Source organism: Sinohyriopsis cumingii, chromosome 18 (assembly GCF_028554795.1).
Source record: "Sinohyriopsis cumingii isolate HCF-2022 chromosome 18, ASM2855479v2, whole genome shotgun sequence".
NCBI classification, from domain to species: Eukaryota; Metazoa; Mollusca; class Bivalvia; order Unionida; family Unionidae; genus Sinohyriopsis; species Sinohyriopsis cumingii.
The window spans coordinates 55,920,103-56,145,737 of NC_142978.1; the positions used below are offsets into that span (position 1 = coordinate 55,920,103).

The window sequence follows — 225,635 nt, forward strand, 5'->3', positions numbered from 1 at the left end:
GTGCTTTTATTAAATTTATCTCGAGCTCATTTACCTTTAGACTGTATATTTACTATTGTTACGACTATATGGTCTTAAAATAAGTATTAAAAAAACAGATGCTAAACCAAAAAAGTACTGTAAATTCAACAAATAATTTATTTCCCAAGAATACAAAGTGAAAATTTAGGAACTTCGTATTGTGAGTTAAATTACAAATAGTTCTAAAAGTTAGATCACAAGTCCAAAAGTAAATAAGATTCCAAATGAAATCCAATGATGTTCTGAATGAAGTCTTAAACGTCCGGAAGTGCCAGTAGCCTATGATAATGTGTCACCAACACAATGATATAATCAAAAATGTTGTTAAATGAATTCAATGAAATCCCGAAATAGTGCTGTTATCCTTAAATCAATGAGCACTTTGTAATTCCAATGAATAATTGACATAAATAAATCCTCTCAAATAATAATTCAACAAAAGACTAAAAGACTGATTCAATACAAATGTTTAATATATGAACAAGATATATGTTTATCACTACTATTATATAAATAGCTAAGACATAATACCAGAGACAGGATGAGGGTCATAAGTTAATTTCCAGTTGTAAACAAAGTTAAAAGGTTATGTAAACAAATTTTTCCAAATTAAAGTGTTGCCTTCAACGAGGACAGAAGAAACATCGTCTTCATTTAATCTATCATGGGAGGCACGACTACATGACTGGGTGTCAGTCTGCTTAGGGGGAGACTTTAGACAGGAAGGAGAAACTTTATTTGGTAACTCCTCCAACTGAGTTAATAGACTGTTTAAAACAGTGGTCTCCACTTGTGGATAAGGGCAATAAAATATCCGCCTACATCATCTGGGGAAAAAAGTTTATCCTCCTCACACAATCTGGATCCAACCTCACAAGATGATCTAGATCTATGCCTTGCAGTCACAACATCACTACTATGACGCCCAGGTCCAGAAGTCCATGACTGCATGTAGGGAAAAGGGCCAGTCGCTTCCTTCAGTAGAAGGTCCCACATTCCACTGGGATTTAGACGAATCATAGGGAAGAGGGGATGTCAATCTGATCACCTGCCTTAATCTGGTATCTGTAAATACCAGTCCTTACCATTGTCTCCAAAGAACCATGACCAGTGACCGGTGACCAGTGCATGGGGCCCATACACCAAACAAGGATTCTACATGCCAATCAGATCTGAAGGAAAATCTATCCCCAGATCTGGCAGACTCAGATCTCAACACTCCCTTTCTCAGGGGACTAATTGCCAACATTAGGTCTCTAGGACTGAATGGGTGCTGCTCTCCACTTACGGGGAGCACGACTCACAATAAGCCTTTATCAAGCAGTGGTTCAGTAAAGCGTGCTGCTCCCCCTTGCTGGGGTGGTGGCATGACTCGCTCTGGCCTTGTGGACACTAGAGGGTGTTGCTCCTAACTGAGGGGATGGTATGACTCTCTCTTAGTGGCAAAAAGAGGACATTGGAAGGGTTCAACTCGCTCTCTGCCTGCATGGAATGGGGATGGTGCTGCTCCTCCCACTTGGAAGAATGCAACTCACTTTCAATCCATTTATACATTCTCTTCGAAGTGGGCACACTAATCCAAGAATTCTCAGAGGAACCTTCGGTAATCTTTCTCCAAGATCCAAGGAGCTTGGAGAAAGAGAACCCAGAAACTCTGATGAAGAGTTAATAACTTTTTCCTAACTTGGAAGGCTTGTAGACTATCCACAAGCTTCCTTATCTCATCAGACCAAAAGCTTTAAAATGGACAGCCATCTATCCTCTTACAGCCCATATCGATAAACAAGCTGGGGATGAGGTAGGTGGGTAGGTCCAAGGAAGACTTCTTGTGGACACACTCATCCACACATTGCTTAGACACTGTTCCTAATATGAAGATGCTGAAAGATGATTGATACACAAAAAAAACTTCAAAGTAAGTAATGCAGGGACTAAATCAACGCTAATATAATATTAAATGAAATAACATCTTACCTGGGTGTTTTACAAATATGTTTTACAAATATAAAATATTTAAAAGGAAGCAAAGCTAAGCTAAATGACATAAAATGCAACAGTGTGTGAGCCAGGCTTAAAAAAAACAGCAATGGACTACTTAAAATTAGCAAACAACCATGTAGGTTAAAATTGCTAATTATCAGGGAAAAAATTAAAGACAGCTATGAGATTAAAATGGTGAAAGAATCTGAGTTCAATAAACAAGCATGATAGATGAAGAACTGTTCTGTGACCTGCTTACCACATATAAAAATGTCAACATTCACCATATAGGTAAGGCAAATAAAATTATTAGCAGATGCATCTGTGGACTGCACAGAACAAGGAGAGGCAAATAAAAACTACCTAACAACAGAAATTGAAATTTGATTACAAATACAAACTGAAACACTAACACCCAAAGAAAATAGATCTGCCATGACATACACATCATTAATGGAACAATTATCTAAAGTGATCTCAAGAAAGTTTAATTAATAATATATAAAAAATCGATCAAGGTATAGTCCTAAAGTTCACAAACAATATAGCACACAAGATGATTAATAATTCACTTGCTGACCCACAAAGCGGCAGCCAATCTTTATTAAGTAATAAATGCTGAACATTACAAAATGATGACTGAACAATATATTAAAAGGCCTTTCACACATGCCTGAGATTTCTGACTGAATTCCTTCAATGGATATACCTATGTCAAAGACTGGCAATAACTTACACGTATATTTAGTGGGGCATGGGATCAATCAATAGTATGGGGTAAGCATACAAATGCAAAACAATTAGTTTGAAACAAATTATTTCCAAATAAAAATATACATAGGGTATTATCTGAAAAATACTTTCATGGATTAATAGTTGATATCTCTTTGAATTTAAAAAAAGTTTGTATTGACAGAATTTATTCAAAAAATCTAAACAGCAACTCACCCTGTGACCATGACCATTTAAGTTTAGATCCATCTTCCCCAAAAATGTGCCATGTACACTTCTGAATCTGGTTAAAAGTTTTATGTCTTTCCACAGACACATTAAACTTTTCTCTCCCAAAAATATAGGAAACCAATCACTGTGACCTTGAGCTATGATATTTTTTTATCTCCACACAGGTGGATATTTTTTAACTCGAAACCAGTAGTGATATTTTTATCCCATGGTAAAAAGCTTCACTTGTCTAATGTAAATTCATGTAGAACAATAACAGACAGTCTTGCCATATCCAAGCAATTAAAAGACAGTAATGCCATATCCAAGCAATAAATTATAGTAATGCCATATCCAAGCATTAGCAGAGAGTAATGCCATATCCAAACAATATTAGACAGTCTTGCCATATCCAAACAATGATAGACAGGATTGCCAAGCAATAATAACAGTACTGTCATGTCCAAGCAATAATAGACAATACGGATATATCCAAACAATTATAGACAGTATTGCCATATTCAAGCAATAATAGACCATAATGCCATATCCAAGCAATAACAGACACTCCTGCCATATCCAAGCAATAACAGACAGTACTGCCATTTCCAAGCAATAATAACAGTACCATCATTTCCAAGCAATAATAGAAAATACTGATAAATCTAAACAATAATAGACGGCATAGCCATATTCATGCAAAAGATGGTATTGTTACTTCCAAGGAATAATAACAGTACTGCCATATCTAAGCAATAACAGACAGTACTGCCATGTCTAAGCAATAACAGACAGTACTGCCATATCCAAGAAATAACTGACAGTCCTGCCATATCCAAGCAATAACAGACAGTCCTGCCATATCTAAGCAATAACAGACAGTACTGCCATATCCAAGCAATAAGACGTTACTGCCATATCTAAGCAATAACAGACAGTACTGCCATATCCATGTAATAACAGACAGTCCTGCCATATCCAAGCAATAACAGACAGTCCTGCCATATCCAAGCAATAACAGACAGTACTGCCATTGCCAAGCAATAATATTGTTAGATCAATTCATTAACAGTTTCATCCGACAACATTTACAGGTGAATTATTGGACCTATCCACTGATCATCAAACCTACCAACAATGTCAGGTGAAATAATGAATTGATTTCATTAATCATTTTATCACACAATATTTTGAGGTGAAATACTGGATCAATTTATTAATCATTTCATCCAACAATATTTTTGGGTGAAATATTAGACTGATTCATTGATCATTTCTTCCTTCAATATTTTCTGGTTAAATATTAGATAACTTCATTAACCATTTCATCCCACAACATTTTCAGGCAAATATTGGATTGATTCATTAATCATTTCATCCCACAACATTTTCAGGTGAAAATACTGTATCGATTCAGTAATCATTTCATCCAACAATGTTTTCAGGTGAAATGTAGGATCAATTCATTAATAAATTTATTATACAATGTTTTCATGTGAAATATTGGATCAATTTCTTCATCATTTCATCCTACAATGTTTACAGGTAAATTACTAGGCCGATTCATTGATCATCCAATCCACCAGGTGAAATATTGGATTGATTCATTACTCATTTTATCCAGCAATGTTTTTTTCAGGTGAAATAATGGATTAATTAATTAATCTTTTCCTATTTTTAAGACAGGGTTTAGATTGTGACATAAACAGATTAGAACATAACTAATTTCAGAATCTGTATGGTTGGCAGAAAAAAATGTGACTTGACATATTTAGACCAGAAACTTAGTAAACTTGCACAAGTTTACCATACATCAGGCTTTTAGTATTTTAGCCTATCCACTGGCCCTCCGTAAAGTAAATCCTCTTTAATCTGGTCCTCTGTAACCAAGACTCAACTGTTTACTGACTATATATTTTTCATTCCAAGAAGGCCAATCTAATGCTGATCAAATTTCAGTCAAATGACCAACTCCATTAAATGGCTGAATTCTTTGATCCCAAAGGTGTCTTTTTAAAGAAAATTCTATACATCCTCATGAATATCACAACAACTTGATGTAAGAAAGAAATATAAAAACATGAATTGCTTCATAAATATAATAATTTTTTATAAAACATGAATTGCTTCATAAATATAATAATTATAATGAAAAACTACAATTCTACAACCATATACAAAATAAAATCTTGTAAAACATATAGTTTGCACTAAATTTTATAAGCAACATATAATATAGTTAAAATCAATTTAATTTTGTAAACTATTCTCCACAATAATAATATTTTAAAATATTAAGACAAAATATGTGGTTTCCAAAACAAAATTCAACGTTCTATGTTTTTTCTGACAAACTCCTTATTGACGAAGTTCCACTCCAACCTTCACTGGTTTGAAAGGATTTAGGATGGTCCCATTCAGGTTAACCTTCAAGGGGATCTGAAAATGAAATGCACAAGTCTATAAAGCATGTCCACAGCTTGAAGATACACTGCATGCTAGCAATTTATCTCCATAGTTGCAATACAAAAGTCAATGAAAGATATTAACAACTTCAATACAAGTACTTTGATACAATGTATATACAAGTACATCAACACAGAGTATATACAAGTACTTGGTATATACAAGTACATCAACGCAAAATATATACAAGTACTTGGTATATACAAGTACATGAATATAATGTGTAAATAAAGTACTTGAATTCAAAGTATAAACAAGTACTTCAATACAATGGATATACAAGTACTTCAATACAATGGATATACAAGTACTTCAATACAAAGTATATATAATGCACCCCAACCCCTATTGTATACATGCATTTTTCACATCCAAAAGGCCATTTTTGACAGCATGTGGTGGTCACAGTGCAAATGCAAGCCCTTTCCCTGGTGATACGTTTGAAAAACATTGTCTACTAAACAGCTTGATGTAATTCAGAATAGTTGTCATCCAAGCCATTTTTGAGATATTCTACTTGCCTTGAACCCATATCTACTGCTATGGGTGGCCAGCTCTACTTCCTAGCCGACAATTGGTATTTCAATGGCTACATACTGTGCAGTGACTATGGGAGGTGGACATGCCTCATATCAATTTCAAGAATAACACAAGCCCAAAACACCTAGTTCACAAATGTATCCATCTCTTTAGTTATTACACAATAATAGCTCAAAAACTCACACCAAACCCTTAAGAAATTTGCCAGTGGGCAATATGCAAAACTGGCCCCTGCCACCTAATTCTAATATGAAACCTGGATCCAAATCAAACACGGATGAACAAATTTTCCAGATTTTTCAACCATGATCATTATTCCATAGTTTTTGCTTTTTTGCTGTAAGTTCACATTTTAAGGGTAATTTTCGTAAGACATATGGCAAAATCATAAGGGTTGGCAGGTCTGGATCCCTGAATATACTTTTTACACGCTATTTTTCATACCTTTAAGAAGAAAAACTTTTTTGTGTACGAGAAAAATACATGCATAAGGAATTGCAGGAGTCATGCCATGATCACCTTATATTAGAATTATCTCTTCCCTCAAAATGATAATACACTTTTTACACATTAATTTTTATACTCTGAAGAAAAAAATAATTTGTATGATAAAAGTACATACATGTATATGAAGTTTTGACAGCCACACCACAACCATATTATATCCAAATTCATGTTACAACCGAGCATGATATAGTGGGGTCACACTATGCAAGAACATCAATACAAAGTATATACAAGTACATGAATACAAAGTATATACAAGAACTTAAATACAAAGTATATACAAGAACTTAAATACAAAGTATATACAAGAACTTAAATACAAAGTATATACAATTTGATAAAAACTAATCTCCACAACTGAAATGATGTCTGAACTCAGTAAGAGTTATTTTACTTTTTGGATGACACCTCCTGGCCCCAATTTATTGACATCTCCAATGATAAAGCCATGATTACAGTCTAACAAAACTGAGGCAAGGAAGAGATAAAGCCACATTTCTAAAAAATAAACAAAATTTAAAGCACAAATGAAAAACAATTGTTTTGCTTTGTTTTTATCAAATGTTTCCACCAATCAATAATAATAATAATAATAATAATAATAATAATACATGCTCTAGTTCCATTTATTAGTAAAATTTCAAAAGACAAGCCAAAATCTTAAGCAGACCCACCTCAGTCTCCAAACATGGCACAATCTTAACACTCCTCAAAATGTGCACGATGGCAATCTTTGCTTCCACTAGTGCAAGTCTCATTCCAATACAGCTCCGTGGTCCATATCCAAAAGAAAGAAATGACAGAGGATGAGCATTTGCCCGAGCTTCAGGAGTAAATCTGAAAAGAATAAAAGTGTTCTGTGGAAATTAGTGTTTCACCTACACCCGTGAAATCCCCATCAACATCTACACCCATGCATTCCCATTTCAACACCTATCTATGCATTCCCCTCAACATCTACACCCATGCATTCCCCTTTTAACACCTATCTTTGCATTCCTCTTAACAACTACACCCATGCCTTTCCCCTTGCAACCTACATCCATGCATTCCCTTGTGCAACATACATCCATGCATTCCCCCTTGAAACCTACATCCATGCACTCTCCACTGAAATCTACATCCATGCATTTCCCCTTTAACACCTATCTATGCATTCCCCTCAACAACTACATCCATGCATTTACCCCATGAAACATACATCCATGCATTCCCCCTTGAAACCTACATCCATGCATTCTCCCTTGAAACCTACATCCATGAATTCATCCTTGAAACCTACATCCATGCATCCAGCCTTGCAACCTGCATCCATGCATTCCCCTTTAACACCTACATCCATGCATTCCCCTTTAACACCTACACCCATGCATTCTCCCGTGAAACCTACATCCATGCATTCACCCTTGAAACCTACACCAATGCATTCACCCTTGCAACTTGCATCCATGCATTCACCTTTAACAACTACATCCATGCATTCACCTTCAACACCTACATCCATGCATTCACCTTTAACACCTACATCCATGCATTCACCTTTAACACCTACATCCATACATTCACCTTTAACACCTACATCCATGCATTCACCTTTAACACCTACATCCATGCATTCACCTTTAACAACTACATCCATGCATTCACCTTTAACACCTACATCCATGCATTCACCTTTAACAACTACATCCATGCATTCACCTTTAACACCTACAGCCATGCAGTCACATTTAAAACCTACACCCATGCATTCACCTTTAACACCTACATCCATACATTCACCTTTAACATCTAAAGCACTCTCCGTTATGGATCACTGCCATCTCACCTCTGTCTGCGTGGTTTCGAGTCTCAGATTTGGCCAATGTGGGTATGTGAGAAAGCTTGCCAGTAGCTTCTCGTGGGTCGGTGGTTCTTTCCAGGGGTTTTCCCGGGTTCTTCCTCCACCATTAATACTGGCCGCCATGTATAGCCTATCGTGTGCTGAAAAATGGTGTTAAACCCTACAACAACAACAACAACACCTACATCCATGCATTCACCTTTAACACCTACATCCATGCATTCACCCTTGAAACCTACATCCATGCATTCTCCCTTGAAACCTACATCCATGCATTCACCTTTAACACCTACATCCATGCATTCTCCCTTGAAACCTACATCCATGCATTCACCTTTAACACCTACATCCATGCATTCTCCCTTGAAACCTACATCCATGCATTCTCCCTTGAAACCTACATCCATGCATTTCCCTTGAAACCTACATCCATGCATTCTCCCTTGAAACCTACATCCAAACATTCACCTTTAACACCTACATCCATGCATTTGCCCTTAACTCCTACTGTTCTGCAATCCCCTTAACTGATCTGCAAACCATTAACATAAGCAATGATGATAACAATGACACTGCCACCAGAAAAGTGATGCCTATGTTGTATCATGCTTGCATAGTTATGACATGAACAATTTTCATTACTGTAATGATGTACACGAGTACCATGAATGGTATATTATATGCCCCCCCCTCCCATTAGGCTTCTTCCTTACCATATGTGCAAGTCACCCTGAGAGTCTGGTCCAGGTCTTCTTTGATGTAAAACTAACTTTATTGTGAGGAATCCTTGTTTTGAATCAGTGACCTCGATCTTTGACCTTTTGATCTCAAAGTAATAGGCTTGTTCCTTACCCAAAGTGCAAGCCACATAAAAAGCTTGGTCCAGATATGTGATGTTGAACTAATCTTAATTTGAAGCAACCATTTTTATTATTTTACTCACAATGACCATGACCTATGACCTTTTGAGCCTGAAATCAATAGGCTTCTTCCTTATCCTAAATACAGTTCATCTACAAAATTTAGGAAACGAAGATGGTGGAGAAGAAGTTATTGTGCAGAAATGATTTTTTTTCTTTCAGTCAGTGACCTGTATCCCCAAAATCCATTGGGTTATTCTCTATCCCAAGTGCAAGCCATCAACAAAGTTTGGTAATGGATAACAAAGGAGGACTCTATTTACTGTGCAGAGACCATGTTCTTTTTCAGTCACAAAGATTTTAAACTTTTACATTTTTACCCCAAACCAATAGGGTTCTTCTTTTTGCCAAGTACGAGTCATTTGCAGAGTTAAATCGGTAACAGACAGATGGGCAGACATGCATGCCTTATGGGAGGCAAATTACAAGATTAAAGGCAATAGCCATTGTTTTTTAATATGGAAACAAGGATTCCAGAAACAACAGCACAACTTGCTAATATTATCTCTGGCAGAAAACAAACCTAGATTACTGTGAATTCAAAGATTATTGGGTTTTTGTGTGTGCAAAAAATGACATTTTTATTGGTACTTAAAGTCGCTGAATTAGGAATGACCCTATTGTTTCCACTGAAGGATCATTGTTTGCTGGATCTTTAAATTCATGTTTTGAAGCAGCAATTAAGTTCATGAAAATTCATACCCCATGAAAAGAGGTAATTTACGTCATTTTCAAACGATTTAAGTTATGGACCACAATTGACTAAAAAAAGACCAAATTTTGATAGGCTTTTTATTCTCTGTTTATGAGCTGAAACTATTAATAGAAAAATATACTTTCAGCCAGAGAAAACTGCATCCAAACTTTCCCTGGAACTTTGTGGATGACAGACTTTGCATTGTAAATTCAAGCAGATATCAGATTCTCATCAATTAATCTTTCTGCCCTCTGGACAGAACTGATCAGAAAAGTGTTTTCACTTAAAATGGCCAGACTTAAAAGATACCATCAACTTTATTTAAGTCAATAGTGTGTAAAACTTCAAACACTAGCTCTAAACAAGTTATTTTACCAATTCAACACAAAGTGTAACAATATTAAAACACTAGCTCTATACATGTTATTTTACCAACTCAATGCAAAGTGTAACAATACTAAAACACTAACTCTATACAAGTTATTTAACCAACTCAATACAAAGTGCAACAATATTAAAACACTAGCCCTATACAAGTTATTTTACCAACTCAACACAAAGTGTAACAATACTAAAAACACTAACTCTATACAAGTTATTTTACCAACTCAATACAAAGTGCAACAATATTAAAACTAGCTCTATACAAGTTATTTTACCAACTCAATACAAAGTGTAACAATACTAAAACACTAGCCCCATACAAGTTATTTTACCAACTCAACACAAAGTGTAACAATACTAAAAACACTAACTCTATACAAGTTATTTTACCAACTCAACACAAAGTGTAACAATACTAAAACACTAGCTCTATGCAAGTTATTTTACCAACTCAAAACAAAGTATAATGATACTAAAACACATTGCTCTATACAAGCTATATTACCAACTCAATGCAAATTGTAATGATACTAAAAACACTAACTCTATACAAGTTATTTTACCAACTCAACACAAAGTGTAACAATACTAAAAACACTAACTCTATACAAGTTATTTTACCAACTCAATGCAAATTGTAATGATACTAATACACCAGCTCTATACAATCTATTTTACCAACTCAACACAAAGTGTAACAATACTAAAACACTAACTCTATACAAGTTATTTTACCAACTCAATACAAAGTGCAACAATATTAAAACACTAGCCCTATACAAGTTATTTTACCAACTCAACACAAAGTGTAACAATACTAAAACACTAGCTCTATACAAGTTATTTTACCAACTCAACACAAAGTGTAATACTAAAAACACTAACTCTATACAAGTTATTTTACCAACTCAACACAAAGTGTAACAATACTAAAAACACTAACTCTATACAAGTTATTTTACCAAGTCAACACAAGGTGTAACAACACAACATAAATAAATATGATATAACAATATTATAACAGACACATCAGAAATCAACATACATAAATTACAAAGCAGACACCTGTTAAAATGTTACTGTAACACAATCAACATAAAGCAAACTTTAATAAATGCATGGCATAAGTAAACATACACATGTGCACTGTCAGGTTTTTCTGTAACTTAAGTAAATATACCTACGCACATGATAAACAAAACTCAGAAACAAACCAAAACATAAAAGATATTGACTGGGTAAGATTTCAGTATTTCTTCATTACATGGTTACCATGCTTTTCTAAAGATAAATTTCCAGGTCATTTCCAGGATGAAATTTTTTCAAGGTTCACATATGACCATTACTTAATGGAATTAAAGAACATTTTCGATTGTAAAATATGCATTTTCTAAATCTAAAGATATTTCTCTGACAAGACTCTCCAAAATATCTAAGTCAGAAAAGATGACCATGTACAAAACTACAAAATGTACCACATGAAACAAGTTTTGATTATATTCCTATAAATTGGAATGAACATAAATTAGTCTTTTTTTCTTTCAAACCTTTAATTTTAAAAGAATTCTATAGTAATATATATATATATATATATATATATATATATATATATATATATATATATATATATATATATATATACGCATCTTAGAGAAAGTAAACATTACCTATTACAGTATAAAAAAAAACAACAAACACAAATAATTAAATTCTTGTCTTGTAATGAAAAGACTTTAGCCCTAAATTTATCTGTGCCAATAAAATCCCAAACAAGATTTTTCAAACAACCTAATCTCCACCATTTAAAAAACATTTTCAAATGGGTTGATTTAAATTTGACAAAAGACCATCAAAATTATATACTGTTGTATAAACAAGGAGTGAATTTTCTGTAAAATCAACTTGTCTTCTTGTAATTCATTAAACCAGTCCCCAAACCTGTATTGATACAGGGGCTTGTATAGTTTTTTAACATATAACACAAGGGAAAACAATTTTTCATTTCAGTAGTCCATTTTCTAATCTGGGTTTCCTCCTAATATTCCCACACCATTTTTCATATTTGGACATTTAGGTTGGGGTGTGGGGTCATTGCAATTGCATATTGAAAATTTAGAATTTGCTGCCACCATGCATAGTAACATATGGTAGTTGCTTACCAGTGGGCCTAGCAAATTTAAACTTGTGCTATATCGACTCATACCTGCATGAAATTGATAGGAAAATTATTTATTTTCTCAGAAATGGCAAGTATTGTAAATGTTATGTCTTTATTTCGCTGACAGACTGGATGAAACTACAGCATAGATAAAACCTAACCCTGTACTCGCCATTTGCATTACTAGTCACAAAACTTCACAAATCTCAAATGACGACATTGGAAGTCCAATAGTCATGTGATATCAACAACAATCTCCTTTTTAATGTTGTTGTACAGAAATTCAATTATATTAAATGAAAGTTAGATATTTTTGGAAACAAAATAACAGCAATCTGGTCAGTTTGATTTATCAAACAGAGAGCACTTGTCAACGTGGTAGTCATGTGATAAAACAAAACTCCAGAAGTTGTTCCTGGAATATATAAATATGGAGAATTTTGTGTTCTTTCATTTTTGTATTTTTATTAAAACCAGTATACTACTTTCATTTAATATTTTTTTCTCTGCAACATTTGAAAATGTGGGTTGTTAGATTTTTGTACTCATGCAACTAGCAATGCAAATCGCGAGTGCCAGGTAACATTTCATCAGCACCGTAGTTTTATCTTGTCTTTCAGCAGGTTAAAGACATAACAATGTTAATACTCATAATTTCCAAGAAAACAAGTAATTTTCATATTGATTTCATGCATGTATATCTTGTAATGACGTTTAAGTTTGCTCGGCCATAAGGTAAGCAGCTATACTTTGCCACGACCATGTTGGCCTCTTGTGATGCTAGACTGGTTTTCATACCTTCTATGTAACAAAATATATGGATATAGAGTTGACTTTGAAAATAAAAGTCTACTAGATGAATCTAATCTACTGAACATTTGGATTGAACAGCATATATTTTTATTGCATGCACCCAAATGATCCATACTGAACCCTCCGAATATTCTGGTTAGAACTTGATAAATTTAACTCATGAACAGTTTAGTTATGACTCAATTACGTGATTAGTTCGGCCATTAAGTGGAGGCGGAAAATTCCTGGGGTTTTCCTGACTTTCATCAATATTTGCGAAATTCAAGGACTTTTCACAGTCAGAAACAAATTATCATATCTCCCAACTTTTTCCCAATTTCCTGGTAGTGTGGAAACCCTGTCACTATTTATTTTCAGACACCAAATAAAATAATTTTGTTTCTGGACATAGTTGTTTTTATATATTTTCCATCCTGAAACATACATAAGAGATTTCAAATCATTTGAAATCTTAAAACAAAGTACATACATAAGCATACATTTTCATACCTGTCAGGCATAAATTCTTCTGGATCATGGTAGTATTCAGGGTCATGGTGAATTTGATAAATGGAATACTGGATTGCAATGCCCTTAGGAAACTTGTACCCATCTATGATGACTGTCTCAGTGGCAACTCTGTTCATTCTGCAAATATACAAATTTCTTTTACATGTCAAAGTCATCACTCCATGTTTACAAAACAATGAATACAAAGAAAGCCATGGCCTGTTTGTTGTGCCTATGATTAAAGCAATGATGTAAATTGTTTGACCTTGACCCCAAAGCCACATGGTTAAGAGAGCATGTTGCCAAATTAATTGTATAACGTTAAGAATTTATCCAATAGGAGTATGAAGAAAATCCATCACAGGGATCGTCCTGGGCTTCGCCAATGTCGCAAATTGCGATTTTTTTTCCTTATTGGCGACAAAAATATCCCATCTGGCGATTTTTTTGGCGACAGACTTTTTGGTTATTTAATTTGTACATACAATCATAGATTTGGACTGGATAAATTAAAAGGGAGAATGAAAGGAAGCCACAAACTTGACTAAGCAATGCATTGGAATCAATCTGTTACACAAACAATCCTTTGTTCGTATTGACAACCCCATCTTTACAGTGCATTGTTACATCATAATCTGCTTATGCTGACATCTGGGCTGAGTACTGTATGCTGTGATAGTCAATCATGCTACCGAACTATACCTACAACTGACCGACTTCTGAAGACGCGAATGGAACAGATACAATTAATTGAATGTCTAAATCTTCTGTTGTTGTTTTTTTTTTTTTTTTTTTTTTTTACATATACCAGTACAATAGTTTTGCTGAACCTTCATAGAAAACTGATAACCTTTGAAGTACCGACTACTGTGTATAAATACAAAGGAAATGGAAAAATCTCAATCACAATTATGTCTGTCGCCAGTGCAGCATTTTACTCATTGATCTTTTCCTTTTGCCATCAATCCGTATTACGGCTGCTGACACTTAAACTCCGAAACGAGAAATAGCACAAAAAAAAAAACAACAACCAGTTTTGCATAATTAATAATAATTATTTATTTCTCAAAATACAAGAGTGAAAGAATCTCTAAATTGGGTGTTAATTTATGCTTATATATACGGTCCAATATTGCCAGGTGTTGACCCGTGTAAGTTTCATTCGTGGGAATGGAGATCCTATTTTGTTTGTCGAGAAAATTTATACAGCATTCAGTGATCATTCTTGGGATTTAGGAAGCAATTCACTACAAGCTTTGTGAAGCTAGCCATAAGCTGGGGGGGGGACTGCTGATAGACTACTGGTGTCACCTGTCAGTGCTGTGGACTGTGAACGTGGATTCAGTAAGATGAACCTCACAAAAACTGACATCAGAAATAAACTCTGCATCTCATCTCTCGAGAATTTCATGAGAATCAGCATGTACAGATGTGAAAAATTAGACTTTGAAACTGCATTCAACAAGTGGGCAGCCCTAAAATTGCGACGGATCTTCATGTAACACTTTGTAACATTTTGTTAATGCTTGTTGTAATTAAAGAATTAACTAACCCATCTTTTGTAATTTTCATTGCCTGTTACATTAATAGACTGAATTAACACTTGGAAAAATGTACACTACTTGTTCTGGCGACACTTTTTGAAAATTGGCGACAAAATATTGAGGTTGGCGATTTTTTTGGCGACAGCTTTTTAAAAGCCAGGACCATCCCTGCATCAAGGGGATTAGGAAATAAAAACTTAAGGTAAAACTTGAGTACATTTTCTCTGACTGACCTTGACTACAAGATCAAAGAGCCAAAGGTCATAATGGGGCGCTCACCAGTTATTATGTACTTTTGAGAGAGTGACGTATGTAAGGTGAAGTTGTTTGCATTTAAAACATGCATAATGGAGAGAATATTGGCATACCTCTATGCTACATTAATGTAATGTGGATGATATTTCTTTGGATATTGTATTTTTGGAAATTGTACATGATTTAAACACACTGCTAACTAAAATGACTGCTCCCTTGTGCTAAAAAATCTGCCTGAATCAGTCCAAAGTACACTATCCATAGCAGCTATTAAAATAGGGAAAATGAATTTTGACAGACTAGACAATACCAGCTTCTGAAAGTGCAATGAATGAATTACCAAATACATAAAATGTAAAAAAAAGTTATTGGCTCTTTTTTATACAATTAACCTCTTTAGTTCAGAATGTGAAAATGACCAAGTGGAGCAAGCACTTTTTTGAAAGGTACACATCTGGAGTAAGGCCAAGCTGTATACTCTATAACCCATATTACACCCATCAATCATATACCAAAATAAAGGGAATGAAAGGTTTTTTAAACTATACCTAAGATATACAAGGTCTTTTTTAAATAGTCAGTATAACCAGTGAGGAAAGCCAGGAAAATTTCTTTTTCTTTAAAACTCTAACCCTATGCAAAATACAAAACTGTAGAGCACCACCTAATTCCATGAGGAAGCAGGTCTGGTAAGAAAGTGTACCAGAGATGCCCTTGAAAAAGTGGTTCAAATATGTCTTGTTCAGCCAGTTAACCCATTACCTCATGTAAGTGCCTTTGGATGCCTCTAGTCCATTTACATGAAAGTACCTCTGGAAGCCTCTACACTATTCTCATGGAAGCACATTTGGACATCTCCTGGAACATCAGCCATTGTTAGCTGGTTTCCATACTGCCATCTTCAGGGAAACTCCCTATTTAGATACTACATTCATTGATGTGAATGACTATTATGCCAGATCACGTTGTGGCTGTGTAAGATCTAGTCATAATTGGCTATCTGAAGTAACTTGGTTGGATTCTCCACTTTCCAAATTGGAGGCTGATTTTGCTCAGTACCTCTGGAGTTTGCAGGATTAGAATCACTACTATGAAAGCTTCAACAACGTCGGTGAAGGTTCTGATATTGATGTAGACAACACTGAGTTTTTATAATTTATCAAAATCAGAGGATTTAGTGATGTAGACGTAGACAAAGAAATGGCAAATTTCCAGTATGAAAAATGAAAGCGATGGCTGGTCACATGGTGTCACTGGTGTGACAGTGAATGAGTTCACTCAAGATTTTAAAACACATACAAAATTCTTATATGAAAAATAATTATATAGCTACAATGATCAGACTTTACTCTTAAATCTTTCTATACAAAATAGACGTGTACCAAACATATAAAATGGTAAAAATTGAAGTTGAATGTAACATACTACACTGCTATAACAGTTAACAGCCAGGCCTATGTGTATGTAGTCAATAGGTAACAGGTGTTTTATTTATATTATAGTGCACTGTGTAACACTGGTACATGTATATGAACTGCCTACAAAGCCATACACTCTATGAGGTCAAGGTTTAATACCCAAGATAGGATCCACACTAAGCATAAGACTAATGTTTATGGTCAAGTATGCTTGAAGTTGGAGATTAGGTCAGATAAGTCCTTGTTTTGTCCAATATCCTCTCTTTCGTGATGACGAAGGGTGTCAGTGATCATGAAGCAGTAACCTTTGATCGTACTAAGTGCAAACTTACTCTCTATGATGAGCCAGAAGAAGTTAGCTACTTGCAGTATAGATGCCTGGAGAGGTATGTGTTCATTTGTGCACCACTGGTAGAAATGTGACATTTGCCTTCATGTGTTTTCAGACTAGAGGACCTTCTTGCAAGAACAATTCTCTTCACAATGGTTGTGAGACTTGTGTATGCCTGAGGGCCTGTTTCATATGATCAGTATGTGCAGGCTCCATAGCTCTGAGTACAAATGAAACAACTGCCGTCATGGTTGTTTGAGTAGTGAGGGAAAATCCAAAGTCTCCGAGGAGTTCCTGTTGCAAGATGGATGATGTCATTGACCACAACTTCTCCCATCCCAGTGCTGCAAGGAGGACACTCTGATTCTCTTGCTTTCTATATCACTTTTTGGAATTCAAAGTGTTGGAGGGTTGGCATATGCATCCAGGCCATTTTCAAACTATTGATATAGCACTGACTGTCCAGGACTGGAGAAACAAAGGTCAGAAGCTTGTATCCCACCTTAACACAAACAGGTTCACCAATGTCTGTTCCCATCGGGTACATATCTGAAAGAAAACCAAGGGATGAAAAAAACCATTCTGTTTTAGCTGATTGTTACAGGACAAAGCTTCAGCTAGCACATTATGAGTCCTGGGATATGGCGAACTTGTATGTGGGTTTGTTGGTGACAACACCATTTTAGAAAGTCCTACAGTTCACAAAGGTCTTGGGATTTGGTTCCTCCTTGTCATTTGAGATAAGTCACCACTGTAGGACTAGGTTCCTCCTTGTCGTTTGAGATAAGTCACTACTGTAGGACATGATTCCTCCTTGTTGTTTCAGATAAGTCACTATAGTAGATTTGTCAGATAGAATAAGAACTCCCTTGACATGCAAATAATCCTGCCATCAGTGAGAGGCTTTCACTATGGCCATCATCTCCAGAAGATACTGATATGAAGATGTTCTGGGGAGAGCATGGACTGCTGGCATCCTGCAAGGATGGTAGTAGGTGGGTTCCACAGCCTTCCATACTTACATTGGTACAGACTGTCATCTTGGGTGCTTGTACTGGTAGATATATACCTGCCATAAGCCAAGTTATGTTGCCCCAATTCCGCAGATAGTGCCTGAATTGTGTGCAGATGGTGTGAGGATGGTCCAGTGGGCAAATTTCTTGCCTCCATTTGGGCAGAAGTTTCATTTACACTGGGTGTATAGGAAGAAGACCTAGGACCATGAGGTCTGTTCCTGCAAAGTCTAGTAGGTGAAGAAATTCCCATGCTGATAGAATTCCTTGAAAGGTGTTACCATGGTTCAAATGTCAATGACCGATCTTGAGGGAGACAAGATATGGTCTTTATATTGAATTCCATACCTAGATGAACAAACTGTTGAGATGGTACTAGTTTGGATCTTTCATTGTTGGCTAGAAGTCCTGATTGGTAACAAGGACATCATGTCTTGTTAGATCTAACTCACTGATGTTTCTGCAGAATGTCTTCCAGGTAACGTGATGTCACCATAGAAATGGTCCAAATATGTGCCATTACTCGATTCATCAGACGAGTGGTGCCCCAGGGACCAATGATGAGCCCCAATAGTAGTGCCCTGATTTGTTGTAAGCAAATCACAATGTCCTGGAAGCGTTGGGAATAGGGACATGAAGGAATACCTGTTTAAATCCACACTGATGGATAAGTCTCCCTCATGGATGGCATTCAAAATGTGTCGTGGTGTTTGCATTGAGAACACAGGGCATTGATCGATTGATTGGGGGGACCATGAAAAGTTTAGAACCAATGATATGACACACTCTGTGCTATATTAACTTTAGTATATGAGACCTGTGACTTTCACCAGATGAAGCTTCGAGAAGACGGTTTTCAGAGGTTTGTGTCCTATGAGTGGCCATTGGATCCTTTTGTTATTTCAACGCTGTGGTCGTGGGAGGGAGAGAAATTGGTCTCCTTGGTGGTCTGCTTGCGTACTTCAGTCTAACTAAGCTGCGTTTTGCCAACTGTAAATTTGTATCTGTGTTTACGCCATTTGTCAAAGCGTGTTGTCTGGTCCTATTGAGTTGAGCGGACATTCTTGAGACCGACTCCCAAGCATGCATTGAGGCATTTGAAATGGGAGAAGATACGCTACGTTCCATCTGTTGGAAGATAGGCATAGAGCTGGAAGTCAAACATCAGAGCCATGGTAATAATACTGCGTACTAACTGCCAAGTGTCATCAAAGGCCATCTGGTCTATACACATGGAGCATGGCTTTGTCATCCAAAAAGCGATGATAGCACTGTCAACTGCAGGGGTTTCTCCAATGAAAGACTGGCATGTGGCAAATGTAGAACCACCATCAAACTGATGATGAAGGTGCAGACAGAATGTCTGTACCTCTCCCACACTGTGTAAGCAAATGAAGTTGGACTCTTCCACTCCACTGTAAGATCAACAGATGATGGGGCTCTGGTGAAGGTTGTTAATGGAGTGGGAGGAGGAAGACAAAACTCCAGGGGTTGAAGGTGGAAGCTCAGAAGGCTGAATCTTCCCATGCCATCTAATAGTGTAGAATAGATGACAGCACTGGAGAACAAGCAACATCATCTTGGTTGCATCAGGTGAAGCTACAGTCCCCCATAATGCTGGAGACTTAGCGGGTGAAGAGTGATGAGGTCTATTGCTCACTAAACTCATAGAATGCCCTGAATTCGAAACTATGACTTCGAAACAGTCACTGAGTAAAGAGTCTTTTCTCATGGCAGAGTGTAGAGAAACTGCAAAGCGACATTTGTTGAAGCATGAGAACTATCTGTAGCATTGTGCCGAATGAGGGTCTCAAGGTGGTATAAGGGTTAAACTGAACCCTGCGCAGTTGCAAATACTGGAAGCTGGCTATTAGTGACTGAACCTGTAATATTGCAGTTTTGGCCCACCATGATCCTTAGTATACGGCCTAGACCAGTCACAACGGAAATAGCATATCTGTGTGAGGAGGATATTTTTATGATTATTGGTTGGGACGGGTTGTGGGATGTTTGATCCATGCAAGCTCTCTGTATGTCTGTTGAATGAGAGGAAACATGGCTGTGTGTTAGCTCTGTCCCTTGCTGTTCTGCAATAGGAATCTAGTCAAACCCCAAGGGAGTAGGATAGTGGGAGTTGTCAAAAATGCTGAGTCCTGTGGTGGTGACTTGGGAGCTGGAACTGTTTCAGAATGTGGCAATGTCCGGTGCTTCATGTCTGAAGGGTAAGTTGATTTATCTCTCTTGTTCATCAGAAAATTTTAAACTGACGAAAGATCAGCATGCAGACTGGTGACGTATTTGTCTTGAGCAGTGTGTTTTTGCGCTTTGTCCATAGTTCTAATCTGGAAGACAATAGAGCAAAATGTATAAAGCTGTAGCCTTGCACCTGTCTTTTAGAACGCAATATCCATACAGAGCTAAATCTTAAAAGGTTGACCCTGAAATTGATAACAGACAGTCTAATAAAGCAATGAAGCATACAGGTTAAATATACTGAAAATACCACCTATAAGGAGAAGTATAAACCTGTGGGCCTGTACATGTGATATTTGAATACAGTGTGGGCAGACAGCTGTACCAAATGATGTTTACCTGGAGAAAAGTGACAGCAGGCAATCTCAATTACAATACTACCTGAAGGGAAGGTCAAGGATGGCATGTACAGGTAGAATCATTGAAGCATGGCCTTTCAAGGCTAAGGATGCCGTGGTAAGGAAACTCACATGTATGTACCAGAAATGATGGAATTGTACATATATAAGGAGTTTCTTAAGGGCATAAAGACCTGCACACATATAAATATTGTAGCCTGAATATATGTTGTGAAGTTGCATAGGGTACCCGTGTGAGTGACTAAGTGCTCTTTAAATATGATGGAATGCTTATGCAGATAAACATGACTCACATATTGCCTACAGAAACATGCACGAGCAGGATGCGACTGAGTAAACCATGTATCTTACCTATACTTGTCCAACCAGAGCAGAAGCAATAAAGAAATGTACACAAGTGTCTATATTACACACAAAACTTCACATAAAGCGAGCTGAGGCACTGTTATAGATTCTTACAAAGGAGACACAACAATACAAAAAATGAAGCAATTACCAAAGCCCACAGACCCCCCTTACAAGTAAACACACTGAAGCTGGCATCCAGACACTACAGATGACTTGGAATAAAAACTCACCAATATGTACCCATTCATAATGGCATTACAATTATATTAGGTGTTTTTATAAGCACTAGGGACTTACACGTATATAAATAATTATAGCCCAAACTTAATGTGAAATTGCAAATGCCTAAATGTGAGATGAACGACTTTGTATTAGCAAACTGTAAAGGCAAATCTCTGTCATGATAAGAAGAGAAAAAGTTGGAAATACAAATGGAGTATACTTTCCTTAGAAGTAAAAAACTCCTCCAACTTGTAATGGTATATCTTCCACATAGATTCTGGGTTTTGCAAGGTCTCTCGTGATGAGAGCATGCAACTTGGAACAAGCGGAAGTAGCTACTGATGTATTCTTAATTCTTAGACTTGGACATCAAGTCTTTTACATAAGGGAGGGTAACTCTGTCCAACTACCACATAGGTTGGCTAACAACTTTTAGCTCCCTTTAGCTAAAAGTTGTATTTGGGAGGACTGGATTTTCGAGTTAGTAGCAATTCTCTTAAGGTATTATGACTGGGTACCATATTTTAAGAAGAAAAGAGGTATACAAAGTTGATCAAGATATACCAGGTTCTGACCTGTTACAAGCAGAAGTAGTAACTGATGACTGAGAGGATTTGGAACCAAACTCTCTAGGCAAGGACAGACCATTCTCATCCCACACTATGGAAAGCAAATGACTTTTTATAACTTGTTTTGCTAAATTTAAGCTGAAAGACACAGCGAACATCTGCTTAAACTTAGGAGGACTGGATTTGCAATGAAGTGGATGAGCTCCTAATGTATAATAAGCTGTAAAGAAGATGGAGAAAATTAATGAAACTAACAAAAGAAAAATGTTTCCATCTCAAATTAACCACATGTCTTACCTTAATCTACATTAGGTATCAATATTGCAAGAAACTTCATTTATGAAACTCTTATACAGAGTTCCAGTGAATGCTTAAGTAAATGAACTTTCTTATTACAATACTGTGCATCAGAAATATACCTCTGAACAATAGTGGGTAATCCTCAGCGCCACTGACACTACTGATCTCAACAATAGTGGGTACATCCTCAGTGTCACTGACACTACTGACCTCAACAATAGTAGGTATATCCTCAGTGCCACTGACACTACTGACCTCAACAATAGTAGGTATATCCTCAGTGCCACTGACACTAGTGACCTCAACAATATTGGGTACATACTCAGTGCTTCAGACACTACTGAACCGACCAATGATTCTTAGTGCTTCTAAGACTGCTTACCTCAATTGCAATACTGTACATCAGAAATAGACTTCAACAATAATGATTACATCCTCAGTGACACTAACACTACATACCTCAACAATAATGGGTACATCTTAGTACTTCAGACACTACTGAAATGACTAACGATGGGTTCATCCTTAGTGATTCTGATACTGCTTACCTCAACAATGGCGGGTACATCCTCAATGTCTCGGAGACGACTTGATCCAAGTACTTCAACTCATGAATGTTATCATAATTTGGTTCTTCCTGTCAAAGATGACAATAACATGATTTAAAATTTTGGATAAAACTTTTGGGTAACCACTGTACATGTAGGAATTTGGGTTTAATGGCACATAAGCACAGTGATTATGTGGTGCTGATTAAAAGTTCTAAACATGTATATCTATATCTAAATACAACATTAAATACATATGCAGACACATATTAAAACAATAACAATAAATACATTCTCTCTTTATAAACATCTCCATGACTCTGTTACAACTCTATGTCGCAATTATACACTTGCTACATGACATATCTCACAATACATCCCACATGACTTATTTCACAATACATCCCCACGTGACATGTCTTGCAATAGTCATCCATCAAGTCAGAATATTATCTCAAACTGCAAACATGTTCTTTTTTTAAATTATCTGAAGTCATAATCTAGAACTCAATTCCCAAGTAAACAACATCTAGAAACAGAATCCCCTGTCATGGCCCAAGAGTGAAACACACAATACAGATATATATATATATATATATATATATATATATATATATATATATATATATATATATATATATATATATATATATATATATATATATATATATATATATAACAGCCATCATATACAGAAACCATAATTATTTGGGACTATTTACCATGACCACTTATACCAATAAGCAAGTGACCAGTACATGTAGGAGATTTTGATGATGACCAAGGGGCTTAACCATTATACATGTATGGAGATGAACACTTATACAAGTTTAAGTTCAACAGATGAATTCTGCTGAAAATATTTGTTGCACCAGCCAACAATGCTATGATGTAAACAAAGTCCAGATCTTAATACTGTTGATTATAACTACAATGCTGTTCCTGCAAACAAAAGTAGTACTGTGTTTTCATCAATTTTCATCGGTCACAATTTGGTGTTTTCCTCAAAATGAGGTTTTCAGCTGTATTTGAACTGGGCTGGGGAAGTGTCCAATTGATTCAACTGAAGGACTATTGCTAACTGGGTGAAGGGTTCGCATTGATTCCACAGAAGGAATATTGCTCATTGGGGAAAGGGGTTCAATTGATTCCACAGAATAAATATTTCTCACTGGGGGAAGGGGTCTAACTTGTTCCACAGAAGGACTATTGCTCAGTAGGGAAAGAGTCCTATAAGTTCCACAGAAGGAATATTGTTCATTGGGTTTTTTAAATTCATGGCTTGCTGCAATCATGAAATCTAAGAAAACTGGTACCCAAAAACAGCAACAAAAATGAATGAATAGTACATTTTGCTATCAAGTAAAGCAAGTGACGTAAAAAATATTTACCTTCCCCAGAACAGTATCTAACTCTTCAGTGAGTTTTTCTTGAACCTCTGGATGGACAGCCATTACATACAGAAAAAAGGTCAGCAGTGTAGCTGTTGTGTCATATCCAGCAATGAAAAAAAGAAAGGCTTGGCCAAGAATTTCAGCCATGTCCAATCCTGGGGAAAAAAATCAAATGTTTGGTAACATTTATTATAAAACTAACAAAAACAGTTTTCTCTGCATTTCTTTATCATACTTATCAGCAATGAGTGCAATGTATATGTTTGCTGGGTACCAGTCTACAGAATTGTTACAATTTCAGTCTAGTCAACATCAACAGTATAACTGAGATATAATGATTGCTCTCTGCGGCAAGATAATCATAGCTGCTTGTGACCTATTTCCCTAGATTTCATACTTGTGCATACTGTAAGCAATAAAACAAAGCCATTGCATGTGGATGCTGGTTGTTATTTTAGGTCTTGCAAGCAAATTCCAGGACTCATTCTTAATGACAACTACAAACTAAAGACACCCAGATCTGCCAACACATAATGCACTAGCAAATCTGGACCTCAGCAGTTTGTTAGGAGTAATCTGTAGAACAAAACCATACACCATGATCTGTTGATGCAATATGTGATGGCAGATCAATGTCTATGTTGTTTGCAGCTGGACTGGATTTACAAGCAAGTGAATATGGCACAATGCTTTTCATTTCAAGTTAATGAGCAAATGTAATTTTGTTGAGGAAAAGGTGACAATGGTGCAACAGTAAATGAGTTAAGCTATATTTGAAAAGGATGACAATATTGATGGTGTACAACAAAGACAATCAAATTCAGATCCCTTGACTCCAACTGATTTAGCATGGTATAATCCTCATGTTTTGATATGCCATAAAACCACCACACAAACAAACAAATCAATATTTCAAAAGTTGCCCAGAATTACAAGATAAAAGTTTCAGTAAAACTAGCATGTTACTATAAAACATTGGCAATTAATTTTTTTTAAAAACATATCAATGGAAGTCTGATTCAATGAACCCAGACTTAAATCTCATAAGCTGTGTCTTTGTCTCAAAATGTTTTATGAATTCTATTTCGTGATGACTTAAGGAACACGTATACTTGAGAATTACTGACCAGTTTACTGACTATTTTATGTAATCATTAAACTGGACATAAATGCTTCCTGAAAATTTAGTTAATGAATGAAAATAATAACATGCAAAACACAAAATGTGCATGTGTGATTTGAATTTTTATTGAATGTTTAACAATTTTTCATTCATATTGTTACAATATCTGCAGTGTGATAATTTATAGTGATGTTTAGCACTTGGGCATCATGCTACAGACATGCAGCATCATGTCCCACCCAGTCACATTATCCTGACACCTAACCTCTTGATGCTGCGTGGCTAGCATGGCAGCTGTTTTTATCATTATTATAAGTCTCTCATATGACTCGGTAAGGGTTTGAACCCACAACATCCCGCATCCAAGGTGGATGCTCTAACCACTAGGCCACCAGATACAAAATAATAAATGGAACAATTCTTTCAATTAATTTGTAACTTTATTTACTAAACTGATTCATTTTCAAAACAAGAGACAAAAGTGGGCTTGAGATTGCTCACATAGTTAACATCTGTGTTACAGTTAAAAGTGAGAGCAGTTGGACAACAAATCTGGGTCAAAAGGAAGATTTCTGTAAACTTTTCTTTCAACATTGTAGATTTCCCATTTTACGAAAAGTTTGTCAGTGTTTCTTTTTTGAATCTTCAATACATCTCATTGAGAGGAATTTATGCCAAAATACTTTCTTTCAGATCTAATAAAATTTTGTTCAGCAATATTTGAAATAAAGTATAAGTCTAAACATTGAAGTCTGGTACTCCATATGTGCAGAAAACATTTTTTTTTGTGTAATTACTATGGTCCAATATTCAATTTATCCCAAATGGATCATTTTCTACAAGTAAATAGTTTTTGTATCAGTGTACAGTAAATGTTAACCTTACTTTTACTGCTAGACTGTGATCCTGACTCTTGATTCTCCTCTTGTACCTCCTCCTCTGCATTCAGCAACAGCTGTATAAAGTCCACTCGACCAGTCTACACCAACAGAATGGAAATCACATCTTAATATGGAAAGATTCAGCACTTCCTTTTTTTTAATTAATCTACAAACTGAACATAATCATTACCTAATAATCTCTATACTTCATTCTGTCCAAGCAAAGTCTCTGTATTATTATTGTTACAGAAGAAGAAACTAATTAATTAAATTATGCATCTGTGGAACAAACAGTATGTATGTAATTTTAGTTTCTGTAATCTATTTCTAATTCCATACAATTCTATGCATGGTCAGTAACAAACTTTCTATATTAAGATGTGATTTAACTTTTTGTTGGTATTAATTTCTGTCATGGGATAAATTAATGATTAATTAATTTTGAACCTCACTTAACTGAATCATTCTTACTGGGCAAAGTGTTATTTCATTCTGGTAGTTCTTGATATTTTGACAGCTCTGGTGTCTGGTTCATTATTCTACCTTCCCATAATGCTATGGATACAACATGTTTTTAAAACAATTTTAAATTTGTTTAATTTCTTCCTAAAACAGAACTATGATGTACAAATAAATGCAACATGGTAAAATAATCAAATAATATGCAGAAAAATTAACGATAATTTTGTCTCAGAGAAAATCTTGCCCTTGTAATGTCATGATAGTCCTCTGACATAAGCTACACAGAAAAACTTTATTTAATGTACAATGTTTTTTACTGTATTGAATTGGGGCATCAGTTTTGTATTTGATAATTACATAATAAGACATTGGTGGCTTCACAGTTCTAAATATCTGCTTTACCAGCTCTACTTATGTACTGCTAATAAAATATATTTTTACATTCAAAGAAAAAAGAATTTTTGCAACAGTATCTAATGCTCAAAGTAAAAATAGAATTTTGATAGTATTTAATAATAACAACTTGGTGATAAATTGTGAGCTTTTTCCATGGAACTTATGCAAATGCTATTTAAAAATTCTAATGCATTATGGAAAACAATTATTTCTTACATTGATCCCCTTCTTTCTGTCCTCAATAATCTCCTTGGTCCTGCTGACAAAAAACTGTACGCTATCATGTGGCCAGAATCCAAGACCCAATTTTGTCATCAATGGCGCAAGTCTTGGAAACAACACTGAAAAATAAAGACAAAAACATGATGGAAAAACTTCTTCAATATGTAAAAATAACTTTCAAACAGAAGAATCACTTATCTCTCATTTCTCAATACAAAATATTATAGGATAATTGGTGGTATAACATAGATATTTATACAGCTTGGAGAAAGAAGAAGAAAAAGAAGGAGAAGAAGAAAAATGAAGAGGAAGATGATGATGATGAAGAAGAATGGATTTTATTTAAATAGAGTACTTTGTAAAAAGATGGTATAACAAAGGTATTTATGTAGCTCATTTAAGACATAGTACTTTGTAAAAGAAACATGTCCTAAGAAAGAGATTTAAAAATTAATAGAAAAATGTGTCATAAAGGATGACCATTTTCAGGCCAGCAAAATTTGTCATTTTATTTCCAAAATGAAAGAAATATAGCAGACATATATAACTTGAGAATAAAAATCAAAAGATTCATCTGTAACTTGTAATTAAAATAAGTTTCAATTGTAATGTTAGATTAAAAATCAAAAGATTAATTTGTAACGTGAGGTTAAAAATTAAAAGATACATCTATAATTTCGAATTAAAAATCAAAAGATTAATTTGTAACTTGAGATTAAAGATTAAAAGATCTATAATTTCAAAAAATTAAAAGATACATCTATAATTTCAAATTAAATGATAAAGATGTCAGTCCACTGAATATTGCAGATTTGCATTTCTGCAAAATTTCATCATTTATTTGTCCTTGGGTGCCAAATTTGCTAACAAGAATAGCCTCCAGGGTTGATGCTGACAGCTGGCTCTTTAGCTAGTTCTATTGTTTTTTTCTTTTTCTGACCATTGAGAATGCTTTCTCATCATGCTGTTGCTGTGTGGTGTTGAAAGTATTAATAGCATTGCTCTCCCAAGGGTTGGAAACAACAGTTGACCAGATCCATCCTTTTTTTTCCCCGAGAGCAACCCATTGATGATCTGCTGTTTCCACATTCAATTCTGCATCTGAATTGTACTTGTAGATTTGGTAAAGCTGAAACTCTACACAGATAATCAGTGTTGATTCCTTCCATTTGGCTGGAGAAAAAGGCCAGGTCCTTAAACAATACTACAAATTGTTTTGACACATTTGTCACATTGACACATTTGCAATGCTTGCATTGTGTTTATTAATGTCATCTAGACCACCACATCATATTGAGAAATGCTGTGAGCAACATTGGCAGAATGCATGATACCAGTAATCCCCATGAGGTGATGGACAAATGAAAGCAAACTGCTTCTCCCAATCACTCCTATATTTTTGATCCAATTTCTATTTCTTGGCTAGTGAAAATTCATCAGTTACTTTCTTTTCTTCTTTTTTTCGCTTCTTGCTGATAAACTTATCCATTATGTTGCTGTGATTTGATGATGGGGTCAGATAAAGAGAACCACACAGTGAGACAATCTCGTTGTACTGGTGGATGAAGACCGGAAATCAAGCCGGATATGGTAAAGTACTAAGAAACATACAGACACAGAAAAATCCAGATACAGAAAGAGGGATATGGAAAATGATGTTTTTGTAATTTAAAAGAATACGGATTTTTTATTTCTTTCTCAACGAGTGGAAATACCGGGGAATAGGGAGATAGGTACAAAAATCAGTATTCTCCTAAATTTTTCAGTAGGGTTGGCAGGTCTGGGTTCTGGTGTGTTCCACATTACAGAATGCAATTTTAGTAATATTGTTACATCATATTACTGGGTGTATTACAACAGTATAGAATGCAATTTTAGTAATACTGTCAAATCATGTTACTGGGTGTGTTCCACATTACAGAATGCAATTTAATCAATACTGTTACATAATGTTACTGGGTGTGTTAAAACAGTACAGAATGCAATTTTAGTAATATTGTTACATCACATTACTGGGTGTGTTACAACAGTATAGAATGCAATTTTAGTAATATTGTTACATCATTTTACTGGGTGTGTTCCACATTACAGAATGCAATTTAAGCAATATTGTTACATAATGTTACTGGGTGTGTTACAACAGTATAGAATGCAATTTTAGTAACATTGTTACATCACATTACTGGGTGTGTTTCCACATTATGGAATGCAATTTAAGAAAAAATTATTACAACATGTTACAGGGTGTGTGTCAACAGTATGGAATATAATTCAAGCAATATTCCTAAATCATGTTACTGGGTGTGTTTCCTTATGGAATGCAATTTAAGCAATATTATTATATCATGTTGCTAGATGTGTTCCCACAATATGGAATGCAATATGAGCAATATTATTATATCATGTTACTGGGTGTGTTTCCACATTATGGAATGCAATTTAAGCAATATTATTACATCATGTTACAGGGTTTGTGTTCCCACAATATGGAATGCAATATGAGCAATATTATTAGATCATGTTACTAGATGTGCTGACACAAAAACATGTTTCTAATGTGTTGTCACATTATGGAATGCAATTTAAATGGCATTATTCCATCATGTTCCTAGATGGACTGCCTCATAAAGTATGTTGCTAATGTGTTGCCACATCATACAATATAATTTTATTGGCATTATCACATCAGCTTACTAGATGTACTGCCACATGAATTAAATTTTATTGGCATTATTACACTTTTAATACATTTGCACATGAATGAAATTTTATTGGCATTATTACACTTTTAATAGATGTGCTGCCACATGAATGAAATTTTATTGGCATTATTACCCTGTTACTTGATGTGCTGCTACATGAATGAAATTTTATTGGCATTATTACATGATGCTACTAGATATGCTGCCACATGAATGAAATTTTATTGGCATTATTACACTTTTAATAGATGTGCTGCTACATGAATGAAATTTTATTGGCATTATTACACTTTTAATAGATGTGCTGCTACATGAATGAAATTTTATTGGCATTATTACACTTTTAATAGATGTGCTGCTACATGAATGAAATTTTATTGGCATTATTACACTTTTAATAGATGTGCTGCCACATGAATGAAATTTTATTGGCATTATTACCCTGTTACTTGATGTGCTGCTACATGAATGAAATTTTATTGGCATTATTACATGATGTTACTAGATATGCTGCCACATGAATGAAATTTTATTGGCATTATTACACTTTTAATAGATGTGCTGCCACATGAATGAAATTTTATTGGCATTATTACACTTTTAATAGATATGCTGCTACATGAATGAAATTTTATTAGCATTATTACACTTTTAATAGATGTGCTGCCACATGAATGAAATTTTATTGGCATTATTACACTTTTAATAGATGTGCTGCCACATGAATGAAATTTTATTGGCATCATTACCCTGTTACTTGATGTGCTGCTACATGAATGAAATTTTATTGGCATTATTACACTTTTAATAGATGTGCTGCTACATGAATGAAATTTTATTGGCATTATTACACTTTTAATAGATGTACTGCCACATGAATGAAATTTTATTGGCATTATTACCCTGTTACTTGATGTGCTGCTACATGAATGAAATTTTATTGGCATTATTACACTTTTAATAGATGCGCTGCTACATCAATGAAATTTCATTGGCATTATTACACTTTTAATAGATGTACTGCCACATGAATGAAATTTTGTTGGCATTATTACACTTTTAAAATATGTGCTGCTACATGAATGAAATTTTATTGGCATTATTACACTTTTAATAGATGTGCTGCTACATGAATGAAATTTTATTGGCATTATTACATGATGCTACTAGATATGCTGCCACATGAATGAAATTTTATTGGCATTATTACACTTTTAATAGATGTGCTGCTACATGAATGAAATTTTATTGGCATTATTACACTTTTAATAGATGTGCTGCTACATGAATGAAATTTTATTGGCATTAGTACACTTTTAATAGATGTGCTGCTACATGAATGAAATTTTATTGGCATTATTACACTTTTAATAGATGTACTGCCACATGAATGAAATTGTATTGGCATTATTACACTTTTAATAGATGTGCTGCTACATGAATGAAATTTTATTGGCATTATTACACTTTTAATAGATATGCTGCCACATGAATGAAATTTTATTGGCATTATTACACTTTTAATAGATGTACTGTCACATGAATGAAATTTTATTGGCATTATTACCCTGTTACTTGATGTGCTGCCACATGAATGAAATTTTATTGGCATTATTACACTTTTAATAGATATGCTGCCACATGAATGAAATTTCATTGGCATTATTACCCTGTTACTTGATGTGCTGCTACATGAATGAAATTTTATTGGCATTATTACACTTTTAATAGATGTGCTGCTACATGAATGAAATTTTATTGGCATTATTACACTTTTAATAGATGTACTGTCACATGAATGAAATTTTATTGGCATTATTACCCTGTTACTTGATGTGCTGCTACATGAATGAAATTTTATTGGCATTATTACATCATGCTACTTGATGTGCTGCTACAGGAATGAAATTTCATTGGCATTATTACACTTTTAATAGATGTGCTGCTACATGAATGAAATTTTATTGGCATTATTACACTTTTAATAGATGTGCTGCCACATGAATGAAATTTTATTGGCATTATTACACTTTTAATAGATGTGCTGCCACATGAATGAAATTTTATTGGCATTATTACCCTGTTACTTGATGTGCTGCTACATGAATGAAATTTTATTGGCATTATTACACTTTTAATAGATGTGCTGCTACATGAATGAAATTTTATTGGCATTATTACACTTTTAATACATGTGCTGCTACATGAATGAAATTTTATTGGCATTATTACCCTGTTACTTGATGTGCTGCTACATGAATGAAATTTTATTGGCATTATTACATGATGCTACTAGATATGCTGCCACATGAATGAAATTTTATTGGCATTATTACACTTTTAATAGATGTGCTGCCACATGAATGAAATTTTATTGGCATCATTACCCTGTTACTTGATATGCTGCTACATGAATGAAATTTTATTGGCATTATTACACTTTTAATAGATGTGTTGCCACATGAATGAAATTTTATTGGCATTATTACACTTTTAATAGATGTGCTGCTACATGAATGAAATTTTATTGGCATTAATACATGATGCTACTAGATATGCTGCCACATGAATGAAATTTCATTGGCATTATTACACTTTTAATAGATGTGCTGCTACATGAATGAAATTTTATTGGCATTATTACACTTTTAATAGATGTGCTGCCACAGGAATGAAATTTTATTGGCATTATTACACTTTTAATACATGTGCTGCTACATGAATGAAATTTTATTGGCATTATTACCCTGTTACTTGATGTGCTGCTACATGAATGAAATTTTATTGGCATTATTACATGATGCTACTAGATATGCTGCCACATGAATGAAATTTTATTGGCATTATTACACTTTTAATAGATGTGCTGCTACATGAATGAAATTTTATTGGCATTATTACATGATGCTACTAGATATGCTGCCACATGAATGAAATTTTATTGGCATTATTACACTTTTAATAGATGTGCTGCCACATGAATGAAATTTTATTGGCATTATTACACTTTTAATAGATGTGCTGCCACATGAATGAAATTTTATTGGCATCATTACCCTGTTACTTGATATGCTGCTACATGAATGAAATTTTATTGGCATTATTACACTTTTAATAGATGTGTTGCCACATGAATGAAATTTTATTGGCATTATTACACTTTTAATAGATGTGCTGCTACATGAATGAAATTTTATTGGCATTAATACATGATGCTACTAGATATGCTGCCACATGAATGAAATTTCATTGGCATTATTACACTTTTAATAGATGTGCTGCTACATGAATGAAATTTTATTGGCATTATTACACTTTTAATAGATGTGCTGCCACATGAATGAAATTTTATTGGCATTATTACCCTGTTACTTGATGTGCTGCTACATGAATGAAATTTTATTGGCATTATTACATCATGCTACTTGATGTGCTGCTACATGAATGAAATTTCATTGGCATTATTACACTTTTAATAGATGTGCTGCTACATGAATGAAATTTTATTGGCATTATTACACTTTTAATAGATGTGCTGCCACATGAATGAAATTTTATTGGCATCATTACCCTGTTACTTGATATGCTGCTACATGAATGAAATTTTATTGGCATTATTACACTTTTAATAGATGTGTTGCCACATGAATGAAATTTTATTGGCATTATTACACTTTTAATAGATGTGCTGCTACATGAATGAAATTTTATTGGCATTAATACATGATGCTACTAGATATGCTGCCACATGAATGAAATTTCATTGGCATTATTACACTTTTAATAGATGTGCTGCTACATGAATGAAATTTTATTGGCATTATTACACTTTTAATAGATGTGCTGCCACAGGAATGAAATTTTATTGGCATTATTACACTTTTAATACATGTGCTGCTACATGAATGAAATTTTATTGGCATTATTACCCTGTTACTTGATGTGCTGCTACATGAATGAAATTTTATTGGCATTATTACATGATGCTACTAGATATGCTGCCACATGAATGAAATTTTATTGGCATTATTACACTTTTAATAGATGTGCTGCTACATGAATGAAATTTTATTGGCATTATTACATGATGCTACTAGATATGCTGCCACATGAATGAAATTTTATTGGCATTATTACACTTTTAATAGATGTGCTGCCACATGAATGAAATTTTATTGGCATTATTACACTTTTAATAGATGTGCTGCCACATGAATGAAATTTTATTGGCATCATTACCCTGTTACTTGATATGCTGCTACATGAATGAAATTTTATTGGCATTATTACACTTTTAATAGATGTGTTGCCACATGAATGAAATTTTATTGGCATTATTACACTTTTAATAGATGTGCTGCTACATGAATGAAATTTTATTGGCATTAATACATGATGCTACTAGATATGCTGCCACATGAATGAAATTTCATTGGCATTATTACACTTTTAATAGATGTGCTGCTACATGAATGAAATTTTATTGGCATTATTACACTTTTAATAGATGTGCTGCCACATGAATGAAATTTTATTGGCATTATTACCCTGTTACTTGATGTGCTGCTACATGAATGAAATTTTATTGGCATTATTACATCATGCTACTTGATGTGCTGCTACATGAATGAAATTTCATTGGCATTATTACACTTTTAATAGATGTGCTGCTACATGAATGAAATTTTATTGGCATTATTACACTTTTAATAGATGTGCTGCCACATGAATGAAATTTTATTGGCATTATTACACTTTTAATAGATGTGCTGCCACATGAATGAAATTTTATTGACATTATTACCCTGTTACTTGATGTGCTGCTACATGAATGAAATTTTATTGGCATTATTACACTTTTAATAGATGTGCTGCTACATGAATGAAATTTTATTGGCATTATTACACTTTTAATAGATGTGCTGCCACATGAATGAAATTTTATTGGCATTATTACCCTGTTACTTGATGTGCTGCTACATGAATGAAATTTTATTGGCATTATTACATGATGCTACTAGATATGCTGCCACATGAATGAAATTTCATTGGCATTATTACACTTTTAATAGATGTGCTGCCACATGAATGAAATTTCATTGGCATCATTACCCTGTTACTTGATGTGCTGCTACATGAATGAAATTTTATTGGCATTATTACATGATGCTACTAGATATGCTGCCACATGAATGAAATTTTATTGGCATTATTACCCTGTTACTTGATGTGCTGCTACATGAATGAAATTTTATTGGCATTATTACACTTTTAATAGATGTGCTGCTACATGAATGAAATTTTATTGGCATTATTACACTTTTAATAGATGTACTGCCACATGAATGAAATTTTATTGGCATTATTACCCTGTTACTTGATGTGCTGCTACATGAATGAAATTTTATTGGCATTCTTACATGATGCTACTAGATATGCTGCCACATGAATGAAATTTTATTGGCATTATTACACTTTTAATAGATGTGCTGCCACTTGAATGAAATTTTATTGGCATTATTACACTTTTAATAGATGTACTGCCACATGAATGAAATTTTATTGGCATTATTACCCTGTTACTTGATGTGCTGCTACATGAATGAAATTTTATTGGCATTATTACATGATGCTACTAGATATGCTGCCACATGAATGAAATTTCATTGGCATTATTACACTTTTAACAGATGTGCTGCCACATGAATGAAATTTTATTGGCATTATTACACTTTTAATAGATGTGCTGCTACATGAATGAAATTTTATTGGCATTCTTACATGATGCTACTAGATGTGTTGCCACATGAATGAAATTTTATTGGCATTATTACACTTTTAATAGATGCGCTGCTACATCAATGAAATTTCATTGGCATTATTACACTTTTAATAGATGTACTGCCACATGAATGAAATTTTATTGGCATTATTACCCTGTTACTTGATGTGCTGCTACATGAATGAAATTTTGTTGGCATTATTACACTTTTAAAACATGTGCTGCCACATGAATGAAATTTTATTGGCATTATTACACTTTTAATAGATGTGCTGCTACATGAATGAAATTTTATTGGCATTATTACACTTTTAATAGATGTGCTGCCACATGAATGAAATTTTATTGGCATTATTACATGATGCTACTAGATATGCTGCCACATGAATGAAATTTCATTGGCATTAATACATCATGCTGCTTGGCATAATGCCACATTATGGAATGCAATATCAATGGCATTGTCATATAATATTACTAGATGTATTGCCAAATTATGGAAAGCAATTTTAATGGCAACATATTATCACACAAATTCCAATTTTTTTTTATAATGTTATGTATATTTAGTTGTGTGCCAAACTTTTGTCCATGACGAAAAGTTGTACTTTAGATAATGTTCACAGAATGTTTACATAGCTAACTTTTGTCCATAACTTAATGTTGTAAATAGAATGTTCACATAGCATTTGAGTTTGGAACATTCAAGGCCCAGTCTTGTTTACAATCAGAGTGGAGTTTTCCATTGGAATGTGGACCGCTCCAGTGGCCGAGTGGTTAGAGTGTCCACCTCAGATGCTGAGGTCAAGGTTTGAACCCCACCTGAGTCATACCAAAGACTTATTGAAAATGTTACTTACACTGCCTCATTAGGCACTCTGCATTAAGAGGTTAGTGTTAGGACTGGTCAGCCTGGTGTCAGGATAATGTGACTGGGTGGGACATCATACTACATGTCTGCGGCACGATGCCCCCGTTCTAGACATCACTCTAAACTGCCACACTGCAGACACTGTAGCGATATGACTGAAAAAGTGTTAAAGTTATGTTAAAAATCCAAATCACACAAATCAAACCCGCGATCTCCCGCATATGAGGCAGATGCTCTAACCACTACGCCATCAGAGTGGTCAGTCTTTTGGTGAAAATCCCATGTCACTATCACTATTCATTCATGAGGAATAGTGAGTAGCAAGATTTTCCTTTTAATTTAGGAACAACAAGGCATTATAAGTCTTGCAATGAAACCCAATACCAATATGACTTTCTATGTTGGAGAAGTCACAACAACAAGATTTTCAAGATAAAACCATCCAATCAAAACAAGTAATGATAACAACCAGGGATCGTCCTGGGCTTCGCCAATGTCGCAAATTGCATTTTTTTTTCCTTATTGGCGACAAAAATATCCCATCTGGCGATTTTTTTGGCGAAATACTTTTTGGTTATTTAATTTGTACATACAATCATGGATTTGGACTGGATAAATTAAAAGGCAGAACGAAAGGAAACCACAAACTTGACTAAGCAATGCATTGGAATCAATCTGTTACACAAACGATCCTTTGTTCTTATTGACAACCCCATCTTTACAGTGCATTGTTACATCATAATCTGCTTATGCTGACATCTGGGCTGAGTACTGTATGTTGCGATACAGTCAGTCATGCTACTGCACTATATCTACAACTGACCGACTTCTGAAGACGCGAATAGAACAGATACAATTAATTGTATGGTTAATCCTTCTGTTTTTTTTATACCAATACAATAGTTTTGCTGAACCTTCATAGAAAACTGATAACCTTTGAAGTACCAACTACTGTGTATAAATACAAAGCAAATGGAAAAAATCTCAATCACAATTATATCTGTCACCAGTGCAGCATTTTACTCATTGATCTTTTCCTTTTGCCATCAGTCCCGTGTTACGGCTGCAGAGATTTAAACTCCGCAACAAGAAATAGCAAAAAAAACAGTTTTGCATAATTAATAATAATTATTTATTTCTCAAAATACAGGAGTGAAAGAATCCCTAAATTGGGTGTGAATTTATGCTTATATATACGGTCCAATATTGCCAGGTGTTGACTCATGTAAGTTTCATTCATGGGAATGGAGATCCTATTTTTCTTGTCGAGAAAATTTATACAGCATTCAGTGATCATTCTTGTGATTTAGGAAGCAATTCGCTACAAGCTTTGTGAAGCTGGGGGGGGGGCTGCTGAGAGACTACTGGTGTCACCTGTCAGCACTGAGGACTGTGAACGTGGATTCAGTAAGATGAACCTCATAAAAACCAACATCAGAAATAAGCTCTGCATCTCATCTCTCGAGAATTTAATGAGAATCAGCATGTACAGATGTGAAAAATTAGACTTTGAAACTGCATTCAACAAGTGGTCAGCCCTAAAATCGCGACGGATCTTCATGTAACACTTTGTAACATTTTGTTAATGCTTGTTGTAATTAAAGTATTAACTAATCCATCTTCTGTAATTTTCATTGCCTGTTACATTAATAGACTAAATTAACACTTGGAAAAATGTACACTACTTTTTTTGGCGACACTTTTTGAAAATTGGCGACAAAATATTGAGGTTGGCGATTTTTTTGGCGACAGCTTTTTAAAAGCCAGGACCATCCCTGACAACATTCTCAAGATGGAAGCAGTGGCAGCCATATTGGATATTCAAGCAGCACCTTTTTTATTTTAGGACCAACAATGTATCAAAAGAAGTCTTCGCATGAAAACCCCATGTCAATATGATTTTTGTTCAGGAGCAGTGATAATAAAAATTTTCATGATCGGCAATGTCGTAGCCATACTGGACAACAAATCAGCACCAACTGCAATTAGGACCAAGCAGACATCATAAGAAGCATGAAGCCCCTATGCCAATACAATATTCCATTCAGGAAGAGTAGTTTAGTGATATATACTGGTGGAATTTAGCCAGATCTTGTACTTCACTTGATGTGCTCTAATCCAACTAGGTTTTCACAGCAAGAGTGATGCTTCCAGGAATTAGCTGGAGAGGGGAAGCCCCAACCTCCACCAAAGTTCAATCATGATAAACACATATTGGCATAAATCTTATCATTAATGCATAGGGGCGCTGGGTGCTTCAGTAGTCTAAGGTGCTCACCTTTACAGATTCCTAACATCTCACCTCTGTCCATGTGGGTTTGAGTTTCAGCTTGGCTAACATTGGTAAGTGAGAAAGCTTTCCAGTAGCTTCTTGTGGGTTAATTGGTTCTTCCCGTAGATTTACAAGTTCCTCCTCCACCAATTATACTAGCCTTGATGTATACACTGTCATGAGCTGAAAAATAGTGCTAAACCACCAAAAAAAAAACCTTAATGCATGAATATGCACTCTTTCTTTGATTCCGTCAATGGACTATGTGACCAATGCACTGTTGAAATTTAAATATTTGCATTATTCTGTATTTAGCATTATTCTGTATTAGCCTTATTCTGTATTTAGCATTATTCTGTATTTTAGCATTATTCTGTATTTAGCATTATTCTGTATTACCATTATTCTGTATTTAGCATTATTTTAGCATTATTCTGTATTTAGCACTATTCTGTATTAGCATTATTCTGTATTTAGCATTATTCATTATTCTGTATTTAGCATTATTCTGTATGTAGCATTATTCTGCATTTAGCATTATTCTGTATTACTGTATTTAGCATTATTCTGTATTTAGCATTATTCTGTATTAGCATTATCCTGTACTTACCATTATTCTGTATTAGCATTATTCTGTACTTAGCATTATTCTGTATTAGCATTATTCTGTATTTAGCATTATTCTGTTGACATTTTCCCCAGCCTACCTCTAGTAGTGAGATTCTCTTTTAGTTATTTGTATTGCTGGCAGCAGGACCATTTGAAAATAAATTTTCATCTTCTTGGAGCTCATCTAGCCAATTACAGACGAGAATCACTAATTTCCTTGGAAACATCAAATGTTCAATTCAATGAGATAGCCTCAGATACATACCAACTATTAATGTTTTCCAAATTATCGGTGACATGTTAAATATTCTGATCGGAGTCAGAAATCCTTGAAAAGGAAACTTTAAAATAATCTGTTATCAGCTTATGATCTGGCCTCAGACCACAATTACCCACCATCTTTTAGGATGACCCAAATCAAGAATATATTCTGAAGAATTAGTGCCTTGCTTGCATGATCTGTTTGACGCAGATATTTTAGTGGTAAAGTTACTTGTAATTATTATGTTGTTGTTGTTATAGGGTTTAACACCATTTTTTCAGCACAAGATAGGCTATACATGGCGGCCAGTATTAATGGTGGAGGAAGAACCGGGAAAACCCCGGAAAGAACCACCGACCCACGAGAAGCTACTGGCAAGCTTTCTCAGATATCCACATTTGCCGAGCCCGAGACTCGAACCCATGCAGACAAAGGTGAGATAGCAGTGATCCATGACGGACAGCGCTTTAGACCACTCGGCCACTCGGGGCCCCGTAATTATTATGAAAGGGTAGACTTGAAACTTTATGAAATTGAATAGAGAGTTGCATGTGCTTGTTGTTGAATGAAAACAGAAGGATGTAAAATGTCCCTGATTTCTGGGTCATGCTGATGCTTTTTTCTTACTTCCTCTATATCAGTTTGTTTACATTAGTAATACACAAACTTGAGCCAGTCTACATAAACTGAAACCTTGCAGGATGTATTGAAATAAGGTGGTCAATGTGTAGCAAGAAGTGATAAAGGTCTATCATTTATCTTAAGAATGGCATAGTGTAGCAAGAAGTGATAGAGGTCTATCATTTATCTTAAGAATGGCATAGTGTTCAATGCTTATACATGAAACAAATAATTTGGTCAGAAGCAACCTGCCATTATTTTGAGCATACATGAATGGACGTCAGGTCATGCTCAGTAAGGCAGTGTAAAAATGCATGGAACAGGCCATCAGACACACATAGTAACACCTTGGTGACCAAAACTAAAGCAGACAACATTAATCAATGCCAGATTTTGTTTAGATTATTCATGCATCATAGTTTTTTTTGTTTTGAAGTTCACATTCATTGCATGAGAACCTGTGTGTGGCTTATTTCAAACTGCATGACAGTCAAGACTGCATGATTTGTGCACTTGTGTGGCAATCATGGCTGCATCACTGCAGTAGATGGTAACTCAGGTTATCATAAAAACTTTCACTTACCACTATCCAAACCACAGTGTAGCACAAAGTACCCATCTTACCAAGTAAATATGGTTGTTACATGATGAAATATTTGTCATACCTGACAGGATAACAGCTGGATTTGCAAAGACATCTGAGCAAAACACTTTCTGAGCCAGGCTTACAAAGGGATCATCCGGATTCTCCAAAGAATTGGTCTGGATTCCAAAGGCAGTGCTGGCAATTACATCCATGGTAAACCCACCACATAGCCTAAAGAGAGATAGCTATCCATTAGTGCTTTATTTCATATTGCTTGTTAATCAAGTCAACAAAACAATATAACGGTTAATATTTTGTACAATCCTTTTCCTAAAACGAGTTTAAGTGTCTAGCCCTTCTGGAAAAACATGACATGTGTATGATTCAGGTCTACTTGGTCTCTAGAACCATACAAGTAAACGTCTAAAAAGATCATGAATTATTACTGTGATTCAGTAAAACTTGACAGCAGCAAAAACACCTTTTAAATGGAACCGAGTCCTCTCATCCACATGGTGTACGATGTAAGGTTGACTTTGCAAGAAAGGTAACCACTGCAAAAAATAGGTAGCCATCCAAGTTGTGTATGGTGTAAAGTGGACCTTGGGAAAAGGTAACCATCAATGTTGTGTATGGTGTAAGGTTGAATTTGTGAAAAGATAACCATCCATGTGGTATATGATGTGAGGAGAACTTTGTGAACAAGTTAACGAGAAAACATGAAAGACAAGAATGTCAAAATAATAAGCTAGATTTATAAGATCTGGGAAGATTAATTTTATAAGATAGGACACAGGTGTGCTGTTATGATGGCAATATTTTTATGTTTTAAATATGTAGAGAAAAAAATAGAAATATTAAATGCAATAAGTGCAAACAGTATTCCAGGGAATGCAGTCTCAACTGCAAACAGTGTTATGATTATGCTTTATGCAAAATCAGGCAAGGCAGGAACTACCATCATGAAAGATCAATGTTTTGGAAGGCTATTATCATCAAAGACCATTGTTGTGGAAGAAGATTTTCATGAAAAACCATTATCCAGGAAAACCACTGTTTCGCAGACCACTGTCATGAAAGACCATTGTTTAAGAAGACCACTGTCATGAAAGACTATTTTTTTAGAAGATCATTTTCATGAAAGCCTTGTTTGGAAGACCACTATCATAAAAGAACATTGCTTTGAAAAATGAGTGCCATGAAAGACCACATTATTCATGCATGGATCAATCGTGTTACATAAGTAATGACCAATAACCACTGATGAGAGAATATATGTCTTGAGAAACTACTTTTTGTTGGCAGAAGGAGTGGTCTTCCTTCAATACAGGTTGTAGTGTATTTTTGTTGGCAGAAGAAGTGGTCTTCCTTCAATACAGGTTGTAGTGTAATTTTGTTGGCAGAAGGGGTGGTCTTCCTTCAACACAAGTTTTAGTGGATTATTGTGGGAAAAGAAGTGGTCTTCCCTCAATACATGTTTCAGTGTATAACTCATTTTTGCCAGCAAACCTCATTAAAAGGATGTATCACCTATCAAACAGTACACTTTTAAGGTTCCAATGACCTATATTATACTATGGGATCAATGTATTACATGTATATGTTACTAACTCTGGTTCAACAGGGCCTGGGTTCAAACCCTCGAACAAGCTAAACAATCAACAAATCTCCAAACTCAACCTACCTTCAGCCATCACTAAATTGTTGTTCATTTAATATTCCAATAGACTATTAGCAAATAATGTCTAGGCAACGTTTACACCTTTACACATTGCCACCTGATGTTCTTAGCTTGTCTGATTAAGGTGATAATTGTCGCCATCATCATACGACACTTTGACAGTTTATGATATATAGTATCTATACATTCTTTATTATGAACTTCATCCAAAATTTGCAAGAAATTGTCAGCATCAACTGAAAATGTGTTTTTGATCAAGTGGTAACATGTTCAATGGAAATAAACTGATGTTAAGAAAATGCTGAGCAAATGAGACAATGTGGTTATTTCAGTTCTGGCAATCTGTCAACAACAGTTACTCCGCTTTGAATGTCCAGCTAAACTAACAGAAACATACTTACTGTTTCAGATCAACGCTTGATTTGGACTGGGCATTTTTCTTAAAAGTCTTCGCAAGTACTACCCCACATCTGTTAATTTCTGGTATCATCTGAAAACATGATAGAAAATGTCCAATAAACAAGAACAATGAAAATAAGCATCATGTACCATTGCTTTCCAAAACTGTTTTCATGTATAGCCTATCTTGTGCTGAAAAAGTGGCATTAAACCCTACAACAACAACAACATCAAAAGCACTTCCACACCAACAATATTTCTATACTTCTACATTCCAGCCCCATATATGAATCATTTCCAAAATTTAGTGTTTCCAACAAAATTTTGTAAACGGCATGGTAATTATGTTACTGATTAAATTGGAATACTTACTTCTGGGTGATAATTTCAGTACAAAAAAAAACCATGTTCCAGTTTTTATCATCCTTAAATAGCATAAAAAGCTTTAACTGTAAGAAGCAAAGTCTTTTTGTTTCACCAAGCCATTGTAGACAAAGAGAATTCCTACTGGAAAGGTCCCTTCAATCATATCTACTCAATGGCATGCAAAGTGATCTTTATCGGGTAGACAAACTGCTCCAAGCAGTTCAAATAAACAATGGTCTCCATTATATATTATCATGTTGTGTTAATCCATTTTGAGCATCAGTGTATTGCCACTTTTGATCATATAAATTATATTCAGCCCATATGTAACCATTATTGTTAGCAAGACACAAAAAGGGTAATTCAAGTTGTAAAGATAATTCGTTTAATCATATCTACTCACTGGCTCTTCAGTGCTTCCCATCACACAAATTATATGAAGCACATTAATAACAACTGTCTGTTAGTGAGACACGAGACAGGGAATTTTGCAACCATTTTTGTTAGTGAGACGTGAGATTTGGCATCTTGCAGCCAAAACAAAAGGCAAGCTGTGAAATGTTGTGTTGTTGTGGACCTAACACCATTTTTCAGCACACGATAGGTTATACATAGTGACAAGTGTAACCGGTTGAGAAAGAACATGGAAAAATCCTAGGAAGAACTAACAACCCACAGGAAGCTACTTGCAAGCTTAACCATATACCCACATTGGCCGAGTCTAAGACTCAAGCCGACAGAGGTGATATGGCAGTGATTGATAAAGACGTATGCTTTAGACCACTAGCCACCCAGGGTCCCTCTAAGTTATAAGATCAAAGGCCAGCAGTAACAAAATAAGTTGTGGAAAAATACAACAGCTGGCCAGGCACAGAAAAAAATAGGCATTGGAATAAAACAGTAGATTGCAACACCATCCTAAAGAGGCATGTGGAAAAGGACAAAATTGTTGCACACATCTATATACAAAGTTTAATAGCTCGAACATCAATCACTCAAATGACAGGCATCATTTAAATTGCTTGCTCAGTCCCACTGTAAAAAGTATCTTCATTTCTGATGCCTCGAAAACCTCAAAGCTGAAAACTGAAACCATGAAAAAAATCCAAGGAAACATGTCTTGCCTGCTGCCCTGCTTGATACAGGATTATTTTAATTTACAAATCAACTTAATCCTGCATGTAGATCAGAGGGAAGGATAAGGGTACATAATTTCATCAGTGTTGGGTCAAAACAAAGTTTTATAAGCGACGTGTCAAAACAAAAGTTCATCAGTGATGCATTGAAACAAAGGTATATCAGTGTTGGGTTGAAATAAACTTTTGTTATTGGATTAAAGATGATGAGTTCTGTGTTATAAATAAATGCATGAAAATACAAATCTCACTTTCGCATAAAAGATACATGGCAGTGAACGAGTTTTGGTAACAGTGAGTTACCTTTGTTGAGATGCATCCAAATGATCAAATTTCATGGGTGTAGGTAACACTGAGTCCAAGATATTAAGGGTGTAATGGATAGCTAAAAATACGTCAATCAATCATGCATACAAATCTGGGTCACACTGATCCAGTTACAGCATAAATGGGCTCCCTTTTGTTGATGCATCAACATACAAATTTCTATGCATATTAAGTGAAATAAAGTCGAATAAACTGACCAACTAACAAATGGTCAAACAACATAAATCACTCAAGCCTGTAAATCATGTAAAAAGGTGATTACTTTTGGTATAGGTGAGTTACCCTTGTCGAGATGTATCAACATTTCAACTTTCGTAAGTGTAGGTAAAACAGGGTCCAAGATCTTGTGGTGTAACAGACAATTAGCTGAAAATACAAATTTCACTCCTGGACCAGTGCAAAACTGAGGTCACAGTGACCTGCTTTCATATTATTGCTTCTCTCCTTTAGATGCATCAACATACAAAAGTACTGAGGGCATAAGAATGAAATGGTTGAAAATACTGAAGTCACTCAAGCATGAATTACAGGTCAAAGTGTAATATTAGCTTACTATTATTTACTTCCCTTGAGATGCATATACATACCAATTTTCATGAGTGTTGATGAAATGGGGCCAAAGATAAAAAGGGTATAACAAATCAATGGCTGTATATACAGAAGTTACTCTAAGGTCAAAAGTGGTGTCATAAATAAATGACTGAAAAGATAAATGACACTAAACTGTGAAAATTTGGTCATTTTTTTGTTTTGGTACTGTCGAGTCACACTTTTTGAGATACATCTACACAGAAATTTCATGATGAAAAGCAAGATAGGATCCAAGATTGGGAGAGTTTAAGAAACAATCTGCTGAAAATTCAAGTCAACAAAGTGTAATACAGAAGTCACCTAGTATAAAAGTAAGGTCCAAAAGTGGTGTAATAAAAAATGGCTGAAAAGACAATAGTCACTAAAATGTCCCTTGACCTCTCTCGGTCTACTAGACAGATTTTATTGAAATCACGAGACTCCCTATCATGGACCCCACCTTTTATTCAGATAGAAAGGGAAAGGTGAGTGACACAAGATGTGAAAAAAACATGAATGCAACATAGATTTAGTTTTAAGCACATGAATGTTACTTTTGCTCATGACTTTGTCAATTCAGTGATATACAATGTTCAATAAAACACATCTTAGGGTGCAAAGGAATCTATCTGATTTCAAATTAAATGGATACTGTGCCAATTTTACATTGAAACACTTTTGTGCCATTTCACCATAAATATGGCATTGCAACAATGAATCTGAATTTACAATTTGGTTTACACAGCTTTGTTGACAATGTGTATACATTTTCATCAACAAGTATTTTACTTACTCATTTTAAGTTTAAAACTTTACACTGACGTAATCAATCCTAAGGATATGTATATCAGTCAAATACAACCATATTTGGGTTGGGGGGAGGGGGAATCAGTAAGTCAGCAGTACTGTATTGTCATCTTTACTAGATGACTAATGTTTCTTCAAGGTCTTACACGATTTCCAGATCAACCTCTTGCCTCCTGACAACAGTGCTATAGCTAAAATATTAAATGGTGTTATGCTGTGTATTTCCTTCAAACATAAAAGGTTTGCAAAAGTAGTGAAGTTTATTCTTGTTGTTTTGTTTGTGTGGGGGGCAGGGGTTAGGACCATAAGCACTGTTGACAAATGAGACTTACCAACTTCAGTTTACCAGAGCTAAATGTTGGTGTCATAATCTTCCGAACTCTGGTCCAGTCAGAACCTTGAAGCACCAACACACTTTTATTAATTGGCCATGGTTCACCTCCTTCAATTCCCTAAAAGGAGACAATAACAGGCTTACTTCTTAATGTTTTACCATTTATTTGCAGAAGCAGACAATTGTGTGTGTGTGTATGTGTGTGTACATGCATGCATGCATGTGTGTATGTGCATGCATACACGTGTGTATTTGTATGTGTGCAGAGCTTAAAAAATCCAATTTTTCTGGGGTCTCTCTGAATCTAGACTGTGTCACTCTCATATTTGAAGTGAGTTGCCCATCTGGCCTGTCCCAAAGTGTTATCTAATTTGCCTGAAAGAAACCTTTATCTCACCAATAAAAGTTCTTGAAAGACACTTGTAAATTCTTAATATTCTGCTCCCTGCTTGAGCCCCATCTGTAAATAACTCAATGCAGACTGTCTGCTTAATTCTATCAAAAGCTATGCAAGTGACCTATGAATAGGGAACAGTTTTGATGTGTACATTGTTTCCCATATCTGACTGGTTACTTATATTTAGTGCTTACTTGTGCAACATAAATAAAAATAATCTGTCCACTGCACATAAATCAATGTGATATGGTAATGCATCACTCATCATACCTATCAGTATCTATATGATATGTTAATGCATCACTGGTTAAATATATCAAGCAGTATCAATGTGATATGGTAATGCATCACTGGTTAAATATATCAAGCAGTATCAATGTGATATGGTAATGCATCACTGGTTAAATATATCAAGCAGTATCTATGTGATATGGTAATGCATCACTCATCATACCAGACAGTATCTATGTTGATATGGTAATGCATCACTGGTTAAATATATCAAGCAGTATCAATGTGATATGTTAATGCATCACTGGTTAAATATATCAAGCAATATCAATGTGATATGGTAATGCATCACTCATCATACCAAACAGCATCTATGTTGATATGGTAATGCATCACTGGTTAAATATATCAAGCAGTATCAATGTGATATGTTAATGCATCACTGGTTAAATATATCAAGCAGTATCAATGTGATATGGTAATGCATCACTGGTTAAATATATCAAGCAGTATCAATGTGATATGGTAATGCATCACTGGTTAAATATATCAAGCAGTATCTATGTGATATGTTAATGCATCACTGGTTAAATATATCAAGCAGTATCAATGTGATATGGTAATGCATCACTGGTTAAATATATCAAGCAGTATCAATATGATATGTTAATGCATCACTGGTTAAATATATCAAGCAGTATCTATGTGATATGGTAATGCATCACTCATCATACCAAGCAGTATCTATGTGATATGGTAATGCATCACTGGTTAAATATATCAAGCAGTATCTATGTGATATGGTAATGCATCACTCATCATACCAAACAGTATCTATGTTGATATGGTAATGCATCACTGGTTAAATATATCAAGCAGTATCAATGTGATATGGTAATGCATCACTGGTTAAATATATCAAGCAGTATCTATGTGATATGGTAATGCATCACTCATCATACCAAGCAGTATCTATGTGATATGGTAATGCATCACTGGTTACATATATCAAGCACTGTCTATGTGATATGTTAATGCATCACTGGTTAAATATATCAAGCAGTATCTATGTTGATATGGTAATGCATCACTCATCATACCAAGCAGTATCTATGTGATATGGTAATGCATCACTGGTTATATATATCAAGCAGTATCTATGTGATATGGTAATGCATCACTGGTTAAATATATCAAACAGTATCTATGTTGATATGGTAATGCATCACTCATCATAAAAAGCAGTATCTATGTGATATGGCAATGCATCACTGGTTAAATATATCAAGCAGTATCTATGTTGATATGGTAATGCATCACTCATCATACCAAGCAGTATCTATGTGATATGGTAATGCATCACTGGTTATATATATCAAGCACTATCTATGTGATATGGTAATGCATCACTGGTTAAATATATCAAACAGTATCTATGTTGATATGGTAATGCATCACTCATCATACCAAGCAGTATCTATGTGATATGGTAATGCATCACTGGTTATATATATCAAGCACTATCTATGTGATATGGTAATGCATCACTGGTTAAATATATCAAACAGTATCTATGTTGATATGGTAATGCATCACTCATCATAAAAAGCAGTATCTATGTGATATGGTAATGCATCACTGGTTATATATATCAAGCACTATCTATGTGATATGGTAATGCATCACTGGTTAAATATATCAAGCAGTATCTATGTTGATATGGTAATGCATCACTCATCATACCAAACAGTATCTATGTGATATGGCAATGCATCACTGGTTAAATATATCAAGCAGTATCTATGTTGATATGGTAATGCATCACTCATCATACCAAGCAGTATCTATGTGATATGGTAATGCATCACTGGTTATATATATCAAGCACTATCTATGTGATATGGTAATGCATCACTGGTTATATATATCAAGCAGTATCTATGTGATATGGTAATGCATCACTGGTTAAATATATCAAGCAGTATCTATGTGATATGTTAATGCATCACTGGTTAAATATATCAAGCAGTATCAATGTGATATGGTAATGCATCACTGGTTAAATATATCAAGCAGTATCAATATGATATGTTAATGCATCACTGGTTAAATATATCAAGCAGTATCTATGTGATATGGTAATGCATCACTGGTTATATATATCAAGCACTATCTATGTGATATGGTAATGCATCACTGGTTAAATATATCAAGCAGTATCTATGTGATATGGTAATGCATCACTCATCATACCAAGCAGTATCTATGTGATATGGTAATGCATCACTGGTTATATATATCAAGCACTATCTATGTGATATGGTAATGCATCACTGGTTAAATATATCAAGCAGTATCTATGTTGATATGGTAATGCATCACTCATCATACCAAGCAGTATCTATGTGATATGGTAATGCATCACTGGTTATATATATCAAGCAGTATCTATGTTGATATGGTAATGCATCACTGGTTAAATATATCAAGCTGGATCTATGTTGAATGTCTGACAAAAAAGCAAGAGAATCAGCTTCATATAAAAGCCCTAATTAATATGGGAGGGGTAAAGAAACTGACTCAGATAAGTACATTTTAATCCATTTCGTTCAAAGAGTTGTCAACCTGCTGATAAGAAGGAAGTGTTTTCTGCAATGTCAAATACAATAAAATGCACAACAACCCTATAAACATAAACGTGATCTCAAAGTACATGAACCCTAAGCAGTAAAAAAAATAACTAAAACTTCCATTTTTACCATAAAACTTAAATATTCCACCATTCCCAAGCAAACATCATTAAAGAATGGGGGTAATTATCAATGAGCAAAATAAGTCTCTCTCTACTTCCTTAAAGAATGACAGTAACAATACATTCTAGGTAGATAAAGTATGTCCAGCTCTTTTTCCTTAAATAATGGGAGTAATTATACATGGGAAGATAAAGTATGTCCAGCTCTTCTTCCTTAAATAATGGGAGTAATTATACATGGGAAGATAAAGTATGTCCGGCTCTTTTTCCTTAAATAATGGGAGTAATTATACATGGGAAGATAAAGTATGTCCAGCTCTTCTTCCTTAAATAATGGGAGTAATTATACATGGGTAGATAATGTAAACTCAGATCTACTTTCTTAAAGGATGGAATTAATTTCACATGGGTACATTAGGTAAGTCCAGATATACTTTCTTAAAGAATGACAGTAACTATACATTGGTACATATGTCCAGCTCTGCTTCCTTAAAGAATGGGAGTAATTACACAGGAATACATAAAGTTCAAATCTAAACAGGAATACATAAAGTTCAAATCTACTGTCTTAAAGAACAGGAGTAATTATACAAGGAAAAATTAAGTAAATCCAGCTCTTCTTGCTAAAGAGCAAAATACTTACATGTCTGTCACTAAAACTGTTGAAGTTTTTAACAAATATTTTCTTCAGGAGATCAAGATCCGAGACATTTATTACATTCACACCACCAGCACGAGCGCTACAAAAGAAATGAAATATTATATTATTTTCTTAACACTCTCAGTTCCCTCTTGTAACACTTGTTTCTATATTTAATGAAATATAATTTGTACAGTATTTGTGTTAATTCTCAGATACTTTATTACTGATTTCACTGTGATCTGCATACTTATAAACTGTAGTGTTTGTATTGTTGGATACTGTGGACAAGCCAAGAGTACAACTGAGTGAATCTGTAAACCCAATCTACTTCACGCTATGTCACAACATCAAACTGTACAAACACTATAATTTATTTTGTTTGATGACATAATAAAGTTATATTGCTTTTCCCAACTTAAAATGAATATATGTGAAAAGAAATGTTTTAATTTAATTATTTTATAAGAGAACTGCACATAAAAAAGAAGATTATGTGATGTGATTTGTGATGTTGTGCCCTGACATCACAAATGGCTCTGATCTCTACATTGCAAATGGATCTGATCTCTATAATGCAATAGGATCTGATCTCTACATCACAAAGAGCTCTGATCTCTACATTGCAAAGGGCTCTGATCTTTATAATGCAATAGGATCTGATCTCTAGATTGCAAAGAGCTCTGATCTCTACATTGCAAAGGGCTCTGATCTTTATAATGCAATAGGATCTGATCTCTACATCGCAAAGAGCTCTGATCTCTACACTGCAAAGGGCTCTGATCTCTATAATGCAATAGGATCTGATCTCGACATCACAAATGGCTCTGATCTCTACATCACAAAGAGCTCTGATCTCTACATCACAAATGGCTCTGATCTCTACATCACAAAGAGCTCTGATCTCTACATTACAAATGGCTCTGACCTCTACATTGCAAATGGATCTGATCTCTATAATGCAACAGGATCTGATCTCTACATCACAAAGAGCTCTGATCTCTACATCACAAAGGGCTCTGACCTCTACATTGCAAATGGATCTGATCTTTAACCCTTTACCTCATACAAGCGTCTTTGGACGCATCTACTCCATTCGCATGGAAGCGCCTTTTGACGCCTCTGCAAGATTCGCATAGAAGCGCCTTTTGACGCCAGCTGTAAACATCAGCCATTTTGAGATAGTTTTTGTAGTGCCACCTTCGGGGAAAACCCCCCTATTACATACTACATTCATTTCTGCGAATGACAATTACATCAGATCACGTGGTCACTATTCATGCACTGGTCGATATCTGCTATTTAAAGTAACTGGGTCGTAATCTCCACTCTCCAAAATGGCAGCCGCGGATTTCATTCAGTACGTACGAAGTTTTCACGATTAGAATAACAACCATGAAAGATTCAATAAATTAGGTAAAGGCTCTGATATTAATGTAGGCAGCAATTAGTTTTTATAAATTATTAAATTCAGATGACTTAGTGATATAGACGCACACGAAAACCTTGTAAATTTCGAGTATCGGAAATGGCAGCTACGGTTGGTCACGCGGCCTCACTGACAGGACAGTGAATGAGTTCTCTCAAGATTTCGAAGCACATAAAAAAATTCTTCTGTGGAAAATAATTACACAGCTATAACAATCGGACATTACTCTTAAATTTTTCCACATATAATATATGTGTACCAAAAATGTAAAATGGTTAAAATTGTTGTTAAACGTAACATACACTAAATTGCTTAACAGTTCACAGGCAGGATTTCATTCAGTACTTACGAAGTTTTCACGAGTAGAATCTCAACCACGAAAGATTCAATAACTTTGGTAAAGGCTATGATATTTATGTAAGCAGCAATTAGTTTTTATTGATTATCAAATTCAGATGACTTAGTGATGTAGACGCAGACGAAAAACGTGTAAATTTCGAGTATGGGAAATGGCAGCTACGGTCGGTCACGCGGCCTCACTGACATAACGGTGAATGAGTTCTCTCTCGATTTTAAAGCACATTAAATATTCTTCTGTGAAAAATAATTACACAGCTATAACAATCGGACTTTACTCTTCAATTTTTCCATATATAATAGATGTCTACCTTAAACGTAAAATGGTTAAAACTGCTGTTAAACGTAACACCACTACATTGCTTAACAATTCACAGGCATGCCTATGTGGATGCGGTCTGCTTGGTAACAGGTGTTCTATTTATAGCGTGCTGCACTTTGTCACTATGCTCTATGAGGTAAAGGGCTATAATGCAATAGGATCTGATCTCTACATCACAAAGAGCTCTGATCTCTACATCAAAAAGGGCTCTGACCTCTACATTGCAAATGGATCCGATCTCTATAATGCAATAGGATCTGATCTCTACATCACAAAGAGCTCTGATCTCTACATCACAAAGAGCTCTGATCTCTACATCTCATGCTGTAACTCAATATGCATTATCTCCATTCCCACGAAAGAAACTTACACGAGTGAACACATGACACCGAAACATCAAGTTTTCCATTATGTGGAAAGTTATGTTTGTTCAGCTAAAAACAAAAACCTAAAATTGGTTGATGCTGATCTTAGTTGATCTCTATGTAAATGTTAGCTTTTATTATTACCACTCTTCATGAACATGTAAATTATGATGGTTATGTGCCTTGTACAAATAAACGTGCACATCTTTTTAAAAATATTACCTCAATTTGTAGGATTGCTTATATCATTGAAAATGAGTAACTCGTGAGCACGTGATTCAATGTAAATGAAACAGCTATTAAGGACTAGCTGAAATATTATCAGGAAGAATGCAATTTGGTTGAAACAATGAATAAAGCAAAATTTTAATCTATGTTTTGGAATAATTAAGGATTTAAGTGACGCTATGCATGCTTTGCACTGTGTAAGTACTGTACATTATAGATCAGCATGGTCTCCCTGGTAAACTCAACCAGCCCGCGAATTATGAAGTCTGTATTTACCTTTATTTAACATCTTGTTGGAGAAATCAGAAAATATGCACATGCAAATTAATAACAAAATCAATCATAGTACTTTATAACAGTTTAATAATGGTCAGGTCACCAAAAGTTAGATTTTTTTACATGCATATGTCTCAGGACACGGAAAAAATTATTGTTTCGTGTCCCAAGATTTACAGCCATTACTGTAGTCAACAAAAAGACCCTAAAACTGTCAAGTTTACACATTGGCCCACAGAAAAGTTGACCCCCCCCCCCTTCTTCCAGGCCTTTAATTTTTCCTAAATTATTTGGCTTATACGCGAGTATATAAGTCACTGACAGCTAACAGGTAGTCTGTTTAAAAGTATTTTTGTTGTCATGGATGGGAATGGCATATGAATAGATGTTACATCAATGTCTGTCTGTAATCTGCATGCTGGGCATACAATCAATATGTCAAGACACATAAAAGGGCACCACCTACCCCTGACAGACATTCTAAAGACTGAAAGACCATCAAGCTGACATGTGTATTGATAATGTATTGCATCATAGGCTATGTGTTCTGAATCTTATTTATATGTGGCATATGGGTGTTTTTTTCACCCCAAGTATTTAGCAAGTAAAATATTTACCTGTAGACTCGGCCATACTTCTTAGTATTCAGAAGTTCAAACTCATATGCTCCCTGCCAGAAAAACAAAAACATGACTGTAATATTTGTGTATGACAGAAGTACAACTGTAGTACACGTTATACAAAATCCAGCTAACCCACTACAGATATCTTAATTATACATTATTCCAACCTTACAGGGCTGTCCATGGGAGTTATAACAGTTATTTAAATAATAAGTGGGTCCACCTTAAGGTTATGCTAAGTATGTTACAATAAGGCTATGATATATAACAATGTAATCAACAGTGTTACAATAAGGCTATGATATATAACAATGTAATCAACAGTGTTACAATAAGGCTATGATATATAACAATGTAATCAACAGTGTTACAATAAGGCTATGATATATAACAATGTAATCAACAGTGTTACAATAAGGCTATGATATATAACAATGTAATCAACAGTGTTACAATAAGGCTATGACATATAACAATGTAATCAACAGTGTTACAATAAGGCTATGATATATAACAATGTAATCAACAGTGTTACAATAAGGCTATGACATATAACAATGTAATCAACAGTGTTACAATAAGGCTATGATATTTAACAATGTAATCAACACAAAAATATAAAGCCACTGAATGACAAAGAAAGGCAGCCTTGTTGAACTGCAGATATAGATCCCACCAGTCCAAACTGAGTCCTTTGGGATGAAAGGTCTTTGAGGTAAAAACTAGACTATGGACTTGGATGATGTCAGTTATAAAGGAACTGTGCTTAAAAGTGTTATTTTAGTGGTGACTACCCTAACTTCATAAGCCAATGTGTGCGATAATTAGTCTTTGGTTTGTTCCTCACAAGCAAAGCAAATAAGCCATTGTATCCAGGATAACAGGACCTTAACAGAAATATCCTTTCTTTTTTAAGTGAAAAGTGTAGATTCCTTCTTTTCATCAGCTCAGTTTACCTGGGTCCACTTCATAATCTGTTCTGAGCCCTTGGTGCAATAGGTCCAAGGAAGACGAGACAAAGGAATGATTCGCCATGAACAGAAGCCTATCCTTGGCAAATGAAAGCTGTGAAAAACCTTGAGTGAACTTGAACCATCATGGCATACTTGCAGGTGAGTCAAGGAATCTCTAGACATTAGCTTAAAAAGTTGATTGATTCAACCATGTCAGAGTTCACAGAAGATTCCACTGTGGACAAAGGACCAAAGCCACAGGTTGAAACAAATAAAATTTTGCAAGAACATCTAAGATGTCTTTGTTCTGGCCTATTTACTCCCTACTGTAATGTCTGAGCATGTCCAAGATTGTGGATCAGCAGCCCTTCATGGGGGACTAAACCCTTCTTAGTGAGTGCAAGTGAGGGAGCTACTATAGCTAACTGTGGTACTGAGGATTTTGAAGGAGAAACTCACCAATTTCCATCATGTTTTCTTTCTCTTTTATAAACTGTAGGCCCTGGCAGAGCAGTCCTGTCCACCATTTGATCTAAGGATTGTTTTTTTGAACTGCTTTCTTAATAAGGGCCAAGAGTGTAAGTAAAGGCAGGAAGAAGGCAGGATTTCCTAAGAATCTCCATTACCAAGTTCACTAGATCACTGATTCATGATTTGTTCCAACTTGGGGTTTGCAAACAGTATCAAACAGCACTCCAATTCCCTTGTTTTATGACTCAGAGGGGAGGGGAAAAAGTGTAAGCCATTAGACCATTCCAGCTCTAGGAAAAGGCAGAGACTGCCCTGGCTTTTTTGTCTGGGACTGGACAATCGTTGGAAGCTTTGCATTCCAATGGGCTGCACAAAGTTTATGATAGGTCAGTCACAATGACTGTTGACTGAAAGCAGCAAGAACCATTGAATATGAAATGGCTCAATTTAATGTAACATTGAATCCATTAGGACATACAGCCAGATATGGAGTACTTGGATGTTGATATGTCAGCAATTACCTGACAAAAATCCCAAACCTGGAAGCAGAGATCTGGGGACATGTTTCCATCTTGCCATCTGTTGTAAATGAATACAGTTGATTTTTCAGACAGAATGGGAATGCCTTTTCCAGAAGTATCTCGTGCCATGACTGAAAGGTATGCACCACTGCTTTTATCTCCAGAAGAGTCATGCATAAAGAATGCTCTAGAAGTGGCAGACACTCATCACTTTTGGAAAAAGGGTACAAGATTCACATTCCAGTTTATCATGCTGGTATTGGAACAGATCCTGCTTTACAGCCATTACTACTACAACAGGATGCCTGCTACAAACCAAATAAGGTCCTTCCATCTGCAGGGATGGGACTTCGTATGGCCCCAGCTCTAGATCATATGGTCTATAAGGTCAAAATCAGCTGTGAGTCATATAGAAGAATTATGTGCAGGGGTCTCAGTACCAAGCAGTCCAAAATAAGGTAATCCAATGTCATATGAGGAGACCCAAGAGGAAATAATTCCACCAACTGAATTTTTTTTCTTTAAGCAAATGGTAGACACCACCAAAACTGCAAGACACATTCCTGAGAATGGTAGGCCAAGTTCCAGAGGTTTCTGAACTCCATGCTTGGTTGCCTGATATTTGGGGAAGGGATGAATTCATAATTTGTCGTAGACAATGAGAAAATGATTGGCAACAGTGGTGAAATCTGCAATCGCATGTTTTGGTACAAGAATGACATGGTCTTCTGTAGGTCACCCTCGCAGTTTCACAACATATAATTTGGTGATTAAGTGTGAAATGAATTTCATGAAACATCAGGAACTGATATTCAGACTGAGCTGGAGAGCCTATGTCCCTGTAAATGAACCTTATGAACTCTGGGAAGACCTATGAATGGGTGTGTGAATAGTCCTTATAAACTCTGGGAAGACCTATGAATGGGTGTGTGAATAGTCCTTATGAACTCTGGAAAGACCTCTGGGGCTGTATGTGACTTGGAAGGTTGAGGCAGAGGACTTCACTAATCAATGCACTATTTTTCCAGAAGCATGGTATGTGTATAATGGGAAAATCACCATACCTGTACCCAGGATTTAAAGAAGCAGGTTGAGACTGAGCAGGCACAGGTGTTGTCTATAATTGTGGCACCTCGAGCCCAGTACTGACTACATGTATCCTGGGAAACATCATCATAGCCAGTACCAGATAACATCTGTGTTAACTTGATACTACTGGATTGAAATTCTGTAAGGCCCTTTTTGGTCCTTAAGGGTGCTACATAAACTTGCACATAGGAACAGAGAGTGTTGTGTTAGAAACAGTCAGAAGTTTGGGGTTGGGGCAATGGAAGAGGGGTATATCAACATAAATCAAAAACAATTTAACAATGTTTAATGAATTGTAAAAAATAAATAAATAAAGAAGAGCTATAGTTAATACTGCTCTGGTGGCCTGGTGATTACAGCATCCGCCTTGGATGCGGGAGGTCTTGGGTTCGATTCCCGGCCAAGTCATACCAAAGACTTACAAAAATAGTACTAACAGCTGCCTTGCTTGGCGCTCAGCATTATGTGGCTAGTGTTACGACTAGTCAGCCTGGTGTCAGAATAATTTGACTGGGTGGGTCATCATGCTACATGTCTGCGACATGATGCCCCAGACATCACTATAAACTGCCACACTGCAGACATCATAGCGATATGACAAAAAAATTGTTAAAGGTACGTTAAAAATCCAAATCACACATACAAACGCTATAGTTATTGTGCACAACCAGAGCCTGTAATTCTAACATAACATAACAAACTGGAGGGGGTGTCTGCCAGATGTGGTGGGAGACAACTGTTACAATCTATTTTGGTTGGAATAAATCTATTATTCGTGTTTATTTGATACTGTAATGTGCTATTTTCAAAGATTCAAAATGTACTAACTCGACACTTTACACTCTCCTATTAATAACCTTCCCCAGACACCACGTGACACAATTCAACTAATTGTTGCATACAAGGCAACCCATGTAACCAACCAGTGTATTTAATGGTGTGCCGTTTATTGCATTGTGCACAACAGTTTTGCATGGTATACAATGTCAACATTACAAATACATAAATTACATAACAATAAGTATTTGAATAATGTATGGCTTGTCTATGAAACGAATAAGAACATTTGATGACCTCAAATTTATGTGAAATTAAACCATATGATGATAACTTTGATCTTGAATAACTGAATCGATTCATGTAGATGCGGGTTCTGCACTTGATGCAGACGACTGCTATTGTCACATCAAAGCATGAATTGCATGCGTCTATACAACTATACTGCAATGATGTCATCACGAAAACATACAAATTACTTTCTTATCAGTACCCTACTATCATCAGAGAGAATAACTGCAAATATGGAAGTACAGAATCTCTGAATATGAAACTCTCATGCTAATCCAAAATGGTGGACATCGTGATATAAGGATATTATTTGGATCTTTCTCGTCATGACTTTCTAGGTATTTTACATAAATTACAAATAGAAATAGCATAATATGTGTAGCAGATAACCTAAAAAGTACACTCTGAAAACTTTATGACAGACTTTTGAAGATGTTTTACTGAAAGAACCTGTACCTTGAAAATAGGTTACACATGTTAAGATTGGTTGCCAGGATTGGCTGCTAGTCTGCCAGTCCATAGACACTATAGATAATTATAATTGATATGCAAGGACAATACAGTAAAAGAAGAAAGCAGAATTTTGGCAATATTTCAATCTTGAAATGAACTGGATAAAGCATTGATTAAAACACAGATGAAATCAAAACTTCAACCAGTTGGAGTAAAGTGCCTTGCTCAAGAACACATCATGATAGCTGACCCAAGCTGATCCGATGGTAGGATTCTAACATGCACTCTTTCTATCACAAGCTAACCACTGAGCTATCATCCTTTGTGGATGGTGTTAAAATGAGGTGCAATAAAGGACTATTTTTCAAATTTAATTAGTAATATCAAACAGTCTGCCAACAACTGGTAGCTGTTGCATAAAATAAATAGCATTAAAATAACACATAAATAGTACCGTACACAGAGATCTATAAGCATGCCTGTGTTATATCAGGGACCATATTAACTAGTACCATATATGGGACCTATAACCATACCTGTGTTTTATAAGGGACTATGTTAACTGATAATTATAATGGAACCTATGATCATACCTGTGCTATATCAGGGACTATATTAACAGTGCCATAAAAGGGGACCTATGATTATACTCTTGTCCTATCTGGAACTATGTTAACTAGTGCCATATATGGGGACCTATAAGTATACCTGTATTATACCAGGGACTGTATTAACTAGTGCCATATATGGGGACCTATAAGTATACCTGTATTATACCAGGGACTGTATTAACCAGTACCATATATGGGGACCTATAAGTATACCTGTATTATACCAGGGACTGTATTAACTAGTGCCATATTTGGGGACCTATAAGTATACCTGTATTATACCAGGGACTGTATTAACTAGTGCCATATATGGGGACCTATAAGTATACCTGTATTATACCAGGGACTGTATTAACCAGTACCATATATGGGGACCTATAAGTATACCTGTATTATACCAGGGACTGTATTAACTAGTGCCATATATGGGGACCTATAAGTATACCTGTATTATACCAGGGACTGTATTAACCAGTACCATATATGCGGGCCTATAAGTATACCTGTGTTATACCAAGGACTGTATTAACTAGTATCATATATGGGGACCAATAAGCATAACTACATTTTATCACATAGTTGATACATGTTACCTATAGCATACAGTTTAATATTTTTGATATTATAACATGTTAACATATCACTGTATGGGATTCTGATTAGTCCAAATAAAACCATGAAAATCTTGCACAGCATTCTCTTTATTGATTGGCTGCAATCATGTGAAAATTTCATTACCCCACCTACTGGAACATTTTGTTTTTACTATTACTAATAACATTCTAGCGGCAATTTTTTTCGAATCAAGTGCCAAAAGGTGATTGTGGCAAAAAGTCACTTCTGTTGAATATGGCCAATTTACCCCACATAAGCTCGTTACACCCTGTATAGATTATCATGTACTGAAAAATGGTGTTAAACCCTAAACAATAACAACAAATAAATGTATGGGAATTGGTCAATTGATAGCATGCATGTGAAAAGGGGTTGAGTATACCTGTAACATGGAATCCAATCTATATACATGAGCATTTTAAATGTTAATTTATTGGAGAAAATAAACTCACCTCAGTTCACAGAAGAACGTGGACATAAACCGCCCTCCAAACTGAAACTATGTGGGCCAGCCACAGCATGTTTATGCCGTAAAATACTCTTATCATGTGATGCAATTCTGAATTTGTATATGTCTTCAATAGTCTACTGTTCCAAATCAAATAATGCAAATATCAAGTCACAAACAGATTACTGTAAATCTGGAACATCTGCATCCATAATTATCCCATCACATATCCAACGAATCTGAATGCTTTGAAGTGAAACTGAGAGTGACGCACTCTCACTGTCAAACTTTTCTCTGTGTGACAATACTAAATTTGCATATACATTCTTTGCTGAAAAATTTTACTGAGTCAAATAATCTTTTTATTCGGAATGACAGTAGCTCATTGAATAATAATTGGTTAAAAATAAACAAATAAAGGTTACTAGCTACAGAACAGTGTAACAAATTAAAGAGACTATTTTTTACGTCAAACAAATGAAAGGTGCTTCATCCGAGTCAAATGAATTAAATCATTTCTTCTTCTTTCACTCCCATTTCCATTTAAATAAAATCTATGAAAAATGCATGGAATAATGTCTCACCAAGGCTCACAAAGGCTGTACATGATTCAACTCGTTTCATAAATTCATTATTAAATCATTACCCATTTGAGATCCTCTACAGCTCAGGTACTATGTTAACTAGTATAACTGTGAAATGGAATTTATGAGCACTATTATCATAGTCTATATAACATATTGCCATATCAGGGGACCTATAAGCATACCTGTGTTATATTAGGGACTATACTAACTAGTGCCATAGAAGGGGACCTATGAGCATACCTGTGTTATACAGTGTGACCCCGCTATAACATGGTAGTTGGGAGCCATAGAACCTGACCGCATTATAGACCGAACCGTGTTATAAGCAACCAAGTCAGTTAGCTGAAGAAAATTATGCTGTACCCAAAAAAAATTGTGGTGAGGGGTGTAGGTAATAAATGTGGGTGGTAAAATACGTGATTCATCGGCACAGTTGCCATCTTAAATCGATGCATATTAAATGAGAAATACACCTGTAGTGAAAACAGAAGACATATATAATAGATTACTTTATTTAGAGAACCACGAATTGGTACATATACGTGAATAATGTTTATATATACATGTATAATGTATAGCATGAATAGTATCAACACCATGTACTCACCCACGGACCTCATCATATACATTGAATCCACAATACAAGTGATTCCATTGAAAAAATATGCACACAAAGAGCTTTAAAATATTCAGTAATTTTGACACAGGTCATATTGGTCTGAATTCAGTGGAAAAATATAGCACAATCACGTAACGAATGATGAACCACATTTACTTTTCAGTACGTCCCAAGTCAGTAAAAGTTAGTTTGTGTTTTAAGCCGCCATTGGCAGCGTTCGTAAGCATAAACATTTTTCCCTACAAAATGAAAACTTTCACGGCACAGTTAACGTGTTCCAGTCACGTTGGAAAATGCAAAAATCCATCATATTCCATCACTTTCATTTAAGTTTGGTTGTTGTTGTTGTAGAGTTTAACGCCATTTTCCAGCACACGATAGGCTATACATGGCAGCCAGTATTAATGGTGGAGGAAGAATCCGGGAAATCCCCGGAAAGAACCACTGACCCTCGAGAAGCTACTGGCAAGATTTCTCACATACCCACATTGTCCGAATCCTAGACTCGAACCCACGCAGACAGAGGTGAGATGGCAGTGATCCGTAACGGACAGCGCTTTAGACCACTCGGCCACTCGGGGCCCCTTTAAGTTTGGTACTGAATTCCTTTGATGAAAAGTTCTTTGTTTTTATTGAAAGACTGTAGTTGGCTTTCTTTAATGAAGGGTGCATGCGTTATTGAAGTCACCGCTAAAGGACAGCTTTGGAGAACCAAACAAATGCCCATTTCTTATAGCAGCGGCATCATCAAATAATTGTATTGCATGCCTGAGACCAATATTTTTTCCATTTGCTTAGTACATTTTCATAACAATCGGTGCTTCAAAGGTAATCTGTTTCCTTTGAAATTTCCGCAAACTATTTTATCTGGGTACATTTTTAAAAAGGAATTGGCCGTCATTTGGACTATTCTAGTTACTGTCCCTCCACACCTACTGAATAAACCAATAAGTAAGATGTATTATTTTTTTATTTTTTAAATTTGTGTAGCGGCGTGATGCTGCCTTCCACGCATGCGTCTGAAAATTAACAAAGGGTCAATGGACAAAAGAGACGCAGGTGTTCAGGTTTGATGACAGGGATTATTACAGAAAATGTGAGTGTTCTGAAGGATTTAATTCTGAGTGAAAAGAAGAGGAATTTTACTTATCATCCACATACAAATGTTAGTCTTTGTAAATATATTAATTACAAGCGAGCAGCCGAAAATCCGATGAAAGACAGATTACGAGATAATACCTGGTCCGGTTGATCTCCGTTACCAGAAATGTCAACAACAAAAAGCTGATATTTCACAACATACAGTACTCATGCTAGATGTCATGATAAGCAGATTATAATATAACAATGCACTCTTTAGATGGTTTGTCAATATGGACAAATAATTTGTTTATTTAACAACAGCCTCTGAATTTCTGCACTCCAAACCAATGGTTGTATATAAAAGTTTAAACAACCAACAATGTCACCAATAAAAAAATATCATCACATGGTACGTTTTTCCGCCAATAAGGAAAAACAATCCAAATTTGTGACAATGGCGATGACCTATGCGATCCCAGAATAAACTTTTTATACATTATTTTTCGTACTTTTAAGAAGAAAAACTACTTTTTCCTGTATGAGAAAAATACATATAAAATTTTAGGAGCCATGCCACGATTGTCTTGTATTATTCATATGCGATCTCTTCCCAAAAATTATAATAAAGTTTTTACGTTTTTTTCTCCGTACTTTTAAGAAAGAAAAAATTTTGTGTACAAGGAAAATACATGTATGTGAAATTTTTGGAGCCACACCACGACCCTCTTATATCCAAATTCATGTTATAACGGAGCAAGCTGTAGCGGGGTCACACTGTAATAAGGACTGTGTTAACTAGTGCCATAGAAGGGGACGTATGAGCATACCCGTGTTATATTAGATACTGTATTAACTAATGCAATAGAAGGGAACCTATGAGCATACATGTATTATACCAGGGACTATGTTATGTTCTGGCATGTAACGGTGAGAGGCAAACAAGTATAAATTTTCAAATTTAATTGAGACTGATGCTCCCTTACCGATCTAATTGCTTCATGCAAGTTGCCAAGAATGGGTATTTGTCTTGGTCCTGGGATGGTCATTCCAAATGACATGCACCATAGCTGGTCATATCTGAAAGAAATAAAGAATTTCATATAAGTCTTGTGCACACAAGATGGCCTTGTTGTAAAAAAAAGAATTTCATATGAAATCTTGCAAAACAAGATTATCTAGTTATAAAATAATGAAAGTGAAAGAAAGTCTGAAGCAAAGTGCACACTATACCATTAGTTTGCTTGTGGAATACAGTGAAATCTTCCTTGAAGGACACCTGTATATGTATAAAGGATAAAACATATCCAGAAATCATGTAAACATCATGGATATAAGAAATGTTGTTTTTTTTTGTCCCAGTGCTCTATACCCATGTAATGGACACTGTACCATTATAACAAGTTTAAAACCTTTTTGTCCCAGTACAAACAGTACAAAATACCCCCCCCCAAAAAAAATGCACTATGCGTCTTTGCAGTGGATTTACTACGTTAATAGAGCGGAGCATCACAGCCACATCATAGTGCAGTGGATTTATTATTTTATTAGAGTTGGGTATCACAGCCATGTTGTAGTGGAGTGGATTTACTATGTTAATAGAGTTGGGTATCACAGCCATGTTGTAGTGGAGTGGATTTACTATATTAATAGAGCTGGGTATCACAGCCATGTTGTATTGGAGTGGATTTACTATGTTAATAGAGCTGGGTATCACAGCCATGTTGAAGTGGAGTGGATTTACTATATTAATAGAGCTGGGTATCACAGCCATGTTGTAGTGGAGTGGATTTACTATGTTAATAGAGCTGGGTATCACAGCCATGTTGTATCATTATATGTCTTATTTTAATTGTCTTAAATTTGACTAATGATAATATCAGATGCATACAGAAAATGAACAAATAAACCAGTCCGATTTTACACAACAAACATACCTTGTAACACTGCAATAATTCATGTATGAATATATACTAAAAAAATCCACAAACAAAAACGAAATGTTGTCTTTTTCTTTCTTTCTTTAAATGTTTACTAAACATAAATATCACACACTAAAATTATTATTTTTTTAAAATGTATTATTGTATTCTGCTAAACAGATACACTTGTTTTGTCAGAATAAGTGAGGAAGGTGCTCTATTTAAAATCCCAACAGCTAATGGATCTTGCTTCTATTTAAAATCCCAACAGCTAGTGGATCTTGCCTCTATTTAAAATCCCAACAGCTAATGGATCTTGCCTCTATTTAAAATCCCAACAGCTAATGGATTTTGCCTCTATGAGAGTACTCATAATTACAAGTAATTTACAATCCTCAGTTGATGAAGTGGTACACACATGACAAAAATAGAAACCCCTCAGGCTCTGGAAACTAAACACATCATATGCTGGTGTCATTTTCACACCAAAAGGGAGATACTGAAGAGAATTGTCTCAGGCCTAGTTTGTATGGCACCAAACAAGGTCATGTTTTCCCTTCTAGATTTTCTTTTTTTTTGCAAATCTTGTGCATATAAAATTGGATAGATAAAGGATGCATACTGTGCTTTCCTAATTGAATTCCTTCAGTAGACATACCTATGTCAAACACAGGCACCTGCTTACATGTATATTTCGGGTGGGGAGGGATCAATCAGTAGAATACATAAGCATACAATCACAAAATAATGCTCAGTGGACATAAAATATTTCCTAATCAAAATGTACATAAGATATTATCTGAAAAATACTTTTAAGGATTAATAAATGCTTACATGACATCTTTACTTGTATCAACAGATTAGTGTTACTATGTTTGCATGACAACTTTACTTGAATCAACAGACAAGTGTTACTACTTGTATCAACAGATATGTGTCACTATGCTTACATGACAACATTACTTGTATCAACAGATATGTGTTACTATGCTTACATGACAACATTACTTGTATCAACAGATATGTGTTACTATGCTTACATGACAACATTACTTGTATCAACAGATATGTGTTACTATGCTTACATGACAACATTACTTGTATCAATAGATATGTGTCACTATGCTAACATGACAACATTACTTGTATCAACAGATAAGTATTTCTGTGCTCACATGACAACATTACTTGTATCAATAGATATGTATTTCTGTGCTCACATGACAACATTACTTGTATCAACAGATATGTGTTACTATGCTTACATGACAACATTACTTGTATCAACAGATATGTGTTACTATGCTTACATGACAACATTACTTGTATCAACATATGTGTCACTATGCTAACATGACAACATTACTTGTATCAACAGATAAGTATTTATGTGCTCACATGACAACATTACTTGTATCAACAGATAAGTACTTCTGTGCTCACATGACAACTTGTATCAACAGATATGTGTTACTATGCTTACATGACAACATTACTTGTATCAACAGATATGTGTTACTATGCTTACATGACAACATTACTTGTATCAACAGATATGTGTTACTATGCTTACATGACAACATTACTTGTATCGACAGATATGTGTTACTATGCTTACATGACAACATTACTTGTATCAACAGATATGTGTTACTATGCTTACATGACAACATTACTTGTATCAATAGACAAGTGTTACTATGCTTACATGACAACTTGTATCAATAGACAAGTGTTACTATGCTTACATGACAACTTGTGTCAATAGGTATGTGTTACTATGCTTACATGACAACATTACTTGTATCAACAGATAAGTATTTCTGTGCTCCCATGACAACTTTGTCAGTATGCTTACATGACAACTTTACTGGTATCAAAAGATCAGTGTGACTATACTTACATGACAAGGATCAATAGAAAAATGAGAAAAGACCAGAAAATCCAGGTAAAGATGCTCCACAGAGAACAACATCCCATCAACATGATGCCGTACTGGTAAGTAAAATAAAGTCACTGCAAAAAGAAAATGAAATAGTAGTGAACAAATCCTTGAATGGCAGCCCCAAACAAGTTAAAAGAGCTTGTCACTTTCCTGGGATTTTATACTGTCAAAACTGTCTTGGAGGATGCCAAAATATAAAGGACACTTGCCCATAAAGTACAGAATGGTAAGATCACTTTAGTGTCCCATTAGACAGGTCTCACATGCAATTTTTATTAAACTTTTAATACAACATTTTGGAGGTAGAAAATACTCATAGCTAAAAGTGTCAATTTCCAGATTATAAAAATTATTACAAATATTTGCAAAATCACTACACAAAAACATAATTTTGTGTCTAAAACATTTAAAGAAAAACTAGAATAACAGTAGTTGTATGCCATTGGAAATCTCCATGGTCATTTTACAACACATTACAAACCACATCCCACCCCAGCACGCGTCCACACCCACAAAGAGTGCAAACATATAGTCAAACCTGTCCTAAATGTCAACTTTACATAACATTTACCTGGTCACAATGGCCATTCTAATTCTATATAAATGTCATGTGTGTAATGGTCACATACTTTTTGTAGTCAGCAGCCATGTGTTTGATAACCAAACAATGGTTTCCCCCTGCCTTCAGTGGCCAGTGCAACCTAAACTTTGCTTCATGAGGAAGGAATTGTTTAAAAAGAAAAATTATGAGAAATGATGTGCAAATACTTCTTATCTGGCTTGTACTCACTGTACTCCAGTCACATTATCAATGTAACTGAAAGGTGTAAATATGTCAAATTTGAAAGTGAGTCTGTTTCATCATTAGGAAAGAAGGCTGAAGCAATTCATATGCTAGTGCCAGTGTGACATAGTTTGATACCTTCAGCTATTTTCCAGTAAATTAAAGTTATAATAAAAAAAGTTCATCTTCGATCAGAAATATAATTTATGTTCATTTTTATCAGAGGTCAATCACTATTTAAAACTTTTCAGTAAAGGCAGGTGAAGTGTCAGTTGATGGGTCACAAAGAATAACCATATTCAGCTTTTTTATATACCTGTTTCTAGACAGACATTTAGCCCATTCAGAACAATCCCAATTTTTTTTTGCTCTAATCCAAATGTTAATAAACAATCTGTAATTCCAACGAATAATTTAAATAAATAAATCCTCTCAAATTATAACTGAACACAACTAAAAGACAAATTCAACCAGACAGATGTTAAAATAGGAATAAGTAATTCTGTTGATTACAACCTTTATATAAAAACCTAAGACACAATAAGAAGACCAGGAACACTGTCAATTTCCCATCAAATTCATAAACAGGGTCAAGTCTATTTACTTAAATTTCAGCAACCAATATGACAGACCATAGAATTCTGATGGGAAATACCAATCTCCTAAATTTAAATCCAAGTAAATATGTTAAGAAATATTATCTTACAGTTTAGACTATAATCATGGACAAAAGTTAGACAAATGTTAGCTATGTAACATGTTGTTTGTTTACAAAATGACCATCACAATCTATAATCATGGACAAAAGTTAACACAGGTCAAACCTGGTACAAAATATCCTAACTACCCATGTTGATAGTTATCCTGCATTATCATTATCACATACCCAAGAAATGATAACATGAGACAGTCAAATGATATGGCTTGAAATCTGGTAACAATGTTTTTTCAACAGGATAATTTTCAAAGGATAGCAGGAAACACGTCTTTTTTTAATACTTTTGTTAAAGACCATAGACTCGTAACATATGAGTAAATTTAATCCATTAAAAAAACTATCTGACACTTTACATTGAATGTTTATACTAACTTCATAGGTCCATGGTAATCAAGAAGCCAGCGAGATGATATGGATGTGTACAACTGCAAGGGTCTATGGTAATCAAGAACCCAGTGTTATTGATGTGTAAGAGAATCATCTGAGATTGCTCACTGTCACAAAATGACTTAAAATTATTATTTTATTTATATATTAAATAAGATTAGATTTTCAATATTTATCATCCTAAGTTGACTGCAGAATACAAACTCGCGCAAGCAATATGACCATATAGTGGTGCAATAGTTCTCACCAAGCGAGAAGCCCGTGTACTTCATGATATCTAAATCTCTGTAAAAAGCAACGATATGGAAGGTAAAACTTTGGCAGTCACATGTACGATTAATATGGACAGAGCTAAAACATGGAAATTTAGTGCAGGTAGATTAAGGTATGAAAAATTATTTCTGTTAGCATTTGGAATATTGGGAAAAGCGTTGTAACTACTGTAAATAAAGTTTAGAATTATACTTTTGGGGAGGTTCTCTTCCTTGTTTATAAAGAATAAGATTTGTTCTCAAGGATGCTATTTTATTCATTACAATTCATTCTAGGTGACTATTTTCACTACTTACATATTTACACAAGTCATTTTGTATACCTGACAGATTATTATGTTTATGAAATCTAATGACTGTAACTTATATCAAGTATGCAACAGCTAGTATGTCGAATCACAGGTGAATGAACCATGCTGTTATGTGGTAACCTTTTTGTATTGATAGCTGCAATGTAAATATTTTATAATTTCATTGTTCTGCATTCATAAAATGTTAGGTTTTCTTTAATTTTGTGTATTAGGAGATTGGAAGTAAATGCAGATGTGACATAAAGGAGCGCACGAATGAACTGTATGGAAAGGTCACTCTGTGTAATGCACACATATACATGTAGTGTAAATGATTTTGTAGTATGACTAAAAACAAATTATTATAAGCTGCTTCCAATCCGGGAGATGTTAAGACCGGGTTGAGAGTCTACTAATGGGAGATTGTGCTAGCCTGGGAATCCTTCCAAAAAGGTGGACAAACATAGGACATTCATAGAACGTTGAGACATGGGTGCTCGATTCTGTGACATGCACCAAAACTGAAGCTTTTTTCTCCCCATTACTATGTGAATAATGGAAACAACAACCTTTAAAATGTTCTTTTGAGTTGGAGGACATTTTCTTTCAAAATTAGAAGGGTCCATGAAGGAAGATCATATAAAACACACATACAGCTTTCATTTACTGGTTTTTACATGGACTCAAGTAACAACACATTTTAAACATTTGGAAGAATATTTGTCAAAAAATTATATTCTGCTAAAGTATATTTGGTTTGTACAAACTTTACTATATACACAAAAGAGCCAACATATCAGGCATTTATTTCCATTTAATTTCTTTTTCATTCTCAGGTCATGCAATGTTTTTCTTGCATAATAGTAATGTGCATAAATCTGCAGTTTTGTCAGTTTTAATGCTGGTATAAATAACTTTCCTTCATTAGATGTTACCATGTATAATTATTTTATTTCAAGTTTTAAGTATGCAAGAACAAAATGAAAACAAGTGCAAGATTTTATGCCGTCATTACACTTGTACTTTAGACACTTATTTACCGGTACATAAGATTTTCTTAATTCTGATTCAAGAAAGAATTGAGACTGATAGGTAAGTAAATTTTAATTATCATGTAGTGCATACGCTGTTTGGTTTTTACAACGTTGAGACATAAATTAGATTATGCATTCACCACACATTCCCTTATCTGTACTTAGAAATTCCTATTGAGAAAGATGTATAAATTTATTTTTTATTTAAAAAAAAGAAAAGTTAAACAATACATGGTAAGAATGATAAAATGTAAATTTCTGATCAACAGCAATATCACCATCACTGTCAATATAATTATTGGTTTTAAAATGTCACATTTTCTTCATGATGGCTGGAAATGGTTTCAAGTTTCCTGTCTTCTACGAACAAGAGAATTGCCAGATTTATCAAAGTATAACATAAAATATGGAGAAAAAAAAACGAGATATGATGAAAAACAAGACTACACTATAGATTACGGAATGCTGGCAGAATCAGATCATGGATGATTCAAACCATGGTGGATTCGGCCCAAATTACAGGCTGATTCGAACCATATGCCAAGTTCATTTGGACCATGTGAAATATTAAAAGAAAAACAATGGAATATGCATACCTGTTTTTGCAAGCACAGTAAGAAAATGTAAAAGGTTGATTTTTGGCTTTTAAATTTATATCAGATAGTTATCAACAAATTTTTCTAGCTGAATTGGGAGCAAAATAGTTAAAAGCTATTGCATTTCGATTTTATAACCAAACTTTCTAATGTTTAAACAAAAGATATAAAAGTTAACTGTTCGTAAACCAGACCATTATCAACACTATCAAACAATAATGCCTATAAATTAACCCAATGAATTTAATGATTTCTCGTGCAAATCATGCAGTCTAATGCAACTCTTATATAAAGTTATTAATGAGTAAATGTGTAACGTACACCGGTGTTATCATTCATTTTGTATCTACTGTTACTGTTGAAATGTTGTTTGAGTATGTGTATTTAATTTGCATTGTTTATTTTTTTCTTCATCATTATGTGTTGTCTTTAATTCTGTTTTGGACTTGACCTTGTCCAAAATCAAGTTCACTGTGTATCTGGGTTAGAGTGTCTGCCTTGGATGTGGGAGGTTGCTGGTTTGAACCCTGGCTGAGTCATATCAAAGACTTCTAAAAATGGTACTAACAGCTGCCTCGCTAGGCACCCAGCATTAAGATGTTAGTGTTAGGACTGGTCGGCCTGGTGTCAGGATCATGTGACTGGGTGGGACATCATGCTACATGTCTGCAGTATGATCCCCAGTTCTAGACATCACTATAAACTGCCACACTGCAGACATCGTAACGATATAACTGAAAATTGTTAAAGCTATGTTAAAAATCCAAATCACAAACATACACACTCACTGTGTTTCTGACTAGATACAGTGATGTATTTATCTTGGTAAACAAATTATACATAGCTAATATTTTCTTCCACGAATTGGGGTTAAATATTAGGATCATTATCAACACAAGTAAACATTTATTTCAGTCTGGATTATGGTTATTGGAATTCCCCCATAAAAATACCTAGTCTACCTGATGTTTACCACATTCAATATTATAATTTTAGTAACGGATTGTTCTAGAATGGAAACCTCATGTTCTAGAATGGAAACTTCCATTAAGTCACAGTATTTCCTGGAAATGCTAATTGTTATCTAGGGCAAAGAGATTTGGCTAGAATTATTTTTTCAAATTATTCTGAAATTACAAAATACTCCATAATATTCTTAGACAGAGACATTAACTAGGAAGTACAGTGAATTCAGACAAAGGACAATTTGGATTATATTATTCTGATTCATCAAAAGACTGTTGTCACATTACCACATTATGGGCCACTACAGGCACATCAACACTTTCAGTGCTGGATCATATTTCGAACACCAATGTAATTTAATTAGTACTTTATTTGTTAGGAGATGCAAAAGAACTTTTAAACTATTTGGAACTTAATTCACAATTATTTTTTTTAATTTTCACATTTTATTTGAGAGAAATAAATTATTTGTTGAATTTTAAAAAAATTGTTGGTGTTCATCCTATTCTATTACTTAGCTTAAGACTATAGAGCTGTAATATGAGGAAAATTTTGAACCAGTAAATTTAAGTTACAATGGCATCGGGGGAACAATTCATGAGATAACAACATCAACAGATGACGATTGTTGGCACTGTTGAATTTAAGTCCTATGCTGAGAACTATATAAATAAAATTACTTTAAAAATTAATAGGATATTTCTGTTATCTTTACTCTTGTACAGTATCCATTTCAGTAATATTATAATATGCATACAGTAAAATGATACATTATATATTCAGCTAATGAAAATCACTTACGGTGCTCACTGTCTTTGCATATGTAGTTATTATTTACCATAAAGAAATATTCTGCATATATTAAAAAGGCAATAACGTATTCAGATCAGTATATATTGATGGAGAAAACCTAAAACATTAGCATACTGTAACCAGTATATATATATATACACACACACACACACATACATATATATATATATATATATATATATATATATATATATATATATATATATATATATATATATATATAGACAAAAATTTACTGCATGAGCTCTGATTTCATCATTTTCATCAGCGTAAATAATTTATTATTTACCAATAAAATAAACTACTTAAATTCTGCACAAAGGTAAATGACCTGCTTTAAAAATATTTCACATCTAAACTGCCCATGCAACATAAACAGTCTTAAGTTATTTGATTGCATTATATTATATACAATAACCACATTATCTGGGTTTTGTTTCCTTAAATGCATATTTGAACTTCTCAACATACTGTACCTGGAAAATAGCATTAAAAAAAATATTTTAAATAAATGTAAATGTCACATTTAAATCCAGGTCAAGACTTGATAATATTTCATATGTTCTGAACCACCCAACATTTGGTCCATATCAACCTGTAACCTGGGCCAAATCAGCTGGTAATTTGGGCCATATAAACCTGGGCCAAATCTGCTGGTAATTTGGGCCATACAAACCTGGGCCAAATCAGCTGGTAATTTGGGCCATATAAACCTGGGACAAATCAGCTGGTAGTTTGGGCCATATAAACCTGGGCCAAATCAGCTGGTAATTTGGGCAATATAAACCAGGGCCAAATCAGCTGGTAATTTGGGCCGAATAAACCTGGTCCAAATCAGTCGTGATCAAATCAGCCTCTTACTGCTGGAACTACAGGGGTTAGATACAAATAAAATTAGGAGTATCCATCAATGAATCAAGGGCTGGGGAGGGGGTCTAACCTGTAACAATGTTATATATATTATTACAGGTTAGACCACCCAGCCCTTGATTCATCGACAGATACGCCTTATTTTCTTTGTAACGCACCCTGTGACAGTGACAGTATGCAATGACTAATAAATATTTGGTGAAATAAAATTTAATTAGTATCACAACTGAATGAAACAAGACGGAAATATCAAATTTAACTAATGCCATATTTGTCCCACAATTGTGGCCCTGGATTGAGTGTTAGCTGTTTAAGTCAGGGCCGGTGTTCACATGTTGGTATTGTTTACCTTTTTATAAGCAGGGAAACTCTGGACAGACATTTTGGTGGTGGCAAATGTAATGCAAAGACTTAATAAACATAGTATGCACTTCTTATATCATGTTAGGAAAAATTTATCTAATGGAAAACTATACAGAATTTAATTTTAATTGAAATATTTTAATATGATGGGGAAAAAATCTTATGAAATAGCATGGGGGTCAATATCTTTAAAAAATTCACTACATCTTTAAATAAGATGGTAAACTTGAACAAAATATTTAAAAATTTAAAAAATAAAATAAAATGCATCCCTCTCTTTTTGCTCAATAGTTTTATATCATCATGATTTAAAAGTGTTTTATTGCAATTAATATAAAGGTTTGAAAGAAATGAAATATGTTATATTTACAGATGAAAATATTATCAATACAGGGACATCACTTGCATACTTTGGCCTAATTGTCTCAATCTAAATTTATGTCATGGACATTTATTTCAGGGGCACAAACCATGGATGTACTTCTGGAAATGGACAAATTTTTACATGCCTGGATTAACGGTAGCTGGTAAAGAATTTGGAGAGTTTATAAACATTTTTCAATTATGAACAAATTAGGCATATAGCTGAACACTTTCTATGGTGACTTAAATAGTTTCACGCAATATTATAATAAAAAAGTCACAATTCACGCTATGAGCACAAAGGATGGTAGTCCCACAAGGCTACAATGAAAGAAAAAGGGACTTGTTATTTATTTTGGTAGTGCCAACCCTACCATTAATCCAAGCATGTCAAAATTTGTCTTTTTTATGACCATGTTTCTATTCTTTTTTATAACCAGACACAGGAGTCTGATATTTTATCAATAAAGTATACTCCAATGCTCTATTATCGCGTGCTCTATATTATCACAGCAAATAGGATTTTCAGATCAATTCTGGACATACAATGTCCGGTGGTTGTTTACAGATGTAAAGCTGTAGCCAGTAAGGACGCAAATATCGTATAGCACAATTTACTCTAAAATGTCAACATTTTTTTATAAGTTTACACTGAAAAAGAATGAACATCACTTTTTTGGTAAAGTGCATGCAATTCCATTGATTATCAAATACAAAACTCCAGTCGAACTTACTATACCTTCTTTGGCTTTAATTACAGAGATATATTCAGTGAATAGTCTGATGTTTGATGATTATAGATCATATATTGATGGTGACATACATGTCCTTACAAGGTTACGGTTGCAATTTCATTCCATGATAGCCAATATGGACCAAAATTATAAAATGTTGCTTATGATCATACTTCTTGTACGTAAGTAAGAATACAATAACAGTTAAACTCTCTTAAAATTAGTAATATTTAACTAATAATAATAATAATGATATTAATATTTTTTTAAATATATTTATATTTCTTTGTCCACACTGCATTTGAAATTCATATAAAGTTAAATAATAATTGTTTTTAATTTGTAATGTTGTTATTCATGGATTTCCACTTTAATTACATTTGTGTGTTTGATTTGATCATTGAATTCTTTCGTTTATTGTGGAAATATTTTGCCAGTACAAGCGTGGACATCCCTTCTCACGGTATAACGGAAACCAATTGTACAACCCCAGGTGGGCAGAGTTTAAGGTGCAGGAAACACTGTATTCAGAAATTAACAACAACACTAGCTGTGACTGGTGCATTACGTAAGAAATGTACTTTCTGTTAGGCTTTAAAACAAGTTAAACCTCTTGGTAACATATGAGATGATGTTAATTCATATCTAGATCATATTTTGTATTTTTTATGATCTTTTCAAAATGTGGCACACATGGCTGAAAATGTGTCTGTTGTGACTAGATAACTCTTAACCCCCGTCTAGTTCCAGCAGAGTTATCTCTCTTAAATTTAATGGAGTATCAGGTTCTGTCCTTGTCAAATTGATAATCTAACATTGTTTTATACGACTCTGTGTGACATGCATGCTGAGGTAGGATAGAAAGTATATTTATTTCATAAAACATTAGCATTGAGGTCTGTGGAAAAACAATTGGTACCGTGATACATCACAGGTAAGTTGCAATTTATGTGTATCATATAATACGTGCGTACTACCATACCTATGTTAGGTAAATACCGGGTTAATATAGAGTTGTTCCCCCATGGTAAGTTAATGTGGGTCAGCCACCGTATGCCGTTTTATTTACATTTACGCGTTTCGATTGGCATTTTTTTTTTTTTTTTACAGTAATAGAAAGAAGGAAAGTCATTGAAACTTAATAAATTATAAGTAAGCAGCAATAGCAAAAGAGTTTTAATATGTATCGATAAGCATTAAGTACCGCGATAATACGGCGTTCCGGGCAACGATGGAATCTCTGACAACACGAAATCCCCTTATCGGTACTATAAATTAACATATATGTTAATTTATAATACCGAAAAGATGATTTCGAGTTGTCAGAGATTTCATCGTACTTTATTGATAAAACGTCAGACTCCATTGGTTTGGAACAGTCTGAGTTTCCTCCGGCCCTGGGTCGTGTCAACAGTTACTCTTTACTAACGTAAACGAGTAAATGTGTAGCCTAGGCTGTTAGAGGAAACTGGGACCAATAAAAAAAAAAAATATGATCAGAGATTAGTCAACATCTGCCGCTATAGACTTCTTGAAACGAATGTCATGCAAAATCAAAGAGTTTACGTTCAAGATACTCACAGGATTATGTGCAAGCTGGATTTCTTTTTCTCGCAAACCCTTAGAAAAGCTCACTCTGTACGATCCGAACTTTTAAAGCCCCCGACTTCCTTTTGTTCATTGACCTCAATAGAATGGACCAGTCAAAAATGCCCATGGCCATAACGGACTTGTTCTTAAAATGGCCCCGTCCAAAACGGTCCAATTACTAATTTATAATAACTACTTTCATACACACTAAACGTAACTATTACATAAATATCAAATCCTTATGTTTTATTGTGAAATGTCTATAAATAATGCGCAGTAATCATTGTGCAGTATGTCACAATCGTACGTGAGTGATCCTGAAATTAATTGCGACACGTTACTACATGTTCTATGTAAAAATGAACAATGAAGAAAATAACGCAATTTACTGAATGTGAGAAAGTTAAAAGAAATAATAATTGTTAAAATACATTGGGAGTAAAGCGAATCAAACATATCTTTGTGATAACATATAAAGACTGAATATGAGTTAGTGTCACCCACGCGTGGCTTGTGCATGCCAACTTTGTCATGGTAATGCCTTAAGGACTGACGATTTCGTCTATGATGGATGAATATTTTCATTTGTGAAGACTATTGACTCTTCCTGTCTCGCAGACATTCAATATCGTTAATACATGTGTATGCGTATTTTATTTGCGTTGATTATAATTTAGGCTTTAAACAAATATTTGCTCTATTCTATATCTTGTAGGCACCGTTATTGCGTTATGATTGCAATGAATGTCAAGTCAAAACTGGAAGATAATTAAGAGGTTATTTATATATTTAAAAAAATAAAAATTTTTTTTTAATGGTGGGATAGAAAGACAACAACAAGAAAAGATGTCATGTCTAACTAATGTAAGCAACAAAAGACAAACTAACCCTAATGCCATTTGAGATTTATACATTTGTTAATAATAACAACACTTATTGCTAATACATGAATATTAATACATGAATATTAAACTCTAATATCAAATACTAAAAAACTGCACATAATGGCTGTCAAATAAATTTAATAAAGAAATATAGCATGCAATTCTACAATAACAGCAACAAATAATCACCGAACAATAAAAACATGCATACATAAATATTCACTTTTGAGCAAACTTACAACACAACACAATTGCGCACAATGGCTGTCAAAGATAATAATACCATACAGGATGCAATGCTAGAATAACAGAGGGATACAGTACTCTTGTTGCTGCAGTGTTTATACTTATACTGATTCATACAGCTCGCCGACGGAGATCAAAACCTTTGAGGTTTTGGTCTCATGATGCATGTACTGGTCCCAAAGTGTGTTTAATGAATTTTCTAATCTGTAGTTCGTGTCTCACGTCCTCCTGGGTCGTTACTCTGGACGGCTAACCGCACAAGATAAGCCTTCCTCCGCAATAGTGGCACTAACCGGAAGAAACCAAGTCCGATTTTGTCCTGCTCTTGAATTTAGAGGATGGTGCCAGCCTAAAAATGTATAACAGAGAACGAACGATTTAATTTTAAACGTAATAATTTTACTGAGACAGCAACATGAATAAATAATATGATACAGAGAATTATGTTATGCATATTAACAGACTAATGTCTTTATATGCACATGCTTTATTTATTGTTTGCTTACCTTCCACGTGAAACCGCTCAGGTGGCCTAGTGGTTAGAGTATCCGTCTCGGATGCGGGAGGTCGTGGGTTCGATCCCCGACCGAGTCATACCAAAGACTTACAAAAATGGTACTAACAGCTGCCTTGCTTGGCGGCCGGCATTAAGAGGTTAGTGTTTGGACTGGTCGGCCTGGTGTCGGGATAATGTCACTGGGTGGGACATCATGCTACATGTATGCGGCATGATGCCCCAGTGCTAGACATAACTAATTGCCACACTACAGACATCGTAGCGATATGACTAAAACATTGATAAAGCTACGTTGAAAAAATCCAAAATCACACACATTGTTCGTTCGCACGGAGGTAACCGATAAGGGTCCGTGTAGCGTCGGTGGTAGCCTTCATTTGTAGAATTTGCATTGTTTGTCGTATATGGGCGCAGTTCAGGAACTGAAGGGCCAACACCTGACACACGAAGGAGCGAAGGCCCGCTAGTCGCATGTACGTTTCACCCAGTGGAATAGACTGAACGTGTCGCCACACAGCATGGGACCAGTAGAATGCACAGCCCTTAACTTCGACGCCTTGAAAACCCTCTAATGGCGAACCTTGTAGCTGAAAAAATCAAAAGAACAATCCCTTAACTATGTTCTTCGTGAAAGGTAATACATTTGTCATAGTACTATTGCGTGACGTGATTACTTTGTGCCGACATGAACCGGTACAGTAATGCTATTCATAAACAGCTTACCTTTCTAGAATCCTTCTAACAATACAACAATGACTGCAGAGAACGAAACACCTGTAAACCTAATGAGACCAGGATAAATCTAATGAAGTTAATATTACATCTTGAGAATGCCTTTAACAAAATATATTGCACACAACCGTATTTTGAAAAAGGCATTTTCCAGGTGCTGTCGTCCATCCATCCTCTTACCGGCTGCCAACATAAATAGTAAAAGGGGGCACCGTAGGGTCACGTAGACCTCAGTGATAAAATAAATGTGTGTGTATGTGATTTGGATTTTTAACGTAGTTTTAACAATTTTTCAAATTGTCTGCAGTGTGACTTCATAGTGATGTCTAGCACCGGGGCATCATGCCGCAGACATGTAACATGATGTCCCATCCAGTCACATATCCTGACACCATGCCGACCAGTCCTAACACTAAACTCTTAATGCTGAGCGCCAAGCGAGGCAGCTGTAAGTACCATTTTTGTAAGTCTTTGATAAGACTCGGCCGGGGATCGAACGCTCTAACCACTAGGTAACGTAGGGTCAAAATGAAAATGTATTGGCATTGTATAGGGTCAAATGAAAATGGACAAGGACTGTATAGGGTCAATGGAACAGGGTGGGACTGTATAGGGTCAAATGAAAAATGTATCGGGCCTAACACAGTATAGACCAACATCGACAAAGACGTAGACAAACACGATCAAATACTTATACAACATAAAGAAGAAAAAAATTGGCAAGAGAGAAGAAATCTTTTCGAGGCAATGGAGTAGCCCTGAAAAGAACCTTTATTTTTTTTAAATATTTTTTATGTTAACACCACCGAGTTAACACAATGAACATCGCACATGTCTTCTTCTCATCCGCAAACTTCGTCTGAGATCCGGACCATGGATTAAGACTCGCTTCAGACAGCCTTGCCTCTCCACATAGATCATGTATGTGATCTTCGTGATAGTCCATGATGATTTCAAAGAGTATTATTAATCTAACCTCAAGTCAAGGAACTATGTTAAGTCCCTAATGAACTGAATGTAAGGCTATCCATAAGTGGGAATGGATCCAACACACTCGTGTTAAATAAAGAAATTTCAGTCAGTTCTTCTGAGATACCAGGTGTCAACAAAAGCAGAACGAGACACCCGTCGCGAGTGGTAGCGACTATGACGTCACATGGGGACACCTGAGTTTTGACGGGTGGAATTTTTTCCACATCTTTGTCATGGTACGAAAGTCCGGGATAGCAAAGAAAGAAGGGACCCGGAAGAAGGCGCAAGCACACATAGCCCTGAAACGCCAGCTCCTACTTGTTCAAATCTAGTCCAGTTATTTCTAATGGACAATATATAAAAATACCAATAATGTGTAAGCCACCTGTGCAATTAATCAAAAAAATATAAGTCAATAAGTTCAAAATGATTCATTCATAAAGTTAGAACTTAGTGTACAAAGTGTACATACAATTGCGTAATAAATGCCAGCTCAGTCAAAAATGACTCGTGCACGGTTTGTATCACGCATAATAAGAACCAGAAATTGTTTTTGATGGTCGTATCAATAGGATCAAATTAGAATATTAAAATGGAGATATTATCAAAAACGGTTTTCAGGCCAAAATGAAAACCGCATACATTCTGGTACCATGAAGGCGCTATATGTTAAAGCACAATGACCAAGTCCTCACAATTACAAGATTAAATAGATCTCTACTTAACTTCAGGTCGCAATTAGAATTTTCTTAAAAGAGAATTACCTAATGGAAAATAACTATCTAGAATGATCTAATCAGCCTTGTTTACTTACAACACAATAACCTGTAAAATTTAATTAGGAAATTCCAAAAACCCGACTCAGATGAATATATTTACCCTTTCTTGTTTACCTGGATAATAAACCTCATATTAAGCTCATATACATCGAGAATAATTTAGCTTGTATTAGTTGTTGACATAAACTGAAATAAAAATAATTACAAAAAGTAAATTAGGTCAAGCAGAAATGAACTCTGTTTTGGACAAGGTCAAGTCCAACATACAATGTTATATTACAAGTGGATGTAATGAAATTTAAAAAAATTGAAACTAACAAAAACAATTAAATTCAATATACATAACACTTCCCCACATAAAGAAAAAGACAGATTTACGCAATAAAGCTTTCTATTTACTACAAGTCAAATTATACTTGTGGTAAAAAAAACCAAGATGAATTCTTATGAATGACACAAAGTATACATGCAACAATATATTTCTATGCACGTGAAAGTGCATGTGCTATTAAATTGTCTTTTCCCTTCATATGACTCTTGTCAATATTATATTCTTGTAACAACAAACTCTACCTTAATAATCTCTGATTTTTGTTTTTCATCTTGCCGATGAAAGTAAGGGGATTGTGATCACTAAACACAATAATCGGAGAAGAAGCTGAATTAATGTAAACTTCAAAGAGTTGCAATGGCCGTATCAATGCCAAACATTCCTTATCGATTGTAGAATAATTTATCTGATGTTTATTTAATTTCTTAGAAAAATAGCACACGGGATGATCAACACCAATTTTGTCTTCTTGAATCAATACTGCTCCATCCACAACATCACTTGTATCAACAGACAGTTTAAATGATTGAATGAAATTTGGAGCTCTAAGAACTGGCGTACTCTTACTTATGGCCTATAACTTATCAAAAGCCTCCTGACATTTTTCAGAACAACAAAACTTGGTTTTCTTGCTCAATAACTTTGTCAGGGGCTCAGCAATTATGGAAAACTTGGAACACAATTTCCGATAGTATCTACCATACCCAAAAATCGTACAAATTGCTTTATAAAGATAGACACAGGGAATTCAGAAGTAGTCTTGCCCTTAGCATATATAGGTTTAATTTGACCATGTACCACGATATGTCCTAGAAATGTTACACAAGCACGGCAAAACCAATATTTAGATAAATTAATTGTAAAATTTACATCAGTGAGTCTGTCAAAGATTTTCCGAATAGTAGCTAAATGATCTTTCCAGGTGTCGTTGAAGATGATGATATCATCGATGTAAGCATCACAATTATCTAGACCAGATGTAATCATGTTAATCAAACGTCGAAAAGTAATAGGCGAACCTTTTATCCCAAACTGAATAACTTTATATTGATAAAGTCCATCTGGAGTCACGAATGCCAAAATTTCCTTTGCTCTTTGCACCAGGGGAATTTGCCGAAATCCTTCCAGAAGTTCAAATTTTGTGACATTCTTTGTAACGGAAATGAATTTGTTTTAGTCACATTGTTCACCTGTCTATAAAACAATGTACATGCGGAAAGTATTATTTGGTTTCGTAACAAGCATACATTGTGAACTTCAGTCACTTTTACTCGGCTCTATGAAATAATTCTTCCGCAAATACTGAATTTCTTTTTTCAAGTATTCCTGTTTGAGAGGGTTCATTCTGGTCAAATGTTGTTTCACAGGTGTGGTCTTTGCAATTACAACGTCATGGTAGATTTTATTTGTTCTTGCTGGAGCATCTGGAAAAAAAAGTGCTCATCTTCAAGTAACTACTGTTTTAATTCATTCTTTTCTTGTTGCTGCAAATCTAAAGTTTCTGGTCAAGATTATTAATAATTTCTGAATTCCGTAGATTTGTTATTCCAAAGTCAGTACAGTTCGATTGCATTACATCGCTTAACTCCTCACTGAGTGGGACAGGTACAACTAAATTAATTGGATGATTAAACTGGACATATCTCTCAACATACTCCTTTAACATATTTATAAGGCAAAGTTGTTTTTCTTTTCGCCTCCCAGGAGTATTGATGATATAATTTAAATACATACTTTCTTTTCAACCGTGTAAGGAACACAATACTTGGCCTGGGAATCATCTATCTCACTTTGAATTTCTTCACAGTCGCATGTCTTTCCTCTTCCTCACTTTCTTCTCGTCTTCTTTTCTTTTCTTTCTAGACGGATATGGTTTCTTCTTCCTTTTCGGTTGATTCATCTTCCTCATATTCGGAAACCCCCTCCTCTGTTACTCTTATTTCTTGGATCGGTTCTCTTTTTTCTCAGGGCAGTCTGAAGACCAATGTCCTTTCTCCTGACAATGATAACAGCTATTTTGGCCTTTGTTTTTCTTGAGGCCTGTTTTACTTTGACGTTGTTGACATTCTGAAGAGCAATGTCATTTCTTCTGATAGATATCGCAAGTGTCTCTAAATTTATATCGGAGTAGTTCGTTTCCTTCTCTGAAGAAACCTTCGTATACCGCCTCGCAAATCTTTGATCAGAAGTTAGATCTGTGTTTGTTCTTCCATCTTCTTGAATGATTGAGAGTTAAACTAATACTCTGAGGGAAAACACACACACACACACACACACACACACACACATATATATATATATATATATATATATATATATATATATATATATATATATATATATATATATATATATATATATATATATATATATATATATATATGTGTGTGTGTGTGTGTGTGTGTGTGTGTTTTGAAATCGCTTAGAATCAGTTTAGCTGATTGATCTAAAGCTTTCTGCTGAAAGAGTTGAATACGTTATAAAACTTGGCCGTATCGTTGTGATTTTTTTCCGTTTCTGACAAATCAGCGCAATCCATCAACGATTACAATTCGTTTTGCAACTGGGACATCTCGGTCAGATGAGGATTGGGAGGTAAATGAGGGGTCCTTTTTTTATACTACTTCAATTCCTTTGAGCAAGAGTATTAACAAAATGGGCATAAATAAATCGTCTCCTTTCCACCAACTTTTTCTTTGGTCAAGAGGGCTTTTTCTTGGGTGGACGACGAACGCGTCGATGCTTGGCTAAGTGTCTTTTTGGATGTTGGGCGAAACGAACAGACTGTCCTTTTCTTTTTCCTTGTTCGACAGGAGAACGGCGATGGTGGTGTGCATTATTTCAGGGTGACATCTTTTTTCCTTCAGGAACAAAAGAGCACTGATGCCCATTGTCTTGCTCTGGTCTTTTCTTATACTTGAATAAGTCGCCACTGATGTCGGTACGTCGTATCATATTTATGACACGCATCACTCGACGCTGATGGGTTCGCAACGGACTACATTGTGACAGTTCTTGTTTGGATAAATACAGTAAACTCTGTAACATTCCCGATCTCTTCTGGACTTTTACTTTGGGAGAAGGTACTTTTTTAAGCGGCTGCCGCTAAGGCTAAAGAGGATGATGAGGAAGACGGCGTCGCCAACAGAGAAGTTCTTTGAGAAATGGGTTCCTATTTTTTCATCAAATTAGGAAAGAGATGTGTCAAATCAGGTTTGGCTGGCATCACCAGCAACGGTGAAGTGGAAGAAGCTGCTGATGCTACTGGATACACGGTCATCCTAGGTCGTGGTTTGGGAAAGTTAGGTTGCGTCCGGGCAGCAGTGCCTCTCATACGGGTAGAAGGTGTTTTCTTGGAGCTTTTCTTGGGTCTTTTCTTTTTCTGGGGATGTAACCTGGTCTTGACACCAATGCTCTTTATCTTCTTGGCAAGTTTTGGTTTGGGGCGAGGCTTCTTTCTTGTCAGAGGCTGCATGAACATCTAGATCCCATTTTAAGAGGAAGCGGTTCATAACACTTATCACAGAACTGCTAGCTCCAGGTTTCAAAATGATTTGCATTTTGGTTTGAGTATCAATCTGAGGATCTGCCAGTTGCATCAAGGCTACTTTGTGTTTGTCAACAAAGCGTTTGGTTTGATGAGGGATGTAAATGATGCCTTGATGTATTTGACGTGCTGCCACGGTAAACCATTGTAAGACTATTTTGTGACTGGCTTCCGAGACACGAGCACATATTTGTGGATTATGTACAAGGCAAGAATCAATTTGACCCGAAGATGAGACATAAGGGATGTCATGTTGACGATATGTGAGGCAGACCAGAAGTGACAGAAGTTTTTATAGTTTTTGTTTTTTGTTTACACTGATGGGGACGTGTACACGACAGGCCCTCCGTCTTGGCACCAGTTGTGAAACAGATGGTTATGAAATTGCAAATAATCGGGGTTGTTTGATTTCAAATCGACGAGTAAATAGGCATGAGGGGCTTGAGTGGCATCATCTTACGCATGAGTCAGTCAAGGAGTTCCTAACTGTTTGGCTAACACTTGCACCTTCGATTTATCTCTGGGATTTTTAAATAACACCTCGTAATGAGCATTGAGGCTGATGGTGTGATGTGCTTTACTTTGCTGAAACAAAGTTTGGGTGATATAAATGACACATTACGATGGTGTCCTTTGCACGTAAACCAGTTTGATCTCTTCTTTGTCTTCTCCTATCATGTTGTCGAAGATGGCCAGATGGGTTTGACTTTTGTCAGATATGATCCCGTTGTCTTTGCAAGGAATGCTTTCCACAAAAAAATGATGGAATCTCCTTGGCTTTCTTGATGGATACTGTAAGCCGATTGCCACTCTTTGTAACACCACATGATGCATTGAGGTGGATGATCGATTAAATACCTTTTGTGTTTGATCAAACATGTTTAACGTGACCAGCAAAACAATCAAAAGTCTATACAAACAAGCCACTGTACAACACATATTTTTTGCAAAGGTGAGGCATCGAAGGGACATTTTGTAATATTCTTGGAGTGTCTACTCTTTAGCACAGTCTCACATGTGTTCTCCTGAAATGGCCTTTCGAGGGTGTTGATGGTGCTGTTCTGAAAGGGGATGTTTTCCTCTGTGTCAGGTTCTTCTTCACGGGTTTAAAGGTCACATGTGTCCCTGGACGATTAATGTTCCCTTTTTTGGAAAAGACAATCGATGACACACAACAAATGTTTGTAGCCAAGATTTAGGCAGCCAAATGAGAGACATCGGCTAAATTGGCTTGCTACTGATGACTGACGCCCTACGATTAAGTGTGTACTTTCTCCATCAATGCAGTCATGGATATCCCTTAGAACATTTAGTGACTCATTTTGACTTATTTCGATAGTAACTATTCTAAAAACGATGACAAAGTCGAAAGATAGTGTTGTGACCATTGTGGTTATCTCTTGTCTTTAGCTAGGAAACATATTGTGCACATCTCACCAAAAGAATTCAATGCGTGGAAATGGAGTACCATTCCACAAATCTGTCAGCTTCGTAAATAAGCTGCTGTTTGAAAAAAACTGTTGATGTTGTATTAATTGTTTGTTTCTTGGTTAGTTGATTATGAATACAAATGTTATTTGAAAATGAGTGTCTGTTGTTTTTTTTTAAATCGGGTACTCTATGATAATGTGCTCTTTCACTTCTCTCTATCCCTATTGGTTGTATTAACTATGGTGTTCCTTAAAAAAAAGAAAAAACAAAAAACAGATGGGATGCTTTCTATTGCATCCACGCTTAAAACATATATAGCCGGATGGTTGCCAATCTGACCATTCATTCCATTCGTCATTTAGGGCATTGGGGTGCTTGCTTCATAGGGAAAAGGGTGAAGACTGAAAGCAAGATACACGTGCTTCTACGTGTAGCCAACGACTTGCCAAGAATAGTAATGGAGCATGGCTATGGTTACATGGAAAGCATACTGCAGACTAAACCGACCAACCCATCTCATAAATACTAGAGGTTTTACAATCGTCAGAACAAGACAAAGAAACATGTACAGACCGCAGAATAATTTTCGGCGATGAATACCACCAGTTTTGATTGGTGGGTGCCCCTTGAAGCAGAAACTTCAGAATATAGTTATTGCTGAGATGTAGCTCATACAGATGAATAATGTCAACGTCTGAAAGAAGATCCAAGTGAGCGATTCTGGAGTGAAAAGACTATAAGTATGACTAAGATTGCCTCACTGTATGAGGTTTTCCTTTAGGCGATTGAAAAATCTCTTTTGATAACTTCTATATCAGAAACCTGATTTGATCCTTTACTTGCTGCCATCAAAATCATTATTTCCTTATTGTAATTCTGAATGAGACAAAAATAACAAGTCATTTAGACTCAAATGATTGGGATTATTTTGGAAATTAAAAGTACACTTTTTACACTAAATTCAAACTTTTAGGAAAATATTAATGAAATTTGTTTGACTTTTATGGATTTGGTTTTAATTGCACAGGTACCTTACATGTTATTAGTATTTTAAATTGTTCATTAGAATAAATGGACTAAATTTGATTAGAGTACGACCCAGGGTTTCAGTACTTCAGTTGATGCTTGTTGTCTCTTGCCGAGTCCCTCTTATTATCTTCCTTGCTCGGATCATAACACGAATGTGGAACTATTTCCACTCATCTAAATTACCAGGTGCCCCGATGAGCATGTAAGCACAGAACCGGGGTGGCACTATCAATGGATTGTTATCCCCATCAAGCATCTTATAACAGATAGACTAAAAAGATGGGCATGTGTGTTTCTATTCCTGCCCACAGTATATCCCGTGGGGCATAAATGCTCCGGAATTGAACTAACTAAATAGCACACATTGTGTGCATAAATGCGCTGGTGGATGAGGCACTTTTTCCTTCCCTGATATTAATTAATTGTGGAATGCGACATAAATTAAAAGTCAGTCAGTCAGTCAATCTGACCATCCATTGTTGACTTGTCAACCACTGAAGATAACTGATGCGAAAGCCAGAAGAGATAAAAAAATGTGACAATGATTAAGGCAGCACAAGACCTCATAGTCCGTGCCTCAGGCATATAAAATGGTATGTTCGCAAATGAAGTGTATGAGAAACTCCCACAAAGAACGGGATCTTGCAGCCAATCGTTGATGATAAGATCAGCAGTCATAATCTGAAAATTTAGTAGGATATCAGACCTGCCAACCCTGACGAGTCCATCTCAGTAATGCACTGATTTTTTTCGTAAGATTGGCCAGTTTTCAGTAAGGTGTAACAAAATATCAATAACTGCTATTGTAAAGCTGGAAAACGTTATTAAAAGTTTGAATCAGCGACGATAAATATTATTTTCAACTGAAATCTTGGTAAAGTATGCATATACTTTATTTACCACTAATACAGTTGCACAAACTTTAGTTCCAAACCCTATGCAACTCCATGGCTTGTTGCTATCTCTCAACCTGACGTAATTCTTGGAAATTCTTTTTCCATTTCACATGACGACGGCAATCATATCTCCAGCCACAAGACATACTCAGATTGGTACATAATGTCCAAGAAACGTAATTGTGTCCTTTCCAGCTATTATTCAAAAGAATCTGCTCCTTTTTTTCTTCCATGTTAATTATTAACACTTTTTTAGAAGTTTTTTTGTCCCTTTCATCTTCAATATGAATCGTTTTCTGGATGCCATTTTAAAATGTTTTCAATATAATCAACAGTTTGATCATGCAGACCCTTTCTATGAACAAATAGGTGCAGCCTGAAGCATCTGGGTTGCTGCTGTAATGTTAGTCTGGTTCTCTGACTGATTTCACTAATCCTAATATGAAACCTGGACCCATATCAAACACGGATGAATCGATTATCTGGATTTTCAGCAACTATAATTTTTCCCTAGTTTTTGCTTGTATGCCGTAAGTCTGTATTTTAAGGGTAATTTTTGTAAGACTTATCGCAAAATCATAAGAGCTGGCAGGTCTGTCATTAGATCATTTTGGTAACAACTCTAGAAACTGACTAAACTGTTTGGTAATACAGGGTTCGTACACCTTTGATGTGACAAAAGTCAAGGACTTCATCCAATTTGCTCAAGGACCCCAATGCCCAGTGCACTTTAGGTATATTTATCAATGGCCATTTAAAGGATTAGTGAGAATGTTGTAATTTCCTGACAAAGGGCTTCCTAATATTTGTTCAATATGCTTGAGACTTTATAATAGAGAATGAAAAAATAAAAAAAATCTTAGGAGAAAAACAACACTTTATTTGTAAGAAAAACAAATGAATTCAGATCTTTCTACGAAGAACAGAAAAAAACGACTTATAGATTACGAATCAAATAAAGTACAATAGGTTCAACAGTTCTTTAAATTCTTAGCTCCAACTGCACTACAGGTACAACTACTAGAGATTAGAGTGTGCTTGTATGACAGTCACAAAATACAATGGAAGGACAGAAAGAAGACATAATAAGATAATCAAAATCTTTTGCTCCAAGTGAAATGGGTAAACTCTTGCCAAAAAATACCCAAATAAATCTTCCTTGTTCTCAATGCCACATACACGTGTTTATCCTTTGGCAGGAGTAAATGCAGCCACCTCCTCTCTCCAACTCACTTCATGAAAACACATCGGCCTATCTTGTATATAGTGATTTGCATAATTTATGCTAACTGAAGTTGTCTGCGGCGGACAAGATCAATTTTTGGAATAACTGTGATGCAAGATATGATGAATTCACATAGCATCTTAAAATTGTCTGCTGCAAAAGTATGCCACCTGTCGACGAATCTAATTTTTTTAACCTGCATTCACGTGATCGCTCATCAAAATTTTACAGGTACATTAACACATAGATGTAAAATTGTATGTACATTGTGTAGAAAGCAGCCTTTCTGTTAACAGGCATACAGCTATAATTTACCCCCAAAGTTTGGTTGCGATGCCAAAAAGGTCATTAACAGACTTCCAAATTTTAGACTGTACATCTAAAATCAGAAGTTTGAACGTACAATTAGAACAAATTGTGAACATTTTTGTGTATATTTTTAATTATCTTTTGTTTCAAGAGTTTGAATAGCTGATTCCCATGATTTAGCATTAAAAGATGTACCACTGCCACAGAAAATAATTAAAAAAAGAATGATCGCTGGAATAGATTCATGCACCTTTTAATGCTCTTTATCAGGTCCGCACACAATTTTAAATATCTGATTGGTCACATGTTGTAAACCACCCAATAGCAAATAGTTTTATTTTTAATATGTGACATAATAGTACGAAAAGAAACTTTCTTATATTCATTTGTCGATTAATTTTATATTTGTCAAGGACCGAGGCTTATTTTCAAGAACTTTTCAAGGATGAATCGAAATTCAAGCGCTTTTCAAGGTACCATGTGAACCCTGTAATAAACATTATATATTGTACCTCTTGGGTTCTGCCACAAATGCCGACAAGAAGCTGATTAAGATCATAAAATCAATAAAAGGACAATTTATGTCGAACAACTGGTTGGCCTTTAACCATTTTGTTTGAAAAACTTGTACGCTAAGTAAGTACCGAAATTCTAATCCACCTCAACAGGAAAATTCAACAACCAAATATGGCATGATCACATGTGACTTGCGCATATTATAAGTAAGGTTTTCCCAAAGATAGATAACAGGGCTAAACTTGATACAACATAGAATGTCACAATAAACAGGTAATTCTTACCATTCGCTTTCAATCTGACACCGAAAGACCTATTCAGGTGGAAAGTCTATAATATAACTAAAACATAATTGTCCTGCCGCTGAACAAACATGCTGCATTGCGAAACCCAATTGGAAAACACACAGTACACCAAAAACACCGTGCTTATTAGAAAGAAAATTCACAACTCAGAATAAACAGAGTTTCCTCTGAACCTTCCCACCCCATTATTTGACATTTGGATATTTATGTTGGGGTGTACTCCTGTAACCTAGATAAATATGAAAAATGACAGCACACAATCATGAATTGCTTCATGAATATAATAATTATCATGTAAAACTATAATTTCTGCAACCATTTACAAAATATTTTTTTTAAAAACAAATGTTTGCATTAAATTTTAATAACAACACATCATATAGTTAAAATCAAATTAATTTTGTAATATATTTTCCACAATAATAATATTTAAGATATTACAACAAATTATGCATATTTCTAGATTAAAACTGAACATTCTGTGTATTATTTTACAAGAAGCTCTTTATGTGCGAAGTTCCACTCCAACCTGAACTGGTTTCAATGGACGTAGGAAAGTCTCATTCAGATTAAACTTCAAGGGGATCTGAAAATGAAATGCACAAGTCTATAAAGCATGTCCACAGCTTGAAGGCAAAATATGTTCATGTCAGCAAGTTATATCCGTAGTTACAATACAACTAAAGTCAATAAAAGTTATTAACAACTTGAATCCGAAGTATATACAAGTACTTCAATACAGATAATATACAAGTACTTAAATACAATGTATATATAAGTACTTGAATACAAAGTATATACAAGTACTTCAATCGAAAGTATATACAAGTACTACATCAATACAAAGTATATACAAGTACTTCAATACCAAGTATATACAACCACTTCAATACAATGTACATACAAGTACTTCGATACAAACTATATACAAGTATTTCAATACAAAGTATATACAAGTACTTCGATACAAAGTATATACAACCACTTCAATACAATGTATATACAAGTACTTGAATACGAACTATATACAAGTACTTCAATCGAAAGAAAATACAAGTACATCAACACAAAGTATATACAAGTACTTCAATACAAAGTATATACAAGTACTTCGATACAAAGTATATACAACCACTTCAATACAATGTATATACAAGTACTTGAATACAAAGTATATACAAGTACTTCAATTGAAAGAAAATACAAGTACATCAACACAAAGTATATACAAGTACTTCAATACAAAGTATACACATGTACTTCAATACAATGTATATAAAAGTACTTGGATACAAACTATATACAAGCACTTCAATACAATGTATATACAAGTACTTCGCTACAAACTATATACAACCACACAAGTACAATGTATATACAAGTACTTGAATACAAAGTATATACAAGTACTTCAGTCGAAAGTATATTCAAGTACTTCAATCAAAAGTATATTCAAGTACTTCAATTGAAAGTATATGCAGGTACTTCAATCAAAAGTATATACAAGTACTTCAATCAAAAGTATATACAAGTACATCAATACAAAGTATATACAGGTACTTCGATACAAAGTAAATACAACCACTTCAATACAATGTATATATAAGTACTTGAATACAAAGTATATACAAGTACTTGAATACGAACTATATACAAGTACTTCAATCGAAAGAAAATACAAGTACATCAACACAAAGTATATACAAGTACTTCAATACAAAGTATATACAAGTACTTCGATACAAAGTAAATACAACCACTTCAATACAATGTATATACAAGTACTTGAATACAAAGTATATACAAGTACTTGAATACGAACTATATACAAGTACTTCAATCGAAAGAAAATACAAGTACATCAACACAAAGTATATACAAGTACTTCAATACAAAGTATATACAAGTACTTCGATACAAAGTAAATACAACCACTTCAATACAATGTATATACAAGTACTTGAATACAAAGTATATACAAGTACTTGAATACGAACTATATACAAGTACTTCAATCGAAAGAAAATACAAGTACATCAACACAAAGTATATACAAGTACTTCAATACAAAGTATATACAAGTACTTCGATACAAAGTAAATACAACCACTTCAATACAATGTATATACAAGTACTTGAATACAAAGTATATACAAGTACTTCAATCGAAAGCATATACAAGTACATCAATACAAAGTATACACAAGTACTTCAATACAAAGTATATACAAGTACTTTGATACAAAGTAAATACAACCACTTCAATACAATGAATATACAAGTACTTGAATACAAAGTATATACAAGTACTTCAATCGAAAGTATATACAAGTACTACATCAATACAAAGTATACACAAGTACTCCAATACACTGTATATACATGTACTTCAATACACTGTATAAATTACAAATACTTCAAAACAAAGTATATACAAGATGATAAAGAACTAATCTCCACAACTGCAATGGTGTTTGAGCTCAGTAAGACTAAATTAAAATAAAAATTAAAGACTACAGTTTTGTATTTTTTAAATATTTCCAGAAATCAATAATAATAGTAATAATAGTGTGTGTGTGTGATTTAGATTTTTAATGTAGCTTTAACAATTTTCCTGTCATATCGCTTTGATGTCTGCAATATGGCAGTTTAAAGTGATGTCTAGCACTGGGGCATCATGCCGCAGACATGTATCATGATGTCCCACTCAGTCATATTATCCTGACACCAGGCCGACCAGTCCCAACACTAACCTCCTAATGCTGAGCACCTAGCTAGGCAGCTGTTAGTACCATTTTTATAAGTCTTTGGTATGACTTAGCCGGGGTTTGAACCCACGACCTCCCGCATAATAATAGTAGTAATAATAATGATCAATGTTCTAGTTTTGTAAGTAAAATTTTTGACAGACACGCCAAAATTTTAAGAAGACCCACCTCAGTCTCCAAACATGGCACAATCTTAACACTCCTCAAAATATGCACAATGGCAATCTTTGCTTCCACTAGTGCAAGTCTCATTCCGATACAGTTCCGTGGTCCATATCCAAATGAAAGAAATGAGAGAGGATGAGCATTTGCCCGAGCTTCAGGTGCAAATCTGAAAAGAATAAAAGTGTTCTGTGGTAATTAGTGTTTCACCTACACCCATGCAATTTCCCTTAACATCTACATCCATGTATTCCCCCTCAACACCTACATTCATGCATTCCCTTTTAGCACCTACATCCATGCATTTCCCTCAACACCTTCATTCATGCATTCCCTCTTAACACCAACATCTACATCCATGCATTCGCCCTCAGCGCTTGTATCCATGCTTTCTCCTTTAACAACTACATCTAATAATTCACATTTAACAGCTACATCAATGCATTCCCCCTTTACTGATCTGCCAAACTCTAACAACGATGATGACAATATCATTGCCACCAGAAAAGTGATGCCTTTGCTATACCATGCCTATGCTATTCCATGCCTATGCTATTCCATACCTATGCTATACCATGCCTATGCTATACTATGCCTATGCTATACCATGCTTACACAGTTTAGACATTAACAAGTTTCATTACTGTAATGTTGTACAAGAGTATTATGAGTGGCATATTATATGCCCCCCACCCCTCCCAGTGATTTGGCTTCTTCCGTACATGTGCCAGCCATCAAAAAGTTTGGTCCAGGTCTGTGATGAAGAAATACTGTTATTGTGAGGAAACCTTGTTTGGAGTCAATGACCTTGACCTCTGACTTTTTGATCTCGATAGGCTTGTTCCTTATCCAAAGTGCAAGCCATTGACAAAGTTTGGACCGGATATGCAATGATGACTAATCTTAATTTTGCAGGAACCACTCTACTATTTTAGTCATAATGGCCATGACCTTTGACCTTCTGAGCTTGAAATCAATAGGCTTCTTCCTTACCCCAACTGCAGGTCTTCTACAAAGTTTTGTAACTGAAGATGGTGGAGAATGAGGTATTGTGCAGAAATGATTTTCCTTCCTAGAGTTAGAGAATTTGACCCTAAAATCAAATGGGCTTTTCCTTACCCAAAGTGCAAGCCATCCACAACAGTTTATACTCCAGAATTCTATTTACTGTGCAGAAACCATGTTCTTTTTTAGCCACTGTGAACTTGAACTTTTAGTCATTTTTGCCCCAAAAGCATAGAGGATATTTACTTTTCCTAAGTTAATACCAGATATATTTCACCATGTAATACCAAAAACATGATATTTTAATAAGTGGCAAAGCCACGATTTAAAATATATAATATTTGGTACCACAAGATCATATATATCCATTATTAATGAGGAAAAAGAAAATTTTCTTCCTGCTATATAGCAATCTTGCTCCAGAATTGAAATTTTGAAGAAGAGACTCACTCTTCAGTACAGCATGCTCACCCCAACTCCCTTTTCATAAATTCACCTCATTTTCATAGTCTGATCATACAAATATATATGACATAAGAAAGTGAGCTGACTTAATTTGTAACAGTAAGTTACCTTTTTGTCATTTTGTAAACTGTTTGACCCTATCTGAAAAAAAATGCACGTCCAGTTCAGCAATGCATCACAGCTGCTTGGTCGTTGTTGTCATGGAAGTAAGGGGAAATAACTTCAGAGATATGTGAATGGCACCTGGCCAAATTAATTACCAAATATTAATTTCGATGTCTGAATGGAAGGCAGTTTCTATCTATTTGTTCTAGCTCAGAAAGTACTCATTTTTGTTGTTGCAGTTGCAACCTTTGTAGGCACACAAAATGAAACATCACATGGCATGATGGGAAATATTTTATTGTCACATGTTAAAACATGAGGATATATTTTACACATGTGAATATACAGAAATAAAGAAGAAAAAAATATATAAAAATTTGCTGGTAAGTCTCTAAATTTCACCCGTAAGTATACAATAACACAGGGCTCTTTCTTTTGCCAGGTGCAATCCATTTGCATAGTGTGGTAGCTGTAAACTATTCAAATTATTATGCAGACAGACAGATGGACTTGTGGCAGGCATGACAAGAAATGACAAGATTAAAAGCAATAGCTGCTACTGTAATATGGAAACAAAGGTTCCAGAAGCAGAAGCATGGCTTGCTGATATTCTCTCAGGCAGAAAACAAACCAAGATTACTGTGAATTCAAAGATTTTGGGGTGTTGCGAAAAATGGCATTTTATTGGTATTTAAAGTGGTTGAATTAGGAATTACCCTACTGTTTTCACAGGACTGTTGTTTGTTGGATCTTGAAATTCATGTTTTGTAGTAGTAATGAAATCCATGAAAATTGGAACCTGACAAAAAAGTGGTAATATACCACATGTACAAGTAACTGAAGTTAATGACACCAAATGAAATTTTGATAGGCCTTTTATTCTCTGTTTATGAGCTGAAACTATTAATAAAAATAAATACTTCCTGCCATAAGAAAACTGCATGCAAACTTTCAATGTAACTTTGTGAGTGACAGGTTCTGTCACTGTAAATTCAAGTCGAGATCAGTTTCTCTCATCACTCAATCTATCTTCCCTCTGGACAGAGCTGATCACAAAAGAGCTTTCATTTAAATGGACTATACAAGATACCAGCCACTTTATTAAAGTCAGTAGTGTAGATAACTTCAAACAAGCTATTTTACCAACTCAACACAAAGTGTAACAATACTAAAACACTCGCTCTATACAAGCTGTTTTACCAACACCAAATAAACTAAATATGGTATAACAGTATTAAAACTGATACACCAGAAAGCACCATATATACAATACAGAGCAGACACCTGTCAAAATGACAATAACACAATCAGCATAAAGCAAACTTTAGTATCTAAATATCAAAACATATATGCATTCTAACACTTAAGTAATTAAACCTGTACACATGATAAACAAAGCACTGAAACAAACCAAATGTAAAAGATACTCATTGGTTAGGATTCATGTATCTCTTCATTATTTGTTTTCATACACCAAATAAAGTAATTTATGTTTTTGGACATAAGTTATTTTATTTGTCTATCCTACAACATACATAAACAGATTTCAAATCGTTTTATATTTTACAAGCAAAGTATGCACAAATGCATGTATTTTCATACCTGTCAGGCATAAATTCTTCTGGATCATGGTAGTATTCAGGGTCATGGTGAATTTGATAAATGGGATACTGGACTCCAGTACCCTTAGGAAACCTGTACCCATCTATGATGACTGTCTCAGTGGCAACTCTATTCATTCTGCAAATATACAAATTTCTTGTGCATGTCAATCAAAGTCATCATTCCATGTTTACCAAACAAGGAATATGAAGAAAGCAGTGGCCTGTTTGTTGTGCCCATGATTAAAACAATTGTTTAACCTTGACCCCAAAACCACAAGGTTAAGAGAGCATGTTTCCACATTAATTGTAAAACCTTAAGAATTGATCCAATCAAAGTATGAGCAAAACCCATCAAGGGGTTCAGGAAATAAAAACTTAAAGCAAATTATGTATCATTTTTCTCTGACTGACCTTCACATCAAGATCAAAGACCTCAAGGTAAAAGGGGCAAGTAGGCATGGCAGAGAATGAATGGTCTTCATAATGGTTGCTGCCAAGTATGATCAGAATCTGTCAAGGAGCTTAAGAAATATTAATCAATAAAAAAATTTCATAGACACCATAATGCAAACTTTTGATGACTGGGATGTTGACCCTAAGGCCAAAAGGGCAAGCATGCATGTCACAAAATGAATTGTATTAGCTTCAGAATAATTCATACCATGTATACTGTGAATCCAAAATGGGTTTTACAAAGTATTAGCAAATGAAACTAGAAGAATGAAGAGCAATTTACTCACGTAAATATACCACTGCCTCCACTGCATCACATCCGATGATGGAAAATGAGTCAAATGGCAAAACAAAAGAAACATAACTCTTCTAAAACAGTGCAAGTAAAATGACTGGTTATGATGGATATCTTCTGATGATGAGCCTAAGTTTCAGAACAATCCACTAAGAACCGCATTCACAAAACTCTCTTATTCACTGCATCCAGCTAGAATTAAACAAGGGCATTAACTCTTGCAACAAGAGTAACACATCCCATTCTGTGACAACCTATCTTACCCCTAGAATCTTGGGGACAAGACCACACACTTTACAGCAATGGTCAACATGCAGGACTTGGCCCTTTTGTAATGCATATTCATCTATAAGTATTCACTTTTGTTATGTATATTTCAGTTGTTTTGTTTGATGGCTTTTCTTAATGATTATATGTTACATACATTAGTATTATATACTTGACCTTGTCCAGAATTAAGTTCATGTTGTACCTGACCAGTAGCATTTATTTCATAAACAACATATAGCTAATATTTCATTATGAGTATGGATTAAATATTCCAATCATTGTTAATATAGGCATGTTTAACTGAATTTGAGTTAAAAGATACATCCTTGATTCTGACCTTTGAATCTTCTATAACTGAAAATTCCATTAAGCTGACAGACTAAATTTCAGAAAATGGTAACTGTAATCTAGGTTAAGTAGAGGGGTATATAATATTGTTTATCTAAAAATTACTCATTCTTGACTTAACATCTGAAGCAGAAACATTCTTAGTGTTGTGTTCAGTTTTTTACTTTGGTGACTCAATCGATTCAAATTATTATTCACTTAAATTGCAAAGTGCTCAATAATATTCTTTGACTGGAACATTAATTTGGAATAATATTTAATTCAAACAATGACATTTTTAGATTATATTACTGTGATACATTAAGGGACCTAACACATCATCACACCCCATGCCATTGAGACATTAGCAAGTTTGCGACTACAGGCACATCAATGCATTCAATACTGGAACTTATTTAGAATACTACTAGAATTCAATTGGAACTGTATACATTTGGACTTGTGTTAGAAGTTTTATGATATCTGGGATTTAATTCACAATACTGTAACTTCTTTTTAAATGTTCACTTTGTATTCTAAGGAAATAAATTATTTGTAGAGTTTTACAAAACTTGATGGTTTTTACTCTTTTCTGTTACTTAGCTTAAGACCACCGAGTTTAACACTTCATACCTGTGATGGTACAGAACAGGTTTTTGATTACAAATCATCTGGTTTTCATCAAATCCACACACATGTGGGAAGTGAGATGGAGTAATTGCTTTTACAGCAACAGTGTAGTCATAGTCATTGTTAACTGTTATTTTAGAAGATTCTGGTCCAAGCGTTTCATTTTGGAGAAATGCAGTGTCTCAGTGGTTGGCAAACTGGATTCATGAATGAAAAGGGGGTGAGTCTGAATCCTCCCATCCAACCAGCCTGGGTCAGCTACCATGATGTGTCCTTGGGCAAGGTACTTGACTCAAATTGCCTTGGCACTAAATAACCTACCTATGTTGCTGTGCTGTAAAACATCAAACCAAAGCAAACCAAATAATCTTGCTTGGCATAAGTTCATCTAAACTAAATTATTCTATGACATGCCCACTTACCATTTTACCATGGTGAGTGGGCATGTCATAGAATAGTCCAAAAATGTTCTTGCCTGTTCTGACATTAGAATATTTTAGAATGGAAAATTCATTAAATGCAACCTAGGTCAAGTAGAGGGTATATAATCTTATCTAACAATTACTCAATCTTCATTTAATATCTGAAGCAGAATCATTCTTATTCACTGAAATTAAAAAGTCTTCAATAATATTTTTGGACTGGAACAATAATTTGGAATTATAGTGAATTCAGGCAAGAACATTTTTGGATTATTCTATGACATGCCCACTCACCATTTTACCTTAAGTAATGGACCCAGTTGTTGAAAATTTGATGATCAGCAGCATTTAGGACAAAATAAATACAGTATCATAAAAAATAATTTAATGAAAGTCTTATGTCACCAGGAATATTAATGATAACAAAACTTTAAAGACGTCCACCACAATTACCACAATGAAGGTCCGATTGTCACCATTTTCATTGAATATCAAGACAAAATAAGTCTATTAATGAAAACTTCATGCTGATGTGGCTGTCAGTTCAAGAGAATGTTGGAGGCCTGATTAGTACCATTTTCATTTGCTATGTACATATGCATGTATGTACAGGTTTAACAGCACATCAGCACGATCCTGGCAATATAGTGCCATATTAGGATTAGGTACAACCAAAGAAGCATACAATGCATATAGTAACATCCATGTGAACACGTGTATCATTAATGCAAAAATATGTAATCCGGTCCTTTAAGATTATATGCAAATAGTAACATCCATGTCAACACATGTAATATCTATGTCAACACATGTATTATCCAGGTCAACACATGTATTATCCATATTAACACATATAATCTTAATAATCTGATCTGTTATTATCATATGGAAATAGTAATATCCATGTCAACACATGTAATATCTATGTCAACACATGTAATATCTATGTCAACACATACTGTCGGTGTCAAAACATAATCTGAATCAGAAATTTCCAGTTTTATCTTTTTTTTTGTCTCAACATGGAATTGATTTAAAATTCAAAAATAATTTAAAAAGAAAAACAATTACCTTATAAGAGCACTTTCTGTTGAAATGATTCTCTACTGTTATAGGTACCGTGCACAAGCAGTTAAACTTATAACAAGGGAAGTAGTCACTCAGAGTATAATTATTTTTCTAATGATTAGAACATGAGTTATGTCCCTTAACATAGTCTGAAAAAGGTTTTTCAAAAAGGCCTATAATAAACAAAATTTTGTTGTTGTTGAAGTAGGGTGTAATGACATTTTTCAGCACAAGATAGGCTATACATGGTGGCCAGAATAAATGGCAGAGGAAAAATCCGGAACAACCCCAGAAAGAACCACTAAATAAGCATAAAAAAGTGTCTTATTATAAGAAACAAACAGAAGAGAAGAAAGCATACCATAAGCTTGAAGGTAGCTTGAAGGCACATTGATGTGCCCGTAGTCTCAAACTTGCTAATGTCTCAATAGCCTGGAGTATGATGATGTGTTAAAAGGGTAAATCCTTGAGAAGCAAAGTCAATTTCTTTATGTAGACCAACCACATTTAAAAAGTCTACAACCTTGTCAGATGGAACTGGATATATCCAAGAGCAAAAAGGTTGCCTCCATTAGTTGCTACTTATGACATGCAAAAAGATGCATCAGGTCAATTTTTTACATCCCCATGCCTGCCTGGGGCCATTTTCATGTAGGACATTTCAAGTTATTTTAAAAGACAATCTTGTGCCAAACCTACCAACAGTTCAAGAAAGGTAATGGTAACATTTTCATGATGGCCATAATAATAATAATAATAATAATAATAATATTAACAACAACAACAATAATAATAATAATAATAATAATAATAATAATAATAAATACTTTAGTTAATAAGGGTAACTCAGTTTTAATATACTATTCACCACTGAGGCCATCAGGATGAACAAATTATTGTAAATATTAGAAAGAAAAAAAAATGACAGAAAAAAATCTTATTAAACCGGTTTAAATGTATCAAAATATATATGAAATGCATGACCGTAATTAATCAGAGTGCATGTATTTTAATATTTACAAAGAAAACTGCTTTTCAGGATAGTAGTCATACAGTGTGGTTATGACCATAGTTAGATTTGTTTCTGATTTAATCTGAGGAGTTCATTCCACAGAACAGTACTGGAGTAAGCAAATGATTGTTTTCTAAACGTATTCATTTTTGGAAATGGTAGCATGTTTATTGTTTAGTTGTAGTTCTTTCCACACAGCATCACAAATTTTATTCTACAGTATCGGTAACTCAATAAATTTTCAGGTCAGCATGATTAAATGTAGCTAAATGTAAATTCTTTTTAAATAATTCATGAGAAACAAAGTAGGTACTTGTAGCAACATTTATTGATGATGACCTGTGAAGTTACTGAGTTACAGTTAGGATAAAATTCATGATGTTGTGTGGAATGAAGTACAGTATGATTTTCATTTATAGTATTACAGTAGAGCCTGTCTTGAAAGACTACCTCTTTTGCCAAAAAAGTATGGTCTCTCAAGACAGGTGGTCTTTCATAACAGGTAACAATGATATATAATCAATAAATTTGTGCACTGAGAGTGTGGTCTCTCAAGACAGGTGGTCTAACATAGCAGTGGTCTTTAAAGACTGTAGTAGCAATAACAATTGCTTTTAACATGGTCGTCAATGGAGTATTGAGAAAAATACTTTTTTATTTCTATCTGAAAACAAAGAAAAGCACACTGTATTGCCATTCAATCAAGAAAAGCACATTGTATTGCCATTCATTCAAGAAAAGCACATTGTATTGCCATTCATTCAATAAAAGCACATTGTCTGTATTGCCATTCATTCAATAAAAGCACATTGTATTGCCATTCATTCAAGAAAAGCACATTGTCTGTATTGCCATTCATTCAAGAAAAGTAACAAGATTTTCCACATTTTGGGAAGTCACTATTTTAGTACAAGACCAAAAAGGTATCATAGGAAGTCTTTCAGTGAAAACCCCATGCTGACATACCGATCTTTTCAGGAGAAGTAGCAGCAAGAAGACCGTCAAGATGGTCGCGGTGGTGGTAAATTTAGTATTGCCACTACCACTATGGCTATACTGACCCACTACACTGCCTAGCTGTTGAGATCACTGCTGTAGCTGATCTGGGGGATGACTATCAGAGGCTCATGCTGTTGGAGTGATAAAGTTTAAGCTGATCACTTGATGATGTGGACCACTTTCATGTTTGTGTTCTTTTGTGGGGTGCGGTGTTTGTTTACAAATTTATCAGTCACTGCACTTACATGCATACAGTGGATATATACATTAGTGGTAGGGAAAGAGTTCATGAAATTTTGACACCTTTCTTAAATGTATTCTGTCAATCGGAATAACTTTTCCAGAAGAAAAAAGCCAGTTGTTAGATAAGGGTTGTTCCGTTTAAACATACACAGCTCACAGGGCAGCAAGTTTTTACACCAGTATACTCTGATTATTGAAAAGTTCATATGAAAATAAAATAATAAACTGCAACTACGGATACAAACTCCACTCTGAAAGTGTCTTCCCTGGGTCCAATGTGTTTTATTGGAATGGCCATAAACAGCTATGCTAGGACCTGCATAGCTATGCTAGGACCTACATATCTATGCTACGACCTTAATTAGCTACGCTATGACCTTAATTAGCTAAGCTACGACCTACATAGCTATGCTATGACATTAATTAGCTATGCTATGACATTAAGTAGCTATGATATGACCTTAATTAGCTATGAGAGTCGATATCTGACTAGTCCATTCTTTTCAACATTTAAAAGTTATTATAATACCAATGACTAGTCGATTCTTTTCAACATTTTAAAGTAATTATACTAAAAAATGCCTCTGCTTTCAAAGATCGAAAACAGATACAGGTTGAAATCACCAAATATAATTACTCGCCAGAAATGAAAAGAGTGACCAAAGACATTTCAGTAAGACTGTCATAGTCATGGTTATCAAGTAAGACTGTCATTTCAGAGAGACTGTCATAGTATGGTTATCAAGTGAGACTGTAATTTCAGTAAGACTGTCATAGTTGTGGTTATCAAGTAAGACTGTCATTTCAGAGAGACTGTCACAGTCATGGTTATCAAGTGAGACTGTCATTTCAGTGAGACTGTCATAGTTGTGCTTTTCAAGATACTTGTGCCTGATTTAACTTGTGTCATGCAACCTTTTTATATCACCAAAGTTGCCAACTGTTATGGTATACTACCATGTGCTCACCAGAATCCAAGGTATTCATCTACTCCAACACAACACACCGACACATAAATCCGTTTTCCTGACAAAAAGTACTCCGAGTGGATGCACTTGCATAGTTTTACCTCATAGTGAACTTTGTTATACAGCATTCTAATACTCAGAATGGTTTAAATACCCCTTGCATGGTCCTGTTTAAATACCCCATGCATGGTCCTGTTTAAATACCACATGCATGGTCCTGTTTAAATACCCCATGTATGTTCCTGTTTAAATACCCCTTGTGTTGTCCTGTTTAAATACCTCTTGAAATGTTCTGTTTAAATACCCCTTGTATGTCCTGTTTAAATACCCTTTGTATTGTCCTGTTTAAATACCCCTTGCATGTCCTGTTTAAATACCCCATGCATGTCCAGTTTAAATACCCCTTGTGTTGTCCTGTTTAAATACCACTTGTATGGTCATGTTTCAATACCCTTTGTATGGTCCTGTTTAAATACCACCTGTATGGTCCTGTTTAATACCACTTGTATGGTCATGTTTAAATACCCCTTGTACAGTCCCGTTCATCTACCATTTGCATGTTTCTGTTTAAATACCCCTTGTATGTTCTTGTTCTAATACCCTTTGTATGGTCCTGTTTAAATACCCCTTGTATGATCCTGTTTAAATATCCCTTGTATGGTCCTGTTTATATATCCCTTGCATGTTCTTGTTCTAATACCCTTTGTATGGTCCTGTTTAAATACCCCTTGTATGGTCCTGTTTAAATACCCTTGTATGGTTCCATTTAAATACCCCTGTATGGTCCTGTTTAAATACCCCTTGTATGATCCTGTTTAAAAAAACTTTTGTATGATCCTTTTTAAATACCCCTTGCATGTTCCTGTTTCAATACCCCTTGTATGGATACCCCATGCATTGTCCTGTTCAAATACCCCTTGTATGGTCCCGTTTAATACCTTTGTATGGTGTTGAGTAAATACCTTTGTATGGTGCTGTGTAAATACCTTTGTATGGTGCTGTGTAAATACCTCTGTATGGTGCTGTGTAAATACCTTTGTATGGTGCTGAGTAAATACCTTTGTATGGTGCTGAGTAAATACCTCTGTATGGTGCTGAGTAAATACCTCTGTATGGTGCTGAGTAAATACCTTTGTATGGTGCTGTGTAAATACCTCTGTATGGTGCTGTGTAAATACCTCTGTATGGTGTTGTGTAAATACCTTTGTATGGTGCTGAGTAAATACCTTTGTATGGTGCTGTGTAAATACCTCTGTATGGTGCTGTGTAAATACCTTTGTATGGTGCTGAGTAAATACCTTTGTATGGTGCTGAGTAAATACCTTTGTATGGTGCTGAGTAAATACCTTTGTATGGTGCTGAGTAAATACCTTTGTATGGTGCTGAGTAAATACCTTTGTATGGTGCTGAGTAAATACCTTTGTATGGTGCTGTGTAAATACCTTTGTATGGTGCTGTGTAAATACCTTTGTATGGTGCTGAGTAAATAACTTTGTATGGTGCTGTGTAAATACCTCTGTATGGTGCTGTGTAAATACCTTTGAATGGTGCTGTGTAAATACCTTTGAATGGTGCTGTGTAAATACCTCTGTATGGTGCTGTGTAAATACCTTTGTATGGTGCTGTGTAAATACCTTTGAATGGTGCTGTGTAAATACCTCTGTATGGTGCTGTGTAAATACCTTTGTATGGTGCTGTGTAAATACCTTTGAATGGTGCTGTATAAATACCTCTGTATGGTGCTGTTTAAATACCTATGTGGGGTCCTGTTTAATCTGTTTATAAGCAGCAGTAGTGATAAAGTAGATTCTTATATAATTAGGTCAGCTCCAGTCTGTTTCAGGTTTTGTATTCAGTGACTGGACTGCTGTAACACATCCAAATTTCTTATAAATCGTAATGCAGTTCCTAATTTACATATATAATCAAATGGTGGGACCCTGTGTAGCCAAGCCATACTTGTATATTAAAATGCATGGCCTAAAATGGTGGGACCCTATGTAGCCAAGCCATACTTGTATATCAAAATGCAAGGCTTTAAATGGTGGTACCCTGTCTAGCCAAGCCATACTTGTATATTAAAATGCAAGGCCTCAAATGGTGGGACCCTGTGTAGCCAAGCCATATTTGCATATTAAAATGCAAGGCCTCAAATGGTCCATGTTTAAAACTGAAATGCAAGTAATAGTTGTAAAAAACTGTATACTGGTATCTTAAGTTTCAAATTTCTAGCAAGGATATTCTCCATGTTATACCTTTTTATTTTAGTAACAAAGGTGCTCAAAAGTTGTCTTTTTGCCAAGATGGAAGTCAGATGGGAACTAGCAGGTTTGGTGATAAATCCCATAAATCATCAAGTTCCTGCATTATGATTCAGTATGAATTATAGAAAAAACAAATTCTTCTTCAAAAATTGTTTTTCTTTTCTGTAAATATGCATTATCTGATATGTGGAACTGGCAAGACAGAGTTATATCCCCTTATCATGGAGTTGGCCCTGTCTCAAGTCTCATAATGTATTTACAGTAGCTTGGAGTTATGTGTCTTAGTGCATGATCAGTACATGAATGCTGTGTGGAGAAAATCTTTACCCCTGCAAAACCAGATGAAGAAGAATGAAATCTGTGTCATTCTGAAGCTGCTGAGCATCCTGGGATTGTAACCTGTTATGCCACTAATATAGGTCACATGAGATCAAACTGCCTTTTGGATGAAAGGTCTCAGATGTAAACTCTAGTTAATGTCTTGGACCTAGATTTCATGGTTTCAGTGTGTCTGTAGCGCTTGAGTGCTATTTAAGTAATGACTGCCTTGGTCTCACGAGTCAACATATAAGTTATTTCCTTGTTGGCACAGCAGATAATTTAATGGGTCCAAGACAATAATACCCAAGCATCCCTTATTTATTAAGTGGTAAAAACAAGTGAGATCTTCCTCTGTTGCTTGGATCACTCCACTTAAAGGTACCATTTCTGTACCCTGTTGCCCTGGAAAGAAGAATCCAATGAAGACAGCAGTTTCAAGACCAACTACTGATTTTCCGTGAGTGAGAGCCTGCAGATAGTTTAGGTGGTCAACCAAAAAGGCGCAACAATAATCTCGCTTTCTCAGCTTGCTATAGCTAAAGTGACTAGGAAGTAGATCCAGCATAGGCACTATACATTGGTTCAATGGGTGTCTTGTTCACGAATGTCAGAAGCCATGGTAGATTCTATTTCTGGCAAAATAAAAATGTCTTTGTTCAAGACATGTTGAGATTTTGTACTAACCAATATCATTCCTTTTGTAACAGCAAAATGTGTCGAAAACATGAAACAGTAGCCTTCATTGTGAATTCCTTCTAAAAAGTGGAAGTTAGCTAACTGTGCTATGGAAATTTTAGAAGAAGAGATACATGAACCTACTCACAATTTCCTTTCATATCATTTAAACATGACTGGTATTCTTGTAGTTAGAGAGACATGAGTTGAAAGCTTGGCACTCCACTTTGTTGCATGCGGGTCTAAAACGTTCAACCCCAGTAGGTAAAGATTCAACTCAAGACCAAGGATTACAAGGGCCATCCAGTGTGAAATCACTGATTTTGTCAGAAACATGATTCTGGTAGGAACTTGAGCCTGCCTGGGTTGTGGTAGACATATTGACAGATGGACTTCGTGTTTGTAAAAGGCCATGTAAAATTTGATAAGAGTTGTCATTACAAAGAGAAAGGCCTGATGACACTGGGTCTTTAAGTCACCTTCTGAAGCGGTGCAAGATGTCAGCAACTTGACCTGACTTGTCTTGGATCTTTAAATTCTGGAGATTGACAGATGTAGAACTCTGCAAGATGCCATTCATGGAGCAGAAGGTGGTAGAGGCCAGAAGACTTTTATCTGATGGATGAAAGACAAAATGAGGGCTGTGAGCATTTATCTTTAAACTCAGTGGCAAGAAATTCTACTGCAATGATAACGATGACTAAGCTGGAATAGGCTTTCAATGATGGAGAATAAAGCTGGGAACCTATCCTTGCTGGGACATGGTGATCTCCAGGTGGTCACTCAAGCATCACCCACTATCTGAGGTGAGTACCACATGTACAGGAATAGTCAGTTGCCACAGCCATATTGTGAGTACTCCAAGTGGTAGATGGCACAAATCAAAGCATTGCTGGAACAGGAAACTTGGCCTTGGGCCAGCCAATTTAAGAGTGCAAAGTATGGTAAAAGCCTCAGCAGAAATGATCACCACGACAGTAAATCTGTACAATGATGGAATGTTCTGATTTTGGCACTGTGAACTAGGTAAAGTAGGGAAAAAAATCAATGTACCCAGTCCTATTGGTCAAAAGCATAGTTTGGAGCTGAAGTAGACATGAGCTGTGGCCAACTGTCTGGTACTGTCTACATCAGAAAACATCACCTTAGACAGTCTCAGGGTCTGCCTGTGTGGTTGGACCATCATTCCATGTCGGTATTGCCTGATAGTTAATGCCATCAAGACAAGTCCACACCCTTATATTGATGGAAATGGCACAACTATGGCTGTGTGTGCCCCATCATGGCAAATAACGCTGGATTTCCTTAAGATGTGGCAGCTTCCAACATGCAAAGATTCAATCAGAAAACTGAGAATGGAGGTGACATCATCAGAATTATTAATAACATCTGCATCACTGCATGCAAGTTGGATGGCTCACTCATTTACTTCGATCAAATACTAGGCTGTGATCATATCCCATTTCCCACAGACCAAAGCATATATCAGTGAAATCATTCAAGCATCACACAGAAATTACTGAGAAGTGAACACAATAAATTAAGACATACGCCAGGGTCAACTGAAGAAATGATCTTGTTACCAGGAAGAAATGGTTATTTACAATTTTAAATTCTACAGACCAACAGACAGAAAATTAAGATGGCATAACAAATCTTACCATATATTCTTAAGTTTGATAATTGCAAACAGTCATCCTAGATGAAGACCGACTGAGATTGACATACATAGACGAAGTAAACAAGGAATTGCTCAAATGACAAAGAGACATAAGTTGATGAAAATGTCTTGCATCTGGCACAAGCAGTAACTGAAGACTGGGAGGATATGGGAGAAGAAAAATAATTTCCATATAGCCAAGGGGAGACCACTCATCTTACTTTCACTGTGGAAATCAATTGACATACCTTTTGTTGCTAAATTTAACCTGAAAGACATGATGAACATCTGTCTAAGCTTAGGAGGATTGGATTTGCAATGAAGTGGATGAGCTCCTGATGTATAAAAAGTCTGCCATGTTATCTGACAAAGACAGAGAATTAATGAAAATTATAAAAGAAAAATGTTGCCATCTTAAATTAACCACCAGTCTCACCTTAATCTACATTAGGTATCAATACTGCAAGAAACGTATTACAATAATGTGCATCAGAAACGGACCTCAACAATACTGGGTACATCCTAACTGCTTACATCAACAATAATGAGTACATCCTCAGTGCCATTGACGCTACATACCTCAACAATGATGGGTACATCTTAGTACTTCAGACACTACTGAACTCAATAATAGTGGGTACATCCTCAGTGCCACTGACACTACTGACCTCAATAATAGTGGGTACATCCTCAGTGCCATTGACACTACTGACCTCAACAATAGTGGGTACATCCTCAGTGCCATTGACACTACTTACTCAACAATAGTAGGTACAACCATAGTGCTAGTGACACTACTTACTCAACAATGATGGGTACATCCTCAGTGCTTACCTCAACAATAATGAGTACATCCTCAGTGCCACTGACACTACTGACCTCAACAGTAATGAGTACATCCTCAGTGCCACTGACACTACTGACCTCAACAATAATGAGTACGTCCTCAGTACCACTGACACTACTGACCTCAACAATAATGAGTACATCCTCAGTGCCACTGACACTACTGACCTCAACAATAATGAGTACATCCTCAGTGCCACTGACACTACTGACCTCAACAATAATGGGTACATCTTAGTACTTCAGACACTACTGAAATGACTAATGATGGGTTCATCCTTAGTGATTCTGAGACTGCTTACCTCAACAATGGCGGGTACATCCTCAATGTCTCGGAGACGACTTGATCCAAGTACTTCAACTCATGAATGTTATCATAATTTGGTTCTTCCTGTTAAAGATGACAATAACATGATTTAAAATGTTGGATACAAATCTTGGGTAACCAGTATACATGTATTAATTTGAGTTTAATGGCACATAAGCACAATGATGGCTACATGGTGCTGATTAAAAGTTAAGTTCTAAAAATGTAAATATAAATCCTTTCAAATCAGACAAGGCATTCCAAAATGAATGTAAACATAAATACAAGATTAAAGATAAAATGTGTATGGTTTATAATATAGAAGATAAATTTTAAAAAAACATAAGTTAAAAAAAGTTAACAAATATTAAATCCTTAAAATAAAGGGTCATGGATTAGTGCAAGAGTGTCTCAACTCTTAACATTGCAGACATAAAATATGGATGGATATGGCCCAACCTAACCATTACCTAGAGAAACACCTAACCATTAGATAAAAAAAACCACCATCCCTCAATAACCCATGCCCAGATAACTCGATACAATTCAGGATCAGGTAAAGATCTATTTCTAGACAATACCAAATGAACTGGTTAGTTCAATGTGAAGAAAATCTTGATCAGAACAGAAAAATGAAACTTTGATATGTTGCTTGTTTTATTGTTGAAAAAAGCAGTTAGTGCCCTGAAATTTAAACATCATGAAATTTGCAATTTTTAATAAGAAGTCATATATTTTGCTACTCGTTACAAATAAAAATTCTTGGTGCACTATAAATAACAATATTCAATGAAATTTCAATCCATGAAATTGCCAGTAATGTCTACTGGTGGCAGCACTTTAAAAAAATAAATACCAATTAAGTTTTGCCAAGTGAAAGTCATAAATATGATATACTCTCTTCTATTCAAATATAAAATGTAGCAAGCTATGTCCATAAGAATTCTGTTACAACATAATTATGTGATGATTGTGTTTTGATCTTCAATTTGCAGAAGTGTTTGTAGCACAATTACATTCAATTTACAGTAGATCTGCTTTGCATTATTATTTTAATTATGTCATTTGCATAAAATAAAAGAGGACAGAACTTAAAAAAGTTACAAGGCATGCAAATCCTATTCACATCAAAGTTAATTGTAACAGTAGTTGGCAGGTCAATTTATTTCAATTGACAAATTGAATAGTGTTATAGATATTATTATGTAGGTAACATATATAATATATGTAACATAAACAGTGGTCCATCCTACTAATTGGCAAATGTGGCAAATGAAAGCAAGGGAAGCAAGCAAAAGGAGTACTCAGCGTATTGATAAGTTTATTATGAAGAAACAAATTCCAAAGTTTGTAAAATTCATTAAAAAAATTCCCAAATTGGCACTCAGGTTTTCTCAAGGATCAGCAGAAATTTCATTATTACTAGCAGTGAAATTGTGGCACCAATACTTATTTAATACAACATATAAAATTGAGTTTAGGTGTTGACAGTTGTGGTTTCACAAATTACATGTCTTTTGCTTTTGAAAAAAGTAAATCTTGTTTTGTTATGAATCAACAATAACATTCGATGATATCCACATTCACATTCACAAGCAGTGGCATAATACACAATGTTGGGGTATTGAAACCTCTTATAGTAATGTGTTTCAAGATTTGGGGAGGGGGATTTTGGTTATATTGAAAATAAAGGGAATTTATACAGAAGAGTGAACAAGTTAAAAAGAATCAGCATTTTATTGACAAGACCGTTATTCCCAGCACATACTAATACCATTAAACAATCTGCAGTCTGTTTTTTTCACTCCACTGTGCACGAGTTATAGAGATGTATTTAGGACCATTTACAGTGACCAATGATCCCACTGAGTAGGTGACCAGGATATACAGAAACCATAAGTATTTGAGACTATTTAGTGACCACTGACCACATTCAGCAGCTGACCATCATATATAGAAACCATAAGTGTTTGGGACTAGTGACAGTGACCCCTGAACTAATTTAGCAGGCAACCATTGCTACAACTCAATGGTCTTAAACAAAGTAACAGAATGAAGCAAAACAATAAAATTTTGTCAAACTAGATAAATAAATTGTGCTAAATTATACATAGAAAATGTAAAAGGAACTTTGAGTATTATGAATTAAATCCAAATTAATCATAAAAGTTTGATCACAAGTCCAAAGAATAGAATGTTCCAAATGAATTACCAATATCCTTGAATGTATTGAATTACCAATATCCTTCAATGTATTGAATTACCAATATCCTTGAATGTATTGAATTACCAATATCCTTGAATGTATTGAATTACCAATATCCTTGAATGTATTGAATTACCAATATCCTTGAATGTATTGAATTACCAATATCCTTGAATGTATTGAATTACCAATATCCTTGAATGTATTGAATTACCAATATCCTTGAATGTATTGAATTACCAATATCCTTGAATGTATTGAATTACCAATATCCTTGAATGTATTGAATTACCAATATCCTTAAATGTATTGAATTACCAATATCCTTGAATGTATTGAATTACCAATATCCTTGAATGTATTGAATTACCAATATCCTTGAATGTATTGAATTACCAATATCCTTGAATGTATTGAATTACCAATATCCTTGAATGTATTGAATTACCAATATCCTTGAATGTATTGAATTACCAATATCCTTGAATGTATTGAATTAACCAACAGTCTTGATATTGTTAAAAGCCCCTTTAAATTAATTCAGAATAATCCTAAAATGTTGCTTTAGCCCAAAACATCGTAGGAGCAATTTGTAGTTCCAACAAAATAATTTACATACATGATTCTTCTCAAACTAAATCTAAATACAACATTAAATATATATACTGTATGCAGATCAATATTAAAACAAGAACAATACTAGGAAATAGAAATTAGAAATGAATCAGTTCTATCTTCATATACATCTCCAAGATCCATGTTGTCATAATTCATTCCTACAAGACATATGTTACAATACATCCCACGTGACATTTTTCACAATTCATCGACATGTGACATACATCACAATACTCATTCATCCAATCAAAATATTATCTCATACTATAAACATTATTTTCAATTTTTTAAGTTCATAATCTAGAACTCAAAACCTAAGTAAACCACTTCTATCTAAAATTAGAATCTACAGTCATGGACCAAGAGTGAAACACACATTATAGTTATACATAACAAAAACCATAAGTATTTGGGACTATAAGCCTATAAGCAAGTGACCAATATATGTAGGAGATTTTGATGATGACCAAGGGGATTGACCATGATGAGCAGCCAACTATTATATACATGTATGGAGATGAACACTGATACAAGTTTGAATTCAACAGATGAACTTTGCTGAAAACATGTTGCACCTGCCAACAATGCTATGATGTAAACCAGGGGTCTCAAACTCAAACCACCCTGAGGGCTGCATGAGGATGATTTGATGGCCCAATGGCCACAACACACCTACATATGTCATTATTGCTGTACTTATATTGTACTGTAAAGTTTACACAAATTTAAAATTAACAATATTCAGTACTTGGAAATATATGTGTTCAATTTAAGTCCTTTTTTTGGCCACTCAGCTGACAAGGTTTTTCCTCAACCAGCACATCAATGTTTGTTTTTGATATCATGAGATAACGCTAATCTCAATGATGCTGCCATCATCAGTGAGTTTTGACCTTAAGGCTGTCTTGTTTATTTTCATAGACGAGAAAAAGTGCTCGCATATGTAAGTGCTACCAAATATAGCCATGATCTTTGTAGCTTCAGAGAGCAACTTGGGAAATTTTCTCAAGACAGAATCTTGTAGAACTCTGGAACTCCAATGTCCATATATTTCTGTATCAAAAAAGAGTCACTCTGAAGCTCCACAAGTTCCATTTGCATGTCCTCAGAAACTATCAATGTCCAACTTTGTCAATGTCCACAGTGGAACTGTGGCTCAAGTGCCTCAAAATCTTTAAACTGGTTTTCAAATTGTTTGTGCAAGTCAGAAATGATATTAGCATATTGTTTCAAGAATGTGATTTCAACTTTTTCAAATGAATTCAATGTGGAGAAATGGGCCAAGTTCCCTACAGTAAGCTGTTTTCCCACAGAGTGACTTAACACAGTCATGCATCTGTGGTATTAACTGCTTTTTACCCTGAAGTTGCAAGTTGAGGGTATTAAGGTGATCAGCTGGGTCTGTTAAGAAAGCGAGATTACAAATGAAGGTTGAATCAGAGAAATGAGAAACATCTTTGTTTTTCATTTGCATGAAGGTTTCAATCTCTTTTCTAAGTGGAAAGAAAAACCCATTTCAAAATGTTTCCTCAACTCAGTTACCTAACTTCAGTGTGATAAAGAAGTCCCCCATATTCACTTTCAATACTTTCTAGAAACGATATGAACTGTCTGTGATTTAATCCTCTTGAATAAATAAAATTGACAGCTTTAGCAACAATATCCATAACTTCTTTCATTTGTATACTTTTACCACACAGTGCTTCTTGACGCAAAATATGATGGATGCTTGTGAAGTTATTTCGTGGTGTAGTGAGACTCTTCAGTTTGGACTTCAGTAACCCAACAACACTAATGTTTGCAGAAGACATTGCTGGTGCACCGTCCATAGCCAAGGATACGAGTTTGCTCCATGGTAGTGCAGCTTTTTCTATGTCCTCTTCCAGTACTTGAAATATGTCACATCCCATTGTGGTGCCCTTCAGTGGTACTAAGTCTAACAACTCTTGTGTTATGTTTAAACTGACATCCACACCTCTTATAAACACTGCACATTATGCGGTATCAGAAACATCTACGCTATGGAAAAATGCTTAAAATTCAAGTGATTTTGAATCAATTGTTACTTCACATTACTCACTAGCTCAGTAATTCTGTTTGCAATAGTATTAGCGGACAAGCTTATGCCTTGAAATAGTTTGTTTTTTATCAGGACATAAAATTTCACTTGCTTTAACAAGACACTCTTTAACAAAAACACCTTCTGTAAAAGGCTTTTATGATTTAGCAATCATTTCACTTATCAGGAAACTTGTCTTTACTGCATCTTCACTTGACTTGTTAATGTTTGAAAAGAAATTTGTTTGCTTGGCAAATTCTGTTTCCAGTTTCAGCACTTTTTTCTCTCTCATTTTTTCAGTCATAACATCATATGTCTCACTGTGCATCATTATGTAATGGAGACGAATATTATACTCTTTTAGCTATTGTTTGAAGGCAAATTAAACACTGAACTTTAACTTTAACCTCTGTGACAAAGTACACATTCTCCCACTTATCCTAGAAAACTTTTTTCTTCTTCCAGGAGCTTTCTTTTCTTAGATGTTGTAGCCATTTTCGAAGGGCATAATAATAAATCCTGATCATTACATCCTCACGCTAAAATCCTTTGTTAAAAGTGACATCTGGGAAAGAAAAATAACTTAAGAGTTATGTACCTTCAGGATGTTTGGTCAGCATCAAGTAACTTACAATATAAAGTTGCATCGTCAAAATGTGGTTTATTTATAGCTACTGATGCAAGAGTTTGATGCTATATTGTGTGATTGTTCTTAATGCCCTCTAATTCATTTGTTATTGTCTCTTATTACAATTAATGATGCCAATCACTTTGTAGGCCGCAGGATAAAGCTTGGCTGGCCACATATGGCTCAAAGGCCACGTGTTTGAGACCACTGATGTAAATGATGTCCAGATCTTAATATTATTGTTTACAACTACAATGATGTTATTGCCAAAACAGTAACACCTACCGTGAGTTCATCAATCTTCATGGGTCTAAATTGTGTGATTTTTCAGAAAAATGACATTTTCAGCTGTACTTGAATTGAATTTGGGAAGTGTCCAACTGATTGCACAGAAGGAAAATTGCTCATTAGGAAATGGAGTCTAACTGGTTCCACAGAAGGACTATTGCTCAATGGGGGAAGGGGTCCTACTGATTCCACTGAAGGACTATTGCTCAATGGGGGAAGAGGTCCTATTGATTCCACTGAAGGGCTATTGCTCATTGGGGAAAGGGGTCTTATTGATTCCACTTAGGGGGCGCTCACCAGTTATTATGTACTTTTTAGAGAGTGACATATGTAAGGTGAAGTTGTTTGCATTTAAATCATGCACAATGGAGAGAATGGTGGCATACCTCTATGCTACATTAATGTAATGAGGATGATATTTCTTTGGATATTGTACTTTTGGAAATTGTACATGATTTAAACACACTGCTAACTAAAATGAATGCTCCCTTGTGCTAAAAAATCAGCCTGAATTAGTCTAAAGTACACTATCCATAGCAGCTATTAAAATAGGGAAAATGAATTTTTCCAGACTAGACAATACCAGCTTCTGAAAGTGCACTGAATGAATTACAAATATATAAAATGTAAAAAAAAGTTATCGGCTCTTTTTGATACAATTTATCTCTGAAGTTCAGGAAATGAAAATGACCAAGTGGAGCTAGCACTTTTTTGAAAAGTGCACATCTGGAGTAAGGCCAAGCTGTATACTCTATAACCCATATTACACACATCAATCATATACCAAAATAAAGGGAATTAAAGGTTCTTTGAATTATACCTGTGATATACAAGGTCTTTTTTAAATAGCCAGTATAACTAGTGAAGAAAGCCAGGGAAATTCTCTTTCTTTAAAATCCTAACCCTATGCAAAATATGAAACTGTGGAGTGTCACCTTAAGGGCTACTGCTCACTGAGGGAAGGGGTCTTATTGATTCCACAGAATGGACTATTGCTCAGTGGAGTAAGGGGTCCTATTGATTCCACAGATGGACTGTTGCTCATTAGGGGAAGGGGTCCTATTGATTCTACATAAAGAATATTGTTCAGTAGGTCTTCAAATTAATGGCTTGTTGCAAGCATGAAATCTAACAAAAAACTGGTAACCCTAAAAAAATAAAAGCTATGTTTTGCTATCAAATAAAGCAAGTGAGATAAAAGGTTATTAACCTGCCCCATAACACTGTCCAGCTCTTCAGTGAGCTTTTCCTGAATCTCTGGATTGGCAGCCATTGCATAGAGGAAGTAGGTCAGCAATGTAGCTGTTGTCTCATATCCAGCAATGAAAAAAAGAAAGGCTTGTCCAAGAATTTCATCCATGTCCAACCCTGGAATAATTTTTTATTCATATGTTTCATAAACAATTTATTATGCAACTAACAAAAACAGTTTTATCTGCATTTCTTTAATAATACTTATCAACACTTGGTGCAATGTGTAAATTTCTTGGGTACTATTCTACACAATTTTGATAACTTCAGTACAGTCAACAGTGTAACTGAGAAATAATGATCGTACCCTGCAGCTCTTTATACTAGCATGCCTTCTGTCAAATTGATCAAATTATGTCATGTGGTTTACAAGCAGTTGTTTTTAAGTTTTTTTCTTCTATTTTCAGTTATGGCAGCCATATTTGATTGTGGACTGACATCATTTGTACAAATTTTTAAAGTCCAGAGTAATTCAATCTACAATCTATTGCAGTGATGCCCATAGTTGGAAAACAAGTCTGATATTCCACAAATGCAAACAAAATATTTTTTCATTGTAATGTACTTATTATGGTCCAATATTCAATTTATTTCAATCAAATCATTTTCTACAAGTAAACAGTTTTTGTATCAGTGTACTGTAAATGTTAACCTTACTTTTACTGCTAGACTGTGATCCTGACTCTTGATTCTCCTCTTGTACCTCTTCTTCTGCATCCAACAACAGCTGTATAAAGTCAACTCGACCAGTCTACACCAACAAAAATTACATCTTAATGTGGACAGAGTCAGCGCTACTGGATGTTTGTATTAATCTACAAATTGAACATAATCTTACCTAATAATCTCTATGCTTCATTTTGGCAAAACAAAGCCTCTGTATTATTATAATTTTTATTATTATTATTACTATTATTCTGAAACAATAATTCAAGAAACCAATTATTTATTAAAGTATTAATCTGTGCAACAAATAATATGTATACAAGTTTAGTTTCTGTGATCTGTTTCTAGTCCCATACAATTCTATATATGGTCAGTAACAAATTATATCATTAATATATCCCATGACAGTTATTAATTTTTAACCTCACTTAAAAGAAGAATTCTTATTGAACAAAAATATTTAATTCTAGTACTTTCATATTTAGTTCTTGATATTTTTTTACTTTACTGGTGTCTCCTTCATAATTCAAGCTTTCTGTACTGCCTTGGATGCAACATTTTTTAAAACAGGTTTTTAATTCTGTTTCATTTCTTCTTCTAAAAAAAGAATTCTGACATATAAAGAAATGCTGGTAAAGTAATCAAAACAAATGGTATTAAAAAAAACAACAATAACTCTGAGGTGAATGCTGTTATCAATACTTCTCTCTCATTCTGGGAATTCCCGTCATTTTTCAACACTTAGCCCGTACAAAATTTTCCATATGGATTGGATATGGAATCCATACGTACTTTTACAGAAATATCCATATGGACATTTTTATTCTATAGGTGAACCACTCTTATGGATTTCAGTGTATCCATATGGAAATGTTATGGATTCATTATGTACTCTGCTTGGAAAATCCCATGGAATAAGCAAATTAGTCCACGAGATCTGTATTTTGTCCATATGGAATAAAATTAAAATTCCATATGGAATTTGCCAATAATCCATATGGAATTTGTGAATAATCCATATGGAATTTGGCAATAGTCCATATGGAATTTGTGAATAGTCAATACTGAACTGGGAAATATACCATATGGAATTTGTAAATAGTTCATATGGAATTTGTTAATAGTCCATCCTGTACGAAATTTTCCAGGCTATATATATCAATATAATTTCAGAATTTTTGACAAACTCTCAGTGAAATTTCAATCACAAATTCCCACTGATATTTTCAGAAATGTTGGCAGACTCAGTGAAATTTCAATGACAAAATTTCACTGACATTTTCAGAAATTTTGGTAAAATCTCCTAAAAGACCATAATTTTAGTGAAAAACAACATTTGCGTGAATGTCAAAAAGTGTTCACTGTGATTTTGCTGAAATTTCAGTCACGCTTTCACTTGGGTATGATTTTTGTAGAGCATATTTTAACAGGAAGCCAAAAAATTATTTTCAGAGTAAATATCAGATCAAGCCCAAAATCCACCTTGCACCAAATTTTCTAAGTTCAAAGATTCATCTATGCTTGTACTACCAAATATTAATATTCTGATCATGTTTACATTTTCTATACTTTTTTAGTCATGTTTTTAAACATCTGTGGAAATAAATTAAAGAAAACTGACATGCATGTATTTATTTCAAATTTATATGGGTATATATTCATCCTTCCACATCAGCTACACTGACATATACATGTACTCTAACTCCCACCAATATTTCTATTTGAATCAGATAGTTTAGGTTATTAATTCTTCAGAGAGTATATCCATGATGCTATAATACATGAGCCTGCTTTCCATATGGAAAAAAGTGCTTATGGATTAAAGTTGCAACTTTTATTCCATATGGAATTTTCACATGCTGTGAAGCACTTATGGAATTGATATGGAATCAATTGTCTGATTCATAAGTTTTTCAGTCCATATTTATTCCATACGGATTCCTGAAGTATTCCATATGGAATTCATGAGAAATTTCTTTTTTTTTTACTGCATCAACAGACTTAAAGACTTAATAATGTTTACTTCTTTAATTATTGTCAGCATGGTTTTGCTTTAAATTTCATGGGGTGTTTTGTAGTCTTATCATTGTATATGTTTTCTTGTGTTATCTAATACAGTGTGACCCCGCTATAACATGGTAGTTGGGAGCCATAGAACCCGACCACGTTTTAGACCGAACCATGTTATAAGCAACCAGGTCTGTTAGCTGAAGAAAATTATGCATGTACCAAAAAAAAAATGCGGGGATGGGGTGTAGGCAATAAATGCGGGCAGTAAAATATGTGCTTCATCGGCACAGTTACCATCTTAAATCGATACATATTAAATGAGAAATACAACTGTAGTGAAAACAGAGAAGACATATATAAAAGTTTACTTTATTTAGAGAACCGTGAATTCGTACATATATGTGAATTCCTTTTTATATATACATGTCTAATGTATAGCATGAATACAGTATCAACACCATCTACTTACCCAAGAATCTCATCATAGACAATGAAGCCACAATACAAGTGATACCATCGAAAATATGCACACACAGAGCTTTAAAATATTCAATAATTTTGTCAAAGGTCATATTGGTCTGAATTCAGTGGGAAAATGTAGCACAATCATGTAACGAATGACGAAGCACATTTACTTTTCAGTATGTCCCAAGTCGGTAAAATAGTTTGCTGAAATTTCTAAAGAAACAGATTACCTTTGAAGCACCGATTGTTATGAAAACAAGCTCAGCAAATGGAAAAAAATCATTCTCAATCATGCAAAACAATTATCTGATGTTGCTGCCACAATAAGAAATGGGCATTTGTTTGGTTCTCTAACGCTGGCCTTTAGCGGTGACATCAATAATGCATGCACTCTTCTACAAAGACAGCCAACTACAATCATCAATAAAAACAAAGAACTTTTCTTCAAAGGAAGTCAGTACCAAACTTAAATAAAAGTAATGGAATCTGATGTATTTTTGCATTTTCCAACATGACTGTAACACGTTAACTGTGCCACGAAAGTTTCATTTTTGCAGAGAAAAAGTTTATGCTTATAAACTCTACCAACGGTGGCTTAAAATGCAAAGTAACTTTTACCGACAACTGATGACAACTGTGCCAATGAAAACGTATTTTACCGCCCGCATTTATTACCTACCCCCCAACCCCAATTTTTTGGGGTACATGCATCATTTTCTTCAGCTAACTGATCTGGTTACTTATAACATGATTTGGCCTATAAAACGGATTCTATGGCTCCCAACTACCGTGTTATAGTGGGGTCACACTGTACATAGTAAGTCACTGATGGTTTCACAATTCTAAATACCTGCTCTGCCAGCTCTACCGATGTATAACTAATAAAACATTTTTCTACATTTACAGAAAAAAACTAATTTTACAACAGCATATATATCTCTGAAGAAAAAACAGCAGTTTGATAGAAAATTTAATAATAACAGCTTGGTGATAACAAGTGAGCTTTTTCCATGGAGCTTCTTCAAATACAAGCTCAAGTACAAAGAACCAACATCAATACTAAATACAACATCAACAACATCATCATCATCACCAATACTATTTAAAACTTCTAATGCATTAGGGAAAACAATTATTTCTTACATTGATCCCCTTCTTTCTGTCCTCAATAATATCCTTGGTCCTGCTGACAAAAAACTGTACGCAATCATTTGGCCAGAATCCAAAACCCAATTTTGTTATCCATGGTGCCAATCTTGGAAATAACACTGAAAAAAAAGACACAAACATAATGATGGAAAACATTCTGAACACTCCCTGAATATGTCAAAAAAATCTTCTAACACATTAATTATTTCTCTCTCATTTCTCACAAGAAAATATTGTAGGAAAATTGGTGGCATAATATAGATATTTATGTAGCTTTAGAAATAATAATAATAATAATAATAATAATGACTTTTTTAAATACAGATTACTTGAAAAAGTTGGCATAACATAGGTATTTATTGTTGCTTAATTAATACAGAATACTTTGTAAATGTAACATGTCATTAGAAAGAGTAAAAACGTTTACAACTGAACAATATGTTGCAAAGGATGACTGTTTACAGGTCAGAAAAATGTCTTTTTAATTCCAAAAATGAAAGAATAATGGCAGACACGCGTAATGTCATAATCATAATAATGTAACTATAGGGCCGATTAGTGCACTCATGTGAAATGGGCATATCCCATATGCCTTTCTCACATGGACAAATATCCCATATGCCTTTCTCACATGGACAAAATGTATGACACAAATCAGAGAAATTAGTTGGCAACTCAAACATTATTATTTCACATTTCTCCATCTGTTAAAGATCAACCCCATGGAAAGAATGCTTTTAAACCCTGGTACAAGATTCATCAATAACTTGAGATAAAATAACCAAAGAATTCTTCTGTACTTTAAAATTAAAAATTAAAAGTATCGTCTGTAACATGAGATAAATAATAAAAATATTCATCTGTAAATTCAGATTAAAATGTTATCTTAAGGATGATGAAATAAAATATAAATAGAATGAAAAGAACCTAGTTGGGGTTTGAGAACATATCCTGAGAAAAAAATGAGAGACTTTTTAAGACATTTACATGCAAAAGTATTTTGACACATACAAGTACTTTATAATTAAATTAGTGTTACCAGCTATATCAGGATACCCTGCTTTAACTGGAAAATGCTTAAAACCATATGACATTATATATTTAGGTTGTACATACAAAACTTTAAGAAAAAGTCTAAACATTAGTAGATACCTTTAGCAACTGGAATTTAAAATTTTGAATAATTCAACTAGTTTCTAAACACCAGATTAAATGTCACATGAAATGAACACCTGATTAAGTATTACAGGAATTGAATACCCAATCAAGTGTTACAAGAAATGAACACTCGATCAAGTGTTACAGGAAATGAATACCCAATCAAGTGTTACAGGAACTGAATACCCAATCAAGTGTTACAGGAATTGAATACCCGATCAAGTGTTACAGGAATTGAATACCCGATCAAGTGTTACGGGTAATGAATACCCAATCAAGTGTTACAGGAATTGAATACCCAATCAAGTGTTACAGGAATTGAAAACCCGATCGAGTGTTACAGGTAATGAATACCCGATCAAGTGTTACAGGTAATGAATACCCAATCAAGTGTTACAGGAAATGAATACCAATCAAGTGTTACAGGAATTAAATACCCAATTAAGTGAAATAAATACCCAATCAAGTGTTACAGTAAATAAACGCCCGATTAAGTGTTACAGGTAATGAATACCCAATCAAGTGTTACAGGAAATGAATACCCAATTAAGTGAAATAAATACCCAATCAAGTGTTACAGGTAATGAATACCCAATCAAGTGTTACAGGAAATGAATACCCAATCAAGTGTTACAGGAAATGAACACCTAATTAAGTGAAATAAATACCCAATAAAGTGTTACAGGAAATGAACACCCGATTAAGTGTTACAAGAATTGAATACCCAATCAAGCATTACAGGAATTGAATCCCCGATCAAGTGTTACAGGTAATGAATACCCAATCAAGTGTTACAGGAATTGAATACCCAATCAAGTGTTACAGGAATTGAATACCCGATCAAGTGTTACAGGTAATGAATACCCGATCAAGTGTTACAGGTAATGAATACCCAATCAAGTGTTACAGGTAATGAATACCCAATGAAGTGTTACAGGAAATGAATACCAATCAAGTGTTACAGGAATTGAATACCCAATTAAGTGAAATAAATACCCAATCAAGTGTTACAGTAAATAAACGCTCGATTAAGTGTTACAGGTAATGAATACCCAATCAAGTGTTACAGGAAATGAATACCCAATTAAGTGAAATAAACACCCAATAAAGTGTTACAGGAAATGAACACCCGATTAAGTGTTACAGGAATTGAATACCCAATCAAGCGTTACAGGAATTGAATACCCAATCATTTGTTACAGGTAATGAATACCCAATCAAGTGTTACAGGAAATGAATACCTAACCAAGTGTTACAGGACTTGAATACCCAATCAAGCGTTACAGGAAATGAATACCAATCAAGTGTTACAGGAATTGAATACCCAATCAAGTGTTACAGGAACTGAATACCCAATCAAGCATTACAGGAACTGAACACCAATCAAGCATTACAGGAATTGAATACCCAATCAAGTGTTACAGGAAATGAATACCAATCAATTGTTACAGGAATCGAGTACCCAATCAAGCATTACAGGAAATGAATACCCGATCAAGTGTTACAAGAAATGAATACCAATCAAGTGTTACAGGAATTGAATACCCAATCAAGCGTTACAGGAATTGAATACCCAATCAAGCATTACAGGAACTGAACACCAATCAAGCATTACAGGAATTGAATACCCAATCAAGTGTTACAGGAAATGAATACCATTCAATTGTTACAGGAATTGAGTACCCAATCAAGCATTACAGGAAATGAATACCCAATCAAGTGTTACAAGAAATGAATACCAATCAAGTGTTACAGGAATTGAATACCCAATCAAGCATTACAGGAATTGAATACCCAATCAAGCATTACAGGAAATGAACACCAATCAAGCGTTACAGGAATTGAATACCCAATCAAGTGTTACAGGAAATGAATACCAATCAATTGTTACAGGAATTGAATACCCAATCAAGTGTTACAGGTAATGAATACCCAATCAAGTGTTACAGGAAATGAATACCCAATTAAGTGAAATAAATACCCAATCAAGTGTTACAGGTATTGAATGCCCAATCAAGTGTTACAGGAAATGAATACTCAATCAAGTGTTACAGGAAATGAACACCCAATTAAGTGAAATAAACACCCAATAAAGTGTTACAGGAAATGAACACCCGATTAAGTGTTACAGGAATTGAATACCCAATCAAGCGTTACAGGAATTGAATACCCAATCATTTGTTACAGGTAATGAATACCCAATCAAGTGTTACAGGAAATGAATACCTAACCAAGTGTTACAGGACTTGAATACCCAATCAAGCGTTACAGGAAATGAATACCAATCAAGTGTTACAGGAATTGAATACCCAATCAAGTGTTACAGGAACTGAATACCCAATCAAGCATTACAGGAACTGAACACCAATCAAGCATTACAGGAATTGAATACCCAATCAAGTGTTACAGGAAATGAATACCAATCAATTGTTACAGGAATCGAGTACCCAATCAAGCATTACAGGAAATGAATACCCAATCAAGTGTTACAAGAAATGAATACCAATCAAGTGTTACAGGAATTGAATACCCAATCAAGCGTTACAGGAATTGAATACCCAATCAAGCATTACAGGAACTGAACACCAATCAAGCATTACAGGAATTGAATACCCAATCAAGTGTTACAGGAAATGAATACCATTCAATTGTTACAGGAATTGAGTACCCAATCAAGCATTACAGGAAATGAATACCCAATCAAGTGTTACAAGAAATGAATACCAATCAAGTGTTACAGGAATTGAATACCCAATCAAGCGTTACAGGAATTGAATACCCAATCAAGCATTACAGGAAATGAACACCAATCAAGCGTTACAGGAATTGAATACCCAATCAAGTGTTACAGGAAATGAATACCAATCAATTGTTACAGGAATTGAATACCCAATCAAGTGTTACAGGTAATGAATACCCAATCAAGTGTTACAGGAAATGAATACCCAATCAAGTGTTACAGGTAACGAATACCCAATCAAGTGTTGCAGGAAATTATTAAGATTCAATATATCCTGGATTGCAAATTTAATTTTACTCTTGGTGTATTAATTTTTTCACATTTCATGATGGTCACAAAATACTTATTTTAATACTCATAGTCAAAAGTCTTTGATATAGATTTAATTACTTTCAGTGGCATATCCACAAATTTATGTAAGAACAAAAATGTTTAAAATAGCAAAACCACCACAACAACATATTATGATCAGAATATTCACAGCCAATACATCCAATCTTTGCATTCTTATTTTTACATAGTTTTTCTACGTGTGTTGCCGAATTTGGAATTCAATTTAAATGATATTATAACACCATGTTACTAGGATTGCTGCCATATAAAGCATGTTGCTAGTGTTGCCACATTAGAAAATGTAATTTTAATGGCACTATTATATCATGTTGCTATTACATCTTTTCAACGCTGTGTGCAGAATAGGCCAACATATTGCTGGTCAGGAAAACATGGGGTTGGTATCCCCTGTGTCCAAAATTAATATTATTTTGAACAGGATATTCTGGTGACAACTCTTTTCAAATGGTAAGCATTGCTGTATTTTATTTTCGTCAATTGGTCGAATTCGGTATGCGCTTTGCTTCAATATTGGTGACAGAAACCTTAAGTGCGCAGAAATGCCCAACAGCATTGTAATACAAGGAACGACAATTTCTCACTTCAGCTTTGAGATTCAACAATTTGGACTACAAATTTGGCCTGAAACGAATAGCAGTCCGTTTTCTAATCCAAGTTTCCTCCGAATATTTCCATCCCATTTTTCATAGTTGAACATTTAGGTTAGGGTGTGGGGTAATTGCAAATGCATATAAAAAAATTGGAATTTGCTGCCACTGTGCGGTAGCGACATATGGTAGTCACTTACAAGCTGGCATAGAAAATTTAAAACTTATATTATAATATCGACTCATACCTGCATGAAATCGATAGGAAAATGATTAATTTTTTTCAGAAATGGCAAGTATTATAAACGTAATATCTTTAATCCGCTGACAGACTAGGCAAAAATACAGCATAGATGAACCTAACCCTGTACTCGCCATTTGCATTACCAGTCACATGACTTCACAAATCTCAAACAATAACATCGGAAGTCCAATACTCATGTGATGTCAACAATAAACTCCTCTTTAATGTTGTTGCACAGAAATTTGATTATTTTAAACGAAAGTCAGATACTTTTTGTAAAAACCAGCAATCTGGCCAGTCTGATTCATCAAGCAGAAAGCACAGGTCAGCGTGGTAGTCATGTGATAAAAAACTCCAGAAGTTGTTCTCAGAATATATAAATATGGAGAATTTTGTGTTCTTTTGTTTTGTATTTTTATTACAACTAGCATACGACTTTCATTTAATACTTTTTTCTTTCTCTACAACATTTGAAAATGTGGGTTGTTAGATTTGTGTACTCATACAACTGACAATGCAAATTGCGAGTGCCAGGTAACATTTCATCAACACTGTAGTTTTATCTTGTCTTTCAGCAGGTTAAAGACATAACAATTTTAATACTCATAATTTCTGAGAAAATAGGTCATTTTCATATTGATTTCATGCTTGTATCACTCAATCTAACAACGTTAAAGTCTGCTCGACCATAAGGTAAGCAGCTACGCTTTGCCACGACCATGTTGGCCTCTTGTGATGCTAGACTGGTTTTAATACCTTTTATGTAACAAGAGATATGGATATTGAGCCGACTTTGAAAAATTCAGACTTAAAATAGAAGTCTACTAGACAAATATAATCCACTGAACATTTGGATTGACTCAACATATATGTTTACTGCATGCACCCAAATGATACATACTGCACTCTCCGAATATTCTGGTTAGAACTCAATAAATTTAACTCATGATCAGTTTAGTTAAGACTCAATTACATGATTGTTTCAGGCATCAAGTGGAGACGGAAAATTCCCATGTTTTTTCCCAACTTTCATCAATATTTGCGAAATTCAAGGACTTTTCACGGTCGGGAAAAAATTATCAGTTCTCCCAACTTTTTCCCGATTTCCTGGTAGCGTAGGAACCCTGCAAATGAATTCTTAAAATGGACAAAATCCAGCCATTGATACTATTTGTCATACTTTGTCATAAATGACGTTCAATCAATGCATGCTGCATGCAGACCAGGCATTGAATGAATGTGCTGGCAGCAGCTAATGTGTTTTTGATTAATACTTGGGCAATTCATTTGTCTTTGACTTGTTGTGAATCTGTACTATTTCTTATCTGTGCTCATAATTGACAGTAATTACTGATTATATTATTTTTGATTGCCACCAAATACAGTTTACTGATTGTATTGAGACTACTCTGTGTAGCTGCCAATAATTCAGAATTGCAGTTCTAACAACTCCTAATTGCCACAGCTTTTGTAACCACTGGAGCCAAGCTGCCAACAGTACTGGAACAAATGTGAGGAATGTAAATATTCCACCAGTCTTTTGCATTTGTGTCATCTCTGACTTCGATAATTCTTATGATCCTGAAGTGTTACTGTGTTTGGTCGCATTAGCTCATTAACTCCTAGTGCCCCATTTATGCGTCATGAGGGTGTATCCTACTTCCTTGCTCTGTAGTGTCAAGGTCATTTAAGATACACCAAAGAACATTAGACAGATGAAGCTCCACAATGATACCAAATAATCTGGACTTTCTACTTGTATTACAAATTGATGAGGGAAAAATGTCATTTTTGAGACCTGACTTTTTTTTACACCAAAAATTTTCCGGTTGTCGATTAGGATTTTGTGTCCAAAATTTTGACTTTTTGGCCTTAAATCAAAGGCAAACCAGTCTGAACTGCACAAGGACAGGTGACCCTTTGCAAAAAGTAGGATAAGTTTGAGATTTGGAGCAAAAAGTGGCCAAGACATGAAAATGATGGGTCCATTAAGCACAAAAAACTGTAACCCTTCTGCACATGCACAAGCTGACTAATTAAAATCTCCTGGAAGCAGATGTATTTGTATGAATTCAAAAGTCACCCCAAAATGTGCTTCCTATGTCGATTTCAGGTGAAAATGACAAAATTCTCTAGGGGTTAATGAGTTAATCTGAGCGATCTGTTTGGGTCAACTACATTTTCAGTCAATTTTGCCAGAGAAAGTTTTAATGTGACCCTACAATTGTTTTTGATTCCATTTTTAATTTCTGCAAGATGATTTTTAGTAAGACCGATCCTCACTTCGTGACAGGACATTATTATCTAATATAAGTAACAGGATTAATTACGAATTTTCCACCGGTGCATCGATCATCCTCAATCAACCTTCAGCACTCTCCAACAACAGCGTCTCGTCAGAAAATATAACAGCATCACATCTGTAATTAGCACCAGCCGCACCTACTCTTGCATGAAAATACACTTCAACAATGGACTGTCTGAACAACTCAAGGCATTCTAGTGAAAAGTAATGAATTGTGTACAGTGTCATAAAGTCATGCTGAGAAGTCTGCAAACCAGTGTCAATGTTTTGATAACTACAGCATGAGTCTCAAAGCCCTGAGTGGCCAAGTGGTCTAAAGTGCCCTCCATCACGGATCACTGCCATCTCACCTCTGTCTGCATGGGTTCAAGTCTCGGGCTCGGTCAATGTGGATATGTGAGAAATCTTGCCGGTAGCTTCTCGTGGGACAGTGGTTCTTTCTGGGGTTTTCCAGGGTTCATCCTCCACCATTAATACTGGCCGCCATGTATAGCCTATCTTGTGCTGAAAAATGGCATTAAACCCTATAACAACATCAGTCACTTCTAAGTGGTCAAATATCATTTTACTTTGTGTTAGGTCACTGTCTCAATTTCTAAACTGAAGTGCTACAAACACACGTTTTAGTACAGTAAGACCATGTTGGGTACTTATTTGCCAAGTAAATTGTCCTGCAGTTGGTGGGAGTGTGTCTGTGGTATGTGTGAGAAATGGCAATGCTGAAGAAATTCCAGATTGCATAAATGATAACAAACATAATTCTGCAAAAAGTGAAGGGATCCAGAATGTGTAATACAACTCTACCATCGGCAGCAGCTGCACCAAGCCAAATTGCATCGTTGGAGTTGTTCATGTCGGTTAATGTGACTGTTTGGCTCCAAAAACAACCCTGTGAACATATCTACAAAACGCAAATTTGACTGAGAGGAATTGCGCAAGAAAATTGTAATGATGATCCACAAAGTTGTATTTGCACTGAGTAAATCCACCATTTAAAGGGTCATTGATGCCCATAACTACAGATTGCACATCTACCTCATTAGCAGGGGTGGTGTGCAGTGTAGGTCACCTAAATGCAGAAACAGCATTATCAGATGCATCCTTGAAAAACATCATTGTTGGGCCAGATGCTCTCGTGTAATCATATCTATATCTGGCAAGTTCAAAACTTTCATGGCTACATCAACATTATTCCGAAATGATTTGACTTCCTTTCCATCGAAGGAATAATGAGCACTGTTAAACAACACCATGATTCCATTGTTAACAGATCTAACTGTGGTATTGGCAGGATAATTGGTACCGCCAGCATCATTCTGTACCAGTTTTCCCTCAAGTTCCAAAAATGCCTGACATTGGAAGGAAAAACCTAGATGTGTCTTGTACTTGCAATTCTATTTTAATTGATTGGGATCCTTGGACATATGAGCAATACTGAAAATCTTTTGCTTCTAGCCACTAACACAGGGACAGCCATATAAAATGTTGGATTAGCCATATCTTTGAACCGAGTCATGACAAAACTATCCTTTATTGAAATTCTTTAACACATTAACCCCTGGAGGTTTCTGTCATTTTTGCCTGAAATTCGAGTAGGAAACACATTTTGAAAGCTATTTCTGAACAGATCTGAAAACACCAGGTGATCTTTCAAAAACATACTGCCTAGTTGTGTTAGAAACATCGTTTTTCATTGGCTATTTGGCTCACACATGAGCAGAAGGGTAAGAGTTTTTTGGGTTTTTTTGCTAAACTGAGCCATTATTTTTTTATTGTTACCACTCTTTATTCCAAATACCCATCTTATCCTACTTTTTGCAAAGGTTCATCTGTCTGTTTGCAGTTCATACCAGTCTGCCTCAGAGCTGAGACCCCCCAAAAAAAGACTAAAATCCGGACACAAAATCGGATTCTGACCAAGGGCGAATTTTGGGTAGAAAAAAATCAATTCCAAAAAGTGAGGTTTTTCCATCTGTATTCTGTAGTGCAACTAGTTGTTGTTGTTGTTGTAGGGTTTAAGGTCATTTTTCAGCACACAATAGGCTATAAATGGCAGCCAGTGTTAATGGTGGTAAAACCCCGGAAAGAACCACCACCCACGAGAAGCTACTGGCAAGCTTTCTCATATACCCACATTAGCCAAATCCGAGACTCGAACCCACGCAGACAGAGGTGAGATGGCAGTGATCTGTAACGAAGAGCGCTTTAGACCACTCAGCCACTCGGGGCCCTAGTAGTGCAAACTAGATATTACAGATTATTTATATCATTGTAGAGCTACATCTGTCTATCTTTCTATAATACCACCCACTTCAGTGTATCATGCATGACCATGCTGCTACAGAGCTCGGAAGTAGGCTACTAACTTCTTCCACATAAACTCGTCGCTAGAGGTTAATGTGTTAACAATTTTTTCTTCTTTTACTTCTTTTTGCAAATCGTCAAGGAATGGCTAAATTTATATTTTATGTGCAATATCGATGCACAAGTGATTAAATACGCAAGGATTATTCAAATCTGGTGACATCATCATGGAGGTTTTTATCATTTTGGCCTGAAATTCGATTAAGAAACATATTTTGAAAGCTATTTCTGAACAGATCCCAAAACATCAAATTCCAGGTGATCTTTCAATAACATGCTGTCTGGTTGTGTTAGAAACATTGTTTTTCAGTGGCTATTTGGCTTGCACCTGAGCAGAAGGGTAAGAGATATTTTTATTTTTGTATTGAGACCACTCTTTATTCCAAATGCCCATCTTATCTTATCTTTTTGCAAAGGTTCATCTGTCTGTTTGCAGTTCATACCTGATTGCCTTAGATCTGAGACCAAAAAGTCTAAAAACTGGACACAAAATCGGATTCAGACCACAAGCAAATTTTGGGTTTAAAAAAATCGGCTCCAAAAAAATGAGGTTTTTCCATCTGTATTTTGTAGTGCAACTAGATATTCCAGATCATTTGGTATCATTGTAGAGCTACATCTGTCTACCTTTCTATAATACCACCCACTTTAGTATATCATGCATGACCATGATGCTACAGAGCTCGGCAGTAGGCTACTACCTCCTGCCACGTTAACTCATTGCATGGGGTTAATGTGTTAATACCTCTATGTAACAGCTTTGGTGGCTTTACCACTCGCATCGAAATCCACTCACCACTGCCAGATCTGCAGTTGCTGAATCTAACAATTGCTGTTGAGTAGGTTCATTAATAACTTTACTAACAGCAGGTGGCATTGATTCTGTTGATGGTAATGTATCATCATTAATAGTGCTCGACTTACTAATCATTGTAATCCATCTTGAAGTGACTGAGCTACCTAAGATCTCAATTGTTTCAATTGATCCACAGCAGCGTTTTAATGCTACCTATGATTTGAATTGCAACTTGTTTAGCAATTGAGGCACCACATGATGATAAGGCTGTGACCATGATGCTACAGAGTTCGGCCTTTTGGTGTGCCTGTAAATGATCCATGAATATCACCAATCCCAGTTCCGTAACATGTCATGTACACAGGTTTTCTTGCATTAATAACACAAACTGGTATTATGTGTTCGCACACAACTGTCATTGTTATTATTATTAAATGAGAGGTTGATCTTTAATGGACAGTTGTATCATCAATGTTTCAAAGGGTATATCAACCATGTGCCCATCCTGATTCACCAGGGAAAACTGAATATGTGTCAGCTCATTATTACGATACTGAAGATACACAGGTGCTGTGGCGCAATTGATACCAAATCAACTGGTTCCATGGCTGGCGAAGATTAATTAATTATGGTGGACAGTTAATGGCAACCACGGTGCTGAGTGTCAGCTTGTGTTTGCATATAGAAATTTTGGAGTCCTTGCCAGTCAGCACTGACTTTTTTTTTGGGACCTCATCATTGATTGAAGTAATGTTGTACACTCCTGTAGGAAGTACAATACCCCAAGCTGATATATGATCTGATGAAAACACAACTGTGTTGTTCACTGGCTGACAACCAAACTGTTGGAACTGGATACCGGGCCAACTGTAACACAATCACAGTGACACAAATGTGATCTCAAGAGTGCACGATTCCCCAGCAGTAACAGGTACAGAAAAAGTCATTTTGAATTCTGGTATTGTGGATGAGATTGTGATCATCGAGGTAACACTCTTGGCTGTACTTACAACAACTTGTTGCATCATGGTATATATTTCATGCAAAACTGCCTCAGGACGACTCATCATCAGTGAACAAACTTTGTTCAAGGACAAGATCTATGCAGATTTGTTTGCGCAGATTCTCCAGGGTTTTCCCAAACATGGCATTGTTTATGAGCTTGAAAAGTCCTTTTCAAAATCATTGGTGGCCTTTATCCGTAGGTCCGTATTCATCTAAATATACAAGGCCATCCAAGCTTATTGATGAAATTCAAGCACTCGATGGTTTTTTGTTACACGTGTACCCAATTGCAAGTACAGCTGCAGGTTTTGTACATGTAATATATAACTGTTTAGTCAGAAAACATGGCACCAGTTTAGTGTGTACAGTGTAATTGTGGCTGGATTCATCATGGATTGAGCACCGATACAGGGACCTCCAGGCACCAACAACACTTCTGGTGCCAGTGAATAATCGTTGTGTACATCATGTGAACATTATGGGTATTCAAGATCAACATCAAAGAAGTATCCATGGTCATCGTTGATGTTGTGATCATGCTGTGCACATTTTTGAAGATCAAAGTGTGCAGGATTGATTCACTGAAATCCAACAACTGGAAATTTGTTTCATCATTGCCAAATCATAAAGGTTATTTTGATAAAGATACATGATGTAACTGTAACTTTATCCGTAGGTCCGTATTCATCTAAATATACAAGGCCATCCAAGCTTATTGATGAAATTCAAGCACTCGATGGTTTTTTGTTACACGTGTACCCAATTGCAAGTACAGCTGCAGGTTTTGTACATGTAATATATAACTGTTTAGTCAGAAAACATGGCACCAGTTTAGTGTGTACAGTGTAATTGTGGCTGGATTCATCATGGATTGAGCACCAATACAGGGACCTCCAGGCACCAACAACACTTCTGGTGCCAGTGAATAATCGTTGTGTACATCATGTAAACATTATGGGTATTCAAGATCAACATCAAAGAAGTATCCATGGTCATCGTTGATGTTGTGATCATGCTGTGCACATTTTTGAAGATCAAAGTGTGCAGGATTGATTCACTGAAATCCAACAACTGGAAATTTGTTTCATCATTGCCAAATCATAAAGGTTATTTTGATCTAGATACATGATGTAACTGTTGGGGTCAGCGGGGTCATACCCATCCAAGTTTGGGTTGTTGGCACGAGCCTATCTGTGACGTGACATTAATATTCCACACTGATCAATGTCAGTGAGCAATTCTATCTCAATTTCAGTTTTGGACAATAATGCATCCCAACCTGGTGATGAGAAGTAATGGACAGAAGCGAGTAACAAACACATCAGTGTAATGGGCAGGAGCTAGTAACAAACACATCAGCGTAATGGGCTGAGCTAGCAACAAATACATCAGTGTAAGGACAGGAGCGAGTAACAAACACATCAGTGTAATGGGCAGGAGCAAGTAACAAACACATCAGTGTAATGGGCAGGAGCTAGTAACAAACACATCAGTGTAATGGGCAGAAGCGAGTAACAAACACATCAGTGTAATGGGCAGGAGCTAGTAACAAACACATCAGTGTAATGGGCAGGAGCTAGTAATAAACACATCAGTGTAATCAGTGCAATGATACAGATCATGAGAGTGACCGAGGTCTTTTGCATTCAAATGCAGACCAAACTTTTTTTGCATGTTCGTAATCTTCGTCAATACCTTCATGTGAAAACAATGACTACAACGCTTCAATTGGTGGCAAGTGATTTTCAGCAAATTTGTTCTAGTCATTTTTGTACTCGAATGGATATATACCCTACCTCGTTGTGAAATCTGTATTGGCTGGTCAGTATTGCCAAGTGGTTCCGAAGTTTTCCGTGGTTTGATTGTTTACTAACCTTTCAAAGGATGAATTCATAAAGTGTAATGAATCAATAAAGTGCAATCGACACAGCCCAAATGTCATTTATTTTTCCATGTTGTTGGGGATCACGCTTATTGGTGATTTTGAAGCCATGGCTACTGCTTGCATTGTTAAATGGCCATTGTACCCACGCAAGTTATGAAGCAATTTTTGTTGTTATGTTTGGGTAAATTCTCAACTGCAAATTACAGTAAAAGTCATGACTGGTGAGTAGGTATTGAGCCTTAAATACATGCATGCAACGTCTGCATGGATATTTCTTGCGATGATGTTGACGGAGTCATCTAAGCAGCTGAGCAAGATTCATACAAAGTGCGATATCAATTCTGTTTCTTTAATTTCACTCAGCAACAACTCAATTCTATCCATGGGGTAAAAATGCAAGTGTATAAAGGCCTTTATAATAAGCAAACACATTAACAGTGATACCTGGGTTAAGTCTGTCAAATGTTTTCAGTGTGGCTTTAGTAACCTGCACAGGAAAAATTCATTATCACCAAAGTCGATTCTGCCCAGGTGTTTGCTGGTATTTTCGAGGCATGTCTTGGTGATCACTAGCTGGATATAACACTGACAAAATTGCCCAGTCAAAGCAAAGATTGTCAACATTTTTTATATTTATAAATGATATTGGCAAGACCCACATTAGTGTTGCTGTGTAACTGGATCAACGAAAAGGTAAATATGGTGAGAGATGTACTCAACTTGATTACATCTTTCAAGAGTCCATCCTGAGCCTTCATTGATGTATTTCTCCAGCATTTCACAAATATTTTCAATGCCTCTGCCAATTTCATCACTGATGACGTTGATGTTGCTGCGGTTCAGGATTATGCATGCACCACAACTACGTGCCTCCATTTAGGTTGACTAAAATCAGGAAGATATTCTGAAGAAATAGTGCCTTGTTTTGATTGGTCCTTCTGCCACAGACTTGAGTGGTAAAGTTACTTTTGTAATTATTAGGAATGGGTGGACCAAAAACTTTATGTAATCGTACAGAAAGTTGTATGTGTTCTTGTTTAATGAAAACATCAGGATGTAAATGTCTCTGTTTTCTGGGTCATACTAATGCTTTATGCTACTTCCTCTATGTCAGTTTACATTAGCTATTAAAAAAATGTGCTGGTCTACCAAAAATTAAACCTTGCAGGATGTATTAAACTAAGGTGGGTTAATATGTAATAAAAACCAATAGAGGTCTATCAATTATCTTAAAAATGGCACCCTCTTGACGGCTTATACATGAAATAGAAGACAAATAATTATGGTCAGAAACCACCTGTCATTATTTTGAGCATGGATGAATGGACTTCAGGTCATGCACAATCAGGAAGTGTGAAAGGTGCATGGAAAAGGCCACCAGACACACACAGTTACACCATGGCGACCAAGACTAAAGCAAACAACATTTTTCACAAAAAGTAAACCAAAGTCAGATTTTGTTTCGATCATTAGTGTATCATAGATATTTTTATATGCTTAGCCTCACATTGATTGCATGTGAACTTTTGCATAACTGATTTTAAAATACATGACAGATGGTCAAGTTTTCATGATTAGTGCACCTGTGTGGCATGGCAGTATCACTGCAGTAGATGATAACCAAGGTTGTCATGAAATCTAGCACATATCAATATCCAAACCAGTAACACCTGGATGATACTTGTGAAGTGGGGTGACAACTACAGCAAGGCAGTGAAAATGATCCATACACCCTGCACAAACAGTGTTATTTTCAGCTAAGTGCTCATCACACCAAATTAAATATGGTTGTCACTGAATGAACAATTATTCTCATACCTGAGAGGACAACACCAGGATTTCTTACCAAGGTAATTATGGTTGTTACTAAATGCAAAATTATTCTCATACCTGAGAGGACAACACCTGGATTTTTTACCAGGGTAAATATCGTTTTTACTGGATGAAAATTATTCTTATACAGCACCTGATAGGAAATCACATGGATGAAAATTATTCTTATACCTGACAGGATAACACCTGGACTAGAGAATTCAGAGACAAACACTTTCTGAGCCAGGCTTACAAAAGGATCATCTGGATTCTCCATGGAATTGGTCTGGATTCCGAAAGCAGTGCTGGCAATTACATCCATGGTAAATCTGCCACATAGCCTAAAGGAAGAAAATTATCAAATTATTGCTTCATTTCGTATTTGTTCAATTTGAAGTTGAGCAAATAAAAATTATATGAGTACCTTTATTCAGTTCTTTTTTCTAAAATTGTATTTTATGTATTTCGTTCTTCTGGATGAATAAAGTATGGAAACCATGACACGCATTATGATTGAGGTCTACTTAGTCTCTTAAAGCATCAAAATAAATTTGTACAAAAACTTAATTATTAATGTAATGAAGTGAAACCTGATAGCAGTCAAAGGCCTGTTAGATACAATACTCATATACAGTTGAGACCTCTTAACTGTCCATTTTGTGTACGGTGTAAAGTGGACTTTGCAAAAAGGTAACCATCCATGTAGTATAAGGTACCATTTATGTGGTATATGGTGTGAGATGGTCTTTGCATAAAAGGTAATGAGAAAACATGACAAACAAGAGTACCAAACCAGTTGATGATATGAAGATTAGTGTGGAAAATTTATTTTTGAGATGGGACACAGGTGTGCTGTTATGATGGCGAAATTGCTATGAAATTAACATGCAGAAGAAGGAAATAATAAATGCAATAACTGTCACCAGTATTCCAGGGAATTCTGTCTCAACTGTATATGCAGGCAAGACAAGAACTAGAAAAGAAAAAGGAAAATAAACACCAAAAATAAAATAGAAAATAATGAATAGTCTGTTATTGAAGTGCACATGAAGCATGTAGGTTTCGCTTCCTCGCAGGTGTTAATAATGTGTTTGTGTTCCCCTGTGTTCTTGTTTTGTAATGTTCTTATTTGTTGGCATACCCTCTGGGGAGTTACGGTGTGGCCCGTGCTGCCTTGCATTAGTCATGTAGCTTTGGTGTCACATCATCATTTACTCCTTATTCAGAGAGGCTCAACTACCTGCCCCCATGCATATATTCTTGTTTGTACCTATCTGATTGGGGGGGCTCTGAGTGGCCGAGTGGTCTAATGTGCTCTCCGTTACGGATCACTGCCATCTCACCTCTGTCTGCATAGGTTCGAGTCTCGGATTCGACCAATGTGGATATGTGAGAAAGCTTGCCAGTAGCTTCTCGAGGATCGGTGCTTCTTTCCGGGGTTTTCCCGGGTTCTTCCTCCACCATTAATACTGGCCGCCATGTATAGCCTATTGTGTGCTGAAAAATGGCGTTAAACCCAACAACAACAACAACAACAACCTCTTTGATTGGCACTGTGATAGTGATTGCAAGGTTGCCATGTTAGTAGGTTATTCTGTTAGTCAGGTTTTGTGGACCTCCTCTCTCTGTCAAAGGGGGACAGGAGGAGGTCCAGAGGGAGCTGGGTCGGCCACATTATCAGGGAACCACTCCACAGAGTGATATACCAAGCCAGCTACTCCCTTCCCTCCTCCCTGTTCCTGGAACAGAGGACGTCACCCTTTTATTTCCATTTATTATGATTCCTATGCCACAGGTTATATGTCAGTTCTTTTGGATTTCATGATCTGATTTCTAAAATTTACCAAGTCATTGTATATTATCTTGTCACTAATTTCATTTGTGTATAATAAATGTTTTGCTTTTATCCTCCAATATTTCTGCCTGACTGTTTGTAAAAAAAAATCCAAATCTGTCAGTAGCAGTTTCAATATATCACAACATAATGTGATTCTTAGAGTCTGTATACTGTCTTCAAGTAATACTGGTTTTTTGTGTATTTTTACTGGCAAAAGGAGTGGTCTTTCCTCAGTACACATTTTAGTGTATACCTCTTTTATGTATACATTTAATTTGCATTTTTCTTTCTTAATGATTTTATGTTATGTACATCTGTATTTTGTACCTGACCTGTCCAAAATTAAGTTCACAGTGTACCTTACCAGTGACATTTACTTTGTAAACAACATAATACATGGCTAGAACTTTTAAGACTATTCGGGATTTAATTCACACTACTGTAAGTTCTTTTTAAATTTTTACTTTGTATTCAATGAAATTAAAATATTTATTGAATTATACAAAGCTTGTTGGTTTTCACTCTTTTTCTTTTACTTATTTTAAGACCATAGAGTCGTAACATCTCATTATGACACAACCTTCTTGTTAACATACCTCAGCAAAGGGATGCCTCGCCTATAACATAGAACATTTGTATGGCTCCACTGAACTGTATTATGAGTGATTAGTGTATTACTTGTACCTAACTCTGGTTCAAAAAGACCTGGGTTCAAACCCTAGAAATGCCAAAAAAATCAACAGATCCCCAAATTCTTCCCATCTTCAGCTGTCACCCAATTGTATTTCATTTTTTAAACTTCCAATAGACTACAAGCCAATCTTGTCTGGGCAACTTTTACACCATTACAAATTGCCACCTGATGTGTACCGCTTGTCTGATTCAGTGACAAATGTCACCATCATGGTAACAATTTTACAGCTGACACTATATAATATGTATAAAAAAATTTAAAAAACTTATTTATTTTTCATCTGATTTGCAATAAATTATCAGCATCAACTGAAAATGTGTTTCTAATAAAGTAGTAGCATTTTCAATAGAATCAACAGATGTAAAGAAAACACAGGCAATTGAGTCAATGTGGTCAATTGGTCAGCAACATGCATGTCCAAGTAAGCTAAAACAAACATACTCACTGTTTCAGATCAACACTTGACTTGGACTGGGCATTTTTCTGAAAAGTCTTTGCAAGTACTACCCCACATCTGTTAATTTCTGTTATCATCTGAAATAATGATAGTAAATGTCGAATAAGTGAGAAAACTGAAGATAAGGTTAATGTACCATTGCTTTTCAAAACTATTTTTAAAAGCCCATCCACACCAACAATATTTCTATGCTTCTTCTTTCAAGCCTCATGTATGAATCATTTTAAAAAAAATTAGCATTCTCACAAAATTTGAAAAAAAGGCATGGAAATCATCCTTTACAGTGGGCACCTTCAGCAGCATTTTGAAGGACAGCCCTGTGTTGATTGCAATGTATTGTTTAGTTTATAGTAATAATAATAATAATATAAAACAGTATCATTAATACCGGTAGCAGTTTTATATTATCATTATTATGTTAAACTGAATACCTAGTTCTGGGAGAAAAATTCAGTAACAAAAAATGTGTTCATGTTTTCATCATCTTTAAATAGTATACAAAGCTTTAATTACATGTCAAGTCATGAATTTGATGACAAGTCATAAAATCATAAGTATAGAAAATATTTGTCAAACTGCTTTATGTGTTCATGCAGCTTGACTGGTGACAGTCTATATATGCTGGAAAATATAAATGCTGCCCAATTGTTGCAGGTAGTTATAGCTTCTCCACTGCATGAGCAATAATCGGTGAGGCATTTAGAATAATGAAATTTGACAAGACCAAGCCATTGCAGACAAAGAGAATTCATGTTGGAAAGATAATCCCTTGAATTATATTGACTCACTAGCTTGCAAAACAATGTTCACTATGCAGAGCAAATAAACAATGGCCTCCTTTATGTATTTTCATGTTGTGTTAATCCACTCTGATCACTGACGTATTACCACTCATGACTATAAAACTTCTATCCATCCCATATGTGACAATTTATGTTAGCTAGACAAGAAAAGAGCAATCCAAGTTATAAATCCCTTTAATCATATCTACTCACTGGCATGTCAAATGCAATCCAGTGAGTGGACACATTGCAGCAAGCAGTTCAAATAAACAAATACATGTTCAACTTGCAATCACAGACATGATATCAAGCACATAATTAACTGTTTTTGTTTATGAGCCAAGAGATGGGGCATTCTGCGGCTGTTTTTGTTAGCGAGACACAAGATGAACCCTTTTGTAGATGTTCAAGTTAGTCACACAAGATGGACCCTTTTGCAGATGTTCAAGTTAGTCACACAAAAGATGGGTCATCCTGCAGGCATTCTTGTTAATGAGACACAAGATGGGGAATTTTGCAGTGGTTGCTAGTGAGACAAAAGATAGGACATTTTGCAGTGAGTTTTGTTGGGAAGAAATTATACTGGGTATCTTGCAGCAGTCTTTTTTAGTGAGACATGACATAGGGTCTTATGCAGCGGTCTGCCATTTTTGGTGTAGATGTAGCGATGGACTATGGCCATACAAGCACCCACACATAGAGACCCCAAAGAGATCAGTTAATCCAGGGTGTAATGGACAGACTATGGCCACATGTGTATCACGTAGACACAGACCTAAAAGTGATCACTTAATCTAGGGTGTAGACAGACAGAATGACTACGGCAATATGAGCAGCCACACACACAGACCCAGACCTGCCAACCCTGATGAATCCGTCTCAGTAAGGCAGTTGATTATTTTCCATAAGATTGGCCAGTTTTCAGTAATGTGTAACAAAAATACCATAAACTTTATTGTAAAGCTGGAAAACGTAATTAAAAGTTTGGTATTCGGAACATACAACAACGATAAACATTATGTTCAACTGAAAAGTTTGTAAAGTATGCATATACTTTATTTGCCACTAGTACAGTTGCACAAACTTTAGTTCCAAACCCTGTGGAGCTCAATGCTTGGAAGTTCTTTTTCCATTCCACATGACGATGACAATCATATTTCCTGCCATGAGTCATACTCAAAGTGGCATGTGATGTCCAGTAAACATAACTGTGTCCCTTCCAGCTTATATCAAAAGAATCTGAATATTCCTTTTATCTTTCTGTGTTGATTATTAACACTTTTCAAGAGGTTTATTTCCCCTTTTGTCTTAAACATACATCGCCTGCTGGACGCCATTTAAAAAAAAATTCTATGATCATCTGATGTGCTGCTGTAAAGTTAGTCTGGTTTCCTGACTGATTTCACTACTTCTAATATGAAACCCGGATCCAAATCAAACAATGATGAACAAATTTTCTGGATTTTTTGCCAATGTTCATTTTTCCATACTATTTGCTTGTATACCATTAAGTCTGTATTTTAAAGGTAAATTTCGTAAGATTTATGGAAAATTGTACGAATTGGCAGGTCTGCAGACCCCAACATAATCACTTACTCTAGGGTGTAGATGGACAGATGCACGATGGCCTTACAAGTACTCATGCACACAAACTCTAAAGAGATCACTTAATTTTGGGTGTAGATGGACAGATGTATTATGGCCATAAGAGTACACTACACAGAGACCCCAAAGTGATCACTTAATCTCGGGTGTATATTGACAGAATGACCATGGCCATACAAGTACCCATACATACAAACTTCAAAGAGAGCAGCTACATCTATGGTATGGACTCACAGATGGACTATGGCATATAAATGCTCCAAATGGAGCACTTAAACTAGGGTATGGATGGACAGATTGACTAGGCCCATACAGGTACACATGCACACAGACCCCAAAGTGCTCACTTAATCTTGGGTGTAGACAGACAATGGCCACACTATTACACACACACAATGGCCCAAAAGTGATCACTTAATCTTGGGTGTAGACAGACAATGGCCACACTAGTACACACACACAAAGACCCCAAAGTGATCACTTAATCTTGGGTGTAGACAGACAATGGCCACACTAGTACACACGCACAAAGACCCCAAATTGATTACAAAATGCTGAGCTTCTGTAATAATGTAAATATAAGTTCGGCTTGTGTAACATGACGGTGATGTCACATACAATCAGCACTCTTTGTTCTTTGGCTCTTCTGACTCCAGCAACAATGACACAATTAATGATGGTGCCCTTGCTGATCACCACACTGACTAGGGAGAGACGTGCACCACGGATTTATTTTTCTGCACATGAATGCTACTTTTACTCATGACTTTGTGAATTCTGTGTTGTACCATGTTCGATAAAACACACATCTTATGATGCAAAGGAATCAATCTGATTTCAAATTAAATGGAACCTGTAGCTTTTACATGGAAACACTGTTGTGTATTTTTACCTTAAACATGGCATCACAAACAACCAAAGTAAAATTACAAATCTGGTTCACACATTGTGGAAAATTTGTATTTTCATCAATATGAATTTAACTTACTCATTTTATATTTTAAACATTACACTGTCATAATCAATCTTGATATGGGTCAAATTCAGTCATATCGGTGGGGGGGGGGGGAGAAAAATCATTAAGTTGGCAGTATTGCCTCCCTTTCTTGATGACTAACATTTTATCCAGGTCTTAAATAATTTGCAGATCAACCTCTTGTTTCCTGACAACAGCATTACAAATGAATGCATTCAGTGGTGTTATGCCGTTATGGATCAGTGTCATCTCATCTCTGTGTGGGTTCGAGTCTCAAGTCTGGCCAATGTACATATGTGAGAAAGCTTGCCAGTAGCTTCTCGTGGGTTGGTGGTTCTTCCCGGGGTTTTCCCTGGTTCTTCCTCCACCATTTATACTGGCCGCCACGTATAGCTTATCTTGTGCTGAAAAATAGCATTAACCCCTATAACAACAACAACAAATGGTGTTATGCTGTGTATTTCCTTCAAACACAAAAGGTTTAGAAAAGTAGTGAAGTTTATTCTTGTTGTTTTGTTTGTGGGGGGGGGCAGGGGTTAGGACCATGAGCACAGTTGACAAATGTGACTTACCAACTTCAGTTTACCAGAGCTAAATGTTGGTGTGATGATCTTCCGAACTCTGGTCCAATCAGCTCCATGAAGGAAGAACACACTTTTACATATTGGCCATGGTTCAGCCCCTTCAATTCCCTAAAAGGAGACAATAACAGGTTTACTTCCTAATGTTTTACCATTTATTTGCAGGTGCAGACAAGTGTGTGTGTGTGTGTGTGTGTGTCAGTGTGTAATGCATCACTGGTTAAATATAACATGCACTATCTATGTGATATGGTAATGCATCACTGGTTAAATATAACAAGTACTATTTATGTGATATGGTAATGCATCACTGGTTAAATATAACGAGCACTATCTGTGATATGGTAATGCATCACTGGTTAAATATAACAAGCACTATCTGTGATATGGTAATGCATCACTGGTTAAATATAACAAGCACTATCTATGTGATATGGTAATGTATCACTCGTTAAATATAACAAGCACTATCTATGTGATATGGTAATGCATCACTGGTTAAATATAACAAGCACTATTTATGTGATATGGTAATGCATCACTGGCTAAATATAACAAGTACTATCTATGTGATATAGTAATGCATTACTGGTTAAATATAACAAGCACTATCTATGTGATATGGTAATGTATCACTTGTTAAATATAACAAGCACTATATATGGTAATGCATCACTGGTTAAATATAGCAAGCACTATCATAATATAACAAGCATGATGTCCCACCCAGTCACATTATCCTGACACCAGGCTGACCAGTCCTAACACTAACCTCTTAATGCTGAGTGCCAAGCGAGGCAGCTGTTAGTACCATTTTTGTAAGTCTTTGGTATGACGCGGCTGGGGATCGAACCCTTGACCTACCGCATCCGAGGCGGACGCTCTAACCACTGGGCCACCGAAGCGGTCTGATATGGTAATGCATCACTGGTTAAATATAACAAGCACTATCTATATGATATGATAATGCATACCTGGTTAAATATAACAAGCATTATCTATGTGATATGGTAATGCATACCTGGTTAAATATAACAAGCATTACCTATGTATATATTTGACACTAAATCTAAGCAAGCGGATCAGCAACTTATAAAAGTATCCAATAAAATATTGTTTTCACCATAGTGAAACCGTGATAATTACATTACCACATTTGCCAGCTTATCAGACAATACTTTTTGATCAGAAAATCTTAGCTTCATCTTATATTCCGAATCAACTTATATACGAATTTTGTCATCTGAATTGCTTTATCATATTTTTCATACAGAAAATGATTCTCCAATAGTACGAAAAATAACGTATAAAAAAAATTAATTTTGGGGAAGAGACTATGCATGAAAAAATACAGGATCCCACATTAAGTATTTTGAACAATTACATGATTGTCAGTATTAAAAATGAACATACATCAGATGTAATTGTGCTAAAGCAGCATGCATCTGTAATGTATGTTGTTTATAATATATGTCATTTAAATTTGATTACATATATGTGCATTAGAATTTACAAGTTAGAATATGAATAACCATGACAATGACACATTCCATCACAATTTTCTCCTTGCAAACTTGATTAAATAAAACGTATGCACCATTGAAAGAGCGATGAACAGACAGAGATGTCTTCACGATTGTAAATCTGTATTGTTCACTTACCTAATGACTGATCTTATTCGTGTACAAGTGCAGTACCACATTCCATTATCAATTAATACCACTAGGTAAGCAATTCCTTCTAATTTTTGTTGCCACTTCCATTATTAAAAGAATCACATTGCTTTTTTGTGGTATTTACATGCTAATTAAATATGCTATGGCTGTATTCAGTCATTCCAAGACAACACCTGTTTGAGGTCAAGATTCTGCAGACCAGATCAGTTTAGCGAGGCTACCAATAGGGAAATGAGACTACCCATGGGTATTATGAACACCATACCATATAATAAAAGGAAATGCCAGATGGTTACTAGTGTAAATTTCTCAGCCAGTGACATTTTTAAACTTGCTGACAGAACCGACAGCAATGTAATGTACACCTAGCATGAGAAAAGATCAAAAACAATTGCTGCCTAAGTACAGGAAGAATACATGCACTTTAAACAAAATCTTATTTATTGGGAATGGAGAGGTCATTATACATGCAAATTAAATTAGACAGCATGCGAAATGGTCATTCTTGGGATTTAACTTAATGGAGTCTATATGAAAATAACTACTGTGAATATTTAAACCTGAAGGAATATGGTATGTATTTTCATAGCTTACATTTACTGTTTCATTTATCAATGTTTTCTCTCTTTGACAAAAGCTTCAGCAACACAGGGCAATAAGGTATATAAAAAAATACGGACAGCTGAACTTTCTCTATTTCTCTCTCATACATCAGACCATAATTTATTTTGACCATGAGGTGCAGAAGAAAAATGCAATGGAATACATATGCATCCTTCTCCCTGTATCTCTCCCCCACCCCCACCCCAAACAAACAAATTGGAAAAAGCATTTTAGTATTAATGATGCAATTTCCCTATTGCCGGTAATCTGAAAGAGCATGCAGTGTATTTTTAATATTTTTGAAACCGGAGGTTATTATAATTTAATTCCTCTCAGCATCATGAGTTATGTATAACTCAACAAATTTTAGGGTCAGCATCGTCAAGTACATAATACATTTAAAATACTTTGTTTGAAACAAATTAGGTACTTTTAGTTACATTTAATGATCCTGACTGGAAATGTATAGATATGATAAAATTCACGATGCTGTGTGGGACTAAGTGGAAAACACAAACCTAGGTATTTATTTGGCCTCTTCTTATACTCAGCCTTGACTTATATATGGATGAAGGACGGAAAATTTGCCAAATTTGCTCATTCGACTTATACTCCTTATTGACTTATAGGCCAGCAAATATGGTATATTTTAACCCAGTTAGTTGAAAGAGTTGTAAACCTCTAATTCTGTTGATAAAGAGTGTTTTTGGCAATCTAAATCACAAGAAAATGCACACCAACTTATAAATATAAAAGTGATTTTAAAGTACTTGAACTAAACTAAAACTATAATTTTTGACCAAAGTGTTTTAAAAGTACTTGAACCCTAAGCAATATAAAATATCATTGTTACATCAAAGGGATTTCAAAGTGCTTGAACCCTGCACAAAATATCATTTTTAACCCAAAGTCACTTCAAAGTACTTGAACCCTAAGCAATCTAGAAATATTATTTTTACTCCAAAGTGATTTCAAAGTACTTGAACCCTAAGCATTATAAAATATCATATTTACCCCAAAGTGACTTCAAAATATGGCACTTGAACCCTAAACAATATAAAATATCATATTTACTCCAAATTGATTTCAAAGTACTTGAACCCTAAGCAATATAAAATATCATTTTTACCCCAAAGTCATTTCAAAGTACTCGAACCCTAGGAAATATATCATATTTAGCCCAAAGTGTCTTCAAAGTACTTGAACCCTAAGAAACATAAAATATCATTTTTATCCCAAAGTGATTCCAAAGTACCTGAACCCTAAGAAATAAAAAATATAATTTTTATCCCCAAGTGATTTCAAAGTACTTTAACCCTAAGCAGTATAACATAACATTTTTACCTAAAAGTGATTTCAAAGTACATGAACCCTAGGAAATATAAAATATAATTTTTTATCCCCAAGTGATTTCAGAGTACTTGAACCCTAAGCAATATAAAATATCATTTTATCCCCAAATTATTTCAAAATTCTTGAACCCTAAGCAATATAAAATACATTTACCCCAAAGTGACTTCAAATTACCTGAACCCTTAACAATATGAAATATCATATTTACTCCAAAGTGATTTCAAAGTACTTGAACCCTAAGCAATATAAAATATCATAGTGAAATACCAATAGTTGGCTAGAAAGAAGAGATAGTCTCCCATAGCAGTAGACACGTGGGTTCAAGGCAAATAGAGTATCTCAAAAACTGCTTGGATAACAACTATTCTGAATTGTATCAAACTATTTAGTAGACAATGTTTTTCAAACGTATCACCCAGGGAAAGGGCTTGCATTTGCACTGTGAGCACCACATGCTGTCAAAAATGGCCTTTGGATGTGAAAATTGCATGTATAAAATAGGGGTTGGGGTGCATAAACTTCTTCTGCTATGAACTGCCATTGACTTCTCTGGTCAAGTGGATAATATTCTTATGCTTTGTTTTAATATAGGTATCTAAAAAACATGGACCTTTTTCACCTCACTTGTGTATTTGATTTTTATGATTTATACTTGGTCACTGATTGCAGCATTAAATTTGTACATAAAAACTGGCCCCTGCCTCCTACATGCATCTGCCTTGTCCTTGATATGTTATGTGCAAAACAAGCACTGATTATTCATCTTTTTATAGATGACTATTACATCAGGACATCAGAGCAAGGTCGAAGGAAGGCATTTGACAATAGCTATGGATATGTATTGCACAACTAAAATTAGTTTCCCCCCCCCAAAAAAAAACTACATTATAATAGAACCAACAGCTTAACCATAGCTACTGTTTAGCTGAGTTTGTCAGTAAGGAGGGTTGGCTGATTCTCTATTAAACTAAAAAAACATCCAGAAAAAAAATACCTTTGACGGAGAGGTCCATGTTATGGAATGTTAGTATGTCTTGGGGCCACATGTGCCATAACAATGGGACAAAGAGAAAAAATGCTTGTGCCTTGCTGTAATAATGAGCAGAGGTGAAAGGAGGAACAGGTAGTATGGGAACACCAAAATGATGCCTTCATGATGTCCTCTAAAGAGTGATTAAGCTAGGTCCAGAAGGTAGCAATGGCACAAACCTCATAGGGTCAAAGTTAAATCAAGGAAAGGTCTTGATCATTAAGAGACTGGTATGCTTTTTTGATCATGGTGACAATCCATCGTGAAATGGTGGAACCTGAAATGTCTACGGAACTCTTGGGAGGGAGGAAAAGAAGCTTACTACCCTTTCTTTTTCCTTTGGATGCCTTAAGATAGAAATGGAGTGCCATCACAGGACAAAAAAAGTATATCTGTATGATCCAAAGCACAGATTCAACTGAGATTTCTATTGAAGTGGAGCATTGTAAGGTAATTGATTTTTGCTAAAATTCCCGGTCAACAAAGGGTGAAAACCAAATCATAATTCACACTTAACCAAAGACAGCCAGTATCAATAGATAAGGCATGAATCTCACTTCATCAGCATGCTGAAGCGAGGGCAAGTAGAAAAACAGTGAGGTCCTGAAAAGAAGCATCACTCAACTGTTCATATGGTTAAAGACCATAAAACACAAGAATGATTCCATTTAGATGTAAGAGAGTGAGAAATAGGTCTCTGCAGCACAAAATACATAATAAGATCAGTAAGGTGCGAAACCAAAACAATTTCTGTGCCTTGAGAGAACTTAAATGTCTGAAATGGCAGCTCTGTAGCCCTTTGATAGTGGATAGAGTATTTTTTGCTCTCAAAAGAAAGAAAAAAGGAAATCAGCAACTGAAGTTATAGAGGGGCAACTAAGATCAACACATTTCCTACTGCACTAATCACAGAAGATTCTCCACCTGGCGTCACAGACCTTGGATGTAGAAGCTCTCCTGGCCTGAATGATGCAACTGGCAACTTGGCATGAAAAACCGTTCTGGTGGAGAGATCACTTGAGATGAGCTAAGCATGAAGGTGGAAAATGTGTCGGCTGTTGTGGAGAAGGGAACCCAGTGTTGCAACAGAAGATCCCTCCTTAGTGAAAGAGACATTGGTCAAGTGATCAACAGGTCTAAAAGATCAATGAACCGAGAGTGCTGAGGTCACAGAGGGGTTATGAGAATGATCTGAGGAGTGCAAATGGTGATGAAATGATGGACTTTTTGTGGAATCAGTCAGAAAGGCATGGCGAACAGCGGATCCCTATGGAGACTGAATGCATCCACTGCCCATGCTCCTTGATCCGGGACAGGAGAAATGAAAAATGAAAGTCTGTTGTTGAGTCTGGTTGTAAATAGATCCATTAGGGGCCTTCCCCACTCCAAGAAAAAGGACTCTGTAACAGAGAGGTGAAGAGTCCATTCTGTGAGGATGACTCAGCCAGTACTGTAAAGATATTCTTGCCGAGGATATGCTAAACTCTTGAGCGTTATGATCTCCAAGGTGGTCCAGCAATCCTTACAAAGAGATGGGGCATGTGTGCCTCGTGGACATCAGAGATAAGATATGACAGATGTGTTGCTGAAGGAGACCATGACAAATTGACCCCTCACTCTGTTGATACACCCATGCAATGCTAGGCATACAGCCTTCATTTCTAGGTTGTTTATGTGGAGGAATGATTCGAATGGGGTCAAAGACCCTGTAGAATTATGCCCTCAAGTTCTAAATGACAGAATCTGACGCACCTGTGAATAGACAGGAGTAGGGTTCAGGTGCATGCATGGGGACTCCAATCATGACTCTGTCCAGAGTCACCCACCATTGCAAATGGTGATGAAATGATGGTTTTAGGAAAATCAGTGTTGATGGAGAATCATTGTGAGGTTTCCATCCTTGTGAGAAAGGAGGAACTCTAGAGGCTGCATATGAAGACATCCTAATAGAACCAAGTTGGCAGAGGTGTTCAAGGTTCCCAGAGCAGACAGGTACTATTGAGCTGACAGTTTTTGCTCATTGCATCTCTGCCAGGATTTGATTTGTCTAACCCAGTGGAACTCTTAAGTTCTTGTTTGTGAGAATATTCATCCTATGTAAATGAAGTCTTGTGATGAAATGAGTTCTCAAGGTTGGGCAAAAGGCCCAATTGAGTTACAATGGACCAACAGCGGTACAAATCCTCATGAAGGGACTGGATTTGAATACTGTGATCAGCCAGCAGTCAAAATACTGGAGAAATTGTATTCCCAGTAATAACCAAATGTATCCGATAACTATTCACATAACTCTGGTGAAAAATCTAGGCATGGAAGAAACTTCAAACAGTAGGACCTGGAATTGAAAAACATCCTGTTCTAAACAAAACTGGAGATATCTGCAATGTGGAGGAAATATGAGGATGTGTAGATAAGTATCCTGAAAGTCGATGGCAAATGCCAAATCAGATGATCAAATTCTGGACTGAGGTGATCTCCATCTTGAAAGGTTCTACCAGTTTAAAGGGAAGTGCTGATTATAATGTAAAACTTTCCACTTTTCCTGGTGACCAGGAAGATACAGGAATAGAAGGCGGGTGACTGATCATTCAGGACTCTCTCAACAGTCCCTTCATGTAAAGGATGTGCACTTCCTCCCTCAGTTTCACCAAATTGAATTGGTGAAGAAAGATGGGGGTCCTCAATAAAGAAGGTAAATCCTGAAACTGGAGATGGTACCCCTCATTCACTGCTGATGTAACAAGATAACCACGTTGGAATTCAGGTTTATAAAAGAACACTTTTGATGGTGATACAAATACAATGTTTAATGATGAATGACTTGAATGAGAAGAGAATTATGATTAATACGTGTGGGTATAAGATCCAAATATTAGACTAACTGACATACTCTGCACGAACCTAATAATGCAACAGATGAAAATATAAATAAATGACCTTACATAGTGCAAGAACAAAGGTGAATGATTCACAGTAATTTCATACAATGAAAAGAATGATGTGTTTTACTCAAATAGTAAAAATGAGTTCACTCAGATAGTGAATAATGAGGCATTTTACTCAGATAGTAAAATGATGAAAACAAAGGGACAGATATCATACAAAATATCTTTACAATCCCAAAACACTGGGTATTACAAACCCCAAAATTAGCTCATGGCTAAAAGATTACATGTATGGAGTTACACACTCCATCACCGGCACACTTGGCTACCAGTCAATCAAGCAGTCAGTATTCCAGGTAGCTACTGACGACCATTCAATTCCTTGGTCAATCAAGCAATCAGTGCCCACCAATCAGTCAGCAATGCCCAATCACCTGCTACTCATCCAGCAATGCTGTTCACTCAGCGCTATGGCTGCTATGGTTCAGCTTTACAGCTGCTATGGTCAACTTCTGCAGTTAACTCTACAGCTGGTACCACGTTGACTCCTATCAGCTGAAAATACATCTAACACAGTGTACTATGCATGACACTTGCATATACGATAAAATGTAAGGACGTTATATACGATAAGCTACATAGATTACATTACTGGCACATACATACAATAACAATGTGAACAAAAATTTAATGCATTGAATCAAATATCCAGTACAGATACCATATATGATGTGGTTCCTGCAGTGTCAATCTAGACTGAAGAATAAGCATCTAGTGAGCAAGCTGTTATTATTCCTTGCATAAATGACTTACCAAAACCTAGATATAAAATGATTTTGATAGTAAGTGTATCTGAACCCTGCGGGTGTACAAGAAGTAACCCAAAGTCCCTGAAGGAACCGAAACAGGAGGGAAAAGGATGCCATGTAAAGATCTGGAGAAAATGAATGGATAATAGAACACCAATAGAGATAATTATTGTAAAGGCCAGGCTACAACTGCAGTTAAAAAACACTGCAGCAGGTAAAATTTCTCTGGTGCTTGGCATATGTCTGATCACATCAACATCCTTGAAAAAGATGAACTATTTGTGCTTGTTTTACAAATAACATAGCAAGGACACAGTGAGTTGCATAGCTGCCAACCTTATAGGCTCGCAATTAGTGAAAATAGGGATAAAAAGTAGTGAATTTGGACATGAATTAGTGAAAAATACTATGACAATAAATGCATCCACTCTGACCATCAATACTACAATATATCAAGATCACAATATAAAACTAAAACACTATATATTATATGCAGAAAAATATCTGCATTTCTATTTATTACAGTATTCATAAACTTCATTTGTTCTTGTGGTTATTTATCAAGACATGATACTGTGGCAGACTTGAACTTCCTCAACAGCTTGATCATAAATTTATTTTCTAAATAGTTCAGACTTCTTGCCTGCTGGTTGATCTTGGTGACTAAAACTGCTGAGAAATTTTCTGCAGCTAAGGAGGCCCTAAAGTCTGTCTTATTTTTCCTCAATAAAGAAAATACTCTTTCGCTGTCACTGTTGCTGTGAGGAATGTGCAGGAGCTGCAACGCTTTTGGTTCTTCAACAGGAAAATTTGGAAGCGATTTTCGAGTCTGGGAACATTTGTCGGAACAAATGTTTAGCATGGTCTCCAGCTGATAAAGATAGATTGTGTTCAACAAGAAAACTCACAAATAATGCTTCAGCGTTGGTAGCTTGCAGGTCTTCAGCCGATGGCTTAAAATATTCCAGAGCTGAAATCTGCGAATTCTTAATTTTCCCTACTTCTACGTCTTTTTTGCAACTGATGAGCTTCCTCACATCGTCTCTGCCACCATGCCCAATACTAAGAATGCAGTGCCAATTTTTGATATATTCCAAATTAAACTTCACTTTTTCAGCAATACATTTCTTTTTCCTTTTATTGGTGAAGACATTTTCAAGATCTTACATGCGATGCCGAATGGTAACTCAAATCAGTGTTGGTGACGCATGTGCGGAGCAAAATTCCGGTTTGGCCCCAGTTTCTCTCAAAAGCATTTGTAAAACTACTCTTTTACAGATAGACTAAAATAGGCTAAAATGCTTGCTACCAGGCCAACTGTACTAATCGGCTGTAGTTTTACTAATATCACGACCAGCAGTACCGGACCATTTTGGCAACTGCGAATATCATGACTTGAGCTTAACGGGAAATCGGTTATTTTATTAAAGATTTAAAGTAATTGAGAATTGGAGAATTTGTGAATTTTTGGCTTGCAGCGTGAATCCGTGAATTGCTGAAAAAGTCCTGAAATTCATGCCAAATTCGTGAGGGTTGGCAGCTATGGAGTTGTATGACGAATTGCATCATACTGATGATTCTTCACTCTAAGGGAGGATGTATGGACATCAATAATGGATGGTGCGTTTCTTTGGCACAAAAAAGAAAGCTAAACAATAGCTATGGGTAAGCTATTGCTGCTATGAAAATATCATCTTCTTACCCCAAAATTGACTTCAAAGTACCTGAACTCTAAGCAATAAGAAATATCAATTTTTACCCAAAGTTATATACTCCAGCAATTATCCTTAAAGAACAGGGTAATTATCAATGGGTCAAGTAAGTCTAACTCTTCTCCAATAAAGAACAGGGTAATTACATGGTACATAATATGTTTTACTCTTCATCCTTGAAGAATGGAAGTAATTATACATGGGTGCATAAAGCAAATCCAGCTCCTCTTCCATAAAGAATGGTTGTAATTATACATGGTACATAATGTCCAGCTCCTCTTCCATAAAGAATGGTTGTAATTATACATGATACATAATGTCCAGTTCCTCTTCCATAAAGAATGGTTGTAATTATACATGATACATAATGTCCAGCTCCTCTTCCATAAAGAATGGTTGTAATTATACATGGTACATAATGTCCAGTTCCTCTTCCATAAAGAATGGTTGTAATTATACATGGTACATAATGTCCAGTTCCTCTTCCATAAAGAATGGTTGTAATTATACATGGTACATAATGTCCAGCTCCTCTTCCATAAAGAATGGTTGTAATTATACATGATACATAATGTCCAGTTCCTCTTCCATAAAGAATGGTTGTAATTATACATGATACATAATGTCCAGCTCCTCTTCCATAAAGAATGGTTGTAATTATACATGATACATAATGTCCAGCTCCTCTTCCATAAAGAATGGTTGTAATTATACATGGTACATAATGTCCAGTTCCTCTTCCATAAAGAATGGTTGTAATTATACATGGTACATAATGTCCAGTTCCTCTTCCATAAAGAATGGTTGTAATTATACATGGTACATAATGTCCAGCTCCTCTTCCATAAAGAATGGTTGTAATTATACATGGTACATAATGTCCAGCTCCTCTTCCATAAAGAATGGTTGTAATTATACATGGGTGCATAAATTAAGTCCAGTGTGTGTGTGTGTGTGTGTGTGTGTGTGTGTGTGTGTGTGTGTGTGTCTGTGATTTGGGTTTTTAATGTAGCTTTAAAAAAAATTCAGTCATATCACTACTATATATGCAGTGTGGCAGTTTACAGTGATCTCTAGCACTGGGGCATCATGCCCCAGACTTGTAGCATGATGTCCCACCCAGTCACATTACCCTGACACCAGGCCGACCAGTCCTAACACTAACCTCTTAATGCTGAGCACCTAGCTAGACAGCCGTTAGCACCATTTTCATAAGTCATTTGGTTAAATTAAGTACAGCTCTTCTCCCATAAATAATGGGAGTAATGGGTGCATAAAGGCATGCTAAATAATGGGAGTAATGGGTGCATAAAGGCATGCAAAATGATGGGAGTAATGGGTGCATAAAGGCATGCTAAATAATGGGAGTAATGGGTGCATAAAGGCATGCTAAATAATGGGAGTAATGGGTGCATAAAGGAATGCAAAATGATGGGAGTAATGGGTGCATAAAGTAATGCAAAATGATGGGAGTCATGTGTACATAAAGGCATGCTAAAAGAATGGTTGTAATTATACATGGGTACATAAATAAAGTCTTTAGGTGCAACAAAACAGCAAAATACTTACAAATCTGTCACTAAAACTGTTGAAGTTTTTAACAAATATTTTCTTCAGGAGATCAAGATCTGAGATGTTTATTACAAACATGCCTCCACCACGAGAGCTACAAAGAAAGGAAATATTACACATTTGTATTTTTCTTAAAATTCTCAATTCCCTCTTATGGCACTCATTTCTAGATTTAATGAAATATAATTTGTACATTATTTGTTGTTGCTGTTGTTGTGGGGTTCAACGTAATTTTTCAGCACATGATAGGCTATACATGGCGGCCAGTATTAATGGTGGAGGAAGAACCTGGGAAAACCCCAGAAAGAACCACTGACCCACGAGAAGCTACTGGCAAGCTTTCTCACATACCCAGAATGACATTTTTTGTGTTAATTCTCAGATATTATTGATTTCAATTTGATTTCTATACTCATAAATTGTAAAGTTTGTACTGTTGGATATTGTGAACATGCCAAAAGTGCAACAGAGTGAATTTGTGAGCCCAATCTTCTTATCCAACACTACAAACAAGATAATTTATTTTGTTAAATACACTGTACCTCTATCTGTTAAATGACAATTTATTTAAATTCCTTTTTACAACTTAACCCTGGTAGTGCTGTGTTGTTTTGCTTGACCTTGAAACCAGTGCTGATTTGTTTCTAACTGCACCATCTGTGCATGTTGAATTGTTTCAGAACAATACAGACTTTATGGGCCAAATTTATATAACAGCTCAGAGCCATTAATAAAAATCAGACTGCTGTGAACTTGTAAAAAGTGATGCATATATGCATGAAGATTGCGACACTAAAAATGTCGGTGAAATTGATGTGTTCATAGTTACCATAGCAACCAAATAGAAACAATGGGTTGAAAGTAATTTTTGACCAAAAAAAATTGATTATAGTGTATACTTTTCCATCAATTATAGTTATTCTGAATGTGTACATGGACAGTTAATTTGTTTCTACATATTACATACTCTCAGTTCAGTAATTTTAGGCCTATAGCTAGATAAATTAAAACTTCACTTTCAAGCGTGTCCCAACATTTTAGAATATTTAGATGATGCAATATTTATGTAGTTATTAATCAAACATTTTCTCCATAAAAAAATATAATTATATTCACTTGTATAGTTCCTTGATAAGGACTCTGATCATTACATTAAAAAGAGCTCTGACCTCTCACTGCAAAGAGCTTTTATCTCCGCATTGCAAAGGGCTCTGATGTCTGACAATGCAAAATTCATTGAGCTCTATTCTGCAATGCACCCTGATCTCTACATTGCAAAGGCTCTCATCTATACATTGCAAATGGATCTGATCTCAACAATGCAAAGGTTCTGATCTCTGACATTGCAAAGGACTCTGATCTCTATATTGCAAAGGGCTCTGATATCTGAAAATGCATAGGGTTCTGATCTCTACAATCTGCACAGCAGGACCATAACATTTTCTCACACACAAGTGCATCTGGAAACCACAACCACATTTAAGTGCAAGTGTCCTAGACAATTCTACTGCATTTCAATATAAGCATGTTTAGACACTCTGCCATATCTTCACACAAGTGCTTCTGGATGACCATGATAAACAAGTGCCATTTGCATGGACAATACAGCCACCTGATCACAATAAACTTTAGTAAAACAGACTTGATGGAAGTTTCCATGGCATTAAAACATAAACAGACTTATGGGAAGTTTCCATGGCACTATAATATGTATTAGTGTATCAGAAGATTTCTAAATGGCCAAAATATTATAAAAGGACACTGAAAATAGAAAATCCAAATGGCTAATACTGTCTTTATAGGTTGAAGAATAGAATCCAAACTATCAGATTACATTTTTGAGGATTAAATTTATTTCAGGACCTTGTCAGTAATGATGAAAAACTGTTGAACATATATATAAAAAAATAACAAGACCAGATATGTTACACAGCAATTTTTTCAATCATGGCCTTAAAGCCTGACATTGAGAGGAACCTATTTATAGCATACTAACTGAGGACTTGGCATAAGATATGCAATTTGGCAAGAATGATGCCATTACCATAGAACAATAAATATATAAATTTGAATTTGAAAGCTTTGAAATAGGCAGCCACCACAACTTTTCAAAGATATGGAATGCTGAAAATCTGACTCATTCAAAGTTTCATTAAAGTGTATAAAAACTTTAGCTGTATTCTTTAATCAGGTTATGCTGTTGAATGAGAAATTAGGACCACAGGCTATCAGGGGCCATAACTCTTCTAAATGATAATGTGGAAGACTTGAAATTAAATGTATTCAGGGTCTCAGCATTATAAAGCTGTGATTCAAAATTGGTTGAATTCCATCAAAGCTTAGTAAAGTTATACTAAATCTCTGGTAATGATAACTGGCAATCTGCATTTCTGACCCCATTACTTCTGGATTATTTTTAGCACCAGGACCATGGTAGAGGAGGCAAATGTCCACAACACTTCCCAACTGATAGACACAGTATTCAATGCCCAAGCTTCTGGGTCTGGAACTGGAGAGAACAAAGGTGGGAAACTTGTGGTTCCACTTTGTCACAAAAGACTGGTCATCGGAAGCTCCCACATTGCACAGATCCGAGTAAAGACTGATTGATGGAGAGACCAATCCGTATGAAGGACTTGATGTTTCCTGGAAAGAGTGTCAGCCATGACATTGAGTCTGCTCATAATGAGCCTGATTTGTACACTGATATGAAGATTGTTGCACCAATTAAGAAACTGCCAAATGAAGACACACAGGTTGGGTGATTTGATGCCCCCCATTTGTTTGAGATTGGTCACCACCAGAGTTGTCATACAAAATGATGACCACATTTGCCTGAGAGTCAATCCTTTGATGACAGCCTTAATTTTAAAAAAAGCTAATGTGTAGAGGCCACTTCCCTTACTCAAAAGTGTTGCTGATGATAGTTAAGTCCAGCAACAGGTGGGCACGTCAACTGTATGTACTGGCATTGGTATAACCATTATTTCCACCTGGGGCTTCTCCAGTGGGATCCCTATGTTCAGCCAACCTGGGCTGCACTGATGATGCAAGACTGATCATATCTTGTGCACGATCATGTGAGAGTTTGATCAAGGGTATTTGAAAAGGGGCTCCATTGTGCTAGCAATGTCATTTGTATGGGGCACATAAGAGGAAAGCAGAGTGGGATCAAGTCCACTGCCACAATGAATAATCTCAGGAGTTCTCTATCTGAATTCTAAGTCCCATAGGACTCAATGAGTTTAATGATCCTGATTATGCAAACAAGAGGAAATCATACCAGACTGAGGTTAGTGACAAACTCCATACCTAGACAGACAAACTTCTGGGATGAATAAAGGTCCGACTTTCCCCAGTTTACTAGAAAGCCAAGATGATCTAAAAGTGTGCAAAGATCATTTCTGCCTTGGAGAAGAAAGAACGTAGAATATATTTCTGGAGAATGTCATCCAAGAATGCTGCCATTGTTGTAGACGAAGTCGATCAGATCAGTGTGACAACACAATCCATAACCCTGGTAAAACCCCAAGGGCTGATGTTGACGCTCAAGGATAGGACTTTGAACTGATAAACTATGTCATGTAAAGCAAAACAGAGAATATACCTGTGACAAGGGGTGTATATGAACATGACAATCTGCATCAGTCAGATTGAGGCTGACAGTATATTTGTCCCATTGGATGGAGAGATAAATTGATCTCAACATCTCCATCTCAATTTTCGGAGTCAAAAGGAATTGGTAATGGTGACTCGGGTCAATGATTGGCCTCAACTTTCCAGTTGCCTTCCAATATGAAAACAGTCTTGACTAAAACCCCAGCAAATCTGGTCTTTGCACAATCTTGTCCCTCTGCAGTGGCGGGTCTGATGGTTTCACAATGCCTGTGTGGGTTGAGTGGTGAGTTGGAGGGGCAGTTCCTGAGCTGTCTGTTCTGAACTTCTTTAAGTTTCCTCCAAAGAGGGATGGTGACCCAAAAGGGGTCACCAGTAAAGTCAGGGTAGGATCAGGGTTGAGTGACAGGGACTGCAGACATGCGTCACGTCGTATCGGGTTAAGGTAGCCAAAGCAGCAATGCACTGACCTTTAAATCTAATATCAAGGACATAGTGACTATGTTCCGTCCGAACTTGGATGTTTTGGCATAGAACATATTTTTGTCCATAACAAAAGAGAAGAGCAGACATGTGACATGCTGCAAATTTTTCATCAAGGGCCAGGAGACCAGTACTGAAGGTATCTGTAACATGGTCGGATCTAAATATTGCTGATTTGTAGGAGCTTTATCACACTGGCCTGGCCTGATTCTGCTTGTCACTCTGGAAAAACCATAATGGGTTGCATAGATGACTCAATGTTGTCCTGATTGAAAATGTCACTAACTGTTCCACGTGGATAAATAGTGAACATATGGAAGTCTGGCACTGTCGGAACAGCCAGCTGGTTTGCCAGACATAAGGTCAGCCTGTATGCTGGCGGTATATAAAACAGTCCAGTTATAACCAGTACTGGCTGTTCCCAGGGTTTGGCTGGATGGACAGATGTCTCACTGAAATCTCCATCATAGTGAGGGTATGGCTAAACGGACAGACCTGTCATTAAGATCACCATAAATACTAGCTGGCCAGACCGTCTAATCAAAAAAGTCTTCACGCTGGAATGGTTGGTAAAATGGACATATTTCTCACTGAAATCTCTGTTACAATAAGGTTATGATGCTGATGGTATGGCTAAATGGATGGATCTGTCACTAAATCCCCACAAATCCAAGTTGGCTGGACTGTTTCAATGAAAAAGTTATCAGGTCCCCATGGTGAGATGTCTGTGCAGCCATGGTGAGATGTCTGTACAGCCATGGTGATAGGTGGACAGCTGATAATGGTGAGATTGTATTATGAATTGGATTCAATGGATCTGGTACAAACCCCATGCATCCTGATTTACAGACCCGAAGGCCATGCTCAGTTATGCGGGGGTAACTTACACCCACTGGGCTTACTAAAATTGGGGGGAACACTCCCTAAGTGAGTTGGAACTGTCAGTGATGAACTTTATGTTGTCTTTGGATACATACATTGTCTTCCTCTATTTATTCTGTCTTTCCTTCCTACTGAGGCCTTCTGAATGAACTACTGCTTTGAAGTTTGTATCTCATGCATTTAGCTGACATTACTCCTGAACGACACAAGCAGGGAAAACAAATTAGCAAAATTCAGCATGTTACTAACTTGCTAGTACAGTTACTAACTTGCTAATACAGCTACTAACTTGCTAGTACAGCTACTAACTTGCTAATACAGTTACTAACTTGCTAGTACAGTATATCCCATACTTCCTCTGACCATGTATTACATACACTACATGTCATCAATGACATACACTTAGTACATCCAAAGCAAGAGTCATGGTCGAATCCCATTCTCTCAAATTGACACTGTATGCATTTAGTTGATATTTCTGCTGAAGCGAGACAAGAAGACAAAAGAAAGCATAAGTGAGTAATTTTGTTATTAACACACTAAAAAACCACCTCCATTAATACCAGAGTAATCAGAAATAATCAGTGTCACATTTGATGCCTTTTAGATGATGCTTTGAATATATGAATTTAGCTGACATTTTTACTGCAGTGGCGCAAACAAGGAAAATGAAACATAAATGAGTAATACAGTATATTGTTAACTCAACTACTCTTGTTAATAACAGAAAAGTAATAAAAATGTTGTGTTAGAGGCATATAGCAATTCTGTGAATGAATAATGCCTAGTTAACAATCATATCAAAACAACACTAAATAAGATGAAATCAAGCATAATAAAACTTGCCAATACTATCTCTGTTACAAGTGGAGTAAGTGAACATAGTCAAAGTCACACTAGCTCATAATGATCTTTCATGAGGTCAATGATAGCATGGCATAATGTGTGATCTTAAATAGACAACGTCCCTGACAAAAACACCAAAAATTGGCAGAAATTGTGAAAATAATGTATTCAACCTGCAGCAGATTGATTAATCCACACAAGAGATCAAAACAGAACATTGGATGGTTCAATCTGAAAGACAAAAATGGAATGGACTGTCAGAAGCTAAACTCTATGATGTACCAGTACAGCAGCAAAGCCAAAAACTAGCAACACCTGGTGGTGGCAAAGGGAAGTAATGCACAAGAGTCATTTAGACAGGAAAAGATGATTTTTGTATATTAGTAGGGCTGGATTCATGAGGTAGCTGGCTAATATTCCTAATGTAATATGATTGGGGAACGTATTTGATGGAGAAAAGCTATTACTGCCATGTTTGTAACGAACTAGGATATAAGCAAAAGTTGTGCACATACCAATAGGCAGAAGGCAATGATGTATAGGCCTATGCAACACATATCCAGCAACAAAATGCATTAGAATAGGTGTATAGGTTTCAATGTAATAATTATAATTCTATAAACAGGTTTCAGGCACTATCTGATTTGTTTACAAAGTGCAACTTGGTAACATATAAACAACTATGCAGTAATGTTCAAGTTACTTCTCCCTCTGAGGCTCCTCAAGTGTCTAATATATCAATGTCTTCTTGTAGGTATGTAAATCAGTCTCATATTGAACATTCTCATGTATCCACTACATGTGGTCATGGTACAACAGATGGATCTTGTATGTTATCATCTTCATGTGTTTATGTAAATAATCAAGGCAATGTAAAGAAATCTGTCAAATCTAAAACCAATACATGGCATACTACCTTGTCTGAAAATCAATCCTCTGATCAAAATTGTCATGTCTTTGGCCTCCTCAAAAGAGGTCTGCAAGTAATCAATCTAAATATTCAACAGATCCTCCCTAAACTGAATGAGATAAAGTTAATATTACAGCAAACTAGATCAGTCAGTATTCTAGGTCGATGTGAAACCTTTCTTTCGATGATACTGATGATTTGGCTCTCCAAATACAGGGGTTCAACTTTGAAAGAAAAGATAGGGAATCCATGAGGGTGTGGGTATTCTTCTCTATGTAGACAGTTCCATTAGTTACAACAGACGTGTTGATCTAGAGACTATTAGGGGTAGAAAGTATCTGGATTGAAGTAACCCTTGCCCAATCAAATCCAATACTCTTATGTTCAGTTTACAGGCCACCTAGTTCCACAGCTGACTGGGTTGATGGATTTGATGTCCAAATTCAAAAAGCATTACTAACAGAAGATTTAGAAACTATCATATTAGGTGATTTTAACACTGACTACATGAAAACTCCACCATTAACATGGATAAGTAACTTTGAAACTTACAACTTTACTCAATTAATTAACACTCTAACTAAAGCAATGTTACAGATAAATGTGCTACTATCATTGATCATGTCTATACTAATAAACCTGAAAGCATAAGTGAAATTAATGTGCCAGTGTATGTACTGAGTGACCACTACCCAGTCTGTAAAACTTAGAAATGTTCCGAAATCAACTAAAAATGGTCAACACATTGAATTACAATAGAGGGACTTTAAACAGTTTGATGAGGAAATGTTCTTAAATGATTTAGTTTGCAAAACCTTCCAATCAGTCTGCAATGTAGCTGATGTCAACACTGCCTTAGACAAATGGTATCAGAGTTTCCATGCAGCCTCAGACAAGCATGCCCCAATTAAAACAAAAAGGGTTAAACACCAAATTACACCCAAGTGGATTACCCCTGAAATCAATGAGGCTAGGCACCTAAGCGAAACTTTCCACAAGAAAAAAGACATGAAAAGCTATAGAAAGTGGAGGAATAAAACTATGTACCTGATAGATAAGGCGAAAGAGATCTACTATAAACAGACTATTAATGAAAGTCAGAGTACCAAGAAATTTTGGAACCATGTAAAAGAGCTGAACCCACCCAAGAACAGTTGTTTTCCTCTAGACTTAAGCAAAATGAGGATACAGCAACATCTGTACAAGACACTGTGGAAATGTTCAACAATTTCTTCATAAGCATGTTCTGTAACAGTGTTCAGAACCAGACAAACAAACCAAATGAACTTGATGCTTTTCTTTAATTTATAAGAGCTAAAATTCCTGACGATAATTATTTTTCAATAGCTAATGTTAGTGAAGATGATGTTTTTGATATGCTAATTAAGGTGAATATTAATAAATCCTCTGGATTGGATGGGATTGGTCCACAAATTCTTAAAATTGCTGCATCAGTAATAACAAAGTCATAATGCATATCATAAACTTAAGTATAATGAGTGGTCATTTTCCAGAAACACTGCAAAAGTTGAACTGTTATAGGTTCAACAATCTTTTAAACTGGTTTAGATCATACCTAAACCAAAGGTCTCAACAAGTAAGCATTGGCAGTATTAGCTCTCGAACTTGCACTATTCATTCAGGGGTCCCTCAAGGCTCAGTTTTAGGCACGCTCCACTTCCTTATCTATATCAATGATCTACCATTAAATAATGAATCCACAAATACAGATTTGTTTGCAGACGATGCAACTTTTTATACTTCTAGTTCTAATACTGAAGTTATCCAAATGAGATTAAATTCAGACCTTATTAGAGTCCAAAAATGGACACAACAAAATAGGATGGTAATTAATGACGGTAAAACAAAATGTATGATTTTGGGGACATCACAAAAGCTACACAAGTCAGGGAACCCAGAACTATCTCTTGCAATAAATAATCATCTGTTAGAAAATGTTAAACATTAAAAGTTTGTAGGTGTTTTCGTAGATAATAATTATGGAATGACCATATTGATAAGCTTAGTAAACCACTGTCATCCAAAATTGCCCTATGCAGCAGAATCAAGAAATATTTACCTATGGAAACTTGCAATCTATACTACCAGTCATATATTCTTCCAATAATGGATTACTGTTCACATGCATGGGGAAAATGTGCTAAATCTGAGCTTGACAGGATTTATTAACTTCAGAAATGAGCAGCACACATAATTTTAGATTCAACTATTGATCATCCCTCAAAAGCATTGTTTACAGAACTCGAATAGTTCACAATTTATGACAGGATAGATTTTCACAAGGCAGTTCTTTTATATTAATGTCTATATGGAACTGCACCAGAGTATCTTCAGGACTTATTCAGGCCTTTTTCAACACATTACCAGTTGAGATCAATATCACATGGAAACCTTCTAGCACCAAAACCAAGAACAGAGCAGTTTAAAAAGAGCTTCCAATACTCTGTTACAGTTCTGAGGTACCACTACAAGTAAAATCTGCTGAAAATATTAGAGTATTTAAGAAGAGGTATCATGAGCTTGTATGTTCTTCTAATAGATAATGGAATTTAGTATTTTTAATTCTAAACAGTAATTATTGTTATCTTCATATAATGTGCATTGTTAAGAAAGTCTCAAGGAAGAATAGTCCTTGACTAATTAATGAGTCACCCTCTATAAATAAAGCATTATTATTATTATTGTATACCACTAGAAGCCAGATAGTACCGGGTGAAATTCTGGGTGAAATTCAGAGGCTTTTAGTAACCTCGGAGTGAAAGCCAGCAGTGCATAGTTCAGACATCAATAATTACTCTGACTAACCACAGGTGAGAGGCCTCACATAAAATCAAGCAGCATAGAGGTCTCACATAAAATATTCATCAAAGAGGCCTCACATACAAACTGACAGCACAGAGGCCTCACATACAAACCAACATCATTGAGGCCTCACATACAAACCAACATCATTGAGGCCTCACATAAAAGCAGACAGCATAGAGGCCTCACATAAAAGTAGGCAGCATAGAGGCCTCGTATAAAAGCAGACAGCAGAGGCCTCACATAAAAGCAGGCAGCATGCAGTCGACACACCTAATTTCTATACTCATTTACACACACAGCAATACATAGTCATTAAAAAGGAAAGTTAAGAACTGAACCAACATATTTATTCCTACAATCAACTGCCTGGGTCACAAAATGCCTTCTGAGTAAGATATGAGTATATAGGTCTAATATGGATGAATCAGTGTAATCATAAACACAAATACATATCTCATGCTAGTTAAACAAAAATTGTAGGTCACTGTGAACCTTTCCAGTTTTATGGGTATTGTAGTAATCAAGATGCATCCAATTATCATCACTGGAACATAAACATAAACACAAACAATGCTTGAGAAAAAACTGACTTCTGAGATGATGTTATTGTATACTCAACAAGATAATTCCCTCACCAAATTTTGTTAACACTCATGCCAGCTTCAGAGAGGTCAAGACATAATTATTTCTAATATAAGAGGCAAAAAGGCATAACTTGAGACTGATGCGCTACTGTACAAATGAATGTTAAAAAACTGAAGATTAGACCTGCTGAGTTTTTTAAACCATCTCTAATATTTTTGAATAATATCATTTTCAAATCAGTCACTGTGGCAGCCAAAATGGTTAAAGAGCAGCACCATTGTCATTCAGGAGATTCTAGACACCACTGGAACACTTTAGTTGAAAAAAAACCAAAACATTTTGACATGATCAAAAGACAACTAATTTCAAGAAAAAGTGAGAAATTTTCAATACGTTCATGGTGGCTGCTACATCTGAGGACAAATGAACTACATTTTAATGCAGGACAACAAGATATCATAATTATTCTTCTGGTAAATACACTATGTCGATATAGCTTTCCATTCAGGTGTAGCAATAAGATTTTAAAGATGGCTGCTAAGTTTGTCATACCAGATGTCAGAGGGGCCCTGAGTGGTCTAAAGCGCTCTCCGTCACGGATCACTGCCATCTCACCTCTGTCTGTGTGGGTTCGAGTCTCGGGCTCGGCAAATGTGGATATGTGAGAAAGCTTGCCGGTAGCTTCTCGTGGGTTGTTGGTTCTTTCTGGGGTTTTCCCGGGTTCTTCCTCCACCATTAATACTGGCCGCCATGTATAGCCTATCTTGTGCTGAAAAATGGCGTTAAACCCTATAACAACAAGATATCAGATCTACACCATTTTCATTTGATACTAATTAGATATTATAGCTATAATCAGACAGGCACGATTGTTATTTAAGACCAAGGAGATACCAGAAGAAGACTTCTGGTGAAAACCCATGCTGATATTACTTTCTACTAAGGAGCAGTCGCAATAACAAGATTTTCAGGCTCACTACTTTGGTAGCCATAGTGGATAGCATATCGGTACTGTTTTCATTTTTGACCATCCAGATATCATAAGAAATCTTAAGTCTTTTAGTGACATCCACCTTTAGGAATAGCAATAACATATCTGCTGTGGTGGCCATACTGGATGTCTGAGCAGAAGCAATATCATTTTAGGACCAACAGGAAGTTTCATAGCAATCATCAAAGTAGTTTAGAAGAAGTAGTACATAATAACAAATTTCTGCTAAAGCAACTTGTCAAATGGATAACATGCAATCCCATGGTTTATGGTGATATGCGAAGGACAGCAGATAATCCCATAAGTTCTTCTGGTTAATGGATGACGATGGATGAAGGACCACAGGCAATCCCATGGTTTATGATGATATTTGAAAAACAGCAGATCATTCTGTAAGTTCTTCTGGTGAATGGATGACGATGGATGAAGGACCACACACAATCCCATGGTCTATGATGATATGTGAAGGACAGTGGATCATCCCATAAGTTCTTCTGGTGAATGGAAGATAATGGATGAATAACTATAGGCAATCCCATATGCTCTTCTAGTTTATGTAAATGGATGAAGGACAACAAGGACACTAGAATTCCTTCTGAAACAAGAGTTGCTCCAAAGGACTGATGTTCTACTGTTCAGCAAAGAATTTCCAAGAAATGAAGATAAGAGCATTTCTTATAGTTGCTGAGTGTTGGAACCATCTCTAAATTTTAACTTCATTGGTTTTCAAATTAGTCACTGTGGCAGCCAAAATAGTTTAAAATCAACACCATATTCATTCAGGAAAAACTGGACACCATTAGAACATGTTTGGTGAAAACCCCATTTTAATGTGCAATTCCTTTCTGGATAACCTGTGTTAAGATTTTCATTATGTTCATTTACAATGAGGACCAACAAGATACATAATTATTCTTCTGATAAAAACTTAATGCCAATACAACTTTCCATTTCGAAAGAGTAGCAAGAAGATTTTCAATAGAACTGCCATTAAGTTGCCATACAGAATGTGAGACCTACGCCATTTTCATTTAATATCAATTACCGTAGACATCATAATAAGTCTTCTGCTGAATTCCCAGTTTTCACATGGCTTTTTATTTAGGAGGATAAGACTTTCAAGATGGCTCCTTTCATATCCATATGGGAAGTCAGATAGGCATAGTTGTTACTTACAACCAACTAGACACCATAAGAAGTTTTCAGTGAAAACCCTACACTGATGACTTTCCAATCAGGAGTAGCAGCAATAACAAAATTTTCAAGCCAGCTGCTGTGTTAGTAATATTATCATAACAGCACAATTTTCATTTTGGACAAACCAGATATCATAATTCGTTCAGTGAAATCCCCAGTGCTAACAAATCTTATAAGCTGTGGTGGCCATATTGGATTTCCGAGTAGCACCATTCTGATTTAGAAGCAACTAGACCTTCGGATTAAGGTATGTGAAATGTTTTCTGGGAATCATACAGATAGTTAAGAAGAAATAGCGATAACAACCTTTTCTATGGCACACTGTCAAATGGACAACCGTTTATTCCATAAGCTCATCTGATCTATGATAATGGATGATGATCAACAGATCATCCCATAAGTTTTTTATGATCTATGACAACAAATAAGGGACAACAGGCAATCCCATAATCTCTTCTGGTCAAAGAGACAACAGGCAATCCCATAATATCTTCTGAGCAAAGAGACAACAGGCAATCCCATAATCTCTTCTGAGCAAAGAGACAACAGGCAATCCCATAAGCAATTCTCGTCAAACGGAAAACAGTCCATCCCATAAGCTCTTCTGGCAAATTCTCATACTAACAAACTGGGTATACTAGTAACAAACTGGGTATACTAGTAACAAACTGGGTATACTATTAACAAACTGGATATACTATTAACATACTGAGCAACAATAACATTATACTAAATTTGATTAAGATACTGAATGTATATTAACAAACTGGGTATACTAGTAACATACTGGGTATACCATTAACAAACTGGGTATACTATTAACATTCTGGGTAGACTATTAACAAACAGGGTACACTATTAACATACTGGGCATACTATTAACAAACTGGTTATACTAGCAACAGTAACATTATACTAAATTTGATTAAGATACTAAATGTATATTAACAAACTGGGTATACTAGTAACATACTGGGTATATTATTAATATACTGGCTATGCTAGTAACATACTGGGTATACTATTAACAAATTGGGTATAATAGTAACATACCGGGTATACTATTAACAAACTGGGTATACTACTAACATACTAGGTACACCTCTCCCTTGATAACTCACGCACAACAGGGTCCACAAATATAGACCGGACTATAAGCAAGGCACAAGTTACCGAGATATCGAGAAAACTGTGGAGGGGGTGGGGCGGCGTGGGGGAACTGGGCTGTTTAATGACTGAATCCTCATTTTACAATCACATCGATAATAATTTTTAATAATGCGCTTTTTCTAATGAAGTTGTTCGTCATTCTGTTTAAATAACTTTTTTTTTCTCCAAAATATCCAACATATGAAAGATCGTTCCAACTGATTTGAACAACCATCACGTGTGCACAAAAAATCTGTGTATTACATCACTGCTTTTTGTTTTCTTGATGAGTCTGGTTCCCATAGTGGTATTTAATAGTATCTTGCCAAATCGGTAGTCCACAATTTGGGAACTAGACTAACTGATGATACACCACCAAACATGATTCCTTTTTTTCAAAAACACGCGACATTTATTTCGTGACACGTCTATGTCGAAACTCAATTTTTATTGTTCAATTAGTAGAATGTTAATGTCATGATTTCATTGGAAGTAATAATGAAATTTCTTATCATCCCAGAGGATATCTCTAAATGCCAGTTCAAGAATTCTTTAAAACTTGCTTGCCCACAATGGTCCGTACCTGTGAAATCAACCTCTTTATTTTATGAAATAATCTTTTCACTTTGCTGCCTTGTTATCTTTGATCACAGTTATGAAAGAGTTAATTTAAGGTAGTTTCTGTTACATACACAATTACCGTGTTTGATTGATCAAATGAAGTGAGTTCACCCGACATACGACCAAGGCCGCTAGATTTTAAGTTAGTCTGATTTTTGTGCCTTTTAACTTTTCTTTTATTCCACCTCCTTTTTTTATTCAAAAGACATAATTAACGTGATAATATATAGGAGGCCAGCATTTAATTCAGTGCAACAATACAACAAATACTTCCACAAGTCAGTTATCAAAACACGGTCAGCACTTAATTAGGTTCTCAGAGAAACGCTCGCAGACATAGCTGTTACGGTAGATTGACGCATTTTACGTTTAATTACAAGAGGACACATTGCACTTATGACGATTACACTTAAAAGGAACTAAAAGATGGAACCAGAACACAAATTTCAATTGATAAAAAAATTATTTAATTTGTATTTATTTATTAAAGTACTGAATCCACTTGGCGTAAGTGACATTTTCATTGATAGAAATTTCCTTACATATTGTTAATTACGGTGTACTAGGAATGTCGTTTGGAAAAAAAATGTAAAATTTTTTTAAAACTTTGATATTTCCAGGTCTTATCTACCATTTTCAATGATAAAATGAGTGATACATCAAAGTTTCCGTTACCAATTTTGATCACGATTTTCTTCAAATTCAACAAATAGGGATAAATTTTGGGGGTATTTTCGGGTTTAAAAAATGGGATCCATGCCTGACACCGCGTTACAAGTGGGTTTGCGAGTTATCAGGGCGCGAGTTATCGAGGGAGTGGTGTATACTATTAACATACTGGGTATAATATTAACAAACTTATGGGGAACTGTATCAATCATCATAGAAGGAAGACATTTCTTTTTTTTTAATTAGGCAACATCAGTAACAGAAAATTCAACAGACCATGGCTCTTTAAAATTGCAGCAATGGATTATGGTCACTCTTTCCAATGGCTGATACCTTTCAAACACAGGGCCACTGGTGGCTGAGTGGTCTAAAGAGCTTGCTTTTACCAACCACTGCAATCTCACCTCTGTCTGTGTGGGTTCATGGCTTGGTCTCAGCCAATTTGGGTATGTGAGAAAGCTTGACAGCAGCTTCTCATGGGTCAGTGGTTCTTATCAGGGTTTTTCTGGTTTCTTCCTCCACCAGTTATACTGGCCACAATGTATAGCCTAGCATGTGCTGAAAAATTGTGTCAAACCCACAACAACAACCATTCAAACACAATGAGAGTAAACCCTTGTCACAAACAAGGTTTGTTCAAACCATTTCAATTTGTCTTTGATCTGACACTACAAATGCTGAAATTAGCTATTTACTAGGGGGTGAAATGATTTACTGGTGTTGATACACCACTACCTTTACCATACCGAAAAACATATCGATGAAAGAGGTGAAGAATCAATCCAAAATTATTCTTACCTTATTTATTCTTTAAACTGAGAATTATCTGAGACAGCATTGATTTTGTCAGTAAAAAAGAAAAACCTATTGACAACATTCACTCACTCACTGTGACATAGTTTGCAATCCCACCCTTGCCAATTCCATGCTAATTATCTTATCCCAACAGCATGTTCAGCATAAAGGAGACATTCCAAATGTGTTCCCCGTGCAACATAGAAACTTTGCATAGAGTTAGTTTTTAAATTTAGAGTAAACTACTTCATTATGCACGCTGGTATGTGAATGAATAAATTATCATATCATCGGCTACGTGTCATGAATCTTTTTTAGATGTGGCACGTGTATCGTTTCACCACTACTATTTACCAAGTAAAATATTTACCTGTAGACTCGGCCAAACCGCTTAGTATTCAGAAGTTCAAACTCATATGTCCCCTGCCAGAAAAAAAAAAAAAAGAGGACTGTAATATCTGTGTATGACAAAAGTACACTGCATATACAACTGCAGAACACATTATACAAAATCTAGTTAACCCATGACAGAGGTCTTAATTATACAGTACTGCAACCTTACAAGGCTGTTCATGGGAGTTCTCACTGTGACCAACATAATAATGAGTCCACCTTAAGGTTATACTAATAAGACTGTCATATAACAATGTAATCAACACAATTTTGTTTAATGATATAAAGCTGCTGAATGACCTAGAAAGGCGGCCTTGCTGAGCTGCAGTTATACATCACACAAGGCCAAACTGAGCTCTTTGGTACGAAAGGCCTTTGAGGTAAAAGCTGGACTTGGATGATGTCAGTTACAAAGCAACTGTGCTTAAAAGTGCTATTTAGTGGTGACTATTCTAACTTCATAAGCTAGTATGTTGGAAAACTGGTCCTTGGGTTGTTCCTCACAAGCAAAGCAAATGATCCATTATATCCAGGTTTACAGGGCTTTAGCAGAAATATCATCCTTTCTTTTTTTTAAAGTGAAAACTGTACATTTCCTCTTCTAATTTGCTCAATTCACCTGGGTCCCACTTCAGAATCTGTTCTCAGCCCTTGGTACAATAGGTCCACAGACAATACAAATTTCAAGATAAAGGAGTAATTCCACATGAATGGAATACTATTCTTGGCAATGAAAACTGTGACCATCATGAGTGAACTCGAACCATCGTGGCAGAATTGCATGTGAGACAAGGAATCTCTAGATATTGGCTTTAAAAGTTGGCTTGATTCAACCTTGTCAGAGCTCACAAAAGTTTCCATTGTGGACAAAAGACTAAAGGTGCCACAGGTTGAAACAGGTCAAAGTTTGCAAGAAGGTCAAAGATGTCTTTGTTCTGTCCTATTTTATCCCAACTACCATGTCTAAGATAGGGCACAGCAGCCATTCATAGTAAGTGGGGAGGGGCTGACTTCTCCCCAAGAAAGCCCAAGAGAGGGAGTTACTGTAGCTAATTGTGGTACCACGGTTTCTGAAAGAGAAACTCTCCATTTTCCTGCATATGTTTTCTTTCTCTTTAATAAACTGTAGGCACTGACAGAGATATCAGAAAAGAAGCCAAAGTAAAGCATTACTGAATTATTACTGACATGGAGAGAATCTGAGAACAGAATGGCCATTGTTTCAACGTGTTTAATCATTGGTGGGCTATGGAAACTGGTTCCTCACTGAATGAATTAGAATAGAACAGGCATTCACCTAATTCCAATTCTCATACACAGATACAATGCACTGTTAAGCTGCTGTGGGTAACCTTTCACAGTAAACAATCATTAATATTAAAAGTGTATGATTGGTAAACTTACTGATTCCTATTTCCAAATGCCTGTGTCACCAAGGGACTACTGAGCAGAATTGGATATAAAAAGGTCTAAATTGAATGAATCAGTGTTATCATAAACACAAATACTTAACTCATGTTAGTAAGATATAGATCAGTGAACTTTAGTTTTATGAGCAATAACTGAGAGGCAGCCAAGTATCAAGTTGTATGACTGGAATATAAACAGCACCCATGAAGTGAACTTTTAATACAAAAACTGAACAAAGTCAATAAACATGAAATATAGGTCACAGAGGTTTCTTTTGGCAGAAAGGATATAGAACTTGTCAAGATGCATCCAATCACCAAGTTTCATGACTATATGTGGGACATATAACATGCCAAACCTTATTGTAGTCATGAGCTTAATGCAAAAACATTACCAAAGCCAGTAAAAGATGAAATATAGGTCACAATAAGCTTCTGTTATTGCAAGGGTGTGACCGATGCCCATCATCACCAATTTTATGATTACAGCGTTAAGATTTCCTAAGAAATGAACACTGAACACAAAATTAAACCCACAGGTCAGCAAAGCATAAAATATGGTCAATACTGACCTACAACTGAAATGAGGGAGTTAAGAATGCATCGATACTGGGTGAAATTAGATGATTCACAGTTTTCAATCCTGGGTATGATCAATATGCATGGTGTCCAGGTCAGAGTCAGCACTGGAACTGTAATGGCCAATTACCAGGCACTGACAATATCCTGAAGCTGGGTGTAGCAAGAAAACTGATTACAATACCCAATTATGTTGCCAAATATACTTTATATATGACTGGCATCCAGGTCAGACCCAGTACTGGAACTGTCATTGCCAGAGGCCAGAACATTATCCCTCCAGGAGTTGAGGAAGCAGGTTGAGTCTGTACTGGCACTGGTGTTGTATATAATTATGTGGCACCTGGAGCACAATTCTGACTATCCTGGCAAAGATCATCATAACCAGTACTGGGTAAATTCTGTGTTAACTTCATACTACTGGATTGCATAATAGTATGCTTCCTGTTGTTGTCTTTCAATCCATATCATCATACATTTGACAGAATAACTCAACAATAAGTTTAATTCATGCCACAGAGTCCATAGCAGTACCACAGATTAATCAAACTGTATTATAATGATGGTCATGATAATATGGTGCAGCTGTTCACACTGGATTTGATTAGGTTTTATGTATAATACTACTACTACTACTACTAATAATAATAATAATAATAAAAATAATAATAATAATAATAATAATAAAAACTGCAAAATGTCATACTTCTTGATGCAGGGAAAAGGTGGCAACTTCTTGACCCCTTAGGACCCATCTAGGGAAATAACTTCAAGGACAATACAATAAAAGAAGAAAGCAGAACTTTGGCTATATTTCAAACCTGGAATGAACGGGATAATACAATGATTAAAACTAAACAGATGAAATTAAAACTTCAACCAGTTTGAGTAAAGTGCCTTGCTAAAAAACACATCATGATAGACGATCCAAACTCATCCGATGGTAGGATTCTAACATGCTCTCTTTCTGTCACATGCTAACCATTCAGCCATCACAGTTCCTTAGAGTTGGTGTTAAAATGAGGTGCATTATAATAAGGGACTATTGATCATACCTGCGTTATATCAAAACTGTGTTAACAGTACCATAAAAGGGGACCTATGATCATACCTGCATAGTCTGAATCTTATGTTCTCTTTCTTTTCTTGTAAAGCTCTGCACAACAAGCAACTGCATCCATAACTTTGCGATGAAAATGAACTTCAATTCATATCTGGGTCTTTATCCTCCATTACAGTACAAGCAGCAGTGACATGTCTTAACTTTAAATGTCAAATTCCTAGCAAGTCTCTTGCTGGCCGGCCCTTTTGTTCTTCATCCAAACGTTCTTGTTCTAAATCCAACAGGTCTTCATTTGTCAACTCCTCAGCATCATATTCCAAAACCTGCTCAATGTCAATCTCATGTAATTTCTCGTCTGCCAGCCTGACTTTGTTTGCAGCCTTTTACACTGTCCCTATTTGCTAATGTGATGGTGTCTTCGATATCCAAGCCATCAGAAGAATGATACAACTGAGGATAAAGTTTTTTCCAAAAAATATTCATGCAATGTGGTGAAACCTTCTGCCATGACATTTTTACAAATTGCAAGGCATCCTTGATGTCAAATGTCTTCCAGTAATCTTTCACTATGATGTTCTGTTAATTTGCTTCACCAAATCATTTAAAACTGGCCACAGATAATACAATTTAAAAGTCTTTATGACACCCTGATCCATTGGTTGCATAAGGGATGTGGTATTTTGTGGCAAATATATGACTTTAATATTTTCAGAATAGTCTTCAATGGTTCTAGGATGGCTGGGGGCATTGTCTAAAATTAATAAGATTTCGAATGGGATGCCTTCTCTCTGGCAATAGTTTTTCAACTCACAATGCAGGCCCTTCTCAAAGTATAGCTTGAATACTACACTGGTCATCGAACCTTTCTTATTAGCATAAAAGCAGACAGGCAACTGATTGTTCATACCCCTTCAAAACTGGGATTTTCAGAATAATAAATCAAAAGAGGCTTCAACTTGCAGTCACCTTGTGCATTGCCTGGCAGGAGAAGTGTTAAGCAGTCTTTAACAGCTTTAAAACCAGGTGCAGTCCTCTCTTCCACCGAAATGGAGGTGTGGTCAGGCATTTTTTTCCAGTATAGGCCGGTTTTGTTGACATTAAAAATCTGCTTTGCTGAGTAATCACCACTTTCAATAATTTTCTGCAGTATGGTGGGGAAACCTCTTGCTGCTTCTTTGATGGCTGAAGCAGCTTCACCACTTGTATTAACATTTCTACAAGCAAAATGTGCTTTAAATTTGTGCAACAACCCAATACTGGCATGAAAATCATTTTGATCAAATCTGAACAAATAATATACTTTGTAACAAATAATTTGTACATGTACATACATATGCAGCACAGAGGCCACAATAAACAAAATGGTGGGCACATAAGAGCTGTGTATTGTGGGTAATGTTTGCGTGAAACAGAGACACAATCTATATCAGAGAGTTATCCCAATAGTTAGTGATCTTTTTCGCATTTTTGCCATTTCACGTTATTTCAAATTCTTGTGAATTGAGATCATGTAAATCGTGATCACAATATAACATATATGGGGATCTATAAGCATACCTGTATTATATCAGTGACTGTGTTAACTAATACCATATATGGGGACATATAACCATACCTGTGTTTTATCAGGGAATATGTAAACTAGTACTGTATAATGGGACTTACGATCATACCTGTACTATTATCAGAGTCTATATTAACTAGTATACAGAAGGGGACCTATGACCTATGAGCATACCTGTGGTATACCAGGGGCTATGTTACGTCCTGGCATGTAATGGTGAAGGGCAAACAAGTATAACTGTCAAATTTAATTGAGACTGAGGCTCTCTTACCGATCTTATAACATCATGCAGGTTGCCAAAAATGGGAAGTTGTCTTGGTCCTGGGATGGTCATTCTAAATGACATGCACCATAGCTGGTCATATCTGAAAAGAATGAAGAATTTCATATGAATTCTCATGACACAACATGGCCAATGATAGCTGTAAAATAAAGAATTTCATATAAAGTCTAGTGACACAAGATGGCCTAGTTGTAAAATAATGAATTTCATATAAAGTCTAGTGACACAAGATGGCCTAATTGTAAAATAATGAATTTCATATAAAGTCTAGTGACACAAGATGGCCTAGTTGTAAAATAATGAATAAAGTCTAGTGACACAAGATGGCCTAGTTGTAAAATAAAGAATTTCATATAAAGTCTAGTGACACAAGATGGCCTAGTTGTGAAATAATGAATAAAGTCTAGTGACACAAGATGGCCTAGTTATAAAATAATGAATAAAGTCTAGTGACACAAGATGGCCTAGTTATAAAATAATGAATAAAGTCTAGTGATACAAGATGGCCTAGTTGTAAAATAATGAATAAAGTCTAGTGACACAAGATGGCCTAGTTGTAAAATAATGAAAGTGAAAGAAAGTCTGAAGCAAAGTGCACACTATACCATTAGTTTGCTTGTGGAATACAGTGAAATCTTCCTTGAAGGACACCGATATATAAAGGACAAAAATATTCAGAAATCCTCAAAGGAACTCCTTATGAATGTGTGGAATCTTATTTTTTTATTAAGGACAACTGAACATCACAGATAGAGGAAACCTTTTTTTTTTTTGGGGGGGGGGGGGTCCCTGTACACAAATACACATGTAATTGGACACTGTATCATTATAACAAGTTGAACACTTTGTGTCCCAGTAAAAACAATACAAAATACATACAAAAAATGCACTATGCATCTTTGTAGTGGAGTGGATTTACTATGTTATTAGAGCTGGGTTCACAGCCATGTTGTAGTGGAGTGGATTTACTATGTTATTAGAGTTGGGTATCACTGCCATGTTGTAGTGGAGTGGATTTACTATGTTATTAGAGTTGGGTATCACATCCATGTTGTAGTGGAGTGGATTTACTATGTTATTGGGGCTGGGTATCACAGCTATGTTTACTAAACACTGATATCACAGACAAAAATGACTTTCTGAAAATAAATGTTTCTATCGTATTCTGCTGAACAGATGCACTTGTTGTGTGGCAATAAGTGAGGAAGATGCCTCTATTTAAACCCCAACAGCTAATATTTGCTAAATACTGATACGACAGACAAATATGATTTTTTTTTTAAAAAAATGTTTATATAGTATTTTGCCGAAAAGATGCACTTTTTTGTGACAGTAAGTGAGGAAGGTGCATCTATTTAAAATATCAACAGCTAAAGTTTAATAAACACCGATATCACAGACAAAAATGATTTTCAAAAATAAAAATGTATTATTGTATTCTGCTAAACAGATACACTTGTTTTGTCAGAGTAAGGATGGTGCCTCTTTTTAAAATCCCAACAGCTAATGTATCTTGGTCTCTATAAGTCTACTATTAATTACAAGTAATTTACAGTTCTCAGTTGATGAAGTGGTACACACATGACAAAAATAGAAACCCCTCAGGCTCTAGAAACTAAACACATCATATGCTGGTGTCATTTTCCCACCAAGAGTGAGATAATGAAGAGAATTGCCTCAGGCCTATTTTGTATGGCACCAAACAAAGTCATGTTTTCTCTTCTTCTAGATTTTCTATTTTTGCAAATCTTGTGCATACAAAATTGGACAGATAAAGGATGCATACTGTGCTTTCCTAATTGAATTTCTTCAGTAGACATACCTATGTCAAACACAGGCACCTGCTTACATGTATATTTAGGGTGGGGAGGGATCAATAGATTAAACATACAAATGCAAACAATTCTAAGTTACAAAAACATATTTCCAAATGAAAATGATATAGAGTATTATCTGAAAAACACTTTCAAGGATAAATAATTGCTATCTCTTTGAAATTAAAAAGAGTGCATAGGAAGAAATTATTCTGAAAATCTAAACAGCAATTCACCCCATGACCTTGGTCTCTTAAATTTAGATCCATCTTCCCCAGAAATGTGCCATGTACACTCGTGAATCTGGTTAAATATCTAATGTCTATCCGCAGACACATGATATAAACTTTTCTCTCCCAAAAATATGAGAAACCAATCATTGTGAACTTGATCTATAATATTGTTTTATCTCCATACCAGCAGTGTGATCTTTGATATGTTTTAACTCCACACCAGTAGTGTGATCTTTGATATTTTTTAACTCCACACCAGCAGTGTGATCTTTGATGTTTTAACTCCACACCAGCAGTGTGACTTTTGATATGTTTTAACTCCACACCAGTAGAGTGATCTTTGATATTTTTTAACTCCACACCAGCAGTGTGATCTTTGATATGTTTTAACTCCACACCAGTAGTGTGATCTTTGATATGTTTTAACTCCACACCAGCAGTGTGATCTTTGATATTTTTTAACTCCACACCAGCAGTGTGATCTTTGATATGTTTTAACTCCACACCAGTAGTGTGAATTTTAATATTTTTTAACTCCAAACTAGCAGTAATATTTGTATCCCATGGTAACATACTTTACTTTGTCTACTGTCAATACAAGTAGAGCAATAAGAGACAGTAATGCCATATCCAAGCAATAATAGTCGTGCTTCGTCCAAGCAATAACAGAGAGTAATGCCATAAGCAAGTATTGACAGTCTCGTCATATTCAAGCAATAATAGACAGTCCTGCCATATCCAACCAATGATAGTATTGCAATATTCAGGCAATTACAGATAGCATTGCCATATCCAAGTAATAATAGTTTTGCCATATCCAAGCAATAATAGACAGTTTTGTCATATCCAAGTAATAACAGACAGTTTTGCCATATCCAAGTATTAACAGTTTTGCCATATCCAAGTAATAACAGACAGTTTTGCCATATCCAAGTAATAACAGACAGTTTTGCCATATCCAAGTAATAATAGATAATACTGTCATAGTCAAGCAATAATAGACAGTACTGCCATATTCAAGCAATAATAGACAGTATTAGCATATCAAAGCAATAATAGACAGTATTGCCATATTGAAACAGTAATAAACAGAACCGCCATATTCAAGCAATAACAGTCAGTAAAATATTAGGACATTATCTTGGTCTGAGTCAAGGACATTATGTTTACCACATTTTATTATTATAATTTTAGTACCATATTGTTCTACAATGGACAAAGTCCATTAAGTCATAGTATTTCCAGAAAATGTTAATTGTGACCTAGGTAAAATAGATCACTTTATAATTATCTTATTTATTTAAAAATTATTTATTCCTGCTTAAGATCTTGAAGCAGAATGATTTCTATTTGTTGTGTTCAGTATCTGATTTGGGTGAAACTATTTATTCAAATTATTTTTCACTGGAAATACAAAGTGCTCTTCAATATTATTCATAGACAGAATTATTTACTGGGCATTAAGTATTATATTATTGTGATTCATCAAAATACTTTGACACATCACCATGTCACAGGCCACAAAAGGCACATCAAAACCTTCAGCATTGGATCTTATTTTGAATACGAGTGAAATCTAATTAGAACTTTATTCATTAGGACAGGTGACAAAATTTGTTGGACTATTTTAGGATTTAGTTTGCACTACTGTAAGTTCTATTTAAATTTTCACTTTTGTTTTCAGAGGAAATAAATTATTTCTTGAATTTTACAAAACTTGTAGGTTCTCGCTCTTTTCTATTAATTAGTTTAAGACCATAGAGCCATAATAATAAACAGTATTGCCATATGCACCCAATAATAGACAATAATGCCATATTCAAGCAATAATAGACAGTCCTGCCATATCCAAGCAATGACAGACATTATTGTCATATCCAAACACTTTAACCACTGACCTTCCAAAACTGCTCACCTGGACCTTGTCCTTCAAGCTCCTGTCCATTAATCCCTAGGGATATTCCTGATAACTTGTCCTTCAAGCTCCTGTGCCATTAATCCCTAGGGATATTCCTGATGACCTTGTCCTTCAAGCTCCTGTGCCATTAATCCCTAGGGATATTCCTGATGACCTTGTCCTTCAAGTTCCTGTGCCATTAATCTCTAGGGATATTCCTGATGACCTTGTCCTTCAAGTTCCTGTGCCATTAATCTCTAGGGATATTCCTGATGACCTTGTCCTTCAAGCTCCTGTGCCATTAATCCCTAGGGATATTCCTGATGACCTTGTTCTTCAAGCTCCTGTACCACTAATCCCTAGGGATATTCCTGATGACCTTGTCCTTCAAGCTCCTGTGCCATTAATCCCTAGGGATATTCCTGATGACCTTGTTCTTCAAGCTCCTGTGCCATTAATCCCTAGGGATATTCCTGATGACCTTGTTCTTCAAGCTCCTGTGCCATTAATCCCTAGGGATATTCCTGATGACCTTGTCCTTCAAGCTCCTGTGCCATTAATCCCTAGGGATATTCCTGATGACCTTGTTCTTCAAGCTCCTGTGCCATTAATCCCTAGGGATATTCCTGATGACCTTGTCCTTCAAGCTCCTGTGCCATTAATCCCTAGGGATATTCCTGGCATAGGATGCATTTGTTGGCAAAGTCTGATAATGATCCATGATAAAACAGATGATACGCCTTTAAAATATTAAACCAAATTTGACACTGACTGTCTAGACTTCTATGTGTCATCCTTTGCAACATGCAACACTGGCATGACAACAATATTTTACAAGGAAAATAATTGCAAAAGACACATCAGAAGGGGAGTCTTGGAGCTAAAAGGTGGTTTTCTTATTTGGGTTTCTGAATGAAAGCTAGGTTACAAAGTTCTTAGTTACCATTTGCCTTTTAAATCAACGGAAAAGTATTGATATACTTACATGACAAGGATTAAAAGAAAAACGAGAAAAGACCAGAAAATCCAGGTAAAGATGCTCCACAGAGAACAACATCCCATCAACATGTTGTTATACTGGTAAGTACAGTATAGTCACTGCAAAAAGAAAAGAAAATAGTTGTGAACAAATCCTTGAATGGCAGCCCCAAACCAGTTAAAAGAGCTTGTCACCTTCCTGGGATTTTATACAGTCAAAGCTGCCTTGAAGGATACCTCAACATAAAGGACACATACCCATAAAGTATAAAATGTTATGATCACGTTAGTGTCCCATTAGAAAGGTCTCACTTGTAATGTTTATTTAACTTTTAATACAGTGTTTTTGAGGGTGTAAAATAATTACAGATAAAAATGTAATATTCATAATTTTATCCAGCAGTAAAAAAATTGCAAAATTGGTATATGAAAGCAAATGTTTTACATAAAATATTAAAAAGAAAACTAGAATAACAGCAGTGGCTTGATATTTACAAATCTCCATTCATCTTTAACTACACATTCCAATGCACATACCACTCCAGCACACACCCCACACTCACAAATAGTGACAGTGACCCAGAGATCACAGAGCAAACATTGGTCATATGTACAGTCAAACCTGTCTTGAATGGTGACCTTCACATAGCATTTACCTGGCCATAATTACTATTCTTCCTATATCATGTGTGTATTGGTCACATGCTTTCTGCGGTCAGCATCCACGTGTTTGATAACCAAACAATGGTTTCTACCTGCCCTAAGCGATCTGTGCAACCTAAACTTTGCTTTATGAAGGATATTGTTTAAATACAGAAATACCATGTGAATTGATATGCAAATACTTCTTACCTGGCTTGTACTCACCATTCTCCAGTCACATTATCAATGTAACTCAAAGGTGTAAATATGTCAAATTCAAAAGTAAGGAAGTTTTATCGGGGAGGAGAGCCGAAGCAATTCATTTGCTGTATGGTAGGTAAAGTAGTAGTTTTATTGCAGCAGAATCGGAAGTCACATTTTGTGCCAGTGTGACATTTATTTTCTTTATCTTCAACTTCTTTCCCGTGATCCATTTTTATTATGGTCATAGGTCATTCAATATTTAAAACTTGGTAAAGGCAGGTGAAGTGTCAGTTCATGTATACACCTTCTTTTGATTCCCTGTTCATCACAGGACTCTTGATATTATCTTTTGATCTCAGCAAGTTATGTAAATGGCTAATCCAGATATTGTTCTTGAAGTATGAACAGCTGTTTCCAAGCCTAAAGTTTATACAAGTAAGCCAACCAAAGAGTCATTCCTCTGTTTTAATCATGTATGAAAGCTGTCAATTTTTTGTGAAATCAAAGTTTTGTCATGATGCACAAAACAAACTAAGATCAGTAATTATTTTAAGTCAGTGATGATTTAAGTTTTAGGATGTATTAAGGTAAGCGGATTTCTTGTGTTTAACATAAATTAGGGAGAGAACAACATATACAAGTATTTTATGATTTTTGTTCAATTGGGCACATAAAATTATCTTTTAAAAATACTACTACTAATAATAATAACATTCAGTACATTGTATTTGTTTCAAAACCAATTTTGAAGGGTGAACCTGCTTACTGAGGTCACCTGTTTACAGTTGTCAATTCTGCCTTTTCCCATGGGTGGTCACTATTGACAAGTTTAACTGTATATATGAAGTATGGTCATAATGGTAACATAAACTGTTGTACAATTTACCTTTTACTCCCTCCCTGGGAATCCAGTGTTGAGCAGCAGATGGCTACCCAAAGGGCAATAATAATTCAAAGTTTCATGAACTTCTGCACCACAGTTTAAGAGGAACTCTGGTAACAAACACACAGTTGGGCAAATGAGTGATCAGTAGACAAGTGAAGGGCATCACAATATCCTGAACACTTTTTTTAAAAAAGACAGTAGGGATAAAATGGAGTTACAGTTTCTATGGATTAATGGCAATTTATTTGGCAGATGAGACATTAAAAAAAAAGCATCCACAAATAAACTGTATGACTCGTGCAACATGGTGCAAGTTTCCTCTGCCCATTTCCATACATATGGGGTTGGGAAAGTGAGATGATACTAACAACAAACAGGTCATGAGAAAGTGATGATCAAAGCAAACATTTCAGCAACCCAGGATGGATGGATCGATGGAATGACATATAACTATTTGGGTTAATAGTCTAATCCTGAGACAGTAATGTAGATAATCTTCCAAAGGTATTGTTCTCACACATCTTAATAGTCTAATATTGAGACAGTAATGTAGATAACCTTCCGAAGGTATTGTTCTCACACATCTTAATAGTCTAATCTTGAGACAGTAATGTAGATAATCTTCCAAAGGTATTGTTCTCACAAATCTTAATAGTCTAATCCTGAGACAGTAATGTAGATAACCTTCCAAAGGTATTGTTCTCACACATCTTGATAGCCTAATCCTGAGACAGTAATGCAGATAACCTTCCAAAGGTATTGTTCTCACACATCTTAATAGTCTAATCCTGAGACAGTAATGTAGATTATCTTCCAAAGGTATTGTTCTCACACATCTTAATAGTCTAATTCTGAGACAGTAATGCAGATAACCTTCCAAAGGTATTGTTCTCACAAATCTGCTAAACCTTTGTTCATCTCTTCCACTTTCATATTATTTTCTGGAAAAGCCACAGTCACTAATATCAGAAGATAATACGAAGTGGCAAATAAGCAGTGGATCTATCAGGTGGACAGAAAGAAACGTTTTATTGAAATAAAATCAAATAAGTATTCAACCCCCTAAAAAGATTTGATTTAAACACCTGGGAATCAGACCCTTGTTGAGTCACAAGAATGGAGACACCTTTCTGTATTACTATGTAGTAATGACTCCAGGTTTTCTGGAAGATGTAATTTCAAGCATGAATCTGTGTACAATTCTCAGAGGTCTCACTAGGATTTTTAAAACTAGGAGTCCAGGACTCCTATTTTGGTAAAACTAGGAGTCCCACCAGTAAACTTTGCAGTCCCCTCCCTAAAATCTATGAAAATTAGAACTATTGATTGCCATTGAGTTTAATTTCTACATTCTTTATAACACCAACATAGCTCTTGTTTGCCAGTTAGAATGAGACAGAATTTTGTCAATCCAAGTAAGGACTTGTTCCAAACACTAAGCCAGGCATCACACACCTTCTTACACTTAGCTACTGTCCTATCTGAACTATCAATTCTAGCAACTTTAGCACTCTTCTGAATCTCATTACATTCTTCGTAATCAGAACATCAATGAAAATGTCCTCCACTATACTCAATTTGGAAAAGAAATAAGTAAAAATGACTGTAACAAGGGAGATAGAGTCCAAGGAGACTAGACCAGGGGTGGGCAAACTATGGCCCATGGGCCGCATGCGGCCCGCCAAGGGCTTTCATGCGGCCTGCCAAGGGTTTTCATGCAGTCTAGGAACAAGTCATCATTCACAATGACTCTGTTTATGTTACTCTGTTTATCAAATAAATGTGCTTCTTTTGAAGTTTAAGTTTAAGTTTTCAAATATTAGCAACATATTAACAACTGAAAATTAATTAGATGTTATTTAGAAAAACCTTTTGTTTTTGCTATTTCAAATATTAATTATTTAACTTAATGAACTATGTGGCCCACGACAAGATGTAAATTTGTGTATGTGGCACTTGCACTGGAAAGTTTGCCCACCTCTGGACTAGACTAACAATCAAGGATTCATGCTGGACTCTAAACATTTGGAAACACCGAGTTCTCTTTCCAGCAAGAATTGAGTGGAGGTGGCAAAATAAAGAGAACTGAATGTAGAATGTTCAAAATTACAATGTTCAAAACAGTAACTTTAATCTTGGGATATATTTTCATGTCAAACATTGATGAGATACTATGAAAATTTTACAAGAATACTCAAACTTTCTTTGTTTTACCACAGTAGTGTATAACATTCAATGGAAACAGTGTAAAAAGGGTACAGTTAAAAATGCACAACTGTTTCCATTGTAGAAGTCCTTTTTTCAATGTTTATAAAAAAGAATTGCTGATGAAATAACTAATTTTATTAGTACAGTACCAGAGCTAGACATGTCCACCAAGTCACCAACTGGACTAAACAAATTCAATTTTTCAGTGATTTTGATCAAGGATCATGGTCGATAAATAAATTATTATATTTGGTCATATCATGAAAGGGAAAAAAGAAAATAGATAAGTGGATAATTATTGGGTATTATCATCATTACCTAAAAAGCCATAAGAACAGGTGACGATCAAGTGACACGGCTTGGAATTTGGTTAAAATATTTATTCAAGAGGATAATTTTTATGGACAGTGGGAAAGAAAAGCAAATGACCAATGGTGCATAGTATATCAGAGGGTTCAAATACACTGCGGCGAAATGATACTGTATCTAGACCATGGTTGCAAATGGCCCAGAGAAGAATACTGGGCTGTGTCCAATCACAAGACTTTGTGGATCAGCGGTGTGCAATTATGAAACCGAAAATGAATTCTAACATTGTAATTAACATTTTGTCTAAATTATCCTTAATTTAGTTCAAAACCAGATATGCTAGGTGTGAGTTAATTTTATGAGCAAATGAGTTGACATATCATGCAATTTTCTTCCCTTTCATTAATATTTTCTTTTTCAAGGCCATGTGATTGCTACGAAAATTGAAGTATACAAATCTGCTATTATATTCTAGTTATGAAATTAATATAATTGATTTTCCATCTTTAAAATATTTCAAATTCATTGTCCCTTTTTTCAATCAAGCACTTTTTTGTCCAAAAATAATTTAATATTTTCAACAAATATCTACAAAAAAATTCCTTTCAATAAATCTATATTTACATTCATTGTCAGTTTTAATGTACCTGAAAATACCTATTTTTGTCACTTCCATAGTCCTTATATTTAACGGGGACCAACATGCAAAATCGTTTTTAAGAACAAATTTAGTGTATTATATATTTTTAAAAATCCGACACATTACCCTGAATTGAATTGCAAGGGTCATTTGTAATCAAGAATCCAGTGAGAATGTACGGATATGTTAGAGGGACAAATGAGAATGCCCACCAAAATCCAGTGAGAATGTAAGGATATGTTAGAGGGACAAATGAGAATGCCCACCAAAATCCAGTGAGAATGTACGGATATGTTAGAGGGACAAATGAGAATGCCCACCAAAATAAAATCTTTTTTTCTCTCCACTTTTGTAGGAACACTGGATTAAACAACCATCATGAAAGTCATTTAAACTCTACCTCAAGATCAGACGACATTTTTTTCTTCTTCCAATAATAGTATCCATGAAGGAATGTCATTTCAAATACACAAAGCCTTCCTTGGGTTGGTTGTTACACTGATTAAAGTGACAACAAATTTTAAACGTTTTGAGGACGATTTGTTAGTTTAAAATACACAAATATTGGACAGCTGTTTTCCATTCATTACCTTTATTTTTCATTTTCAGTCATACAAAGCTTTTTTTACATAGAAGTAATATGTATAAATTTGCATTTTTATTTCATTTATGAAGTTAGTATAATTAACTTTCCTTCTTTGAATATATAATTATTATATTTTATGCTTTAAGTATGAAAAAACAAAACAAAAACAATCTGAAGGAACATATGCTTTTATTACACTAATTATCTATAAACTTCAGAAACGAGCAGCATGCATAAATTTAGATGCATCTATTGATCATCCCTCAAAAGCATTGTTTACAGAGCTCAAATGGTTCACAACATAGGATATATTATCACAATGCAGTTCTGTTATATAAATGTCTACATGGAACTGCACCAGAGTATCTTCTGGGCTAATATTCAGGCCTTTTTCAACACAATACCAGTTGAGATCAATATCACATGGAAACCTTCTAGCATCAAAACCAAGAATAGAGCAATTTAAAAAGAGCTTCCAATACTCTAAAATCTGCTGAAAATATTAGAGTATTTAAGAAGAGATATCATGAACACGTATGTGTTTCTAATAGATAATGGAATTTAGTATTTTAATACTAAACATGTTAAAATAAACAGTAGTTATTGCTATCTTCATATAATGTGCATTGTTATATTCTCCTTAAGAGGGTCTCAAGGGAAAATAGTACTTGGCTAATGAGTCACCCTACAATCAAGCATTAAAATGCCACACTCAACCAATATCTATACCAAAATCCACTACAATATAACACAACTGACAATGAAAATACCACAATCTACTGCAATCATCTAAAACCAAGCCACATTTGACCAGTATATCTTTAATGTGATAACTTCTATATCATAATCAGTTTTTTGGTAGATTTTAGTATTTTCAAGGTCAGCTGTGGTTGATTGTGGTATTTTCATGGCAGATTGTAGTGGACTGTGGTCGAGTGTAGTGGACTGATGAATTATGGTAGAGTAGATTGTAGTAGATTGTGGATGATTGAAGTGGATTTTGGTAGCTAGATTGTAGTGAATTGAGGTAGATTATATTGTAGTGAACTGTAGTAGATTGCAGTCAATTGTGGTATATTAGATTGTGGTAGAGTGATAAATTGGGATGCCCATAAGTTTGCAATGTTAAGGACCTCCTGGGAACAATCAAGTTAGAAATTATAAATTCATGGATAAAATGACTAAGTTTGGTGCATTTTTTTATATTCTTTGTTTTTGCTTTAAAACCGATAGAAGCTGCAAACAAACGGACAGAGTGTACGAATATTATCGATCACATTTCTGACAAGGTACGGCATTATCTCTCTTTCTTCTGTTAATCCACAGATCTTTATTTATCAATTAAATAAAATGGCATATAAATCTTTTAATCTGCCCCCCTTTGGGAACACTGTACATGTTCAATTTGTTCCACAGGGATATGCGCCTTTACCTGAATGGCTACTAAAAACCGAGAGGAATTATAAATGAATACTGGATCGAACAGACCCAGGCGAAATCACAATGGTTCATTACAAAGAAAATTAGGAATATCGGTCAATGAACCCAACCTGAAACAATGTAACACTTTAGATACACTTAATTTTCTTCGTAACGAGCCTCTGTGGGGTAAAACAGGGCGAGACGAAACTATTCTGGTACAAAATGGTCCGGAGTCATATAGGTCGTACACTTTTTTATAACCGTTTTTCCAGATTGCTATATACCCAGTAACGCGACAGCTCTTTAGGTTAGAGTAGCACGAGTTTTCTCATGCAATGGTCTTGTCAATAGTTCTATTTTTTTACCAACAGAAACGAGTGCCAGTGTCAGTGTGACTTTGAAGAAATTGGCAAAGTCAAACTGTTTTGTTTTGGTTTTTGTTCAAGAGATCAGTGAACATTCCCGACCTAGTCTTCTTTGAAACAAATGTTCAACAAAAAGAGTTTACCTTCAGTGTACTCACAATTAAAGCGTTGAATGATTATGTACAAGTTGTATTTCTGTTCCTCGTGGCAACCATTAGAAAAGCTGTTTCCGTACGATCTGAACTTTAAGTCTCTGACTTTGTTTTGATTGTTAACGGTCGGTTTGACCTCAATTTAGTATAGTTTATTTCAGCTAAATTTCTTTCAAACTGTACGTTTATCGAACTCCTCTCTAGGACCACATATCATGTACAATTATTTTCATGAGACAAGGAGTTTTTTTGACAATATGTGTTCTTTGCTACAGCTATAATGGCTATGTTTCAAGCATAAAATCAAGAACAAAGATAACTTAGAAACAGACTATAGACCCAGACACGAAAATGTAAGAACACCAGCACTGTATACCAACATATACGTCGCTCCACATTCCTTAATGACGCTAGCTCGAACAGATTGAACGAAGCAAGGAGAAGATGAAATAAATAGCCGCCCAAACAAAATCAACAAAGGTAAACTTAATAATCCAAACGTCATTAACAATAGGTCTTTGAACAATTAAAAAATAATGAAGATATTAAAATACGCAATTCAAGCAAAACGAAAAATATAAACAACGCGATACCGAAGGGAAGGGAACTGGTAATACTAGTCACGCCACGAACTAGACCTTAAAAACAAGATACCAGCCCCCCCTGCTCCCCCTCCCATGTCCCTAAGGTTCGCTATATCGAACAAATAGGCTGAATGTCAAGCGAACAAACCGAACACAAAATAGACAACAAAATCAACATGGTAAACATACTAACAAATTGTAAATAAATAATTAATTAAAATAGAATTGACAATCTCTGTTTTCAAATGAGCACTATGGGAAAAGAAACAAAGACGATGCACGGATGACGAAAAGAATATTAACAAAGCAAGGAAGAGACAGAAGACCAGAACAAAGATTAAAGAAGACGCTGGAAAGCAAAAAGGAAGAAAAACACAGGGAAAGATGATGAGAGAAGGCAGAAATATGAGTAACAAAGATAATGCAGCAGCAGAAATGAGAGCAAGAAAAAGGAACAGACAAAAGTTTTTTGTTGTTGTTGTTGTTGTTTTTTTGTGTGGACTATAATGGAAAGGAAATGCCATCCTCGGACGAGCCAAATATTAAAAAAATCCAAACACCCATCCCGAACAGGTAGAAATAGTACATGCATCTAGCGAAAAGGTATACAACTCCCCACCACCACCACCAGCAGCAAAATACTAGAAGTAGAACACACATCTAGCAATAATAGCACCCACTGAAAACAGGTGCTTCTTGTTATGTTTTGCTAATTAACACAAAACATGGTTTGGTCTACTTTAATGGCTATATTACAACTGACTCCAAACAGAGAAAACACACGCACACTAGTTTCTCACCCTAATGTTATCATAAGACATACAGGGTTGTGGTCAAAGGTTGACATTACCGGGGTGGAAGTGGGAGACAAGCGCCCCACTCCTCCAGAAATGCCCCATACGGTTCGCGTCTCTGATCGCCTCAACTAAACTCCAGCTCCTGGCCTTCGTGAGTGGCTTAGCCTCTAAGTCCGGCGGACATGTTTCCACTAACAGGAGAAGGGGTGAAGGTAGGCCACTTGCACCTTAAAACCAGTTGCTTCGGGCAGGTGGGGCTCGTAAACCTTGGATGGTAGCTCATCTAGGAGAAGGAAAACTCGGATCCCAAACCTCCGCTGCCATGCGGATATACCCACTTACGGAAACGGTTAAGGGAGTAAACCTCAACAGAAATTCCGGAGACGGAGTCCCTAAGGCGGTCTAACATTGACTTCATTGTCATTCCGGCAACTCCTGCGATACCGTTGATGTCAAGTTGTATCGGCATTCGTCGTTCCCTTGGGTCCACCAGCTGCGTGAAGAGGTGGGATCTGCTGCATGGGCACCACCTGATTTTCCATACTACCCTGCCCAGGCTTCGTAGCTCCAATGGAGAGGACACTCAAGCGTCGTCGTAAGGCGTCGGCACAACACGGGAAATAGCAGTCTACAGGTTCAAAGCCATATCTCGATTGGAGTAGAGTTTGGTGCCAGGGGTTGTTTTCGACGGAAGGAGAGACCACCATGTCTCATTAGACATCTACCGCCCACCTCAAGCTAGGCAGCCATCAGATAGTAAGGTGATGTCCCGCCATGGCCTGACTGCTTCACTGGGTGCATGGAGCTTAGAGAACCATCTCGACAACCGGGACGCATACTCTGCATCAAGCAAGACCACCTCTGAGATGCTGTGTACAATTCAGCCATTAGTGCCTGCTTCCCGAAGGAGCGTAAAAGCACCGACTGGTATGAGGCAAACTGGAAGGATATGGAGCCCATGATGGAGGCGAAGAGGAAAGCCCTCCTGACTTACAAGGCTGCGCCTAGCTCCTAGCACACTGCAAGCCCTCAGGGCTACCAGGAACAACGTCCAGCAGACCGTCCGCCACTGCGCCAACATCTACTGGCTAAACCTGTAAACCAGTATAGGTGGCGCTCACCAGATAATATGTACTTTTGAGAGAGTGACGTATGTAAGGTGAAGTAGTTCGCATTTAAAACATGCACAGTGGAGAGAATGTTGGCATATCTCTATGCTACATTAATGTAATGTGGATGATATTTCTTTTGGATATTGTACTTTTGGAAATTTTACATGATTTAAGTACACTGCTAACTAAAATGACTGCTCCCTTGTGTTAAAAAATCAGTCTGAATTAGTCTAAAGTGCACTATACATAGCAGCTATTAAAATAGGGAAAATGAATTTTGCCAGACTAGACAATACCAGCTTCTGAAAGTGCAATGAATGAATTACCAAATATATAAAATGTAAAAAAAAGTTATCGGCTCTTTTTATACAATTGACCTCTGAAGTTCATGAAGTGAAAATGACCAAGTAGAGCTAGCACTTTTTTGAAAGGTGCACATTTGAAGTAAGGCCAAGCTGTATACTCTATAACTCATAGTACACCCATCAATCATACACCAAAATAAAGGGAATTAAAGGTTCTTTGCATTATACCTAAGATATACAAGGTCTTTTTTTAAATAGCCAGTGTAACCAGTGAGGAGAGCCGGGGAAATTCTTTTTCTTTAAAATCCTAACCCTATGCAAAATGCGAAACTGTATAGTGCCACCATACAGATAGCTGCCGACACCGGGGATGCAAGAGGCATGTACGAGGGTATCAAGAAGGCGATAGTCCCCACCCCACCCCAAAACCGTCCCACCCAAGTCCAAGTCTGGCATGGTCATCATGGACCAGGGGACACAGCTCCAGAACTGGGTTGAGCACTATCTCGAGCTGTATGCAGCCAAAAACGTCGTCACCGACAGCGCCCTGGACGCCATCCCAGACCTGCCAGTCACGGACAAACTAGACACACCGTCCACCATGTAAAAGCTCAGAAAAGTCATCGACTTCCTCGCTTGTGGGAAGGCGCCTGGGAGAGACTGCATTACACCTGAAATCCTCAAGAGCGGGAAGCCAGCACTTCCTCAGCTCCTACACGAACTCCTCTGCCTCTGCTGGGGACAGGGACACATCTCCCAGGATATGCGAGACGCCAGAACCGTTACTTTATACAAAAACAAAGGAGACTGTAGTGACTGTAACAACTACCGGGGCATCTACCTCCTCAGCATTGTCGGAAAGGCTTTCGACCACGTCGCCCTGGCGCGCTTCAGACCCTAAACTTCCGTGTCTACACAGAGTCCCAGTGTGACTTACGAGCCTCTCGGTCAACTGATGACATGATCTTCTCACTAGGCCAGCTGCAGGAGAAGTGTCGTGAGCAGCAGATGCCCCTCATCTCCTTTATAGACCTGACGAAGGCTTTTTACCTGATCAGTCGGAGCGGACTCTTCAGGCTCCTGCAGAAGATCGGCTAACCCCACGACTGCTCGCTGTCGTCACGTCGTTCACAAGAACATGAACAGCACAGTGCGCTTCAACGGCGCAACATCAGAGGCCTTCACAGTCATAAACGGAGTGAAGCGAGGCTGCGTCCTTGCGCCGACGCTCTTTGCCATCTTCTTCTCCATTCTCCTCAAGTGCACCTTCAATGACTCATCGAGGGAGTGTACATCCACACCAGGGCTGACAACAAGCTGTTCAACATCGCCCGTCTCCGTACTAAGACTAAAGTCACAGAGGTTCTCATACGTGAATTGCTCTTCGCCGAAGATGCAGCCTTGACATCACACACGGAAGACGGACTTCATCAGCTGGCATGTCGCTTCTCCTACGCATACAAGGAGTTTGGACTGACCATCAGTCTGAAGAAGACGAAAGTAATGACGCAAGACGCAGACTCCCCTCCCACCATTGCCATCGATGGGTACAATTTGGAAGTTGTTGAGAACTTCACATACCTTGGGTCCACCATCTGCAGCTCGCTCTCTGTTGATGCTGAGGTGAACACAAGGATTGCCAAGGCAGCAGAAGTTATGGCAGACTGAACCAGAGGGTCTGGAACAACACCAGCCTCACTGAGAAGACCAAACTGCTCATCACACTCCTCTCCCTATGCAAACCACGAGAGGAAACGCAACACCTTCCACTTGAGGTGCCTGTGGAGCATTATGCGCATCTAGTGGTAGGACAAAGTACCCAACGTGATCATGTGCATATAGCACTCAATTTCACTATCCATGTTCATCTCAGATATGTTCATCTGTCTGTATGCTTTCGACAATGTATCTGCTACAAATAACTCTTTTCCTGGACAATACGTTAAGTCAAAACTGTACTTCTGCAGCCTTAAAAGCATTCTCTGAAGTCTAGGCGGTTCAGCAGATAGGGGTTTCGTGAGGATTGATTCCAGAGGTTTATGATCCGATTCAACTTGTACTTGACGACCATAAGTATATTGATTAAATCTTTCAAGACCAAATAACACAGCTAGCAGTTCTTTTTCGATCTGTGCATACCTTGTTTCTGCATCTGTCAAAGACCTTGATGCAAATGCTATGGGTTTGCCTGACTGCATTAACACTGCTCCAAGTCTTGATTTGAATGCATTACAACTAACAATGACAGGCTTCTTAACATCGAAATATTTCAACACAGATTCTTTGCTTAGAATCTGTTTGATCTCTTTAAATGCAATTTTCTGTGCAGTTTCCCAAACAAATTCAGTGTCACTTTTCATAAGTGCTCTGATTGGCTCTGTCACTGTAGACATATCTGGGATAAATTTATCTAGGTAGTTGACTGTACGCAGTAAACGTACAATACCTTTCTTGTCCGTCTGAGCGGGCATTTCTGTGACTGCTTTTACTTTTTCTGGGTCGGGTTTAATACATGACGATGTCAATGTGTGTAACACGTATCAAACTTCTATTAGTCCAAACTGGCATTTTTCCAAATTCATTGTCAGATTTATTTCCTAGCATCTCTTTAAAACATTTTTCAGTTTTCCATCATGATCTTCCTTTGAAGTTCCCCAAACAACTATATCATCTATCTCAGTCTCCACCCCAGGCAGATCGTCAAAACACTGTGCCATGCGTTTCTGTAACACTTCTTGAGCAGGTTTAATACCAAAAGGTATTCTCAGGTAGCAATATCTACCAAACGAGGTGTTAAATGTTGTCAATAACTGGCTTTCCTCATCCAGGGGTATTGACCAGTAACCATGATTGGAGAAAACCTTGGCTCTATCCATCCTTGTGGTTATAACTTCAGTTAAAGGAAGTTGATAATGCTCGTTTGATAGCTTGATTCAAATTTCTCGGATCTAGACAAATTCTTAGTTTTCCCGACTTGGGTTTTTCAACAAATAATAATGAACTGACCCATTCTGTTGGTTCATCTACTTTCCGAATTACATTTTTCCGTTCCATCTCTTCCAAAATTGATTTAAATGGTTCTCGTAAAGCTATAAGAACCGTCCTTGGTGGTTTCATGACAGATTTTACATTTGTTGTCAAATGCAATATGATTTTTTGGTTTCAGGCATCCTAGACTTTTGAACGCACTGGGAAACTCTTTCACGATATGATTGTCCTTATTCCTGTGAATATTACAAACTACTTGTGAAAATCTTGATACGCTTGGAACCCAAAAATAGTTGGATGGTTTTCTGTGTGTGTGTTTTGATATAAAAATCATGTTCGTGATTCTGAATGATGTTTACTTGCAAGCCAGTATCAGTTTTAAATTTGACATCAATACCATGAAGAGTCAGAGTGACGTAGCATTCTTTGTAACTGATTTCAGTGTTTGCCTTTGTCACTGTTCCTACAAAAGACGTTTCTTTTTCTTCACTTGAGTTTTCTTGCATACCATGCACCCGTTTTGTCTTGCAGCATTTCAGAAAATGATGCTGTTTTCTACAAATGTAGCACGTTTTTCAGAAGCTTGACACCTACCTGTTGCATGGAATTTACCACATTTACCACAGTTGAACAATATGGGGTCTTATTTCATGTATGTCGCTTTAGCTTTCTTTGGTTGTGACATTTACAGTTCTTTCTTCATTTTTACACCATGGACTTCTAAAGTAGCTGCTTCATTTTGCATACTTTGAATCTGCTTTTGGATTCATCGTCTGCTCTGCAGATAGCCACTGCTTTGGATTCATCGTCTGCTCTGCTGATAGCCAGTGCTTTTTGAAATGTCAATTGATCTTCTCGTTAAAGTCTTTCTTTTACTTTATCCGAATTAGTCCCACAAACAATTCTATCTCTAATTATTGTATCCCGTAGATTTTCAAATTTGCAATTCTTTGCAATCAATTTAAGTTCAGTTACATGAATGGTTTCATTCTTGTGTTTGATTCTTGTATTGAATATGTGCCTTTCTACTGTAATGTTCTTCTTCGGGCTGCAATAGTCCTCAAACATCTTGATAAGTGGAGCAATATTTTCAGCTTCATTGGCCTCAAATGTAAATGTGTTGCAAATGTCTCTACCATCCTGACCAATAATATATAGGAAAGCACTGAATTTTTCTTTGTCTTCTTTATCTGCAAGCACAACATCTAAGTAAAACTGCATTGTCTACTTCCACCTCCTCCAAGTTTCTGTTATTGGGAATTAAAGTCCATTTCACGTGGCTCATTGAGTTTTTCCATGATGTCGCAATTAACACATAAACTTGTGCATCCAAATTTTTGTATTGTTATAGAGATATACTTCTTATTGGTATTAATCCAACTTATTCCAAAATTTTCACTTCTGACGTCTTGTTATGTTTTGCTAAATAACACAAAACACGGTTTGGTCTAACTAATTTAACGGCTAGATTACAACTGTCTCAAAAAACAGAAAACAGATGCACACTAGTTTCTCACGCTAATGTTATCGAAAGGCATATTGGGTTACAACTGAGTGAGAGCCTGGAGCTGACCTTAGGTGACATGTAACTGTCAGACAATCTGTAGCAAGAGAATGTTAATACCGGATATTAGCCTACTTCGCGCGCGCGCACACACACACACACACACACACACACACACACAACACACACAGTGTTAAAAATACAGTACAAGAACACATGCAAATCAATACAAAACACGCAACTATTAGTGTCATAATGGGTGGTTCGTACCATTCGGTTCGAACCGGTTTAGAATTTTGGGTTTTATAGGTTACGGTCTTCTATCCTCCATGAAATTTATTTACACGGATAAAAAGCCACATGTTTAGATACAGACAACTGATTATAATCCGTGGAAGTGGCCCATGTGTGAACCAACATGAGGACAGTTACGGAGCATGGAACGCAGTGACCTATATTCGTAACCACCATTATGTTACCACTATGGCAAACGTTTGCATGTAAAGTTTTCAATCAGGCCTGCATTGCTGGTTGCAGCTGTTCCACACAGAATGTTGTACTGATGAAGAAACAAGGCTATAATCGCTGCTAAACAAGAAAGAATTTATGGAGATCTCAAGTCGCGGTATGCCGGACGGATGGAGTGCAAAAAAAAAAGTTACAGGAGAGATGAAATCGTGTATCTTTTGAATGCATCATAAAGATTTATCAAAGAGGACCAAGAGATGTATGCGTTTTCGAACACGTATTAGAAATATATTGATAAATAATTAATTTGGGAATAATCTTAGAAAAGCAAACATTTTGAACAAAACCCCGAAGAGTCATTATTTGATATTGTGAAAGAGAAAATAAAGGCACTAACGTCGAGTAAGGTTTGAATGCTGCAATAACGACGACGACGACGATGATGATGATGACATTGAAACAGCAAGTGAATGTAGTAGCTTGACTAATGAAGATCACGAAGGGAAAATCAGTTATAACGATGGTATCAACAACTACCATGACATGGAATACAACCAAGCAGAACAGAAGCAGCGCTAGCACTAGAAACAATTTTCAGAAGCTGTTACTAAAAGAATGAAGAAAATCCTACTGAGAAAATTTTCAAACGCTCCAAGACAGTTGTCGTTATTGGATGCAAACGTACTACGTCTGGTCGTATTCGAGTTGGTGTAATGGGTCATTTGAGGTCATTCTGGCTGACACACTGTTGGAAGAAAGTTTATTTACTTTACAATGGAATTTTATGATGCTAAAGAGAATGTGCTTGTTTATTTGCATAAAGAATCATTTGAAATTTCTATTAACTATTAAATTCCGAACAACGTAAGGCACCGATTTTATCCTGATTTCCATATCCACGTACCACAGTTTGCACAAGCTGAAATAAAACAGGGCGACTGGAAAGCAAATAGCTGCGAGTGGAAAAAATCAACTAATTAGATAATGCTGTGTGTATATTAAAAATTAAGTGGCGTCGGGACACAACCGCTGTAAAGACGTATGCCTTGGAAAATATAAATTATGCAGCAGAACATGCTATTATGAATATTATAAATCACATTTGGTCGCGTATCGCGTGACAGGTGCTCATCATGTTTTAAATGCGGCATCGATGTCAAATTATATAATCAGACTTAACGGTCATGCGGATCAGTTCGAGAGTATTGTAATAAATTTGGAGTATGCACATTTGTTTATAGCACTTAGTTTTAAGGAATTGTTAGATTTCTGTGACTACTTGTTTGATTATGAGAAGTCAGTTGCGGAGAAATATTCCTCAGACCGAAATTATTAGCCTGTTACTAGGAGCAAACGTCACGGAGTGAAGTGTTTGTGAGTTTCCATGATGCCATGGTTTACTTTTGGTGAATTCAGGTCAGAGCCGCATGTGTGCCTGTCGATCAATAGTCCATACTGAAATCTAGTTGTGTACATTGAATGTGTGACTCCAGGTGCAGTATTTAAGATTGGAGACTGGTATATTACACAATGGAATAAACGAGAAGGGACTGTTCCGTCGTCGGCAGGTAACGTTTATGTTGCTATGGTGGCAAATGTGATGCCATTTTACAGGCGAAATGTGGCTTGAAGCCATGATTTGACTGACCTAAGGTGGCTTAGGAACAATAGTTCCTTGTATTAGGGGGAGTTGTATAGTTGAAATGCTGACGGTACGTAACGGAAAGTTAATGAAGAGAAACCATTCAGATCTGCGGTAGATAGACAATTGAGAAGTTGTAAGATCTGTGGTCTTGTATTAATTAGAATACAATTATTTATAGAATGGATACGTTGGACCTTCTAGTTTACAACAGTGGTTGGATAGAGGTCTTTGGAATTTAGGGGAAACTTATGACTTCTAGCGGAATCGCGCCAGGGTTTGACACCGCTCGGGCAAGTAAAACCCCTGGATTTTTACATTATGAAGGAGCTGGAAGACAAAAATATGCTGAACCTTGTAATTGCACAAACACCTGATGCGGTTGAGGAAACACCCGGCCCTACTGAACAGACACAAATATAAATGAACTAATATATAAAGTTCAGGCGATTTAATTTGCTGATATTGGTGGAGTAAACAAGCTAAAACAAATTATTGACTGACTTTTCAGTCAGAAAACGATGTCCCTTACACATAAGCATTCCGACTGGGATGCACTGAAGACAAATCGCGTAGCATCGTGGAATACGAATATCAGACTGTGTGTGTGTAAAGCTGACATACTTGCATTACTAGGACCTATGGTTGTGCAACCGGTTGTAACGGTAAATGATGAACAGAACCGTCGTCGTATTGCATATACCATTTCTACTGAGGCCGTTGAGTATGTTCGGAAACAAAACCGTCGTCGTATTGCACATGCCATTTCTACTGAGGCCGTTGAGTATGTTTGTAAACAAACCCGTCGTCGTACTGCACAAGCCATTTCTACTGAGGTCGTTGAGTGTGTTCTGAGGTCGTTGAGTATGTTCGTAAACAAAACCGTTGTCATATTGCTCATGCCATTTCTACTGAGGCCGTTGAGTATGTTCATAAACAAAAGCGTTGTAGCCATATTACACGTGCCATTGCCACTGAGACTACTGAAAAATTATAACAGTTGCAAGTACCTGAACTTAAATTTCACAAGCGCATTGATGAATTAGATCATCACGTGTCCATGAGTCCACTCACATACAAACTAGGTAAAGACGATAGACAACTGTTATAAATATGATTCATGGAATTATATGTGTGTTACAGCGCTCTTTTACCTTACGAGTTAAAGTATATATTGTTTTTAATGTGCATTTAATTATGCTGCTAAATCGTGGCAATGATGGATTTTAAAAAAATCACAATATCGTGGATTCTTAGTGGTGTCCTTCCAATCCTAAAATATAATGAGACCAAGGCTATCAGTGATGAAATCGACAAAGGAATTGAAAAGATTCTCACTACGTTGGAAAAATACACCAGTACAAGATCACGATGAACTTTTGATAAACATACGCAAATTGAGGTGCACATATCCCCATACTAAATATTTCGCGCATCGAGTTATATTCCAAAGCCAACGTGTATTCAACCGCGGTCACTGATATATTTAAATAATGTTGTAGTTTGGAAGTCGCCCTGGTTTCAAGTACACGATTGGATATATTTTTCCAAAGATCGACTGATAATCTGGTGATGAATTAACCGTACAATTGTGTGCAGCTAAGAGGTGGTAACGCTAAAGCGTTGCTCTTTTCCAGACGGTAAAAATTCTTTCAGCACGCCAAAGTTCACCACTTGACTCGTTCGATTGTTCAGCGTCAATCCTTTGACTTTGTAGTTGGTATGCATTTCGCCCATTGGGTTTCGGTATTGGTAACTGCAATTTTTGGGACCGACGCTAATAAAACTCAAAAAATTGTATTTGGGGTGATCGTCCGTCCATGCCCCTAAACGATCCCCTTCGATATCTGGATAAGGTTTCTCGGGGTGATGAATATCGATGTAACTGTCCGTTTAAAAGTACAGAACACGGTCACCAAGGACGTCTAAGGCTTTGCACAATTTTAAGCTAGCATGGGCAGTCACGTAGGCTGCGATGGTGACATTTCCAATCTCGTCTGGAGGTACAAACTCTGGTTCTTCTTTGCAATCGACCATGATCTTTGCGAAAGACGTCCATATGTTTCATTTCTTTTCCTTTGTCGTTCACCGGTGCATATCAGCGGCAGGCCTCTCTCAAGTACTCAATCTCGAATAAACACGGTAGTTGTGTCATTTTCGCCAGAAGCAATTAAACAACTTTAGCAGACGAGTGTCTTCCTTCATTCTTTTCTACGCGGTCTAAAGTGATGCCTTTGATGGAACGTTACCCTTCTTTGAAGTTTTCTCAGTTGTCGGGAGTCTGACACCAGTAGGGTAAGCCACTGGCTTCTTGTTGGAGTTTCAAAAAAAGTATTGATGTAGCCAGAGAAAATGCCTTTCTGAGAATCGTCGTCCTTTTGGTAAATGTATGTGTTAGGAAAGTGGTACGTTTCGTAGACTGTTAGTATGTGGTATCCCTTATCCAGAGCACGAAACAATTCCATGCTGAAATAGGTTCCTGTCAAAGAGCGTTCGTCCTCGGTATGATGACAAGTTTGGTCTTGGTTTCAGATTTCGGCACAGGTACGGAACAAAGGAAAGGCCAGTTTTACTTGGCAATGGTGTGTTCAAAAAGTAATGGTACAAGTCGGTGGGAGGTAAGACTTTGCATTTCCTCTATCCTTCGTATTGGCGAATGTGTTTCACATCGATGTGTTCCGTTAAGATGTGAGGGTGCCCTATTGGAAAGCAACAATATATGCACACCCAAAGATACAGCGAACACAAGTCGATGTATTTGTTTTCTTCTTCTTGAGATTCGTTTGCGTCGTACAGCAAGCACGTGACATTGTCTTGTTCGCGAGAGTTCAGAGGTTCCATGGCCACCGCGTCGTAAGTTTTGGCAATACGCCTAAACTCAACTGGTTTTGAAACGTCGATATTAGTCGTTCTCCCAATTTTCTATCACTCGTTGTCCTTATTGTTTTAAGCTCAAATCTTCTTAGGTGGAGTCTGAGTATTGATTTGTCACGTGTTATTGAAGGTAACAGGCAGAGTATCAGTGAAATAGGCATCCCTGGAATTCGTAGAAGATGTTTGGGTCTTCTAAGTCCCAGTCACAGCCACCCACCGAAAAATGTCCATTTGTCATTTAGAGTTCTCCGTTATGGCATGTTGAACATTTCTGTCTACATTGACGGAAAAGTAATGTAACCCACGCAGAGCTTTGGCCGAGTATCGATGTTTGATGGACTGGAACGTTTGAGCGCATATGATAGCTAGTGTATTCTCGGACATGAATAGGGTGAGGTACACTAAAGAGCACGTTTTGACGATGGTATAAACTTCCTTTAAAGGATAAATCCCTCCAGGCTCCATGAGCAGTTGTCAAAATTGTCCACAGCTACGGCGTAAAATTTCAGCAGTAAATCGACAATACTTTAACATTTCTTCTGAAAGTCGAAGGGGTAAGAAGCGCTAGAGTAATAACAAGCAAGGAAAGCTTCTCGTTGTTCGGTACGCATATTGTCGGGGTTGTAATACTCAGCATCAAGCAAATACGGCAGAACGAGTGTTGATTGGGCTCGGTATTGAATAAATTGTGGAATTACTATTTAGCCAATTCTGTCATTCCAAACGCTTTATGCATTCGACTCAAAGACATTTCCAAATAACTGGTGGAATCTTTAAACTTCACTTGTCCCACTTGCATGTGGATGATTTTGGCTCCATTCCTGGTGACTTAAGGTCATTCAGTGCTTTGTTCTGAACAGTATTTCAGCTGATATGGTCCATTATGTCCCGAGAACATGTGAGCCATCACCGTGGCATAGCGGTTTCAGTCCCCGTAATGTTGAATGCCCTCTTAACTCCAAGCGTCGTCGAGAGGGTCTAAGATCCATTAGACAAAACCGGGAGGAGTATTTCACCCTCGAAAGATTTTTCATGTCCTCCTGCAATCTTGCTATAATGGGGATGCACTTCTCGCAAGCCTGATGAGCGACACAGAAATAAGGAATGTGAATGCCGGTCTCTTGCATGCATTCGGAATCAAGAAAGATGAAATCCACTCTTCGTCTTTTTCTGCTTTCCATCCTCCTGTTCAGGTTTGTATTCTTGGATGTAACATATATTTTCAAAGTCAACGATTTGGCGACAAAAACGGCATCAATTCTTCCCTCAACAAAGGTGATTCCTGAATTTGTTGGGGCGCACGAGTTGTCCACAGGTAGAGCACAATCACAATAATGGGCAAGTGCTCGTCTGTTGACAAACTTGCGTTCTTCGTAGCACGTCGGACTGACAGGTTTTCTTGGAAGCTGAAAAATGAATTCATTCTTTTCCTTCGGGAATGCCGGGTTTAGGCGCCAAGCGTCGTTGACACCACTCTTCGCAATTAATGTGCTAGCTCAACTGCAAAATCCTTGTTGAGATTTTTCACAATAATAATTATTCCTGAGAAATCAGGTGATACTGGTAACGGCATCAACATGTATTTCTTCATGATGATACACGTGAATTTATTTTACGTCTGGGAAACCGGGGCTCTGTAACACTAGTGGTGCCCGAACCAGTTGAGAATACTTTCAACGTGTAGAGAGGACAAAAGATATCTTAAAGTTTATGAATTTCAGGAATGCCACATGTGGTTCCCTCATATGTGCCTGCTTCTCCACGTTGTTTGGCTCTGTCCGATTGTCGAATGCTTGTCCAGGCTCGTTTCGATTAGGCGCTTACGTTTTCGTAAGCATAATCTGGATCCACGACGATGGTCCTGGACATTGTTAACTTGGACGATGCTCTGTATGGTGCTGACACTGTCATTCGCCAATAACACTTTTCTGCGTTGTCCGCTCCCTTTCAGGTGGGAAACATGGGGCGTTTCCATCGGTAATGTGAAACTCGTCGTTGGATTACTGGACGCGTTGATTTTTGTTGATGACTAAGGAAGGTACCGATTCTGCCGGGGTACCAACCACGATTCAGACGGGCGATTTCAAACTGTCCTGATGAATGAAGAGTCTCAAACGATTGTCTTCTTTGGCTTGGCAATTGTTTCAATGTCTAGAACAAGAAATGACACAAATCGGTGATGATACCTTCTACTTTCTGGGACGGGGCTTCAGGATTGAACTCTTTAAATTTCACCGAGTATGTGTATGCTATGGTTCTAAATTTTCTGGATGTGAGCTTTTGCGTCTTGCAAACGTGGTAATAATGTTCGGGAAATACTCACTGAAGTTCTCTGGAGGTAGACTCTCTTGGTCTTGGGGCAGCCGTGGAAGGCGTTACTTCAGGCTTGCTCATGTCGTCTTCGAAATCGCTCGCACTGATTCGAGCAAACACTTCATCTCGCGTGTGAGGTGATATATCACGTCGTTGCAACTTTCTTTCTGAAATTGTGCGATCGTTGCATCTTGATTGCAAAATTTCATTGCGCTAGTGTTTTGGAGTAAGAATTTTTATTCAGCTTTCAAACACTCAAGATGGTAGGTAGGTTTTACACGCAACGGACTGCTATATATGGTGCTAGTGTTTTAGAGTAAGAATTTTCATTCAGCTTTCAAACACTCAAGATGGGAGAGCCAACACAGCTTACCCTTCTGATCACAGTTTTGATGAGTTTCATATAAAAGTATACTTAAGAGAAGACGACGGCCTCTTCCTCTGCTCGAGATCAAAGCCAAGAAACTTGCTATATCTATCAGGAAAAGGGACACTGGTTTTCAGAATGATCCCAATGTCAAAGCAAAAGAATGACATTAGAAAACAGAGACCAAGGTAAAGACAGCTATTATCTTTGTCAGGAGAAAGAACATCGGTCTTATGAGTGCCCTAAGTAAAAATAAATATAAACAGAAGAAGAAAGGGGAGGAAGAGGAGAGGCTCCGAAAATAAAGAACCCATTTCCGTCAAGAAATCCATGAAACCCTGCCCGCGAGAAGAAACAGAAGACGAGAAAGAGTCTATTGCACTGAAATAATTCAGAGAGAAAGGCAGTGAAAGACGAAAATGGACTTGAATAATGTGCTGTGAAATGTTCATTGTGATTTCAAATAGAGAATATACCAAAAGAAAATGTGTCTCCATGTTTTGATTTTTAGATACTCTGGATAAACACACACGCACACTTTTCAAACATGATGGGAAAAGGGATTTAAGTTTTATTAGATTTGGCAGTCTTTGAGTAGTATCTTCTAGAGCTGTGTGGCCATTGATTGTTGGTTCTTTTGACAAACTCACAGACTTGACTTGTTGGGCTTTAACTCTCTTAAGCCCTAACCAAGTTCTACTTTTTCTCGTGCTACTATGGACGTTTTGGTAGTCACGACTGCTGATGAAATCTCAGTGGTAGTTGGTATAGATGCAGTGTTTGATGGATTGGAGTGCTTGTCACGTGAAGGTCTCTTTCTTTTGAGTGGAGTCAGAAAGTCAGATATATTAGCCTCAGATACCTTAACTATGTCAAAATGCCTTGTAGCACACCTAACATTTAGTTTTCACTGTCATTTTTCTGTTCTGCTCCTTTGCACTTTCTCTTCTCATCTCCTTCTCCGTCTCGTTTTCTTATCTTCATTTCTTCCTGTTGTTGAATCACAAGGATTTGCTCTGCTTCTTCATGCTGTTGTAAAAACATCTCCAATTCTACCTTCTGTCCATGTAATATACCTACCCTAGATCATGAGGGAGAAGGCGGTGAAGGGACTGGTGCAGTAAAACTTCCAAGAAAGACAAAAGAAAATCCACTAAAGTAAACTTCTTTTGGAAGCATAATTGTGGTTTTCGTAGCCATCATGTCATATCTCCTCGTCTCCAATAGAAGCGCACACCATTATATCGTCTTCCTAGTTACAGCCATATTCGAATTGTATCGCACCAATGCAATGCGCATAAATGTTGAATTATTGCATGTGACATCACATGGCAGTCTTTTCTGATTGGAAGAGAGACTGCCTGCTCTGCCTGGATTTTGTAATGCAACATTGGATTGGTGAAACATGCCAATCGGTTTTTATCCAATCTTAGACTGTAGATACCAGTGGCTTGTCTCATGATCAAGATGCATAGGATGTTGTCATGGTTTCACCTGCTCCTAACCATGATCAAAATGCGTATAATGTTGATCATTGAGAGTTCAAGCTATATACCATGTTATCAAGCGTGGAAGCGTCCACATTCATATCAGGGATGATGTTCAACCCAAACTATATGATGATGCATATGAAATCATCATAGGCCATCACCAAGATGACGAACACAGCTATCTGGAACAGAAGGATTTATGTGGAAAGACACGAGTGCCTCAAAAGCATATTACTTTATGGGCTCCCTATGCGACAAATTTTAAGCAATGAAGAGGATTGGTCTGATACAAAAACGTTAACTCAATTTGGTTAACAAAGTCAAAGGTCATACTAAAGAATGCACCTGTCTTTTAGCTCCAAATTTCAGTCAATCGTTTAAAATGTCTGTTGATGCAGGCGATGTTGAGAGTTTGTGGAATATTGATCCAAGAAGACAAAAATGGTATAGATCATCCAGTGTGCTATTTTTCTTAAGAAAAGGTAGATAAGTAGCAGTGAAATTATTCCACAGCTGAGAAGGAATGTTTGGCTTTGATACTGGATTTGCAACGCTCAGACGTGTATATTAGTTCAACTCCTTCTCTGGTTATTGTATTCAGTAATCAAAACCCACTTACTTTCATTGGCTGGGCCCCGAGTGGCCGAGTGATCTAAAGCGCTCGCCGTTATTGATCACTGAGTGGGTTCGAGTCTTGGGTATGGAAAACGTTGGTATGCGAGAAAGCTTGCCAGTAGCGTCTCGTGGGTCGTGGTTCTTTCTGGGGTTTTCCCGGATTCTTCCTCCACCATTTATACTGGCTGCAATGTGTTATTGACACCTCTTAGCTCCATCCCAGCATATATAGCTGGTTAGAACTTAGAAGTGACACCCTGTTCTTTGGCCGCAATGTATAGCATATCTTGTGCTGGAAAATGCCGTTAAACCTTACAACAACAACTACTACTACTTTGATTGGGCTAATGAAAAACAAAAATCAGAGATTATTAAGATAGAGTTTGATGTTACAAAAATACAATAATGATATCAGGCACATTAAGGAAAAGGTAATCTAATTGCAGATGCACTTTTTCATGTGCACAAGTATTATACTGCTTCAGGTATATTTTGTGTCAGTCGTAAGACATCATCTTATGTAAATTTTGATCACATGCATACATGAGTAATAGTTAAACGAAAGCTTTATTGCATAAATCCTTTTTCTATGAGGGTAGGTGTGATGTATATTAGTTTGTATTATTTGTTGACTTTTCTAAATGACTGTTTATGATGTATATCTGTATGTTGTACTTGACCTTGTTCAAAATCAAGTTTACTGTGTTCCTGACCAGTGACATCTATTGTGTAAACAACATACGACATAAGACATAGCCAATTTTTCTCAAAGGGTACATATTAAATATTCAATTTGTATTGACAGAAGTATACATGTTTACTTGGGTTTGGGTCTTGGACATCTGATTTCCATTTAGAAATTCCTAAACTTGTTGACATCCCTGAATGTTTTGGTGAGGAGGCAGACCTACTCTGGGGTTCTATTATTGTGTCTTAGTTGTTTATATAATCTTGTTTATATAATCTTGTTTACCTGAGAAATTACTCACTCTTCCTTTAATGTCTTGAAGTAGAATCGTTCTTATTGGTGTGTTCTTTTTTCATTTGGGAGTAATTTATTCAAAGAATTATTCAGTGGAATTACAAAATGCTAATTAATATTCTTGGAACTATAGTACATTCATACAATGGCATGTTTACATTATATTATTGTTATGCATCAAAAGATTGTTAGCACATCATCAAATTCCAGGTCACTTTGACATTAGCATATTTGAGACCACAGGCACATCAACACATTCAATGATATAACTTACTTTGTATACCACTAGAATTCAATTGGGTCTTCATATATTTGGACTTGTGATAAAAGTTAGCACTATTTGGGATTTAATTCACAATACTGTAGGTTCTCTTTAAATGTTTACATTGAATTCTAGAAAACAAAGTATTTGTTGAATTTTACAAAAGGTATTGGTTTTTGCTCTTGTTTTTAACTTAGTTAGCAGCAGGGAGGGCAAACAACCTCTAATTGGTTCACCCGTATTTCGCCAAAATACGCCTTCCTGGGAGATCACACAAAAAAAAAAAACGCGAAATCCAGCGTAAGACAACTTCGTCGATGACAAATTGGCTTACCCGATTATCGCTGATGGTTTGTTTTCTTTGCGATACCTCGAAGGAAAATACGCGATAGTGTCGGTGACAATTTGGAGGTGCGCCCTCCCTGCTGCTATGAATTAAATTTTTTTATCAAGACCAACTCGATATCATGTTCGAGGATCGTGTAAATTTATTGTTATAAATCCGTGTGGAGTTAATTGAGCCTGAATTTCTAAACTTATTTATATCCATATCACCGCTACACCAAGTTTGGTGAATATTTCTCAACAGTGATGATACAAGACTCAGACTGACGATCTAAAGCCTATATCTATGCTGGCACAACTATCATAATTGTATATTTACATATGATTATGCAAGTTGTGCCACTTTTCTTTGCAGATCTTCCCGCGAAGGCTTCCTACAACAGCGATGACAGAAGTCCTAGATTGTTAATCTAAACCCTGCATCATTGATGGAACAACTTACATAATTGTATAATATATACAATTATGTAAGTTGCTCCACTTTTTCTTTGCAGATTCCCGATTGGAGTATCAATAACTGGTTTAGTCGATACGATACTTCAGATTAGCAATCTAAAGCCTGTATATAGTTTGGGGAAAGTATCATAATTCAATATTTACATATGATTATGATACTTTCCCCACTTTTTTTACAGATCTTCCCGCGTAGGCTTCCTACAACAGCAATGATAGAAGTCTCAGATTGTTAATCTAAACCCTGTATTTGTGCTGTGACAACTGGCATAATCATATACAATTATGCTAAAAATATCACAGTTGCGAGTTATTCCTGCCCCAACAAAGAATAGTAATTATCCGCGCCGAAAAATAATTTACTTTTCCGGGATGAAAAAATAAAAATTATATTTTGCTGGGTGAGAATATATCCTTTTTTTTCCCAGTCGCTTTAAGTACTTTAGCTTCTGCTAAGGTAATTGCTTGAGCAATCGACTGGGAAAAAAAACAATAAACGATAACTCGCTGAGATCTTAACATCCGCGAAGATTTCTTGTTGAGTTTTTCAATGGCATCTGCGTCTAGTTTACTCACATCACACTGAAACACTGCATTAAGATGTTTTAATTTCGCTTGATACGGTTGTAGTTTTTCTTCAGGGTTCCATTTATAATATCTCATCGCGGATTCAATGACAGGTTTCTCAGTAATATTTTCCTCGATGATGGATTCCTCCGCGGATTGTTTTATCCGAGCGCCAATACTGGTTTTCAAGAACTCATCGACGGCTGGATTTTGATTCATTTCCACGGAGGTTGGGTTCTTTTTATTGTGTTTAGTTTTCCAAATTTCATATTCGTCTGGGACTGTCTGGATGATCTCGTATCCGGTATTTTTCATCATTGAAATCAACCGCGGAGTAAAATAACACTTGGAATTATTCTCGTCAATGATATTGCTGATGAAGGCATGTCCGAATGGTATAACAATTTCACCGAGATTTGGAGTCCTAAAGAGTTTCTCCGTCGTGTTAAGGTTTCTTTCATTGTTGATTATCATTGTCGTGATATCGTCGTGGGTCAATGGAAGATTGTCGCGGCGTCGTCGTATCGCTGAGTAATGAATCTCCGACACACATCGAAATCTGTGTAGGGCTTGCTTTGTTGCCTCGACTGATCCTAATTCCTCCGAAAACACAAATAAGTGTTTGAATTGCTCATCGATGATACTAACTCCTGCTTCGAGAGTAAGGTTAAAAATCACCGCATTAGCATTTTTGAAAGCATTATTAACGTCAGAGAAATCCTCACGTTTTTTATTCGGATCAGTGTCCGCGTGATAATATTTCACGTCGTATTTCAGATGTTGCAAATGTTTTGCTAAGCTCTCAACGGAATAACTCCCGTGAGATTTATTGTGTGTGAATACAGCCACGTGATTTCCACGAGCAAGACAATCTAATAACGCTGCGAGATTATCCTTGTGAGATTCCTCGACAATAAATTTCTTGCTGTGATCGGGTTTAACGTCGTTGATAATGAATTTCATATTGGTTCGTCCTAATTTATCCCTGAACAGTGTTAAATCGTTATTGTCCGCATCTGCATCGAGAACAATTACTCGTAACGCCGCCGTGATTATCGCAGCGAACTTCTCCCATCGCGCACGGCCCTGTTTCACCGACGAGAAACATTGTCGTCGTATTCCATGCCACTCATCAATGATAATCACATCTGGAACCCCTTTTACGCGATGTAGTGATTCCCATTGCACGATAACTCTTCTATGGTCGCCAGGTTTGAACACAATATCTCCGGAAATGTCATTGTCAGATTCAAAACCGTAATCGGATTTTATTTTCGCGGTGAGGGTTTTCCTGTAAGATAAATACAGCACAGATTGACCCGGCTTTATGGATTTCATCGAGGCTTCTGACTTACCCGCTCCACAAGCTGATCCATCCATGTAGTCGTTGTTAGCAATGACTTTACAACCAAGTCCTGATTGGTGTGTTGGTAATTCCGTGTAGTAATGATCCTCAGCTCGCTCGGGAAACACGCCCGGTTAATCAGACCGTTTATATGTCAAAGATGTCAAGTATTTGATATATTCCCGATCCCGTTGTTCGGCCGGTAAATCTTGGACTTGTAAGATATCATCAGTGTTGTCACGTGGCACTGTTATCTTGTCCTTGCGTGACGACCTGAAACAACCCACACGGTGACAATCAGAATACACGACAGCGTAACAATCTACACACTTGAATTCGATGCAGCCATGAAACTCATCATATCCATGTCGCCGCTAACAAATATTACAAAAATGTCCTGGTTGTCGTGATATCGTAACGATGTTGCCTCGTGTGCCAGTTATTCCAGTGAGCTGATCAGGCTGTCCAGTTAACGCCAGAGATATTTTAGTAATATCCTCGTCAGGAATATTTTCCACGTCGAAATGATAATTAGTGACTTCATCGTCGTGAATTCTGATTATACGAGGTTGAATCGCAATCGGACACATTAATGACACCGCCCCGACGAGTTTTTCCCCTCCGATGAGGTTTTTACACTGCGCTGATGGTTTATTCTATCTTGTCGTTGCGAGCCTTATACTATGAAGCCCAGCTTGTAGATCTACATTCCACTCGGGATTATCTTCCGCGGCGATGTTTATTAGTTCTCGATGATCTTTAAAGGTCACGGGCTCGGCTTTACACAACACATGATAACCGCCTGTTGTTTCGAACACATAAACGCTGTAACAATCACACAGCGTCGAAAAGTAATCGACGATTTCACTCACGGTGGGGATTTTTGAATCAATATCAAACAGGGGATATCTTGACCGTACTCTAGGTATTATTTCCGTGACTGTCGCTTTCCCAGCAATCTCATTCGCGACGTCATTGAAGTCCTCGTCGGACACAGACACGTAAAACCCACTGAAATGTTGGATTATGATTCCTGTTAACAGATGAGAATACGCAACCAAACAATCAAGTGCGTCGCTTTTCTTGTCAAAAACAACAACATCGCTGAGAGATTTTACAATCACACGGGAATAATACTCGCGTAAGAAACTATTATCAATCTTGGCGAGTCCCTTATACCAGGAACGATCACTTTGATCAAATACCTCCACGGTGTGGTCTGAAATGCGGTAAAAAAAACATCCTGACAAAGTCATCATCGCAGTCGATAGTATTATCATTCATTTTATTTATTCATATATCTACTTATCTAATTTGAATTAAATTTGAATAAATAAATAATTTTAATAACATAAATGAATCGCTGTCAGTGGTTACTTCATAGCTCCATTGAGAAGTGTAATAAGGCCTGCAGATACCAATATTGCGCGACTCATAAATATATTATCTCAAAACAACCTTCTGCCGGTCCTAAACCATGTGTTGGGTGTGGAAAGGGTTTTAAAGGTGAATATCGGATTGTAAATCATGTGGCGGTAATAGTTACCGGACTCTGATGATTTATTACAATAAACGTGATAATCCGAATATCAAACAAGAAAACCCCCCAACAGAAATCGAATACTTGACATAGAAGATAAACAACAGCAAAAACCAATTTGAGAAATTCACATCGCTGAATAAAACCTTCCCGAGGACAGAATACTGCGGACATGGACGGCGGAGTTACGAGGGTGAACCTTACAACTTTCTAGAAGGTTCCAAATGTTAAACTAAAACCTCCATCGAACGAAAACCCCAAACAGACCTTCAAGAAGACCTCTGTACGAGACGAAAAATCACGTGATGGTCACGTGATGGCGAAAGTGCGGAAAATTAATATTTTATATACAATATCCGCACTTTCGCCAAACACATAGAAGGGTTAGATTGTCAATCTGAAGGCATCATCTGTCATTTTTGTGTTCTTGGTAGTCTGAAACATGTTGTTGGAAGTGTCCTTCTATATGGAAATCACTGATTTTTCTGCAACACGAAAGCAAGAACTGGTCAAGCATCATGCTGCGCTACCAAATTCTGTTCGTATGATCATAATTGGACCATCTGGATCGGGTAAGGCATAATTGCTTCTTAATCTGATAATGAGATGGCTCAAGTGGGATAAGTTGTATTTGTTAGCACCATCAGTTGATGACCAGCGGTGTTATGAAGTGTTAAAAGATTTTAATGAAAATGCAAAATCGTTAAATGAAAACGGCGACAACGTCATTGAATTTATAACCGACATCAATGAAGCGCCATCTGTAGAAGATCTTGATGGGTTTATTAACAATTTAGTAGTGTACGATGATGTCATGCTGGATAGGCAAACAAACCCTGCTCGGATATTTTCCAGGGGTAGACACAAAAACACAGATGTGATTTATGTTACTCAACGGTATACACAAATTCCTAAAGTGATCAGAGATAATTGTAATACCTTGCTGTGTTCAACGGAGAAGATACTCACACGTTGAGAAATATTCACCAAACTCGGTGTAGCGGTGTTATGGATATAAATAAGTTTAGAAATTTATTTAGTCAGGCTCAATTAACTCCACACGGATTTATAACAATAAATTTACACGATCCTCGAACACGATATCGAGTTGGTCTTGATACATTTTTTTAATTCATAGCAGCAGGGAGGGCGCGCCTCCAAATTGTCACCGACACTATCGCGTATTTTCCTTCGAGGTATCGCAAAAAAAAACAAACATCAGTTATCATCGGGTAAGCCAGCTTGTCATCGACGGAGTTGTCTTACGCTGGATATCGTGGGGGTTTTTTTTGTTGGTTTTTTGTGATCTCCCAGAAGGTGTATTTTGGCGAAATACGGGTGAACCAATTAGAGGTTGTTTGCCCTCCCTGCTGCTTAGTTTAAAACCATGAAGTCATAACACTTAGGTTAAAATGTAATTGAATTATGTGAAGCTTGCATCGGTGATGCATTCCCCAAAAATATGACCACACAGGGGACGAACTCCAAATAAATGCCAGATCCAAGTTAAGCAGCAGAGGGGGTGAACAGACCGAATTTTGGAGCGTCCAAAAACCGAAATAAGCCTTCCTAAAAAAAGAGGATTAATAACTTTAAAAATCAAAATAACTAACTACGGAGGACTCTCAAAGAGGCTATAAAAGCGTCCCTAGAGTCCCTAGGGTTAGTCCACGTTATTTCTCCAACTAAAAACTTGTCGATGGCGAGTACATTACAAAAACGAACCAACTTGAGGTCCCGCCTCCCTCTGCTGCTATTAATTAAATCATTGTGTTATAATAAAATGGTACATCCGGAATCTCATACTGCAAGAATAGCACGAGAACGATTAGAAGCAATCAAAAAATTTCTTCATGTTAGAGACTCATTTAGAGAAAACCTACAAGCGCAGCAACTAGCTGCTGAAGAAACTATATGGGGAGATATTAAGGAGGAAGATGAGGAGAGGAAAAAGGGTATTTTTCCAGTATTAGAACAAACTGCAGCGCAGACTAAAAGAAACAAAAACAAGAAGAACTAAACAGACAAAGAAGATTTTACGAGATCTTCCAACTAATATAGCTGCAGCTCAACCTCCACCTATCGATGAAGAAATACTTGAAGGTATTGGAAAACTTCGTACTGAAGTCGCCAACGTGAGAAAAGAACTTGAAACAGGAAGAGGAAATGTTGAATTGATTGCAAAACTTAACATAGGGTTTATCGAAGATATTAGAAATACTGAAGAAGCTGATTTACTCGGAAAAATATTATCTGGTATATTTAATAAATCTGATATTTTAAAACCCGGTTATGAAAAAACAAACAATGAAAATTTTATTAGATTGGTATATCGTATATATTACAACAAAAAACAAGCTAGAGGTTTAGAATACGATAAACGTGTTAAAGAAATAAAAAGACTTGATCGAGTGAGACTGGAACAAATAGAACAACAATATCAACTTCCTCCACCGCAGCAACAAATAGAACGACAACAAGCTTCTTCACCGAGTCAAACGTTGATGTCAAAACTTAAAACAATTGAACAAGCAAGAAAACAAAGGGAAAGGGAAGATCTGGAATTGGATGAAATTAGACGAAGGAAAGGATTATACTCACCAGGTAAGGAAGAAGGAGCAACCGGAAGTGGTTTGGGAAATAATTTTGTTTGTCCTGACAATATCTTCAATGACGTGTCGCGGTTAGAAGTTTTTATAGGAGGAAAACGTGCCGGAAATAACTCTCCAGAAATAACCAATGAAGCAGCTGATATTTGTCAACGATTATTTCGCGGCGGCATCATGGATATTGGTGTTTACCGGGAACTTATTGATGAGCTCGTTGATGATTAGTCACCGCGATTAGATATATGATAAATAAGATAACATGATCATACTTAATAATTATCGTAGGTAGGCATGTCAGAGTAGTAAACTAGCGACTACCAGTCTACAGAGCAATTTACGGAGATGAACTTGGTGATGTTATTCAGGGATTATTTACAAGGTTAGCCCCAAAAGTAGTACCTGTTGCAAAGCAATTATTGATGAAAGCTATCGATGTTGTTCGTGAAAAAGCTCCTGGTGCAGTTATCAATGTTGCTGGTAAGGCGTTCTCGACGATCAAAGATAGACTAGCACGATTAATAAGACGAAAACGAAAACCAGTAAAATTACCAAGTACTGAAGTGATGCCCGCAGATGTCAGTAAAATAATAAATCAAGCTGCAAATCAAAAACTAGCAGCGTTAGCAGATCGGGGACTCGGTGAATCGGGAAATAATATCTCAAGTTTAATATCCGGAAGTGGAACTTCCCGAAGTGGAATTTCCCGAACGCGGTAATCAACGTGTTAGACGAAAATAATTACAATAAAATGTTCAAACGCATGTCCGACACAGCATTTGACATGGAAGCACTGTCATTAAAGATGAATCGGTACGTGATTATCAGTTTTATTCTTATGACGCACGAATACCAGATCAACGTGGAAGAATTGAACTACAAGTTCATGACACAAGTATATATTTTCTACCCGCTGAGGCTTTTATTGAGGTAGAAGGTACAATTGTAAGAACAACTAATGCTAATTACGCAGATGCAGTAAAACTTGGTTTTGTCAACAATGGTGTTATGGCACTGTTTGATAGCGCCACTTATATGATTGATGGAAAAAATATCTAATCGATTCAGAAAGATGTCGACGTTGCTACAACAATAATAGGATTAGCAAGATATTCTGATGATGATACAAGATCAGCAGGTCCCACAATGATGTTTGTGAAAGATAATTCTGGTCACCCTGAAAGCGATCCGTATAATATAAGACGACCAAGAAACAATGCCGATAACGCTGATGCTGATGTGTGACCAGTGGTTCATGGTGCTAACCCAAATTTCAACTTGGGATTTACAACGCGTAAAAATATGTTGCTAGGAGCCAATAGAAGTTTTCATGTACAATTCCACTATCGCATATTTTTGGATTTTGTAGGAATGTTAGAAAGGTTATTTTTGGAACTAGACACACGGTTGTTTTTGCAAGAAAGGGTGATGATAACGATGCTCTGTGGAGACCTGCTGGTGATGCTGGTAAAGTAGTATTATCGAAACTTTCATTGTGGATGCCGGTAATGACTCCAACGATAGCAGAAGAACAGCGATTACTTTCTTTCATGGACACAGGTGGTAAATCCCTGTTGTCATGGTTAACAACAAGCACAGATAGTATACAAACTGACGTTAACGGTCAGTTTACATGGCATATGGCATCACAGCAAGCTGTTTCTGCACCACGGCATATTTTTATTGCGTTTCAGAACTATGATCGTTTAAATAGTCAAGAACGTACTCACATGATATTTGATAAACTAGGTATCATAGATATTTCTTTACGGATAAACGGACAACAAGAACCAACAGAAAATTTACAACTAAATTATGAACAAAATCATATAGGACGTGTATATCATCGTTTGATGTCATTCATGGGACGTGATCAAAATGTAGATACTGGGTTGCAAATATCACAACATGATTTCAGAACTTTGTATCCGATTTATTATTTTTCACTGGAGCATCTTGATCTATCAAAACAATCTGTCGTTGATATACATCTTAAAGCAACGTTAAATACAAGTGGTGTTGATTATAGAGCAATCGTGGTTATACTCAGTGATAAAGCAATGTTACTTCAAGGTGGTAGTGGTCGAATGAGAGTCATTGATGCACCAGTGGAAAATCTTTAATCATTATTTGGAGCGTGGTAAGTATTTATCATAAAATGTCGTACGGTCGTGTTACTGTTGTTCTGACTCCTGGTCAGGTAAAAAAATTACAATAAAAAAACGGCAACAAATGCGGAACAAAAATATCACTAAAGCGAGATCAAGTTTCTAGTGGCGGTCCAAACAAATTATCGTTGACAAATAACCAGATTAAACATCTTAATAAAGCCCTAGAATCAAAAAATGGGGTTCGATTTCATCTTTCTCCATCCGCCATCAAGGACATGGTTAAAGCAGGTGGTATTTTTCCACTTCTCGCGGCCATTCCGGCATTAATAGCTGCTGCTGCTCCAGCCGTAGCAAAAGCAGCCGCGTTAGGTGCTGTTGGAACAGCTGTTGGAATGGCTCTAAAGAAAGCGACAGGAAAGGGATACAAAAAAGGGCGCGGCCTAAGATTGCCAGGATCTCGTTGGGGAAGAGGTCTGAGGCTTCCAGGAACACGTTAGACGTTCCAGCATCACATTTTGATTTACTTAATGCTGCTAAACAACTAAAAATATCTGCCTTTAGAGGTGTTTTTAAGCCAGATCAATTACCGAAACAACCGAATGAATTCGAAACAGGTATTATTAATCTTGACTCAAATTCAGGACCCGGTACCCATTGGGTATCATACGCGGTTGATCCACGTGGAATCGTTTATTTTGATTCGTATGGGTTAGCTCCACCGCGTGAGTTTATCAAGTATGTTGCACCACTTCACGCGTAAGTTTGGTATTCAACGCTACCCACACAAACAATGACAGATCCGCCAATATGCGGCCGTGAAGTAATTAATGTACTTAACGCTATATCAAAATCATCCAAACCAATACATAAAGTCGTGCATGATTATACAAGCAACCGCTTCGTTTAAAACAGATCTTAGATCTTAGATCTTATATAATGGTTGATATTTACGGAAGAAGATCTTCTTCACGCGTTAAGAAAAAATCAAATGACACTGATCTGTCGAAGTAGGCGACTAAAGATGAACTCGCTGATATTATGAACCTGGCTGGAGTTGACCCAGATGAGGTTGTTATTTTTCAGGATCGATATGGTAAACTAAAAACCAGCAATATCAAATGGAATGATATAGTTCGACGAGTACTTGGTGCAGTTACGGATAATATCCCTGTGTTTACTGACAGCGGAAAAATCAGGGATTCAAGTATATCGTTTACAACCATCAGAGATCAAATTACAGCAAGTGTTGCTAATCGCGTGAAAAATACCGGTGACACAATGACGGGAGAACTCAACATGAACGGGAATAAGATAACAACACTTGGAGATCCAACATCCGACGAAGACGCAGCAACAAAAGAATACGTTGACGTTAACTACAACACCGTAGATGGCAAATTATCCACGTTCCGGGCCGAGTATGACGTTCACGTACACGGGTTCACAAATCTTCGCAGAAACTTTAGAAAAATTAATGAAACCGCAGAGGAATTTTTTGGTAATCCGTTGACCGTTGACGTAAAACTCGTTGATATCAAGACGAACATTGACACGATCAAACAAACACAGCAAAACATCGTAGCGGGGATTCCTGAGATCGTTAATAAAACCAGTTTGATTAAAATTCCTGGCGGGGTTACTCCCGGGCATATTACCAACATAGCATACACAGTATCATCTGGATTCGCAGCATGGTCAACGCAGAATAATACTATTAAATATACCGCAATAGCTACTGGCGTGTACAGGCTATCTGTGTTCAGTGCTGAAAAATTTGAAATATTTACAACGTATCCATGGCGTCATTCAACTGATAAGTTTTCTGGAGTTGCAACTATCATATTAAACAAGGGAACCGAAGAAACATTTATTCTGGAAGCAGCTGATAAGAAATTAACCGCAACATCTTACTGGTGGTGTTTGGAATTTGTAGCTGAAACACCTCAATTGGTTACTGCATAAAATATAATGAGTACCTCAATCGACGTTCAGAAATTTAGGTATAATCAAGCGCGTGAATGGCAAGCAGCGTTGAAAGATATCATCGAACATTATACGGTAAAAGTAAAGAAATATCGACGACGACTAGATATCGTTGACGTGATTATCTATTCAGTATCCGCTGTTGTTGCTGTGATATTATAAGCGGTGACAATGATGGCACCAGTAGCCGTAACTATTTGTATTTCAGCAGCAACAAGTATTGCATGTGTGCTTAATATCATTGCCAAAAAGATATGCACCTGCATGAATGAAAAATTATCCGATTACATGATAAAATTACACACAGCGGCAGTCGCATTCTCGAAGTTATCTTCGTTGTTATCAGCAAGCCTCGGTGATGGAATGATTTCTGATTTTGAGTTTTCAGAAATGATTAAAATATATAACACTGCTGTTAAAGGTTCGAGTATTAATAATGACATCAGTAGAGCTACTCCAGCAGATTGTGACAAACACAACCCCGCACAAGACCACGATGATCTCGGTAAGCTCGACTAATCCCGAATTTAGTGTTAATTTTCCAACTGCGATTCGCGCGAATGAAATCGCGTTAGCACAATTACGAGTATATTACAGCTGACCAAACATCAGATCGAAATCATCTGATGGTACACCAGCAAATAATTCACTTGTATTTGCTAATAAAAACAAACCAGATGGAACATCTGACTGGGTCGTTGTTGGAATACCAACTAGCAGTTATGAGATCAAACAAATCAACGAAGAACTTGCGCGTAGAATAAAATCAATAACAGGAAAAGAATAAAAAATATCGATTAACGTTCATGAGCCGACGCTATCTTCTACGGTTGGTCTGAAATCCCACCACCGATACCACCGATAGCACCAGAACCGAAAAAGTCTGATTATGTCACGGATAGGCAATCATATCATGAAATTAATCCATGATACCGGGAACGACTATGTAATTGAAAAAGTAAATCACTGTTTAGCATATTTATCATTATCGGTGGTAATGAGACATGGACTTTAGAAATCCCGGGGAAACAACTACTTTAGGTTTTTATCAAAGTGATATTATTAAATATTTTCCGGAAATCAATCAAGAATGTAAAAAACAACTAGATCAACTAAATCAATATTTTAACGAACATGTTTTACATATCAGCGTCATCACGTGAAAAAATCATCACGCGTGTAGAAATATTAAATCAGCTTGTATCAGATATGGAATATTTTAACAACCGAATAGTTCAAGCGATGGTTAATTCAAAATTTTCTGAAGAATCTAATACAAAAAAATGGTTAGATAAATATAAATTAACATAAGCCGATATACCAAATTTTAAATTTCCCGGGTATAGTGTAGCTGAGTTAAGAAAATCCAACAACGAAATCATTGATGAGTTCTTTCCTAAAATACTCGATACGTGGAGAAAAACATTACCACCAGCAACTGTTCTCAGACATAATAACGACCCACAAGGAGGTGGTAGACATACTTCACCAGAAATCGTTAATATAACAGCAACGATCGCAGTCAATCTTGTTTGTGACGTAATCGATGGCAGCTATCAAATAGATCTCGGAAAATCAAATCAGACTCAACAAGGATATATCTTATACACGTTCACACCACAAGTTCCCCCTGGGGATTTGATCGTGCAAGAGCCAACCAATCCTGTTTATCTACGTACACATAATCAGTATTTGTCACGAATAAATTTCAAACACACAGACCACATAGGACGATTAATTGACCTGTGTGAGGAGGAATTGATTGTGAATCTACATGTAAAGTCTAAAAGACTTTTATCGTAAGATCTTCGTCTTAAAGACTTTTATCTTTAGATTTCTGTCTTAAAGACTTTTATCGTAATGATTTCTATCTTAAAGACTTTTATCGTAATGATTTCTATCTTAAAGACTTTTTATCGTAATGATTTTTGATCATAGATCTTTGATCAGAAATATTTTATTTTTTCTGAAACATTTTATTTTTTCTGAAACATTTTATTTTATCAGAAATATTTTATTTTTTCTGAACTATTTCGACATTTGTAGTCAAATTTGTTATTTTTTTCAACTATTTTAGTCGATTTTGTCGAGGAAAATTCATCAAATTACAGTTTTTCGTCAGGTCAAACCTCAAGCGGTTCTCTAATTGATTTATCGATAAATCGTTAAAAAATCCTCATTTTTTTCGAAAATTACCAGAAAAATTAACCAAATCGCATGAAAAATCTCATTTTTTGAGCTAATTTTACTGTTTAAATAAAAAAAATATATCCTCATGTGAACCCCTAATCGAGTGTTTTAGCGAGCTCGCGAGGATGTTTCAAGGACAGCACAACATGTATGATGAATGATAATTCCCACATGAACCTCTATTTGAGTGTTTTAGCAAGTTCAGTAGGTACATGAAATATATACAATGAATGAATGACGGTACAAACATTTATGAAATATATACAATGAATGACGATCCCCACATGAACCTCTATTCGAGTGTTTTAGCAAGTTCAGTAGGTACATGAAATATATACAATGAATGAATGACGATATTAATTAAGGACGGCACAAACATATACGATGAATGAATGACATGAAATATATACAATGAATGAAATCTTAATTAAGGACGGCACAAACATATATGGGGCCATTTTCTACGCTCAACAGAACACTCCACAATAATCAGCCCGTGGGTGATACAAAACATGTATCAACCACCAGTGACATGTGGTTGGAGGGTTCTGTTGAGCGGAGGTGGCTGGCGGTGCCCCAATTAATTTTAAAAATCACTAATATTCGTAACCACCGACCAGTTGTCAGTCATGGGATTCGATCCTGGGACCGTGAGCATCACGGCCAGATGCGTTATCAACTGAGCTATCGAATCATCTAACAATATATGTTTCAAAGGTTATTATATAGCTACAAGATCGGTTTAAATATTTCTGCATCAAAACAGCGGTTTCTGAATAGATTGTAAATTTCTGTATTAAAACAGCGGTTTCTGAATAGGTTGTAAATATTTCTGCATTAAAACAGCGGTTTCTGAATATGTAAATGAGAGCAGCGTGTTCTGCCAAGATTTCTCGTAACAGATTGTAAATATCTTGCACTAACAGCGTGTTCTGTCTTGATAAAATATATTTACATACTACCACTGCACCATCAAACGTTTTACCACCTACAGATCGGTTTAAATATTTCTGTATTTCTGAACAGATTGTAAATATCTGCATTAAAAACAGCGTGTTTTGCCTCGATTTCTCATAACAGATCTAAAAATAACTCGCTATATTGTACGATGTGAAATACGTTTATTTTTCTATTTTGTAAGTTAGAAACCATAAATATCTATCTTTGGTATAATTATTGATATTAATTACGACGTAGATGATTAATTAACCAATTACGACCATAAAAATCGGAAATCTACGAAGAAAACTATATATTACAGAAGTAATCTCCCTTTCGCATAATCAAAAAATCAGTAGTATAAGGGGGAAATGCTGCGACCCAAAATAATAAATGGTTTATAAATATAATTCGAGGTAATTACTTGATAATGATGATAGTTTATCTCATTAACAATATTGGAAGGTGATTTTCTGTTTATATTTCTTGGAAAGAGTGGATTTATATATATTTTTCGCGACAAATTGTACTGAAGGCGGATTAATATCAAAATATTTCGCAGCCGCGTTCATTGATTGAAATATAATTTCTTCGCCAGTTTCTATGTTTGTGGATTTTACCGCCGTCCTTACAATTGTTTTACATCTCCCAGTATTACCACGTGTATTATTCTCGCTCTGTGTAACAGCTCGAAGATTGGATAAACTATTGTCAATTTTCACCCCGTTGATATGATCGATCACAAGACCGTCTTTGATCAACCCCTTGTGACACTCGTATGTGAAACGATGGCAGAGATAAGTTTTCTTTCCAACAGTAAACAATAGATAACCATGTTTATTAATACAACCAACTGGTACTTTCTTCTGACAATTTCTGATCATACCATCAATATTTGATTGGTAGTTTGTTATTGTAGGATGTGGAATAAATTTATTTTGCTCCATTATACAATAATATTATTTGTTTAAATCATAATTTGTCTGAAAACTTAGTTAGATAATCCTCCACGGATTTTATAGCGTTGTTATTGACGTTATTTTTTTTGTCATAATATCTTTTAAGCTCTCTGTATCGTTTACCATCGCACCACGCACATAACTGTGTTTTTCCTCGCACTCCAGCACCACATCGCAGACATGGTATTGGTCCTAAGCTTCCACGGTCAACGTTTTGCATGTGTTGTCCGCAGAATTCATTTTTACAGGATTTATTACAATGAGTCGATGGTCCCACCATCAGCCATTTGCATTGAGACATTGTATACATAATATTTTAATTTAAATATTTGCTTGAAATATAATATGAACGAATTCGATAGATTATCCAGAATAAAGCCCTTGAGCGGAGATAAATTTAATCTCGACAGAATATCTCCTAACCTACCGATGTAAGATCTGGTTGAACCGAAAAACAAAGGTTTGATTAATAAAATTCACGACGCCAAGAAAGAATTTTACACAGACGGTGCATCTCATGTCTGGTCAAAGTTCAAGATTATACGCAACAAAGATATCATCGACGCTACGATGAATGACAAACGAGCAGCAATTATCATTAACTATCTTGATAATCGCAAATATCTTTTCAGAATAAAATTTGTCATACTTGCAGAAACAGATGATTGGATTATCCGTGACAAATATGATCCTGTCCACGGTAATAAAAAAAACTGTCGTACTAAGTAAGGATTCCAAACCAGGTCTATTGACCGGTATTGACAAACCGTATTATGAACGAGCATATGGAATCTATGTGATAAATGAAAAACCCAGCGTTGATAAACTGGCGCCGATGAAATTTTCAAAAATAAATTCTGTGGCTGAACGAGTAATAGAACATTTTACAAACGCGGCCCGTGGAAACGGTCTAACGGATAAAAACGTAAAATAATAAACACGTGGGGAGAAATGGTTAAAGATACCAGGGCGTCTATCAAAGATGTCGCTGAGTTAGGAAAAAGATTAAAATTTCCAATAACCGTAGCGACGATAACTTGAGATTTTGTATGAATCAAAATATAAATCAAAAGGAGCTTCGATCGAAATTATTGATCATAACGCACACGCGTGGACTAACGCAGTAACAGTGTTTCCACGAGATCGAACTGTTAAATGTTATCCCATAGACAATTCTGATGGAGATATCTTTGATTTTATTAACGAAATAAGTAAAATAGATCCTGTGTCAGTATGGTTATTTCAGAGTTTTAGCGACGAATCATGCATGGAAGAAAAGAATAAATTTGATCAGTTTGTAAGACCAAATGGTGTTATTTATCGAACAGATCTTCTCCACGAAAAAATGAAAAATCTTGCACTGCAATATACTGATGACACTGACGAACTATTGAGCAACTGTTTTACTGTTCCGTCAGTTGCAGCTCATTTTGCTAGAAAGAAAAATTCGTGGAAGCCAACTCGGTCTGATCTTCTCAATGGCATAATACTGAGTTGTGTCGAATACGGACACGGCGGACTACGGAATACTAAATACGATCGTAAAGATGTTATTTCAGTTGATATGGTTGCATGTTATCCGGGAAGTTTTCTTGGATACGGAGATTGTTCTGTGTATTTTGAGCGATTCGGTCATCCGACGCACGAGATGCCACGAGTATCGATAAATGGACTATTACCGGATTTTGACCTAACTGGATTTGTTTGTTTCGAGTCATTTGAAATGTCTAAAGAGCTCCATGCGATTTGTTATACCTGGTTTGGAAAACATTTTTCAGAAAAAATGTGGGCACCAATAGTATTGTTACGGTATATGCTCGATTGTGCGATGTTAACACGGTTGATTGTAAGTGAAGCAATTATATCATACCGGAAACAAACCAAAGTTTGGTTACCACAACAAAAGAAATATTCTGATGATGAAAATCCCGATATAACCGATTACGAGAATAAAATTACAAAAGATTTTGGTAGAAAAATAATCGGCAAGTTTACCCAAGGAGGAGCATATGATCACAGACGACATTGTACAAGATTGATTATGCATGATGCTGAGTTAGATTTTATAATCGCTGATACAACGAACAGAAATACGTTTATAAGTCGAGAAATAGCTTTCTTGTCAAATGGAACTAAATTAGGTACAATTGTAAGTTATATGGACGGTGAGTCACCGCAGTATACTCATTTAAGATCTTCAATGCTAACGTACGTTTCAATAAACCTATTATCGATGATAAATAAAGTTTCTACACTCGCTGTCAGAGCTGCTACTGATTCGTTTTATATAAGTAAAAAATATTCAATACTGTTAGAAAAATTAAGCATAGGCACTTGTGCATCGTGGGGTTCGTGGAGAATAAACAAGGAATATATACTCGATTATTCCGAATCCGCTGATGTTGCGGTTAAAGATATTTACCTGATAAAATCAGGCAGAAATAATCAGATATCTTCTGCACCATCGGTATACGATCCAATAACCAGAAATAAAACGGTTTATCTAAACGGGCCTGAAGGTTCTGGTAAAACCACTCGAGCGATCGAACTATTTCAGAACTCGGATATGATCGTGCTGACACCTACACACAGACTCGCACGAGAGATGAAACAACGAAGAGTACAATCATGAACTTATCATAGCTTCTTCCAATGGAAGGGTGATGCATGGACATCTTTAAGGATAGGGGAGAAATATATTCCGAGGATTATAATATGGGATGAAATATGCACGGTGCCGTTAGAAACATTAAAAATGTTTCTAGATTGGTTGTTAACAAGAAATACTGCTGTGATAATGTGCGGCGATCACGGTCAACCACCACCGTTTGTTGGACTATCTCCACATGATTGGCTAAAGAACTTTGATGATTACTATGAAGAAATAACTGATGATCATAGAGCGCTTGATGAAGAATTAAAGGAATTTAAAAAATTAATCAGACTACAACCGAATAAAATTCAGTGTGAAGTAATGCGTGGAATAATTCCAGAAACACCCATGAACGACTTTCTACAAACGTGGCGACCAAATGATCTGATAGTTGCAAGTAGAAAGATAGTTCGTGATACACTTCAACGAGAGTTGTTTCAGTTACAACGAGAAAAGTTTCCGACGCTGCCAGTGCCGTTGTGTTATCGACCAGCTGACACACGGCGGCAAAATATTGACGTTGATATACCAGGACAGACCGAGAAACAGAATTTAGTATTAAATGATATTATCACAGTTGATGTTGATGTTGTTGAAGATGCATTATCGTTGAACAAATCTCCGTGGACACTAGGATATGCAATGACAATACATTCATCTCAGGGATTAACTATTACCGATACAGTTGTTTGGATTATAGATGATCGTATCTAGTGGTCAAACTTAGTTTATCTCGCAGTGTCTAGAGTCAGAAAAATATCTCAGTTGAGACGAATTGTCTTGGACGAGTCAGTGACTAGTGATGATATTGACAATGATATAATAAGAAAAAAATTAGCTGGTTATAAACAAAGCGATAAAAAAAATAATCGAGAATTTGATCTTGATGTTGAATTTATCAACGCGCTGAAACAACAACAGAATAATCACTGTGCAAGTTGTAATTGTGTGATGTTATGGAGATATTCGAGTAATAATCCAAGACAATTTACCGTAGATAGAAAAGATAACAGTCGCGGTCATACACGCAAAAATATCATGTTGACCTGTCTTGAGTGTAATCGACGTATAGGAGCTAGTTAAGTGATTGCGGTGGTAATTGCGTATCCTCGGGAATTAATTGGAACTGTCCACGTACAAATCCACGTTGAGGAGCAGTTGAATCTAATCTGTAGATTGCGGGTCTACCTGAGGATCTTGTCACGGTGGATACCGTATGTGTGGTAACACTCCAAATAGGATCAGTCGCTCTTTTTTTACCGCCTTCAAGTTCACCGGGCTCATATAAAAACCTGACAGTGATATTACCTAATCGGATGTCCTAGATGTCCTTAACAACCGAGTAATCAGCTAGGATTCCGGTCCTAGATGTCCTTAACGAACCGTGTAATCGGCTAGGACTCCGGTCTCTTGCTAAATAAAGTATAAATAGCATTCAGTCTCTAAAAACATTAATTAATAAATAACTTAAAGAGGTAATATCTAAAAACTTATAAATAACATAACGTAGGAAACACACCCTAAACACCTCGACTAGTAATACCATAATAACCTTGAAAATCTCTCTTCATACATGATTTCTACTAAGAACCTCTATAAACAGCATAGAACATACCCCCTCCTTTTAGAACGTTTTGAAGAAGAAAAAAAAATCGAAAAAAATAAAAATAAAAAAATATAAAAAAAATCGAAAAAAACACCAGGCAAATGCAACAAGAAACCAGCGATGTAAAGCAAGCAGGACCGTTTCCGAGCTCTCCTTCCCACTAATGACAGCCAACCATTCAACTGTAGGGACCTTTATGGACCCACAGATTGAGGCCAAACTATCAGGGTTCCTTGAATTCATAAAAGCCTGGGGGAGGTAGCACCATCCCCTTCCCCAGGAACAACTAGCAGACTGCGATGCAGTCAGAAAAAAGTGGCACATGCACAATTGTGCGCACGCCACTATAATTAAACTCAACAACAACAGCAACCTAATACTGGCTGCGCTGAAAAATCACGTCGTTGTGTAGTTATACTTTTTTTGTGACTCCGCTAATAGGTTTCATGTTGGTCGTTCGAGTTACTTCATTATTTATCGCGGCTATCACACTTGGTAATCTTGCAACCCATTCACGAGATCTCGTATCCTGAATAAATTCCTTCGCATATTGATATCCAAATAACCGCTCAGCGAGTGTTCGA

At 36.1% G+C, this 225,635-nt stretch overlaps 1 protein-coding gene and 1 pseudogene across 1 annotated transcript; one reads left to right on the forward strand and one right to left on the reverse strand.

The window, feature by feature from the left end:
* Positions 1-476: 476 nt before the first annotated feature.
* On the reverse strand, positions 477-187,600 carry LOC149776690 (uncharacterized). The gene is made up of 29 exons (XM_089941330.1): positions 187,458-187,600; positions 180,045-180,157; positions 175,104-175,197; positions 170,195-170,247; positions 154,253-154,349; positions 142,607-142,726; positions 138,660-138,748; positions 135,876-136,024; positions 120,428-120,552; positions 116,801-116,894; positions 116,103-116,260; positions 109,089-109,177; positions 96,332-96,469; positions 93,161-93,323; positions 90,754-90,810; positions 66,684-66,790; positions 63,845-63,938; positions 54,338-54,390; positions 50,747-50,843; positions 46,722-46,841; positions 43,186-43,274; positions 41,183-41,334; positions 27,393-27,517; positions 26,323-26,416; positions 24,312-24,469; positions 22,921-23,009; positions 13,761-13,898; positions 7,131-7,293; positions 477-5,382 (listed from the first exon to the last, which is right to left on the reverse strand). Exons 2-29 carry the CDS (start codon positions 180,125-180,127, stop codon positions 5,302-5,304), a joined length of 3,069 nt encoding a protein of 1,022 aa, XP_089797456.1. The 5' UTR covers positions 180,128-180,157; positions 187,458-187,600; the 3' UTR covers positions 477-5,301.
* Positions 103,942-106,618, forward strand: LOC149776691 (uncharacterized; annotated as a pseudogene).
* Positions 187,601-225,635: the final 38,035 nt, after the last annotated feature.

Excerpts from the sequence above, each read along its gene's own strand:
- LOC149776690 (XM_089941330.1), bottom strand. The coding sequence starts at position 180,127 with ATGTTGATGGGATGTTGTTCTCTGTGGAGCATCTTTACCTGGATTTTC. Across the intron at positions 24,470-26,322 it reads ATCACAGTCTAGCAGTAAAA|GATTGGACATGGCTGAAATT; the intron begins GTAAGGTTAACA and ends TTTTTTCCCCAG. Across the intron at positions 7,294-13,760 it reads GAAGAATTTATGCCTGACAG|ATTTACTCCTGAAGCTCGGG; the intron begins GTATGAAAATGT and ends TATTCTTTTCAG.